The 288358-nt window shown below is 44.0% G+C and overlaps 6 protein-coding genes across 10 annotated transcripts; 3 read left to right on the top strand and 3 right to left on the bottom strand.

Moving 5' to 3' along the window:
• The first annotated feature begins 1727 nt into the window (after window positions 1-1727).
• LOC121568373 (beta-crystallin A1-2) lies at window positions 1728-7679 on the top strand. 3 transcript variants are annotated; one of them, XM_041878920.2, is made up of 6 exons: window positions 1728-1921; window positions 2628-2691; window positions 4544-4662; window positions 5144-5285; window positions 5724-5866; window positions 7112-7679. In XM_041878920.2, exons 2-6 carry the CDS (start codon window positions 2653-2655, stop codon window positions 7257-7259), a joined length of 591 nt encoding a protein of 196 aa, XP_041734854.1. In that variant the 5' UTR covers window positions 1728-1921; window positions 2628-2652; the 3' UTR covers window positions 7260-7679. The 3 variants fall into 3 exon arrangements, with proteins under 3 accessions (XP_041734854.1, XP_041734855.1, XP_041734853.1); XM_041878919.2 differs by having other exon boundaries at window positions 1730-1930; XM_041878921.2 differs by lacking the exon at window positions 2628-2691 and having other exon boundaries at window positions 1728-1930.
• A 28979-nt stretch (window positions 7680-36658) lies between these two features.
• LOC121567898 (carboxypeptidase D) lies at window positions 36659-70395 on the top strand. The gene is made up of 21 exons (XM_041878263.2): window positions 36659-37434; window positions 39508-39755; window positions 56928-57070; window positions 57360-57529; window positions 57896-58201; window positions 58325-58437; window positions 58930-59121; window positions 62662-62829; window positions 62970-63079; window positions 63289-63391; window positions 63483-63625; window positions 63824-63993; window positions 64160-64462; window positions 65037-65232; window positions 65506-65641; window positions 65755-65901; window positions 65979-66077; window positions 66227-66291; window positions 66573-66704; window positions 67098-67386; window positions 67666-70395. The coding sequence occupies exons 1-21, from the start codon at window positions 36710-36712 to the stop codon at window positions 67896-67898; spliced, it is 4191 nt and encodes a 1396-aa protein (XP_041734197.2). The 5' UTR covers window positions 36659-36709; the 3' UTR covers window positions 67899-70395.
• A 3704-nt stretch (window positions 70396-74099) lies between these two features.
• gosr1 (golgi SNAP receptor complex member 1) lies at window positions 74100-134304 on the top strand. Of its 2 annotated transcripts, none has more exons than XM_041878264.2 (9): window positions 74100-74338; window positions 75132-75243; window positions 75562-75652; window positions 75817-75924; window positions 76134-76225; window positions 85483-85557; window positions 116149-116178; window positions 130940-131022; window positions 132997-134304. In XM_041878264.2, exons 1-9 carry the CDS (start codon window positions 74308-74310, stop codon window positions 133119-133121), a joined length of 747 nt encoding a protein of 248 aa, XP_041734198.1. In that variant the 5' UTR covers window positions 74100-74307; the 3' UTR covers window positions 133122-134304. The 2 variants fall into 2 exon arrangements, with proteins under 2 accessions (XP_041734198.1, XP_041734199.1); XM_041878265.2 differs by lacking the exon at window positions 74100-74338 and adding an exon at window positions 74352-74409.
• A 4106-nt stretch (window positions 134305-138410) lies between these two features.
• LOC121567902 (trafficking regulator of GLUT4 1) lies at window positions 138411-169110 on the bottom strand. 2 transcript variants are annotated; one of them, XM_041878268.1, is made up of 3 exons: window positions 168004-169110; window positions 141778-141826; window positions 138411-141285 (listed from the first exon to the last, which is right to left on the bottom strand). In XM_041878268.1, exons 1-3 carry the CDS (start codon window positions 168418-168420, stop codon window positions 141272-141274), a joined length of 480 nt encoding a protein of 159 aa, XP_041734202.1. In that variant the 5' UTR covers window positions 168421-169110; the 3' UTR covers window positions 138411-141271. The 2 variants fall into 2 exon arrangements, with proteins under 2 accessions (XP_041734202.1, XP_041734200.1); XM_041878266.1 differs by having other exon boundaries at window positions 141700-141826.
• Window positions 169111-174603: 5493 nt separating this feature from the next.
• aipl1 (aryl hydrocarbon receptor interacting protein-like 1) lies at window positions 174604-184822 on the bottom strand. Its single transcript, XM_041878922.2, has 6 exons — window positions 184582-184822; window positions 183392-183571; window positions 180991-181179; window positions 180369-180545; window positions 175093-175234; window positions 174604-174929 (listed from the first exon to the last, which is right to left on the bottom strand). Exons 1-6 carry the CDS (start codon window positions 184687-184689, stop codon window positions 174730-174732), a joined length of 996 nt encoding a protein of 331 aa, XP_041734856.1. The 5' UTR covers window positions 184690-184822; the 3' UTR covers window positions 174604-174729.
• An 81225-nt stretch (window positions 184823-266047) lies between these two features.
• Window positions 266048-275329, bottom strand: abhd15a (abhydrolase domain containing 15a). The gene is made up of 3 exons (XM_041878269.2): window positions 273357-275329; window positions 268283-268635; window positions 266048-267347 (listed from the first exon to the last, which is right to left on the bottom strand). Exons 1-3 carry the CDS (start codon window positions 273909-273911, stop codon window positions 266726-266728), a joined length of 1530 nt encoding a protein of 509 aa, XP_041734203.1. The 5' UTR covers window positions 273912-275329; the 3' UTR covers window positions 266048-266725.
• Between the last annotated feature and the right edge of the window lie 13029 nt (window positions 275330-288358).

Raw genomic sequence — 288358 nt, forward strand, 5'->3', positions numbered from 1 at the left:
GAATCTGCAATAGGTAAGCAGCTTGGTTTGAAGAAATCAACTGTGGGAGCAATTATTAGGAAATGGAAGACATACAAGACCACTGATAATCTCCCTCGATCTGGGGCTCCACGCAAGATCTCACCCCGTGGGGTCAAAATGATCACAAGAACGGTGAGCAAAAATCCCAGAACCACACGGGGGGACCTAGTGAATGACCTGCAGAGAGCTGGGACCAAAGTAACAAAGCCTACCATCAGTAACACACTACGCCACCAGGGACTCAAATCCTGCAGTGCCAGACGTGTCCCCCTGCTTAAGCCAGTACATGTCCAGGCCCGTCTGAAGTTTGCTAGAGTGCATTTGGATGATCCAGAAGAGGATTGGGAGAATGTCATATGGTCAGATGAAACCAAAATATAACTTTTTAGTAAAAACTCAACTCGTCGTGTTTGGAGGACAAAGAATGCTGAGTTGCATCCAAAGAACACCATACCTACTGTGAAGCATGGGGGTGGAAACATCATGCTTTGGGGCTGTTTTTCTGCAAAGGGACCAGGACGACTGATCCGTGTAAAGGAAAGAATGAATGGGGCCATGTATCGTGAGATTTTGAGTGAAAACCTCCTTCCATCAGCAAGGGCATTGAAGATGAAACGTGGCTGGGTCTTTCAGCATGACAATGATCCCAAACACACCGCCCGGAAAATGAAGGAGTGGCTTCGTAAGAAGCATTTCAAGGTCCTGGAGTGGCCTAGCCAGTCTCCAGATCTCAACCCCATAGAAAATCTTTGGAGGGAGTTGAAAGTCTGTGTTGCCCAGCGACAGCCCCAAAACATCACTGCTCTAGAGGAGATCTGCATGGAGGAATGGGCCAAAATACCAGCAACAGTGTGTGAAAACCTTGTGAAGACTTACAGAAAACGTTTGACCTGTGTCATTGCAAACAAAGGGTATATAACAAAGTATTGAGTAACTTTTGTTATTGACCAAATACTTGTTTTCCACCATAATTTGCAAATAAATTCATTAAAAATCCTACAATGTGATTTTCTGGAGAAAAAAAATCTCATTTTGTCTGTCATAGTTGACGTGTACCTATGATGAAAATTACAGGCCTCTCTCATCTTTTTAAGTGGGAGAACTTGCACAATTGGTGGCTGACTAAATACTTTTTTCCCCCACTGTATACCATAGTATACTATAGTATTTTTCCATTTGGGAATTGCTTCTGAAGAGAGCTGTTAGTGAGTATAAAATTATTGGTTCACTGGAGATCTTCTTAGTTTATTGAGCACACTGGTTTTCTTTAATTAGCTAACTTAATATCACTCATCATGAGAGTGTACGTGTAAGTCATAGGTGCCTCAGAACATCTGATATGGTATAGCTGAGAAAAACGTGTTTTATTGATGTATGTATTTCATCTGATGGTTACGTTCACAGCATTACAATAACAGTATGTTCAATATTGACCAATTGTCATCTAAAAAACACATTTTTAAATGGTTCGATTTTTGGTACATCTTCCTTCTGATGTTTGTCCCTATCTTTTTCCTCAACAGCATATACATTAACTACTGAAAGCATGTCGTGGGTTAGGGGCTGGGCTATGACCAGGGCAGGGCCAGGACTGGGTGTAGTCTATGTCTGTATAATCACAGGGTCCGGACGCTTGTCCAGGGGCTTGTGTTAATCGGCACTGGGCACGGTGCCCTGCGTCCAGACCAGTACACCAGCACACCGTGGCAGGCGGGGGAGAGCCTAAAGCCCTGTGGCTCAGTCTGGAACAATGGAGGGCCCAGCAATGTGCTGACTCCTACCCCGTCCCACAGGCCTGGGCTCCATTCACCACCACTGTGTATAAATAGGCCCGTTTACTCAGGGGTCAGGACATCGTTTTGTGGAGCCCCCCGTGAGCGCTACACAGCTATTCTTTGGGGTAGGTCAGGTAAGCCCTCCATCTTTAGACCGTTTGGCCTATAGCCTTTTGCCAGCATTGTTGTCCATTTACATTGTCCATTGTCCTGTTTTTTTCCTTTGCTGTTTTCTGCTGAGCCTCGGGAATGTATAGAAAGGGTCATACGCACACAAACACATAGGACACACACACACATACTCTAAATGGACACACCAATCGTCATCACAGTCAACATCATGCATCACACTAGAATGATACTGTATGTATGCTGTGACGCCATCAACAGCATAGTTTACGTTACACACTCAGAGTGTAACAATGGCATGACTTACAGGCACATGATACAATGGTTCACCATGTAGAATTTATAACAACTAATAAAGCACAACATCATTATCACATATCATTGTGGAAATGTGGATGGATGCTTTGCATTGTCCTACTTTGTTTGTGGTAGTACATACCAATGTTAGATCATCAGCAATAGCACAGGGACGTGCTTTGTTTGGGTTTGTCCTGGGGCTCTAGCATAGAGTCTCTAGTCCCTGCCACATTAGCATAACCATGACAAGAATATATTTGGGCATTAGCTGCTGGGCACAGACTGATGCAAGAACTAGAGCTGACTGGAGATGAGGTCCATGGTGGTTTAGTCATGTCTGCCCTGGTCTCCCTGTAAGACCAAACAGAAATGTGACTACGTGACTGTGTGCTTTCTGCACTGCAGGTCAATTATTACTGCGATATCAAACATGGCGCTGACTACTCCTAACCCAATGGGACCATGGAAGGTGAGTGAATGTTATGTCTACCACGTTTCCACAACTATTGAACAACTCTCCAGAACCTTTCCCATTATTTTTCATAAAAAGACGTACAGTTGAAGTCGGAAGTTTACATACACCTTAGCCAAATACATTTAAACTCAGTTTTTCACAATTCCTGACATTTAATCCTAGTAAGAATTCCCTGTCTTAGGTCAGTTAGGATCACCACTTTATTTTAAGAATGTGAAATGTCTGAATAATAGTAGAGAGAATGATTTATTTCAGCTTTTATTTATTTCATCACATTCCCAGTGGGTCAGAAGTTTACATACACTCAATTAGTATTTATTAGCATTGCCTTTAAATTGTTTAACTTGGGTAAAACGCTTTGGGTAGCCTTCCACAAGCTTCCCACAATAAGTTGGGTGAATTTTGGCCCATTCCTCCTGACAGAGCTGGTGTAACTGAGTCAGGTTTGTAGGCCTCCTTGCTCACACACGCTTTTTCAGTTCTGCCCACACATTTTCTATAGGATTGAGGTCAGGGCTTTGTGATGGCCACTCCAATACCTTGACTTTGTTGTCCTTAAGCCATTTTGCCACAACTTTGGAAGTATGCTTGGGTCATTGTCCATTTGGAAGACCCATTTGCGACCAAGCTTTAACTTCCTGACTGATGTCTTGAGATGTTGCTTCAATATATCCACATAATTTTCCTTCCTCATGATGCCATCTATTTTGTCAAGTACACCAGTCCCTCCTGCAGCAAAGCACCCCCACAACATGATGCTGCCACCACGTGCTTCACGGTTGGGATGGAGTTCTTCGGCTTGCAAGCCTTCCCCTTTTTCCTACAAACATAACGATGGTCATTATGGCCAAACAGTTCTATTTTTGTTTCATCAGACCAGAGGACATTTCTCCAAAAAGTACGATCTTTGTCCCCATGTGCAGTTGCAAACCGTAGTCTGGCTTTTTTATGGTGGTTTTGGAGCAGTGGCTTCTTCCATGCTGAGCGGCCTTTCAGGTTATGTCGATATAGGACTCGTTTTACTGTGGATATAGATATTTTGTACCTGTTTCCTCCAGCGTCTTCACAAGGTCCTTTGCTGTTGTTCTGGGATTGATTTGCACTTTTCGCACCAAAGTACGTTCATCTCCAGGAGACAGAACGCGTCTCCTTCCTGAGCGGTATGACTGCTGCGTGGTCCCATGGTGTTTACACTTGCGTACTATTGTACAGATGAAAGTGGTACCTTCAGGCGTTTGGAAATTGCTCCCAAGGATGAACCAGACTTGTGGAGGTCTACAATTCTTTCTGAGGTCTTGGCTGATTTCTTTTGATTTTCCCATGATGTCAAGCAAATAGGCACTGAGTTTGATGGTAGGCCTTGAAATACATCCACAGGTACACCTCCAATTGACTCAAATGATGTCAATTAGCCTATCAGAAGCTTCTAAAGACATGACATCATTTCCTGGAATTTTCCAAGCTGTTTAAAGGCACAGTCAACTTAGTGTATGTAAACTTCTGACCCACTGGAATTGTGATACAGTGAATTATAAGTGAAATAATCTTTCTGTAAACAATTGTTGGAAAAATTACTTGTGTCATACACAAAGTAGATGTCCTAACCGACTTGCCAAAACTATAGTTTGTTAACAAGAAATTTGTGGAGTGGTTGAAAAACGAGTTTTAATGACTCCAACCTAAGTGTATGTAAACTTCCGACTTCAACTGTAAGAAGAGAAAGGAAATCTTTGCACACGGCAGTGCGTTCTCTAGCAGAGACACTGGTTGTGTTAAAAACCGTTTTGAAAAAACAGCAATCGTGGGTCGGGCAGATTGCAAATATGCACTATATCCTCTGTCCTAGATCACAGTCTACGACCAGGAGAACTTCCAGGGAAAGCGTATGGAGTTCACTGCTTCCTGCCAGAACATCATGGAGTGTGGCGTGGACAACATCCGCTCCCTGAAGGTCGAGTGTGGAGCGTAAGTCAACCAGACCCCCAAAACACAAACATATCTACATACTGTAGGATATGTATCTCCCTGACAGGTTACACATAATCCTTCAGGGGCCAGGGGACCATTGCACAGGCAACAGTTTCTAAGGGATACTGATAGACGCATAATGTATCATAGACATAGACAATTTAATAAAAAACATGACAAAGTTTTTGCCCCACCCTTGTATCTATCCACATGTACTGTTTATCAGGTCCCGTGTAGCTCAGTTGGTAGAGCATGGCGTTTGCAACACCAGGATTGTGGGTTTGATTCCCTCAGGGGGCCAGTATGAAAAAAAAAAAATTATGCACTCACTAACTGTAAGTCACTCTGGATAACAGTGTCTGCTAAATGACTAAAATGTATCTGTCTGCATGTACTGTTTGTCTCTCTGTCACTCTTTGTATCTGTCTGACTTTCCATGTCTCTCTCTCTGTCTCTCTCTCTCTCTCTGTATGTGTAGCTGGGTAGGGTACGAGCACTCCAGCTTCTCTGGGCAACAGTTTGTGTTGGAGCGTGGAGAGTACCCTCGCTGGGAGTCCTGGAGCGGCAGCAATGCCTACCACATCGAGAGGTTGATGTCCTTCCGCCCAGTCTGCTCTGCCGTGAGTGTACTAGCCAAGCCTACTTCCTGTTCCTGCCAGACCAGGCCAGACAGACACTCTCCTCTGTGGGCTATGTTCCAATATCCATTCTAGCATTCCACTTAGAATGCCCAATACATTGATTCATTCACATAGTATGTTAGTAAAGATATTGAAACAGAGGCCCGATATTGGAACAGAAGCCCGGGTTCTGGCCTCAGTCCATGTCTCTGGCTCTACTTACTGTTACTGACACTGACATTATTACATTTAACAGATCCTTGATAGCCTCTACCAGCGTTATTGAAAGCACTAATTTACAAAGTGAATAAAACACAGAAAATAAAGATTTCCTACTTTCCGTCATAATTCTACACAGTATGTCTTTCGTAAATAGTTCTGAGTGAAACAGGTTGAATGTAACCTGAAATTGCCCACTCCTCTCTCTGAACTGCACAGAACCATAAGGAGTCCAAGATTGTGGTGTTTGAAAGGGAGAACTTCATTGGCAAGCAATGGGAGATGAACGATGACTACCCCTCCCTGCAGGCCATGGGCTGGGGCAACAACGAGATCGGATCCATGCAGGTCCAGAGTGGAGCGTAAGTAAAAGGAGAAGAATCCCTGGCTTCCTTTTTCACACTACAGAAGACTACGCTCATAACAATCAGAAATAGAGGAATCAATTGCGTCTAGTGGTCGCAAAACTTGGACAAACTGCTAAAAAGGTGTAATGTGCAGTAATAACTATACAATTAAAATCAATGTTAATAACTAGATAAACTGTGAGAGGATAATCCTTCCTGTCATAGATCATAATAGAACTAAGCAAAAAACTAGTTCAGGACTGAAATGAAGAATTATCTAAATGAGTGTCTGTGACCTTACTGACCTCTCTTTGCCAAACTTGTTTTTTATATATATATATATATATATATATATATATATATTTTGATATATATATTTTTTGATATATTTTTTGTTGTTAAAGGGACACTATGGTGAAAAATTTGAAAGAAATAGCTATTATGTGGTGTCCCTGGATATTATACAGAGGACTAACATGTACTGTAGAGGCCAACTCTTTCTGATCTACAAGTGTCTAGACTCTAGAGCAGGGATGGACAACTTTGATGGGGGTGGGGGCCACAAACAAATCGGAACATCATCCTGAGGGACCACAGTGGCTGGGGGGTCTGCATACCCACATCCATACCCACACTTGTAGTCAGAGCCGGCCCTAACCTTTTGGGGCCGTAAGCAAAATTCCCCCCCCCCCCCACCTCTTGACAGCGAAGATAAACGTTTTTGAGTTAATTTCCTGCAATTCCACACATTTTGCCATGGGACGTAGAGAAAATGTTACAGTATTAAAGTAAGTTTGCTGCAATACTACGCATGCCATGGCGCGGAGAGAAGATGTAGTTCTTTTCTAACAAATTTCGTGCAATTCTACTCATTTGCCATGGGGCGGAGAGAAAAATGTGCCGTTTTTAATATGATATCTGATGATTAACGGGGGACCACCGGTCGGTAATTCGACCATGATTACTACAAGTTTAAATAGCTGGCCGCTAGAATAACTTACCAATCTAAAAAAATGTTGCTGACATGGGCTAATTGAGTGACTGTTAGTGACTGACATAACAAGAGAAAAACTGTTGATGCACAACCAAATTTCGAAATTGCGCCTTCAGTATTTGGTCTTTTTTTTTTTTTACTTGATCCGCGGGCCTAAGAAAGTGGCCGCCACTTGCACATCCCTGCTCTACAGGCAAAGGGCTCGGGCTTGTTTCTGGGTATTTTATCACTTCACCCTCTTCCTCTCTCTCCCTCTCCCCCTTTAGCTGGGTGTGCTACCAGTTCCCCGGTTACCGTGGCTACCAGTACATCATGGAGTGTGACCGTCATGGTGGAGAGTACAAACACTACAGGGAGTGGGGCTCCCATGCTCAGACCTTCCAGGTCCAGTCTCTGCGCCGCATCCAGCAGTGAGAGCTTCCGCAGCCTCCTCCCTCTTTCACCCCTCCTCCTCTTCATCCTCTCCCCTCCCCTCCTCCTCTTATCCCTCCTCCACCCTATCATTCCAAGCTTGGCCAGTAGTCCTGTCAGACCTCCAAGACCAACGGCTCCTGACGCTTCTGGTGCTCCACAGCGACAAACATGTTTACAGCACTTTTTTTGTTTTGATCCATCGCCGAAAGAAGAAAAACGAGAGAACGAGAGAAGAAGAAATAAAATAAAAGTGATGGATACGCCCCACAGCGAGCGGAGAGAAGGTTCCCAGGTGGTGTGGTGGTACGACCCAGGCTTTGATGCTATTCTTCATTGTTGTCACAGGGATTTCACAGCCACAGTGATCAATAAAGAGAGAATTAGCAACAAAAATAAACAGCGATACAAGAGTGCTATTAACCTGCTCTGGGGACTTTACTCTTTTTCTCTCTACTCTCCACTTGCATCTTTTCTCAGCAGTTCTCAGCCCTTTCCTCTGTAGCCTACTACTTTGTAATGAAGGCTTCACTATCTGTAATAGAGGTTAGAAGAGTTGGTTATGTCAATATGCACCTGCCTACCATATAAATAGGCTATAATCTGCTGGTTCATGTTCAGCATCAGGTTTTCCGGTCACTATAAACTGGGGTCAAATTGGGCTGGAGTTACACCACAGCATTCCACCTCTTCTAGGCCTACCCTTAAAGCCTACAGTTGCAGACAAGTAGCTATAAACTCTTAGTTGAAATGACCCTATAATGTCAGTTAATTTTATGTGCAGTAGTCTCACCACCTTGAACAAACCAATTTCACCCTTGGTTATAAGAAATATAAGAAATATAAATATCAAGTGTCTACTAAATGGACCTTCATACCGAAAGCAAACTGTGACACATATTACACCCTTATAACACACTCTACCACAGCACACAATTACAAACTCCAGAAATCTCAACATATTTTAGCCATAATGCAAAAGATAATACAAAGCTTTAATCATGAGTGAAATTAAATACTTGGTGTAATGTAAAATGTTTCAATTAAACCTAGCTCTATTAAAATGTCATGAAGTGTTTATCCAACACTGCCCTCTCAGGCAACACTAAAAAAGCCAGTCTGTCTCAATTCAGTACCATTCTCCATCTGAAATATTGACCATTATGGGAAAAATCTTGCCTAAATGCATGGTGTCTGTCAGGGCTATCCCATGTAATGTGGTAGCAATAGCCTATACTGTATGAGGAATATGTTTGGGAAATTGAGACTATGGTAATATTGAGACAACAATGGCAATTTACAATCTACCACATTTCAGAAATATTCATACAATGCATTGCTTTTTTGTATATTACATTACTGACTAATGTTGACAGATATCATTGTACAAAACTAAAATACACTGTACTACTGTATATGTAGTCTCAAATTCTAGCTTCTTCAAGACACCTTAAAAAGAAGGTCAGTGCTATCCGGGCTCCTTGGGACGTCCCTACCCTAAACCCTAACCTTAATCCCTACCCTAACCCTAACTTTAAACATAACCCTTATGTAACCCTAACCCTTACCTTAACCATTTTACATTTCAACTTCAATGGGGGTAGGGACATCCCAAGGACCCCAGATAGCACAGGCCTTAAAAAGAGGCTCCTCCTCAAGGAGGACACTGACATCAGATGAAACCTCCGCCCCTCTAAAAGGAGTTGGATGCAGACACTGGCAGGCTGGCCGGAGAGACAGCTAGCAATATTCTAGTAATGTTTTCACAAGACTTTATGTTTTCAAGAGGTAGGAGAGTCAGAAACATGGTAGGAGAGCATCGACATATATGCGTCTCACTTTCGGCTTCCTCCTTTTTGTTGTTGTCCCCATTACAGCTATTGGGATAAAGGCTCTGAGCATTGGCGAGACTTGTCAGAAGCAACACTATGGTGCTTTCAAGACAATTGGGATCTCTGGAAAATACGAGGTCAAATCATGATGTTAGTGATCTCCTGGTTAGAGCGATTTAAAGATGTTGGAGTTTCCGACTCGGAATTCCGAGTTGGATGACTGTTCAAAACAATTTTTCCCAGTCTGAGCTTGTTTTTTCCCCGAGTGCCCAGTTGTCTTGAATGCACTAAAGTCGGAAGTCGGAAATTTCCGAGTTCCCAGTTGTTTTGAACGGGGCACCAGTTCCTTGTTGTTTTGAACCTGGCATAATGGCGCGGTCACTTGCTAGTTGGAACTAGGAAACAGAAATTTCAGACTTGCTAACTGCTTGAACTCGGCACGTGTATAACTACAACCAGTTAGCAAGTCTGACATTTCTGAGTTTCATGTGTCGCTTTAAAAACAACTGGGAACACTTGAAATCTCAGACTTCAGTGCGTTCAAGACAACTGGGAACTCTGAAAAAAACAAGCGCAAGCTGGGAAAATAGTTTTGAAAGGTCATCCAACTCGGAATTCCAAATCGGAAACTCGGGCGTCTTTCCAGAGCTCAGAATTTCCGACTTGAAGATCACCGATGTCATGATTTAGCCTAACCTCGGTTATTTCCGAGTTCCTAGTTGTTTTGAAAGCACCACTAGATCCGACTAGCACATGAACGTGGCATATTGATGCGAAGGAGGAGGTAGAACTCAGTGTTGCCAACTATTTTTCAGTGAGAATCGCTATTGGCTCCTTGATTTTGTCGCTAGATGTTCATTTTGCCATTGCCATGACGATGTCACAACACCAGCCTTGATGCTGCGGTCCATGACGTAACGTGTTCGCCCCGTCTCCAGCCGCACAACCCCTCCACTTGTGCTTCTTTGACTGTGTGCGCCGTTGCTGTGACTTCTGTTGCACAGACAGCTTCTCCCACTCTCGTTTGTGGCAGAATTGAGTGGGAAAAGTCGTTAAATGCTATCAAAACCATAAAAACCCGGTAGCAAAACTCCCCAAAGCCAGCCTGCAAAGTAAGTGTAATTTGCCACTAGTCTCTTTTACCAATATAAGTCACTGGAGCGGTCTGAAAAGTCGCTAAATATAGCACTAAATTGGCAACACTGGGTAGAAGACTATAAAAAAATACTACAATTATGCGGAAATGACCCGGCTACTGAAGTCCATGGTCCTGAAATACCCTCACATCGCCAACCTGACTAGTCCGTGCAGGGCTGGGGTTTGTGGGTTATGCGAATCACAAATGGAACCCAACGCTGTGGTAGGCTACCAGGAAAACCCAAAAGTAAATACGCGAGGACAAGCATGGGGATGGAACATAGAGAATGATAGAGGCCTCTAGTGGCCAAAAGGCTATTTCAGCATGGGCAGCGCAATTGAGGGCTTCCACCATTTTAATGTAGTCAACTGGGTCATGTCCAACCGGGTCATCAGGATGGATCAGACGATCGTGAAGAAAATAGTCTACTTTAAAATGGAGTGTCAAAGTCGCGTCAATTCAAATCTGGTATTAGGAACAAAAGAAGTCAACACGACTTCTAAGATATACTAGTTATTTTAATTAATGCAAAAACCTTCAATGGTAAATATGATGTTTCGTATATACGGGCTCTCTGAGATACCTCGCAGGGCACCCCAGAGAACTAACACATTGTTGCAGATTCAATACTCAAATACTCTGACAGAGAAAATTTCCCACTTCTCTGCTGGCCAATTAGAGTAAAGGACTGAGTGTGGTTTAAACTTACTCAGCCAATCCGTTGATGCATCTCTGTTACCAGGCATATGTCCATATCATAACACCCTGTCATAGTGAGAAGAGCCAGCTCCCTTAGACACCATTCCTATGTCCAAGGAAGGCTCACAGATCACAAAGAACCAGTATATTCCAGCATCTGGAGATACAAATCCCTATCTCCCTTTACCCCCTAAAACAGCTCTTCACATCAATCACAGCCTGCCAGGTGTCACAGCCTACATTAGCCCAGTCAAGAATGCATTCTTTCTAAGTTAGTCATCCCATCAATTTAGGAGAATAATAAATCCCCAATAGGAGATAGATGCAATGGCGCTGCTCATGTTGTCACAGGCGCTATAATGGCACAGATACAAAGATGAGTCCTCTATCTATCTCCATGGGACAAAACTATCTCGAGGCAGTGTACCTTGTGGAGTACCTGCTGACGAGGTAAGGAGAGGACCCACTCATCATGTAGTTAGTGACGAACACTTTACAAGTATGCCCAGTATGAACCCAGACGGGTACAAGAGGTCCAAAGAGGGGGACTACAATGGCGACACCGGGGATAGTTGCAACGCCAGAACCTGGACCTCAAAATAAGTTTTCCTGACCAATTTGACAAAAATCAACATCCAGCAAGAGGATATTCCCGAGGTTAAAGCTGTCATTAATTGGATCCTGAAGTAAAAGTATTTCTTTCTCTGGTCTATTTGCATAGGCCTACACCATGACTTGTGTGTTTGTTTTGCTTAGATTTCTTATAACTTCATTCATTCAGATGGTGAGAAGGGGCTCAAATGTATGCGATACACAGACATCCCTTACGGAAAATGCTAAATGCTGCAACCTAGGGCTTTACTGGCAGCCTGCATCTATCATTGCATCTACTAAAGCCGCTATGTGGACGACAACCTGTTTAAACACCTGGCGCTGACCTACGCCAAGAACCACCTCGTCATGAGGACCAGGGAGCCTAAGTGCCATGAACCCCCGACGAGACTTTCGAGGATGGCATCACCAACGGGGCAGTGTGCCCGGTAATACTTTTTTCTTATTGACTTAGGCTATTTGGCTTAAACCATCAGACCACTGATAGTGCTCTTTGAGGAGCAGTTTGTTAATGAGAAGTTTACCTCAAATCCAGAAACTCCCAATTGATTCCATACATTAAAACTACTTCAGTGGAGTTTGCCATCTCCCCCTCTCTCTTCCTAGATTGCAGAACTGAGACAGCTGCAAAAACGGGTCATTTGATTTGTCAGTGAATGCATGATTCACAAATCAGCGAACTGTGGAGAAATTAATTGTTTTATTGAAATTGTACAATTGCATACAGTGTCGTCAGAGTTCACTCTGAACAACTACAGGTAACCACAGAGATCATACATCCATATATATCATTTCAAAGTTCTCCTCAGAGGACAAGTTTTAGATAGATACCAGACATTCAATAGTCAGTCCTCTAGATACTTTAGAGAGAGATACATTTTGGCCCCTCAGAGGGGAAAGGGCTTACTGACCCTTTTAAACCTCATCACAGAATCACTCACCTGACCTGATATGGAGTCAGCAGGAGAAGACCGCATGCCTGGAGTTGTGGCAAGGGTCCAGGAGCATTCCTCGATGTTGGCCAGCTTGGGGAAAGCGATGGACCGGGTTCTACAGGTGGTAGAACGCCTGGAGAGGAGATGATCCGATCTATCGAGACCAGCTGGTCAACTGGATCCAGCCACCTACACCCCAGCCCCTGGAGGGATCCAGATATCCCGGCCACCGGCGTTTGACGGGACTGCAGCGCGCTGTAAGGGATTCCTACTCCAACTGAAGTTGTATTTCTCCAGCATCAGACCGGAGCCCCGGGAGCGGGAGAAGGTATCCGTCCTCGTTTCCTGCCTTTGTGGGAGAGCCCTGGAGTGGGCCAACGCAGTATGGAACGAGGGAGGTACCACGTTGGAGAACTACGGGGAGTTTGCTCGCTTCTTTCGGGCCGAACGACTGGTTCATCTAAGGCAGGGGACGAGGACCGCTCAGGACTACGCGCTGGAGTTCTGGACGCTGGCAGCGGGGTCCGGGTGGAACGAGCGGGCCCTGATAGACCATTTCCAGTGCCACCTAAGGGAGGACGTCCGACGGGAGCTAGCCTGCCAGGATGCCATGCTATCGTTCTCCCAACTGGTGGACATGGCCATCCGGCTGGACAATCTGCTAGCATCCAGAGCACGTCCTGGTAGGGGTCTGCCTGTTCCCACTCCGGACGACTCTAACCCCGAGCAGATGGAGCTGGGGGGAGCTGCCGGTCGAGAGAGCGCAGGAGGACAGCGACAGTGCCACTCTGGTGGCACGAAGGGACAATCCACCTCACGTCGCAGTCAACGTTCTTTTGGGGCCGTTTTTTCACCAAATTAGACCTCAGGAGTGCCTACAACCTGGTGCGTATTCGGGAAGGGGATGAGTGGAAAACAGCATTCAGCACAACCTCTGGGCATTATGAATACCTGGTGATGCCCTACGGTTTGATGAATGCTCCATCCGTGTTCCAGTCCTTTGTGAATGAGGTGTTTAGGGACATGCTTGGTCGCGGTGTGGAGGTCTACATCGATGACATCCTGGTGTATTCAGCTACGCGCGCCGAGCATGTGTCCCTGGTTCGCAAAGTACTGGTCCGACTGCTGGAAAATGATCTTTATGCCAAGGCAGAGAAGTGTGAGTTTTTCCAGCAGTCAATCTCCTTCCTCGGATATCGCGTTACCACCACAGGTGTGGAGGTGGAGGGAGACCGCATTGCAGCCGTGCGTAATTGGCAAACTCCAACCACGGTAAAGGAGGTGCAGCGCTTCCTTGGCTTGCCAACTACTATTGAAGGTTTATTCGGGGCTTTGGCAAGGTCGCAGCTCCCATTACCTCCTTGTTGAAGGGTGGGCCGTCCCGGCTCCGCTGGTCTGCTGAGGCTGATTTGGCATTCAGTAGATTGCGGGGTCTGTTCACCTCAGCCCTGGTACTGGCTCACCCCGATCCATCACTACCGTTCGTAGTGGAGGTGGATTCGTCCGAGGTAGGGTTGGAGCTGTCTTATCCCAACGCTCGGGCACGCCACCCAAGCTCCGCCCCTGTGCCTTCTTTTCTAATAAGCTCAGCTCGGCGGAGCAGAACTACGGCGTTGGTGATCGGGAGCTGCAGGCTGTTGTCCGAGCTTTGACGGTGTGGAGACATTGGCTTGAAGGGGCGAAACACCCTTTCCTCGTCTGGACAGACCACTTTAACCTGGAGTACATTCGGGCAGCGAGGAGGCTGAATCCTCGCCAGGCCAGGTGGGCCCTCTTCTTCACCCGGTTTGATTTCACACTCTCATACATTCCGGGTACGAAGAACGTGAAGGCAGACACACTGTCTCGGCTGTATGACACAGAAGAGAGGCCCAGAGACAATACTCCCGGCCTCATGCATTGTGGCGCCGGTAGTATGGGCGATGGACGCAGATATAGCGCAGGCATTACGCACAGATCCATCTCCACCGTAGTGTCCAGCTGGGCTGCAGTACGTGCCTGCGCTTATCCATGATCGTCTGACCTACTGGGCACACATGTCACCCCCCTCTGGTCATCCAGGTATCGGTCGTACAATGTGCTGCCTGACCGAGAAGTACTGGTGGCCTACCTTGGCTAAGGACGTGAGGGTGTATGTTTCCTCATGCTCAGTGTGCGCCCAGAGTAAGGCACCTAGGCACCTCCCAGCGGGTAAGCTACAACCTTTACCAGTTCCACAACGACCATGGTCTCACCTGAGTATTGACTTTCTCACTGATCTTCCCCCCTCCCAAGGTAACACCACTATCCTGGTCGTTGTGGACCGCTTTTCAAAGTCCTGCCACCTCCTTCCTCTGCCCGGTCACCCCACGGCCCTACAAACTGCGGAGGCTCTGTTTACTCACGTCTTCCGGCACTACGGAGTACCAGAGGATATAGTGTCCGACCGAGGTCCCCAGTTCATGTCTAGAGTCTGGAAGGCATTCATGGAACGTCTGGGGGTCTCAGTCAGCCTGACCTCTGGTTTTGACCCCGAGAGCAATGGGCAGGTGGAAAGGGTGAATCAAGATGTGGGTAGGTTCCTGCGGACCTACTGTCAGGTCCGGCCGGGGGAGTGGTCGGTGTTCCTGCCATGGGCAGAATATGCTCAGAACTCTCTCCGCCACTCCTCCACTAACCTAACACCCTTCCAATGTGTTTTGGGTTACCAACCGGTCCTGGCACCGTGGCACCAGAGCCAGACCGAGGCTCCCGCGGTGGATGACTGGTTTCGGCAAGCGGAGGAGACTTGGGACGCTGCCCACGTTCGCCTCCAGCGCGCCGTGCATCGTCAGAAGGCCAACGCTGACCGCCACCGCAGGGAGGCCCCGGTGTTCGTACCGGGGGATCGGGTCTGGCTCTCGACCCGGAATCTGCCCCTCCGCCTGCCCTGCCGGAAGCTGAGCCTGCGGTTTGTGGGGCCGTTTAAAGTCCTGAGGAGAATAAACGAGGTGACATACAGGTTGTTACTCCCCCCTGATTACCGTATTAACCCCTCGTTTCATGTGTCTCTCGGCCGGTGGTAGCTGGTCCGCTCCAGGAGTCTGAGGTACGGGAGGTTCCTCCACCTCCTCTGGACATTGAGGGGGCCCCGGCGTACTCTGTCCGTTCCATCCTGGATTTGAGGGCAGGCTTCGGCGTTCGTCGTCACCGGAGTACTAGCTACTGCCGATCCCATTCTCATCACTCCACTTGTCATGTCTTGTCAATCACACACACCTGGTGCTCATTCCCCTAATTAGTATGTGTATAAGTGTTCCCTCTGTTCCCCTTGTCTTTGTGAGTGATTGTTTTGTTGTGAGAGCTTGTAGCTCGGTTGAGCTACATTTCACTGTGTTATTGCCAATGTGGATGTTTTCCCTTGTACAGTTTCATTTGACGTTGGGGCGTTTGATTTATGCAAACAGATTAAACTCTGGACTTCGGTATTTTACCTTCTGCGCCTGACTCCTTCTTTCACACCTCGTCACAGGTGTATTCTCAACCATTCCTCCATAATCCCTGAATCTGCTCTAACAGACTGCCTCTGCTTCAGTCGTAAATTATGGCTCATCAGCAGCAAAATGAACTCACTTGAATCTAAATTGACTGCCTCAGTGGTTAATGGAGACTGCAGGTGACAGATCTGTGCATCAGAGGAACTCTGTATTTTCTAAGCCCTATCAAAGGAACAGCAGTGGTGTATATTAAAGGTTACACTAAGAGGTGTAAGGATTAGGTGTCTTAACAAGTAATAAAATAAAATGTAGCCAACAAGATCTTGAAGAACATGAAGAATGAGAGTTTAGAATCCAGCTAGGCTAAATGCCATCATGACCTTCCGAGAGATGACTCTTGTTCATTGAGAGAGAGCGAGACAGAAAGAGCGAGAGAGAGAGAGAGAGAGAGAGAGAGAGAGAGAGAGAGAGAGAGAGCAGTGTTTGTTGAGCTATTTAGATAATTGCCAAAGATGACTAATCACTTTTTGACTTGCACTTTTGTAGACCTATTTTATAAATGTAGCTAGGCTTACTCTTTTCTCTATGCTATTGTTCACTACATTTTACTCTCCTCATAGTTTACACAGGGATATAGGCCAGGCCTAGGGAAAAACAATTTCAACCATTGTGTTATAAAAGTTTATTACCAATTTATAAAACTATCTAGAGGGTCATATTACCCGCCGTTTACCCCGCTTCATTGAAATTCTTCACTTTTACATGAGGAGCACCAGCGAAACGGGGCTTGTCTTCTTTGAATATCATCAATTGTCATTCGGGTACTCTTTTCCGTCTTACAGACTGGCCATCAGTCAACCTGCTGGTCATCGATGTGCTATGCACTGCTTACCTGGAGACGAGAGCCAAGGACTAGCGCTACTTCCCGGCGACCTTCAGCTGGGGTGGGCATCCGTTTCCTATTGCTTGTCTCCGTCTGACACTGAGACACATGAGACACCTGAGGGCAACACAAGAGAGATTATTCAGCTGGGAATCGGAGGTAGCGCCCTCGGCCATTGTACGGAAGTGTAAGACTGTGTGAGCTTTGCCGGTGTGAGTGTGTGATACATGTTACCGTTCCGCACCTTACCACGTGTGTGTATATGTGTGAGTATGGGTGGATGTGTGTTGTAAGCGGAGGACACTTTCATTACCGTGCCATCCCTTGTTTATTCCCTTTTACCGTGCCATCATACTCTGACAACCACCTTTGTTCCTCCTGGCCAGAGCCGGGGATCTGTTCGAGCCGCCTTCATCTAATAGACCACTTGTCTACTCCCTTCGGCCTTCATTCTTTTCCGCTCTAGTCACCATGAGGGTAATTATTACCCCCATTTGCATCCTATTTGCCGCGCCCGTATGCCTCTCACGGTTAGTTTCTCATGCCTTATAGCCCCTATCTTTGCAACCACTAGAGGGTAAGGCCCTGTCTCATAGGCCTGTTTTGCTTGATGGCCCACCGACCTGCAACCGTTTTTTACGGTTATATATGTTTTCCCTTTCTTGGAATGGATCTTATTGCCCCTTTTACTATCATCCTGGGCTAAGGTCTCCTTAAGATAGTCATAGTTACTCCCGCCGTTTACCCGCGCTTCATTGAATTTCTTCACTTTGACATTCAGAGCACTGGGCAAAAATCACATCACGTCAACACCCACCTCAAGCCTTCGCGATGCTTTGTTTTAATTAAACAGTCGGATTCCCCTGGTCCGCACCAGTTCAAAGTCAGCTGCTAAGCGTCGGCCGAGGCGACCCACCGGAGACCCCGCACAAACGGGGCCGGCGAGCGCCGTAGCAGGGGAGATCCGCGAGAAGGGCCTGGCACGTGTCCAGAGTCGCCGCTGCCAACCACCGGACCCAACCCCCCACCGATCCGCCTTCGGCCCGCCGGTGGGCACCGCCCTGGGTAACAATTAAACATAGTCAGTTAATAAGAGAAAAAACAGTCATCAGATTAATATTAAAAGTCACTCCCCTGGATTTTCAAGGGCCAGCGAGTGCTCACCCGACGCCGCCGGAAAACACAACACTTTCCAGTGCTTGGGCCCCTCTCTTGGGGTGAACACATTCCAGGGCGCCCGGCCCTTCACAAAGAAAAGAGAACTCTCCACGGGGCTCGGTCGCGTTACTGCACTGGACGCCTCGCGGCACCCGTCTCCGCCACTCCGGATTCGGGGATCTGAACCCGACTCCCTTTCTATCAGCCGGGGGCCATTGCCCCTCCCTTCCGAATGGCGTTCGCCCATCTCTTAGGACCGACTGACCCATGTTCAACTGCTGTTTACATGGAACCCTTCTCCACTTCGGCCTTCAAAGTTCTAGAAAAACTTTGAATATTTGCTGCTACCACCAAGGCTGGTCATGGCTCACATCAACACCATCATCTCAGAAACCCTAGACCCACTCCAATTCACATACTGCCCCAACAGATCCACAGATGATGCAATCTCCATTGCACTCCACACTGCCCTTTCCCACCTGGACAAAAGGAACACCTATGTGAGAATGCTGTTCATTGACTACAGCTCAGTGTTCAAGGGAGGTGAATACTTTCGCAAGCCACTATGTAATTTTATTGTGTTCTTTTTCATTTTTTACTTTAGTTTATTTAGTAAATATTTTCGTAACTCTATTTCTTGAACTACATTGTTGGTTAAGGGCTTGTGTCGTGACGTGACTTACTTTAATGTATGACTGTTATTTATCGAATCACCTAACTATGTTTAATTGTCACTCGATTAAATTAATCATGTAACAATTAACTCATTAGGAATTTGGGGCACCACGGAAGAAGTTGTTTAACGAGTTACCATCTCCCAAATTAAACTCTTAGAAGATATGTTATATATCAATAACAGTCACTTAAATAATTACCTCTTATCAGTCTCATTCTGAACGTCGCATAATCCTTGAACCTGCAAGAACCCTAACCTTATTGATAAATCAGCAATACACAAATTGGCTTAATTATTTATTTACTAACTAACTAACTAAATAATAACACAATACAAACACACATAGGTTATTGATTACTAACGTAATACTATGAAAACAGGTCCGTAGTGGACTGGACTAACAATCGCATGACTGCTTGGGTAGAAGGAGGGTCAGAGTGGAAGGGAGAGACAGAGATTCAAACTATCGTGGTTACTTTGGAGACTATGCTCACAGTAATCATAATACTTATGCACCCTAATAACGCTCATTCGGATTAGAAATGCAACATGTATTTACGTGTTGCTGTCCTCGATAGTTGAGTTGATGATGTAGGACTCTGGTTTGCCCACCAGAGATCCCAATGTCCTTGGTAGAGTTTCTGGTCGTAGTAGTGGTTAGAATGGATACTTCAGATGTACCAGCAGTTGTCTGAGAGGTATTGTCCTCTATCTCGTGTCTTTAGTGAAAGTTCTCTAGACGACTATACATGCCAGCTGCAGACTGAAATGATAAGGTCTAGTGCATTGTCTTCTTCTTCACCTCGTGTAGAGGTTGAGAGTTTCAGAGTTTCTCCATTTCAAACGTGTGGACTAATGTCTCACGTTTTCTGGTCTTTCTAGTCTAACCATTTTGTAACGTGTAGCTTCAGCTTCACGCTTCTTGGTCTTGTAGAGTGTCAACCATTTTGAGTTTTGGCGGGAAGACTTCCTTTGTTAACAAAGGGGTCCTTTCTCCCAATACTTCATGGCAAGGAAGAGAACATCTCTGCAAGGAATTTACGACCGGTCATAAAACTGGCCCCCAGAAAAGGGGGTGTTCAAACCTTTGCCTAGCAGGAATCTTTGATCCTCAGCCCATGAGGGCAAGTCATGACACTTGTAAGTAAGCATTTCATGGTAAGGTCTACACCTGTTGTATTCGGCGCATGTGACAAATAACATTTGATTTGATCTATAAACTGATGAACAGTTTATAAACTACTTGGGCCTATAGCCTATTTATAGCCTAAATCATTTTAAGTAGCCTAGTCCTTTGACTCACTAGCAATACCCACTGCTCTATTTCTGACTATTCATACTTGGATGACAACAACAGTCAGTTCCATTGTTCTTGGTACCCTGTGGTCTCTCTTATGTCAGGTTTAGTTTTTATAATCATGACTTGATTGAGAACCGCTAGTCCCCTGTAGCTCAGTTGGTAGAGCATGGCGCTTGCAACGCCAGGGTTGTGGGTTTGTTTCCCACGGGGGGCCAGTATGAAAATGTATGCACTCACTAACTGTAAGTCGCTCTGGATAAGAGCGTCTGCTAAATGACTAAAATGTAAATGTCTGTTTTTCCAGTTATATATTGAATGTTTTTTTGTTGTTTTACAACTGATAATATTCTCATAGATAGGCTGTTGTTTTCTAGCTCTCTGACATCACAGCTATCATCATAACTGATAATTATCTCATACAGTGGGGAGAACAAGTATTTGATACACTGCTGATTTTGCACGTGTTCCTACTTACAAAGCATGTAGAGGTCTGTAATTGTTATCATAGGTACACTTCAACTGTGAGAGACGGAATCTAAAACAAAAATCCAGAAAATCACATTGTATGATTTTTAAGTAATTAATTTGCATTTTATTTTAAGAATTCCGGCTCTCACAGACCTGTTAGTTTTTCTTTAAGAAGCCCTCCTGTTCTCCACTCATTACCTGTATTAACTGCACCTGTTTGAACTCGTTACCTGTATAAAAGACACCTGTCCACACACTCAATCAAACAGACTCCAACCTCTCCACAATGGCCAAGACCAGAGAGCTGTGTAAGGACATCAGGGATAAAATTGTAGACCTACACAAGGCTGGGATGGGCTACAGGACAATAAGCAAGCAGCTTGGTGAGAAGGCAACAACTGTTGGCGCAATTATTAGAAAATGGAAGAAGTTCAAGATGACGGTCAATCACCCTCGGTCTGGGGCTCCATGCAAGATCTCACCTCGTGGGGCATCAATGATCATGAGGAAGGTGAGGGATCAGCCCAGAACTACACGGCAGGACCTGGTCAATGACCTGAAGAGAGCTGGGACCACAGTCTCAAAGAAAACCATTAGTAACACACTACGCCGTCATGGATTAAAATCCTGCAGCGCACGCAAGGTCCCCCTGCTCAAGCCAGCGCATGTCCAGGCCCGTCTGAAGTTTGCCAATGACCATCTGGATGATCCAGAGGAGGAATGGGAGAAGGTCATGTGGTCTGATGAGACAAAAATAGAGCTTTTTGGTCTAAACGCCACTCGCCGTGTTTGGAGGAAGAAGAAGGATGAGTACAACCCCAAGAACACCATCCCAACTGTGAAGCATGGAGGTGGAAACATCATTCTTTGGGGATGCTTTTCTGCAAAGGGGACAGATGACTGCACCGTATTGAGGGGAGGATGGATGGGGCTATGTATCGCGAGATCTTGGCCAACAACCTCCTTCCCTCAGTAAGAGCATTGAAGATGGGTCGTGGCTGGGTCTTCCAGCATGACAACGACCCGAAACACACAGCCAGGGCAACTAAGGAGTGGCTCCGTAAGAAGCATCTCAAGGTCCTGGAGTGGCCTAGCCAGTCTCCAGACCTGAACCCAATAGAAAATCTTTGGAGGGAGCTGAAAGTCCGTATTGCCCAGCAACAGCCCCGAAACCTGAAGGATCTGGAGAAGGTCTGTATGGAGGAGTGGGCCAAAATCCCTGCTGCAGTGTGTGCAAACCTGGTCAAGACCTACAGGAAACGTATGATCTCTGTAATTGCAAACAAAGGTTTCTCTAACAAATTAAATAAATGATCTCACTTCAATAAATTTTTATAGAAAGTTAGCAAAAATAGATAAGATCTTACTACCATGGAAAGGAAAATACCTGTCAATTTGTGGAAAAATCACCCTGATTAACTCTTTAGTATTATCCCAGTTTACCTATTTGCTTATGGTCTTGCCTACGCCTAGCGAACAGTTTTTTAAATTATATGAGAAAAACATATTCAATTTTATTTGGAACGGCAAGCCAGACAAAATTAAAAGAGCATATTTATATAATGAATATGAATTCGGAGGACAGAAATTATTAAATATTAAAGCATTAGACCTATCACTAAAAGCTTCAGTCATACAAAAGTTATACTTAAATCCGAACTGGTTCTCAAGCAAATTAGTAAGATTGTCTCACCCAATGTTCAAGAAAGGCCTTTTTCCCTTTATTCAGATTACAACCTCTCACTTTCAGTTATTTGAAAAGGAAATAATCTCCCAAATGTCACTATTTCTAAAACAAGCCATAGAAAGTTGGTTGCAATTTCAATGTAATCCTTCAGAAACGACAGAACAAATAATGCAACAAATATTGTGGTTAAATTCAAATATACTAATTGACAAAAAACCTTTATTTTTTGACAGAATGTTTAAAAAAGGTATAATCTTCGTAAATGATATCATCGGTAGGACTGGTGGAGTTATGTCGCGCATGCAGCTGACAAAAACATATGGAAATGTCTGCTCTACCCAAAATTACAACCAAATAATTGCAGCCTTACCGCAAAAGTGGAAGAGGAAAGTGGAAGGGGGAGAAAGTAAGGAACTTGTCTGTCGGCCTTGCATTAAAGAACATAATTGGTTAAGGAAAACTGTGATAAATAAAAAAGTATATCAGTTTCACTTAAGGACCAAAGGATTGACAGCCGTCCCATATAGATTGCAAAATAGTTGGGAAGAGATCTTTGACGTACCGATCCCATGGCATAGTGTTTATGAACTGACACGCAAAACGAAAAAAAAAAAAAAAATTAGAATCTTTCAATTTAAATTATTATATAAAATTCTTGCTACCAATAGAATGTTATTTATATGGGGGATACAATCTTTCCAGCTCTGCAGATTTTGCTGTGAAGAGACAGAATCATTAGATCATTTGTTTTGGTTATGTCCATTTGTAGCTTGTTTTTGGACACAGGTCCAGGAATGGCTAAAGGATTGCAATATTTACCTGGAACTAACCTTGCAGATAGCATTACTGGGTGATCTGAAAAGTCATAGTCAATCAATCAATAATATAATAATACTTTTAGCAAAAATGTTTATTTTTAATTCACAATCTGTAGAAGCAATGAGAATAGAAAGGTTCAGAACTTTTGTAAAACATCACAGTACGGTTGAAATATATATGGCAAATAGAAATCCATATGGATGGTGTTAAGAGATAGATGGGAGGTATTGAATAGAGTTGAAGGATGGGACTAATAACAAATAACAACAAATAATAACAAAGATAGCTAATAATGTAAGCATACTGTGTCCATAATAAGTATATAGGTTGTATGTTGGGAGCTTTTGGGAAAGAGCACAGTTAGAAAGATATGGCATATAGAAGCAAACCGGATGGACATCATGAAAATGATCGGAAAGGTTGAGAGTAGAAGAAGTTCAGGAGCAATAAATAAAAATAAATAAAAAAATAAAAAATAATATAATTATTGTAAAATTAACTCTGTCCATAAGGTGTAGATAGTAAGTATAGACCGGAAGTAGAGACCTGGGCATTGTTGTTCACTAATTTACTCCAAGTAGGGAAAGGATGGTGGGGTTGAAAAGTAATAAAGGGGAGTATATATATAAAAAACAAAAAAACAAAAAAAACATGGGGGATTGGAAGTGATGCAGACAATTACATTGATAGAAGATACAATCTATCTGCAATATTAAGCTGATCCATTCCCCCCGAAAAAATAATAATATATATATATATATAAAATATATATAAAAAATATATATATATATATATATTAAGTTCTGCTTTTCTGATGTATCAAATACTTATGTCATGAAATAAAATGCAAATTAATTACTTAAAAATCATACAATGTGATTTTCTGGATTTTTGTTTTAGATTCCGTCTCTCACAGTTGAAGTGTACCTATGATAAAAATTACAGACCTCTGCTTTGTAAGTAGGAAAACCTTCCAAATCGGCAGTGTATCAAATACTTGTTCTCCCCACTGTAGATAGGCTGTTATTTTCTAGCTCGCTGACATCACAGCTAACCTTTTAACAGCCATCGGGACAAATCATTGTGCTGTAGTAGAGAACTATATTGAACAACATATGTGGCCGAATTTACAGTTACAATACTGAAGGCCTGGTTGCTCCAGCTCTGCACTGAATGTTATTCAAACAGGGTTGTTTTCCTACTAGCCGGATTAGGTACCCTGTATTCATAGGCCTTGCAGCTTTATGTGTTTGTAGCTTTTGTCTGGATTCTGGAATGAATCAATTCTTTACTGGCGAATGAGAACAGGGCTGGTTGAGCAAGGCAATAAATAGGTCACTGTGGTCTGGGTGGAACGCCAATACAAAATGTATTGCAAGGTTAGTAGGCCTAATGCTACAAACATTCATCACTGCAAACAGAGAGAACTACAGACATGGTGATAGATTGTAGTGATGACGAGGCTAGTTATTGGGAATTTCTCTTTTTTAAAGTTTGCCATAACACTTTCACATTTCTTGAAGTGAGTCTTGTCGAAGGTCTGTCCTCTTATGATTATCAAAGTCAGTCAATGATCTACTTGTCTTGGGATGTGAGGTTAATGTACAACAACTCCCTGGGAGACTCTTAGACAATTGTAACCATCGTGACAACAATAGCTGTGTCACATTATGGATGTTTTTTGTGACATTGCGTTGGAAAATGTATCAATTGAAATTCAATCAAACGCAGCTACTACAATATACTACTGTATATTTGAAAGTAAATACATTGCCTTTCTATTTTAACCTAGGTCTGGTTTTCGCACATGCACATTTCGGAATCAGAATGTCAGAAACCCCACAAACCACAACATGGGCTGATAACAGTAGTGTTACATTAATTCCTGTTCTCCTACCTCTCTGTCCTCTACCACTTCAGAGTAAAGGAAAGAGGAAGTAACAGGCCTAGTGTATTTACATGTAACCCCACGCAGCCTCTTTAACGCCATCCGTTCTTAAATTATGTATAGATCTCATCTGTGAAAGCTGGGGGCTTTGCCCGAGCCTTGGGTCAGGTGATAGATATTGACATAATGGTTACCTCACAGTGAGATGAGGGTGTGTCACTATCACGCCATATGTTTCCTGCCTGGAGGGAGGATGTGGAGGGTGGGGCTGATAGAGCTCATGACAGGACCTCTAGGCTTCGTCTGGAGGATGTTTGCTCAGATATGGTCTAATATCACATGTTGTCATATGATAGATATCACAGGTGCTCCCGGGCGAATTTTGTTAAACACGAAAAGTCAGTATAAGATTACTATTATGAGGAGCATTGTTACAATGCATACTATACAGTCTTTTTCATGCTAAGGTTATTAGCAAGTGTCCATAGAGGCACTGTCAGAGACATAGCCTAGGCCTGTTTCTTAATCCCTTGGGAACCACCCTAACTAACATCCCTAAAGTACTCTCTAAAACAGGCTCACGTGGGACACTGCCCTGTTGATCTGTTTTACCACAGCTGTCAGCTTAGCACAACTAGACTGGGGCTGACACACACTCTGCCATTTAACAGCTATGCAAGGCAGTTCAACAAGTGTAGTAATGTTTCCCCTACCATGACTCAAGCAAAATAATATGAAAACTCCATTCAGATGGATAATTATTTTTGAAATATATGTTATGCTGCCACAATAAAGCCTGGCATCAAATAGATTTATAATAACCCACCAAATAACTGTCTTGTGGTATTATATCTCAACTCTTTACCAGTCAACCAAAACCACAGAACCCAGAATTAATCTGCAGGCCAGGCAGTCACAGTGATGCAGCCATTTGAGATGATGTTCAACAGCTGCATGTACCACTCTGGCTTGTATTCTGGCTTGTCCTGGGCTGACTCAGTATTGTGTTAGTAAGGGCTTACTCTGTGCTTTCTGATACCTTTCCTCTCTGTGAGAACTAGCCTAACACGCACACATTCAACCCTGATGTGTGTGGATTAAACAGCCTTACTGGAGATTGCTTTTTTTATCTGGTGCCTGGTAAGTGATTATAGTCGCTCACTGATGATGGATGGATGGATGGATGGATGGATGGATGGATGGATGGATGGATGGATGGATGGATGGATGGATGGATGGATGGATAGATGGATGGACACTTGTTTCCTCTTTTCCTTTTCTCCCCCACCTCATCCTCTCTCACTGCCTCTGTGTCAAATACCTTCTGAAGATTTCTGTATTAAAGCCCGTCCTGTAGTTGGCCAAATCTCAAGCAGCCACGTTAGCTGTCTCTGCTGCTGCCTGTGTGTGTGTGTTTGTGTGTGTGTGTGTGTGTGGACGTGTTTAACTATAAATGTGGGGACCAGAAGTCCCCACAAGAATATTAAGCAAACATACATTTTACCAACTGGGGACATTTTATTAGTCCCCACAAGGTCAAATGCTATTTCTAGGGGGTTTAGGGTTAAGGTTAGAATTAGTGTTAGAATTAGGTTTAGGGTTAGGAGCTAGGGTTAGGTTTAGGGTTGTCTGGCTCTGTGCTGAGGGCATTCTGGGAACACTGCCTGAGCGGCCACAGCAAACGCATTCCTGCACCAGGCAGCCCTGGACTGGAGGAAAGGCTGGTGCTGGCCACAGCCTTCTCTGCTCTGCTCTGCTCTGCTTTTGTATGCTTGCCCAAAGTGAGTGGTTTTGAAGCAGAGAGACAATGAAGTGTTTACAGGAAAAATGTTTGACATTGTCAGCTTCCTGCCTCCTGTTTGTCTCCGGGCCTCTAGAGGTCATCTGTGTTCCCCTCTGCCTTAGTTCTTCCTCGTGTGTGTCAGCTTCCTGCCTCCTGTTTGTCTCCGGGCCTCTAGAGGTCATCTGTGTTCCCCTCTGCCTTAGTTCTTCCTCATGTGTCCTAATTAGCTTGATCCAGGTCACCTGTGCCTTGTTTCCCCTTGTGTATTTTAGCTGTGTGTTTTCCCCTTGTTTCTCACTTGGTTATTGCGTCCTGACTATGTGTCTCCTGCTTTGTCCCACCGTGTCTGTCCTAGTAAGTTGTTCAAAGTTATCTTTAGTTTGTTTTTCTCCCTCGTGGAGTTGTTTTGTTTTGCCTCCTGTTTTGGAACATTAAATCTACTTGCCTGGAGTATTGCCTTGGGTGTTTCATTTGGGTCCTACAACACCTCCTCTGTGGCTAAGGGGTAGTACCCCCAGCTCTCCACATCTGAGACCGGAGTTTCTAGCCCGGTTTGTGACAGAATAACCAAGTCAATCATGGACCCAGAAACACTCAGTTCCCCGGACCTGTTGGCGGTGATCACTCGACATGAGGCTTCTTTCCAGCGCCATGAAGCCGTTCTCAGCCGACAAGAGGAGCTGATGGCTAGTCATTCTCAACTCCTGGCCGAAATGATGAGTTCCCTCCGCCAGCTCTTTGAACGCCTCCCTGGTCCTCTCCCTTCCCCCAGGTCACCCCCCAGTGACGACAGGTCGTCTCGGTTGGCGGAGCCCCGACTACCACCTCCCAAGCCCTTTTCTGGGGATCCAAGCTCTTGCCAGGGTTTCCTCACCCAATGCTCCCTCACCTTCGAGCTCCAACCCTCAAGTTTTCCCACAGACCGTTCCAAGATTGCCTACATCATTACCCTTCTTTCAGACAAGGCGCTCGCCTGGGCTTCTGCGGTGTGGCAGTCCCAGGAGGCCTGTTGTGACTCCCACGCTGCATTTGTAGAAGAGTTCAAGCGGGTGTTCGATCATCCTGTCAGTGGGCGGGAGGCTTCCAAGCGCCTACTGTCTCTCCGTCAGGGGCCCCGAAGCACGGCAGATTTTGCCATTGATTTCCGGACCATAGCAGCAAGGAGCGGATGGAATGATGAAGCGCTGAGGGTCTGCTTTCAGGGAGGGTTATCTGAGCCCCTTCAAGATGAGTTAGCCACCCGAGAACCAGCTGGTGATCTCGAGTCCCTCATAGCCTTGGCCATCCGCCTGGACAATCGTCTAAGAGAGCGGAGAACGGCTCGCCGTCAGGTGTCTCATTCCCAAGTTCCTCTGAGCAGCTCTGTTTCTCCTGTTTGGACTCCGTCATTCAGAGCTTCCCGGCTCCTGAACTGCTCCAGGATTCCCGGAGAGCATGCAGTTAGGCCGCTCCAGGCTTTCTCCCAACGAAAGGGAACGTCGCATGAGGGAACGTCGGTGCCTCTACTGCGGGGTTGCCGGCCACTTCCGCTCCACTTGCCCCGAGCTGGGAAACGCCTGTCCCCGCCCAGCTACAGGAGGGCTGTGATGGGGGAGAGTTAGAGCGCTCCTACTAACGCTGTCCTGGCTATTCCAGCCACTCTGTCCTGGGGGGCCACCAGCATCGGGTCCAGGCTATGATCGATTCCGGTGCCGCAGGTGATTTCCTGGATGTAACCTTGGCTAAGGAACTTAAGATCCCTACCCAACTACTTCCTCAACCCCAGGCAGTTACAGCCTTAGATGGCAGACCTCTGGAACCAGGAAAGGTTACTGAGGCGACTCAGTCCCTGCGACTTACCATCTCTCAACACCAGCAGGAGGAGACCTTCTATCTCATTGACTCTCCCGAGTATCCTATTATCCTGGGTCACCCTTGGCTATGCAGACATAATCCCCAGATCGACTGGCCTACGGGCACCATTCTAAGCTGGGGTCACCTGCATGCTTCAGAGTCCCTCAGCCCCTAGTACCCAGTTTCAAGAGTCTGTTGACGTCTCCCGAGTCCCCAGTGTTTACCATCGGTTCAAGGCAGTGTTCAGCAAGGCCCGGGCTACTTCCTTACCGCCTCATCGCACGTATGACTGTGCCATTGATCTACTCCCTGGGTGCTGCCCTCCTAGAGGTCGGATCTTTTCCTTGTCCTCCCCCGAGCACGCAGCTATGGACACCTACATTAAGGAGTCCTTGGCAGCCGGCCTCATCTATGCCTCTACTTCCCCGGCTGGGGCGGGCTTCTTTTTGTTGAAAAGAAAGACGGGGGTCTTAGGCCTTGTATTGATTACCGGGGACTCAACAAGATCACGGTTCGGAATCGATACCCCCTTCCTCTCATGGCCACTGCTTTTGAGCTGCTTCAAGGGGCTTCCATTTTTACTAAGCTGGATCTCCGCAATGCTTACCATCTCGTGCGGATCCGGCAAGGAGACGAATGGAAGACGGCGTTCAACACGCCCACGGGGCACTATGAATATCGGGTGATGCCGTTCGGGCTCACCAATGCCCCCGCAGTATTCCAAGCCCTGATTAATGATGTTCTCCGGGATATGCTTAATCTGTTCGTCTTCGTGTACCTGGACGATATCCTCATCTTCTCGAGGTCACTGAAGGAGCATGAGGGGCATGTTAGCAGGGTTCTCCAGAGGCTCCTTGACAATCACCTCTACGTTAAGTCTGAGAAGTGTGAATTTCATGTTTCTCAGACTCAGTTTCTCGGGTTTATTGTCACTCCCGGGCACCTAGAGATGGCTCCCAAGAAGGTCAAGGCGGTCCACGATTGGCCCACACCTGCCACGGTCAAGGAGGTTCAACGGTTCATTGGCTTTTCTAACTTCTATCGGAAGTTCATTAAGAATTTCAGCTCGGTGGTAGCCCCCTTGACGACGCTTACCAAGGGAGGAGGGACCAAGATTCACTGGGGTCCGGAAGCAGCAGGGGCCTTCGAGGATCTCAAGCGCCGCTTCACGTCTGCTCCGATTCTGGTGACCCCTGACCCAGAGAGACCTTTCGTGGTGGAGGTGGACGCCTCAGAGGTGGGGGGTGGGAGCCGTCCTGTCACAGAGGGGTGCGGATGGGAGATTACACCCTTGTGCCTTCATGTCTCGCCGCCTGTCTGAGGCCGAGCGCAACTACCACGTGGGGGATCTAGAGTTGCTTGCGGTTAAACTGGCATTGGAAGAGTGGCGCCATTGGCTTGAGGGGGCTCAGCACCCTTTCCAGGTTCTCACAGACCACAAGAACCTGGAATATCTCCAACAGGCTAAGCGGATGAACCCTCGGCAAGCACGATGGTCCCTTTTCTTTAATCGATTCCAGTTCCTCCTAACTTACCGACCTGGCACCAAGAACGTCAAGCCGGATGCTCTGTCTCGAGTCTATTCTCCCGAGTTACAAGAGAAGCCCTTGGCATCGATTATTCCGAGGTCTAGGATCGTCGCACCTCTTCAGTGGGAACTAGAAAGAGGGGTACGAGAAGCTCTTGTCCAGGAGCCCGATCCAGGCGGTGGTCCTGCCGGTCGCCTGTCACGCTCTCTCTGTTCGGGGCCGCGTCTTGCAGTGGGGTCATGAGTCGCCCTTGACATGCCATCCAGGCAGTGCTCGCACACTGGAGTTCCTCCGACGGCGGTTTTGGTGGCCGTCCATCAAGAAGGACGTGCAGGTCTTTGTTGAGGCCTGCCCTGTGTGCAACCAGGGAAAGTCGACACGCCAGCGACCCCAGGGACTGCTCCATCCCTTACCTGTTCCTCGAAGGCCATGGTCACACCTTTCTCTGGACTTTGTTACGGGACTTCCTCTATCCCAGGGCAACACCGTCATCCTAGTGGTGGTAGACCGGTTCTCTAAGGCTGCCCGGTTTATTCCCCTGCCCAAGCTGCCCTCGGCTAAGGAGACTGCTGAGCTCCTCATGAACCATGTCTTCCGGATATTTGGTATTCCCCTGGACGTGGTCTCTGACCGAGGTCCCCAATTCTCGTCCCGGTTTTGGGGGCCTTCTGCAGGCTTGTTGGGGCCACAGCCAGCCTATCGTCGGGGTTCCATCCAGAGTCTAATGGCCAAACGGAACGGATTAATCAGGATCTGGAGACCACCCTGCGGTGTATGGCGGCCAGTAATCCCACGTCTTGGGCCACCTATATCATTTGGGCTGAATATGCCCACAACACCCTCCAGTCCTCAGCCACCGGATTGTCCCCCTTCGAATGCCAGTTCGGTTACAACCCTCCATTGTTTCCAGAGGAGGAGGCGCAAGTTGGTGTTCCCTCGGCCCAGCGCTTTGTCCAACGCTGTAGGCGGACCTGGAAGAAGGCCAGGCGTGCCCTCCTTCGGACCTCCCAGAGATACCAAAGTCAGGCTAATCGCCACCGCCGGACGTCCCTAGTTTCGAGCTGGTCAGAGAGTTTGGTTGGCCACTAAGAACCTGCCCCTCCGGGTCGAATCCAGGAAGCTTTCCCAGAGATACATCGGGCCTTTCCGCATTGCTAGAAAGGTTAACCCTGTGTCGTATCGTTTGGTTCTCCCTCGCTCCCTTAGAGTTAACCCCACTTTCCATGTTTCACTCCTTAAACCTGTCTTGTCTTCTCCCCTTTGCCCCCCACGCAGACCCCCGCCACCTCCCAGGATCATTGACGGCCAGCCAGCCTACACAGTCCGCCGGATACTGGACTCCCCGGAGGGTCCAGAACTCTCTGCAGTATCTGGTGGACTGGGAGGGCTACGGGCCGGAGGAGCGCTCCTGGGTTCCAGCCAGGGACATCCTGGACCCAGGTTTGATCCGAGATTTTCGCACCCTGGGGCCAGGGTGTTCTGGAAGGAACGTCAGGAGTCGTTCCTAGAGGAGGGGGGTCCTGTCAGCTTCCTGCCTCCTGTTTGTCTCCGGGCCTCTAGAGGTCATCTGTGTTCCCCCTCTGCCTTAGTTCTTCCTCGGTGTGTCAGCTTCCTGCCTCCTGTTTGTCTCCGGGCCTCTAGAGGTCATCTGTGTTCCCCTCTGCCTTAGTTCTTCCTCATGTGTCCTAATTAGCTTGATCCAGGTCACCTGTGCCTTGTTTCCCCCTTGTGTATTTTAGCTGTGTGTTTTCCCCTTGTTTCTCACTTGGTTATTGCGTCCTGACTATGTGTCTCCTGCTTTGTCCCACCGTGTCTGTCCTAGTAAGTTGTTCAAAGTTATCTTTAGTTTGTTTTTCTCCCCTCGTGGAGTTGTTTTGTTTTGCCTCCTGTTTTGGAACATTAATCAATCAATCAATTTTATTTTATATAGCCCTTCTTACATCAGCTAATATCTCGAAGTGCTGTACAGAAACCCAGCCTAAAACCCCAAACAGCTAGTAATGCAGGTGTAGAAGCACGGTGGCTAGGAAAAACTCCCTAGAAAGGCGAAAACCTAGGAAGAAACCTAGAGAGGAACCAGGCTATGAGGGGTGGCCAGTCCTCTTCTGGCTGTGCCGGGTGAAGATTATAACAGAACCATGCCAAGATGTTCAAAAATGTTCATAAGTGACAAGCATGGTCAAATAATAATCAGGAATAAATCTCAGTTGGCTTTCCATAGCCGATCATTAAGAGTTGAAAACAGCAGGTCTGGGACAGGTAGGGGGTTCCATAACCGCAGGCAGAACAGTTGAAACTGGAATAGCAGCAAGGCCAGGCGGACTGGGGACAGCAAGGAGTCACCACGGCCGGTAGTCCCAACGTATGGTCCTAGGGCTCAGGTCTCTCAGTTGGCTTTTCATAGCCGATCATTAAGAGTTGAAAACAGCAGGTCTGGGACAGGTAGGGGTTTCGTAACCGCAGGCAGAACAGTTGAAACTGGAATAGCAGCAAGGCCAGGCGGACTGGGGACAGCAAGGTGTCATCATGCCCGGTAGTCCTGACGTATGGTCCTAGGGCTCAGGTTCTCAGAGAGAAAGAGAGAACGAGAGAATTAGAGAGAGCATACTTAAATTCACACAGGACACTGGATAAGACAGGAGAAGTACTCCAGGTATAACCAACTAACCCCAGCCCCCGACACATAAACTACTGCAGCATAAATACTGGAGGCTGAGACAGGAGCGGTCCGGAGACACTGTGGCCCCATCCGAAGAAACCCCGGACAGGGCCAAACAGGAAGGATATAACCCCACCCACTCTGCCAAAGCACAGCCCCCGCACCACTAGAGGGATATCCTCAACCACCAACTTACAATCCTGAGACAAGGCCGAGTATAGCCCACAGAGGTCTCCACCACAGCACAAACCAAGGGGGGGGCGCCAACCCAGACAGGAAGATCACGTCAGTAACTCAACCCACTCAAGTGACGCACCCCTCCCAGGGACGGCATGAAAGAGCACCAGCAAGCCAGTGACTCAGCCCCTGCAACAGGGTTAGAGGCAGAGAACCCCAGTGGAGAGGGGAACCGGCCTGGCAGAGACAGCAAGGGCTGTTCGTTGCTCCAGAGCCTTTCCGTTCACCTTCACACTCCTGGGCCAGACTACACTCAATCATATGACCTACTGAAGAGATAAGTCTTCAGTAAAGACTTAAAGGTTGAGACCCGAGTCTGCGTCTCTCTCACATGGGTAGGCAGACTGTTCCATAAAAATGGAGATCTATAGGAGAAAGCCCTGCCTCCCGCTGTTTGCTTAGAAATTCTAGGGACAATTAGGAGGCCTGCGTCTTGTGACCGTAGCGTACGTATTGGTATGTACGGCAGGACCAACTCGGAAAGATAGGTAGGAGCAAGCCCATGTAACGCTTTATAGGTTAACAGTAAAACCTTGAAATCAGCCCTTGCCTTAACAGGAAGCCAGTGTAGGGAAGCTAGCACTGGAGTAGTATGATCATTAAATCTACTTGCCTGGAGTATTGCCTTGGGTGTTTCATTTGGGTCCTACAACACCTCCTCTGTGGCTAAGGGGTAGTACCCCCAGCTCTCCACATCTGAGACCGGAGTTTCTAGCCCGGTTTGTGACAGACATAAGCTATATGTTGTAATCCCTGTTCAGGAGGCATGCAGGACTATAACTACCTGAAGCCCACTTCCTGTTCCTGCCAGACCAGGCCAGACAGGCACTCTCCTATGTGGGCTATGTTCCAATAGCCATTCTAGCATTCCACTTAGAATGCCCAATACATTGATTCATTCACATAGTATGTTAGTAAAGATATTGAAACAGAGGCCCGATATTGGAACAGAAGCCCGGGTTCTGGCCTCAGACCATGTCTCTGGCTCTTGTGAGTGACACTGACAATATTACATTCAACAGATACAAGTAGCTATCCTTGATAGCCTCTACCAGCATTATTGAAAGCATTACATGACAAAATGAATTAAAGATGTAGGACATCATGGAAAGCAAACACAGTATTATAAAGATTTCCTACTTTCCATCATAATTCTACACAGTATATTTATGGTAAATAGTGCTGAAACAGGTTGAATGTGACCTGAAATTGCCCACTCCTCTGTCTGAACTGCACAGAACCATTAGGAGTCCAAGATTGTGGTGTTTGAAAGGGAGAACTTCATTGGCAAGCAATGGGAGATGAACGATGACTACCCCTCCCTGCAGGCCATGGGCTGGGGCAACAACAAGATCAGATCCATGCAGGTCCAGAGTGGAGCGTAAGTAAAAGGAGTAAAAGTCCTGACTTCCTTTTTCACACTACAGAAGACTATGCTCATAACAATCAGAAATAGAGGAATCAATTGTGTCTAGTCCAAAACTTGGACAAACTGCAAAAAAGTTCAATATGCAGTAAGAATAGCACAGAATAGTTGTAACAGAAAATATAACACAAGCCACAAAAAAGTATGTATAAAGTCTATGAAAAGTATATAAAGCCTTTCGGTCCTTTCCCCTTCAACAGTGTTCTGGCCGGGTGGTGAGTCTGACCTACATAAAGTCTTTATGGGCTGTAATTAAAATCCATTGTAATAACAACATAATTAAAATCCATTGTAATAATCATTTCTGTAATGGATCATAATAGAACTAAGCAAAACCCAATTTCAGGACTGAAATTATTAATTATCTAAATGAATGTCCTGTGACCTTACTGACCTATCTTTGCCAAATGTGTTAAAGGGACACTATGGTGAAAAATGAGAAACAATGAGCTATTATATGGTGTCCCTGGATATTATACAGAGGACTAACTGTTACAGGAGGGGGTCGCAGTTCTGGAGCGACCCACTAGGTGTCATCGTCCGACAACCTTAGGCACCTCCTCACTCACAGTCGGGACTAATCATCATCCTATTGGTGTCACCTGTGTCTATCGGTTCACCTGTGTATTTATGCCCTCACTTCCCTGTGTTCCCTTGCTCAGTTTTCTCTGCTAGTTTCTCTATGTCCAGCAGTACTACTCAGTGTCTGATCGGAGATCTATGTACAGGTACTTGAGAAGTGTTCTCCCTGTTTCGTTATTTGTTTCAGTCTTAGGTAGTATTTCGTATTTTGGCTGTCAGCCGGTTTTTAGAGACTTATTTGTTCCGCCTTTCTTTTATCGTGATAAGTCCGTTATTTTGTATTTTGGCTTCGGGACCACCAGTAAAGATCCTTGTTTCACCATCTCTGCCTACTGCCTACTGTATATCCTGCACCGCACCTGGGTCACACCTCACCCCAACCCTTACACTAACATGTACTGTAGAGGCCAACTCTGTCTGATCTACAAATGCCTAGACTAAGGGCTGGGGCTTGTTTCGGGATATTTTCTTCCTCTCTCTCCCTCTCCCTTTTAGCTGGGTGTGCTACCAGTTCCCCGGTTACCACGGCTACCAGTACATCATGGAGTGTGACTGTCATGGCGGAGAGAACAAACACTACAGGGAGTGGGGCTCCCATGCTCAGACCTTCCAGGTCCAGTCTCTGCGCCGCATCCAGCAGTGAGAGCTTCCACAGCCTCCTCCCTCTTTCACCCCTCCTCCTCTTCATCCTCTCCCCTCCCCTCCTCCTCTTATCCCTCCTCCACCCTATCATTCCAAGCTTGGCCAGTAGTCCTGTCAGACCTCCAAGACCAACGGCTCCTGACGCTTCTGGTGCTCCACAGCGACAAACATGTTTACAGCACTTTTGTTTTGATCCATCGCCGAAAGAAGAAAAACGAGAGAACGAGAGAAGAAGAAAGAAAATAAAAGTGATGGATACGCCCCACAGCGAGCGGAGAGAAGGTTCCCAGGTGGTGTGGTGGTACGACCCAGGCTTTGATGCTATTCTTCATTGTTGTCACAGGGATTTCACAGCCACAGTGATCAATTAAGAGAGAATTAGCAACAAAAATAAACAGCGATACAAGAGTGCTATTAACCTGCTCTGGGGTCTTTACTCTTTTCACTGTCTTTTCTCTCTACTTTCCACTTGCAGCTTTTCTCAGCAGTTCTCAGTAGTCCCATCTCCTTGAACAAAACATTTACATCCTAGGTTATAAAAAATATAGGAAATGTAAGTGTCTACTAAATGGACCTTCATACCAAAAGCAAACTATATTACACCCTTATTACACCCTATAGCACACAATTACAAACCCCAGAAATCTAAACTATTTTAGCCATAATGTAAAAGAAAATACAAAGCTTCAATCATGAAGTAAAATGTTTCAATTTAACCCAGCTCTATTGAGATGTCATGAAGTGTTTATCCAACTCTCAGGCAACACTAAAATCCCCAGTCTGTCTCAATTCAGTACCATTCAGTACCATTCTCCATCTGAAATATTGAGCATAGGACAAATTGTGCTTAAATGCATGGTATCTGTCAGGCTCATCCAATGCAATTTGGTAGCTAATAGCCTAGACTGTATGAGGAATATGATTGGGAAATTGAGACAATGGAAATATAGAGAAAAAAAATGGCAATTGCACTTTTTTTTTGGGGGGGGGATATTACAATACTGACTAATATCAATGTATAGAACTAAAATACACTATAGTACTGTACTGTAGTCTCAAATTATATATTCTGCAAACCACCTTAAAGAGAGGCTCCTCCTCAAGGAGAGTGACATCAAACCAAAGCCCCGCCCCTATGAAAGCTTCATGGGAAGTTGGATGCATAAAGGCGGGCTGTCCGGAGAGACAAGAGGCTAGGTTAAGTAGATAACAATGTTCTCATCGTTTACCTTTTTATTTCACAAGAGTGGATATTCAAGAGGTAGGAGAGTCGGAAACATGGCAACATATTTGCTGGAGCATCGACATACAGCGCCGAAACTATGCGTCTCACTTTTCGTCTTACTGCTTTTTGTTGTTGGCTCCATCACGGCTCTCAGCGTCGGCGAGGCGCGGCTTGTCAGAAGCAACACCGCCGCGAAAGAGGAGGTAGAAGACTATACAAAATACTACAATTATGTGGAAATGACCCGGCTACTGAAGTTCATGGCCATGAAATACCCTCACATCGCCAACCTGTCCAGTATAGGCCAGTCCGTGCAGGGCAGGGAGTTGTGGGTTATGCGAATCACAAAGGACCCCAACGCTGACGTACCGGGAAAACCCAAATGTAAATACGTGGGGAACATGCACGGGGACGAAACTATCTCGAGGCAGGTATTGGTGTACCTTGTGGACTACTTACTGACGAGGTATGGAGAGGACCCACGTATCACGGAGTTGGTGACGAGCACGGATATTTACATTATGCCCAGTATGAACCCAGACGGGTTCGAGAGGTCAAGAGAGGGGGACTGCAGTGGCGACGCAGGGGGTCGTTCCAACGCCAGGAACATGGACCTCAACAGAAGTTTTCCTGACCAGTTTGACGAAATCAACGTCCAGCAAGAGGATATTCCCGAGGTTACAGCTGTCATTAAATGGATCCTGGAGAAAAAGTACGTCTTTCTTTCTCTGGTCTATTTACATAGACCTACATACACCATGATTTGTGTTTGTTTATTACATTGTTTATAACCTAATTCAGATGGTGAGATGGGGCTCAAATGTATGGGCTACACCAGGGGTAGGCAACCCTTTTCCTGGAGTGGAGCAGGTACTGCAGAATTTGGTTCTGATAAAGACATTGCACCTGACCAACTGAGATAATTGATCACTTCACTAATTGCCTAAATTCAACACACCACACCTGTTCTTCCAGGTCAGTTAAATAAAAAATATGAAGTGACTGCGGCACTCCAGGACCCTGGGCTACACAGACATCGCTTACTGCAAATGGTAACTGCTGCAACCAAGGGCTTTACTGGAAGCCTGCATCTGTCATTGTTCCCATTGTTCTGAAGCACCTCCTCATGGACCCCAAATACCACCTCCCTCCCCCCGAAGGATCTCTCCATTTACCTAAGGGCCCACTGTTGCCAGCTAACAGTTGGGAATGCCCTCGATCAACATCAGACTCCAAAAGGCCAACATAAGTAGCCTGCCATGCAACTTTAGGCTGGCCACCTTTGTCTAAAGACCTGTCAAAACAAACGCTATACCCCCTCTTCCAGCTGTCACTAAACAAACAGCTAATGATGTCCTGTTATTGCATATAGTTTATTTTATTAAAACACAGGGGTTGTCTTTATATGGAAAAAAAACATGTTTTTAAATTTCGACCAGTTGATTGGTCGATGACTTTCGGTCGACCAAGGTTTAGGTCGGGGACAGCCCTACCTGTTATTAACCTGTATTACAAATCAGCCCTTCAGCTATACAGTCAGAACTATGCTATCTTAATTGTTGGTAATATGTTTGGTACTACTGCAGGATATGTTACTGTTATAGTTCCCACCTGCTGTGTAGAACCTCCTGCATGGACAGGAAATCACTGTGTTATCTATGGGAACACAATAACCCACATCAAATCAAATTTTATTTGTCACATGCGCCGAATACAACAGGTGTAGACCTTACCGTGAAATGCTTACTTACAAGCCCTTAACCAACAATGCAGAGTAAAAAAAAAAAAGGAAGTAAGAACAATTTGTGAAAAATAGTAACACAATAAAATAACAATAAGGAGGCTATATACAAGGGGCACTGGTACTGAGTCAATGTGCAGGGGTACGGGGTAGTCAAGGTAATTTAGGTAATATGTACATGTAGGTATGGGTAAAGTGACTGCATAGATAATAAACAGAGCGTAGCAGCAACTAATGTGAAGAGTGTGAAGGAATGTGTGTTTGTGTGTGTTGGGGTGTCAGTGTGGTATATGTGAATGTGTGGTTAGAGTCCAGTGAGGAGTGTACATCGAGCCTGTGCAAGAGAGTCAGTGCAAAAATTAATAATAAATAAGGAGGTCAATGCAAATAGTCTGGGTAGCCATTTGATTAACTTAGCAGTCTTAGAAGCTGTTAAGGAGCCTTTTGGTCCCAGACTTGGCACTCCGGTACCGCTTGCCATGCGGTAGCAGAGAGAACAGTCTATGACTAGGGTGACTGGAGACATTGCCAATTTTTAGGGCCTTCCTCTGACACCGCCTGGTATAGAGGTCCTGGATGGCAGGGAGCTCGGCTCCGGTGATGTACTGGGCCGTACGCACTACCCTCTGTAGCGCCATGCGGTCGGATGCCGAGCAGTTGCCATACCAAGCGGTGACGCAACCAGTCAGGATGTTCTCGATGGTGCAGCTGTATAAAATATTTTCAGCCTCCTGAGGGGGAATAGGCGTTGTTGTGCCCTCCTCAAGACTTTGTTGGTGTGTTTGGACCTTGATAGGTCCTTAGTGATGTGGACACCAAGGAACTTGAAGCTCTCGACCCGCTCCTCTACAGCCCTGTCGATGTGAATGGGGGCGTGCTCGTGTGTGTACTTCAGCTCAGCCTGGGATAGTTAAAGGTTTCCCCCCTTCCCCTTGGCCTTGACAATAGGATGTAGGCTACAGACAGGCAGACAGTAGATACTAGGCCTACTATATATCCCCTGCCTCCTGATAACATTGTGTTGTTGTTGTTGTGTCCCTCCAGGTTTGTCCTGTCAGGGAACCTGCATGGTGGCACTGTGGTTGCCAGCTACCCCTTTGATGACTCGGCCTCCCACAAGATGCAGGGTTACTACAGCCGCTCTGTGGACGACAACCTGTTTAAACACCTGGCGCTGACCTACGCCAAGAACCACCCCGTCATGAGGACTGGGGAGCCCAAGTGCCCAGATACCCCCGACGAGACTTTCGAGGATGGCATCGTCAACGGGGCAAAGTGGTACGATGTACCCGGTAAGACTTTTTCTTCCTTAACTATCAGACCACTGATGATGCTCTTTGGGGAGCAAAGGTCATGTTCTTTTTCCTTCTTAGTTTGTTGAAAAAGAGGGTATGGTTCACACACAGCAGCTCCTGTATCTTCCTTTTGTGATTTCTAATGTATTTTCTTCTCTTCTTCGTAATTTGTTTCCTTGTCTTTCCATTTCTTGAAAAGCTTCTTCAGCTGCTTTTTTTGATAGTTTAACTCATTATCCCACCTCATCTCTCTCAGAAAAATCGCACATTATTGTTGAAACAGAGAGCGGAGTGCTGGGTTGCCATGACGATTAAGTCCATTGGGGTTTATTTTGAATGTTTCTCTCTTCCCAGAGACTGATGACATCATGTGGTAATTTTACTTCTCATGCGTTCATAATCAGCTGGATATCAGGTTTTACTCAGCTCAGTGTTGTATGAGTTCATGGAGAAACCTTGAAATTAATATTGAATGACATGTAGGCCTATAGTAAGGGAATAAAGGATATATGATAACATGTATAGTGTGGGCTTTCACTGCCATGGTACATGCCTACTTTTTGTCATTGGGACAAAGCCTTATGTGTGATGTCTAGGCTACGTGTTGCCATGAAAAGGGGTTAATTAATTAGTGTGATGGTTTCCTCTGTCTTTGCTACTATACATTTTCCATGGCCCAATATTCACTGAATATCTTCCCCCCCCCACTCATTTTGGGTCTATTTGAGAACCAAACCAGCAGACCCACAGCTGTGATTGTCTGTCTGGTCTTAATTTAAAACCCCACTAATTAGGCTATTGAATCAGAGTACGGCTTTGAACATAAGAAGAATAATTATCACTGAATTATCACAGTGAATTATTGTAATGTTTGTTTGTGTCAATTAATGGCATAAGGGATGGTTTGCCAACTGGCGATTTGACACGAAAATACAATTTCATTTATTCAAAATTTCATTCATTCATTCATTCATTACAGGTGTTCCATTGCACTGACTTCACTATCTAGTAGAGCAGCTGTGGCAGAGGACAACACACCCAGCTAGCTAGTATTGTATTATTCACCCCTGCAGCACAGACCTGCTCTCTGTTCTCTCCTCACAGAAAGCCTGACTGGTCTCAGGTTATCCTATCCGTCTTTTACGAGCTGTCTGTGTGTGTCTGTGTGTGTGAGAGACACGACCTGTCCATGCAGCTTGCTGTCCCCCCACTACCCCCCTTCATGTTCAGGAATACCATCGTCCGTGTTCCACAGGCAGTAACCGGACCCCCAGTCTCTGTGTTGTGCTGTGTGGCTGCTGGCAGGTCGGGGGGTTGGAAAGAGAGCCAGGCTAGGGGCAATGAGATGATACTGTAATCTGAGTCTGAAGGTTTCAGGTGACCGTCAAGGCTTTTCCTGTATAGATGTGTGCGGTCATCACCCTGTGCGTATTTGCAGTGAGACTGTTTATCATGTGTCTGTGAGTGTAATAGGGAGTGGTGAGTTCCAGGTATATTCTCAACCATTCCTCAATAATCCCTGAATCTGCTCTAACAGACTGCCTCTGCTTCAGTTGTAAATTATGACTCGGCAGAAGACTAATTCTGGTTTCTTCATCATAACTCACCTGAATCTAAATTGACTGCCTCTGTGGTTAATGGAGACTGCAGGAGATAGATTTAATCTGATGCACAGATCTGTCTTCTATAAGCACTATCAAAGGAACAGCATACAGTGGGGAAAAAAAGTATTTAGTCAGCCACCAATTGTGCAAGTTCTCCCACTTAAAAAGATGAGAGAGACCTGTAATTTTCATCATAGGTACACGTTAACTATGACAGACAAATTGAGAAAGAAAAATCCAGAAAATCACATTGTAGGATTTTTAATGAATTTATTTGCAAATTATGGTGGAAAATAAGTATTTGGTCACCTACAAACAAGCAAGATTTCTGGCTCTCACAGACCTGTAACTTCTTCTTTAAGAGGCTCCTCTGTCCTCCACTCGTTACCTGTATTAATGGCACCTGTTTGAACTTGTTATCAGTATAAAAGTCACCTGTCCACAACCTCAAACAGTCACACTCCAAACTCCACTATGGCCAAGACCAAAGAGCTGTCAAAGGACACCAGAAACAAAACTGTAGACCTGCACCAGGCTGGGAAGACTGAATCTGCAATAGATAAGCAGCTTGGTTTGAAGAAATCAACTGTGGGAGCAATTATTAGGAAATGGAAGACATACAAGACCACTGATAATCTCCCTCGATCTGGGGCTCCACGCAAGATCTCACCCCGTGGGGTCAAAATTATCACAAGAACGGTGAGCAAAAATCCCAGAACCACACGGGGGGACCTAGTGAATGACCTGCAGAGAGCTGGGACCAAAGTAACAAAGCCTACCATCAGTAACGCACTACGCCGCCAGGGACTCAAATCCTGCAGTGCCAGACGTGTCCCCCTGCTTAAGCCAGTACATGTCCAGGCCCGTCTGAAGTTTGCTAGAGTGCATTTGGATGATCCAGAAGAGGATTGGGAGAATGTCATATGGTCAGATTAAACCAAAATATAACTTTTTGGTAAAAACTCAACTCGTCGTGTTTGGAGGACAAAGGATGCTGAGTTGCATCCAAAGAACACCATACCTACTGTGAAGCATGGGGGTGGAAACATCATGCTTTGGGGCTGTTTTTCTGCAAAGGGACCAGGACGACTGATCCGTGTAAAGGAAAGAATGAATGGGGCCATGTATCGTGAGATTTTGAGTGAAAACCTCCTTCCATCAGCAAGGGCATTGAAGATGAAACGTGGCTGGGTCTTTCAGCATGACAATGATCCCAAACACACCGCCCGGGCAATGAAGGAGTGGCTTCGTAAGAAGCATTTCAAGGTCCTGGAGTGGCCTAGCCAGTCTCCAGATCTCAACCCCATAGAAAGTCTTTGGAGGGAGTTGAAAGTCCGTGTTGCCCAGCGGACAGCCCCAAAACATCACTGCTCTAGAGGAGATCTGCATGGAGGAATGGGCCAAAATACCAGCAACAGTGTGTGTGAACCTTGTGAAGACTTACAGAAAACGTTTGACCTGTGTCATTGCCAACAAAGGGTATATAACAAAGTATTGAGAAACTTTTGTTATTGACCAAATACTTATTTTCCACCATAATTTGCAAATAAATTCATTAAAAATCCTACAATGTGATTTTCTGTATATTTTTTTCTCATTTTGTCTGTCATAGTTGACGTGTACCTATGATGAAAATTACAGGCCTCTCTCATCTTTTTAAGTGGGAGAACTTGCACAATTGGTGGCTGACTAAATACTTTTTTTCCCCACTGTAGGTGTCATTTAAAGGTGAAACTAGGAGGTGTAAAGATTAGGTGTCTTAACAAGTAATGAAATATGACTCCATTCTCTGATGAACTTTGAGAATAGACTTACACAATGCTCAATGAGGAAATGACAGGAGGGAAATGTACCCAACGATATCGTAAGATCTTATTAGAACATTAAGAATGTGAGTTTAGAATCTAGGTAATTGTCATTATGACCTTCCGAGAGGTGACTGTTGAGAAAGAATGATAGGGAGAGACAGCGAGGGAGAGGGAGGTAGAGAAATAGAGAGATAGGGAGAGAGGGAAAGTTTACGTACTTGGCAGTGTGGGTTGACTTGGATAATTGCAATAGATGACAGATAACCTTTTGACAAGCTTTTTTTGTAGACCCATTTTTGTATAGCTAGTTTACCTCTTTCCTCTATGCCAGGGGTGTCAAACTCATTCCATGGAGGGCCTCGTGCAGCGTTTACGAAACTCGGTCCTCGGGACCCCAAGTGGTGCACGTTTGGGTTTTTGCCCTAACACTACACAGCTGATTCAGATGATCAAAGCTTGATTATTGGTTGATTATTTGAATCAGCTGTGTAGTACTAGGGAAAAAACAAAAACGTGCACCCCTTTGGGTCCTAAAGACCGAGTTTGGGAAACCCTGGCGTAGTGTTTGCTGGTTTTTCCTTTCAACTCAATATTATTAGGAAGGTGTTCCTAATGTTTTGTACTCTGTGTAGACACCTGTTGCTAAGAGTTTGTACTGAATTTGCACTGCATGGCCACTAGCTTATTTGATATAAGCTCACAATTTGGCCAGCACTAAAAAAAGTAACAATTACACAATTTAATTGTTATAACTGTTTATAAATTGGTAATAAACAATCTATAAACTCATAATTCATGAACAGTTTATAAACTACTTGGGCCTATAGGCTATTTATAGCCGAAATAATTTTAAGTAGCCTCGTCCTTTTACTCACTAGCAATACCCACTGCTCTGTTTCTGACTGGTCATATTATTTATTTGTATTTTTGTACCTTCATTTAACCAGGAAAAGCCCATAGAGACCCAGAGTCTCTCTTTCAAGGGAGACCTGGCCAAGAAGGCAGCAACAATCAATACATTACATAATTAAAACATACAACAATACAATACAACAACATGATCCAGCCTAAAAAAAGCATTTACACTCCTCTGTAACAGTCTCCCATCAAAATGTTAAATTCATTCAGTGGCACTAACATATCTAGATGAAGCATGGGTTGTAGACTATTCCATGCCTCTGGTGCACAAGACGAGAAGGCAGTCTTGCCTAATACTGTACATGTCCTGGGGACTTTAAGTAGCAACCACCTAGCAGACTGGGTATGGTAACTGCTGTGGTGAAGGAGACTAGACTACAGAGGTAAAGAGGGAGTTTACCCAAAAGGGCTTTGTTGATGAACACATTCAAATGTAGCTTTCTGCGCATATAAAGTGAGGTCCAACCCACCATTTGGTACAAGGTGCAATGGTGGGTGAGTGACTTGGTATTTGTAATAAAGCGCAAGGATGCATGATAAAGAGTCCAGTCTCTGTAAGACAGAGGAGGCTGCATGCATATACAACAAGTCACCATAATCAATTACAGAGAGAAAAGTGCCCTGAACACGCTTCTTTCTAGCCATAAGTGGGAAGCAAGCTTTATTATGAAAATAAAAATCCAATTTCAATTTAAGCTTCCTCACAAGATTATCCATATTAACTTTAAAGGACAACTTGTCATCCAACATTTTACATTTTTAGTCATTTAGCAGACGCTCTTATCCAGAGCGACTTACATGAGCAATTAGGGTTAAGTGCCTTGCTCAAGGGCACATCGACAGATTTTTCACCTAGTTGGCTCGGGGATTAGAACCAGCGACCTTTCGGTTACTGGCACAACGCTCTTAACCACTAAGCTACCTGTATTTGTAGGATTACACTTTTTCAATGGAAAAGCCACCAGATGTGACAATGCTAACCTTCTCTGGCTGAGTGCGAGCTCTGGTAAAGATAATTAATTTTGTTTTTTGTACATTCAAGACCAGTTTGAGACCATAAAGGGAGGTGTACAGTGACTGAAAAGCAGACTGGAGCTCTTCAACAGCCTGAACCAGAGAAGGAGCACATGAATATATTACTGTATCATCTGCATATAGATGCAACTTTGCTGGTTGCATCCCATTTCCCAAATCATTAATAGAAATTGAGAACAACACAGGAGCTAAAATGGAACCCTGGGGCACACCTCTATTAATCTGAAGAAAGCTAGACTTGTGATTGTCAGCATATACAGATTGTGTTCTGTCAGAAAGATAGTTCCTAAACCAATTTACTTCCCCTTCACTGAGACCAATGTTACTGAGTCTAGCTAGCAACAATTCATGGTCAACTGAATCAAATGCCTTTTGATAAATCAACAAACAGAGCAGCACAATGTTGCTTTTTATCAAGTGCATTTATGTCATTTGCTGCTGCCATAGCTGCAGTTGTGGTGCTGTGCCCCAATCTAATGCCAGACTGAACCCCGAACTGAGTTCGCTAGGGATTCATAGACTTTGGCCAGGATAGGGAGTTTGGAGATGGAACAATATTTATTAACATCTGAGGGATCTCCACCCTTTAGCAGTGGGAGGACAAAAGCTGATTTGACAACAGTCAGTTTCGTTGTTCTTGGAACCCTGTGTTATCATGACTTAGAATGAGGCTGAAATGAGAACAGCAGGACCTACTATTAGGGATACGCATCGGTCCCGAATTCAAATATTTAAGGTGCATCGGTCCGCGGAACCCCAAACCGATCCAAATGTAGATACTCGGTCAGAAAAACGTTATGAATCGTTGGTTGCTCCTGTAAGTCGCTCTGGATAAGAGCGTCTGCTAAATGACTAAAAATGTAAAATGTAAATGTTGGTTCACAATAGTTTTTTTGCTCATATTACTTTTTTTTCTACCTTATAAAAATACCTCATATTTTGTGACAGGCAGCTGTCACAAAAGATGAGGTATTTCTAGAAGACAGAAAAAAACTAATATGAGCAACAACAAAAATTTGTGAACCAACGATTCGTAACTTTTTTGCATTACGACCATCCCCAGGCAATATCAGTAGCATAGTCACACTGCGCACTGTGCTCTGCTTCACGCGCTGACCAACGAGAGGTCTTGCACATTCCTGATCTTGCACATCTGCGCAGCGCCTTCAGCATTCAAATGCTTGTAAAATGGCTTGCGCAATATTAGGCTTTATTATTGAGTGACAACCAATTGATTTGATAGGTTATTGTTATCAAATGCGCTGTTGAAAGTGGTGTTTTACCGGAATATAAGTAAGGTACCAGAGACACAACTCATCTGGCTATAGCCTACCTGCTAAACAGGGTTTATATTAGATTATATTTTGATCAGGTTCACCATCAGCAATAGTTTTGGTAGTTTTGCTTTATACAATCGGTGAATATGGTCATATTTAGATCTACAGGGTAAAGTTGTTAATTTCATAATGATGACAGCCATCACTTTTGCGAGCGAAGCTGCACTGCATTGTCGAAACGGGAGGAGCTCACTCCATACACATTTCCAAACGGTCAAAACCATTCCATTTTGAGACTGGATGAAATCCAAAGTTGTGCTATATATTCATTGGCTATGTCATGGCTAATTTGTAAAGATAAGTATTGATACATTACTAGCTCACAATAATGAGTAAAAAAAATAAATAACAAAACATACATTGGCTCCCCCTAATCTAATAGTGGGGTGGTAGATGCCCACTAGTATCCCTTATGGCTCAGGTGACTACATACACCATAGACATATACATCAGACAGAAAGACGTCAGCTCGGACAGATCCAGCTCAGAGAGGCCCAGCTCATGAGCTCCATCAGCAGCAGATTTTAATTCGGTATGGAAAATGAATGTTTATTCACCAAATGTTAGTGCATCAAACCGAATCGCATCGATTCGTTCGTCTAATAAACCAAATCACATAGAATAATTTCAAACTGAAGCGTATCGTTCCTGTATCGGAGCCATGATACGTGCGAATCATCTTGAAAGGGAAAGATGCACATCCCTACCTACTATAGGTTTGTTATATTTGTTTTTCATTACTAATACTAATCTTATAGGCTGTTGTTTTCTAGCTCACTGACATCACATCTAACCCTTCAACAGCCAGCAAGTCATTATGCTGTAGTAGAGAACTACAGTGCATTCTGAAAGTTTTCAGACCCCTTGATTTTTTTCCACATTTTGTTACGTTACAGCCTTACACTAAAATGGATAAAATCAAATAAATTCCTCATCAATCTACACACAGTACCCCATAATGACAAAGTGAAAACAGACTCGAAATTGAGCTCAGATGCATCCTGTTTCCATTTATCATCCTTGATGTTTCTACAACTTGATTGGAGTCCACCTGTGGTAAATTCAATTGATTGGACGTGATTTGGAAAGGCACATACCTGTCTATATAAGGTCCCACAGTTGACAGTGCATGTCAGAGCAAAAACCAAGCCATAAGGTTGAAGGAATTGTCCGTAGAGCTCAGAGACAGGATTGTGTCGAGGCACAGATCTGGGGAAGAGTACCAAAGAATGTCTGCAGCATTGAAGGTCCCCAAAAACACAGTGGCCTCCATCATTCTTAAATGGAAGAAGTTTAGAACCACCAAGACTCTTCCTAGAGCTCGCCGCCCGGCTAAACTGAGCAATAGAGGGAGAAGGGCCTTGGTCAGGGAGGTAACCAAGAACCAGATGGTCACTCTGACAGAGCTCTAGAGTTCCTCTGTGGAGATGGGAGAACCTTCCAGAAGGACAACCATCTCTGCAGCACTCCACGAATCAGGCCTTTATGGTGGAGTGGCCAGATGGAAGCCACTCCTCAGTAAAAGGCACATGAAAGGGCGCTTGGAGTTTGCCAAAAGGCACCTAAAGACTCTCAGACCATGAGAAACAAGATTCTCTGGTCTGATGAAACCAAGATTGAAGTCTTTGGCCTGAATGCCAAGCGTCACGTCTGGAGGAAACCTGGCACCATCCCTACGGTGAAGCATGGTGGTGTTAGCATCCTGTTGTGGGGATGTTCTTCAGCGGCAGGGACTGTGAGACTGGTCAAGATCGAGGGAAAGATGAATGGAGCAAAGTACAGAGAGATCCTTGATGAAAACCTGCTCCAGAGCGCTCAGGACCTCAGACTGGGTGAAGGTTTACCTTCCAACAGGACAACGACCCTAAGCACACAGCCAAGACAATGCAGGAGTGGCTTCGGGACAAGTCTCTGAATGTCCTTGAGTGGCCCAGCCAGAGCTCGGACTTGAACCCTATCAAACATCTCTGGAGAGACTTGAAAATAGCTGTGCAATCAATCAAGACTTGAAGCTGTAATCGCTTCCTAAGGTGCTTCAACAAAGTACTGAGTAAAGGGTCTGAATACTTATGTGATATTTCAGTTTTGTATTTTTTATAAATTTGCTAAAATTGATAACCTATTTTTGCTTTGTCATTATGGGGTATTGTGTGTAGATTGATGAGGGGAAAATAGCAATTTAATCAATTTTAGAATAAGGCTGTAACGTAACAAAATGTGTAAAAAGTCAAGGGGTCTGAATACTTTCCGAATGCACTGTATATTAAAGAACATATGTGGCCTCATTTACGGTTACAATACTGAAGGACTGGTTGCTCCAGCTCTGCACTAAATTTTATTCAAACAGGGTTGTTTTCCTAATAGCTGGATTAGGTACCCTATATTCATAGGCCTAGCAGCTTTATGTGTTTGTAGCTTTTGTCTGGATTCTGGAATGAATCAATTCTTTACTGACGAATGAGAACAGGGCTGGTTGAGCAAGGCAGTAGGTCACTGTGGTTTGGGTAGGAAGCCAATACAAATAGTATTGCAGGGTTGGTAGGCCTAATGCTACAAACATTAATCACTGCAAACAGAACAACAGACATATCGTGATTGTAGTGATGACAAGGTTAGTTCTGGGGAATGTTTCTGTTTAAAAGTCTATTGCCATAAGATTCCCATAAGTCTGTCCTCTTATGATGATCAAAGTCAGTCAATGATCTACTTGTCTTGGGCTGTGAGGTTAATGTAGGGCTATTCCACGGAAACGGAATTGTGCTGAGACTCAGATTTTTTTGTGCTGAGACTCGGACACTTAAAATGTATGCCAAACAAAAACCAAGTTCAACAAACCATACAACTCTATGCATAAGGACTACTCTTAACAATTTACAAAGACAATTTTACTAAAACATATTAATTGGAAGATTGCATATTTGGGTATTATTCTACACACTGGCTATTATTTTAATGAGCTCCGCCACCAAACAAGACCAAATTTGGTTGGTCCGGACTGGACCAAATTTTAACTACTTTTCAATGTCCATGGACGTCCGGTGTTGGTCGGTGCTCAGTGGGTGAGGATGCTTTTTACAGTAAATGGAAAGAGAGGGGGTCATGGTTAGGTGTGAGGAAGAGAGAGAGACTACAGAAATTCTGTTACCAATTTTTCAGAACTTCTGTTACCGATTTATGTTTATGAAGTATTAAGTGATTAAAACTGGAAATTCTGTTACCAAATCGGTAACAGAATTTCCAGTTTTAATCACTTAATAATTCATAAACATAATTGATATCAATAAAAACACTTAGTAATTTATAGGTCTGCCTTGTTACTTCTGTGAACTTTCATTATCCTCCCTCCTTATGAGGGAGAACATTTTGAAAATATCTTAAGATATGTGGGTTTTTGTTAACGGAATTTCAAGACATTTTATTTTATTTTAAAATTTTAGTCATTTAGCAGACGCTCTTATCCAGAGCGACTTACAGTTAGTGAGTGAGTGCATACATTTTCATACTGGCCCCCCGTGGGAAACGAACCTACAACCCTGGCGTTGCAAGCACCATGCTCTACCAACTGAGTTACAGGGGACACAAGGCAATGTTTTGTTTTGATGTATTTCTAATAACTTGTGATACTTTTTCTGGTAGACTTTTTCTAAGACCCCTTTTCCATCTGTTTGACAAGAAACCAAAGCCTGTGCTTATTCCTAATTTTTAGGATAGAAAATTGTTGAAAATGTATATATGCCATAATTTCAAAAAAATATTGAATCTTAGCTTTCATTTGACATCCAATTTGACATGCTCCTATGCTCTTCACATGTTGGTGCTTATGGGTCCTTTTACATGGAAGTTACCTGTACAAAAACTCCTTGGGAGTTTACAGTAATATGTAGTGTTAAACCAAAGTTTCTTTAGAATTTACAGTAACATACTGTATTATTTATTTCAGTAATTTACAGGTAACTGGCTGCCAATAAGTTAATGTAAAAACAACAGGATTTTTTTTTTTACAATGTAGTGTTACATTCATTCCTGTTCTCCTTTCTCTTTGTCCTCTACCACTTCAGAGTAAAGGAAAGAGGGAGTAACAGGCCTAGTGTATTTACATGTAACCCCACGCAGCCTCTTTAACGCCATCCGTTCTTAAATTATGTATAGATCTCATCTGTGAAAGCTGGGGGCTTTGCCCGAGCCTTGGGTCAGGTGAATAGATATAGACATAATGGTTACCTCACAGTGAGATGATGAGCAGTGTTTTCCCTAAGTGCCAGCCGTCGTCTAAACAGCTGATAACAGACTCATTGTCGGCCGGCTACTTTTTCCACTTCACTTTTTCTACTTCACTTCAGGCTTCTGCTCATTTAAAAGTTTAAAGTCGCTAGTCAGAAAAGTCTGTATAGCCTTCTCCCTAGAATGAACGATATGCATCTTCTAGTGATCTATTGATACGACAGGCGCCTGTCAGTCACAAAGCGAGCGATGAACTGGAAACACTGCTGGTTTGTCAGTCAGCTGTCTGTCCCTCCTCTTTGTACCTGTGTTATTTTTGTGTGCTGTGGTTGGTTGCTGTCAAATTTCTTTTCACGGAGGAGGGAGAGCATGATGCTCCTTCGTCATCTCCTGTGAATGAATTTACACGTCCCATTTAATGTAAGTGGTAACGATGAGTTGAAATCCACTTAATTATTGTTTTTTGGCACATTCATTTATTTTGCGTGTTTCAACTTTCATATAGCCAGCCATGGAGTCGGGCGCATAGGCTATTGACTTTGCTTTGATTGGCAAACGAAGAGCAAATATTGACTTGTTTATAAAAGGTGTCGAACTGACTAAATAAAGTAAATCTCCTATATCCCTTCGCAATTCTTAAATAATACAATATAGTTATGTCCATGGTATTGCATTGGGACAAGTATACCAAAACACCAGTCTCAACGTCAACAGTGAAGAGGCGACTCCGGGAGGCTGACCTTCTAGGCAGAGTTGCAAAGAAAAAGTCCAGTGTCTGTGTTCTTTTGCCCATCTTTTCTTTTTATTGGCCAGTCTGAGATATGGCTTTTTCTTTGCAACTCTGCCTAGAAGGTCAGCATCCCGGAGTCGCCTCTTCACTGTTGACGTTGAGACTGGTGTTTTGCGGGTACTATTTAATGAAGCTGCCAGTTGAGGACTTGTGAGGCATCTGTTTCTCAAACTAGACACTCTAATGTATTTGTCCTCTTGCTCAATTGTGCACCGGGGCCTCCCACTTCTCTTTCTATTCTGGTTAGAGCCAGTTTGCGCTGTTCTGTGAAGGGAGTAGTACACCGCGTTGTACGAGATCTTCAGTTTCTTGGCAATTTCTCGCATGGAATAGCCTTCATTTCTCAGAACAAGAATAGACTGACGAGTTTCAGAAGAAAGTTCTTTGTTTCTGGCCATTTTGATCCTGTAATCGAACCCACAATTGCTGATGCTCCAGATACTCAACTAGTCTCAAGAAAGCCAGTTTTATTGCTTCGTTAATCAGCACAACAGTTTTCAGCTGTGCTAACATAATTGCAAAAGGGTTTTCTAATGATCAATTAGCCTTTTAAAATGATAAACTTGGATTAGCAAACACAACGTGCCATTGGAACACAGGACTGATGGTTGCTGATAATGGGCATCTGTACGCCTATGTAGATATATCATAAAAAATCTGCCGTTTCCAGCTACAATATCCATTTACAACATTAACAATGTCGACACTGTATTTCTGATCAATTTGATGTTATTTTAATGGACAAATTATTTTAAAAAAAATCAAAAACAAGGACATTTCTAAGTGACCCGACACTTTTGAACGGTTGTGTATGTCCTTGAACCGATTATTTTAAAATAACACACAGAATAAATTATAAAGATAATTTAGTTGCTATTTGAAGCCTACAGTACCCGGGTCGGCCTTCAACTTGAGTTAGTCAATGAGAGGGGGCAGACTGTAATGTCACTTCCTGGAGTTGCTCAAACTGCGCCTGTTATGTCCCCATGAGACGTCATCTTAACCGACTTCATTTGGCATTAATGTGCTATTGTGTCTTCACATAGGATTGAATGGTGTCATGTGATTGATGGCTTTGTCCATTCATACACTATATGACAAAAGTATGTGGACACCTGCTCGTCTAACATCTCATTCAAAAATCATAGGCATTAATATGGAGTTGTACCCCCCTGTGCTGCTATAACAGCCTCCACTCTTCTGGGAAGGCTTTCCACTAGAGGTTGGAACATTGCTGCGGGGACTTGCTTCCATTCAGCCACGAGCATTAGTGAGGTCAGGCACTGATGTGGGGCGATTAGGCCTGGCTTGCAGTCGGCGTTCCAATTCATCCCAAAGGTGTTCGATGGGGTTGAGGTCAGGGCTCTGTGCAGGCCAGCCAAGTTCATCCACACCGATCTCAACAAACCATTTCTGTATGGACCTCGTTTGTGTACGGGGGCATTGTCATACTGAAACAGGAAAGGGCCTTCCCCAAACTGTTGCCACAAAGTTGGAAGCACAGAATTGTCTAGAATGTAATTCTATGCTGTAGCATTAAGATTTCCCTTCACTGGAACTACGGGGCCTAGCCTGAACCTTGAAAAACAGCCCCAGACCATTAGTCCTCCTCCACCAAACCTTACAGTGGCCACTATGCATTCGGGCAGGTAACGTTCTCCTGGCATCAGCCAAAACGAGATTCGTCTGTCGGACTGCCAGGTGGTGAAGTGTGATTCATCATTCCAGAGAACGCGTTTCCACTGCTCCAGAGTCCAATGGCGGTGAGCTTTACACCACTCCAGCCGACGCTTGGCATTGCAAATGGTGATCTTAGGCTTTTGTGCGGCTACTCGCCATGGAAACCCATTTCATGAAGCTCCTGACGAACAGTTCTTGTGCTGACGTTGCTTCCAGAGGCAGTTTGGAACTGGGTAGTGAGTGTTGCAACCGAGGACAGATGATTTTTACGCGCTACCGCTTCAGCACTCGTCGGTCCCATTCTGTGAGCTTGTGTGGTCTACCACTTCACGGCTGAAAGTTGACCAACTGACTTGTTGGAAAGGTGGCATCCTATGACGGTGCCACGTTGAAAGTCACTGAGCTCTTCAGTAAGGTCATTCTACTGCCAATGTTTGTCTGTGGAGATTGCATGGCTCTGTGCTTGATTTTATACACCTGTCAGCAACGGGTGTGGCTGAAATTGCCGAATCCACTAATTTGAAGGGGTTTCCACATACTTTTGTATATATATAGTGTATATACAGTTATTGGTGTATCCTGCCTGGTGGGAGCATGTGGAGGGTGGGGCTGATAGAGCTCATGATCTCTAGCCTATGTTTTTTTCTCAGATATTGTCTAATATGACATGTTATCATATGATGCACACATCACAGGTGCCGCCAGGCAAATCGTTAAACACGAAAAAGTCACTAAGATTACTATTATTAGGAGCATTGTTGCAATGCACACTGTACAGTCTTTTTCATGGTAAGGTTATTAGCAAGTGTCCATAGAGGCACTGTCAGAGACATAGCCTAGGCCTGTTTCTTAATCCCTTGGGAACCACCCTAACTAACATCCCTAAAGTACTCTCTAAAATAGGCTCACATGGGACACTGCCCTGTTGATCTGTTTTACCACAGCTGTCAGCTTAGCACAACTAGACTGGGGCTGACACACACTCTGCCATTTAACAGCTATGCAAGGCAGTTCAACAAGTGTAGTAATGTTTCCCCTACCATGACTCAAGCAAAATAATATGAAAACTCCATTCAGATGGATAATTATTTTTGAAATATATGTTATGCTGCCACAATAAAGCCTGGCATCAAATAGATTTATGATAACCCACCAAATAACTGTCTTGTGGCATTATATCTAAACTCTTTACCAGTCAACCAAAACCACAGAACCCAGAATTAATCTGCAGGCCAGGCAGTCACAGTGATGCAGCCATTTGAGATGATGTTCAACAGCTGCATGTACCACTCTGGCTTGTATTCTGGCTTGTCCTGGGCTGACTCAGTATTGTGTTAGTAAGGGCTTACTCTGTGCTTTCTGATACCTTTCCTCTCTGTGAGAACTAGCCTAACACGCACACATTCAACCCTGATGTGTGTGGATTAAACAGCCTTACTGGAGATTGCTTTTTTATCTGTGCCTGGTAAGTGATTATAGTCACTCACTGATGATTGATGGATGGACACTCGCTTCCTCTCCCCTCCGTTTCTCCCCCTCTTGTTCCCCTCCTCTACCTGTCAGTGTCAAATACCTTCTGAAGATTTCTGTATTAGAGCCACGTCCTGTAGTTGGCTAAATCACAAGCAGCCACGTTAGCCACGTCCTGTAGTTGGCTAAATCACAAGCAGCCATGTTTGCTGTCTCTGCTGTGTGTGTGTGTGTGTGTGTGTGTGTGTGTGTGTGTGATTATGTAAATACTGAATCTGCTCTGTTGTATCTTTCCCACATCATGCTGTCTGATATCATATGCACACAGTAGCATTTCTAACCTGAGCCTGGTAGGCCTCACACATTCAGATAAAAGAGCAGAGGTTGTTGTTTGTGCTGTTTGTCTCCTGTGAGTTAGTGTGTTTTGTGTGTGCGTGCGTGCAATTATGCGCACTAGCATGCATTTGCACGCTGGATTGTGTCTGTGTAAAGACGACAGAGTGACTTGGTCTTGTTTGTGTGTGTGAGGAAGAGGGTTGAGTTTCCTACTTCTATTGGGTTCAGGGTTTCCGTTAGTCGGTAATAGCCGGCTTTTGCCCGATTAAAAAAATAATAATAACAAATGGTTTAATAAAATTGGTGCAGGCCAATTGTCCGGGAGAAGAAAATCATCCCATTGCGATATGCTTTTTAGACTAATAATTGATTGAAATATCAGTCGATGGAAATACATTTGACAGGTCATGCTTATCGGTCTATACTTACTTTGCATAATTTAGTGGAATTAAATTGGTGCGTGTGTACAGTATATTTGTTATGTATCTTATTTATCACATGCGTAAAGCATCTAGAGATTAGATACAAAGCCTTTGAGCAGAAAATCTGTCAGACAGCACGAGAGCTGTGCAGGCTTCATCAGCGCGTTACACACCACTTTGCAATGAGCAGTATGCATTTTGAAAATATACTTAATCGTTTGAAACCTGAAAGTTTTACTACATATTATGAGTCATGTCTTACCTTGCTTCAGAGTAGCCTAGCCAAAATCGGACCATATCCGTGGAGGCAATTCTTTTAAATCAACTTTCTTTCATTGTCCAGGAGCTAAAGGCACAATCCTAGTCATATTAGCAACCCATGCTAGTTGTCGCATATTAGATCTCCCCTCTTTCTAAATTTCTAAATAATATTTTCATCTCGTGCGGTGTGCTTTTGACAACAGTTTTTCAGCTAACTGCATTATGGAACGAACATTTGCACTTAGCCTACTTCCTTGTGCTCATTGCTGTGCTTATAATGTAAAGAAATAATAGTTTATCAACATTTTAAGCTAAACGTTCTGATCTGTTGCATCTGACTCATTGCTTTTTAATGTATTTTGTTAATGTAGCCTATGCCTACTGGTTGGATGAATTTGGAATCTATCGTCCCCCAACTGTCCCAGAGTCAGTTTAGAATAGGCTATTTCTTTCTTGACAAGCTGACCAATAGAATAGGCCTAGGTAAACTTTTCTACTATGGAGACTATAGTAGATTGACATAGGCTAGTGTTTTATTGTACCTTACTCGTCTTGTTGGCAGAGGAAAAGTATATCTTCAAAGTGCGCATCATATTTCAATAAGAACCACACATTGTTGCATCCTCGTCTTGATTTCTGTCATTCTGAGCACCATTGATCGAGGCCCTAATCAGGTTACACATCCAATGCATACGGGTCCGGTAAATTCTCAAATGTCTGGTAAATTAATATGCTGCCGGTCAAATGTCCGGCACCACATTTTCCAAACGCAAACCCTGATTGGGTTACAGCGCCCACCCAGTCATGGCAACCCTTCAGAGGCCTACTGCCTGCCTGCTGTCTGGCTTTGTGCTGAGGGCAACCTGGGAACACTGCCTGAGCGGCAGGTGGCACCAGGCCACAGCAAACACATTCCTCCACCAGGCAGCCCTGGACTGGAGGAAAGGCTGGTGCTGGCCACAGCCCGCTCTGCTCTGCTCTGCCAGAGGCACTTTGCATTGATAAACACCTTTAGCCTACATCCTGGGTTTGGTGTAGATTTAAGGACGTTCCTGACACAAAGCATTAGGCCTGTGTTCATGCTGTTGCTTTCATGACCTAAACAGAAGAGATTGCGTCAACACACTTTCTTTTTGACAGTTTATTTTGGATGCTTGCCCACTTTCTTTAGTTTGTGCTTCCAAAAGTGATACTGATGTCTTCATGAGTGGTTTTGAAGCAGAGAGATCTTGAAATGTTTGCAGGAAAAATTATTGATGTAAGGTACAATTTGTAATCCCTGTTCAGGAGGCATGCAGGATTATAACTACCTGAATGGAAACTGCCTGGAGATCACCATAGAACTGAGCTGCTGTAAATTTCCACCGGCCTCCGAGTTAAAGAAAGAGTGGGACTACAACAGGGAGTCACTCATTGCCTACCTGGAGCAGGTAGGCTTTTCCAAAACACAGTGTCACACTCAAACTTTCAAACTATCACACACATAATTTCATTGCACATATGAATATCTGTAGTATTTATAACTACTCTCTGGTTCTTACTACTGTTACTACTATTTATTTATTTTAATTGAAGAGATTGTTCTGTCTTGACATCCATTTGCAGTTGCTTCTTAGTTCTAGGCAGCACTTAGTGATTTGAGCTTCTTTTGTTCCCAGCTACTGAGGCAATAGGAACAGTGTTTGAGATCTCTTCTGACATTTTCCTGTTCTCTCCCAGGTTCACATTGGAGTGAGAGGCTATGTGAAAGAGGCTACCAATGGGACAGCTCTGCCCGATGTCAGCATCGTGGTGGCAGGCATCAACCATAACCTGACCACAGCCCAGTTTGGTGACTACTACCGCCTGCTGCTCCCTGGGACATACAATGTCTCAGCTATAGCCACAGGGTGAGTACTGCTGGAGGAATGAGCTCCTCTCCTGCTGCACAGGGTACAGAAAATAAAGTATTTAACAAAATAAGCATACTCTACTCCTGGTTTTAGTTCCTGTCTGTTTTTCTTGGAACTGATTTATGTATGGTGTTTTCTTAAATTAAGTAAATGTACATCTTAGAGCTTAATTTACTCTAAGATATTTCCCCTTGTTACTGGTACTTTCCCATGTTACCTGAAACTTCCTGATGAAATACATTTAAAAGATATTACCTGGATGTAGACGCACTGCTGTGCACAGGGTTTTTACTTAGTTTTTTTGCATTTTATTTTATTTTAACTGCAACAAAATAAACATGTTCAATGTCTCTGTCTTCATAGGTACATGTCCATGACAGTAGTTGGGGTTCAAGTGGTGGAGGGCAAGGCCACCGAGCTCAACTTCACCCTGGCTCCCCTGGGAAATGAACCCACAGGTGGCATAACCATACCCTTTACCACCACTACCACTGTCCCTACCACAACCTCAGACCCTGACTCCTCCACCTCTGAGATGGGGACCTCTGGGGCCAACGAGAGCTCCACTCCCCAGGAGGCTCAGCCCCCAGCCCAGCCTGAGCACCAGCCCATCCAGCCACAGGACTTCCGCCACCACCATTACAATGACATGGAGCTGTTCCTGCGCAGGTACTGTTATGTTTGCTTTATAGCCTTTGCAATGAAGCATTTAAAATGTTATGCCAGCAAGTAATGTTAGGATATGAGAGCTTTAATAAAATGTGAAAAAGCCTTGTTCTTTCAACACAACAGGTACAGCAACAGGTTTCGTTCCATCGCTCATCTCCACTCCATTGGGAAGTCAGCAGAGGACCGTGAGCTCTACGTCATGGTGATATCAGACAACCCCACCGTCCACGAGCCAGGTATGGATGTGATTTGGTGTTACTGGAGCTCCAGAAGAGACTATTAACTCTGAAGCAATGCCTTCAATATATGGCTGTTTGGTTTATGTTGATCTAACTTCTTACAGTAACTGGATTGTGTTCCCACACTGAAATTCATAGTCTAGAAAAATAGCAGTTCTGCTGTTTTCTTCCTTAAAAAGATCATGATATTATTGCTTCAGCTCAATGATCTAGTAGCTTCATATGCTTTTGAATGTGGGGGTACTCTCTCTTATCAGCAGGCCCATTACAGCATTGTATTTTTTCAATATTGGGTGGCCTTGAAATGACACTGCAAGGATAAGGAGGGTTTTCAAATTAATGAAGTGCTTTAGTTTAATTGAGTGTGAATTTGTTCAGGAGACTGCCGCCCTCATTCTCTCCCAGCCGACTCTGCCCTACTTCTCTTTTAATAGCAGTCTAACCCTTATTTTCTTGCTTTTTCTCGTTATTTTCTCCCCTCTCCTTCAGGTGAACCAGAGTTCAAGTACATAGCTAACATGCATGGGAACGAGGTGGTGGGACGCGAGCTGCTCCTCAACCTCATTGAGTACCTGTGCCGTAACTATGGCAGCGACCCTGAGGTCACCCAGCTGGTCAACACGACCCGGATACACATCATGCCTTCCATGAACCCAGATGGTTATGAGATCGCCAGGGAGGGTAAGAGAGGAACGTGTGTGTGTGTGTGGAGTGACTGTGTGTGTGTGTGTGGAGGGAGTGTGTGTGTGGGGTCTATTTGTGAAAAATGTTGCCTGTCCACAAGAAAAATGCATTGTAGCCCTAAAAGAAGGCTTTTAACATGTAGCATAAAGTCAGTGGTTCCCAACATTTTTATTAAATTTTTAAGGAACTCAGTCCGGCTTTCAACTTACTCTTGAAAGTTGTAATAGTAGAAGCACAAGGTGTAATTTCGAAATTGGGTAGTGCATCATCAGTTTGTCTCTTGTTATATCAGTCATTGCATACATTAGAGAGCTATTTAATGAAGCTGCCAGTTGAGGACCTGTGAGGCGTCTGTTTCTCAAACTAGACACTAATGTATTTGTCCTCTTGCTCAGTTGTGCACCAGGGCCTCCCACTCCTCTTTCTATTCTGGTTAGAGCCAGTTTGCGCTGTTCTGTGAAGGGAGTAGTACACAGCGTTGTACGAGATCTTCAGTTTCTTGGCAATTTCTCGCATGGAATAGCCTTCATTTCTCAGAAGAAGAATAAACTGACGAGTTTCAGAAGAAAGTTATTTGTTTCTGGCCATTTTGATCCTGTAATCGAACCCACAATTGCTCCAGATACTCAACTAGTCTCAAGAATGCCAGTTTTATTGCTTCTTTAATCAGCAGAACAGTTTTCAGCTGTGCTAACATAATTGCAAAAGGGTTTTCTAATGATCAATTAGCCTTTTAAAATGATAAACGTGGAGTAGCAAACACAACGTGCCATTGGAACACAGGACTGATGGTTGCTGATAATGGGCCTCTGTACGCCTATGTAGATACTCCATTAAAAATCAGTTTCCAGCTACAATAGCCATTTACAACATTAACAATGTCGACACTGTATTTCTGATCAATTTGATGTTATTTTAATGGACAAAAAAATTGCTTTCCTTTCGAAAACAAGGACATTTCTAAGTGACCCCAAACTTTTGAACGGTAGTGTAGCTGATATGGCTGACTTGCTTAAACAAATGTGGTTTCTACTGACAATTGAGATGTGCAAACTATGGCATAAGGGGACGACGAGCAGATAAGAGGCAATCTGAAAGACATTAAGACATTAATGAGCGAGCTAGGACGGACGTAGTCAATATAACTATTTGTTCAGCACTTTTGAAATATACAGTGACAGAATTCAGAACATGGGCCGTTCTTACAGTATTCTCCCTGTACACCAAGTCAGAACCGTAGGATAAATAAAGGGGGCATATAAGCAGACAATGAAAGCTTTTACAATATTCGATGATTACATTTCTCTAAAACAGGCTATTGGCTACATGTGCACCACCAAGTCAGAACAGTAGGCTAAGTTATGAGGGGGAAAGGGACCAAGGCACATGGGCTACTAACAGCTTACTACACAACATACACTTAGTATTACATTCTTAACTACAGTATACATACAGTGCCTTCAGGAATACGTACTGTGCCTTTTGTTACGTTACAGCCTTATTCTAAAATTGATTGAATTGTTTTTTCCCCCTCATCAATCTACACACAATACCACATAATGGCAAAGCAAAAACAGGTTTTTAGAAATGTTTGCTAATTTATAACAACTAAAAGAACTGAAATATCACATTTTACATAAGTATTCAGACCCTTTACTCAGTACTTTGTTGTTTGGCAGCGATTACAGCATGGCTTGGTTTTTGCTCTGACATGCACTGTCAACTGTGGGACCTTATATAGACAGGTGTGTGCCTTTCCAAATCATGTCCAATCAATTGGATTTACCACAGCGGGACTCCAATCAAGTTGTAGAAACATCTCAAGGATGATCAATGGAAACAGGATGCATCTGAGCTCAATTTCGAGTCTCATAGCAAAGGGGCTGAATACTTATGTAAATAAGGTATTGCTGTTTTCGCTTTGTCATTAAGGGGTATTGTGTGTAGATTGCTAAGGACATTGTTTTATTTAATCCATTTTAGAATAAGGCTTTAACGTAACTAAATGTGGAAAAAGTCAAGGGGTCTGAAAACCCTGGCATATTACATCATTTATGCAGCAGCATACAATACATTTTTGGACTCACCTTGTTGTGCTGTGCTCACTTGAACAGGAAGGTGGCGCGGCGGTCCTTCTTGTGGGCATATTTTGTCATCAAACTTTGTCATCAAAGTCTGGCATTCTCTGGATTAATGATGCTTTCAAGACAACTGGGAACTCGGGGGAAAAAACAAGATCGAATCATGACGTCAATGATCTTCAGGTCGGAGCTCTAGAAAGAGGCCAGAGTTCCCGACTTGGAATTCCGAGTTGGATGACCATTCAAAACAAATCTTCCCAGTCAGAGCTTGTTTTTTTCCAGAATTCCCAGTTGTCTTGAACTCACTGAAGTCTGAGATTTCCGAGTTTCCAGTTTTGAACGCAGCAGAAGTCATGCTGGATTGACAGCATGGCCAATGTATTCAACCTTTTCTGGCCCATGGTGTTGCATGTGAATGTTTATCCTTTTAAGCTTGGAAAAATGCCCTTAAACCCCGACTTGGACCATACACCCTCTCCACTGAGTAGCAGGCTACTGATTGCTTTGCAACGCTTGCAGTTAGCCACTGATTCCTTCCAAACCAGGCATTGTTGAATTTGCGATTTCCAACTTGTTGTGTAATGTTTATAACCAATGAGCACCGATACGTTTTAGCTATAATTTCTCTTCATATGACAAGGATTGAAAACTATTTGCCAGTAGATTGTCAACTTGATTCATGATGATCACTGCTTGCTAGCTAAGATTTTGAAAGTATGATGTTGACATGATCAGTCCAATCAAAGCTACGGTAGATATAACGTGATTTGACGTCATTTTATCTGTGGCCAATGACCTTGAGCCTTCTTGGATGGGCACTTCTAATGTAACTCAATGGCAGCACCCAAAGGGCTTGAATTTCCGAGCTCTCCCCGTAGATTTTGCGGGGACGTAGTGTCTCCATGAGTGACAGAACACTGAGCCAATCACGGCGCAACTAGAGAACATTACCAACCCCTACGCTCCGTATTTTCCATTGGCTGCCCCACCACCACAGAAAGCACTGAGCTAGGCTGAAACACCTGCATTTTGGAGCTGCCTTACTCAAGAAAGCAAGACAGAAAGAAAGAGACTATGTTTGTATGCGGCTCAATTATTTTATTTTTTACATTGTTTGCAAACTGATATGTGACATGTATTAATGCCAAAATAACATGCAAAACAGGCAACACCAATGACGGGTTGCCACTGTACGTAGGTCTATTTTTAACTCCGCCAGTTGTGCTGCTGTTTTGCCCAGCAATTTTATAAACAGGAAGTTGATCACCAGGGAAATATTTAAGGTGGAACTACCCTAGTATTAAAAGAAGCCCTGGAAATATGTGTTTTGGTACCTGGGGACTTTGACAGCAGAATGATCCGTTTCAGTCATCTCTGTATAATGGATTGAGATATATAAATAATGTATTTAGGGTATAATGTATTTGTATTGTTTTCTGTTCATTTTCTCTCGCAGGTGATGCCAGAGGGTACACGGGACGCAACAACAGTAACAACTTTGACCTGAACCGTAACTTCCCTGACCAGTTTACTACCATCACTGAACCCAGGCAGCCAGAGACCATCGCTGTGATGAGCTGGCTCAAGAGGTATCCCTTCGTGCTCTCAGCCAACCTACATGGAGGTAAGCCCTAAGCTCTACCATTTTTCAATGTTCATCAAAAAATTATATTTGCCCACCACCAACGCCACTTTGGATGACAACCTTAATATTACAGTAATATACTGCATTCTCATTGCGTATTTCCTCTCTGCCCACTATAGGGTCATTGGTGGTCAACTACCCATATGATGATGACAAGCAGGGACGTACGGAGTACAGCAAGTGTCCTGATGACAAGGTCTTTAAACAGGTGGCCAGAGCCTACTCTCAGGTCAGTGGACACACAATTTGGGTCCTTATATCAATCTATTAATGTCACTTTTTAATGAATATATTAATGCAGTTGTGAAGATAATTTTAATTATGATAATAAAACCAGTGGATAGTTGAAGATAAGTTGATAAGTTTACTGTTTTAATTCTGCTGTTTGTATTGCATTGTCGCCTTTGCCCTTTTGTGTGTGTGTGTGTGTGTGCGCAGGAAAATGCTCTGATGCACAAAGGGCACCCTTGTGAGGACCTTTATCCATCGGAGTTCTTTGAGGACGGCATCACCAACGGCGCCAACTGGTACAATGTTCCCGGTACGTGCCCTCCCATGCCAATACACACACTGAGAGGAACAATTTGTGTGTGTGTGTGTGTATCTGACTTCTCTTTGTGTTCTCTCGCCAGGTGGGATGCAGGACTGGAACTACCTGAACACTAACTGTTTTGAGGTGACCATAGAGTTGGGCTGTGTGAAGTACCCTAAAGCCCAGCACCTGCCTTTGTACTGGGACCAGAACCGCAGAGCCTTACTACAGTACATCCACCAGGTCAGCATACTTACATGCTGTCCTTCACTACGCTGTCATTTGCTCATTCATTCATCACTCTCTCTTTCTCACTTACTCAACAAACTACATTTTTAAAAACCTATAATTTCTCTCTTTCCCTTTATATATGTCTTACCTACTTACTTTGTTTCAAATGCACCAACTTGAATTTGTGTGTATGTGTGCGTGCCTCTGCAGGTCCACAGAGGAGTGAAGGGCATGGTGATAGACATTAAAGATGGTACAGGCATCCCTAATGCCACCATCATGGTGGAGGAGATCGATCATCCAATCACAACCAGCCTAGCTGGAGACTACTGGAGACTTCTGGTCCCTGGGACGTACCACCTCATCGCCTCCGCACGGGGGTGAGAGACAGGACCGTAGAAGTAACTGAGATAAATTAGAGGGTTTGTTTAAAATGTAGACCCAATACCGGGTCTACATTTGCAGGGTATCCCCACCCTAACCCATAGAAACAGAGCTAGAATTAACAACCTTCTATGCCCTAACCCTCCCTCCCCGTCTTCTCAGGTACAACTCAGTAAAGATCTACGCCACAGTGCCAGAGGAGGGGGTGGAGCTGGTAGACTTCCGGCTGACGCGGGTTCGTTCGGAGCCCAACGGCCAGGCCCCCAAGGACCCCGGGGCCACACAGGACCCTGCAGAGGAGGCGTTCCAGAGCGTCATTAAGAACCTGTCTCTGGGCCAGGGGCTGGAGCAGCTTGTTCAGAGTACCGCCACAGAGAGCAGCTTCAGATACAGACGCTACAAGGAGCTGTCAGAGTTCCTGAGAGGTTTGACGCTCAACTTCCCCAAGATCACCTCCCTGCATAGGTAGGCCTGAGTTATGACCCTTGACCTCTAAACCCTAACCTGACATCTAACCTCTAAACCTCAACTTCCCCAAGAGGACCTCCCTGCACAGGTAGGCCCGAGTTATGACCTCTGACCTCCTAGCTAAACTCATCAAATGTCACCTCTCTGACCTCTAACCCATAGTGTAACTGCCCTTAATCAAAATCCTTTTGCTTGTCATGTAAAAAAAATAATGTATATGTATGATCACATACACCAGATAGGTGCAGTGAAATGTGTTGTTTTACAGGGTCTGCCATAGTAGTACAGTGCCCATGGAGCAAATTAGGGTTAAGTGCCTTGCTCAAGGGCACATCGACTGATTTTTCACCTTGTCGACTCGGGTATTCGAATCAGCGACCCTTCGGTTACTGGCCCAATGCTCTAACCGCTAGGCTACCTGCCCTCCTGTACCCCTAATGGCTAACCTCAAAACCTCTCCTCCAAATGTTTAGAATTACGGTCTACGTCTCTTTGCAGAAGAGTCTGCTAGGTAACCATATTCCATATTATCTACAGTGGAATTGATAATAACATGCATTCTTCTGTCTAGTTTGGGCCAGAGTGTGGAGTACAGGACCATCTGGGCCTTGGAGATCTCCAACAAACCAGACGAGCCTGAAACGGCCAAGCCCAAGATCCGCTTGGTGGGAGGCATCCATGGCAACGCCCCCGTGGGCACAGAGCTCCTGCTGGAGTTCGCTGCCTTTCTCTGCATCAACTACGACAAGAACCCCACCATTACCAGGGTGAGATGTTTTAACGGACATGTTTTTACTACACCAATCATAACTACAATGCCTAGTGAAATTATTCACACCCTTGCACAGTTGTGTTGCCTTGAAATTACTAAATATTCATAAAGTTGTTTTTTTATCTACCACACTTTAAAAGGGAAAGAAAACTTTCTAATAAGTTTAGAGATATTCTAAAATAAAAAAGCTCCCTTTTAAATATCACTGATGACCTGTTGTTCTACCCCTCATTCCTCTTGGTCCTTCTTCCCCTTCTCTTCTCCACAGTTGATAAACGAGACGCGGATCGTCATCCTTCCCTCCATCAACCCAGATGGACGAGAGCTGGCCAGAGAGAAACAGTGCACCTCTACTGTGGGCATGACCAACGCACACGGGAAAGATCTGGACACTGACTTCTTCGGTCAGTACCTGCTGTGGTTGGTGTATAGACGGAGATGTTTGTGTTTTGTGTGTGTGTACTTGCATGCCCTTACATGTCTGATGGTATCGTGTCTGTGTGTGCTGCTGCTGTAGGTAATGCCTCCCAGCGTGTGGTGGAGGCTCAGCCAGAGACCAGGGCAGTGATGGACCTGATCTTAGAGAGGGGCTTCACACTCTCTGTAGCCCTGGATGGAGGCTCCCTGTTGGCTACTTACCCCTACGACAAGCCTGTACAGCCAGGTAGGAACATGGGGCTCCAAATAGAATACTAGAAAACAATCAAATAAATAGTTAACTAATAGTGTACTTTTTTTCAGTTGGAAATGAGGAAACACTGAAGTACTTGGCCAATATGTACGCCAGCAACCATCCTAAGATGCACCTGGGGGATACGGGATGTCCAAGCAATGGCCAGAGTATGTACCAACAACACCACAAATAGACCACTTTGACCAATAGACTGTATTCTGAATTAAAATGAAGTGGTGAATTGGAAAAGAAGATGGCTTCTATACATCAATTGACTCCTCTGTTTCATCCTCCTATTCTCCTCCTCTCTCCCAAGGGGGTAACATCCCAGATGGAGTACTCAGGGCAGCAGAAAGACAAAGTCACATGGGCAGTATGAAGGTATGTTTCATCAACCGCTGCTTCCTAATGCTATCTAATGCTAGATCTCTCACAGGAGAAGGGTTGTTCTGTCACCCTGGGCCCAAAGAGGCATCTGCTGGTTGAGTCCCGGAACGACAGGACTTCCACTACTAAGTCTGTATTTAACTTCAACTTTCTGTGTAAGAGCCTGATCAATTGTGTCTGATTTAAAGAACAGTGGCCATTCTGTACTAAGCTTTACTGGTCATCAATATGCCTATTCTGATCTGTCTGTCTGCCTGCCTGTCTGTGTGTTCCAGGACTTCAGTGTGGACTTTGGCCACTGTCCAGAGATCACGGTGTATACAGGCTGCTGTCTGTTCCCCCCGGCCGAGCAGCTGGCCACGCTGTGGGCTGAGAACAGGAAGGCACTGCTCAGCATGCTGGTGGAGGTCAGTAATACCTTTTGACCTCCGACCTCTGTGTTCAATAAATTTACAAATGCGTTGATAAGAGTTTTTGAGTGTGTTTGATAGTAATTAATTAATGCATTTCGGGGCTCCGATTGGTTACCTATCAAACACATTTGTTTGATACGTTATTGAATGCATACATGGCATACATGTGTAAATATTGCCACAGCAGATTAAGTTAAGATAATATTACTTAATGTTATAGACTAGCGTCCTGTTCAGGGGGTGTACTTGTTCTGTACATCAAGCTGCCTTACCCTACAGTAACAGGATATAGGCTCCTGCCCTATCGGCCGTTCTGGCTCGGACAAGGCTACTTACTTTTTGTTCTGTGTACTTTACATTCAATCTGTGTTTCTGTCTCTCTCTCAGGTCCATAAAGGTGTGCGTGGCGTGGTGAAGGATAAGAGTGGGAAGCCCATCGTGGGGGCCATGATAGTGTTGAACGGGGGTGTGAGGGTGTTCACTGCAGAGGGAGGCTACTTCCATGCTCTGCTGGCACCAGGAAACCACAACATAGAGGCTGTAGCTGATGGCTACCAGCAACAACGGCAGGAGGTGGTTGTGTCATCGTATGAAGCCGCCAGCTCCATCATCATTGAGTTTGACATGGACAATCGCATTTTTGGTCTGCCCCAGGAGTTTGTTGTGGCTACTGCAGGTAAGCATGAGGAGAACTGGGTTTTGTGGAGATGTTACCTTTTGTGTAATGTTGCCAGATGATTGCAGAGAATTACATAAAAATAAAAATAAATTAAGTCATTTAGCAGACGCTCTTATCCAGAGCAATTAGGGTTAAGTGTCTTGCTCAAGGGCACATCGACAGACAAGGTGAATAAGTAAAATTCTGTAGGTTTTTAGGACATAGGTTTGTTTTGTGCCTCTGCCTAATGCCTCGTGTGTGTATATATACTTGTCTCTCCTCTCTCCTTCCCTGCAGCGGCCTCCATGACGGCCCTGGTGGTGACAGCCTGCATCATCTGGTGTGTGTGCTCTGCTAAGTCCAACCAGCAGAAGGATGGTTTCCACCGGCTGCGGCAGCACCGTGACGATTACGAGGACGAGATTCGCCTCACCTCCATGGGCTCCAAGAAGTCCCTGCTCTCCAACGAGTTCCAGGATGAGAGCGAGAGCGATGAGGACACACTCTACGCCAACGCCGACAAACTCTGAGAACCCGCATACATATAAACTATAGACATACATACACGGCCAACCTGGGTCGTATTCATTAGGCACCAAACGGGTGAAAACGGACAGAAACAGGGAAGGGACCATATGAAACGCTTGTTTTTGCTTTCTGTTGTTCGAAAACGTTTTGCTACGGTGTGCCCTAAGGAATACAACCCTGTTGTTAGTACTGGGCAATTCCACATTAACAGAGTGATGCTGAGACTTACTTCCCTTTAAAACAAAAACCAATGATTGCAAAGTTGAACACACCATAAAATTCTAGGCAAAAGGACTACTTTTAACCATTTCCATAGAACATTTTACAAAAACACATTTACTTAAGAACAGTGCAGATGCAAAGTTTAGTAACATAATGACCGTTTGTGCTGTTGGTGCCATCATTCTGTTACCAAAATGTGCATCTACACTGTTCTTCAAGTAAATGTATTTTTTGTAATGTTCAGTGGAAACTGTAATAGAGTTAGAGTGCATAGAGCTGTATAGGTTTTGTTTGACATACATTTAAAAGTGAAACATCTGAGTCTCAGCATCACTCTGTTACTGTGGAATTGCTCTACTACTACTGCCCCTCCCTGTGACTGTTGAGTTGGCCGGTATTGTGCTCTGTGGCTCTGCCCCACTGGAGAGGGGGAGACGGAGCAGGGAGGGCTTGTTCTTGTCCGTCCCTATAAGATTCCCCAGGTCCTATTTGCCTGTCCTCGTCCCGCCCACCAGAGAGAGTTGTTTCAGAGACTACTTCTGTCCTCTATGGCTGGTGTCCAAGCCGACTCGTCCAAATAAACACCTGCTTAGCTCTGTTCACAGATGCACACTAAAGGCCTAGTGGAGCTGGGCAACCTTTTTTTCTTTCATGCACGCAACACACACATGCACACTTTTGCCGTTAACCAATCATCAACCTGTCCATATATTTATTTGATACTTATACTTGGAACTAGTACCAATGAATATACCAACTACAGTAATTTGAAATTATTAAAGAAATGTCAGTTTCTCAAGGTTTTTGTCAGTGTTGGCTAACTGGACTGAGACAATCTTTCAGAGGGAGCATCAAACACAGTGCCTTGGCTGATGTAGAGTTAGACAGGCCACTCCATTTTAGGGATACAGTACAGAAGCGTGGTGGTGTGGGTACTAGATATACTAGAGTCTCGTCCAGATTATGGTCTAGTACAGATTATAATCTGTGATCCATCAGATACTCAGGTGACATGGAATAAATATTAGTTATCCAGGATTCATCCAAGGGTCTTGAGTATTTTAAGTGATGCACTCTTTCAGAGCAGAAGACTTAATGGTTCACAGGCTGCATGTTTTTTCACTTCTATTGCCCTCTGATAATGAATGTGCCCTTTTGGACATAGCACAAGGCCCTCTATGCATTGTACTACAAGCACTATGTTAAATACAAATACATGATTCCCCATTTAATTGTTCAGGGAAAGCACTTTGAAATAAATGCAAATACTATAAATTACAAATGGATGGTTTTCTTAAAATGTTTTTTCGATTTGAAAGAGAATCTGTATGCTTTTTTCTTTCTACACACAGACCAGCTTGTTTAAAATGTTTCATATCTCAAAATGACCCTTAAGATGATTAATTTACTTACCCATGCTTTAATAATCAGCTGCAACATATAGATGTATATTTTGTTGTAATGTACTTTTATCATTTTTTTCATATTTTTTCTTCATACATTCATGATTTATTTGTACATCTGATATGTCATAATTCTATCAAATCCTTATGCTAGATGTCAACCCTACATTACTGAAAAGGTGCAGAATGTCTGCTCTAGAACCATCCAACAGTGGCGGGAGAGTGTTTAGAGAGGAGGGCATCTTCCTCTACAACAGTGGTCACCAACCCTGGTCATGAGGAGTATAAAGGTGTGCAGACTTTTGTTCCAGCCTAACACTCCCAATTCTACTCTCATAAAGATCTTATTGAGTAGCTGGTTAGTTGAATCAGGTGTGTTAGTGCTGGGCTGGAACAAAACCCTGTACACCATGTAGTTCTCCAGGACCAGGGTGGAGGATCACTAGTCTACAGGGGTGTCTGACTCCTAACTATCATCTCAGTTGCACATAATCAATATTGTAGCAAAGCCAGGTAATCTTAGGGTAGGGGGAGAAATTAAGTTATTTTTCTATTTGTTTTACGTTCCCTCTGTGTGTGTGTGTGTGTGTGAGAGAGAGAGATGGAGAGTGTTTTCTGAATGGATGTTGGGGTTTTGATGTAAATTGTTATTTTTGTTTCTTTTTATATGAAACTGAATTGATTGTAGATAATGAACTGTTGCCAAGTGTATTTGAATGAGGAAAAATATGTGCAATTCATGTTAACCGTGACTATACAACACACATTTCATAACAAACCAACCGGTTACGTTGTATGTGGTGATATGACAGACATGCTAACATGAACACTCTTCAAGACATTGATGAAATAAAACAATATTGAAAGAAAATGACATGTCCTAATTCGTTGCTTTAACACCGCTCTCATCTCTTCTCAGCCAGATTATACCGTATCTGTCATTCAGCAGCAACATGTTGATGCAGAATCACAATTGTAGCATCTTCTATTGACCCACTATTGCCACTAGTGGACAGCCAATGAATTAATGTTTTGAATGAAGACAACTTAAATAAAATAACAACTTGCATGGTGGATGCTATGAGACGGGAAAAATGTGTTACCACAGATTTACAGTTGAAGTCGGAAGTTTACATACACCTTAGCCAAATAGATTTAAACTCAGTTTTTCACAATTCCTGACATTTAATCCTAGTAAACGTTCCCTGTCTTAGGTCAGTTAGGATCACCACTTTATTTTAAGAATGAAATGTCAGAATAATAGTAGAGTGACTTATTTCAGCTTTTATTTCTTTCATCACATTCCCAGTGGGTCAGAAATGTACATACACTCAATTAGTATTTGGTAGCATTGCTTTTAAAATTGTTTAACTTGGGTCAAACGTTTCGAGTAGCCTTCCACAAGCTTCCCACAATAAGTTGGGTGAATTTTGGCCCATTCCTCCTGACAGAGCTGGTGTAACTGAGTCAGGTTTGTAGGCCTCCTTGCTCACACATGCTTTTTCAGTTCTGCCCACAAATGTTATATAGGATTGAGGTCAGGGCTTTGTGATGGCCACTCCAATACCTTGACTTTGTTGTCCTTATGCCATTTTGCCACAACTTTGGAATTATGCTTGGGGTCATTGTCCATTTGGAAGACCCATTTGCGACCACCTTTAACTTCCTGACTGATGTCTTGAGATGTTGCTTCAATATATCCACATAATTTTCCTTCCTCATGATGCCATCTATTTTGTGAAGTGCACCAGTCCCTCCTGCAGCAAAGCACCCCCACAACATGATGCAGCCACCCCCGTGCTTCACGGTTGGGATGGTGTTCTTCGGCTTGCAAGCCTTCCCCTTTTTCCTCCAAACATAACGATGGTCATTATGGCCAAACAGTTCTATTTTTGTTTCATCAGACCAGAGGACATTTCTCCAAAAAGTACGATCTTTGTCCCCATGTGCAGTTGTAAACCGTAGTCTGGCTTTTTTATGGCGGTTTTGGAGCAGTGGCTTCTTCCTTGCTGAGCGGCCTTTCAGGTTATGTCAATATAGGACTTGTTTTACTGTGGATATACAGTCGTGGTCAAAAGTTGAGAATGACACAAGTATTGGTCTTCACAAAGTTCGCTGCTTCAGTGTTATGAGATATTGTCAGATGTTACTATGGTATACTGAAGTATAATTACAAGCATTCCATAAGTGTTAAAGGCTTTTGACAATTACATTAAGTTTATGCAAAGAGTCAATATTTGCAGTGTTGACCCTTCTTTTTCCAAGACCTCTGCAATCCGCCCTGGCAAGCTGTCAATTAACTTCTGGGCCACATCCTGACTGATGGCAGCCCATTCTTGCATAATCAATGCTTGGAGTTTGTCAGAATTTGTGGGTTTTTCTTTGTCCACCCGCCTCTTGAGGATCGACCACAAGTTGCAATGGGATTAAGGTCTGGGGAGTTTCCTGGCCGTGGACCCAAAATGTCGATGTTTTGTTCCCCGAGCCACTTAGTTATCACTTTTGCCTTATGGCAAGGTGCTCCATCATCCTGGAAAAGGCATTGTTCGTCACCAAACTGTTCATGGATGGTTGGGAGAAGTTGCTCTCAGAGGATGTGTTGGTACCATTCTTTATTCATGGCTGTGTTCTTAGGCAAAATTGTGAGTGAGCCCACTCCCTTGGCTGAGAAGCAACCCCACACATGAATGGTCTCAGGATGCTTTACTGTTGGCATGACACAGGACTGATGGTAGCGCTCACCTTGTCTTCTCCGGACAAGGTGTTTTCCGGATGCCCCAAACAATCGGAAAAGGGATTCATCTGAGAAAATGACTTTACCCCAGTCCTCAGCAGTCCAATCCCTGTACCTTTTGCAGAATATCATTCTGTCCCTGATGTTTTTCCTGGAGAGAAGTGGCTTCTTTGCTTCCCTTCTTGACACCAGACCATCCTCCAAAAGTCTTCGCCTCACTGTGCGTGCAGATGCACTCGCACTTGCCTGCTGCCATTCCTGAGCAAGCTCTGCACTGGTGGTGACCCGATCCCGCAGCTGAATCAACTTTAGGAGACGGTCCTGGCGCTTGCTGGACTTTCTTGGGCGCCCTTCTTCACAACAATTGAACCTCTCTCCTTGAAGTTCTTGATGATCCGATAAATGGTTGATTTAGGTGCAATCTTACTAGCAGCAATATCCTTGCCTGTGAAGCCCTTTTTGTGCAAAGCAATGATGACGGCACGTGTTTCCTTGCAGGTAACCATGGTTAACAGAGGAAGAACAATTATTTCAACCACCACCCTCCTTTTAAAGCTTCAAGTCTGTTATTATAACTCAATCAGCATGACAGAGTGATCTCCAGCCTTGTCCTCATCAACACTCTCACCTGTGTTAACGAGATAATCACTGACATGATGGCAGCTGGTCCTTTTGTGGCAGGGCTGAAATGCAGTGGAAATGTTTTTTTGGGATTAAGTTCATGTTCATGGCAAAAAGGGACTTTGCAATTAACTGCAATTCATCTGATCACTCTTCATGACATTCTGGAGTATATGCAAATTGCCATCATCAAAACTGAGGCAGCAGACTTTGTGAATATTAGTATTTGTGTCATTCTCAAAACTTTTGACCATGACTGTAGATACTTTTGTACCGGTTTCCTCCAGCATCTTCACAAGGTCCTTTGCTGTTGTTCTGGGATTGATTTGCACTTTTCGCACCAAAGTACATTAATAATAATAATAATAATATGCCATTTAGCAGACGCTTTTATCCAAAGCGACTTACAGTCATGCGTGCATACATTTTTGTGTATGGGTGGTCCCGGGGATTGAACCCACTACCTTGGCGTTACAAGCGCCGTGCTCTACCAGCTGAGCTACAGAGGACCACACATTCATCTCTAGGAGACAGAACGCGTCTCCTTCCTAAGCGGTATGACGGCTGCGTGGTCCCATGGTGTTTATACTTGTGTACTATTGTTTCTGCAGATGAACGTGGTACCTTCAGGCGTTTGGAAATTGCTCCCAAGGATGAACCAGACTTGTGTCAAGCAAATAGGCACTGAGTTTGATGGTAGGCCTTGAAATACATCCACAGGGACACCTCCAATTGACTAAAATGACGTCAATTAGCCTATCAGAAGCTTCTAAAGCCATGACATCATTTTCTGGAAATTTCCAAGCTGTTTAAAGGCACAGTCAATTTAGTATATGTAAACTTCTGACCCACTGGAATTGTGATACAGTGAAATAATCTGTCTGTAAACAATTGTTGGAAAAATTACTTGTGTCATGCGCAAAGTAGATGTCCTAACCGACTTGCCAAAACTATAGTTTGTTAACAAGACATTTGTGGAGTGGTTGAAAAACGAGTTTAAATGACTCCAACCTAAGTGTATGTAGTTGTTTGTGAGCAGACAACTAGCATTTGTCATTTTATTTTTATGTGGAGGGGAAGAGGAATGTAGAGAGAATAGGACCAGTTTCACAGCATTCCTCATTGCTTCTGTGGACACAGTTTATCTGAAAAGAAGGCTATAAAGGCAACATCCTATTCTCTTCTACTGGCAGGTGTGGTCTGTAGCTGTCTTTCTCACACAATCATTCCGCTATCGATTACTGTCTATGAGGCTATACATACACTGCTTTTTTTGTTCCCAAGTTGCTGAGCAGTTTGTCAATGGATGCTGCACATGACTAGTTAATGGCACGGGGAGGCGCTTTTGTAGTGTACAGTTGTGGTACGAGTTTTCAAGTTCCATGTACAGTAGGTGGGCCGTGCGTCAGCTGATGACGTTGGACAACAAAAATGGCAGGAGGAAGCAGCAACTACTGGGAAGGTGAGGTGGCAAACTGGCACAACTAGGGTGCGATCAGACAGAGCTATTTGATACATTTGCAGCGATGTTTGGTAAATTATAACGGGTTTTACAGGCCAAAGGTGTTGTCAAATTTGGAGCAAATCGACATGCGGTTGGGTTGGGTGGCCTGTCCACGAGCTCAGCTAGCTAGCAAAACAAGCTTTGCTAGCAAGTGAACCGTTTATGGATGTAACGTTAACGTCAGCTAGTTAGCTAGCTAATGTTGGTTAGCCTAGCGAGCTAGCTTCAAATATTTATACAAACTTTAGGTTGTAGCTAGCTAGCTATTTTAGATTAGTTGTATAGTTAGCAAGCTATCTTACTAGGTTGCTGTCAAGTTGATTAACTAGCTATGTGATTTCAGTTTCACCTAGCTAGTTAGTTATTTAGTTATCAATATGTTCAGCCAAGGTTAGACAAATTATGTTTGTGTGCTAGCTAGCTAGTTGGTTAGCCAGCCAAGTTATATTGTCAACAGCAGCAGGATGATTAGAGAGTGCTGCCTGATTTGTTTTTTTGTCTCCACGTTAACTACGTACCACTATTGTATGTATAGATGGCTAATTGAATACAGTACTTGAATACAGAAAATATTTGATGTTTAACTAGCTATATGAAAAAGACAGCAAGACAACATCTGATTAATATGACTGATTAGCTATGTGGATTACAATCTTTCTGTAGGCTTACCTTACTGTTGATGCCAACCCTGTTTCTCAATTCCAAACTGTGTGTGTGTGTGTGTGTCTGCTGTGTGTGTTGCAAATCCCAGATTTGCGAAAGCAGGCCAGGCAGCTGGAGAATGAGCTGGACCTGAAGCTGGTGTCCTTCAGTAAACTGTGTACCAGCTACAGCAGCTCCAGAGATGGCCATCGAGGAGACAGGTAAGACTAAGGCCAGTTCCATTTAGGTCCCTAACCCCTTCGCCTAGGTCCTACATTACAGGTGAGACTAGTGCCCAGTCCCATTCAGGTTTCTAGCCCCTTCCCCTAGCTCCTAGCCTTCTACACCTTCGGGGCCAGTTTCCCAAACAGTGATTAAGCCTTCTCCTGGACTAAAAAGCACTTTCATCCTTGGTGTTCATGGATCTGAAACGACTGATAGGTGTTACAAATATGGTGGTACAGTACCTCCACCAAGCCCACATGTTGAGAGTTCTAATGGTCTTTCTCTCCCTCCTTGTCTTCCTCTCTGCCCTATAGCAACTCAGATACTACTCCCCTCCTCAACAACTCCACACAGGACAGAATGTTTGAGACCATGTCTGTGGAGATTGAACAGCTGCTGGCGAAAGTAAGACTTCACAGCAAATAATTCTCATTATATGCAGTTTATTTGAAATTTCAGAATGTGTTTTTGTCCTCAAGTAGTATTCAGCTTCACTATCATAGGCATGTCAACATGGTTGAATCTTGCATTGTTGTGTGTATGTGTACTGACGGTGCTGTGTCTCTCAGCTCACGGGTGTGAACGACAAGATGGCGGAGTACACCAGCACCCCGGGGGTGACGTCCCTTAACGCAGCCCTGATGCACACGCTCCAGAGACACAGAGACATCTTGCAAGTCTGTGTCTCTCTTACTCTTTCTACCTTCCTGTTTCTCTCTCTTTCTTTATCTCCCTCCCTTTTTCTTTGTTTCACTCCCCCTGTCTCTCGTCTATTCGTCTCTCAGGACTTAGTCCTAACTTGAGATCTGCATGCATCATTTCAACTCCCATAGGGTTAATAGTTTTGCATTCCCTTAACTCCTGTTTTTTTTTTGCTGTACCCTAGGACTACACTCACGAATTCCACAAAACAAAAGCCAACTTCCTTGCCATCCGGGAGAGAGAAGATTTGCTAGGGTCTGTCCGCAAAGACATTGAGTGAGTATCTCTCCCTCCAGCCATCCCTCCATTCATATTGATTATTATGGTTCTGTATGTAAAAACACTCCCTCATTTGTGTCTCAAATCCTAATCGCTTGACAGTGAAAACAAAAGAGAATAGAATACAAGTCCTGCACGCTGTTTAGATGCTGAAGTTTATTTAAAAAAAAAGTTTTAGTGACATTTCACTCACTTCGGGTGGGGTGACAAAAGCATATACAATGAAAGGGTAAAGCACTGCATTTAACCTTTCTTTATAGGCACTTTCACACTCACCACATACGCTGCTGCGTGTAGCGGTTATGACATGGCTTGGAAAGTTTTTTTTGCCTGGTCACATACAGCTCATGTGTTGTTCATTGAAGTCCACAAACGAAGGGAAAAGGTGAAAGGAGGAGAGTGCATAGAGGCGAGAAGGAATATAACGTGGCTGCTATGAAAGTGAACTCTGTTTATACGTGATTAGGGGTGTATTCATTCCGCCGATTCTGTTGAAAAAAAATTCTTAAACGGAAGCAAACGAAACGGGGATGAAAATACCAGAATTTGTCCAATAGAAACTCACATTTGCAACTGTTGGACTAATGATTACACCCCAGATCAGCTAGATGCAGGCAAGAGTGTGCAAGGCGGTATTGAATGTGTCACTGTCCATGTGTCACTGTCTGTCATCTCAAATTTTTTGCACCTACATTGTAATCTTTAATTCATAGGCTAGGTTGTAGCAAACTCATGATGGGTATAGGGAAAATTAGAGTATCATGTAGTAGCCTTAACCTATCGACGTTTCATTGAACTGTGTGAATGGAATCTGAATGACAGTCATCCAACATGCTGTAATAGAAATAAGGCCATGCTCATGAAGAAAAAAATTGTCCTCCCTCATCATAAACGGCTCTGACCGCCACTGATACCAATATCGTTTTTTATGGTTTACCACCCAGCCCTACCTCCATGGGCCTCTGTAATGAGAGAGAGAGAAGGTTCTCAGTGCTCCACTGATTGGCTTGGTAGTGAATGAGGAGATTGAAATGAGGGCTGGGCAACCAGACCATGACTCTTGTCTGTGTTTTTTAATGGCTTATTGATCTATCTAAGATGCAGCAGGCCACACCATGAGACCACTGCAGGATTCCTATTGAGCACACACACACACACGGCACACACCCCTCCTTATATATGCAGATAGCCTTATTCATCAGCACTCGCTGTTGTTCCATGCAGTCATGTGTGTTCTCCATGTGCTCCACATTAACCATACATCATAGTGCCTGGGAATGAACCTTTCACTGTTCTGTTGGCTGTGGACTGAATTTATAATTGTTCCGCTTGAGAAAAGGACATTACTGCCCACCCACACAATGTGATGGGAAATGTGAGCTTTATTTTAGTGGTATTCCTGTCCTGTCATCAAAGGACCATTTTTATTATTGTGTGCAATCTGAGCCATGTAGCCTACATGGTGTATGATTACTGTAATCATTAACGTACACATTTGGAAATGACATGCTACATACATGCTGCTCCTCAAGGATTTAGACGGGTGTTGTAATGCTTTCAACGCCCATGTGCTTGAATCTTGTGGCGTGCTAACGCTGAACTAACACGCACTAATAGCCAAGCTACTGAAGCGAACGACAGTGCTAATAATCAGTACAACAGCGCTAAGCTAACAAGAACCCCTATTATCTTGTACTATATACTATGAAGCATTGAGTTGGCATCATAGTGGGACTCCTCCTGGGAGGGCGGTAAGGTGGATGGATGCCAGGAGGCTAGAGCGCTGCCGTGAGCACTAGACTGGAGAGACGACCTTAGGCTGGGCTGTCAGCTCGTGGTTCTAGCTGCAGTCCTGGTCCAACACAGCACCACTAGAGAAGAGACACAGGCAGTCATACAGAGACTCGGAGCATCCATTTCCAGGAAACTCAGAGCGAGAGAAAGTGAGGGAAAGAGGAGGGAGAGAGATGGACAGATTGAGAGAGACTGAGATGATAGAAGTGGTAGTCTGTCAGGGCACCACTGGGATGCTTCACCACTATTCTTTAACAGTTGTTGATTTTGTCAAGGTCCACAAGTTCTAAGGCCATTTCAGTTTCTCTGATACAGCTATACATGATGCTATACAGTCATGAAATGGACCTATAGTCATTTTGTCTTCACTCCTCTACTACTTCGCTGACCTGACTATAAATAGGAGAATTCAGCATATCTTCTAGTATAAGAGAACTGTTGTATCCTCTTGTTTCTACCCATTTATTGTACAGTATGTTCAAGCTTCATACAGACTTTAGACTGTATTGGTAAATCATCATGGCAACCCGATCATGCACATTTTCAGCCTCTTGTGTCGTCCAATGTTCTCCTTTGAGCCTTCCCACATAAATCCATGTTATGTGTTGATCAATATTATGGCAGCTTGCAACTGTTTGTTTGCTGGCCATCCTAGTTACTTCGCTTATATGTCAAAGTCCACTGTAATGTCGCCTACCGTTGTTGGGCTTCTTTGAATCAATCTAGTATATTGGACTGTTTATAAGATCACCATACAATCATCTTATCTTATCAGTACTGTTTGCAATATTTCTTAAATAATGTATTACTTACTGTAACCACACAATGCCAAACCCCCTAATAAGCATCTTTAAAAGATCCCTGCCAGCATGACATAATGACACATTATCCACCATGGATGTTCCATCTCTAATAGGCTTGGGCGATACCCTGGTATATGGTAAAAACTGTATATTTCGAAATACTGGTATGATTTTCAATACTGTAATAAAAATAAAAGGGGGGGGTACGTGCTACGCCACTGCTTATAACTAGAAGTTAATTATAACTTGATGTGTCAATTAAATTATATCCAGCACAGGGCTCCATCTATGCATTTGGTTTGCTAACTTGCTAGCTAAGTGGCTAGATGTCAAGATCAAGCTTCTTGGTTACAGCAGAAACATTCGATCATAGAGATCCTATTAAATTACTAATAGTATTCTAATTCCTAATTCTATGCATTCATCCCCTCCTGGATCAAGTATTGAAACAATGGCTACCTCTCTTTTCCCCAGGTCAGTGGAAAGGAAGGAGAGCATCAATAAAGTGCTTATGGGCTTACAGCCTATAGGTAGTCCAGCAGCCACTTCCTATAGCAGCCACTGCAGTGGGAATTGAGAGTAGCGCTAATGAGCTTTCGACAGGGGTTGTTGGGTGCTCATATCGACTCTGTGAGCGGCCTAAACAACAATGTGCCGTTTGTATAGGCTACTTGGTGAACAGTATAGTATTAAGCAATAAAGCCCGAGGAGGTATGGTATATTTACAGCTAAGGGCTGTTCTTAGGCACGACGCAACATAACGATGACACATTAGCCGTAGTGTATTGGCCATATACAGTGCATTCGGAAAGTATTCAGACCCTTGACGTTTTCCATATTTTGTTGCGTTAGTCTTACTCTAAAATTTAAATACTTTTTTTTCCTCATCAATCTACACACATTACTCTATAATGACAAAGTGAAAATAGGTTTTTAGAAATTTTAGCACACATTTATAAAAAATAACAAATACCTTATTTACATAAGTATTCAGACACTTTACTATGAGACTCGAAATTGAGCTCAGGTGCATCCTGTTTATGTTGATCATCCTTGTTGTTTCTACAACTTGATTGGAGTCCGCCTGTGGTAAATTCAATTGATTGGACATTGTTATGAGTTTCTATGGTATCAACTAATTCATGATGCAAGAAGATATTTAACACTTAGCTGGGGAGTTCATATAAATATTTAATAGGTACCATTGTTCGTTATAACAAAAGGACAGTGCTTTGCCTCTTGCCATTCCGAACTAACTAGACAAAGAAACCCTCTCATTTATATACCCTCTGTTACACGTTTCTTCAACCACATCTGGTAAGCATCCGTGTGCACTCCCTTCTCTGATGTTATTCCGTTGTACCCCAAGTCAATATATCATATCCATCAATCATTCTAAGATAAACATCAGTAATCTCCCTTGACATAACGGAATCCTTGGTGTTCAGACTGTGTGGCAGCAAGTCACTTTCTACTAAATTCAACCTGGTTCCCACCACACTATGAAAACATAACAGACATGATTTGGAAAGGCATACACCTGTCTATATAAGGTCCCACAGTTGACAGTGCATGTCAGAGCAAAAACCAAGCCATGAGGTCGAAGGAATTGTCCGTAGAACTCCGAGACAGGATTGTTTCGAGGCACAGATCTGGGGAAGTGTACCAAAACATTTCTGCAGCATTGAAGGTCCCCAAGAACACAGTAGCCTCCATCAATCTTAAATTAAATAAGTTTGGAACCACCAAGACTCTTCCTAGAGCTGGCCGCCTGGCCAAACTGAGCAATCGGGGGAGAAGGGCCTCGGTCAGGGAGGTGACCAAGAACCCGATGGTCACTCTGACAGCGCTCCAGAGTTTCTCTGTGTAGATGGGAGAACCTCCAGAAGGACAACCATCTCTGCAGCACTCCACCAATCAGGCCTTTATGGCAGAGTGGCCAGACGGAAGCCACTCCTCAGTAAAAGGCACATGACAGCCCGCTTGAAGTTTGCCAAGAGGCACCTTAAGACTCTCAGACCATGGGAAACAAGATTATCTGGTCTGATTGAACTCTGGCCTGAATGCCAAGCCTCACATCTTGAGGAAACCTGGCACCATCCCTACGGTGAAGCGTGGTGTCAGCATCATGCTGTGGGGATGTTTTTCAGCGGCCGGGACTGCGAGACTAGTCAGGATCGAGGGAAAGATGAACGGAGCAAAGTACAGAGAGATCCTTGATGAAAACCTGCTACAGAGCGCTCAGGACCTCAGACTGGGGCGACGGTTCGCCTTCCAACAGGACAACGACCCTAAGCACACAGCCAAGACAACGCAGGAGTGGCTTTGGGACAAGTCTCTGAATGTCCTTGAGTGGCACAGCCAGAACCCAGACTTGAACCCAATGAACATCTCTGGAGAGACCTGAAAATAGCTGTGCAGCGACACTCCCCATCCAACCTGACAGAGCTTGAGAGGATCTGCAGAGAAGAATGGTAGAAACTTGAGGTTATAATCGCTGCCAAAGGTGCTTCAACAAAGTACTGAATAAAGGGTCTGAATACTTACGTAAATGTGATGTTTTAGTTTTGTCATTATGGTGTATTGTGTGTAGATTGAGGAAAAATAACAATTTAATCAATTTTAGAATAAGGCTATAACGTAAAAAATGAGGAAAAAGTCAAGGGGTCTGAATACTTACCGAATGTACCACAAACCCTTGAGGTGCCTTATTGCTATTATAAACTGGTTGTACTCCCGAGTGGCGCAGTGGTCTAAGGCACTGCATCGCAGTGCTAGCTGTGCCACTAGAGATCCTGGTTCGAATCCAGGCTCTGTTGTAGTCGGCCGCGACCGGGAGACCCATGGGGCGGCGCACAATTGGCCCAGCGTCGTCCAGGGTAGGGGAGGGAATGGCCGGCAGGGGATGTAGCTCAGTTGGTAGAGCATGGCGTTTGCAACGCCAGGGTTGTGGGTTCGATAAAATAATGTATGCGCTAACTGTAAGTCGCTCTGGATAAGAGCGTCTGCTAAATGACTAAAATGTAAATGTAAATGTTACCAACGTAATTAGAACAGTACAAAAAATATTTGGGGTCATACCCCTGGTATATGGCTTTCAGCCAATCAGCATTCAGGGCTCAAACCACCTAGTTTATAATTGTGTGTGTGTGTGTGTGTGTGTGTGTGTGTATATATATATATATATATGATATATATATATATATATATATATATATATATATATATATATATATATATATATATATATATATATATATTATATATACACAGAGTGAAGGAAAAAGGTATTTGATCCCCTGCTGATTTTGTACGTTTGCCCACTGACAAAGAAATGATCCGTCTATAATTTTAATGGTAGGTTTATTTGAACAGTGAGAGACAGAATAATAACAACAAAAATCCAGAAAAACGCATGTCAAAAATGTTATAAATTGATTTGCATTTTAATGAGGGAAATAAGTATTTGACCCCCTCTCAATCAGAAAGATTTCTGGCTCCCAGGTGTCTTTTATACAGATATCAAACTGAGATTAGGAGCACACTCTTAAAGGGAGTGCTCCTAATCTCAGTTTGTTACCTGTATAAAAGACACCTGTCCACAGAAGCAATCAATCAGATTCCAAACTCTCCACCATGACCAAGACCAAAGAGCTCTCCAAGGATGTCAGGGACAAGATTGTAGACCTACACAAGGCTGGAATGGGCTACAAGACCATCGCCAAGCAGCTTGGTGAGAAGGTGACAACAGTTGGTGCGATTATTCGCAAATGGAAGGAACACAAAATAACTGTCAATCTCCCTCGGCCTGGGGCTCCATGCAAGATCTCACATCGTGGAGTTGCAATGATCATGAGAATGGTGAGGAATCAGCCCAGAACTACACGGGAGGATCTTGTCAATGATCTCAAGGCAGCTGGGACCATAGTCACCAAGAAAACAATTGGTAACACACTACGCCGTGAAGGACTGAAATCCTGCAGCGCCCGCAAGGTCCCCCTGCTCAAGAAAGCACGTATACAGGCCCGTCTGAAGTTTGCCAATGAACATCTGAATGATTCAGAGGAGAACTGGGTGAAAGTGTTGTGGTCAGATGAGACCAAAATCGAGCTCTTTGGCATCAACTCAACTCGCCGTGTTTGGAGGAGGAGGAATGCTGCCTATGACCCCAAGAACACCATCCCCACCGTCAAACATGGAGGTGTAAACATTATGCTTTGGGGGTGTTTTTCTGCTAAGGGGACAGGACAACTTCACCGCATCAAAGGGACGATGGACGGGGCCATGTACCATCAAATCTTGGGTGAGAACTTCCTTCCCTCAGCCAGGGCATTGAAAATGGATCGTGGATGGGTATTCCAGCATGACAATGACCCAAAACACACGGCCAAGGCAACAAAGGAGTGGCTTAAGAAGAAGCACATTAAGGTCCTGGAGTGTCCTAGCCAGTCTCCAGACCTTAATCCCATAGAAAATCTGTGGAGGGAGCTGAAGGTTCGAGTTGCCAAACGTCAGCCTCGAAATCTTAATGACTTGGAGAAGATCTGCAAAGAGGAGTGGAACAAAATCCCTCCTGAGATGTGTGCAAACCTGATGGCCAACTACAAGAAAAGTCTGACCTCTGTGATTGCCAACAAGGGTTTTGCCACCAAGTACTAAGTCATGTTTTGCAGAGGGGTCAAATACTTATTTCCCTCATTTAAAATACAAATAAATTCAAAACATTTTTGACATGCGTTTTTCTGAATTTTTTTGTTATTCTGTCTCTCACTGTTCAAATAAACCTACCCTTTAAAATTATAGACTGATCATTTCTTTGTCAGTGGGCAAACGTACAAAATCAGCAGGGGATCAAATACTTTTTTCCCTCACTGTATTAAAGTACCAGTCAAAGATTTGGAAACACCTACTCATTCCAGGGTTTTACTTAATTTTTACTATTTTCTACATTGTAGAATAATAGTAAAGACATCAAAACTATGAAATAACACATATGGAATAATGTAGTAACCAAACAAGTGTTAAACAAATCAAAATATATTTGAGATTCTTCAAAGTAGCAACCCTTTGCCTTGTTCACAGCTTTGCACACTCTTGGCATTCTCAACCAGCTTCATGAGGAATGCTTTTCCAACAGTCTTGGAGTTCCCACATATGCTGAGCACTTGTTGGCTGTTTTCCTTAATTCTGAAATGTTCCGGATTGACTGACCTTCATGTCTTAAAGTAATGATGGACTGTCGTAATATGGAGTTGGTATTTTACCAAATAGGGCTATCTTCTGTATGTATACCACCCCTACCTTGTCACAACACAACTGATTTGGCTCAAACGCATAAAGAATGAAAGAAATTCCACAAATTAACTTTTAACAAGGCACACCTGTTAATTGAAATGTATTCCAGGTGACTACCTCATGAAGCTGGTTGAGAGAATGCCATGAGTGTACAAAGCTATTTGGCAAAGGGTGGCTATTTTGAAGAATCTCAAATATAAAATATATTTTGATTTGTTTAACACTTTTGGTTACTACATGATTCCATATGTGTTATTTCATAGTTTTGATGTCTTCACTATTATGCTACAATGTAGAAAATAGTAAAAAAATAAAGAAAAACCCTGGAATGAGTATGTGTGTCCAAACTTTGGACTGGGACTGTATATAGTATGGTTTGGGAAAGCCAATCCTGTAAAACTGATGGGATTTTGATAGCATCTTTGGATATTTTGTGATGTTTTACCATTTCAGCTCAAACTTCATAATTTAAAAGGGTCTAGAAAACCTGAGTGGTGTCTTTCTTGTAACTGTAAACCATTGTTATACAAGCGTAAATGGAAATGCAGCACACATTCCCCTGTTGCCCACCAGGTGGCAGTAGACCCATCTGCAGCATTAGACCTGACTGGGTGTGTGTGGCTGCTTAAGTAGTCAGGAGATGAGGGCTCTGTCTGTTAACAACAATACCACACACACACACACATGGCTCCAGCCATCTTAAAGGGATACTTTGGGATTTTGAGTGGTATCTACTTTCCCAAGAGTCAGATGTACTAGTGGATATCATTTTTAGGCATCTGTGTCCAGTATGAAGGACGTTAGAGGTAGTTTTGCGAGCCAATGCTAGCTAGTGTTAGCGCAATGACCAGCAGGACCACTGAGGTTGTTACTGAGATGTGGACCATTCCATTACTATCTCTTCACACCCATTTCCATTGTGCTTCTCCCACACTGCTACTTCGCTCTAATTACACTCTTCGCTCTAATGACTCGCTCTCTCTTTTGCTCTCCCCCCAGCAGTGGTGGTAGGGAGGGAGGGGGAGCTGCATTGCCCTGCCCATTAGCCTACATGGTGATGTTGACAGCAGGAGAAACCCTCCTCAGTGTTTTCCATTCAGGCCAGGCTGGCTCTTTTAAACCACCTCCACAGCATGGCTGTCCTCCTATTATACATTAACTAGTCCTTTTACCATACTGTGACTGTCTGCTTGGACTGTAGCGGCATAGACTAACCTTGTTTCAAATGGTCACAATGATTTGGTAATACATATTTCAGATGGTCATAGCAGTGATGTCATCTTGAGTTGTTTGTGTGTCTGACTAATTTATATGCACAGTATTATATGAATTAAACCCATTATCTCTCTTTCTGTCCAACAGGACATACAAGAGTGGCTCAGGAGTGAACAACAGAAGAACAGAACTGTTTCTGAAGGAGCATGAACACCTGAGAAAGTAAGATCCTTAACGAACGAACACACACACACACACACACTGCTCCTGACTTTTTGTGCCCCTAAATGACCAGATTACCTCGCAAAATCATCTTGCAGTATTCTCAGAGTACCCATACTATCATCTCACAATTATTCTCTCCAGCTTTATCTGAAGTTCTTATAAACAAGTTGGCATTTTGCTTTTGGCAATTCCATGTACGGTGTCTCTGCTGTACCCAGAGCAGTTCTCAGAGCTGTAGCCAGGCCAATAGCGAGGCCAATAGCGGTCTTCAGAGCAGCACAGTGCTGGGATAACGCATGTTGACGGGCCAAGTCAGCCATTTTGAATAACTCTAAAATGATCTCCCTGCTCTTGCTGTTTGCTTGCTAAGCACTGCTTAAGTAGTTCTGCCCCCAAAAAGACAGATGGAAGCTGTTTGGGTTTTTCATTTTAAAGGTAGAGTTCGGGGTTAGGATGTTTTGGTGTTTAAATCAGCGAGTGTCATCTTGATTCACTGACATTTCTGGCTAGTTTATTTTCGTAGACAGCAAGTTGGCTGCTTAAGTTAATGATCTGTTTAAAGGAAATGTAAGAGGGAAAAATTGATTTAAGGTAAAGGGTCATTTAGGCCTAATTGGCTTTGCATGCAAATGAATTAATTCAGACTAATTCATAAATAAAAAATTCACTTCACGCCATGTATTATTCTCCCATAAAAATAGCAAGGCAATAACTCCTAAAAGTCAAGCCCCACCACACACACACACACACACACTCGGTCATGTCTTTATAGCACAACTATACATTTGAGTTCAGGAAGGTTACTCACATTCAGTGTGGACATACTGTAGAAGGTCAGACCGTAAACACCACACCGTGCAACACAGCAATAGAACTGTCATTTTATAATTTATCTCAACTTTAATGGACTGGCATGGGGCTTTTGGATTCAAGGGTTAGTTCTTTGTTTACCTCTGTGTAGGCATTTGGTGCGCAGAGGTGTTGGAGACACCCTGTGTGTGAGGGTAAATGGCTATCAGTGTGGTGCACAGACACACACACACACACACACACACACACACACACACACACACACTACAGAGTTGCATGTGTCATGGCAAGTGTCAGGACGGAGGCCTTGCAAACCTTCATCTGACTGAGGGGACAAATTAGGCGTAACTGAGAACTATAAAGAACTCTGATTGGTCATGGCAAGTGTCAGGACGGAGGCCTTGCAAACCTTCATCTGACTGAGGGGACAAATTAGGCGTAACGGAGAACTATAAAGAACTCTGATTGGTCTTCTCTCCTACTAACCCCAGTGTTTTTATCGCACAGGTTTGCTTTATCTTGGCCAGGTCACAGTTGTAAATGAGAACTTGTTCTCAACTGGCTTACCTGGTTAAATAAAGGTGAAATAAAATAAAACACTGCAGGATAAGCCCCAAATAGCAGTTGCTCCAGTTACACCCAAACCTCCATTCATTAGAAGAAAATGTGACTGTTCTGTCACAAAATGGCTGAATGGTATTTTTGCAGTCACTGCACTGAATGTGCTCATTCAAGTACTGTATCTTTCTGTGTGTAATTTGATAGTAAAGGTGGTGTAAGGAGACCCATGGTTTTTGTGAGTGTGACTGTGTCTCAGCAGTTGCCTCGGACGGTAGGGCCCACTTCTCAGCATTGATATCACCAGCATTACACTCATCGTCAACATTGAAGAGGCAACTCCAGGATGCTGACCTTCTAGGCAGAGTTGCAAAGAAAAAGCCATATCTCAGACTGCCCATCTTAATCTTTTATTTTTATTGGCCAGTCTGAGATATGGCTTTTTCTTTGCTTTTTCTTGGCAACTTTTTCTTTGCAACTCCAGCATCCCAGAGTCGCCTCTTCACTGTTGACATTGAGACAGGTGTTTTGTGGGTACTATTTAATGAAGCTGCCAGTTGAGGACCTGTGAGGCATCTGTTTCTCAAACTAGACACTCTAATGTATTTGTCCTCTTGCTCAGTTGTGCACTGGGGCCTCCCACTCCTCTTTTTATTCTGGTTAGAGCCAGTTTGCGCTGTTCTGTGAAGGGAGTAGTACACAGCGTTGTACGAGATCTTCAGTTTCTTGGCAATTTCTCGCATGGAATATCCTTCATTTCTCAGAACAAGAATAGACTGAGTTTCAGAAGAAAGTTAATTGATTCTGGCCATTTTGAGCCTGTAATCGAACCCACAATTGCTGATGCTCCAGATACTCAACTAGTCTCAAGAAGGCCAGTTTTATTGCTTCTTTAATCAGCAGAACAGTTTTCAGCTGTGCTAACATAATTGCAAAAGGGTTTTCTAATGATCAAATAGCCTTTTAAAATGATAAACTTGGATTAGCAAACACAACGTGTCATTGGAACACAGGACTGATGGTTGCTGATAATAGGCTATTATGCTCATAATGTAGATAATCCATTAAAAGTCAGCCATTTCCAGCTACAGTAGCCATTTACAACATTAACTATGTCTACACTGTATTTCTGATCAATTTGATGTTATTTTAATGGACAAAAAATTGCTTTTCTTTCGAAAACAAGGACATTTCTAAGTGACCCCAAACTTTTGAACGGTAGTGTGTATGTGTGGTATGTATGTATGTATGTGTATATATATATATATATATATATATATATCTATATATATATATATATATATCACATTTACATAAGTATTCAGACCCTTTATTCAGTACTTTGTTGAAGCACCTTTGGCAGCGATTACAGCCTCAAGTCTTCTTGGCCATGACGCTACAAGCTTGGCACACCTGTATTTGGGGAGTTTCTCCCATTTCTTCTCTGCAGATCCTCTCAAGCTCTGTCAGGTTGTATGGGGAGCGTCGCTGCACAGCTATTTTCAGGTCTCTCCAGAGATGTTCGATCGGGTTCAAGTCCGGGCTCTGGCTGGGCCACTCAAGGACATTAAGACTTGTCCCGAAGCCACTCCTGCGTTGTCTTGGCTATGTGCTTAGGGTCATTGTCCTGTTGGAAGTTGAACCTTCGCCACAGTCTAGGTCCTTAGTACCCTGGAGCAGGTTTTCATCAAGGATCCCTCTGTACTTTGCTCCGTTCATCTTTCCCTCGATCCTAAATAGTCTCCCATTCCCTGCCGCTGAAAAATATCCCCACAGCATGATGCTGCCACCACCATGCTTCACCATAGGGATGGTGCCTGGATTCCTCCAGACGTGACTCTTGGCATTCAGGCCAAAGAGTTCAATCTTGGTTTCATCAGACCAGAGAATCCTATTTCTCAACGTCTGAGAGTCCTTTAGGTGCCTTTTGGCAAACTCCAAGCAGGCTGTCATGTGCCTTTTACTGAGGACTGGCATCCGTCTGGCCCCCTCTACCATAAAGGCCTGATTTGGTGGAGTGCTGCAGAGATGGTTCTCCCATCTCCACAGAGGAACTCTGGAACTCTGTCAGAGTGACCGTCGGGTTCTTGCTCACCTCCCTGACCAAGGCCTTTCTCCCCCGATTGCTCAGTTTGTCCGGGCGGCCAGCTCTAGGAAGAGTTTTGGTGGTTCCAAACTTTTTCCATTTAAGAATGATGGAGGCCACTGTGTTCTTAGGGACCTTCAATGCTGCAGACATTTTTTGGTACCCTTCCCTAGATCTGTGCCTTGACACAATCCTGTCTCGGAGCTCGACGGACAATTCCTTCGACCTCATGGCTTGGTTTTTGCTCTGACATGCACTGTCAACTGTGGGACCTTATATAGACCGGTGTATGTGTGCCTTTCCAAATCATGTCCAATCAATTAAAATTACAATAGGTGGACTCCAATCAAGTTGTAGAAACATCTCAAGGATGATCAATGGAAACAGGATGCACCTGAGCTCAATGTCAAGGCCCATAGCAAAGGGTCTGAATACTTATCTAAATAAGGTATTTCAGCTTTTAATTTTTAATACATTAGCAAACATTTCTAAGCCGTTTTCACTTTGTCATTATGGGTGTAGGTTGATGAGGAAAAAATTGTATGTAATCCATTTTAGAGTAAGGCTGTAACGTAACAAAGTGGAAAAAGTCAAGGGGTCTGAATACTTTCTGAATGCACTGTACAATACAATCTTGGAAAATGTTGTCATATTTGCTGTCGCAGTACCGGTACCCAGCCTCACCACACAACCACACGACAAGCTGGGAGCAGCATATGATATTATGATGTAGTGATTTAGGGATAATACAATGTTAACCACAGGAGATACCAGAGAGTACTTTCCTCTACTGCACCAATGACTGATAAGGAGGAGAAGAGAGAGAGCTGTAGCTTAGTGGGCATGATTCTGTTACCTTGGGCGTGATTCTGTTACCTTAGAGCTATTGTATTAAAGAGAGGGAAGGAAAGGGGGATGGTGAAAAGAAGGGATGAAATGTGTTACTAGCTGCTGTGGTAATGGCCTAAAGAGGTTTATAGACAAACAAATGGATAGCATTTCTTCCTTCGGCCTCTATCAAGGTTTTCAGCTCTGCTGCGTAGAGCAGTGAGGTAGGGTGTGCGTGCGTGCCCAATTTTCCATGGTCAGGAAAAACACCTTGCCCTAAGTACACTACTCTACAGGAGGTAAACCTTACCTTGGCAGATGAGTATGATAGGCTGTCAGGATACACACAGAATCCCCATGCCCAGGCCAGAAATGCAGAGGCAGCATTTTGAGAAGCATTTTGAAGAGCACTGTCCCTTCAGGAGTTATTTCTTTATTTATTCATTACTAACTCCAATTTCTATATTTTCTTGTTGACCTGTAGGCAGATACTGTTCAAAAGGACAAACAATGTTTCATTGAGGAACAGACTAAATGAATGGGCACCATATGAAACCACACAGAACATAAAATACTTCCTGGGACCCCTGCTTGGTGCAGTCTGGTGTCACTGTGCGATATTATAAACATCATTATCCACTGTCCCATCTGAAGCCATAGTATTTGTGAATGCTGAAGAAGCCTAGTTTTAGATGTGGATACTCATTGATTGAAAGGGGATCTGAAAACACTGTAGGCCTATATCTAAGTTGTGTATGTTACAACCTATGTTAAAATCAGTGTACATTACATGTAATATCTATTAAAACATATCCACGTTGTAATCAGATCTGGATGGAAGGTGACTGGCTGTGTGAAGTTGGAGTAGACTTTTCACTAGGAACCAAAATGGCTAGGGGAACTCCTGTGACGTGTTTTGGCCTCCGCTACTCCCTGGTTCCCCCTCTCTCAGAGAGTAGGAGTAGGATGGGAGGGAGAGAGGGATAGTCTGTTTGTTGTCCCCAAAGAGAACACTTGTCTTATCAGGTATGGCTGGGGCCTTGAAGTGTGTTGTGCAGTAGTGTTTAGGCTCATGTCTTTCTGTCTCTTGCTTGCACGCAGACGCCGACACACAGACGCAGACACACACACACACACACGCTCATACTGTCTCCCACTCGTGTGCTCTTTCCATTACATAGCCTCTTCCTTGCCCTTCGCTCGCTCTCTCGCGCTCTGTCTCTCCTCTCTGTCTGTCTGGTCCTGATTAAATGTGAGGAAGAAGGGAGGAGCAGGCAGCAGCACCAATCAGTCCAGAGTGACTGGAACTGATGTTGGTTGGGGCTGTTCTGATTGCAGCTCCCTTACAGATTTTTCACTTTCTCACTCTGTTCTCCCTCCCTCTACTCCTTTCCTGCTTTCTTTCACTGCTGTTCGCTCATTCTCTGTTTCCAGCCAGGTAATCATCCATCCCTGGCCATTTCAGTCTAGCCTCCAGCAGAATCCTGTACTGCTTAAAGGCAAAACATGTTCCTATTATTTATGTGCTGTTCGAGACAGGAAAGAGGCAAGGGATCCAGTCCTTTCTTTTCTATTGGGAAATACCTTTTCAGGGCTGTAAATCTGTAGTCTCTCGTGGACAGAAGAAACAAAGATGGCTGGGGGCCTGCAGGCCAATGACTCAGCACTCAGTTTTTCAATGAAAGTGGAGACTAGCAATGAGAGATTAACTTCTCTCTCTCTCTCTCGTTATTTTGTTATCTTTCTGTAATTGATTCTCTCTCTCTCACTGGTGATTGAATGTCTGCCGTATCGACTCCGGCCTAAACAGACATATGGCTTAGATGTTTCTCTGGACTACTAGTCCTCTCTAGGGCTGTGGCGGTCATGTCTAAAGAAACATGATATGAAGAAAATGTAGTTTATTTCAGAATAACAGAATAGCATACTCTGAGTTGTCCTTATGTTAGGCCCTGATATGGCCATGCCATATGGCTGTGGGTTACACTAGTTCATTTAGCAGACAAGATTTGCTTAGAATTCTTTATTATTTTATAGTATGAAGAATACAATTGAACATAGCTTAATAAAACAGAAATATTATTTTCTCCAAACGATTTCAAAGGAAGTGCGTGCGCACATGCAGCGATTCTGTGTTGAGTGGTTAACAAAGAAACTGGTCCTCCTATATGCTTAATTTAGAGTTATTTATTCAACTTTAGTTGTGATACAAACGTTGGGCTATATATTTGATTTTTAATACATTCTAAGGCTACATGATGGGATGATTTGAAACAAGTCGCAAGCTGCACACACTTCATCAGTCTCTCATTCACAATTTGACAAGGCCTTGATAATATTCTCACCAGGTCTCGAATGTTGATAATTCCCTTCTCCCGGCTGCCTTGCTCCGAAGCACCTCTCACTCACATTACATTTTAGTCATTTAGCCGACGCTCTTATCCAGAGCGACTTAGTTAGTGAGTGCATACATTTTCATACATTACTCGCTCAGATGTAGCCAATGCCCGTCACGTGATCGGGTCCATCTCCGGCCGAAGTGGAGTCTTTTGTTTAGACATGTAGCTAGCTAGGTAGCTAAATAATGAACCGGCATAATCCCAACTCCTACTACTACCAATACAAACATTGTTAAAGCTACAGTATGAATCTGCAGGTAGCTAAAGCTAACAAAATAGATTCAATGTTAGCTAGCTAACATTAGGCTATAACTAGCAGTGCAAATGGATTTCTGATTCGAATATTACTACACAGATCATACACGTAACGTTAGCTAGCGAGCCAGCAAGCTAACGTTTGCTAGCTAACAGTATGCTTTAACTAGCAATAAAAACGACTTTCTGACTAAATTAGATACTTTTATCTGAGAATGTTGCTAGACTCTTACCCGTATACATGGATGAACGCTTCACGGCAGACTGGAACCATTTAACTCCGTTTTGTTTGTAGCTACGTCTTGTTTGGCCAGTGTTGTCAAGTCACTCCGATTCATACTGACCGTGGCGTGTGCAGAAGGTAGCCCATCACTTTTTCCAACTGATCTGTCGATAGCGCATGCTAAATTCAGGGCATCAATGTTGTTGAGAAAAGTAGCTAAACTTTTGTAGTTCTGGATGGCTAACGTTATATCTTTCAAAAACGGCACGGTAGAAAGGACTGTCAACACATACTGAACAGCTCACGTTATAGACAAACGCATGCTACATGGCAGACCAATCCAAACTCATCTCTCGGCATGTCCAGCCCATCCATTATCACAGCCAATCATGGCAAGCGGGAAGGTTCCTGTCTTTTTCCGTGGCTAAACCAACTAGGCTCGTAATTTATCAATTGTATTTGTATTTATGGATGGAATACAAGTTTGTTATTAAGGCACATGAAAGTTCACATGTTCCAGAAGGCATTTCTGTCCAAAAACACATTTTCATAAAAAAAAAAAAGGTTTACATTCAAATGCCGCTCCTGTGAAGTAGTGACGGGCGACATATGCCTAGTTTCCTGAAACAAGTCACATTTTCATGCAAGATAGGTAGGCTATACTCCTGTTGTAAAGCGAAGCAATGTGCTTAATATTAGGAAAGCTGATAAATAGTAGGCCTAGCCTATAGAAAGCTGATGGGATCCTCTTTTGAAGAGTCCATCAAAACTCTATTTTCTCACGCAATTGCATAGCCTATATAAATGTTGCGCAACATGAGCTCATGGGCTGTCATGAAGTGTTTGATTAGATTTCAGATTCACATTTGCTACTAATGACCATCAACAGCATCAGAGCTTGGAGAAGCCTAATTACCGTGACTAACTGGTCACGTGGAATTTTACTGCCATCATGACTCGTGACCGGTGGTAATACGGTCACTGTAACAGCCCTAGTCCTCTCTCAATCTCTCTTCCTCTCTCTCTGTTAACCTATCCCATCTCTCATTATGTTTATCTATTCTCTTTCTGTGAATTTACCTCCATGCTCTTTCTCCCTCTCTCGCTCCATTTTCCCCTCCCGCTTCTAACTCTTTCTGTATCTCCCTCCACACTCTCTCTTCTGTCTGCTCCCCCTCTCCCTCACCCACTGTATATCTGTGTGTTTCACTCACACACACACGCAAGCAAGCTCATACACTCTGTCTCCCACTGGCGCTCTCGTTCCATTTATATTGCCTCATCCCTCTCTCTCTCTCACTCTCTCCGACCACTGCACTTCCTGTGGCTGGCCTTGTGTATTTTATGTTAGCTCTAGATATGTTAATGTAATCAGCATGAGTGGGGAGAGCCCTGGGGAACCAGAGAGGGAGTCGCAGCTGCGCCTCCTCTCTGCCCAGGAACAGCTCGGGAGCGGGTAGAGACAGAACCAGTCCCACCCTGTACTGGAGGTACTGGAGTTAGCAATAGCGTCATCGTCCCCCCCCATACCCAGTCTGTGCTGAGTAACTACCTGCCACTATGTCATGATGTTCAGAATTAAACATGTTTTAAGTGTGGATACTCTCTTCATAATGCATTTTATAATTCCTTAAATCCAATTCAAAATGCATTTTATTGCACAGCATAGGTGCTTTCCTTGTGCTTATGGGTGAGATTGTATATGGGTGTGACTTTTAAATGTAAATGTGTGTTAGGTGTTTGTGGGGGAGAAGGGCAAGGTGTCCTTGTATGTTTTTGCTGATGTTTGTGCATGCATACACACCTGTGTATGTGTTTGCATGATGGCCTTTGCAAAATCTGCACGTACACCTCCACAGTGTCACTCCAGGTATAATGTTGATATTGATGTTAACCAGGCTTGCCTTTCATAGCAGAGCACTTGTTTTTGCTGAAGCTTTTGGCTTATAATATAACTGGTAACATTATATTTGTTAGTACTCTTACTACATGTGATGATGCAGCATGAATGTGTTAATTTCTTTGCCAGATGGAAAAGGATGTGTGCATTGTCTGTCGTCGTGTCAGTCCGTCTTTGTCCTTGTGTAGCAGAAAACATATGGACAGAGCCATATGGACAGAGCCATATGTTTCTCTACATAAGGCTCCCATTTTTTCAGGGATAGTTGTGTAGAACAGGAGTCTAGAGGCATTATCTGTGGCTGTAGAGATAAAACCACTAAACAACAGCAGATCCACAGGCCCTTTTAGTAATCCAATCAGTTGTATAGAGGAGAATCAACACGACCTTGGATTCCTCTACTGTCACGACACACCAGACAGACAGCAAAACTTTGGAGAATCATGTTGGTGTCGTGATTGGATTAATCTTTTGGCATGCATGAGTTTCTTTGTGACTGTATGTGACGCACAGACAAACGCGTACAGTATTTAGACCCTTAAATTTTTTAAATGTTCTTACGTTATAGCCTTATTCTAAAATTGATTAAATACAAAAATGGCCTCATCAATCTACCCACAATACCCCATAATGACAAAGTGAAAACAGGTTTTTAGAAATGTTAGCAAATGTTATTTAAAATAAACAGTTACCTTATTTACATAAGTATTCAGACCCTTTGCTATGAGATTCGAAATTGCGCTCCGGTCCATCCTGTTTCCATTGATCATCCTTGATGTTTCTACACACCTGTCTATATAAGGTCCCACAGTTGACAGTGCATGTCAGAGCAAAAAACATGCCATGAGGTTGAAGGAATTGTCCGTAGAGCTCTGAGACAGGATTGGGTCAAGGCACAGATCTGGGGTAGTGTACCACAGTAGCACTTATGGGTCTCGCTGCTTCTGGGTGTCATGTCTGCAGCAATGAAGGTTCCCAAGAACACAGTGACCTCCATCATTCTTAAATGGAAGAAGTTTGGAATCACCAAGACTCTTCCTAGAGCTGGCTGCCTGGCCAAACTGAGCAATCGGGGGAGAAGGGCCTTGGTCAGGGAGGTGACCAAGAACCCGATGGTCACTCTGACAGAGCTCCACCAGAGTTCCTCTGTGGAGATGGTTGTCCTTCTGGAAGGTTCTCCCATCTCTGCAGCACTCCACCAATCAGGCCTTTATGATAGAGTGGACAGACAGAATCCACTCCTCAGTAAAAGGTACATGACAGCCCGCTTCGTGTTTGCCAAAAGGCACCTGAAGGACTCTGATCATGAGAAACAAGAATCTTTGGTCTGATGAAACCAAGATTGAACTCTTTGGCCTGAATGCCAAGCGTCACATCTGGAGGAAACCAGGTGGCACCGCTCCTCACCTGGCCAATACCATCCATGTTGGTGGCAGCATCATGCTGTGGGGATGTTTTTCAGTGGCAGGGACTGGGAGACTAGTCGGGATTGAGGGAAAGATGAACGGAGCAAAGTACAGAGAGATCCCTGATGGGAACCTTCTCTACAGCGCTCAGGACCTCAGACTAGGGTGAAGGTTCAACTTCCAACAGGACAACGACCCTAAGCACACAGCCAAGACAATGCAGGAGTGGCTTCGGGACAAGTCTCTGAATGTCCTTGAGTGGCCCAGCCAGAGCTCGGACTTGAACCCGATCGAACATCTCTGGAGAGAACTGAAAATAGCTTTGCAGCGACGCTCCCCATCCAACCTGACAGAGCTTGAGAGTAACTGCAGAGAAGAATGGAGAAACTCCCCAAATACAGGTGTGCCAAGCTTGTAGCGTCATGCCCAAGAAGACTTGAGGCTGTAATCACTGCCAAAGGTGCTTCAACAAAGTACTGAGTAAAGGGTCTGAACACTCATGTAAATGTGATGTTTCAGATTTTATTGTTTGTATTTTTTGCAAGAAAATCTAAAAACCTGTTTTTGCTTTGTCATTATGGGGTATTGTGTGTAGGAAAAAAAACTATTTAATCAATTTTAGTATAAGGCTGTAACTTAACAAAATGTGGAAAAAGTCAAGGAAGGGGTCTGAATACTTTCCGAATGCACTGTATATACACATGCTTGTGTGATTTATTTTAACCTCAAACCTCATAACTAAGTGGAGACGATACGGATATGACCTAGGCAAGGCAAAAATATTGCATCCTTGATGTTGCCTCAATTTATAGAACACCACTTTTCATCCCTGCTCAGTGGGTACTGGCTCAGTGGGTACTGGCTCAGTGGGTACTGGCTCAGTGGTGTGATGGCTTGTCTTTGTGCCTTGTACCTTTATGACACCCAGAAGCAGAGAGACCAATATGTGCTACTGTAGTTTCACGTAGTTCTGTTCTTCCTCATTAGTGGGAGGTGGGCCGCAGTGGTGGAATGAGTGAGAAAGTGCTCTCTCATGCACTCTTTCAATTCAAGAAGCTTTATTGGCATGAAAAGTGAAGAACCTAGAGTCCTGTACATGTACACTGACTGTACAAAACATTAAGGACACCTGGGGCCTCATGTACAAAGACTTGCGTTGAATTCATACTAAAACATTGCGTACGGACAAAGCCATAAATGTGCGTACGCACCAAAAAAATCTGATGTATGAATCTCTGCGTACGCAGCATTCCACATACATTCTCTTTGTACATCCCAATCAACGCGAAATTGAGCGCACATGCACGAGCACCACACCACACCCTGTCTCCTCCCTCAATTAAATCAATTTAAATATGGTAATTAGTCCAATTTGGCAAAAGAAACCTGCAAGAACATGGCTAAAGCGAGCAAGAAACGAAATTTCACTGAAAACGAATTAGAGGTGCTACTATCAGAGGTAGAAACAAGAAAAAATATTTTATTTGGAAATCTGTCCTCTGGAATTAATAACAAAAGAAAGAAAAAAGAGTGGGCGAGTTTGTCTGATGCCGTCAACGCGGTGGGATCTGAGAGTCGCACCGTAAATGAACTGAAGAAGAAATGGTCAGACATAAAGGTGGATGTTAAGCGGAGAACTGCTGCGCACCGACAAAGTGTGGGCAGAACAGGCGGTGGTACAGGGACCGATGAACTTGCACCCTTTGATCAGAGAGTTGCCTCTATTGTAGGAGACACGTTAATCTCTGGAATCGTATCCGCTGATGTAGGAGACTCGGATATACTACAGGACTGCCAGCAAGGTGACTCAGATTTATTTCCTTAACTTTGATATACATAGCCAGCCACCGTTTAATTTTAAAATGCATGCAATATAGCAAAAGGTACACCAGAGATTTCACGTATCCACTGCTTTTATTGCAAATGTGTGTACCCATTAATAAGGAACAGACTCAAATTACTGTTAAGATGTGCCTGTGTTTAATTGGACTTAGGAACCGCAGGAACGTCCACTGGCACGCACTCAGAGTCCGCACCACCTGAGCAGCCAGAGCCCATTCAGTCCAGCGTCTCCCGTGTCTCTAATGTTCCCCCAGTGCTGAAGCCCGTCCATCTGGCCGTGTCTTGACGCATGCTGTTCTGGAGTCACAACAACAAATTGTTAGGGCCATTGAAGAAATGAACAGTCACCTTAAAAATGTCACTGACGCACTCACAGAAATAAGCCATTCATTAAAAGAATTGGTCAAAAAATGAACTTTGTGTCTGAGTACCATTTATATTGTCGCAATTACACGTTGACGGGCCTGAATGGCTTGTTGATTGTGCTGCACATATACTGGTCCTGGGTCAGGGTCATCTGGCGGTGCCCCCACCTCACCAAGGGGTATGCCATGCCTGTGCGCGACATTGTGCAGCACTCCACAGGCCAGTATGATGCGGCAAACCTTGTCAGGGCGGTATAACAGCATCCCCCGGTCCTGTCAAGGCAGCGCCACCGACATTTCAGCTGCCCAATCGCCCGCTCCACAACTGACCGAGTGCGGGAATGGGCATCATTGTATCTGCGCTCTCGGTCAGTTTGTGGGTTGGTGAGGGGGTTAACAGCCACGTCTTTAGTGGATAACCACTGTCTCCTGATGGGCAGTAATAATAATTACAGACACAAACATTTTACTTTTAGATAGAACCATACATTTAAATGCATAACTTACCAAGTAGCCACCCATCGCGCACCCTGCCAGCTTGGAGTCTCATCCCAACCATGCTGTTTGTAAGGATATATGAATCATGGGTTGACCCAGGCCACCTTGCCACAATATTTGTTAGGCGCATTTGTGCATCACATATAATCTGCACATTTATTGAATGGAAATGTTTCCGATTCACATATGCAAATTCGTCTTCAGATGGCGCCTTTATAGCAATATGTGTGCAGTCGATCGCTCCGATTACATTAGGAAAACCGGCTATCGCTGCAAATTGCGCTTTGATGTTTGGCTGGTCACCTGCATCGTATGGGAACGTTATATACCTGGTAGACAAGCGGATGATGCCGTCCCATACAGGTGGCATTGCACGGCTCAAACACGACTGGCTTATTCCTGAGCGGTCTGCCAGTTCTCTTTGGAAAGAACCGGTTGCTAGGAAACCAAGTGTAGTAAGCACCTGTAAAGGAACGGGTAATGCGTGGCTCCTCACTGTCTCTCTTTCCAAATTCGGACCCAACTCAGCGCAGAGCTCCAAGAGTATAGCCCTTGGAAAGCTGAAACGGCTGATGAGCCAGTCATCGTCGTGGGCCAGAAAATCACCGTGGTCCCTAAAAACTCGTTCTCTCCGGATTTGTCCATTGAAAATGTCTTCTAATAAAGCCAAAGCTGCCATTGCTAGACGGGTTGTATCAATTTTCACATCCTTTATATATGTTCTTACTTAATTGCATAATTAATAGAATATTCTAATAAGACTCGTGTGACAATAATATGGCAAATCATTTATCAATTACAAATTATAAGCAATATCTGGCAGGTGCGATAGAACAGTTCGTAGTGTAATGTTTGCCACTTCACTTTATTGCCTCTATGAGTCGCCAACGGACAAACATCACAAAAATGTACGTACGCCAGGCCTGAAGTTTACGTGGAAGAACGCACATTCTTACGTTAATTTCACTGTTAGTACATCTGACCGTGAACGTGAAAGCTGGCGTACGCCGTGTTTTCGTGCGTACGCAAGATTGATACATGAGGCCCCAGCTCTTTCCATGACAGACTGACCAGGTGAATCCAGGTGAAAGCTATGATCTCTTATTGATGTCACTTGTTAAGTCCACTTCAATCAGTGTAGATGAAGGGGAGGAGACAGGTTAAAGAAGGATTTTTAAGCCTTGAGACGAGACATGGAATGTGTATGTGTGCCATTCAGTGGGTGAATGGGCAAGACAAATTATTTAATTCCCTTTGAATGGGGTATGGTAGTAGGTGCCAGGCGCTCCGGTTTGTGACAAGAAATGCAACGCTGCTTGGTTTTTCACACAACAGTTTCCCTTGTGTATCAGGAATGGTCCACCACCCAAATGACATCAAGCCAACTTGACAAAACTGTGGGAAGCATTGGAGTCAACATGGGCCAGCATCCCTGTGGAACGCTTTCGACACCTTGTAGAGTCCATGACCCGACAAATTGAGGCTGTTCCAAGGGCAAAAGGGGGTGCAACTCAATATTAGGAAAGTTTTCATTTTTTTCTTTTTCACACTCACGCTATTTCCTCTACCTCTTTTTCGCTCTCATGCAGTCTCCCCATCACCCCTCTCGTACCAGTACTCTCTCACACACCATTTCTCCCTTCTCCCCCTCCCCTTCTCCCTCCCTCCATCTGTTTGTGTCAGTTCTCAATAGCATGGACATAAATCTCTCACACACACAGTCCCAGTCCCAATGAGAAGCTGTAGCAAGACAAAGTGTGTGTGTGTGTGTGTGTGTGTGTGTGTTAGGTTTTTATTTTTGTTTAAAAAGTATCTTTCTCCAATATGTCTTATTTGGTCCATCAATGAAACGGACATACTCATAGCAGAGCTGAGGCTGATTGATCATGGTTGATGAATCACATGAGGTCCAATTTGATTGATCACATAACAGGGTCAATTTTCCTCACTGGATGATTGACAGCTCCACTGAGCTTTGGAGCCATGCCTGTTTTAATTAGCTATTTGATTTTCTAATCTGGCATCGATCCGCTCACTCACCCCCATTGTCTCAGAAAAGTTATGAAGACAGTACAGAAGTTTCTATCTGAAAAGTTATGCAGGTTAAACCCACTAGTTTCTTTCTGATTTAGGAGGCATTGTGGACAGTGTGTGACAGTATGCAGTAGTGTGGATGCCTTCCACAATGCAGTTGTTACTGTATGTTAGTTCTTCACTGAGTCATTGATCTCTGCACTGGCTGTGAGGTTTTGCTCCTAGAAAAATGGAGGTTTCTAGAGTATAAATCACAATACCACAGGGAATTAGCTTTGTTCTGTCGCAGCCGGCCGCGACCGGGAGACCCATGGGGCGGGGCACAATTAGCCAGCGTCGTCCAGGATAGGGGCTGGCATGGCCGGCAGGGATGTAGCTCAGTTGGTAGAGCATGGCGTTTGCAACGCCAGGGTTGTGGGTTCGATTCCCACATGGGGCCAGTATGAAAATGTATGCACTCACTTAACTGTAAGTCGCTCTGGATAAGAGCGTCTGCTAAATGACTTAAATGTAAATGTTCTGATGGCAGATTTTTCTTTTAGCACAGCAATGAGCTAAGAGTCAGAATGGAGAACACCCTAGTCGTAGCTGTGCTCGGCGCGAGGATACACCAATCCCTATCTTGTCCTAGCTCCCCTCAACCCCCTCTCTACAACTGAACCATATAGCCTGAGAGCGAGTGCGCAACACATAAATCCGTCCCCCGTCTCATTGGCGCTTATAAAAATGCCATGAATCAGCTCCAGCCGCAGCTCTCAACAGTTGTCGTCCCCCCCCCCCGCACCTAATGATTTACTAGCTGAGCACCATAGCAGACTGACTGTGAAGCCCAGACTTTTACCAGTCCTCCTTTCTTTCCTCCTTCATCCCTTCATCTGCCACCTTGCCTTTTATTAATTCACCCAACCTCCCATAACAGCTGTGTCAGGTGGTTTTTCCCGATTTCGTATTTATTTTTTTTGACTCATTTTGTAATAACCAAAAAAAAACATACTTTTTTTTGCATCCTTTCAATAGAGTTCCAGACACTTGTAGAATCTATCCATTGAAGTGGCTCGTGGTGGCCCAACGCCCTATTAAGACACTATGTTGATTTTGTCACCTGTATATGGCTTACATCCTATATGTCTTTGTCTCTAGCCAAATAGTTAGTCCTAAATAGTTTCCAAGCTCATTTGATTCTGATCTTCACTCAAGCTTTAACGCTCCACAGTGTAGCTAATTGTGGTCTTGCATTGCGTACTTTCAAAGGGTATAAATGAGGCTTTAGGTCACCAACAGCTGTAAGACCAGCTGTAGCTCAATTGGTTGAGCAATGCGCTTGTAACACCAGGGTAGTGGGTTCGATCCCCGGGACCACCCATACGTAAAAATGTATGCACACATGACTGTAAGTCGCTTTGGAGAAAAGCGTCTGCTAAATGGCATATTATATTATATTATATTATATTATAAGACACAGTCACACTACTCCTCTAGAGTGGCCAGAGAGACAGCAGGTCTGATTTTCATACTAATAGATTTAAGAGAGTAGTCATCTTTCCAGCAACGCCAGTTAACACCAACTGGAAGGAAGTAATCATCAACTCCCCATTAGGGCTTGTCAGAGCACAAATATTATACCAGAATGCCCCCATTAACTCTAGCACAGTTTTAAATCACTAGTCTTATCTTGATCTCTGTCAACTTTTGACCCCTGCGATAGGACATCGAGTCACCTGCTTCCCCGTTGGTGAATCCAATGCAGTGTGTAGCCGTCGGATCCTGGACCCACAGAGGAGAAGTACTTGGCGAACGCTCTGTTTCCCTCAAAGTCCTCCATGTCCAACCTCGGCTCATAATTCCTCCTCAGGGTGAGATGGAAGATGTTCTCCAGCCCCAGCCAATACTCTCCATCTGCGTTGTCAAACCCTCTCTTGTAGTGATCCCATCGCCTGTGCCGTCCATCCTGCCGTCAGTGGCCATGTCACATTACACCTGCACGCCGGGCCAATGGGGTAGATGCTGCTGGGTTGGGTGTTGTCATGGTTGTAGATGTCAGCACAGTCTAAAGGCAGGGTTTACTGAGAGTGGACGGCCACAGGAGCCAGTAGAGCCAGGAGCAACACTACCTTCATTCTACCGGGTGGAGAGAGTTGTTTCACATTGATTTGTGTTGTCTCGTTTTCTGTCTGATGGCTTTTCTGCTCGATTCTGACTCTCTTATGCCTGTGATGAGCCCAAAATAACATGATCAACATTACGGCTTTTATGGAGTTAACAAGTGCAATAGACCTTATCTGCTGACTGGGTGGAAATGTTGTAGCTGTGTGTGTTCAGTGATGTCAAGGTACCAGTACTGCTATTTGGTTCTTGACTAACAAGCAATGGTGAGAATCAGACGCCTGTGTATTTTCCTGAACCAAGATGTACGTGCGTGCATGCTAAGTTTTACAAAAACAGTTTTACAATTTGATAATCTATGAATGTAGGTGGATTTGCAGTTTTCACAATTTTGTTGCCTTAGACCCTGGAAGCATTTGGTCGTAGCAACTTTTAAAGCTACAGTCTGCGATTTAATACATCATTTTTGGGACTTTTCTGAAATATAGCCATTGATTCTTGAAGAATATAACTTATGCCACATGAGATTAGTTCAACTTTCTTAACCAATCAGAACCATTCAAACATGGTGAAACTATCATTTTCATTTCATGGATGGGCAGTCTTTACATCCATAGGTCTGTCTATGAATATGAGAGTAGATCTCCAGCCCCATCCCTCAGCCTTTTACCAAAACAAGAGGCGGGCGGACGTTTTGTTATATTTTATCTCCTCTTGGGGCAACATTTATCTAGTCTTGACAAAATGGGAAAACTGTGCGAACAAAGGGGTAAATACCATATATATAATATGGTTAATTCATAATGCAGTGTCCAGACTTTTTTTTACCATGGGCTATGTTTTGGTGGTACACGTGTGCTGCTTTGGCTGATGTAATTGTACGAGGTTAAGACAGTTTGTATTGGGATGGAACACCTGTGTGTGACCCATCTGGGCTTCAGAGGTCTGACTGCGGTCAGGTGCCATATGAGGACAAGGCCTTTTGGCTAAGGTGTCCCTTCACCAATGACTTTGCAGAGTAATTCTTTTAAACCATTATCCTCTGCCTCCTCATGGTCATTTGATGCATTCCTATTGGTCCTCCTGTCCTGACACCTAACTTCCAGATGGTCCCTTCACATGGACACCCTGGCTTTGTTCAGACTCTCTACCCTTCTCAAGGTGTGCGCTCTTTCACTCCCAATCATACATTGGATTGGTGCAAGCATAGCTGGAAGGAGCTTCCACCATATTCCGCACACCAGTCCATTCCTTTTAAATCCATGAGGGGGAGTGTATAAGTACACACTTCAGGAGAAGGGTAGATAATCAGTACGCAGCCAATGTCCCATAACAACCCCTTTTTTTTATGTTATAGTAAGTTTTTAAACAGGAACACAAATCATACAAACAGGAATCAAGGCATCATAACGGACATGTTATTTTCTGAATCGATGAAAAGACGAAACCGTGGTTAGTTAAACCATCTCACTAAATACAGTTGTACCCATAATGGTTTGATAAGAAGATACAACAGAGTTTTGTTTGGGAACATAACTTGTGTAGCTATTTGTTGGAAGTGATAAAAAAGAGCATGCTAGTCTAAAACGCCTCACTAAATAACCCTACAATTATTTCCCCTCCTACTGTATTGTCAACACTCACTCTCTCCACCCTGATTATCAAGCTCTCCACCCTGATTTGACAACCTCCATGTCTCTTCACGTTGGACACGAGCCAGACACACTTAGCTCTATACTCTCCTCCCCGGCTCTCTCTCACTCTCGCGCTCTCCCTCTCTCTTCTCGCTCTCGCTCCCTCTCTCTTCTCCCTCTCCTCTCTCCCTTCTCTCTTTGAGTCTTGCTGCCCCTCCCTCCCTCCGTCCTCCTCTCTCCTCTGCCCCCCACTCTCCCTCTACTTGAGTTGTGCTGTTCCTTCCTGTCCTAACCATAAAATATGTCATTGCCAGGCAGGGGTCAACCCATTAGTAAGAAGGGGACCTTGCCAGTCATAGATTTGACAATCTCAGTAAAGCCAGGTGACACAGAATGGAAGAATGCCCGTGCCCGCATCCCCTACTGCCCCCGGAGGACATTCATCACTGGGGGGGATAGGGGGTGAAGTGTGTGTGTGTGTGTGTGTGCTTGCGTAAAGCTGAGACATCATTGTATAGTACTTTTGTGTACAACATGATTCCAATTGGCTGGATTATCACAATCACATCCTGTCTGGCAGAATATAAAATCATTATTGTTCCGACAATTATATTCCTGTTATTTTCAGATTTGTCCACCAATGACCTAGCTATACTCTCTGGTGTCCTGTTCCCTGAAGGGAGGACTGAACTCACTACTGACTGCTACTTTGTTTTTGTTTATCCTCTTTTCTCTGAAACATTATCTGTGTTGATTTAATTAGGAAATAAAGTGCTGAGACCATTTGTTTTTGATGAGCAACTTGAGCCGCAAGGGGGGATCTTGACACTAGGAGAGTATGCGTGCGTGCTCTGAGGTTATTAGGCTCTGTGGGACTAGATGGAGGAGAGTTCTCCTCGCCATGCCCTCTTCCTCCAGGGTAAGGCAGTATACTCTAGGGACTCTCCCACTCAGGGGAGCAGGTTCCTGGTTCTCCTGAGCCCAGCCTCCCCCTTAGTCATCCAGGGCCTGGAAGACAAAACAAATGATTTACTCCGACTGACTGCAGCTAAACCTTATTATCTCTAGCTTAGATGTTACTGCCTAGTTCCATCAACATCACAACAACATACCTCTGGTTTAATTAACCTGTCAACACTCTCTCTCTCTAGGTCCAGGAAAAGGGTGGGGTGGGGGTGCTCCTTTAAAAGCCACACAGAGCAACAGCAGCAGCAAATTGCCTTGTCTTCAGTATGCGTACAGTATTTCCATCACATCACTATTTCATGTAAGATGCTGCCCAGTGCCCATATACTGTAACAGTCATCTCATCCCACCACTAGCTCCATTCTAATTGGTTAGCATCCATAATGCTGTAATATATACAGGAAGTGCAATGCTTCCTGGCTCTTCTCCTCTCTTCCACTGTGATGCAGTGATGAAATGGCACCGTATTCCCTATATAGTGCACTACTTTTGACCAAGGCCCGTCAAAAGTAGTTCACTGTCTATATAGGGATTAGGGTGCCATTTGAGACATGCAGTGATGCAGTGCCTGGTCTTTGTGTGCAGCTGGCTAAGTGTTGTATTCACTGTAGATCAGATTCACAACAATTATTATTTCTCAGTCTGTTCAGTCACTTCACCATGTTAGCCATTATAATAGCCATCTCATCACACCTGCACTGGAAGGACAGCCATCCGGAAAATGTGTTCAAGTTGCGGTGACCGTATTACCGCCACACCGGCGGTCACGAGTCATGAACTTGCTAACTGCCTGGTACTCAGCACTCTATTGTCCCTCTAATCATTCTGACATCAATGCAAATGTAATCGAAAATCTAATCAAACACTTAATGAGAGCCCATGAGCTCATGTTGCGCAACATTTCTATAGGCTATGCAATTGCGAGAGAAAACAGAGTGATGGCCTCTACTAAAACGAGGAGGATCCCATCAGACTAGGCCTATTATATTTATTTCTCAACTTTCCTAATATTAAGCACATTGTTTATCTTTACAACCGGAGTATAGCCTACCTGGCTAGCATGAAAATGAACCACAAGAAAAGCGTCCTCCATCCGCTATTTAAGTGCATAGATGTATTTTTCCCGCTGCCCCGTTTCGAGACAGGTGCATGATAATGGTCCATTCTAAATCAAAACAAATTTCACACAACTATTATTTAGTATATGTAAAGACAAGATTTAGTCAAGAATAGTCTGATGGGTGACAATATTAGCCTATCACTTGTGAATGATGCCCAGCATAAGGCAAGAAACAATGCCTTTTTTTGCGACCTTTTCTAATCATAGTCGCACACCTCATGTATTCTAGCCCATAGGCCTATATGTTTTGATAAGGTTTGTATCACAACTGAAGTGGCCACATAACTTCTTAAAATGAAGCACATTAATCCGCTTTACAAGGGGTTTAGAGCCTAACTGGCATACATATGTTTCAATTTGGAGAAGATCATTTTCACCATAAAAATGCACCTTTTTATAATAAAAGCATTACATGCATAATCACATTTGCGCTCACTTTTGATAATGGTGTTTTCCCGCTAATGGAACATTCGTGCTTGTAGTCTACTTCCATGTGGGCATTGCTGAGCTTTATAATGTGAAGAAATAGCCTAATAGTGTATCAACATTTTTAAGCTAAACGTTCTGATCTGTTGCGTCAGCCACATTGCATAAAAAATGTTTTGACGCTAGTGGTTGTATTAATTTGGGATCTATTGCACCCCAGAACTGTCCCAGACTATGTTTTGGAATATTTATTTCTCGCACAGAATAGAATAGTTTGACTTTTGTACTATGGGGGACAGTAGATTGACATAGGCTAGTGCTTTTGCTGTTCATTAGGCCTACTCATCTTGTTGGCTGACGAAAATTAAATGTGGACAGTTCTTCCAATATCTTCAATATGCACCTCGGAATTGCATAAGGACGCGCCCATTTGCGTCCCCTAAGTGTCTGTCTTCACTTGTAGCCTGTGAGAAAGACCCTTTGGATTGCGCAGCACTCAGGGAGATGGGAAAAATGGCCACTGGCCGCAAAAGGCATGGATTTTTTTAGGGTGCATTACGGCCACACAAAGGGGATGCCGCCGGGAAATTCAAGGCATTATCAAGTGCTTGTCAAATTGTGAATGAGAGACTGATGAAGTGTGTACAGCCTGCGCAAAAAAAAATGCTGAGTTCATGCCTTTCAAGCGACTTTTTTCAAATCATCATTATTTGCATAATGCAGCCTTACAATGTATTAAAAATAAAAAACATATAGCCCAACTTTTATAGAACAACTAAAGTTACATTAATAACTCTAAATTAAGCATATAGGAGTACCTATTTGTTAACCGATAAACTCAGAATAGCCACATGTGCGCACTCCCTCAAATTGTTTGGAGAAAATATCCTTTCTATTTTATTCAGCTTTGTTCAATTGTATTCTTCATACTATAAAATAAAATAAGGCCACGGAATTCTAACCAAATCTTGTCTGCTAAATGAACTAGTGTAGACCACAGCCATATGCCATAGCCAGATCAGGACCTAACATATGGACAACTCAAAGTATGCTATTCTGTTCTTCTGAAATAGACTACGTTTTCTTCATATGTTTCTTTAGACCTGTCTAAAATAAATTATGTAGGCTATATTACATGGATTTATTAGACTTTTTTTTATGTAGATGTTCCAATGGTCTGCATCAGTGACTTGTAGGCTATGTGTGGAAGCCAGGAGATGCTAAATGTGTTTGTTAATTAACGGTCACTTACCTTGAGACCGACAGTTATTTGCTTGACAATCATCTGCTGACAAAATTTCGTGACCGCCACAGCCCTAGTTCAAGTTAAACTGAGGAGCGAGAGAAAGCAATAAGCAGCAATCAAAGAAAATTCCATAATGGAGTTGATCTTAGGGGAAATGAGGGAGTTGGCCAATTACATGCTGCTGCCTAAAGAGAGCTCTGTAACAACAATTTGGGATAATAATAGCAGTAAAGACTTGTTTTTGTTGCGTTTGGTTTCATCAATAGATACTTAGTTACAGAACTCCCACCCTAGGTGAGAGGCTAGCCTACCCTTTTATCCCTTAGACCAGGGGTGTCAAACTCATTTTAGCTCAGGGGCCACATGGAGGAAAATCTATTCCCAAGTGGGCCGGACCGGAAAAATCATGATATATATATATATATAACTTAAAAACAACAACTTCAGATAGTTTTCTTTGTTTTAATACGATCAACATACAACATAAAGCTGGAGCCTGAGGACAGTGTGTCCAAAATAGTACAAGCACAACATCACTATTAATCATAAAACACCTCAAGTTATTTGAAAGTTCTGAGGACAAAGAACACACAAACGCACAATGCCTCAGTGATTAACAGAACTGTTTCACAGATCACAGAACTATATCAGGGTGTCATTTCTCAGGCAGAAATGTAGATAAAAATAATGAAATCCTGTTCGCCAAACAAGTGCAAGAACCACAGAGTCAAGAATAGGTTAAATATACAAATAAAATACAATCAATTAAAAACAATATTACATCAACATAAAAACATATAAACATAAATCTGAAAGCGTTGCTCAAACTCCCGTAACAGTCCCGTTATTTTATCTTTGAACCGCTTCATGTCTGCCACATGTTGGGTCGCGCACACATTTTTCAGACAGGGGAAGTGAGCTGCATCACCACCGGCAAGTTGCGTCTCCCACAATGACAGCTTCAACTTGAAAGAACGTATGCTGTCATAATATTGCGTGACAACTTTGTTGCGCCCTTGCAGCTGTTTGTTCAAGTTATTCAGGTGCTCTGTAACATCCACCATAAATGCAAGGTCCTGCATCCATTCTGCGGAATGAAATTCTAACACTGGTTTGCCCTTTTCTTCCATGAACTGTTCAATTTCTTCTCGTAAATCAAAGAAACGCCTCAGCACAGCACCTCGGCTTAACCATCTTACCTCAGTGTGGTATGGCAGACCATAGATGTGGTCTTTCTCTCTGAGAAGGCTGTCAAACTGATGGTGATTCAGGCTTCTGGATCGAATGAAATTAACAGTTTGGATGACCACCTTCATGACGTTATCCATCTTTAATGACTTGCAACACAAAGCCTCCTGGTGCAAAATACAGTGAAAAGTCAAAAAATCACGTCCTCCATTTGCAGATTGCAGTTTCTCTCTGAACTTTGTCACAACGCCTGCTTTTTTCCCGATCATTGAGGGCGCACCATCTGTAGCCAGGCTGACAGCGGGACCAGTCCACTCCAACCCTGTCCAGCGCGCCCGACGAGTGCGGTAAAATATCAGCTGCTGTCGTATTCGTCATCGGCACCAACACCACGAACTCTCGTGACGGTCAATGTGTCATCAACTCCGCGGATGAAAATGGCCAGTTGTGCAACATCTGTAATGTCCGTGCTTTCATCAATTGCAACCAAAACGCAATAAATGACTTTACTTTTTGCTTCAACTGGCTGTCCAAATCCACTGAAAGATCGGAAATCCTGTCTGCAACTGTGTTTCTTGTCAGGCTGATATTTGCAAAAGCCTGCCGCTTTTCAGGGCACACAATCTCCGCTGCCTTCATCATGCATGTTTTTACAAATTCACCCTCACTAAATGGTTTTGAAGCCACTGCGATTTCATTAGCAATGAGGTAGCTAGCTTTCACTGCAGCGTCACTGATGTCTCGACTGTGAGTAAACACAGACTGCTGTTTCTTCAGACCCGCCAACAGTTCATTCACCTTCTCTCATCTCCGCTGTCCTTGAAAGTTGTCATATTTGTCGGCATGAAGACTCACATAGTGGCGACGAAGGTTATATTCTTTCAGCACTGTAACATGCTCTGAACACACCAAACATACAGCTTTCCCATTCAATTCCGTGAATAAATAGGATGACCATCTTTCTTGGAACACTCTGCACTCTGCGTCCACTTTTCTCTTTTTTGACAGAGACATATTGGGGCAATGAGGGTGCCAAAGCACATAATGTTAAAAGTAGAAGCCGTAATAAATATCGCGGGCAAAACAAAGTAGCTCATTGGCTGCACGTGCTTGACCTACTTGCTCTGCCCCGGTATAGGGGCATTAAACAATCGTATTAATACGATCAACATACAACATAAAGCTGGAGCCTGAGGACAGTGTGTCCAAAATAGTACAAGCACAACATCACTATTAATCATAAAACACGTCAAGTTTATTTGAAAATTCTAAAGAAAAAGAACACACAAACACACAATGCCTCAGTGATTAACAGAACTGTTTCACAGATCACAGAACTATTTGTTTGTGGGATAGGATGAGGCACCGTGGGTAGTAGGAAGTTAGGAGTGGTAGGAATATATACACTACCGTTCAAAAGTTTGGGGTCACTTAGAAATGTCCTTGTTTTCCATGAAAACATACATGAAATGCATAGGAAATGTAGTCATTGACAAGGTTAGAAATAATGATTTTTAATAGAAATAATAATTGTCGTTCACACTTTGCTTTCGTCAAAGAATCCTCCATTTGCAGCAATTACAGCCTTGCAGACCTTTGGCATTCTAGTTGTCAATTTGTTGAGGTAATCTGAAGAGATTTCACCCCATGCCTCCTGAAGCACCTCCCACAAGTTGGATTGGCTTGATGGGCACAGCTTACGTACCATACGGTCAAGCTGCTCCCACAACAGCTCAAAAGGGTTAAGATCCGGTGACTGTGCTGGCCACTCCATTATAGACAGAATACCAGCTGACTGCTTCTTCCCTAAATAGTCCTTGCATAGTTTGGAGCTGTGCTTTGGGTCATTGTCCTGTTGTAGGAGGAAATTGGCTCCAATCAAGCGCCGTCCACAGGGTATGGCATGGCGTTGCAAAATGGAGTGATAGCCTTCCTTCTTCAAGATCCCTTTTACCCAGTACAAATCTCCCACTTTACCACCACCAAAGCACCCCCAGACCATCACATTGCCTCCACCATGCTTGACAGATGGCATCAAGCACTCCTCCAGCATCTTTTCATTTGGTCTGCGTCTCACAAATGTTCTTCTTTGTGATCCGAACACCTCAAACTTCAATTCATCTGTCCATAACACTTTTTTCCAATCTTCCTCTGTCCAGTGTCTGTGTTCTTTTGCCCATCTTAATCTTTTCTTTTAATTGTATAGTCTGAGATATTGCTTTTTCTTTGCAACTCTGCCTAGATGGTCAGCATCCCGGAGTCGCCTCTTCACTGTTGACGTTGAGACTGGTGTTTTGTGGGTACTATTTAATGAAGCTGCCAGTTGTTTCTCAAACTACACACTCTAATGTATTTGTCCTCTTGCTCAGTTGTGCACCGGGGCCTCCCACTCCTCTTTTTATTCTGGTTAGAGCCAGTTTGCGCTGTTCTGTGAAGGGAGTAGTACACAGCGTTGTACGAGATCTTCAATTTCTTGGCAATTTCTCGCATGGAATATCCTTCATTTCTCAGAACAAGAATAGACTGACGATTTTCAGAAGAAAGTTATTTGTTTGGTCAGCGCATGCTCGGAGTACACGTCCTGGTAATCCGTTTGGCCCTGCGGCCTTGTGAATGTTAACCTGCTTAAGTCTTACTCACATCGGCTACGGAGAGTGTGATCACATAGTCATCCGGAGCAGCTGATGCGCTCATGCATGCTTCAGTGTTGCTTGCCTCGAAGCGAGCATAGAAGTGATTTAGCTCGTCTGGTTGGCTTGTGTCACTGGGCAGCTCGCAGCTGTGCTTCCCTTTGTAGTCTGTAATAGTTTGCAAGCCCTGCCACATCCGACAAGCGTCGGAGCCGGTGTAGTACGATTCAATCTTAGTTCTGTATTGACTCTTTGACTGTTTGATGGTTCATTGGAGGGCATAGCGGGATTTATTTGTACGCGTGTCTGTGTGTGGAGTAAAGATGGTCTAGAGTGTTTTTTCCCTCTGGTTTCACATTTAACATGCTGGTAGAAATTAGGTTGAACGGATGTAAGTTTCCCTGTGGTGGTAAATAGACAGCTACGACAAATATAGAAAACTCTCTTGGTAAATAGTGTGGTCTACAGCTTATCATGAGATACTCTACCTCAGGCGAGCAAAACCTTGAGACTTCCTTAGTATTAGATTTTATGCACCAGCTGTTGTTTACAAATATACAGAGACCGCCACCCCTTGTCTTACCGGAGTCAAACGTTCTATCCTGCCGATGTAGCCTATATCCCGCCAGCTGTATGTTATCCATGTCGTCATTCAGCCACGACTCGTGAAACATAAGATATTACAGTTTTTAATGTCCCGTGGTAGGATATTCTTGATCTTTGGTCGTCCATTTTGTTTTCAAATGATTGTACGTTGGCTATTAGGATTGATGGAAGAGGCAGCTTACTCGCTCGCCGTCGCATCCTTACAAAGCACCCATACCTACGTCCACGATATCTCCGTCTCTTTCTCATGCAATGACGGGGAATTGGGACTTGTCGGGTGTCTGTAGAATATCCTTCGCCTCCGACTCGTTGAAGAAAAAATCTTCGTCCAACACGAGGTGAGTAATCGCTGTCCTGATATCCAGAAGCTCTTTTTGGTCATAAGAGACGGTGGCAGAAACTTGTACAGAATAAATTACAAATAACGCGAAAAAACACACACAATAGCACAATCGGTTAGAGGGCCGTAAAGCGGCAGCCATCTCCTCCGGCGCCATCTTCACAATCAGTTTTGTTGTGACAAGGTAGGGCTGGTATACAGAAGATAGCCCTATTTGGTAAGACACCAAGTCAATATTATGGCAAGAACAGCTCAAATAAGCAAAGAGAAACGACAGTCCATCATTACTTTAAGACATGAAGGTTAGTCAATCTGGAAAATATCAACAACTTTGAAAGTTTCTTCAAGTGCAGTTGCAAAAACCATCAAGCGCTATGATGAAACTTGCTCTTGTGAGGACTGCCACAGGAAAGGAATACCCAGAGTTACCTCTGCTGCAGAGGATAAATTCATTAGTTAACTGCACCTCAGATTGCTTGGGCCAAGTAATACAAGCAATGGACATTAGACCGGTGGAAATCTGTCATGTCTTTGTGAGACGTAGAGTAGGTGAACGGATGATCTCCTCATGTGTTGTTCCCACCATGAAGCACGGAGGACGTGTGAAGGTGTGGGGGTGCTTTGCTGGTGATACTGTCTGTGATTTATTTAGAAGACACACTTAACCAGAATGGCTACCACAGCATTCAGCAGCGATACGCCATCCTTTCTGGGTTGCGCTTAGTGGGACTATCATTTGTTTTTTCATCAGGACAATGACCCAAAACACACCTCCAGGCTGTGTAAGGGCTATTTGACCAAGAAGGAGAGTGATGGAGTGCTGCATCAGATGACCTGGCCTCCACAATCACCCGACCTCAACCAAATTGAGATGTTTTGGGATGAGTTGGACCGCAGCGTGAAGGAAAAGTAGCCAACCGGTGCTAAGCATATGTGGGAACTTCTTCAAGACTGTTGGAAAAGCATTCCTCATGAAGCTGGTGGAGAGAATGCCAAGAGTGTGCTAAGCTGTCATCAAGGCAAAGTGTTACTCAACAAAAATATAAACTCAACATGCAACAATTTCAATAATTTGATTTGAGTTAATGTTCATATAAGGAAATCAGTCAATTGAAATAAATTCCTTAGGCCCTAATCTATGGATTTCACATGAATGGGCAGGGGCGCAGCCATGGGTGGGCCTGGGAAGGCAGAGGCCCACCCACTGGGGAGCCAGGCCCAGCTAATTAGAATAGGTTTTTCCCTACAAAAGGGCTTTATTACAGACCGAAATACTCCTCAGTTTCATCAGCTGTCCAGGTGGCTGGTTTCAGACGATCCCGCAGGTGAAGAAGCTGGATGTGGAGTCCTGGGCTGACGGGGTTACACGTGGTCTGCAGTTGTGAGGCCGGTTGGACGTACTGCCAAATTCTCTAAAACGAAGGAGGCGGCTTATGGTAGAGAAATTAACATTCAATTCTCTGGCAACAGCTCTGGTGCACATTCCTGCAGTCAGCATGCCAATTGCACGCTCCCTCAAAACTTGAGACATATGTGGCATTGTGTTGTGACAAAACTGCACATTTTAGTGGATTTTTATTGTCCCCAGCACAAGGTGCACCTGTGTAATGATCATGCTGTTTAATCCGTTTCTTGATATGCCACACCTGTCAGGTGGATGGATTATCTTGGCAAAGGAGAAATGCTCACTAACAGGGATGTAAGCTAATTTGTGCACAACATTTGAGAGGGATAAGCTATTTGTGCATATTGACAATTTCTTCGCTCTTTTTATTTCAGCTCATGGGACAAACACTTTACATGTTACGTTTGATATTTTTGTTCACTATATTTATTTCCCGTGTGTGTGTGTGTGTGTGTGTGTGTTATTATTATTATTATTTTTTTATAAACCTTTCTTATTCCCCCCCCCCCCCCATCTTTTATTATTATGATATTATATATTTAAGTCCAGTATATATTGGCCACGTAAGACAGTGAAAAGGAAATTCTGTAGCACACATCTCTCATATCATTTCAGATATACGTTCAGGAGAGGGTCCCTCACCCCCTCCTTCCTTCCCTCCTGTCTGGTCATGCAGCATTAGCATGCAAAGTGTTAGCTGTTGTGTTAGCACTAAGCTAGCTGAGAGCAAGGGATGGAGGGAGAGAGCAAAGGAAAAGCACTTCAGGAGCTAATTGCAGCCTTCCTCTCGCTCCTACATATTATATATGTAATGGAGCTGAAACCTGCTAGACAGTCATCCCTCCTTTTTATGAGATCAACAGATCACAGTATAGCTATACGTCTGCCACAGCTCCCCTGAAACCACCTGACAATGACATGACATTCTATAGAATTAGACTGAAGATTTATTTAACACTGTTTTATGCGGCTCTGAGAGGTTGTTTTATTTAAAAAATTGACAAGAGGATGACATTTATGTATGTTGGAAATCATATGTTTCTTCATTGAAGAAAGATTTCATTTGTGAAGATAACTGGAATGCTGCTGTAGCCAATAAAGTCTACTGTATGTCGTCGGCTATAGAGAAAGCCATAGTAGTACCATACTGTGTTGACAATGCTATCCCCGACTGCAGACTGATGTGTGTGTGGACAGGACATGACTCCTGTAATTAATGTTTGATGTGACCTTTTGCTTCAGTGAATGCAATGTCATAGAGTTGTCATAAAGATGACACAGGTGACACAACAGCTGTCATAAGCCATCCCATCAAATCATATGGCTTTATGACCCCAACCGTGCCCTGTGACACATTCAGTGGTTCCTCATCCTAACTCAAGATGCACAAAAGCAACTCTATTTTCTTGTAAATCATGCATTGAAGTCAATGGGAAATTGGAATGAAGGCCCACAACATAAATCGAAGTTGAGTATTTCAGCCCAACGGCTCTGTTAGGCTGGGTGCTGCTGGGGAGGGAGGGGGGTTCCCGGCCCAGCGCAGCGAGGCCAGGGACCTGATCAGGATTCTGGGAAGCTTGGCATCGATTGCTGCCTCCCTGACCATGACTCACAGAGAGATGTGGAGATGCTGCCTCACCTCAGAAACTAACCGTCACTTTCTTCTGTCTCTTCATCTCTTCTCTCGCTCTCGCTCTCTGTCTCTGTCTCTCTCACTCAGCTCTGACCGCCTGATGGATGACACAATAAGGTAAGCCTAATGCAGACAGACTATCTCTCTCAAACAGCATATGTTTTACTATCCTTGTGGGGACATACAATTTATTTACATTCAAAATCCTATTTTCCCTGACCCCTAAACCTTACCCTCACCCTAATTGTAACTCTAAACCTAACCCCTAAGTCTAAAATAGCTGGGAAATGTCCCCACGAGGGAGAATCTTCCTTGTTTTACTATCCTTGTTGGGACTTTGGAGGATTTCCGATACCCACGAGGAGTCTCTCTCTCTCTCTCTCACTCATTCACTCACTCACTCACTCACTGACTCACACACACACTCACTCACTCTGTCTCTCTCGCGCTCTTTTATTATATAAACTCAGCAAAAAAAGAAACGTCCTCTCACTGTCAACTGCGTTTATTTTCAGCAAACTTAACATGTGTAAATATTTGTATGAACATAACAAGATTCAACAACTGAGACATGAACTGAACAAGTTCCACAGACATGTGACTAACAGAAATGGAATAATGTGTCCCTGAACAAAGGGTGGGGTCAAAATTAGTAACAGTCAGTATCTTGTGTGGCCACCAGCTGCATTAAGTACTGCAGTGCATCTCCTCCTCATGGACTGCACCGGATTTGCCAGTTCTTGCTATGAGATGTTACCCCACTCTACCACCAAGGCACCTGCAAGTTCACGGACATTTCTGGGGGAGAATGGCCCTAGCCCTCACCCTCCGATCCAACAGGTCCCAGATGTGCTCAATAGGATTGAGATCCGGGCTCTTTGCTGGCCATGGCAGAACACTGACATTCCTGTCTTGCAGGAAATCACGCACAGAGCGAACAGTATGGCTGGTGGCATTGTCATGCTGGAGGGTCATGTCAGGATGAGCCTGCAGGAAGCGTACCACATGAGGGAGGAGGATGTCTTTCCTGTAACGCACAGCGTTGAGATTGCCTGCAATGACAACAAGCTCAGTCCGATGATGCTGTGACACACCGCCCCAGACCATGACGGACCCTCCACCTCCAAATAAATCCCGCTCCAGAGTACAGGCCTCGATGTAACGCTCATTCCTTCGACGATAAACGTGAATCCGACCATCACTCCTGGTGAGACAAAACCGCGATTCGTCAGTGAAGAGCACTTTTTGCCAGTCCTGTCTGGTCCAGCGACGGTGGGTTTGTGCCCATAGTCGACGTTGTTGCCGGTGATGTCTGGTGAGGACCTGCCTTACAACAGGCCGACAAGCCCTCAGCCTATTGCGGACAGTCTGAGCACTGATGGAGGGATTGTGCATTCCTGGTGTAACTCTGGCAGTTGTTGTTGCCATACTGTACCTGTCCCGCAGGTGTGCTGTTCGGATGTACCGATCCTGTGCAGGTGTTGTTACATGTGGTCTGCCACTGCAAGGACGATCAACTGTCCGTCCTGTCTCCCTGTAGTGCTGTCTTAGGCGTCTCACAGTACGGACATTGCAATTTATTGCCCTGGCCACATCTGCAGTCCTCATGCCTCCTTGCAGCATGCCTAAGGCACATTCACACAGATGAACAGGGACTCTGGGCATCTTTCTTTTGGTGTTTTTCAGAGTCAGTATAAAGGCCTCTTTAGTGTCCTAAGTTTTCATAACTGTGACCTTAATTGCCTACCGTCTGTAAGCTGTTAGTGTCTTAAAGACAGTTCCACAGGTGCATGTTCATTAATTGTTTATGGTTAATTGAACAAGCATGGGAAACAGTGTTTAAACCCTTTACAATGAAGATCTGTGAAGTTATTTTGATTTTTATGAATTATCTTTGAAAGACAGCGTCCTGAAAAAGGGATGTTTCTTTTTTTGCTGAGTTATACACTACCGCATTGTAGAATAATAGTGAAGACATCAAAAATATGGAATAATGTAGTAACCCAAAAAAGTGTTAAACAAATCAAAATATTTTATATTTGAGATTCTTCAAAGTAGCCACCCTTTGCCTTGACAGCTTTGCACACTCTTGGCATTCTCTCATCCAGCTTCATGAGGTAGTCACCTGGAATGCATTTCAATTAACAGGTGTGCCTTCTTAATGCGTTTGAGCCAATCAGTTGTGTTGTGAAAAGGTAGGGGGGGTATACAGAAGACAGCCCTATTTGGTAAAAGACCAAGTCCATATTATGGCAAGAACAGCTCAAATAAGCAAAGAAAAATGACAGTCCATCATTACTTTAAGACATGAAGGTCAGTCAATCCGGAAAATTTCAAAAACGTTGAACGTTTCTTCAAGTGCAGTCGCAAAAACCATCAAGCGCTATGATGAAACTGGCTCTCATGAGGACCGCCACAGGAATGGAAGACCCAGAGTTACCTCTGCTGCAGAGGATACGTTTATTAGTTACCAGCCTCAGAAATTGCAGCCCAAATAAATGCTTCACAGAGTTCAAGTAACAGACACATCTCAACATCAACTGTTCAGAGGAGACTGTGTGAATCAGGCCTTCATGGTCGAATTGCTGCAAAGAAACCACTACTAAAGGACACCAATAAGAAGAAGAGAGTTGTTTGGGCCAAGAAACACGAGCAATGGACATTAGACAGGTGGAAATCTGTCCTTTCGTCTGATGAGTCTAAATTTGAGATTTTGGTTATCAACCGCCGTGTCTTTGTGAGACGCTGTGTGGGTGAACGGATGATCTCTGCATGTGTATTTCCCACCGTAAAGCATGGAGGAGGTGGCGTTATGGTGTGGGGGTGCTTTGCTCGTGATACGCCATCCCATCTGGTTTGGGCTTAGTGGGACTATTATTTGTTTTTCAACAGGACAATGACCCAACACACCTCCAGGCTGTGTAAGGGCTATTTGACCAAGAAGGAGAGTGATGGAGTGCTGCATCAGATGACCTGGCCTCCACAATCCACCGACCTCAACCAAATTGAGATGGTTTGGAATGAGTCGGACGTCAGAGTGAAGGAAAAGCAGCCAACAAATGCTCAGTATATGTGGGAACTCCTTCAAGACTTTTGGAAAAGCATTCCAGGTGAAGCTGGTTGAGAGAATGCCAAGAGTGTGCAAAGCTGTCATCAAGGAAAAGGGTGGCTATTTATGATGTGTATATTTAATGGACTATGAGATAAAACTGGGGTAATCACAAACATAGAGTTAGAAGTATTTGTTACTGGGCCAGGAATTTAATTGGGTCATTTCACTGTGTGTGTGGGGGTAAAGAGGCAATCTGACCTAGGGTTAAATTGCTCGCTCTTACTTAAATCCATGGCTGTCTTATCTCATCAGAGACTGAACCTAGCTTGTGGCCTTTTGTTTCTCTCTTCAAACACAGTGAAGGGAGAGGCACCAGGGTTGAATGGAGTTTGGGCTAGACCTTTGTCTCTCCTTGGCTGATGGGGTGGGGTTGGTGTATGTTTCAAGGATTTAGGGACCTGTCATGTCCAACAATCGGTCTTCAGGTTAAGCCCGGGAGAGCCGGGGTTGAACAGAGTTTAAACTAAACATGAGTGTTTTTGCAAGACAGGGGAGTGATTGATTGTAGTACTATGTGATTCTGAACATACAGTGAGGGGGGGGGGAAAGTATTTGATCCCCTGCTGATTTTGTACGTTTGCCCACTGACAGACATGATCAGTCTATAATTTTAATGGTAGGTTTATTTGAACAGTGAGAGACAGAATAACAACAACAAAATCCAGAAAAACGCATGTCAAAAATGTTATAAATTGATTTGCATTTTAATTAGGGAAACATGTATTTGACCCCCTCTCAATCAGAAAGATTTCTGGCTCCCAGGTGTCTTTTATACAGGTAATGAGCTGAGATTAGGAGCACACTCTTAAAGTGAGTGCTCCTAATCTCAGTTTGTTAGCTGTATAAAAGACACCTTTCCACAGAAGCAATCAATAAATCAGATTCCAAACTTTCCACCATGGCCAAGACCAAAGAGCTCTCCAAGGATGTCAGGGACAAGATTGTAGACCTACACAAGGCTGGAATGGGCTACAAGACCATTGCCAAGCAGCTTGGTGAGAAGGTGACAACAGTTGGTGCGATTATTCGCAAATGGAAGAAACACAAAATAACTGTCAATCTCCCTCGGCCTGGGGCTCAATGCAAGATCTCACCTCGTGGAGTTGCAATGATCATGAGAACGGTGAGGAATCAGCCCAGAACTACACGGGAGGATCTTGTCAATGATCTCAAGGCAGCTGGGACCATAGTCACCAAGAAAACAATTGGTAACACACTACGCCATGAAGGACTGAAATCCTGCAGCGCCCGCAAGGTCCCCCTGCTCAAGAAAGCACATATACAGTTGAAGTTGGAAGTTTACATACACCTTAGCCAAATACATTTAAACTCAGTTTTTCACAATTCCTGACATTTAATCCTAGTAAAAATTCCCTGTCTTAGGTCAGTTAGGATCACCACTTTATTTTAAGAATGTGAAATGTCAGAATAATAGTAGAGAGATTTATTTCAGCTTTTATTTCTTTCATCACATTCCCAGTGGGTCAGAAGTTTACATGCACTCAATTAGTATTTAGTAGCATTGCCTTTTAAATTGTTTAACTTGGGTCAAACGTTTCGGGTAGCCTTCCACAAGCTTCCCACAATAAGTTGGGTGAATTTTGGCCCATTCCTCCTGACAGAGCTGGTGTAACTGAGTCAGGTTTGTAGGCCTCCTTGCTCGCACACGCTTTTTCAGTTCTGCCCACACATTTTCTATAGGATTGAGGTCAGGGCTTTGTGATGGCCACTCCAACACCTTGACTTTGTTGTCCTTATGGCATTTTGCCACAACTTTGGAAGTATGCTTGGGGTCATTGTCCATTTGGAAGACCCATTTGCGACCAAGCTTTAACTTCCTGACTAATGTCTTGAGATGTTGCTTCAATATATCCACATAATTTTCCTTCCTCATGATGCCATCTATTTTGTCAAGTACACCAGTCCCCCCTGCAGCAAAGCACCCCCATGGCATGTTTCTGCCACCCCCGTTGTTCACGGTTGGGATGATGTTCTTCGGCTTGCAAGCATCCGCATTTTTCCTCCAAACATAACGATGGTCATTATGGCCAAACAGTTCTGTTTTTGTTTCATCAGACCAGAGAACAGTTCTCCAAAAAGTACGATATTTGTCCCCGTGTGCAGTTGCAAACCGTAGTCTGGCTTTTTTATGGCGGTTTTGGAGCAGTGGCTTCTTCCTTTTGAGTGGCCTTTCAGGTTATGTCGATATAAGACTCGTTTTACTGTGGATATAGATACTTTTGTACCTGTTTCCTCCAGCATCTTCAAGGTCCTTTGCTGTAGTTCTGGGATTGATTTGCACTTTTCACACCAAAGTACGTTCATCTCTAGGAGACAGAACGCGTCTCCTTCCTGAGCGGTATGACGGCTGCGTGGTCCCATGGTGTTTATACTTGCGTACTATTGTTTGTACAAATGAACGTGGTACCTTCAGGCTTTGGAAATTGCTCCCAAGGTTGAACCAGACTTGTGGAGGTCAACAATTCTTTTTCTGAGGTCTTGGCTGACTTCTTTTTGATTTTCCCATGATGTCAAGCAAAGAGGCACTGAGTTTGAAGGTAGGCCTTGAAATACATCCACAGGTACACCTCCAATTAGCTCAAATGATGTCAATTAGCCTATCAGAAGCTTCTAAAGCCATGACATCATTTTCTGGAATTTTCCAAGCTGTTTAAAGGCACAGTCAACTTAGTGTATGTAAACTTCTGACCCACTGGAATTGTGATACAGTGAAATAATCTGTCTGTAAACAATTGTTGGGAAGATTACTTGTGTCATGCACAAAGTAGATGTCCTAACCGACTTGCCAAAACTATAGTTTGTTAACAAGAAATGTGTGGAGTGGTTGAAAAACGAGTTTTAATGACTCCAACCTAAGTCTATGTAAACTTCCGACTTCAACTGTACAGGCCCGTCTGAAGTTTGCCAATGAACATCTGAATGATTCAGAGGAGAACTGGGTGAAAGTGTTGTGGTAAGATGAGACCAAAATCGAGCTCTTTGGCATCAACTCAACTCGCCGTGTTTGGAGGAGGAGGAATGCTGCCTATGACCCCAAGAACACCATCCCCACCGTCAAACATGGAGGTGGAAACATTATGCTTTGGGGGTGTTTTTCTGCTAAGGGGACAGGACCACTTCACCGCATCAAAGGGACGATGGATGAGGCCATGTACCGTCAAATCTTGGGTGAGAACCTCCTTCCCTCAGCCAGGGCATTGAAAATGGGTCGTGGATGGGTATTCCAGCATGACAATGACCCAAAACACACGGCCAAGGCAACAAAGGAGTGGCTCAAGAAGAAGCACATTAAGGTCCAGGAGTGGCCTAGCCAGTCTCCAGACCTTAATCCCATAGAAAATCTGTGGAGGGAGCTGAAGGTTCGTGTTGCCAAACGTCAGCCTCGAAACCTTAATGACTTGGAAAAGATCTGCAAAGAGGAGTGGGACAAAATCGCTCCTGAGATGTGCGCAAACCTGGTGGCCAACTACAAGAAACGTCTGACCTCTGTGATTGCCAACAAGGGTTTTGCCACCAAGTACTAAGTCATGTTTTGCAGAGGGGTCAAATACTTATTGCCCTCATTAACATGCCAATCAATTTCTAAAAAAATTTACATGCGTTTTTCTGGATTTTGTTGTTGTTATTCTGTCTTTCACTGTTCAAATAAACCTACCATTAAAATTATAGACTGATCATGTCTTTGTCAGTGGGCAAACGTACAAAATCAGCAGGGGATCAAATACTTTTTTCCCTCACTGTATATATCTATAAATCTATGTTATGGACTTATTTGTTGTCTGTAAACTGGCTCCAGAATTGGGGGGGTTGGTGGTAGCTACAGTGGATGTTATACATCTCCATGGGCATGAGGTGAAGTCTAAAGAGTCCAGTACAGAGACAATAGTGATCCTGACAAATCAGATGGTGACCTGTGTGGAGCGCCTTGTCTCTGACCCCACCTCTTAACATCCGCTGTGACACCATTAGATGAGGAGATTACACCATTAGCCAAGATATGGATACAAGATCAGCTTTCAGGCCTAAGTGGGCTGATATGGTCAAGCACAGTTTGAGGAGAGAGGAAGTGGACTATGCCTCTATCCCTCCCACCATCTCAGCCTCCCTGTTGCCTCTATCCCTCCCACCATCTCAGCCTCCCTGTTGCCTCTATCCCTCCCACCATCTCAGCCTCCCTGTTGCCTCTATCCCTCCCACCATCTCAGCCTCCCTGTTGCCTCTATCCCTCCCACCATCTCAGCCTCCCTGTTGCCTCTATCCCTCCCACCATCTCAGCCTCCCTGTTGCCTCTATCCCTCCCACCATCTCAGCCTCCCTGTTGCCTCTATCCCTCCCACCATCTCAGCCTCCCTGTTGCCTCTATCCCTCCCACCATCTCAGCCTCCCTGTTGCCTCTATCCCTCCCACCATTTCAGCCTCCCTGTTGCCTCTATCCCTCCCACCATCTCAGCCTCCCTGCTGCCTCTATCCCTTCCACCATCTCAGCCTCCCTGCTGCCTCTTCCCTCTGTCCCTCTCATCCATCCTTCCTTCCCTCCCATCCATCTTATCTACCTGCCACAACCCACCCACAGATCGTTGCCCATAGGGGAGGCTACTGGCACAGGTGCTTCATTAAGTGGGCTTGTGAGCCATGCAGCGCTTCTTCCCGTCCAGCCTCCTCGTGCCCCCCCCCCCCCACCTCCCTCTCCCACTCTCCTCCCTTTTGTTTAAGTGAAGCAGAAAATTACACTGGATGAGAAAGTCACCATCATTACCGGTTCTCTCCCACTCTTGAACATGCCTAACAAGACACTCACACAGCCAGAAGATAATGAAGCTTATTTTCTTCTCCTGATTGTTTGTGTTATTATGCCCTGTGGGGACAAGCAGGGTTGAGATATGATGTATTTGTGTCTGAATGTGCATCGGGTTTTAAGACCCTGTCACAGGTCGGATATAAAACATGAAAATGTTTTGAGAGTAACAGTTGGTCAGGTACTCCAGTGAGTGGTCTGATGCAGAAAGGAAAGAGTGAGATTCTCACAGCACAAAAATGCTGTGGTTTTTGGTAATTACATATCCATCTCCATATTTAGATCTGTCAAATTGCGGTTAGACTGGAGAGAATTGGTCTCAATAAACGTATCTAGAAGCCCCACAGTGAATTTACTTTAGGTCAGTTATTTGAGATGCTAACGGTGATGAGCTAAGCTATTTTAGCATTGAGCTGGTGTTCAGCCAGGTTGAGTCACTGTGTGTATGAGTTAGCATTAGTCTAGCCCCTATCAGATAGCAGCTCTGATTGCCAGTAGCACGTTACCGTAGCGCTAACGCTGGCCCAGTGTTACAGTCCGTCAGCAGAGTTGGGCTTTGGGAAGAGAGGCGATCGGTCTTCCCCTCTGACTCTGGTGAACATGATATATGAGCTAGACCCTTGGCATACAGACAGATTGTCCCCTCAGCAATACCCTGCAAGAGGTGTTAGACTGGCAGGAGCTGGCAGAGATTAAGTTACGACACACACATACGCACATGCTTACTGTATTTACTCAGACACACATTGTACTTACAAAGAAAACATGTACTACAAATTTTAAACCACATTTTCTCAGTCAAACATTCTCGCACCCATGCATACACACTCAAACACACTGTGTACCCACTTCCTTGCTCGGTCAAACTCACTCAAAAACACAAAACACTCTCATACACTCACCTGACCAAGTCACTCATCTGACAAACAGGCTCAGTATACTTGGCTTTCACAGTCATGTAAACAAATCTGGTTGATTGGTTGGTTCTGCTCACCTTGTTAGTCTCTGAGGCCTGTTGCATTATCCTACCTGTCTCTGCAGCTAGGCAATTAGTGTCACCAGATCTGTTCCCATATTTGCAACCAGAGATAAATTATGTTTACATCTGTTTGATCCCAACCTTTTTTCTCCTTGCTGCCCCAAAGAAAGAGGCCGCCTGTATCCAGAGCACAACGCCAGTGAATACATTTGAATACACCTGTATTTTAAGCCAGGAACTCCACTTAAACTAATCTCTCAGTATGGTGCCAAATACTGTTTTATTTGAGGTCTTAGCATGTTATAAGGGAGGGGCGGCAGGTAGCTTAGTGGTTAAGAGTTTTGTGCCAGTAACCGAAAGGTCGCTGGTTCTAATCCCCGAGCAGACTAGGTGAAAAATCTGTCGATGTGCCCTTGAGCAAAGCACTTAACCCTAATTGCTCCTGTAAGTCGTTCTGGATAAGAGCGTCTGCTAAATGACTAAAATGTAAAGTAATTGGGAGAGGGGTTTTGGCCTGTGGATTAAGGTGCAGGGTTAACTATATCAGATGCCATTGTGGGGCTAAAAGGAGTTGGGTGCTAACTGCCAAGATATAGTTCACTTCCACAAAGCTGCTGAGGCCTAGGTTTGAATGAGGAAGTTTCGATATCACAGAAATGTAATCTTCCAATAATGACAAGGCAGCACTCAGCTGAAGGAGAAGGGAAAACATTAAGTGCTAGATGTCCATGTACCCTGAAGAAAACCACATGCCTTACAAGAAATTAACCGCGCTAACGGAAATGTACTGTATCTGAACTGAGATGCAAGCTCTGAAATTAGCTAGAGCCCTCAGGCTTTCTTCCAGGCTTTACGCCTTTGAAGGAAATGAACTCTAACTGAATGGTGCCATCTCTGATGATACTGAGGTGCATTAAGTCTCTGAAAGGTCTAGTCATACTAAATTACGGTTACCATGTGAAAGCTACTCTCTTTGTTTTTCTCAAATAAGAGATATTAAATATCTGCTGTCTTGAGGTGTCTGGGGAAATCAATATCTAACAGTCATTCTCTGAAGCTTTTTTACTAGGAAGTGTGTGTCTGTGTGTATATGTACAACCTGGATGGATGGATAGATAAATACAGCCTTATTCTAAAATGGATTTGTTTTTTTTTCCCCCTCATCAATCTACACACACTACCTCATAATGACAAAGCAAATGTATTACAAATAAAAAATTGAAATATTACATTTACATAGGTATTCAGACCATTTACTCAGTACTTTGTTGAAGCACCTTTGGCAGTGATTACAGCCTCAAGTCTTCTTGGGTATGACTCTACAAGCTTGGCACACCTGTATTTGGGGAGTTTCTCCCATTCTTCTCTGCAGATCCTCTCAAGCTCTGTCAGGTTGGATGGGGAGCGTCGCTGCACAGCTATTTTCAGGTCTCTCTCGAGATGTTCGATCGTGTTCAAGTCCGGACTCTGGCTGGGCCACTTAAGGACGTTCAGAGACTTGTCCCGAAGCCACTCCTGCGTTGTCTTGGCTGTGTGCTTAGGGTCGTTGTCCTGTTGGAAGGTAAACCTTCGCCCCAGTCTAAGGTCCTTAGCGCTCTGGAGCAGGTTTTCATCAAGAATCTCGCTGTACTTTTCTCCGTTCATCTTTCCCTCGATCCTGACTAGTCTCCCAGTCCCTGCCTCCGAAAAACATCCTGTCTGGCCACTCTACCATAAAGGCCTGATTGGTGGAGTGCTGCAGATATGGTTGTCCTTCTGGAAGATTCTCCCATCTCCACAGAGGAACTCTGGAGCTCTGGCAGAGTGACCATCGGGTTCTTGGTCACCTCCCTAACCAAGGCCCTTCTCCCCCGATTGCTCAGTTTGGCCGGGCAGCCAGCTCTAGGAAGAGTCTTGGTGGTTCCAAACTTCTTCCATTTCAGAATGATGGAGGCCACTGTGTTCTTGGGGACCTTCAATGCTGCAGAAGGTTTGTGGTACCTTTCCCCAGATATGTTCCTCGACACAATCCTGTCTCGGAGCTCTACGGACAATTCCTTCGACCTAATTGCTTGTTTTTTTTTCTGACATGCACTGTCAACTGTGGGACATTTTATATAGACAGGTGTGTGCCTTTCCAAATAATGTCCAATCAATTGAATTTACCACAGGTGGACTACAATCAAGTTGTAGAAACATCTCAAGGGTGATCAATGGAAACAGGATGCACCTGAGCTCAATTTCTAGTCTCATAGCAAAGCGTTTGAATACTTATATAAACCTGTTTTCACTTTGTCATTATGGGGTATTGTGTGTAATCCATTTTAGAATAAGGCTGTAACGTAACAAAATGTGGGAAAAGTCAAGGAGTCTGAATTCTTTCCGAATGCACGTGTGTGTGTGTGTGTGTGTGTGTGTGTGTGTGTGTGTGTGTGTGTGTGTGTCTATCTAGTACCAGTCAAAAGTTTGGACACACCTACTCATTCCAGGGTTTTTCTTTATTTTTACAATTTTCTACATTGTAGAGTAATAGTGAAGACATCAAAACTATGAAATAACACATGGAATTATGTAGTAACCAAGAAAGTGTTAAACAAAACAAATATATTTTATATTTGAGATTCTTGAAATAGCCACCCTTTGCCTTGATGACCGCTTTGCACAATCTTGGCATTCTCTCATCCAGCTTCATTAGGTATTCACCAGGAATGCTTTTCCGACAGTCTTGAAGGAGTTCCCACATATGCTGAGCACATGTTGGCTGCTTTTCCTTCACTCTGCAGTCCAACTCATCCCAAACCATCTAAATTGGGTTGAGGTCGGATGATTGTAGAGGCCAGGTCATCTGATGCAGCACTCATCACTTTCCTTGGTCAAATAGTCCTTACACAGCCTGGAGGTGTGTTGGGTCATTGTCCTGTTGAAAAACAAATAATAGTCCCACTAAGCGCAAACCAGATGGGATGGCGTATCGCTGCAGAATACTGTGGTAGCCATGCTGGTTAAGTATGCCTTGAATTCTAAATAAATCACTGACAGTGTCACCAGCAAAGCACCCCCACACAATAACACCTCCTCCTCCATGCTTCATGGTGGGAACATTTACATTTACATTTTAGTCATTTAGCAGACGCTCTTATCCAGAGCGACTTAGTTAGTGATTGCATACATTTTCATACTGGCCCCCCGTGGGAAACGAACCCACAACCCTAGCGTTACAATCGCCATGCTCTACCAACTGAGCTACAGGGGACTACATGTGGAGATCATCCGTTCACTTACTCTGCGTCTCACAAAGACAGTGGTTGGAACCAAAAATCTCAAATTTGGACTCATCAGACCAAAGGACAGATTTCCACCGGTCAAATGTCCATTGCTTGTGTTTCTTGGCCCAAGCAAGTCTTTTCTTCATATTGGTGTCCTTTAGTAGTGGTTTCTTTGCAGCAATTTGACCATGAAGGCCTGATTCACACAGTCTCCTCTGAATAGTTGATGTTGAGATGTCTGTTACTTGAACTCTGTGAAGCATTTATTTGGGCTGCAATTTCTGAGGCTGGTAATTCTAATGAACTTATCCTCTGCAGCAGAGGTAACTCTGGGTCTTCCTTTCCTGTGGCGGTCCTCATGAGAGCCAGTTTCATCATAGCGCTTGATGGTTTTTGCGACTGCACTTGAAGAAAAGTTCAAAGTTCTTGAAGTGTTCTGTATTGACTGACCTTCATGTCTTAAAGTAATGATGGACTGTCGTTTCTCTTTGCTTATTTGAGCTGTTCTTGCCTTAATATGGAGTTGGTCTTTTACCAAATAGGGCTATCTTCTGTATACCACCCCTACCTTGTCACAACATAACTGATTGGCTCAAACGCATTAAGAAGGAAAGAAATTCCACAAATTAACTTTTATCAAGGCACACCTGTTAACTGAAATGCATTCTACCTCATGAAGCTGGTTGAGAGAATGCCAAGAGTGTGCAAAGCTGTCATCAAGGCAAAGGGTGGCTACTTTGAAGAATCTCAAATATAAAATGCACTGCTCAAAAAAATAAAGGGAACACTAAAATAACACATCCTAGATCTGAATGAATGAAATAATCTTATTAAATACTTTTTTCTTTACATAGTTGAATGTGCTGACAACAAAATCACACAAATTATCAATGGAAATCAAATGTATCAACCCATGGAGGTCTGGATTTGCAGTCACCCTCAAAATTTAAGTGGAAAACCACACTACAGGCTGATCCAACTTTGATGTAATGTCCTTAAAACAAGTGAAAATGAGGCTCAGTAGTGTGTGTGGCCTCCACGTGCCTGTATGACCTCCCTACAACGCCTGGGCATGCTCCTGATGAGGTGGCGGATGGTCTCCTGAGGGATCTCCTCCCAGACCTGGACTAAAGCATCCGCCAACTCCTGGACAGTCTGTGGTGCAACGTGGCGTTGGTGGATGGAGCGAGACATGATGTCCCAGATGTGCTCAATTGGATTCAGGTCTGGGGAACGGGCGGTCCATAGCATCAATGCCTTCCTCTTGCAGGAACTGCTGACACACTCCAGCCACATGAGGTCTAGCATTGTCTTGCATTAGGAGGAACCCAGGGCCAACCGCACCAGCATATGGTCTCACAAGGGGTCTGAGGATCTCATCTCGGTACCTAATGGCAGTCAGGCTACCTCTGGCGAGCACATGGAGGGCTGTGCGGCCCCCAAAGAAATGCCACCCCACACCATGACTGACCCACCGCCAAACCGGTCATGCTGGAGGATGTTGCAGGCAGCAGAACGTTCTCCACGGCGTCTCCAGACTCTGTCACGTCTGTCACATGTGCTCAGTGTGAACCTGCTTTCATCTGTGAAGAGCACAGGGCGCCAGTGGCGAATTTGCCAATCTTGGTGTTCTCTGGCAAATGCCAAACGTCCTGCACGGTGTTGGGCTGTAAGCACAACCCCCACCTGTGGACGTCGGGCCCTCATACCACCCTCATGGAGTCTGTTTCTGACCGTTTGAGCAGACACATGCACATTTGTGGCCTGCTGGAGGTCATTTTGCAGGGCTCTGGCAGTGCTCCTCCTGCTCCTCCTTGCACAAAGGCGGCGGTAGCAGTCCTGCTGCTGGGTTGTTGCCCTCCTACGGCCTCCTCCGTCTCCTGATGTACTGGCCTGTCTCCTGGTAGCGCCTCCATGCTCTGGACACTACGCTGACAGACACAGCAAACCTTCTTGCCACAGCTCCCATTGATGTGCCATCCTGGATGAGCTGCACTACCTGAGCCACTTGTGTGGGTTGTAGACTCCGTCTCATGCTACCACTAGAGTGAAAGCACTGCCAGCATTCAAAAGTGACCAAAACATCAGCCAGGAAGCATAGGAACTGAGAAGTGGTCTGTGGTCACCACCTGCAAAACCAGTCCTTTATTGGGGGTGTCTTGCTAATTGCCTATAATTTCCACCTGTTATCTATTCCATTTGCACAACAGCATGTGAAATGTATTGTCAATCAGTGTTGCTTCCTAAGTGGACAGTTTGATTTCACAGAAGTGTGATTGACTTGGAGTTACATTGTGTTGTTTAAGTGTTCCCTTTATTTTTTTGAGCAGTGTATATTTTGATTTGTTTAACACTTGTTTGGTTACTACATTATTCCATATGTGTTATTTCATAGTTTTGATGTCATCAGTATTATTCCACAATGCCTCAGTGTGTCTGTGCACTAATATCCACCAGGCCTCCCCCTGTATTTCTCTCTCGCTCTCTCTGCATTCTAAATTGATGTGAAAGTCCCCCCCCTCTAATGGGTTTCTCCTCCTCCACCTGCCTTCTGTCTGTCATGGTAGTTGCACCTGGGGGACCTACACACACAATTGTGCCTCAAACTCTCTGCTAGAGAAAATCTGTTTATAACAAGACTTACAGGGTTGATATTGTAGGGTGGGTCACCTCTCCCCTGATTTTAACCTGGCACTCTTCTTCCTTCTCTTCTTCTCTCCCTTCAGTATTGCCATGGCGACCAAGGAGAACATGACATCCCAGAGAGGGCTGTTGAAGTCCATACAGAGCAGGGTCAACACTCTGGCCAGTATCCTTTACAACACCAAGCAAACCTTATGAACATTGGAGATTCTGCATTAAACATAATGTTTTTTTGTCCTGGACTAGGCTTAATCAGTGTCTGGGAAGCCAACCCTATGTTCATGTCTGTGTGAGAAAGAACAAATTCACATGAGAACAAATTCACATAAGAATGAACAAATTCACAAATATACCTTATTTTGCCTTTTAATCAGACAAGAAATTCTGGAGATTAACTTTTATTAGATTATAATTGTCTTTTAATGCCACCTAGTAGACACTTTTATCCAAAGCAATTTACAGAATTTGTAAGTCGCTCTGGATAAGAGCGTCTGCTAAATGATGTAAATGTAAGTGAATACATATTAAGTGATCCCTGCAGGAACTGAACCCACGACCTTGGCATTGTTAGTGCTAAACTCTTACTCATTAGGCTTCCTATTTACCATACTATTATCTCTTGTGAGCTGCAACCAGACAATGAAGTGCCTGTCAGTTCACATTACGCATCCTAACTGTTTAAAAGGCACACTGAGCATGTTTCAATTAAAAAGCTTTATCTCAGTCTGAGGCTACAAAGACATCCTCCAGTGATCTTCAAACGTTTCCTGTTGAAAGTGATATCCCAAGTATAAATACAGTAAAGTAAACGCACTAAAGGGGTAAAAAAAAAACGTTTTTAGACACAACTGCAAACTTCAAGGAGTAGGGCGTTCAATGAGTTGGTCTGATGGGAATTTGTGATGTCATCTGCCTCCCCCTTGCTTGAGGAACAATAAAGAAAAAGAGGAACAAAAGAGAAGGCCCCCTCCCTTGTGCTATGTCATGACACACCTGGACCACCTATTGAGATGTGCCTTTTGTTAAGTAAATCAGGTGTTAAATGAGGTGAAAAGGAGACTGGAGTGCTACTTTAATGGGGGCCTGATTCTGTCTGGTCTCTTCTCTTTGCTCTGAGAGCATTGTTATCAGGCCTTCCGGCCGGATGATTCAACATCTTCCTCACATGGGGCACCAGCCTCTGGAGGGAAAAACTATTGATTCTAAGGAAATATCTGAGCATGCTGAGCAATCTGGTCCATTTAATTGTGGGGGGATTGAGGGGTTTAAATTGCTCCATTCCTCACTGCTGCTAGGGTTTGCTGTGAACAACATATAGGATCATATTTCACTTTGTTGTCAAAAGAGAAGATTTAGTTTCAGAGATACAGATGTATTTTTAGCAAAGACACCAGAAAAGCAGGCAGTTTGGCTTTTTAAAAATTATAATTCAGCAATAAGGCCTGGGTGGGGTGGGGTGTGGTATATGGCCAATCTACCATGGCTAAGGGCTGTTCTTAGGCACTACGTAACGCGCAGTGCCTTGATACAGCCCTTAGGCGCGGTAAGTCGCTCTGGATAAGAGCGTCTGCTAAATGACATAAATATAAAATATATATACCAAAAACCCCTGAGGTGCCGTATTTACATTTTAGTAGACGCTCTTATCCAGAGCGACTTACAGTTAGTGAGTGCATACATAATTTTTTCATACTGGCCCCCCGTGGGAATCGAACCCACAACCCTGGCGTTGCAAGCACCATGCTCTACCAAATGAGCTACATCCCTGCCGGCCATTCCCTCCCCTACCCTGGACGAATTGTGCGCCGCCCCATGGGTCTCCCGGTCGCGGCCGGCTACGACAGAGCCTGGATTCGAACCAGGATCTCTAGTGGCACTGCGATGCAGTGCCTTAGACCACTGCACCACTCGGGATACTTATTTCTGCTATAAACTGGTTACCAACGTAATTAGAGCAGTAAAAATAAATGTTTTGTCATACCCGTGGTGTATGGTCTGATATAACACGTCTGTCAGCTAATTAGCATTCAGGGATCGAACCACCCAGTTTATATTTCCAATTTAATGATTATCTGAACATTACTTGTAATAAGAGGTGGTTGGCACTTGGTTCTCTGTTTCCCTTAACTTCCTACTCCAGATCGTTTCCCAGCCATCAACAACCTCATCCAGCGAATCAACCTGCGAAAGAGGCGAGACTCCCTAATCCTGGGCGGAGTCATCGGCATCTGCACCATCCTCCTGCTGCTCTATGCCTTCCACTGATGACGGACAGACCTGTCGAACAATTGTTACTCTGCGTTTGTGACATCGGAATCAGAACTCTGGAGAATGTGCTTTAGTGATTGGAGGCTACTGAACAGACGGACAGACAGACGCCCCCCTTGGCCCAATCGGTTAACAGGATTGATCGAAGCCAGCATTGACTACCTGATTTGTATTTAGCAGTGGGAGGGAAGGAGATGGGAGATGGAGCAGCATCATTTATTTTATTTTATTTTTTATCACAAGTTAATGTGCTGTTCAACTCTGGTTAAGGGAACAGAGACCAAATTTACTAACATGACTAGATTTGAAAGAAATATATATATATATATATATGAACACTTGCTTCAAGAAGGAGTTGAATGCTCTGAAGACAGATGGTGAAAACGAAAGCGAGACTGTTTGCTGTCTGTTGATTTCTCTGGTGGAAGGATTTTTAGTTGAATGGTCCTTTTTTTTAGTGACTGGAGATTCAGGAGGTTCATCCTCATGGGCTGTACAATGTGCATTATTAATAAATTATTCATTTACAGTATGTGATACTAGGCACTTATCATTTTATTTTTCAATGTATATTTTTTTAACTTGATGATTGAGAAATTGTGTTTTGCACTGAAGACCATTGATGGAACTCTAGTGCTGCAAGTACCGTTATTCTGTTGTGCTGCATGGATGACTTCATAATCACTGTAGTACTTTAAACAATGGCCACATACAGGTGTATGGTTAAACTAAAACTCTGAAAGACTTCTTTCATTACGTGTTTCCCTCTCGATTCTAAGATTCATCTACTTAGCTTAATATGCCACTTAGCAGACACTTATCCAAAGTAACTTACAGTACAGTGAGTGCATGCATACATTTTTCGTGTATGTGCTCCCCTGTGGTAATCGAACCCACGACCTTGGTGTTGCTAGCACCATGCTCTCACCAACTGAGCCACACAAGATCACCTAAAATCCAGAGATCTGTAAGAGTGATCAGCATTCAGGCTTCTTTGTGCTTCGTCATGATCTAGGACCGTATCCTGCTAAGGCCTACCTTGAGATAGTCAATAAACGTTAAGTCATACATTGATGTCAACTGAAAATCTGTGCTCCAATTTTAGTTCTGAACACAGATTTTATAAGTTATGATTCTGTTCTACCGTATGTGCCCATCGCAATACAGAACCTCAAACCTGTCTCCCCTTCTGCCTCACCTTATACTGCCTCCTGGAGAAGATAAAGTGGATTATGAGTTCATAGTTCACAGGGAACTCCCAGTCAATGTTTGATGATACGAACTGAAAGGAGCTCACTGGAGATGTTTGTGTGAGCAGGGAGGTAGACACTCAGAGCAGAACTAAGCTAAGCGCTAACTAAGCTAACCACCAAGGGCTTGGCTGTAGTTTTGGATGGAAGCCTATCCTACTGTAGCTCAGAGAGCTGTGAGAAACACCAGTCTGTTTGTGTCTCACACTTTAAGCAGCTGTAGTAGAAACCCTATTGAGATCAGAGTCTTAACAAAGGAAAGCTTCTGTTCAATAGTCTTGGCCAAACCCTCTGATCATTCTGGTTCATTCCCAGTAATCCCCACCCCAGTTCTAGGCTGAATAATCGGTTATTCGACTAACATTTAACATCCCTAACATAAATGTTGATTTGAAAGATGCTACAGTTGAAAGGAGTTTAGTTTTTCTAGCTTGAAATTGTCAGTGGCATTTTAAGTGGTTTTACAGTGGAAGAGGCTGCAGATGTTACAGTAAACAAGGCTGCAGCAGCTAGATTACTGTTGGAGAAATCAGGTGCTCTGACATGAATTCACTCTGACAGAATCTGAGTCACCCACACTCACTCCCTCAGACCTCTGTTTTGTAAAACTGTGTGTGCACCTGCTTGCTTGTGACAAGTGTGTGTGTCATGACAGCCACACTGCAGGGGAGATATAACTGCAGTCTGTGGGGGTTGAAGGATTCCCCCCAGGACTCTACAGGAACCTGTCATGACTCCCCTGTCATCTCCATAGCCAACTACCAAGTTTTTAATTAATGACCTCGTCTTTCTGTCTGTCACACCTTACATATCACCATTTATCATCTGGTAACTAGACAAGGATGTTTTAGTCACAAAGTTGATTTACATTTTCTCAGTTGACTGTGAAATATTGAAGTTTGTTATTGGTATAGCTACATGAAGTGGGATTACCTAAAAATATTCCAAGTACACCAATTTCCCCCTTTTTCATGTGATGTCACTATCCACTTTATTCCTTTCATTCTTCATTCATTCTCCCTCACGACGCCAGGACAGCGGAGTCACTGACCACCTTCCGGAGACACTTGAAACCATACCTCATTAAGGAATAACTGGGATAGTATAAAAGTAATCCTTCTACCCACCCCACCCCCTCAAAATTTAAACAAAAAAAAATGTGTAAAGTGGTTGTCCCACTGGCTATCTTAAGGTGAATGCACCAATTTGTAAGTCGCTCTGGATAAGAGCGTCTGCTAAATGACGTAAATGTAATTCTTTATCACTATTTTCAGGTTTCTCGCTCTTCTCTGAGGGCAAATGGGGGACTGTATTTTGGCATCTGAATGCAGTACTGCTGTTGGTCTATAACTGGTTCAGCAAACATCCTTACAGTAAACACAACTAGCCTACTCTGGTGCTACAGTGTAGCACTCCTGAATATTTCAGATCCTTTGGTCTGGTTTGAAGATCACTGGAGCAGAACTAAGTATTGTGTACTTTCACTGTGACTCAAGTTCTTCCACAAAGAAGTAGAAAGTAAGTGAGTGTAAAAGGCTGATTCTAGCATAGCACACAGATGCAATACACAGGAGGGAATCTAATGAGGTATAGGAGAACCACAAACAAGAAAGAAGTAAAGGTGGCATCAACAAAAAACACTTTGAGAAATAAGCAAACATTTTGTTTTTGTGGTTCCATAGACCTTTCAAGCACACTTGACTTGCAAGGCTCGTTCTATTTATGATTTCATCCCCATGGTAAGTTTTTCAGCGCAGCAGTACAGTTGAAGTCGGAAGTTTACATACACTTAGGTTGGAGTCATTAAAACTCGTTTTTCAATCACTCCACAAATTTCTTGTTAACAAACTATAGTTATGGCAAGTCGGTTAGGACATCTACTTTGTGCATGACACAAGTAATTTTTCCAAGAATTGTTTACAGACAGATTATTTAACTTATTATTCACTGTATCACAATTCCAGTGGGTCAGAAGTTTACATACACTAAGTTGACTGTGCCTTTAAACAGCTTGGAAAGTTCCAGAAAATGATGTCATGGCTTTAGAAGCTTCTGATAGGCTAATTGACATCATTTGAGTCAATTGGAGGTGTACCTGTGGATGTATTTCAAGGCCTACCTTCAAACTCAGTGCCTCTTTGCTTGACATCATGGGAAAATCAAAAGAAATCAGCCATTTTTTTTGTTGTTTTGTTGACCTCCACAAGTCTGGTTCATCCTTGGGAACAATTTCCAAACGCCTGAAGGTCCACGTTAATCTGTACAAACAATAGTACGCGAGTATAAACACCATGGGACCACACAGCCATCATACCGCTCAGGAAGGAGACGCGTTCTGCCTCCTAGAGATGAACGTACTTTGGTGCGGAAAGTGCAAATCAATCCCAGAACAACAGCAAAGGACCTTGTGAAGATGATGGAGGAAACAGGTACAAATGGATCTATATCCACAGTAAAACGAGTCCTATATCGACATAACCTGAAAGGCCGCTCAGCAAGGAAGAAGCCACTGCTCCAAAACCGCCATAAAAAAGCCAGACTACGGTTTGCAACTGCACATGGGGACAAAGATCTTACTTTTTGGAGAAATGTCCTCTGGTCTGATGAAACAAAAATATAACTGTTTGGCCATAATGACCATCGTTATGTTTTGAGGAAAAAGGGGGATGCTTGCAAGCCGAAGAACACCATCCCAACCGTGAAGCATGATGCTGTGGGGTGCTTTGCTGCAGGAGGGACTGGTGCACTTCACAAAATAGATGGCATCATGAGGAAGGAAAATTATGTGGATATATTGAAGCAACATCTCAAGACATCAGTCAGGAAGTTAAAGCTTGGTCGCAAATGTGTCTTCCAAATGGACAATGACCCCAAGCATACTTCCAAAGTTGTGGCAAAATGGCTTAAGGACAACAGTCAAGGTATTGGAGTGGCCATCACAAAGCCCTGACCTCAATCCTATAGAAAATGTGTGGGCAATACTGAAAAAGCGTGTGCGAGCAAGGAGGCCTACAAACCTGACTCAGTTACACCAGCTCTGTCAGGAGGAATGGGCCAAAATTCACCCAACTTATTGTGGGAAGCTTGTGGAAGGCTACCCGAAACGTTTTACCCAAGTTAAACAATTTAAAGGCAATGATACCAAATACTAATTGAGTGTATGTAAACTTCTGACCCATTGGGAATGTGATGAAAGAAATAAAAGCTGAAATAAATCATTCTCTCTACTATTATTCTGACATTTCACATTCTTAAATGGTGACTAACTGACCTAAGACAGGGAATTCTTAAGAAAAGTCAGGAATTGTGAAAAACTGAGTTTAAATGTATTGGGCTAAGGTGTATGTAAACTTCCTACTTCAACTCTGTATACCAAGGGGCTACTGCTGTAGCTAAAGAGACCCAATCTTATTCTGTAATAATCAATAAAAAATACTTATAAAATTTTTAATTCCGTGTATTATTTGTTTGTGCTGACTGTACTTTTGGGTTTTCTGAGAGAACTGGAGGTGTGTGTCGGTGCGTGAGTATTCTGTTATCCGTTGTGTGTGTGAGAGAGGAAAAGGAGTGAAGTAGTCCAAGGGTGTGTGTGTGCTAACATGAGGGTTTAGCTCCACACCTTTCCCTGTTCCAGACAGGAACATTAACTTTGATCATTATGTCAGTGGAGCTGCTGCTGCTTTACTCCAGACGCCACTTTAAAAGGCAGGTTGTCTGACCCTTTACACCTCTAGCATCTCAGTGCTAGAGGGGTCACTGCAGACCCTGGTTCGATTCCAGGCTGTATCACAATCCGGCCATGATTGGGAGTCCCATAGGGCGGCGCACAATTGGCCCAGCGTCCTCTGGGGTAGGCCGTCATTGTAAATAAGAATTTGTTCGTAACTGACTTGCCTAGTTAAAAAAAGGTAAAATAAAATACTCAGTAGTTTTCCCCCTAGACCATTCCTCTATGTCATACTCTGTACATACACAAGCACAAACACACATCGATCAACGCTATCCCAACCAACATAAATCAGTCCAACTCACCATAGACCATGCATTGTAATGTTTATTCCAGACATGTAGAATGTTCACAACATAGAGGGGGGAAAATCAGGACATAAAAAAATAGACATTAATTGAAAGTCACTGTTTTACTGACACAGAACAGCACGTATATATCTCACAGCAGAAAGACTGTCAGGGAAGTATGTGTTGGAAAAGTGTGGAAGGTGAGTGTGGTATTTCATGTGATAACAGAGAAATTACCATACAAATTTGTCTTATGGGAATTAAGTTGAATTTTGGGTTTTCAATGGCAGACTGAGTCACTGAAACTCTCCTGCTTGATTGGGGTCTCTCTCTCTCTCTCTCTGCCATTTGCTCTTACTGTATGACATAAAAGCAGCCATCTACTTTCTCCCCCCAAGATAGTTTTCTAAAAGCCCTTTTGGTGTGTGTGGGAAGTTAGTTTGTGCATGCCTGTTGCCCAGAGATAAACATTAGAGCTCTTTAGACAGGGATGTCTCTTCAGCCCATCTGTCCAGTGAAGCACACTGTGGCTGCAGGAGCTTCCTACTGTACAATATAACTTATATAGCAACATAAACTTGCTGCCCTTTTGGTTATCATACCCAAAGATGTACTGTCATGAGTTCAGTGCCTTTAAACATCATGACCATGTTGAGTCATTCACCAGCTGTGGTCCTATTTCTATTTGTTGTTTCTAGAAATACAGTACAGATGCCAAAAATTGTAACATTATATTGTCAAGAGAGTTTCCAGGTTTTAATTGCTGTGACTTTCTGATTGGAAATGTTTTGTCAATGCTCGCTTTGGGTTAGATCTGGATTGACCAAGTGCTTTGCATGCTTATACAGGGGCAGTATTGGAATTAACCAATAGGTGTTCATAGTTTGAATCCTCTAAATGAGACCTCGAAAATGTTAATATGGTGACCTATTTCACCAATTACAGGTGCTTTATCAATCACTTTATATCTCTTTTAAGATTTTAAATTCAGGCCAGATAAATGCAATCAAATCATTATCATATCATTCTCTCTCTGGCCTCGTGTAGGAGGCCAGAGAGAGAATGATATGATAATGATTTGATTGCATTTATCTGCCAGGATAAGACAAGCAGTGGAACCATTGATAATCGCTAATGTCAACTTACAGTATTGAAATCAAATTGGAGTTGAAGAGAATGAGTTATGAGTAGTAATACAAACGTGAATGTAAGTCCAAACAAGGGTGTTATGAAGCATTATGTAGTGGTTATGAAGGTTTTATAAGAGGTGTTATGACCTTGCAGTAAACATCTGAAGCGTGTCAATATAACAGTCCTTTGTTGTGTTACCATAGTTGGATCTGAACAAACTGTGTGACTTATTCCAGATGGCATGGTGACACATTGGTGTGCTACAGTACATGTACAGAGATAACTGCTGCCAATCAATCAAACCTCAAAACAATGTTCATTTAACGTTACAGCAGGTCCTTACAGTGACATACAAAAACCTGGGTACTGTTTATCCCAAAGCATGCCTATATAATATTGCATATATATTCTTCATATAAATACATGTCATACCGATACAGCACGGTGGCAATAGGTTAAGGATTGGCGTTGGTCTCTGAAGTACTACAAAATATATTCAGTGAAACAAGTTACATTAACAGTCCAGGTAATGAGGCAAGGTACTGGGGTAGGGTGTGTTGGAGTTGGAGGGGGAGCTAGGAGGGTGGTGGGCGGGGAGAGTGATGGTTCTGACAAATTGAATATCCTCAGACCTTATAACCATGCTCTGCAATGGATGTTTGGAGAGGGGATGGGGAGGGTAGGGTAGGCATGCGCATCAATATAGTCAGACCCCTCCCACAGCAAGGCAGGGGAAAGGAGGGTTGGAGAGGGGGGTAGAAGAAAGGGGGAGGGGGTATTCTGTTTCTGTGGAGTCCTTACCCACCGTCAACCCACATGGGGCCGAAACGCTCACATTATGTACAACTCACTCTCCAAAGTCTCTAAGCAAGTAAAAACACAGACAAACAAATATGAATTCACAAACAAAATGAAAAAGGTTGGCTATCTACAGTCAAGACATGCATGCAAGTGGTCTCTTATTTTTGTCAGAAACCTACAAAATAAACTACATAAATTCAAAAACATATTCTCTGAATCGTGTTCCCTGGTCAAATATTACATCCTTCGACAAACCATATTAGGCGACAGCCACTGCCGGTCAGGCAGCCATCTTAACTTAACAGTCTCAATCATCGCAGCTTAGCCCAACATACACAACTTTTATAAAATGTAAATGGATATACATCTATATATATTTATATTGCAAATATATCTGTATAGTTGTATATGATTTCAATGCAGGAGGCCAGGCCAACCAGGTATATATGTAGGTTATTATTCTTGATGTTTGTAGTCCAAAGCTTGTAGTCCATTTTCAAGGTCTCCTTCCATTCTTGATACAGAAAAGTTTGTATCACTTTTTTCCTCTGTTCATCCCTGTCTTCTTCATCTTAAGTGTATTTTTTACTCCACATAGAATCCAATGAGAGTAGCAAGTGCCTCAAACCTAAAGTCAATCGTCCAACGTTCTTTTAAAGTACACTTTTTATATCAAGGATTTTCTTTTTCTTCATCAAGCAAATGTTACTGGAATCTAATGCATGCATATCTGGATCTTTTTGGTTTGGTTGATTAATTTGCTACTGTATTTCCTACTGTATTTCCTACTCTTCTTTAAACTTTTTAATTGTTTGCCTTGATCTTAATTACAGTGTGGAGTAGGTGGTGATGATTTTTTATTTTTCATCTCGGAATCAACAGATTATATATATATTTTTTCATGCTGCATCCTCTGCTTGGCTTGCAGCAGGGCTCTTGTTTCATGGTCTATACACTGGTTACTGTTGGAGAAGAGAGAGGGGGGAGGTGAGAGAGAGAGAAAGGTTAAGGTCCAGTCATTCCTACAGTATGACAGGCTGGTCTGTAGCTGAAACAGCAGGAGGGATACTCTCCTTGCCACAAACCCAGCCTGCTATAGCTGCAGTCTTTAATCAATCCACACAGCGCTAACAAATCTGCTGAGCTGACACACAGACACATACAGACACACACACACACACACACACACACACAGACACACACACTTTCCAGGCATCAACATGATTGATGACAGACTGGTGTATGTTTATGTATGTTCATATATTACCTTGGAATTGTTATGCAGTATGTGTGTGTGTGTGTGTGTGTGTGTGTAAGTGCATGTGTTTATGCATTGCAGCGGTGTGTGTGTACATATGTGTGTGCATGTTACTTACCATAGACCGTTACATAGACGACTATGATGAGCACACCTATGATTATGGAAACAACACTGAGGAGTCGAGCCAGTTTACCCAGTCTCTTAGCGCCGTCCATGTCTCCCGACTGCAGGCTGTTTCTGGACTGAAGAGGAGAGGAGAGGACACACAACACAAGGCAAGGTGCATTTACACCCTCACAGAGACACACAACAGTCATGACACTATTTGAGTTGTTACATTTTACATTTTGGTCATTTAACATACAATCTCATCCAGAGCAACTTATGAACTTGAACTCAAATCTTGAACTATGCCTTTCTCATGTCATCTTTTAGTTATCGTATAGTCAAACTGTCTGATGTCTGTATGACTTGTGCTCTTGTTGGAAAACAGAATCTTACAACTGAAACCCTTAAATCCATCCAGAGATTCACGGGATCACGGTTTAACCGCAATTTACAGCTTTAAACTTGTTCTCAAACATACCTGGACATGATTGAATTTGGCAGTTTCACTCAGTCTCGCTAAGTGTTCCACTGTGACATATTTATCAGCTGCTAGTCCATTAATCCACAGAGAAATGGCTTTAAAGGGGAATGAACACAAACACAACCTGAGAGATTTCCTACAGCTCTACAAAATTTGGGACCGTTTCATTGCAAGAGGTTATTCTTGTTGTATAAAGTATATCCAATATTTGGAAATGACACTGAGGCCTATTCATTGGTTGAAGTTAGTGAATGTTAATGGTTGAAGTTGGTGAATGTTAATGGTTGAAGTTGATGAATGTTAATGGTTGAAGTTGATGAATGTTAATGGTTGAAGTTGATGAATGTTAATGGTTGAAATTGATGAATGTTAATGGTTGAAGTTGATGAATGTTAATGGTTGAAGTTGATTAATGTTAATGGTTGAAGTTGATTAATGTTAATGGTTGAAGTTGATGAATAGTGTAGTTTGGGCCTTACTGTAAATCACACAAGGCAGCTTTATACGGTACTATGGTACTATACGTATATCTGCTGCAGACCATAGAGACAGGTTGACAGACTGGAGTGGAGTGGATAAGGGCCTGGGTAATTGCAACCCGGTGACATAATCAGAGGTATTTGTCTTTTGTGTCTCTCAGTCACCTCCTGTGGTCACACACACACACACACACACACACACACACACACACACACACACACACACACACACACACACACACACACACACACACACACACACACACACACCCCCACTCCATTCCACTACACTACATTATGGAGATCAATAGCTACAAACAGATCTCTACTCAACAGGCATCTCTCCAAATGACTCATTGTAGTTCTCAGGTAGGACATCATTGTTGTTTTGAGGTACTGTAGAGTAATGTGTGAGTGAACCATTGTTCCTGTGAAATAAAGCATTGAACCATTGTGTTTCCCTGGTTATCCTCTGTTATGTGTGTGTGCGGGGAGAGCACCCTAGATGACAGGTGTGTATGCTCAGGGCTGGGAGGAGAAAGGGAGGAGGGAGAGGGAGGAGGAGGGGAGGGATGGAGAGGTAGGCAGGAGGGGGAGGGATGGAGACGGAGGCAGGAGGGGGAGGGATGGAGAGGTAGGCAGGAGGGTAAGGGAGGGAGAGCGAGGCAGGAGGGGTAGGCATGGAGAGGTAGGCAGGAGGTGGAGGGAGGGAGAGAAAGGCAGGAGGGAGGAGGGAGAGAGAGGGAGGCAGGAGGGGGAGGGATGGAGAGGTAGGCAGGAGGGGAGGGGAGAGGGATGCAGGGGGGGAGGGAGGGAGAGGGAGGCGGGAGAGGAATGTTTGGAGAGGGAGGCAGGAGGGCTGGAGAGCTGGGAGACACTCCCTCCATTGGGGATGAATGAGATTACACTTTTATCACTGCAGGGAGCAACACTCCCTCCCTTCCCCCTCCCTCTCTCTCTCACTCGCTCTCCCTCTCCATCCCTCTTTCCCTCTGTGTATCCCTCCCTTCATCCCTCTCCCTCCCTCTCTCCCCCCTACCCTTCTCCTGTCCTTCCTCCCTCTCCCTCTACCCATGAGCCTCGCTGTCTCTAGTGCGGCAGGAACTCACACAGTGCACTGGTAGTCAGATAAGCCTGGGTCAGAAACCGCCAGCCAATCAGATGTATTCTCAGAAAGAGTAAAGAGTAATTATATATATGTTATATTTTTCTTATGAATGTGAAATCTCACCTATGTGATTGTCATTCTGCAGTACATCCCGGCAAGCCCACACAACAAACACACACACCACATCCTCTCCCCCAGCCCTGTGGTTGTTCCCACTGCAGTTGAGGCTGGCGAGAGAGAGAGAGAGAGAGAGAGAGAGAGAGAGAGAGAGAGAGAGAGAGAGAGAGAGAGAGAGAGAGAGAGAGAGAGAGAGAGAGAGAGAGAGAGAGAGAGAGAGAGAGAGAGAGAGAGAGAGAGAGAGAGAGAGAGAGAGAGAGAGAGAGAGAGAGAGAGAGAGAGAGAGAGAGAATCGGTGATGATAGATGGAGAGAGAAGGAGAGAATCAGAGATGAGAGATGATAGAAAGAGACTGAGAGGAAGATGGAGGTAGAGAGACAGAGAGAGACACAGAGATAGATGGAGAGAGAGAGATGAGGAAGAGAGCGAGAAAGAGGGAGGATAGGGCGAGAGAGAGAGGGAGAAAGTCTCTAAGAAAGTGCTCTCCCTCCCTCTAGCCTGCTGCTGTCATTAATAATGAAGAGTGTGGTCCCATGGATGGGAGTAGGAAAGCTACTGTACTGTAGGGAGGGCCTGACAGGAGTGTGTGTGTGTGTGTGTGTGTCTGTGTCTGTCTGTGTCTGTGTGTGTGTGTGTGTGTGTGTGTGTGTGTGTGTGTGTCTGTGTCTGTGTGTATGTGTCTGTGTGTGTGTGTCAGGGTTGGGCTCAATTCGAATTGAAGGCAGTCAAAATTTATTTATTTTCAATGACTTCTCAATAAACTGAAACGTAGAATCTATTTATTTCAAACTTTTTTTTACATTTCTGAATTTTTAATTCACATCACTTCCTGAATAGACTGCCTTCAATTCCAATTGAGCCCAACCCTGGCATGTGTGTGTGTGTGTGTGTGTGTGTGTATGACCGTGTGTATTCAGATAACTCTAAAATGTCTCCTTTCCTTCCCTCCCTCCTTGAAGTCATCGCTGATCTAACATGATTTGATAGGCGAGATCAAGAGTTCCACTACGACCTAGCTTCTACCAATCCAGTCACGTCAGATCAGTGACCACTTTAAGGGAGGAAGGACAGGACACATTTCTACAGTATTGGAACGGAGCCCAAGGGCAGGGCAGGGGTAGGAAACCCTGGTGTGTAAGAGTTCACTGAAACACCTGATTCAACAACTCCACACCTTTATCAGTTGGATGTTACGTCCCTAAAAAGACCACTGATCTTAACCACATTCGATTGGTCAGTCTATGTCTAAAAACAATTGGTTTGATTTTGAGAGTTAATTTACCAATCACATAATGTTTTGTTTTGTATTCCCATTGTGATTGGTACTTGAACTTATAGGACGCCATGTTAAGAGATCACTGATCTGACCGAGTTGGATCGGTGAAAACAATGTTTCTACCCTTCTGCTTACAACAATCTCATTATGTCAAATCAGATTTCTCCTCAAGGATAGACAGATACACCTTTGAAGTATTCACATAAGGCATCATGAATCATCATCAATGGTTGTTTTCCCCCAGGGCAAAATGTCAAAGAGCTGGGAGGTGGTTCATGTGGACAGTATGTTGGATGGTGCGTAAAAGGCTTGTATGAGGCTAGACTGTATCTCTAAGGAAGAGAAGGCCTGGAGAAAGCATTATATTATTCTATTCCAGAGGTAGACTGATGATTCACATAGTTTAACACTCTGCTAGTGAAAGGTAATTAAATGGGAATCCAATAAATCCACTGTCATGTTTTTGAGGAAAAATAAATGACAATGGTGCATTGTTTTATCCATACAACATGAAGGGGCTGTTTCCAGGGGACAGATTAAGCCTAGTTCAGGAGTAAAAAGCAAGCTCAATGGAAAATCGCCATTGAAAATGCTTTTTAGTCCAGGTTAAATGTCCAGGTTAAATTTAGTACTCTATCAGCAGGCCTACTTCAGTAATGGCTAAATTGCTGCTACAACGCTGCAGTATGTTATGAGTCTTCTATACAAAATGATCTAATGCCTTAGTCCTGTAACTGCTATCAAGCTTTGGCTAAGCACTGAATACCCATTTTCCTGTATCTGCACTGTCATTGTTTTGATTTCTCTGTACATTTACCATATGTCCATTGTTCTACATTCAGTATCACACCCCCATCTGTTAACATCAGGTGTCCTTTCCCAGTGGTGTAAAGTACTTAAGTAAAAATATTTTTAAGTACTACTTAAGTAGTTTTTTGGGGTATCTGTACTTTACTATTTATATGTTTGACAACTTTTACTTTAACTTCACTACATTCCTGAAGAAAATAATGTACTTTTTACTCCATACATTTTCCCTGACACCCAAAAGTACTCATTACATGTTGAATGCTTAGCAGGACAGGAAAATGGTCAAATTCATGCACTTATCAAGAGAACACGTGGTCATCCCTACTACCTCTGCTCTGGCAGACTCACTAAACACAAATGCATCGCTTGTAAATTATGTCTGAGTGTTGGAGTGTACCCCTGGCTATCTTTTAAAAACAAGAAAATGGTGCCGTCTGCTTTGCTTAATATAAGGAATATTAAATTATTAATACTTTTACTTTTGATACTTAAGTATATTTTAGCAATTACATTTAATTTTGATACTTAAGTATATTTAGAACCAAATACATTTAGACTTTTATTCAAGTAGTATTTTACTGGGTGACTTTCACTTCTACTTGAGTAACTTTCTATTGAGGTATCTATACTTTTACTTAAGTATGACAATTGGGTACTTTTTCCACCACTGTCATTTCCAAGCTTTCAGAGGGAATGCTGACTTCAAAACTACCCAACGTAACAAGATTACTAATAAGCCATTTGACACGCATACACACACACACACACACACACACACACACACACACACACACACACACACACACACACACACACACACACACACACACACACACACACACACACACACAAACACACACGGCTCCCACTTCCCACACCTAAACAGAAAGAGAAAAATATCCATCGGGCTGAAGCCTGAAGCCCATATTTAACCAGCCAATGTGCCGAGCGTGCAGTAGCAGTTTGGGCCTAGCAGTCAGTCCTATTACCTGGAGAGGCCTGCACGGCCAATGAAAGCCTATAACCCTGCCTCTCTCTGCCTCTCCACTCCACATAATTGTTTTACATCTGTTAAGCCTAACTTGCTTTTCTACTTACAGATCAGCATGAGTTGGCCATTGGTGATTGTACAAGATATACTTAAACAATAAGGCCAGAGGGGGAGTGGTATATGGCCACTATACCACGGCTAAGGGCTGTTCTTAGGCACAATGCAACACGAACTGCTTGGACACAGCCCTTAGCCGTGATATATAAACTCAGCAAAAAAAGAAACGTCCCTTTTTCAGGACCCTGTCTTTCAAAGATAATTAGTAAAAGTAAAGGGTTTAAACACTGTTTCCCATGCTTGTTAAATTAACAATGAACAATTAATGAACATGCACCTGTGGAACGGTCGTTAAGACACTAACAGCTTACAGACGGTAGGCAATTAAAGGTCACAGTTATGAAAACTTAGGACACTAAAGAGGCCTTTCTACTGACTCTGAAAAACACCAAAAGAAAGATGCCCAGGGTCCCTGCTCATCTGCATGAACGTGCCTTAGGCATGCTGCAAGGAGGCATGAGGACTGCAGATGTGGCCAGGGCAATAAATTGCAATGTCCGTACTGTGAGATGCCTAAGACAGCGCTACAGGGAGACAGGACGGACAGCTGATCGTCCTCACAGTGGTAGACCACGTGTAACAACACCTGCACAGGATCGGTACATCTGAACATCACACCTGTGGGACAGGTACAGGATGGCAACAACAACTGCCCGAGTTACACCAGGAACGCACAATCCCTCCATCAGTGCTCAGACTGTCCGCAATAGGCTGAGAGAGGCTGGACTGAGGGCTTGTAGGCCTGTTGTAAGGCAGGTCCTCACCAGACATCACCGGCAACAACGTCGCCTATGGGCACAAACCCACCGTCGCTGGACCAGACAGGACTGGCAAAAAGTGCTCTTCACTGACGAGTCGCGGTTTTGTCTCACCAGGGGTGATGGTCGGATTCGCGTTTATTGTCGGCGGAATGAGCGTTACACTGAGGCCTGTACTCTGGAGCGGGATCGATGGAGGTCCGTCATGGTCTGGGGTAGTGTGTCACAGCATCATAGGACTGAGCTTGTTGTCATTGCAGCCAATATCAACGCTGTGCGTTACAGGGAAGACATCCTCCTCCCTCATGTGGTACCCTTCCTGCAGGCTCATCCTGACATGACCCTCCAGCCTGACAATGCCACCAGCCATACTGCTCGGTCTGTGCGTGATTTCCTGCAAACAGGAATATCAATGTTCTGCCATGGCCAGCGAAGAGCACGGATCTCAATCCCATTGAGCATGTCTGGTACCTGTTGGATCGGAAGGTGAGGGCTAGGGCCATTCGCCCCAGAAATGTCTGGGAACTTGCAGGTGCCTTGGTGGAAGAGTGGGGTAACATCTCACAGCAAGAACTGCCAAATCTGGTGCAGTCCATGAGGAGGAGATGCACTGCAGTACTTAATGCAGCTGGCGGTCACACCAGATACTGACTGTTACTTTTGATTTTGAACCCCCTTTGTTCAGGGACACATTATTCAATTTCTGTTCTCTCAGTTGTTGAATGTTGTTATGTTCTTACAAATATTTACACATGTTAAGTTTAATGAAAATAAACGCAGCTGACAGTGAGAGGACGTTTCTTTTTTTGCTGAGTTTATATATATATATATACACTACCAGTCAAAAGTTTGGACACACCTACTCATTCAAGGGTTTTCTTTATTTTTTAATGTTTTACATTGTAGAATAATAGTGAAGACATCAAAACTATGAAATAATACATATGGAATCATGTAGTAACCAAGAAAGTGTTAAACAAATCAAAATATATTATATATATTTGAGATTCTTCAAATAAAAATACAATGTAGAAAATATTAAAAATAAAGAAAAACCTGGAATGAGTAGGTGTGTCCAAACTTTTGACTGGTACTGTGTGTATATTATTTTTTATCCTTTATTACTTTCCAACCCCACCACCCCTCCCCTAATTGGAGTAAACGAGCTTATACATGTACATTTTATGGACACAGTCAATTTTACAATCATTCTATTTTGTTTGTTTTTACTCCTGAACTTCCTCTACCCTCAACCTCTCCGATCATTTTCATGATGTCCATCCGGTTTGCTTCTATATGCCGTATCTTTCAAACTGTGCTCTTTCACAAAAGTTCTCAACCTATAACCTATATACTTATTATGGACACAGTATGTTTTACATTAGTTTTGTTATTTTGTTGTTATTAGTAATTAGCCGTGGTATATTGGCCATATATCACAAACCCCTGAGGTGCCTTATTGCTATTATAAATTGGTTACCAATGTAATTAGAGCAGTAAAAATAAATGTTTTGTCATACCCGTGGTATACGGTCTGATACAGTTGAAGTCGGAAGTTTACATACACTTAGGTTGGAGTCATTAAAACTCGTATTTCAACCACTCCACACATTTCTTGTTAACAGACTATAGTTTTGGCAAGTTGGTTAGGACATCTACTTTGTGCATGACACAAGTAATTTTTCCAACAATTGTTTACAGACAGATTATTTCACTTATAATTCACTGTATCACAATTCCAGTGGGTCAGAAGTTTACATACACTAAGTTGACTGTGCCTTTAAACAGCTTGGAAAATTCCAGAAAATGATGTCATGGCTTTAGAAGCTTCTGATAGGCTAATTTACATAATTTGAGTCAATTGGAGGTGTACCTGTGGATGTATTTCAAGGCCTACCTTCAAACTAAGTGCCTCTTTGCTTGACATCATGGGAAAATCAAAAGAAATCAGCCAAAAAATTGTAGACCTCCACAAGTCTAGTTCATCCTTGGGAGCAATTTCCAAACGCCTGAAGGTACCACGTTCATCTGTACAAACAATAGTATGCAAGTATAAACACCATGGGACCACGCAGCCGTCATACCGCTCAGGAAAGAGACGCGTTCTGTCTCCTAGAGATGAACGTACTTTGGTGCGAAAAGTGCAAATCAATCCCAGAACAACAGCAAAGGACCTTGTGAAGATGCTGGAGGAAACAGGTACAAACATATCTATATCCACAGTAAAACGAGTCCTATATTGACATAACCTGAAAGGCCGCTCAGCAAGGAAGAAGCCACTGCTCCAAAACCGCCATAAAAAAGCCAGACTACGGTTTGCAACTGCACCTGGGGACAAAGATTGTACTTTTTGGAGAAATGTCCTCTGGTCTGATGAAACAAAAATATAATTGTTTGGCCATAATTACCATCGTTATGTTTGGAGGAAAAAGGGGGTGGCTTGCAAGCCGAAGAACACCATCCCAACCGTGAAGCACAGGGGTGGCAGCATCATGCTGTGGGGGTGCTTTGCTTCAGGAGGGACTGGTGCACTTCACAAAATAGATGGCATCATGAGGAAGGACAATTATGTGGATATATTGAAGCAACATCTCAAGACATCAGTCAGGAAGATAAAGCTTGGTCGCAAATAGGTCTTCCAAATGGACAATGACCCCAAGCATACTTCCAAAGTTGTGGCAAAATGGCTTAAGGACAACAAAGTCAAGGTATTGGAGTGGCCATCACAAAGCCCTGACCTCAACCCTATAGAATATTTGTGGGCAAAACTGAAAAAGTGTGTGCGAGCAAGGAGGCCTACAAACCTGACTCAGTTACACCAGTTCTGTCAGGAGGAATGGGACAAAATGCACCCAACTTATTGTGAGAAGCTTGTGGAAGGCTACCCGAAACGTTTGACCCAAGTTAAACAATTTAAAGGCAATGCTACCAAATACTAATTGAGTGTATGTAAACTTCTGACCCACTGGGAATGTGATGAAATAAAAGCTGAAATAAATCATTCTCTCTGCTATTATTCTGACATTTCACATTCTTAAAATAAAGTGGTGATCCTAACTGATCTAAAACAGGGAATTTTTACTAGGATTAAATGTCAGGAATTGTGAAAAACTGAGTTTAAATGTATTTGGCTAAGGTGTATGTAAACTTCCGACTTCAACTGTATACCACGGCTGTCAGCCAATCAGCATTCAGGGCTCGAACCACCCAGTTTATAATGTACAATATATAATATATATAAATATATTACCTTTTTTATGCCTTAGGTGGTTGAGCAATATACTGTATTATTTTTCCCTTTTGATTAAATTCCATTCCGTTTCAGTGTTAGAAAATTCATTCTAGCCATTCTGTAGGCTGTCTGAATAATCTTTCCAAGTCCACCCCTGTGACGGACAGGTAATATTGTAATATCCTTCCTGATACTAGCCCCGTAACCCCCTTTCCTGTGTGTGTGTGTGTGTGTGTGTGTGTGTGTGTCTGTGTGTGTGTGTGTGTGTGTGTGTGTGTGTGTGTGTGTGTGTGTGTGTGTGTGTGTGTGTGTGTGTGTGTGTGTGTGTGTGTGTGTGTGTGTGTGTGTGTCTGTGTGTGTGTGTCTGTGTGTGTGTGTGTGTGTGTGTGTGTGTGTGTGTGTGTGTGTGTGTGTGTGTGTGTGGGTGTGTGTGGGTGTGTCTTGCTCCCCTCAGGACTGAGAGGATGTTTATCAGAGCTGCGTAGCTGGCTAACTGCTGCAATTTGCCCTCTGCAGAAAAGCTCAATTGACTTCAAATGCCTTCTATTGAGTTAGTGGCCATCTCTGGTTTCTCTCCCTCCCTCTGTCTCTGTCTCACTGGGAGTGTCTTTGGTGAGACTGAGGAACAGTTGTTAATGTCAAAGACTTTCAGCTAGGATGCTGGGTCCATTTGTTGAAAACTGTTATTGTCAGAACTGCCATGTTCTGTAAACTGAATTGTTAATTATTGTGTGCTGTCCCTGTCATTGAGTCATTCTGCAAGCCCAAAGATAGAAGACACATGAGCCAAATCTGGTTCTTCTCACCTGGCTAGAGACACTTTTATCTGGACCAAACTAGTCTTATTAGAACACTATAATAGAAAATGTAGCCTGCAGCAAGGACAGCCACCAAAATGTTGGTCAGTCACAACTTAAGTCAGACACAAACTCTGTGGAGGTTTCAGCCTCATAACAGCAGTGTAATGAGATCTATAAAAAACACCTTTAACATCTCAGTAGTTTCAACACAACCCTTTCCAAAACTTCTCTAGTTACTGCACTCTAAGAAAACAAAGGTGCTAAGTAGAACCATATATGGTTCTTCCGTTTGTCCCCATAGCAGGGGAACCCTTTTTGGTGCTTCATAGAACCCCCTGTAAAACTAATAACCCTTTTATCTTTGAAGGGTTCTTCCTAGAACCCTCTATGAGTGGTTCCACCTGCCTTATTAGCATTTAAAATTATTTATGACAATACATAACCTATATCATAAGGCCTTTTTTTGAGGGCCTAGTTATACTCTAACACAGTGGTGTTAGGAAACTCCGGGTTTACAGGCCACATCGGGCCTGTAAGTAACATTATGCTGGCTTGCAAAGTGATGTGTAATTCCTATTGCAATCCAGCCGGAGTTAGGATATCCAAGAATTATAACTTTTAATCCCTGCATCCTGCATTCAGAATGAATGCCAGGGTAGGGAAGATAGACTGAGAAGATTGTCTAAGTCATCTAAACTGGAGCAACCATCTCAGTAACAGGTGCAATAAATCTAACTACTAACAGATTGAATTAGTTGTAATGTAATCAACCAATGTACATGCAAAAACACAGATATTGAAACAAACAATTTCGAAAATCAACCTGCAATAGAGCATGCTGGGAAATGAGTAAAAAGGACACAATCACACTAAACTCTGGTTATTAGAACCAACACTGGGGTTATTTTACACCACTGAGTGATAAGTTAATTGAATGTTATATTGAGAAAAAGTAACACTAGGTAAAACTGGCCAATTTGCTCTTTTTAAAATAAGCAGATTACTCAAACTCCTGATGTTAAAGTTTAAACACTGAGGTAAACACTAATGATCAGGCACTATTTAAAATATTTTTTATTTATTTTTATACAATAAAAAAGCGTATTCAGATTCAGAAGGGTTCTATGTAGAACAAAAAATAATTATTGCCTTCCAAAGAATCATCAAAAGAAACCTTTCTTCCAAAAATGGTTCTTAGGATGATAAAGGTTTTAGGAATACCTTTACCCTTTACCTTGGATGAGTAGCTGCTGCTTCTGCAAAAGCTAATGGGGATCCAAATGAACAAATAATGAACCCTCGTCTTCCAAAAAGGTTCTCCAAATGAAAACGGTTCTTGGTAGAACCCTATCCCTCAGCAAATAACCTTTTTGGAACCTTTTTTCTAAGAGTGTACATGACCATCCAAAAGTCCCTACAACCTCAATGCCTCTAAAAGAAACAGCACCTACAGCTTTGGATTTTGTTCGTCATTGTGTTTGAGTGGCAACAGCAAAGCTCAAATTCCTTAAAGCCGGAGAGAAGTGGAGGCTGCAGAGCACTGAGCTGTGGCCTTACTGCAGTGAGGAGCGAGATAGAGAGGCCCACGGGACTAGACATGAACCACCAGCCTGGCAGTAAGACTATGGCTGCTCCATAAATTGCAACCTATTCCCTACATAGTGCACTACTTTTGACCAGATTTCTATATAAGGAATAGGGTGCCATTTGGGACTCAGACTACGAGGCCAGACACACTGGGGAGACTGCTACTGACTGACTGGCTCTGGCTGGAAAACCAGTTCGACGCCAGATGCTTCGACTGGATGACAATACATATCTGACCGCAAGCAGCTGTCTCCTCAGGGAGGTAGGACCGGCATTGAGAGGGAGATAGACATGAACATACCATCACACACATGCCCACTATACATTATGTACAGGTTATGTGCTGCAAAACATTTTTTATATAGCCTACATATTCAAATGTAGACAGTCACATAAAGAACCATCAAACATGTACCACTGATAAGAAACAGCTACTGTACGGATTTGAGCACACACACATCGCTGTAACCCTTATTCAGGGAGCTGTAGGAACCACATTGTACATCTTCCCATTATAGGCCAATTGTCTCGGTCCAGCAGGCTTCAGGTGACCATGGCTGGATATAATGATGTCACTGATAGCCGCTGCATTTATACGACCTATCCATCCATCACTTCAAGTGGAACAAGTGGAAATAGGACAGTGTCTCTCTCCTGAGTCCTGAGTTGAGAAAAAACGCATCCTTTGTAGTTTCTACTGTAGCCTATGTTGCCACGCCCAACATCTTGAATGAATCTCTGATGGTGAAGTTATTAAGCGTTGCTGTAAGCCTCATCTTGATTGAACAACCCATTTCCGTTCTCTTTGTTTTTGGTAAGACATACAGTGGGGAAAAAAAGTATTTAGTCAGCCACCAATTGTGCAAGTTCTCCCACTTAAAAAGATGAGAGAGGCCTGTAATTTTCATCATAGGTACACGTCAACTATGACAGACAAATTGAGAGAGAAAAAATCCAGAAAATCACATTGTAGGATTTTTTATGAATTTATTTGCAAATTATGGTGGAAAATAAGTATTTGGTCACCTACAAACAAGCAAGATTTCTGGCTCTCACAGACCTGTAACTTCTTCTTTAAGAGGCTCCTCTGTCCTCCACTCGTTACCTGTATTAATGGCACCTGTTTGAACTTGTTATCAGTATAAAAGACACCTGTCCACAACCTCAAACAGTCACAATCCAAACTCCACTATGGCCAAGACCAAAGAGCTGTCAAAGGACACCAGAAACAAAATTGTAGACCTGCACCAGGCTGGGAAGACTGAATCTGCAATGCTTGGTTTGAAGAAATCAACTGTGGGAGCAATTATTAGGAAATGGAAGACATACAAGACCACTGATAATCTCCCTCGATCTGGGGCTCCACGCAAGATCTCACCCCGTGGGGTCAAAATGATCACAAGAACGGTGAGCAAAAATCCCAGAACCACACGGGGGGACCTAGTGAATGACCTGCAGAGAGCTGGGACCAAAGTAACAAAGCCTACCATCAGTAACACACTACGCCGCCAGGGACCCAAATCCTGCAGTGCCAGACGTGTCCCCCTGCTTAAGCCCTGCTTATGTCCAGGCCCATCTGAAGTTTGCTAGAGTGCATTTGGATGATCCAGAAGAGGATTGGGAGAATGTCATATGGTCAGATGAAACCAAAATATAACTTTTTGGTAAAAACTCAACTCGTCGTGTTTGGAGGACAAAGAATGCTGAGTTGCATCCAAAGAACACCATACCTACTGTGACGCAAGGGGGTGGAAAATTCATGCTTTGGGGCTGTTTATCTGCAAAGGGACCAGGACGACTGATCCGTGTAAAGGAAAGAATGAATGGGGCCATGTATCGTGAGATTTTGAGTGAAAACCTCCTTCCATCAGCAAGGGCATTGAAGATGAAACGTGGCTGGGTCTTTCAGCATGACAATGATCCCAAACACACCGCCCGGGCAACGAAGGAGTAGCTTCGTAAGAAGCATTTCAAGGTCCTGGAGTGGCCTAGCCAGTCTCCAGATCTCAACCCCATAGAAAATCTTTGGAGGGAGTTGAAAGTCCGTGTTTCCCAGCGACAGCCCCAAAACATCACTGCTCTAGAGTAGATCTGCATGGAGGAATGGGCCAAAATACCAGCAACAGTGTGTGAAAACCTTGTGAAGACTTACAGAAAACGTTTGACCTGTGTCATTGCCAACAAAGGGTATATAACAAAGTATTGAGAAACTTTTGTTATTGACCAAATACTTATTTTCCACCATAATTTGAAAATAAATTCATAAAAAATTCTACAATGTGATTTTCTGGATTTTTTTTCAAATTTTGTCTGTCATAGTTGACGTGTACCTATGATGAAAATTACAGGCCTCTCTCATCTTTTTAAGTGGGAGAACTTGCACAATTGGTGGCTGACTAAATACTTTTTTTCTCCACTGTATACTGTGCCCTCGGAAAGTATTCAGACCCCTTGACTTTTTCCACATTTTATTATGTTACAGCCTTATTCTAAAATGGATTAAATAAATAAAAAAATCCTCAGCAATCTACACACAATACCCTATAATGACAAAGCAAAACCTGTTTTTTAGAAATGTTTGCTAATGTAAATAAATTCAAATAAAAAATAAATGTTCCTGTTTCCATTTATAATTCTTGAGATGTTTCTACAACTTGATTGGAGTCCACCTGTGGTAAATTCAATTGACTGGACATGATTTGGAAGGGCACACTCCTGTCTATATAAGGTCCCACAGTTGACAGTGCATGTCAGAGCAAAAACCAAGCCATGAGGTTGAAGGTATTATCCGTAGCGCTCCGAGACAGGATTGTGTCGATGCACAGATCTGGGGAAGGGTACCAAAAATGTTCACCAGCATTGAAGGTCCCCAAGAACACAGTGGCCTCCATCATTCTTACATGGAAGAAGTTTGGAACCACCAAGACTCTTCCTAGAGCTGGCCTCCCAGCCAAACTGAGCAATCGGGGGAGAAGGGCCTTGGTCAGGGAGGTGAACAAGAACCCGATGGTCACTCTGACAGAGCTCCAGAGTTCCTCTGTGGAGATGGTAGAACCGTCCAGAAGGACAACCATCTCTGCAGTACTCCACCAATCAGGCCTTTATGGTAGAGTGGCCAGACAGAAGCCACTCCTCAGTAAAAGGCACATGACAGCCCACTTGGAGTTTGCCAAAAGGCACCTAAAGACTCTCAGACCATGAGAAACAAGATTGTCTGGTCTGATGAAACCAAGATTGAACTCTTTGGCCTGAATGCCAAGCGTCACGTCTGGAGGAAACCTGGCACCATCCCTACGGTGAAGCATGGTGGTGGCAGCATCATGCTGTGGGGATGTTTTTCAGCGGCAGGGACTGGGAGACTAGTCAGGATCGAGGGAAAGATGAACGGATCAAAGTATAGAGAGATCCTTCATGAAAACCTGCTCCAGAGCGCTCAGGACCTCAGACTGGGGTGAAGGTTCACCTTCCAACAATACAACGACCCTAAGCACACAGCCAAGACAACGCAGGAGTGGCTTTGGGACATTTGTCTCTGAATGTCCTTGAGTGGCCCAGCCAGAGCCCAGACTTGAAACCGATCGAACATCTCTGGAGAGACCTGAAAATAGATGTGCAGCAATGCTCCCCATCCAACCTGACAGAGCTTGAGAGGATCTGCAGAGAAGAATGGGAGAAACTCCCCAAATACAGGTGTGCCAAGTTTGTAGCGTCATACCCAAGAAGACTCGATGCTTTAATCACTGCTAAAGGTGCTTCAACAAAGTACTGAGTAAAGGGTCTGAATACTTATTTAAATGCAATATTTCATTTTATTTTTATTTATTTTTATTCCATAAATTAGCAAACATTTCTAAAATCCTGTTTTTGCTTTGTCATTATGGGGTATTGTGTGTAGATTTATGAGGGGAAAAAACGATGTAATCAATTTTAGAATAAAGCTGTAGCGTAACAAAATGTGAAAAAAGTCAAGGGGTCTGAATACTTTCCGAAGGCACTGTTTACTGTATATATATATTAAAAAATACAACACAAAACACATACAAACGACAGCATACAGACTCACACAAACATCAACAACATCACCCCTGCCCAGACCTACCTGCCCACACCCCCATCTCCAGCGCCCTCATTACTCTCCGCCACATGGCCTCAAACTGCACCATTTTGTTTCTCTCCGTCGCACACGCACTTTCAACATTTAGATAATAAAGCATTTGACCTTTCCATTGTGTTAACGATGGAGGATTGGTTGATTTCCAGTTTTTAAGTACATGTTTTTTCAAGATGATTGATGAGGCAAGTATCATCCAACCCATCGGGTATCTCACTGCACCCTCATATGACATGTCTTGAAATATGCAGACAGACGGATTAAAAGTACATTTACATTTTAATGCTTCTGACAACCAACTTTCTAACTCCGCCCATAACTTTTGGACTTTATAGCATTCCCAGAAGTTATGGATTAATAAGTCATTGTTAGTTTTACACTTAAGACATGACTCTGCTGTTGTGCTGTAGAACTTGTGAATTGTGTCTCTTGTATAATACATTCTATACATTAGTTTATACTGGATTTAGTGTACATTTTAGTTAACTGTAATTTCGTTGGTTATGTTCCCATATTCCCTCCATCTTGTGCCAATATCAGTTATTTAGATTTTTTTCTAAGAGATTGACAGTTGGATAGGCTCTCTGCAATGTTTTGTATATCTTACCTATCATATGAATATTATTTTCTGACTCAAATAGGATTCCCTCAAGATTGCTCTGATGTCCAAAAGATTTCAAATCGAAATTTAATGTACTTGAAAATATCTACATTGGTCAGTCCAAAATGGCTTTTTAATTCTGTCATGGAAATAAATACATGTCCTATTACCAAGTCATTTACGCTTTCTATGCCTTTAGTTTTCCATGTGGACCAATTTATCCGTGAATTATGAAAAGCTATCCAAGGAAGGTTCCATAGGGTTGTGTTTTTAGGGTGTGATCTTGGTTCTTGTAGAATACGTTACATTTTCTTCCATATTGTAATAGTGCTCTTAACTATGAAGTTTTTAATGTTCTTAGCTTTATCCTTTGAAAATAGACACGTGAAAAGATTCTGGGGATGAGCATGCGTCTCTTCAATATGTACCCATTGTTCCTCTTTAGTGCATGTAGCCCTTTCCTGCAATCAATGATCAAAAGTGCCCTCTTTGGCCTCATGGGTGGAATGTTATTAATATTTTTCATAATTTCATCATTAACAAAGACTATTTCAAAAAAACAGAAGAAAATCCGGTGTTTCTATTTCAAACAGTTTTGTTATATTTCATTCTTCTGTGATGTATATCAAGTGTAATATTGGGATGCAAACTCAAAATTGAATAGATTTTGACTCTATATCTGACATGGTACAGGTATCTTCTTTGTTTTAAGCTCATAACTATGAATGTGACGTTTATACTTTTGTTACAAAGTAGATTTGTTTAAGACTACCAATAATCACTCTGTGTGACCCTGAATAAGCCCACTGCAGTGAAAGGTTATAACTACAGTGCCCTCCACTATTATTGGCACCCCTGTTTAAGATGTGGTCGAGGACTTCCAAAAATTCTCCTTTTTTTTTTAAACAACATAGAACCCAAATGCAAAAAAATAGAAAAATCCAACCTTTTATTTAAGTACATTACTTTGGTGGTAAAAAAAAAATCACACATTTAGAAAAAAAATACTTGAAATCATGTGTCCCACAATTATTGGCACCCCTAACAATTCCGCTGAAAATTTTAATTGATTTTTTTTTAAATATATTTTTCTGTAGTTGCTAAAGTTGGTCAGGGTATCTAGGAACTTTTCATTAGTAATTCATGACTTCCTGTTTCCCTGGGGTATAAATATGACGTGACACAGAGGCCTAATTCTCTTACCCATTTGTCAACATGGCAAAGACAAGAGAACACACCATTCAAGTAAGGCAGATTTGTGTCGACCTTCATAAGTCAGGCAATGGCTACAAGAAAATAGCCACTCGCCTTAACTTGCCCGTATCTACAGTCAGAGGAATCATTAAGAAGTTTAAAACAACTGGAACAGTGACAAACAAGGCTGGAAGAGGTCCCAAGTTTATCTTGCCACAACGCACAGTGAGGAGGATGGTAAGAGAAGTAAAAAAAAGTCCTAAGCTCACTGTCACAGAATTGCATCAAAGAGTGGCATCTTGGGGTCATAAAGTCTCCAAAACAACCATCAGACGCTCTCTACATGCCAACAAGCTGTTTGGGAGGCATGCAAGGAAAAAGCCTTTTCTCACTAACACTCACAAACGTAAACGTCTGAAGTTTGCTAAGCGGCACTGGGACTTCAACTGGGATCGTGTGCTTTGGTCAGATGAGACTAAGATTGAGCTTTTTGGCAACAAACACAGTGGGTCTGGCGTAAAACAAAAGATGAGTATGTTGAAAAGCACCTCATGCCCACCGTGAAGTATGGTGGAGGATCTGTGATGCTGTGGGCCTGTTTCTCTTCCAAAGGCCCTGGGAACCTTGTTAGGGTGCATGGCATTATGAACGCTTTGAACTACCAGGACATTTTAAATAAAAACCTGATGGCCTCTGCCAGAAAGCTGAAGATGGGTCGTCATTGGGTCTTTCAGCAGGATAATGATCCAAAACATGTGGCAAAATCTACACAAAAATGGTTCAGCAGTCACAAACTCAAGGTCCTCCCATGGCCATCTCAGTCCCCAGACCTCAACCCAATCGAAAACCTGTGGGGCGAGCTAAAGAGGAGAGTGCATAAGAGAGGACCCAGGACACTGGATGATCTAGAAAGATTGTGCAAAGAAGAATGGTCAAAGATCCCCTCTCTCTGTGTTCTCCAATCTTGTGAAATGTTATAGGAGGAGATTAAGTGCTGTCTTGTTGGCAAAAAGGGGGTTGTACAAAGTATTAACATCAGGGGTGCCAATAATTGTGGGACACATGATTTCAAGTTTTTTTTTTTCTAAATGTGTGATTTTTTTTTTTTACACCAAAGTAATGTACTTAAATAAAAGGTTAGATTTTTCTATTTTTTTTGCATTTGGGTTCTATGTTGTTTTTTAAAAAAAAGAGAATTTTTGGAAGTCCTCGACCACATCTTAAACAGGGGTGCCAATAATTGTGGAGGGCACTGTATATGTCACAAGTAAAAGCCTTGGGTCGCGAGTTGATACAATTCCAAGTCCGGAAGATTAAAACCACCCTCAGACTTAGGAAGATGTAATACCTTCCTTTTTATTCTATGAGTTTTATTTGCCCATATAAAGTATTTTATGACGAGTATACTTTTTAAAATAATGTCTTTGGTGGGGTAATTGGTATTACCGAGAATAAATATAAAGACTTTGGGAGTCATGCCATTCTGAAGAGGTTTATTCTACCTGTAAGATGTATGGGAATATTGTTCCATTTAATTAGATCTGCTTTCATATTGTTCAGTAATGGGATAAAGTTATCTTTACATATGTTTTGTTTGATGTCACTTATTAAACATCTTAAGTACTTGATATTTTTTGTGGTCCACTTAAAGGATTTCTCTAGATCTTGAGTTACTTTTTTTATTTTGCCTATTGCCATTATTTAGTTTTTTTCCACATACATTTTATATCCTGAGGTTTTAGAGTATTCTGAAAATATTTTTTGCAAGGGGGGCATTGAGTTTTCAATATTGGTCAGGTACATCAGGTGACCATCTGCAAATAAATTTAGTTTATGTTATTGTTTACTAATACGGATACCTGTTAGGTTTGGGCCCTGACTAATTATTTCTGCAAGCAGTTCAATTGCCAGTGCAAACAGGAGGGGGGAGAGAAGACATCCATGTCTAAAGCAATTTAATTAGATAATGTATTATTTGTGTATATTTTAGATTGAGGACATTTATGTAATATTTGTATTAAATGTATTATTTCAGCTGGAAGGTTGAAAGCTTCCAATGTTTTGAATAGAAAAGGCCATTCAAAACGGTCAAAAGCCTCTTTGGCATCAACAGCCATTATTGATAAATCTATATCTTGTTTTTATTGTATTGTATTAAACTGAAACATGTTCTTGTATTTGTTTGGAAGTGTCTATTTTTAATAAAACCCTGTTTGATTGATATGTATAAAGTCTGGTAAGACTTTTGTCATTCTGTTGCTTATGAGATTTGTTATTATTTCCGTTCTCAGCGGTCTCTATGAACTCTATAAGTATATATTTTAAATGCTTTGAATTTTTACGACACGACCACAGCATTGATTGTGTCCAGCACAAGAGATTGGCCACCATAAAGCCGCGTGCACACAGGTTGCATCATTACATTGCTGTCTGGTACATTTTACGTAGTCTTCGCAATCCATGCGCTGCATCACAACAAAAAGAATCACGCTACACATTAGCAACTTCTTCTGTGGTTTATCTACTTCCGTGTCTGATACCGCACGGCAAAGCAACGCACACAAGATGGAAAATTCCAATGCATGCGACACACTGCCTGCAGTGCCACACACCGTAACTCCGGCAGATGAGTCACAGCACTGCCTCCCATTGAAATTAATGGACTTCCACCAGAACGCATACAGTGTACACAACCAGTGTGCGTGAGGCTTAACACCTTAGCCTACCTACACTGTGCCTCTCTTGGGGCTATGGAAGTCATGATATTTTGTCAGACGGTTATTGTCATGCAGAAGTTTTCCGGTCTCACGGTAAAGTACCGTTAATTAACATAAACACGTTTAGCATCTCCAGGACACCACACATACAAGCCGCTGATGCGTGCCTTTGTAACATCTACATTAAAAAAATTATATTCCATAAATTTAATATACACCATAACAATAAATCCATTATTTATTTTAGGCAGGTCTAAAGAAACATTATGATATGAAGAACATTTATTTCAGAAGAACGAATATGAGTTGGCCTACTGTATGTTATCTGGCTATGCCATAGGCTGTAGGCTTGTTCATTTAGCAGACAAGATATGCTTATAAGTCCTGTGCCATTATTTTATATTATACCACAGCATTGTTGAATACTCGTTTCTGATTGGCTAGAAGGGCATTCTAGAATGGACATTAAAACCAGATAACGGGTCAGTTGGAAAAGATGTCGGGACAGTTGGAAAAGATATTGGGACATCTTGCAATCATGACGCAATAAGCGCCTACACATGCAGACCATACTTGCTACAAAGTTACAGAAAGCTAAACCAACAACCACACAAACCGAAATTGGATACATTGTAAACGCAGGTCCAACAAGGAAAAACTTGTTTTTGCAGAGACATATTTATTTTGAGCATCTGATGACGTAACGTGGTGAGTGATGAACATTAATTTCTCTGGTCCTTACTGCAGTGTTGCAGTCATGATGCAAGTGGCGCTATGCTGTCAAATCCTCCCACGTTTCTGGAAGGACCAGCTGTTTTCAGCAACTGATTTTTTTTGGGGGGGTTTATTTGGTCATATTGGCAGGTTTGCTAGCAGCAAACTATTTAGCTAGCTTCTAGCCTAATTGTGAATTTGCAGTGCGATCTCCTCGTAATGAACAGTGTCGAGTGTCCTGACGAGAAGGCAAACTTTTCTAGCTATGCCAGACAAAATCGGGAATTATCAGCTCATTGTTATGGATGTATCCAAATGAATGTCAATAGAAAACAGCTACTTTGCTGTTGTTCTGGCTGCAGAGGTTGTGACTGTGTAGCCATAGCTAGTTGGCTAGCTAGCAGCAAGCAAGGGATAAGAACGTTGCCACTGAGCATGGCAACGGCACATAAAGAACGAACGACGGGGTCGCGTCCATAAATATTGAACTAATCGAACGAACTACTTTTTACTGCTCTAATTACGTTGGTAACCCGTTTATAATAGCAATAAGGCACCTCGGGGTTTGTGGTATATGGCAAATATACCATGGCTAAGGGCTGTATCCAGGCACTCTGCGTTGTGTTGTGCAAAAGAACAGCACTTAGCCATGGTATATTGGCCATATACTACACCCCCTCGGGCCTTATTGCTTACTTATAGCCATGGTATAAAAGTGATAATCAACTCGGGGCTCTATGTAATCTCTGGAAAATAATGCAACTCTGTGGAAGATCAGTTCCACTGTCACGCCCTGACCTTGAGAGGCCTGTTGTCTTTAGTTGGTTTGGTCAGGGCGTGAGATTCTATGCTAGAAATTCTATGTTTTTGTTCTAGGTATTGTATGTCTATGTTTGGCCGGGTGTGATTCCCAATCAGAGACAGCTGTCGCTCGTTGTCTCTGATTGGGGATCATACTTAAGTAGCCTGTTTGCCTACCTTAGTTGTGGGATCTTGTTCCGTGTGTAGGCTTGTATTTGTATAGCCTGAGGACTTCACGTTAAGTTGTTTCTTGTTTTGTTTATGTTTATGAAGTTTAATAAACATGTTCGCATACCACGCTGCACCTTGGTCTGACCCGTCTCTCAACGACCGTGACAGAAGATCCCACCACCAACGGACCAAGCAGCGTGCCCAGGAGGAGCAAACACCCTGGACACAGGTGGGGAAGATGTGGTCTTGGGAGGCCAGGCAGGAGAGGAGAAACGGCGACCCAAAAGGACTCGGCCGAGGAGGAAGTCCGAGAGGCAGCCCCAATAAAAAAATGTGGGGGGGCTACAGGGGTGGTCAGGGAGCGAGCGAGAAGAGCCGCGACCACTGCACCCGGTGGGTTTCCAGTTTGAGTCCCTACGACCATGGGAACAGGAATGGGAACAGTTTTATACTGAGGAGTCGGAGGATGACGACGACGATGAGTTTCTGTTCCCTAACTCGTGGGGGCTCCCGGAGGAGTCCTCACTGGAGGAGGATTGGGCGCGGAGAGTAAAGGACTGGTACAGTCGTAGACCTCCAGCGCCGGTTCCCAGTCCGGAACGCCTCGTGCCTGCTTCTCGCACCAAGCCAGTGGTGCGTGCTCCCAGTCCGGTAAGATCCGTGTCTGCTCCTCGCACCAAGCCAGTGGTGCGTGTCCCCAGTCTGGCACGGCCCGTTCCTGCACCTCGCACCAGACCTGTGGTGCGTGTCCCCAGTCCGGTACGGCCCGTCCCTGCTCCTCGCACCAAACCAGTGGTGCGTGTCGTCAGCCCAGTACGCCCCGTACCTGCTCCCCGCACCAAGCCAGTGGTGCGTGTTCCCAGTCCAGTACGGCCCGTCCCTGCTTCTCGCACCAAACCAGTGGTGCGTGTCGCCAGCCCGGTACGCCCCATACCTGCTCCCCGCACCAGGCCAGTGGTGCGTGTCTCCAGTCCGGTCCGGCCCGTGCCTGCACCTTCACCAAGGCAGTGGTGCGTGTTCCCAGTCCGGTACGGCCCGTGCCTGCTCCTCGCACCAGACTAGTGGTGCGTGTCCCCAGTCCGGCCCGGCCTGCTCCACCGGTGCCTGATCCGGCTCCGGTCGGTTGCCCCATTCCGGAGTCAGAGCAGTCCGCTCCACCGGGGTCCAGTTCAGCTCCGGTCAGCGGCTCCATTCCGGAGTCAGAGCAGTCCGCTCCACCGGGGTCCAGTTCAGCTCCGGTCAGCGGCTCCACTCCGGAGCCAGAGCAATCCGCTCCACCGGTGCCTGATCCAGCTCCGGTCAGCGGCTCCATTCCGGAGTCAGAGTAGTCCACTCCACCGGTTTCTATTCCAGCTCCGGTCAGCGGTTCCGCTCCGGAGCCAGAGCAGTCCGCTCCACCGGGGTCCAGTTCAGCTCCAGTCAGCGACTCTACTTCAGACCCAGAAGTCAGCCCCTCTCCAGGGTCGGGGCCTCCCACACCAGGGTCCAGACAGGGCTTGGTGCATCGTGGGGGGATTGCCGATCCAGGCCCAGATGTCAGCCCCTCTCCAGGTTCGGGGTCTCCCACACCAGGGTCCAGACAGGGCTTGGTGCATCGTGGGGGGATTGCCGATCCAGGCCCAGACGTCAGCCCCTCTCCAGGTTCGGGGTCTCCCACACCAGGGTCCAGACAGGGCTTGGTGCATCGTGGGAGGAAGGAGAGGGGAAGCATCGCGCCAAGGTCCAGACCAGACATGGGGCGCAACGGAGAGGCAGAGAGGAAGAGGTCGTCACGCCCGGAGCTGGATCCGACTCCGAGGCTGAAAGCCCACCCGGACCCTCCCCTAATGAGTCAGGTTGGTGCGGCCGGAGTACGCACCTTTGGGGGGGGGTACTGTCACGCCCTGACCTTGAGAGGCCTGTTGTCTTTAGTCAGGGCGTGAGATTCTATGCTAGAAATTCTATGTTTTTGTTCTAGGTATGGTATGTCTATATTTGGCCGGGTGTGATTCCCAATCAGAGACAGCTGTTGCTCGTTGTCTCTGATTGGGGATCATACTTATGTAGCCTGTTTGCCTACCTTAGATGTGGGATCTTGTTCCATGTGTAGGCTTGTATTTGTATAGCCTGAGGACTTCACGTTACGTTGTTTCTTGTTTTGTTTATGTTTATGAAGTTTAATAAACATGTTCACATACCACGCTGCACCTTGGTCTGACCCGTCTCTCAACGAACGTGACATCCACTCCGCTAGTGTGGTGAGATATTCTGTAGCTAAAGGTAATGTGTCAGCCTGTTAATTATGAAAATATTTTATAAAAAATGCCCTATTACTAGGCTATTCAAAATCAAATACAAATTCACTATAATTGTAGGCTAACTCTGAATTTGTTTAATTTAGGCTAGACCAATTATGTACCAAAGGTATCTTAAATCAGTATTTTTCGGGTTTGGGCTCATATATAGGCCTATGCATTTGCATAAGCTATAATATGCATATGGGTGTTTTGAATTAATCATCACCTTAGAAAGCACTGTCCATTTCGTTGTGTTAGGCTTTGAAACAACATCCACATCGACCATGTTTTCCACTCAGTTTCAACCTGTTGTTGAACTTGTTGAACTTCTTTCTTCAAATTGATCAATCCAACACATTATTACACACATTTCATCGATTTTCTTTCTTTATAACGCATTTGTGTACACAAATTCCACTTTGTTGTGGCTAACATTAGCTAGGCTATCTAGATGGCTAATGTTAGTTGGTTACTACTAACACATGTCCAGAGTGCATAAGAGGAGATTACCATGACTCAACAGTCACATCGAATTTTACTGCGGTCATGACTGGTGTGGCGGTAATACAGTCACCGCAACAGCCCTAGCCTCTCTCCATGTGCTATTTAATTAATTGTAAAATAAAAGACAAATTGGAGGGTGATGGATATGTCATGTGATCCCAGTTTTCGCGATCCCTCCGGATTTAAGCAGACTGGATGCACTTAATGTTGTGCTTGCATTACAACACCAAATGATGTTGTTGTCCATGTATGTTTCTACAGAATACATTGTACTTGGATATCAATTGAGGTAAGAATATTGCTATTTTTTGTTTACGACCGTTTTTTCAGTGAGGTCATTTTTATCCTTCCAATATTTGCCAAGTCAGGGCTTAACCGGCCATGTACACTATACAAGCAGCACTCACCTACTCATGCTAGCCTCGCCCTCATGTGGGTGCTAACAAGCTAGCAAGAAAGCTAGGTTGTGCTACGTATCAACCACCATTGTCAGCCAATCCAGTAGGGGTTGGAAGCTATGGTGAGCTTCGATTAGTCACTCAGGTCACGTTATCTCGCTTTGCTTCCGTTGAAAGCAAATGGCTTCCGATGTTTCACCGCACTATGTCTCTTCCTAGTGTAAGTGGCCTCTAAATTGCCCCCATTTTTTGGCACCAGAAACACTGTTGTTTAAAAACAATATAATTCTGGTCAACATCCTCATTAATAAATCTGCTGCAACAAAGCCTACATCAATGTGCCAACACCTGCCATATTAGTGTCTAGCTGGGACATCATGGAAGATGCATGGCACCCGGTACAGGAAGTGCAGGTATGCTGCAGATCTTTTCTTAATGAAGCAGCAGGAGTGTAATTGAGTGGGCCCTCACCCCCCTCCCTTCCCACAAGGTAGGCTAAAGACAGTTGAAAAAATACTGGGAACGGAAATGTGATCGATATACTGTCCTTTTCCCTTTATCATAAAATGATTTGTTGAACAGTTGTAGATTTAGGGCTCTATTCAATCCATATCGCGGAAATTCAGCGTTACAGCATGATTGAAATGTTAAGATAATGTTCCCGTGTTAGCAGAGATCGCATTCAAGGTAAACACTGCATATGTTGGCAAAATCGGAAATTACCTTTACAGTTCTAGCGTGGAATCTTTAACGCTTCAGCGATACAGCTTGTATAGAGCCCTTAGGCCTACACTCGATCATGAATGGGTAAAAAGGGGCTTTCGAATTCAACTGGGCTATAGGGCTACGATTTAGTGGCAAAAGGTCGTAGACCTTACGCTGTTTGAGGTTATTACTAGTGTTAATATCCTAGGTCTATTTTAAATATTAATTGCAAATAATGATTCCCTTATCCCGCAATGTTTTCTATATCAATACAGCATGGACAGTGATGAACAGTGAATTGACAAGAAACGACAGGCGTTTTTAGACCCCACTTTCCTAGACAGACAATAGATATCCACTTACCATAATTGAAAATACCAAAGCAACAATGCTGACGGGCCAGACAGGGCAGAAGCAGGACAATATGACCAGTATGAGATAGTCTTTGGGCTTTTGCGCCTCTTGGACCGCGGCATTCCCGATGGAAGAGGTGCAACTGCGACTCAAACTGACCCGGGACGGGGAAAGGGGGGCAGCGGCCAGGTGCCCTGCAGAGCCCGACCTAAAGGGCACACTGTGGCCGTTCTGGTCTACATCCAGGTTCTTGTCGCTCCCCACGTTGACCGTGAAGGAGGAGGACATTTTCATACCGTTGCCCCCAGCGGGCTTGGTGGTCACGGTGCTGAGAAGTTTCTCCGTCTCCTGAGACTCGTTGGCGGGCGCGCCGCGGCTCTCTCCCAGGGTAGATTTCTCGAATTCAGTGTCTATGTTGATTGCCATTTCTTCAAAATCCAAAATATTAAAATTAGTTTCCAATAGAGGAAAATAATGCCTACTTGTGTAAAGTAATAAGACTGGTTATAGTGGTGCTAAATTCCAATTCTTTGACCTGATAAAAAAAAAATATTTTAATCGTGCCAAGATTAATTATCCAATTTATTTCGATTTTACAATAAACTCTAAGACTATGACTATCCAATGTAACCAATTACGTGGCAAGTTGATATGTATACTAATGCAACACTTAGGTGGGCTATGTCATTATAAATCAACCCCTTTCAATTAGAGATAAAACATTTAGTGGTATTTTCCCGTTGGATTTTCGCATCATTCTTCCTCTAGAATCAAGAATGCCTTCCGTCTCAATTCCGCAGTTCCATTCAATCCACACGCGCTATCGGAAAGCGATCTCCTCTGAAATGTGCACACCCTCTCTCCATCTATAACGCCTGAGCCAAATAACAAATCACTCAGTGAAGCGCCTGTCGCCTGCCTTTTCAATCCCACCGCGACGCACAATTATTACTACCTTTATATCTCACTTAAATAAACGTTTTCTTTTCTCATTCAAAGTAATAAAGAAGGACGGAATACAGATGAGTTTATCTCAAATATACCCCCAGAAACAGAGAAAGTGAGTTTTGTGTCCTGTGTGTTGTTCCGCAACCGGACGTGTGTCAAGGCTGTTTCTCACGCTGCAGCAACAGAGCCACTGGGTTGAACTTGTAGCAGAGCAGTGCGGCGCCCCCTCCCCACCCCCTTCCTCTCCTCCCCCTTATTTCTCTCCTTCCATCCTTCCCAACATCAGCACCACTATGGAAGCGCGCCAGGAGCAGGAGAGGCAGGGCGGAATCTCTCTGGCGCTTTGATCCCCGCGTGGGACGCCTCAAAACCTCTTCTAATATAGGCTAATATAGGCCACTTATACTATTCTAATTTGTCTAATTTGTGGAAATAGCATTGATGATCTTAGGTTTGTTTGTGTAGATTTGCTCAATGTCCTGAGGACACGCTTGATTGAACACGTGTACACCGTATGGTAGGAATGTTAATTGTCTTCCACTAGGCTCCCTTTACGCAGCAGGTCAGGAACCTGATATAGCCTACTGGTAAATTAATACCAAATCAATAACCTACCACGGGGGTTGGTTTTATTTGTGGATACTGACATAGAAACTTTGTAGTTCAACCTTGAATTTAGGCTTCCATCCACATTCTGTATCAACTAATTATAAACAGTGGGTAAATGTTTTCAGATACAGCATTTAAAGCTGTAACTAGATTGATACTATGTATAGCCCTAAAGTGCTAAATGTTATGATAGCTGATAGCACTATGTTTTCTGCTGCTATGGTCCAAAATGAGGACCTATGACAAGTGAGGGCAGTTGGGTGTTGTCTGTTTTTGTGTCCTACACTCTTAGAAAAAAAGGTTCCTTATAGAACCCAAAAGGGTTATATTGCTTGCTTTATATATGGATCAGAACCCTAGATGTTCTTCTTCACTGAACCAAAATGGTTCCATACAGAACCCAGTATGGTGCCATTTATGAATAATGGCTACTACTATTAAATAGTAATATTTTTAGCTAAAAATATAATTAAATGAATAATTGAATAATGGACAATATAATACCAGCATAGTTTTTAGAATGTATTGTCATTAAATGCAAAAATAGTTTGGAAATATGCACTGGTGGGCAGGAAATTTAGAGTATCATGTAGTAGCTTAAACCTATTGATGTTACATTGAGCTAGGTGAATGGAATATGAATGACAGTCATCCAATATGCTATAATAGAAAGAAGGCCATGCTCCAAAAAATAATCCTCCTCCCTCATCTTAAACAGCACCGACCGCCACTGGCAGACATACAGTATATAATTATTATGATGTAGAAGAACAATGCAGTGCTTTGCAAAAGTATTCATCCCCCTTGGCGTTTTTCCTATTTTGTTGCATTACAACCTGTAATATACATTGATTTTTATTTGGATTTCATGTAATGGACATACACAAAATAGTCCAAATTGGTGAAGTGAAATTAAAAAAATAACTTGTTAAAAAAAAATCAAAAAAAATAATAATGGAAAAGTGGTGTGTGCATATGTATTCACCCCCTTTGCTATGAAGCCCCTAAATAAGATCGGTTGCAACCAATTACCTTCAGAAGTCACATAATTAGTTAAACAAAGTCCACTTGTGTGCAATCTAAGTGTCACATGATCTGTCACATGATCTCAGTATATATACACCTGTTCTGAAAGGCCCCAGAGTCTGCAACACCACTAAGCAAGGGGCACCACCAAGCAAGCGGCACCATGAAGACCAAGGAGCTCTCCAAACAGGTCAAGGACAAAGTTGTGGAGAAGTACAGATCAGGGTTAGGTTATAAAAAAATATCTGAAATTTTGAACATCCCACGGAGCACCATTAAATCCATTATGAAAAAATGGAAAGAATATGGCACCACAACAAACCTGCCAAGAGAGGGCCGCCCACCAAAACTCACGGACCAGGCAAGGAGGGCATTAATCAGAGAGGCAACAAAGAGACCAAAGATAACCCTGAAGGAGCTACAAAGCTCCACAGTGGAGATTGGAGTATCTGTCCATAGGACCACTTTAAGCCGTACACTCCACAGAGATGGGCTTTACGGAAGAGTGTCCAGAAAAAAGCCATTGCTTAAAGAAAAAAATAAGCAGTCTTCCAGAGATTTGAGACTGGGACGGAGGTTCACCTTCCAGCAGGACAATGACCCTAAGCATACTGCTAAAGCAACACTTGAGTGGTTTAAGGGGAAATATTTAAATGTCTTGGAATGGCCTAGTCAAAGCCCAGACCTCAATCCAATTGAGAATCTGTGGTATAACTTAAAGATTCCAACTTGAAGGAGCTGGATAAGTTTTGCCTTGAAGAACGGGGGTGAATTTGTAAAAAAAACAAAAAGAATAATAGAAAAACATAATTCCACTTTAACATTATGGGGTATTGTGTATAGGCCAGTGACAAAAAAAATCTCAATTTTATCCATTGGAAAAAGTCAAGGGGTCTGAATACTTACCGAATGCACTGTATATAACCTTTACTAGTAAAGGGTTCTTTAATCTCCTCAAAAGAATCTAAAGGTTCTATAAAGAACCACAAAAAAACATTTTTTCTAAGAGTGTACAGAGAATGGGATATGACGAATAGGGGATTCCCTGAATGAAAGTGAGCTGTCTGTATGGCATCGACCTGATACTGTACACACACACACACACACACACACACACACACCACAGACGTGGCTCTCAGACATTTACCCAATTATATTACGTAGCCTACTGGAGCCAGCTGTGGGTGGGTGGGTGTGCTGTCTGTCATGCTATTGTGGGAGTGTCTCCATCACTAACCTGTATGTGACCCCTATCACTCAGACACTGCAATCATTCCCTTCACAGCAAAGTCATCCACTTCCTGTTTCCAATAATCAACTAATCAGAGCCTTCAGTCTCGACCATGATGAGTGTAATCAGGTGTGTTAGTGCTGGGCTGGAACAAAAGTTAGAAGCCTCTGTTTTAGAATGTCCTCTGTTGGAGACCTCTGTTGGAGAATGTCCTGCCATTGTGCCATACTGGTGAATTAATTATCCTAGCCCCCCCTAAAAGAGTTAAAACTTCCTCTTTGTTATTGGAGTAGTTGTTGATATATCAACTTTTATAGGACAGTATTTAGCCCTGAGGTCTATGCTATAGAAATATCGCCATCTAGTGGAATGTAATAGTGGCAACAAGATACAGAGACTTGACTAAGCTTATTGAGGGTAGAAACTTTGTCAGTGTGTGAAAATCCCTTTAAAACAATATAGTTACACTAGATATACAAAAGTATGTGGACACCCCTTCAAATTAGTGGATTCAGCTATTTCAGCCACACCCGTTGCTGACAGGTGTATAAAATCGAGCACAGAGCCATGCAATCTCCATAGACAAACATTGGCAGTAGAATGGCCTTACCGAAGAGCTCAGACTTTCAACGTGACACCGTCATAAGATGCCACCTTTTCAACAAGTCAGTTCATCAAATTTCAACTGTAACTAACTGCTGTTATTGTGAAGTGGAAACATCTAGACGCAACAACGGCTCAGCAGCGAAGTGGTAGGCCACACAAGCTCACAGAACGGGACCGCCGAGTGCTGAAGCGCATAGCACGTAAAAATCACCTGTCCTCGGTTGCAACACTCACTACCGAGTTCCAAACTGCCTCTGGAAGCAATGTCAGCACAATAACTGTTCGTTGGGAGCTTCATGAAATGGGTTTCCATGGCCGCGCAGCCGCACACAAGCCTAAGATCACCATGCGCAATGCCAAGCGTCGGCTGGAGTGGTGTAAAGCTCGCCACCATTGGACTCTGGAGCAGTGGAAACGTGTTCTCTGGAGTGATGTATCACGCTACACCATCTTGCAGTCCGACGGACGAGTCTGGGTTTGGCGGATGCCAGGAGAACGCTACCTGCCCGAATGCATAGTGCCAACTGTAAAGTTTGGTGGAGGAGGAATAATGGTCTGGAGCTGTTTTTCATGGTTCAGGCTAGACCCCTTAGTTCCAGTGAAGGGAAATCTTAACGCTAAAGCATGCAATGACATTAGACGATTCTGTGCTTCCAACTTTGTGGCAACAGTTTGGGGACAATGCCCCCATGCACAAAGCGAGGTCCATACAGAAATGGTTTGTCAAGACCAGTGTTAAAGAACTTGACTGGCCTGCACAGAGCCCTGATCTCAGCCCCATCGAACACCTTTGGGATGAATTGGAAAACCAACTGCGAGCCAGGCCTAATCGCCCAACATCGGTGCCCGACCTCACTAATGCTCATGTGGCTGAATGGAAGCAAGTCCCCGCAGCAATGTTCCAACACCTACGGTAGCTTTGTGGTTAAGAGCGTTGTGCCAGTAACCAAAAGGTCGCTGGTTCTAATCCCCGAGCCGACTAGGTGAAAAATATGTCGATGTGCCCTTGAGCAAGGCACTTAACCCTAATTGCTCATGTAAGTTGCTCTGGATAAGAGCGTCTGCTAAATGACTAAAATGTCAATGTAATCTAGTGGAAAGCCTTCCCAGAAGAGTGGAGGCTGTTATAACAGCAAAGGGGGGACCAACTTCATATTAATGCCCATGATTTTGGAATGAGATGGAGGAGCAGTTGTCCACATACTTTTGGTCATGTAGTGTGCCATGGATTAAAGGAAAGAATAAAAGGCCACATTCATTCAAAATCTGATGAGTACATAATCTACACCAAGTTTTATTAGCCTTTTATGACTAGATTCAGTACTTGTTGGGCTTCAACCATTCAAGTCAGAAATAATGGATACCCAAATGGATTGACCACCAAACAATGTTATGGGAAAACATAAATAAATAAGTAGGGATTTGTTCTCTCTCTCTCTCTCTCTCTCTCTCTCTCTCTCTCTCTCTCTCTCTCTCTCTCTCTCTCTCTCTCTCTCTCTCTCTCTCTCTCTCTCTCTCTCTCTCTCTCTCTCTCTCTCTCTCTCTCTCTCTCTCTCTCTCTCTCTCTCTCTCTCTCTCTCTCTATTCAATTAAATTCAATTCAAGGGGCTATATTGGCATGAGAAACCCTCCATGACACATACAGCACCCGATGTCACAGGAAGGCCAAAAAGATCATCAAGGACATCAACCACCCGAGCCACTGCCTGTTCACCCCCCTATCATACAGAAGGCGAGGTCAGTAAAGGTGCATCAAAGCTGGGACCGAGAGAATGAAAAACAGCTTCTATCTCAAGGCCATCAGACTGTTAAATACCCATCATTAGCACATTAGAGAATGCTGCTGCCTATTGAAATCACTGGCCACTTTAAGAAATGGAACTCTAGTCACTTTAATAATGTTTACATATCTTGCACTACTCATCTCATATGTATATACTGCATTCTGTTCTATAATATTCTACTGTATCTTAGTCCATGCCGCTCTGTCATTGCTTGTCCATATATGTATATATTCTTAAATTCCATTCCTTACTAGTTTTGTCTGTATTGGTCATATGTTGTGAAATTGTTAGATATTACTTGTTAGATATTACTGCACTGTTGGAGCTAGATGCACAAGCATTTCGCTACACCCGCTATAACATCTGCTATCTGTGTATGTGACAAATAAAATTTGATTTGATTTGATGTCTCTCTCTCTCTCTCTCTCTCTCTCTCACCCCTTCTTTGCCCATCTCTCCCCTCGCACCATCTGTGCTGTCCACTTTGACATTGACCCTCCCCCTCCATATCTGCATATCTCCTGGGCCATGTCAGAACATGCCCTTATACTTGACTTTATCCTCCTCATTCTTCTCCTCCATCCTCATGTTGAGTACACCCAGGTCTTTCTTAACAGCCTTCTTCATGCCAGGGTCCAGATCTAGAACCCTCTCAAAGTCAGCCCGCGCCTCAGCTTCGTTCCAAACCTCGATGTGGGCCTTCCCTCGTACGTAGAACGCCTTCATTTCACCTAGGATGAACACGCAGATACACAGTTCATGTTAAAACAATCGGTTTGCTTTGGGCTAGAAACCTAATTTACATTTCTTTACACTTTGACCATCGACTATTTGTTGTTGTCTGAAGTGCTTTTCCTGTCAGATGTCATAATATATTTTGTGTGCCTGAGGTACCTGGGTGCTGATTTATGATGTCACTGGTGTGCTCTATGACCTCATAATACTCCTCCATACGGAGCAGACACTGGCAGTAGTTGAGAGTCAGCATGTTCCCCATCTTCTCTAGCTTCAGCCAGGGAGCTTCCCATGCTTTCTCCTGGGGGAGTGAGGATACACACTGTTACACACCATGGATAAATACAGTGGCTTGCGAAAGTATTCACCCACCTTGGCATTTTTCCTATTTTGTTGCCTTCCAACCTGGAATTAAAATGTATTTTTGGGGGGTTTGTATCATTTGATTTACACAACATGCCTACCACTTTGAAGATGCAAAATATTTTTTATTGTGAAACAAACTTGAGCGTGCATAACTATTCACCACCCCCCAAAGTCAATACTTTGAAGATCCACCCTTTGCAGCAATTACAGCTGCAAGTCTCATGGGGTATGTCTCTATAAGCTTGGCACATCTAGCCACTGGGATTTTTGTCCATTCTTCAAGGCAAAACTGCTCCAGCTCCTTCAAATTGGATGGGTTCCGCTGTTGTACAGCAATCTTTAAATCATACCACAGATTCTCAATTGGATTGAGGTCTGGGCTTTGACTAGGCCATTCCAAGACATTTAAATATTTCCCCTTAAACCACTTGAGTGTTGCTTTAGCCGTATGCTTAGGGTCATTGTCCTGCTGGAAGGTGAACCTCCGTCCCAGTCTCAAATCTCTGGAAGACTGAAACAGGTTTCCCTCAAGAATTTCCCTGTATTTAGCACCATCCATCATTCCTTCAATTCTGACCAGTTTCCCAGTCCCTGTCGATGGAAAAACATCCCCACAGCATGATGTCACGCCCTGGCTCGGGGGACTCTCGTATGTTGAGCCAGGGTGTTAGTTTCTATGTTTTGTGGTGGGTTCTAGGTTATTGTATTTCTTTGTTTGAGTGACTCCCAATCAGAGGTAACGAGTGTCAGCTGTTGGCTCGTTGTCTCTGATTGGGAGCCATATTTAACTATCTGTCTTTCACGTTGTGTTTGTGGTTTCTTGTTCATTTCGGTTTGTGTTAACCGTAGACGTCACGTTATTCGTTTGTTGTTCTGATCGGTTGATCATCATCATTATTATTATTAAACATGTTCACCTTCAACGCTGCGCCTTGGTCCTCCTCCTTAAGCGATCGTGACACATGATGCTGCCACCACCATGCTTCACTGTGGGGATGGTGTTCTCGGGGTGATGAGAGGTGTTGGGTTTGCGCCAGACATAGCATTTTCCTTGATGAACAAAAAGCTCAATTGTAGTCTCATCTGACCAGAGTACCTTCTTCCATATGTTTGGGGAGTCTCCCACATGGCTTTTGGCGAACGCCAAACGTGTTCGCTTATTTTTTTCTTTAAGCAATGGCTTTTTTTTGTCCACTCTTCCGTAAAGCCCAGCTCTATGGAGTGTACGGCTTAAAGTGGTCCTATGGACAGATACTCCAATCTCCGCTGTGGAGCTTTGCAGCTCCTTCAGGGTTATCTTTGGTCTCTTTGTTGCCTCTCTGTCACGATCGTCTAATGAGGAGGACCAATGCGCAGCGTTGAAGGTGAACATGACTTTATTAAATTAAAGCCTAAACACGAAAACAACAAACAATGACGAAACGTGAAGTCCTCCGTTACAATGACTGACAAGGAACAAAAACCCACAACACTAAGGTGAACACTGACAGTTTAAATATGGCTCCCAATCAGAGATAACGAGCCGACAGCTGACACTCGTTACCACTGATTGGGAGTCACACGACCAAACAATGAAACACAACCAAATACAACACAACCAAATGAACACACCCTGGCTCAAAATACACAGTCCCGGAGCCAGAGCGTGACAGTACCCCCTAAAGGCGCGGACTCCGACCGCGCCTACACCCCAAATAGGGAAGGGCTGGGTGGGTATTGCTCCTCGGAGGCGGCTCCGGCTCCGGGCTTGACCACCACCCTACTACAATCCCCCCGCAGTGTCCCCAGTCCGATCTGACCCAGTTAGCTGGATCAGGACTGCCGACGCGCACCCCTGGCTTGGCGCGTGAGGCAGGAATGGACCGGACCTGGCAGACGATATGCACCCCTTTGCATGGTGCGTGGAGCCGGAACAGGCCTCACCAGGCTGAAGACTCGCATCCCTGGCTTGGTGCGAGTAGCAGGAATGGGCTGAATCCGGCTGGACGACTCGCACCCTTGGCTTGGTGCGAGTAGCAGGAATGGGCTGAATCCGGCTGACGACTCGCACCCTTGGCTTAGTGCGAGTAGCAGGAATGGGCTGAATCCCGCTGACGACTTCGCACCCTTGGCTTGGTGCGAGTAGCAGGAATGGGCTGAATCCGGCTGACGACTCGCACCCTTGGCTTGGTGCGAGTAGCAGGAATGGGCTGAATCCGGCTGACGACTCGCACCCTTGGCTTGTTGCGAGTAGCAGGAATGGGCCGGACTGGGCTGGCGACGTGCACCACAGACCTGGTGCGGAGAGCAGGAACGGGCAGAGCCGGGCTGACGAGACGCACCACAGGCTTGATGCGGAGAGCAGGCACGGGCAGAGCCGGGCTGACGACGCACACCACTGGCTTGGTGCGGGAAGCTTGGATGGGCCGGACTGTACTGGGGACACACACCACTGGTCCTACACCGGGATCTGGAACGGGCCGGACCGGACTGGCAACACACGCCAGTACCTCTCGCCGTGCCTCTACTTCCTCCATCCCCTCTTCGACCAGTGGCCCCCCGTAACCAGGCGGCCTTCTCCGGCAACCCACTGGGGACGCTCTATCGCGGCCTCCTGCTGGTCCGACGTCGTGAGCCCCCCCCCTAAAAATTTTCGGGGCGTCTCTCCTACCCGTGGACCAGGTCTCCATATCCCTCGCCAGCCTCTCGCCCTTCTGCCATAGTGTCAAGCCCTTCTCCTCCTCACTCGGCTTGACCCAGTCCAGGAGGCGAAGGAGATCTGTGAGGGATCTCCCTGGCGACGGCTCCTGGACACGCTGCTTGGTCCCATCTTGGTGGGTTTTTCTGTCACGATCGTCTAATGAGGAGGACCAATGCGCAGCGTTGAAGGTGAACATGACTTTATTAAATTAAAGCCTAAACACGAAAACAACAAACAATGACGAAACGTGAAGTCCTCCGTTACAATGACTGACAAGGAACAAAAACCCACAACACTAAGGTGAACACTGACAGTTTAAATATGGCTCCCAATCAGAGATAACGAGCCGACAGCTGACACTCGTTACCACTGATTGGGAGTCACACGACCAAACAATGAAACACAACCAAATACAACACAACCAAATGAACACACCCTGGCTCAAAATACACAGTCCCGGAGCCAGAGCGTGACACTCTCTGATTAATGCCCTCCTTTCCTGGTCTGTGAGTTTTGGTGGGCGGCCCTCTCTTGGCAGGTTTGTTGTGGTGCCATATTCTTTCCATTTTTTTATTATGGATTTAATGGTGCTCTGTGGGATGTTCAAAGTTTCAGATATTTTTTTATAACCCAACCCTTATCTGTATTTCTCCACAACTTTGTCCCTGACCTGTTTGGAGAGCTCCTTGGTCTTCATGGTGCCGCTTGCTTGGTGGTGCCCCTTGCTTAGTGGTGTTGCAGACTCTGGAGCCTTTCAGAACAGGTGTATATATACTGAGATCATGTGACAGATCATGTGACACTTAGATTGCACACAGGTGGACTTTATTTAACTAATTATGTGACTTCTGACGGTAATTGGTTGCACCGGATCTTATTTAGGGGCTTCATAGCAAAGGGGTGAATACGCACCACTTTTCCATTATTTAATTTTTTAAAATTTCTTTAAACAAGTTATTTTTTTCATTTCACTTCACCAATTTGGACTATTTTGTGTATGTCCATTACATGAAATCCAAATAAAAATCCATTTATATTACAGGTTGTAATGCAACAAAATAGGAAAAACGCCAAGGAGGATGAATACTTTTGCAAAGCACTGTATGCTCATATATGCATGCATGCACACACACACACACACACACACACACACACACACACACACACTGACACACAGGTACAGTGTCTTCGGAAAGTGTCTTTTTTTTTAATCCTCATAAATCTACACACAATACCCCATAATGACAAAGCGAAAACAGGTTTGTAGAAATGTTTGCAAATGTATATATATATAAAAAAAAACTGAAATACCTTATTTACATAAGTATTCAGACCCTTTGCTATTAGACTCTAAATTGAGCTCAGGTGCATCCTGTTTCCATTGATCATCCTTGAGATGTTTCTACAACTCAATTGGAGTCCACTTGTGGTAAATTCAATTGATTGGACATGATTTGGAAGGGCACACTCCTGTCTATATAAGGTCCCAGAGTTGACAGTGCATGTCAAAGCAAAAACCAAGCCATGAGGTCGAAGGAATTGTCCGTAGAGCTCCGAGACAGGATTATGTCGAGGCAAAGATCTGGGGAAGGGTACCAAAAAATTTCTGCAGCATTGAAGGTCCCCAAGAACACAGTGGCCTCCATCATTTTTAAATGGAAGAAGTTTGGAACCACCAAGACTCTTCCTAGAGCTGGCCGCCTGGCCAAACTGAGCAATCGGGGGAGAAGGGCCTTGGTCAGGGAGGTGACCAAGAACCCGATGGTCACACTGACAGAGCTCCAGAGTTCCTCTATGGAGATGGTAGAACCTTCCAGAAGGACAACCATCTCTGCAGCATTCCACCAATCAGGCCTGTATGGTAGAGTGGCCAGACGAAAGCTACTCCTCAGTAAAAGGCACATGACAGTCCGCTTGTAGTTTGCCAAAAGGCACCTAAAGACTCTCAGACCATGAGAAACAAGATTGTCTGGTCTGATGAAACCAAGATTGAACTCTTTGGCCTGAATGCCAAGCGTCACGTCTGGAGGAAACCTGGCACCATCCCTACGGTGAAGCATGTTGGTGGCGGCATCATGCTGTGGGGATGTTTTTCAGCGGCAGGAACTGGGAGACTAGTCAGGATCGAGGGAATAATGAACAGAGGGGACATTTAATCAGTTTTAGAATAAGGCTGTAACGTAATAAAATGTGGAAAAAGTAAAGGGGTCTGAATACTTTCCGAATGCACTGTACATGTACACACGCACGCACACAAACACACAAAGCGTTGAGGCTGTCATGATTAAAATATGATTATACTCTCTCACAAAACACATTAAAAGAACTCCAAAAACTAAAGCCAAGGTCATTATTCCACACTGCCATTCCTGATCCGTTGTTACAATACCTTGTGCTGTATGTTCTTGACGCAGACTATGGCCTCTTTGTATTTGTTGGCGGCGTCCTGGTAGCGCCCCAGTTTGTAGAGCTTGTTCCCCTGGCCATGGAGCAAGGGCACAGCCTTCAGCCTCTCCTCATCATTCAGTGCCCATGACTCCCTGTCATACTCACTGGGCTGCTGCACCTGGGATATACAGACACACAGGCACGTACACACACACACATACACACACACACACACGTTTGTTTTACTATCCTTGTGGGGACCAAACAATTGATTCCTATTCAAAATCCTATTTTCCCTAACCCCTAAACCTAACCCTAACCCTTAACCTAACCCTAACACTAACCTAACCTTAACCCTTACCCCAAACCCCCTAACCCCTAACCCCTAACCCTAAACCTAACCCCTAACCCTAATTGTAACCCTAAACCTAACCACTAAGCCTTTAATAGCTTTTTTCCTTTTGGGGACCAGCGAATTGTCCCCACTTGTCCAAATTTTCATTGATTTTAAAAACAAACACACACACACACACAAAGAGAATACGAGCAAGATCAGTGTTTCTTTGTGTGCGCAATATTTGTGTGTGTTTCTGTGTGACTCCATTCCAGTGTTTTCCTCTAACCTTGACCAGTTCCAGTACAAAGTAGAGAGGCTGAGGCTCCTTCTGTAGCTGGTCCAGGTCATCATAGCCCAGGGTGTGGTAGGCAAACATGTTGGCCATGCCACACGAATGGATGTGCCAGTCCACAGGGTCCTTGCCCTCCGCGATGCGCCGCAGGCTCTTGGCCACCAGGGGGTAGAGGCCAGTGTGCTGGGGAGAGAAAGAGAGACAGAGACAGAGACAGAGAGACAGGGCAAGCAAAGTTAACCAGAGCTATATGATATAAGACATGTCATTGAATTTGTCTTTTCCTGAAACAGGCTTTCCCCCTTTTCACTGATTTGATTGGATTGGAATGGGTGAAGTAAGACATTGCTCTTTGTCTGTCATAATTAGTCTGTCAATCAAACCAGAAAGGACCCTGGATACATATTTTTGTATATGCTAATACACAAATATTTGTGAAACCGAGTCTATTCTCCTCCTCAACTGAACTATGTATCCAACGTAACAATATCGCCCTCTGCTGGTTGGAATGAGTAAACACTTCATTTTACCCTCAACACTAGTAGCACAGATAGAACAATGAGACAGATATTTCACTGGATGTATAAATGTGAAGCATCAGCTTGGCGTTTCCATTCACTACCAAATATGGTAGTGAGAGGAAGCCCAGTGGCCGGCAGTGGGAGAAGATGGAACGAGACGGATTTTGGCCGACAATCTGCAAATTTTCTCATCGATAAAACATTTGATCTCAATGCAGTTTTCTATTCCCAAAACTAAAATTTGTTACGAACAGAGTTTTGTAGACTTTACCCTTTGCCAAAGTTTGTTGTTTAGAAGGAGTGCAAAGGCGAATTTAGTTATTGCACACGCGCACTTCACAGAGTAGGCGTTCCCTAACGGACACATGCAAATGTAGTGCTAGAACGCGCCAATAGGATCTCGCTAGCTCGTGCTTGGCTATGCCCACCTCCTTGCTTGTTCTGCCCACTACGACTCATTTGTTCCCATTTGAAACGACTGGCAGTGGTCTATCTTGGTTTACTTATAAAAAATGTAACCTACTGTATAGATAGAATGTAGCCTACTGTATAAAGCACCCAGGTTGTAGTTACTAGATAATGAATGAATGGCTGTGCCCCAGCTGGTTTAAAGCCCGTCCCAGGTTGTCTTCATGGTCAGCAGTAATCACAGGCGATTAGGGAAAGGTGAAGCTGCTGTGGATTAATCACACTCTCTAAGCTCTCCATCTGTTTGTCTCCTCCACCAACATACACATACAAATGCACGTACACACACACACACACACACAGCCATACTCTAGCAGACACAAATAACTGGGGGCAAAATAAGTCACTGGGGGGGGGTTGCAACTCAATATTAGGAAGGTGTTCTTAATGTTTTGTACACTCAGTGTAAGGTCACACTTTATTTGGATAGTTCGGATTTTCCATCTGTAGATGCTCTAGAAATGGTCAGACTATCAACAAACTATCTGTTGATAAGCAACTGCTTGCTAAGGTTACAGTTAGGGTCAGGGTTAGTTTTAGAATAAGAGTTAGGGTAGGGTTAGGGTAAGTAAGGGTTAAGTTTAGGGTTAGGATAAGGGCTAAGGTCAGGGTTAGAGCTAGGGTTAGTAGATAGTTAGTTGAAATGTTACTGATAGTCTGTAGATAGTCTGTAGAGCATCTACAGATGGACTATCAAAATAAAGTGTTACCAAATATAAATATATAACCAAACCCCTGGAAAGCCTACAATTGCAGACACAATACGTTGAAGAGCACATATAACACAGACAACTGAAAGTAGGGCCTACATTTTCAACAAATGTGTGCTTTTCAATTGTGAGAAGGGACAAATACCAAAAAGGGGAACTGACAGAAACGTCTGCATCCTCTTCAATAGTTGGTTGAGGTTAGGTTGTTTCTAATTATCATCATTATGACACACAACACTGGCAATGCACACACATGGGACAACAAAGCACCTGTATTAGCTGTATGATATTAGGTGTATGATATTCCAGTGTGTTTGTATTGTGTCTCATGCTACTGAGATATTTAAGTGTTTACTCAGTATGCTCTGAATAGAAGTAGCTTTTGTGTTTTTGACATTACTGTAATAATGGGTGGTGTCTCTTTTAGTTCCTTGTAAAATGCAGGCCGACTGTCATGAGAGACTTTTAATCTGATGTGATTGATACCTTTAGCTTTAATTAAATGTCTCCCTAGGAAAAATCATTAGGAATTGTTAGATTTTTCTTAAAGTTCACTTAGGACAGACCTTTTTTAATTGAGAGGGTCAGTTGACTTCTGGAGCGGTGTTGGAGTTGTATTTAGAATCTGGACTCTAATGTATGAACAGGAAATATGCTACTGTGGCACTGCATTGTGGGAGAACGAGTCCTACTCACGGTGACATCGCACCAGAACTCGGCCACCTCTCCGATCCTCATGGAGGTGAGCAGAGTCTCCCAGATCTCCAGCTTGAACATGTTCCCGATCACCACCTCCATGGGCACGCCCACCACCTTACTGTCGTCTATCACCGTACGATCATCATCACACAGCTGGGTACGGAAATGGAAGGTCACCTGTGGAGGAGGGAAGGAGGAGGGGGGAGGGGAGGAAATGGTGAAGAAGAGAGGAAGGAGGAGAGTGGGTGGGATGAAAGGGGAAAGGGATAATGAAGGAGGATGTACAGTATGGAAGAGGTGGAGGAGAGAAAGGAAGAGAGGGAGGGAGTGGTGAAGAGGACATTTGGGTTTAGAGAGTCATTTTCCTCCAGATTCTCCAGTTGCACCAAATGCCACCCTTTTACACACTGACCATACTGTTGTTGCCAACCCTTTACACACTGACCATACTGTTGTTGCCACCCCTTTACATACTGACCATATTGTTGTTGCCAACCCTTTACCTACTGACCATACTGTTGTTGCCAACCCTTTACATACTGACCATACTGTTGTTGCCAACCCTTTACATACTGACCATACTGTTGTTGCCACCCCTTTACATACTGACCATACTGTTGTTGCCAACCCTTTACACACTGACCATACTGTTGTTGCCACCCCTTTACACACTGACCATACTGTTGTTGCCAACCCTTTACACACTGACCATACTGTTGTGGGTATGTGGTCCCTGTTGACAGGCAGGATGCAACATTATAAGATCTTGTACCATGGCATTACTAATGGAATGAATAGTGTCATATGACTCCATAAGTAAGACAATTTGATTTGCCTGATGTGAGTGAGACATTATTTTTATTTTCAGAATCTAGACAATGTTCTAGAATCTATTGCAACCATCTTCTTTACAGTAATCAGATTTGTCTGGAATTGGAGACAAATCACTTGATGAGTAACTGTCTGTGAGCTGGAGAAAACCTCCACTATTTGAGATAGATAGAGGATAGAAAAGTCGATAGATGGAGTTATGTTTAAATAGATCGATTTCGATGGAGAGATTCAGATAGAGAGAAAGACTGAGGATTATAAATGAAGTAGATAGAGAGATTGAAATCGATAAATTTGGATAGAGATAGAGAGGTTGAATCAAAGAAATCGGTTGAGATGGAGATATTGAGGCCTACCTTGGTCCCAGTAATGAACCGGGGCATCTCAGCTGTCCCTCCATACAGGATGGTTTTCTTGATGCCTTCCACCCCCAGGAGCATGGTCCCGTCCATATCTGAAGACATCTTTCTATATGTCTGTCTGTCTATGTGTACAGTAAATAAATAGGTGTGTGTATATGATGTGTGTATGTATGTATGCGTTTCTGCTAGGGTAGCCTATAGCAGGTGTGAGGCATAGAGAGGTATGGACACACATTACTCCTCGATGATTAGGAAAGGGATAATGAGATTAAGAATCCCTCCTCCCCTCCCCCCATTCATCCATCCCTCAATCAGCTCTCCTCAGCATTTCTCCTGATGACTATCTATCATCTGCTGGACTAGAAACATCCAGAACGGGATAGAAAACACTACTTCAAGCCCACAGCTACAAATCATTGCGATAGGGGCATAATGTATGAAGCACTTAATAATTTTGTCAATAACAGCTGGTGCGCAATGTCTAATATTAAGGAAGTCTCAAGGTATTGCTCGCCTGAGGTAGAGTACCTCACGATAAGCTGTAGACCACACTATCTACCAAGAGAGTTTTCATCTATATTTTTCGTAGCCGTCTATTTACCACCACAAACCGATGCTGGCACTAGACCGCACTCAACGAGCTGTATATGGCCATAAGCAAATAAGAAAATGCTCATCCAGAAGCGGTGCTCCTAGTGGCCGGGGACTTTAATGCAGGCAAATTTAAATCAGTTTTACCTCATTTCTACCAGCATGTCACATGTGCAACCAGAGGAAAAAAAACTCTAGACCACCTTTACTCCACACACAGAGATGCATACAAAGCTCTCCCTCGCCCTCCATTTGGCAAATCTGACCATAATTCTATCCTCCTGATTCCTGCTTACAAGCAAAAACTAAAGCAGGAAGTACCAGTGACTCGCTCAATACGGGAGTGGTAAGATGACGCGGATGCTACGCTACAGGACTATTTTGCTAGCACAGACTGGAATATGTTCCTGGATTCATCAAATGGCATTGAGGAGTATACCACCTCAGTCACCGGCTTCATCAATAAGTGCATCAATGGCGTTGTCCCCACAGTGACCGTACGTACATATCCCAACATGAAGCCATGGATTACAGGCAATATCCGCACCGAGCTAAAGGCTAGAGCTGCTGCTTTCAAGGAGCGGGACACTAATCCGGACGCTTATAAGAAATCCTGCGATGCCCTCAGACGAACCATCAAACAGGCAAAGCGTCAATACAGGACTAAGATTGAATCCTACTACACCGGCTCTGACACTTGTCAGATGCGGCAGGGCTTGCAAACTATTAAGGACTACAAAGGGAAACCCAGCAGCGAGCTGCCCAGTGACGCGAGCCTACCAGACGAGCTAAATGCCTTTTATGCTCGCTTCGAGGCAAGCAACACTGAAGCATGCATGAGAGCACCAGCTGTTCCGGACGACTGTGTGATCACGCTTTCCGTAGCCGATGTGAGCAAGACCTTTAAACAGGTCCATCGAGAGCATCCTGACCGGTTGCATCACCGCCTGGTATGGCAACTGCTTGGCATCCGACCGTAAGGCGCTACAGAGGGTAGTGCGTACGGCCCAGTATATCACTTGGGCCAAGCTTCCTGCCATCCAGGACCTATATACTAGGCGGTTTCAGAAGAAGGCCCCAAAAATTGTCAAAGACTCCAGTCACCCAAGTCATAGACTGTTCTCTCTGTTACCGCACGGCAAGCGGTACCGGAGCGTTGAGTCTAGGTCCAAAATGCTCCTTAACAGCTTCTACCCTCAAGCCATAAGACTGCTGAACAACTAATCAAATAGCCACCTGGACTATTTACAGTGACAGAGGGTAGTGCGTACGGCCCAGTATATCACTTGGGCCAAGCTTCCTGCCATCCAGGACCTATATACTAGGCGGTTTCAGAAGAAGGCCCCAAAAATTGTCAAAGACTCCAGTCACCCAAGTCATAGACTGTTCTCTCTGTTACCGCACGGCAAGCGGTACCGGAGCGTTGAGTCTAGGTCCAAAATACTCCTTAACAGCTTCTACCCTCAAGCCATAAGACTGCTGAACAACTAATCAAATAGCCACCTGGACTATTTACAGTGACAACACCCCCCCCTTGTTTTAAGGTCTACGCCTGTTGTATTCGGCGAATGTGACAAATAAAATATGATTTGATTTGATTTGAACATGGACATCCTTTTGATGGCTTACTACTATCACCCAGTAATGATTCTGAGACAGTATCAGACATTTTGAGGCTGTTGTTGATATATTGCTATCTAGAAATACATGCTTATAACTAGTAACTAGTAATAATGTTTTTTTACTGGTTTATTATTAGGTGTTGCTAAAGTTTCTAGTCAGTCATGATCAAAGGGAAAAGAAGAAGACCGTTGTCCATCTCATAAAGGTCCGACTCCTTCCCATGTAATATCCTGTGTTGTTGAGGTAGATGCGAATGTAATAGAATGTATTAGATATTTTAGAGTAGAACATGGTTTCCATTCCACAGGAAATTTCCTGGATTTGCCAATATCAGGATGAATAGATTTTACGGAGCACTGAGAAATGTCTATGTCAGGGTAGGCAATTATCCAGCGCTGGTACTGTGGACTCTGTGACCCCAGCTTCATACATCACATCTGCCTCCCATATGTGCTGCTGAGTGTGTGTGTGTATGTGTGAGGTATGTGTGTGTGTCTGCGTGCGTGCGTGCGTCCGTGCGTGCCTACATGAGTGTGTGTGTGTGTGAGCGCACGTCTGTGTGCACGTTCGAGCATGTGCGTCCATGCAGACGTGTGTGTGTTTTAAATCCAAAGCTCTTGGGGTGGTGTGTGTTGCAGCCAAATCCAGTAAATAGTGGAGCAGCATTTCTACTCAAGTAAAGAGAACATCAGGGTGTGCCAGTTTATTTTCTGAAAATTCTAACTCTTTTCAAGGAACTCTAATAGGCTACTCTAATACACGAATAAGAAAACCAAAACAACCTTCAGGTAACTGCCAAAATAAAGGAAACACGTGAGTAGATGAGGGATACAAAGTATATTGAAAGCAGATGCTTCCACACAGGTGTGGTTCCTGAGTTAATTAAGCAGTTAACGTCACATCATGCTTCCTGTATAAAAATGCTGGGCAGGCCATTAATTTGGCTACCATGGCTATGCCCCCATAGGATGACAATGCCCCAATTCACGAGTGGACCCTGAATGGTTTGATGAGCATGAAAACGATGTAAACCATATGCCATGGCCATCTCAGTCACCAGATCTCAAACCAATTGAACACTTATGGGAGATTCTGGAGTGGCGCCTGAGACAGTTTTTTCCACCACCATCAACAAAACACCAAATTTCTTGAGGATGAATTGTGTCGGATCTTTCCAATAGAGTTCCAGACACTTGTAGAATCTATGCCAAGGTGCATTGATGCTGTTCTGGATAGTGGTGGCCCAACGCCCTATTAAGAGACTTTATGTTGGTGTTTCCTTTGTTTTGGCAGTTACCTGTATTTTGAATGGTTTTATAGTGCATTATGAATCTATAATGTGGTCATTAAATATCAGATGAACAGTAGGTGGAACCCTAAACCCTATAAGACAACAAGCTGTTCTCAAGTTTGTGTTCCACCAATCATGTGGTAATCAGGATTGTGCAACAGCTTGTTATGAATCTGGACCATGGCCAGGATAGTAACAGGGTGATTTGTCGCCTACTTGTGGCTACGTCAGCTATACACATATCGATGGTCGCGGGTTTTACTGAAATTACTAGGTCATAGGAGCAGCAGTTGAATGAATGAATGGACTATGTTCATTGTCCTTCAAGACTGAAAGTCTTAGTGAATGAAATGATTGTCATCGAAGATGAGATGATAATGTGATTGAGTTCAGTTCTTATGGAAAACATGTAATTGCTCTCTGAATAGGAAAACCTAGTTTGACCTTACCCTGTGTCTATTGTATAATATATTACTGTATATATTTATAACTTTGGAAAATATGTCTAGTCTATATTTGCCTATGCAGGAGGGAGTCTACACACACACACACACACACACACACACACACACACACACACACACACACACACACACACACACACACACACACACATACACACACACACACACACACACACACAGAGCATCAGAGAATGGCATGGGTGGTGTGCCGCAGGCTCTATGAGTGAGTCACTCTGACACAATGGCTGACTTACAGCACCATTATTACCCAGTCAACAGGTGTAGAGATACACAGCAATGCAGCCGTTTTTATCTCAATATCAAATAATTTCTGATATAACAATTAAGTACCTTACTGTGAAAAAAACCCTAAAATAGCTTCTTAGCAAAGAACAATTTCTCAAGCAAGAATTTTGCTAGGACTGTCTGGGAGTGGTCTGAGTGGGGAGGGGAAAACTGAAAACTAGCTGTTATTGGCAGAGAGGTTTGGATCTCTCTTTCAAATGTACTAATGTCAACAGGCATTCCAAAACTCCATCCCACCAAAACTGGCTGAAATTTCAGGCGGTCTTTTCAAACAGCTCTTACACTAAAAGGGCATTATCATAATTTTCACAATTTCACAATATTACTTCAACCTCATAGTGTGGAAATATATATAAAACATACTTTTGGCCATGTAGTTTATGTGGACACCTGCTCATCGAACATTTCATTCCAAAATCATGGGCATTAATATGGAGTTGGTCCCCCCTTTGCTAATATAACAGCCTCCACTCTTCTGGGAAGGCTTTCCAGTAGATGTTGGAACATTGCTGCAGGGACTTGCTTCCATTCAGCCACAAGAGCATTAGTGAGGTCGGGCACTGATGTTGGGCGATTAGGCCTGGCTCGCAGTCGGCGTTCCAATTCATCCCAAAGGTGTTTGATGGGGTTGAGGTCAGGGCTCTGTGCAGGCAAGTCAAGTTCTTCCACACCGACAAACTATTTCTGTATGGACCTCGCTTTGTACACGGGGGCATTGTCATGCTGAAACAGGAAAGGGCCTTCCCCAAACTGTTGCCACAAAGTTGGAAGCACAGAATCATCTAGAATGTAATTGTATGCTGTAGCATTAAGATTTCCCTTCACTGGAACTAAGGGGCCTAGCCCGAACCATGAAAAAGAGCCCCAGACCATTATTCCTCCTCCACCAAACTTTACAGTTGGCACTGGTAGCGTTCTACTGGCATCCGCCAAACCCAGATTTGTCCGTTGGACTGCCAGATGGTGAATTTTGATTTGATTTGAATACATTTGATTTTATTTGAAGCGTGATTCATCACTCCAGAGAACGCGTTTCCACTGCTACTGAGTCCAATGGTGGCGAGCTTTACACCACTCCAGCCAACGCTTGGCATTGCACAATCTTAGGCTTGTGTGCGGCTGCTCGGCCATGGAAATCCATTTCATGAATCTCCTGACGAACAGTTCTTGTGCTGACGTTGTTTCCAGAGGCAGTTTGGAAATCGGTATGGAGTGTTACAACTGAGGACAGACGATTTTTACATGCTATACGCTTCAGCACTCGGCGGTCCCGTTCTGTGAGCTTGTATGGCCTACCACTTTGCGGCTGAGCCGTTGTTGCTCCTAGACGTTTCCACTTCACAATAACAGCACTTACAATTGACCGGGGCAGCTCTAGCAGGGCAGAAATTTGACGAACTGACTTGTTGGAAAGGTGGCATCCTATGACGGTGCCACGTTGAAAGTCACTGAGCTCTTCAGTACGGGCCATTCTCCTGCCAATGTTTGTCCATGGCGATTGCATGGCTGTGTGCTTGATTTTATACACCTATCAGCAAGGATGTGGCTGAAATAGCCGAATCCACTAATTTGAAGGGTGACCACATACTTTTGGCCATGTAGTGTAGGACAATCACGTTTTTGACTACGCTGGGCCTTTAATAATCTGTGCTTTCTCTATGTTTGCGCGCGTGTGTGTGTATCGTGTGTGTATGTGCACGTATGTGTGCCCCTAAGTGTATGTATAACAAATGTATGTCTTAGCCTGCATGGGGCACACCCTGTGACTGTACTCCTATTTAGCCATCATGGAAAAACAGCTCTGATGCATTAGTTCCCTTTGACAACGTCATAAGCTATTTGTGTCCATGTCATCTAGCTGCTGGTATTGAGACATATTGAAAGGCCATTCATTCATGAATAGGGCTGAGTCTGATGCTTCCGTGATGGAAAAAGACGCACACAGGTGCTCTGACGTGTGCCACTTTAATTTCTATGGCTTCAGAGGGAGAAATCATTTCTGTGTGTGTGTGTGTGTGTGTGTGTGTGTGTGTGTGTGTGTGTGTGTGTGTGTGTGTGTGTGTGTGTGTGTGTGTGTGTGTGTGTGTGTGTGTGTGTGTGTGTGTGTGTGTGTGTGTGTTCGCTCTACTTATGCTTCGGTAACCTAAGAACGGTGTGTTTGTGTGTCTACCCTCGTTAGGTTTTGTAGCATGTGTGTGTGTGTCCTTCCTTTCTTTCTTGCCTTGGTTGCCCTTCTGAGCCAGCAGAACCACCTGCAGGGTTACAGCAGAACATACGCATGCCTGAGTCTCAGCAGATATGACAGAGTGGACTGAGTCCCTTGTGAATCACAGGCACCCTGGCCAGACAACTCCTCTTGCCTGCCTCATCCTCTCCCTGTGACAGACACATACACATAGGCACGTCTCACACACAAGCAAGCAAGTACGCACGCACATGCACAGACTAGTGATTTCCAAGTAACCATGATAATGTATCATCATATTATGGCCGGGAATGGCCGGCAGGGATGTAGCTAAGTTGATAGAGCATGGCGTTTGCAACGCCAGGGTTGTGGGTTCGATTCCCACAGGGGGTATAATTTTTTTTTTTTTTTTTAAAGTATAATAATAATGTGACTAAACTGTAAGTCGCTCTGGATAAGAGCGTCTGCTAAATGACGTAAATGTAAATGGTGATGATGATGATGGTGATGATGATGATGGTGATGATGATGAGGATGGTGATGATGATGATGATGGTGATGATGATGATGATGATGATAATGATGATGGTGATGATGATGATGATGATGATGATGATGGTGATGATGATGGTCCTGGTGATTGGCAGCTGGTGGTGGGCAACATGTGTGGACACGTCCCCACGCCCCAAATGGTGAGAGACTCTGGAAGGGCAGGGGAGTGAATCATGCCTCTTGCTTCAGATCTGTGTGTGTGTGTTGCATGCACTTTTGCATTTGTGTGTTTCACATGCCTGTTTCTGCTTGAACCTGTCTGTCCGTCCGCCCGTCTGACCCCAGTACTTGTCCTACTTACCTTGGGGTAGGTAAGGTCTTAAACCTACATTATGCTATAATAAACATACTGTATGTAACAGTGAGTGACATGACATAACAGCCACACTGGTTTGTCAAAGCCAGGGCAACAACAGGAGTTATAATTACAAACAGCCACTCCTCCATCCCTCTCTCTTGTTGCTGTAGTACCTGTAACTGTAGTACCTGTAACTGTAGTACCTGTGTGGTCCAGCAGGAGGACTGGAAGACCAATCCCAGGCCCCAGCTTCAGCCCTTTCCTTTAGCCCGACGTTAGCCCCACGCTCAGCCCCAGCCCTATGCCTTAGCCCCAGCTTTATAAACCTTATCCCTAGCCCTAGCCCTACTATACACTCTTAGAAAAAAGGCTCCCAAAAGGGTTCTTCAGCTGTCCCCATAGGATAACCATTTTTGGTTTCTCTGGTAGAACTATTTTTTGGATTCAGGTAGAACCCTTTTGGGTACCATGTAGAACCCTCTGTGGAAAGGGTTCTACATGGAATCCAAAAGGGTTCTACCTGGAAACAAAAAGGGTTCTTCAAAGGTTTTTTTTATTTATTTTTTAAGTGTACCCCAGCCCCAGCCCCATGTAACCCCCAGCCCCATGTAACCCCAGCCCCATGTATCCCCAGCCCCATGTAACCCCAGCCACAGCCCCATGTAACCCCAGCCCCAGTTGGCCATCTCTGGGCTTCTCCTAGTCACAGCTCTCCCTGACAGAGCCTCATGCTCCTGCCCCGACCTTTAGCTACATACCTCTGCACATAGCAGCCAGTACAAAGGGCACATGCACACAGCAGTCACACACACTCACTGTGTACCACCCCCACCCACACCGACTCACACACAAACACACACAAACACACATGCACACGCAAACACACACACAAAAGCACACACACACACGTTACTGCTGACACAGCCTCACACAATCACATGGGCCCAGGGCTATTCTATAAGCTGGATAACCCTGGGAGACCAGCTGAGTATTATGGGATGGAGGTGAGATCCCACTCACAGTTCAGAGCCTGACTTCAGACCTCTCTGGACACACTCACACACACACACACACACATACATACATACATACATACATACATACATACACACACACACACACACACACACACACACACACACACACACACACACACACACACACACACACACACACACACACACACATACATACATACATACATACATACATACATACATACATACACACACACACACACACACACACACACACACACACACACACACACACACACACACACACACACACACACACACACACACACACACACACACACACACACACACACACACATACTCACACACGCACACATACACACACACACACACACACACACACACACACACACACACACACACACAGACACACATACACACACAGACACACACACACACATACACACACACACACACACGTACACACACACACACATACACACACACACTTCCCATGCATTCCACAGGGCTGAGGGAACACTACCCCTACTGTACTGGGCTAGGTTTCTCATGTATCGTCTATGGGACCCTGTGACCTACTCAGGTTGAGGAGGAAATAAATGGTCAGTGGTTCTTCAGATTCAGTGAACCAAGCTCAGACTTGCGTTAGCTCCCCCAAGCTTTAGCTCAGTGGGCTTACACAGTCTTGTGGTACGCAGCCGCAGATGACTCAGGGTTCAAACCCAGTTAGTCACTTAAACATGAGCTCCCTCTCAGTGGTAGTGAGTGGTATGAGGACTGGGAAATGTAGGGAACACCTACTGGGAACTCATTCAGCTCATGTATGGAGTCAATACAGCTAATCCCACAGTTTACTTACAGTTTTTTCCAACTGCTTACACACAAAATCTTTTCTTGTCACACAATTTTTGAAACCTCTCACTCAAAGTGCAAAACTACACACCAAATCTCCAAAACCATAAGCTATTTCTCAGCCTTTGACTCAGTTGTCAATTGCATAAAACACTTTTTTCAAAACACTACACACAATTCTCTACCTAAAACACAAAAATCTAACAGGAAGTGACTTGCTTTCCTTTTCCAAACACAACCAATCAAAATGCTACACTTATTCACCAGGACACACACACACTCCTCACATGTGCAAACACTAATTGCTTAACTGATCACTAACAAATCACTGCTTTACTGTAGTATAGGACTGTTTTGATCAATGGATGCCAACAATGGACAGAGAGCAAGAGGAGTAGGAGGGAGAGGCAGGGGACAACAACGAGGACAAATTCAAAGACGAATAGTTGGAAGAGGAGGAGGAGTAGGAGTAGGAGGAAGAGGAAGAGGAAGAGGAAGAGGAAGAAGAGGACGAGGACGAGGGCAAAGAAGAGAAGGAAGGAGAGCCATCTCTGATGAGATTAGGGCAACACTTGTTGATCATGTGATCAACCACGGTTTGACCATGAGAGAGGCTGGACTGAGAGTCCAGCCCAACTTGAGTCGATTTACAGTGGCGTCCATAATTCGAACCTTCAGAAATGAGAACAGGTATGCAACTATCTAATGACTATTTTAGCATTACAGTAATGTACTGTAAAATACGTATGACTGCATAGTATTGCATAAACATTTGTAACTCTAAGCCATCCATTTACTGCACTGCATTGAATGAATGAGGTTGGTTATCATGCTGTACTACATTTTTGTGTACATTGTTTACAGTTCCTATGCTGAACACATACTGTTTTTGAATTCTGTACAGAGTGGAAAGGCAAAGACATCATGGAGGACGAGGACGCTTGTTTACAGATGTACAAGAGACTGCAATTATAAATATGGTTTTGGCCAACAATGCAATTAGGATTTGAGAGATAAGAGAATATATCTTGAATAATGACACCATATTTAACAACATCAATGCTGTAAGCCTGTCGACCATACAACGCATCCTCCAATGGCACCAAGTGACGATGAAACAACTTTACAAGGTGCCATTTGAGAGAAACTCTGACAGAGTCAAGAATCTGCGACATGACTTTGTAGAGGTATGTATGCAACACTACTTCCAGTACTTCAGACATACCATATTTACTCATCTGTATATCCTTTTGTCTGTTACAGAGAGTATTGGAGATGGATGCCCATGTAAATGTATTCATGTGGATGAGGTTGGCTTCAACCTCACCAAAACCAGGCGCCGCGGAAGAAATGTAATAGGACAGAGGGCAATTACCAATGTCCCTGGACAGCGTGGGGGTAATATAACTATGTGTGCTGCCATCACTCAAAACGGGGTCCTCCATCACAATGCCACACTGGGTCCGTACAACACCGGCCATATGCTCACTTTTCTGGATGCAATTTACACAATGCTTGTCCCTGATCCAGATCAGGAGCCTGCTAGATTTGTGGTTATATGGGACAATGTTAGTTTTCACCGGGCTGTTCTGGTCCAAAACTGGTTTGCCACCCATCCACAATTTGTAGTTTTGTACCTACCCCCATATTCACCTTTTCTAAATCCCATAGAGGAATTCTTCTCAGCCTGGCGCTGGAAAGTGTATGATCGCCAACCCTATGCCCGCATGCCGCTTCTCCAGGCAATGGAGGACGCATGTGGGGACATAGAGGAAAGCCTCTGTCCAAGGTTGGATACGCCATGCTAGGAGATACAGTACTTCCCTCGATGTTTGACAAGAGAAAACTTATCTTGTGATGTGGACGAAGATTGTGGCCAGACCCAGCCCGGAGAAGAGATGAAGCGTAGCTTAGCACTGGTGACTGCCTCCCCCCTACCAATTCCTGGACTGCCCCCGGGACCCCACACACACAATTGTGTTCTATACTGTATTCTAAAGAATATACTTTTGGTTTACATATGTTTATGGTTTTGTTGTATGCTACTGTATACAACAGTAATGTTTGGCCTACTAAATATTTTCTGTTTCTACATTGCATTGGTGTTTACAGTGTACTTGTTACCCCTCTCAGCAGATTACTTTCACTGTAGAACATTGTACTGAAATGTAGATATAACCCTATGAAAGACCAAAGAGCTTTAGATTTAGAACAACAGTGTTTACATGGTATATCCAAAAATGTACTATTATGAAAGAAGTGTTTGCCATTTGATGCAAATGCTTCATTCTGACATGTGTTTTTGGCATTTTGAATGCCGTGTTACATTTTGAAGGAGATGTAAGGCATTTTGCATTTTGTGTGTGCAGTTTTGGGAATTGTGTGTAGAGTTTTGAAAAAAGGAGACATAGTTTTAAAAACGTGTGTAAGCAGTTGGAAAAAACTGTAAAACAAGAGCTTGGACAGCCCACACACCATAAACTCTACACAGACACACAACACACACACACACACAAATACGTCATTTGGTTTAAAAGTAGCCTGGGAATGTGTATCATCCTGGGTCATACAAAAACACACAATAACATGCAATACACAATACAATTCATTACACACACAGTTAATAATACATTCCAATAAAGTAGACAAATAACAAAATTCCAAATCTCTAAGCAGATTCAGCATTATCAAATTAAGTGATGATGTAATGACGTTGACCTGTACTGCAAACCTTACTGGGATGTGAGAGGGAGGAGGAAGGGTATTGAGTTTGATTGAAATGAGCAATATCTTCAATCCTATTCTGGGGTCATCCCAGGTCTGTGGATTAGAGGGGAAGAGGAGGGCATACTGGAGAACACGTGTCTGACCTCAATACATTTAACTTTAAACCGGTGGGCCTCGATAACGCAGACACACCTCTTACTGTAACATCACCTGGGTTACGTTCAGTAGGAGCAAACGGGACAAAATGGTTTGAAACGTGAAACAAAAATCAGCATTTTTATTGGGTATATTTGTTAAAATGTTCTCCTACCATGTCATGCCTACCTATAACCTCAACTTGTTAAAGCAGGCCACACCTTAAACTCACTGAACTCTATCTCGCCTGAGGAGGGGGTGGCTTTTAAAACAGCGTAATTTCCGACCCTATAAGGAAATCCATTGAAATGCTCAGACATTTGCACCAAGAAGCCTGCAGCGTGCTCTGGTCTCTGGTAGGAGATTGCTCTGTCTGCTCTAATGTCTTGCATGTGGCCTGCCGGGAGACAGCGAGGCTGCGTTCAGGAGTGGCATGCAGCATTTCGCTCTGCAAGCAGCTATTGACAATTTCCTCAAGTATGCAAGAGGCACACACACACACACACACACAATGTGTGAGGCACATACTCATATGCGCATTACACACACACACTACACGCTTCTCACCATCCCAATGAGGCCCTTGCTGCTGGATGGAATCAAAGGCCAGCCTGTTCTCACATGGGCCCTGCATGTGGCACACACACTCATGCAGGCGGACACACACGCACACACACACACACACACACACATGCACACACACACATATACAACACAATGCTATTGTCATGGGAATGAGGAACATTATTGGCCACAGTCACTAGGGACATGTTTGTCCACATCCAGATGTTTCACCTTTGTGAATGTCCACACAGTAAATAAGTGTGTGTGTGTGTGTGTGTGTGTGTGTGTGTGTGTGTGTGTGTGTGTGTGTGTGTGTGTGTGTGTGTGTGTGTGTGTGTGTGTGTGTGGGTATACAATACAATACAATACAATTGTATTGTATATACACTACCGTTCAAAAGTTTGGGGTCACTTAGAAATGTCCTTGTTTTCGAAAGAAAAGCAATTTATTTGTCCATTAAAATAACATCAAATTGATCAGAAATACAGTGTTAATGTTGTAAATGGCTATTGTAGCTGGAAACGGCTGATTTTTAATGGAATATCTACATAGGCGTACAGAGGCCCATTATCAGCAACCATCAGTCCTGTGTTCCAATGGCACGTTGTGTTTGCTAATCCAAGTTTATCATTTTAAAAGGCTAATTGATCATTAGAAAACCCTTTTGCAATTATGTTAGCAAACTGTTGTGCTGATTAAAGAAGCAATAAAACTGCCATTCTTGAGACTAGTTGAGTATCTGGAGCATCAGCAATTGTGGGTTCGATTACAGGCTCAAAATGGCCAGAAACAAAGAACTTTCTTCTGAAACTTATCAGTATATTCTTGTTCTGAGAAATGAAGGCTATTCCATGCGAGAAATTGCCAAGAAACTGGAGATCTCGTACAACGCTGTGTACTACTCCCTTCACAGAACAGCGCAAACTGTCTCTAACCAGAATAGAAAGAGGAGTGGGTGGCCCCAGTGCACAACTGAGCAAGAGGACAAATACATTAGAGTGTCTAGTTTGAGAAACAGACGCCTCACAGGTCCTCAACTGGCAGCTTCATTAAATAGTACCCGCAAAACACCAGTCTCAACATCAACAGTAAAGAGGCGACTCCGAGATGCTGACCTTCTAGGCAGAGTTGCAAAGAAAAAGCCATATCTCAGACTGGCCAATAAAAATAAAATATTAAGATGGGCAAAAGAACACAGACACTGGACAGAGGAAGATTGGAAAAAAAGTGTTATGGACAGACAAATCGAAGTTTGAGGTGTTCGGATCACAAAGAAGAACATTTGTGAGATGCAGACCAAATGAAAAGATGCTGGAGGAGTGCTTGATGCCATCTGTCAAGCATCGAGGCAATGTGATGGTCTGGGGGTGCTTTGGTGGTGGTAAAGTGGGAGATTTGTACAGGGTAAAAGGGATCTTGAAGAAGGAAGGCTATCATTCCACTTTGCAACGCCATGCCATACCCTGTGGATGGTGCTTGATTGGAGCCAATTTCCTCCTACAACAGGACAATGACCCAAAGCACAGCTCCAAACTATGCAATAACTATTTAGGGAAGAAGCAGTCAGCTGGTATTCTGTCTATAATGGAGTGGCCAGCACAGTCACCGGATCTCAACCCTATTGAGCTGTTGTGGGAGCAGCTTGACCGTATGGTACGTAAGAAGTGCCCATCAAGCCAATCCAACTTGTGGGAGGTGCTTCAGGGGGGTGAAATCTCTTCAGATTACCTCAACAAATTGACAACTAGAATACCAAAGGTCTGCAAGGCTGTAATTGCTGCAAATGGAGGATTCTTTGACGAAAGCAAAGTTTGAAGGACACAATTATTATTTCTATTAAAAATAATTATTTCTAACCTTGGCAATGACTACATTTCCTATTCATTTTGCTATATTTTCTATTCAAACTAATTTCATATATGTTTTAATGGAAAACAAGGACATTTCTAAGTGACCCCAAACTTTTGAACGGTAGTGTACATATATACAGTATACACACACACACACACACACACACACACACACACACACACACACACACACACACACACACACACACACACACACACACACACACACACACACACACACACATACACTGATTTGTAACTTGTTTTCATTTGTCTAACATTTACGTAAAATGTAACATTTTCTGCATCTCTCCATCACTCCTGCTCTCTCTGCCTCTCTATCTCTCTCTGCCTCTCTCTGCCTCTCTCTGCCTCTCTATCTCCCTCTATCTCTCTCTGCCTCTCTATCTCTCTCTATCTCTCTGCCTCTCTATCTCTATCTCTCTCTATCTCTCTATCTCCATCTCTCTCTATCTCTCTCTGCCTCTCTCTGCCTCTCTCTGCCTCTCTATCTCCCTCTATCTCTCTCTGCCTCTCTATCTCTCTCTATCTCTCTCTGCCTCTCTATCTCTATCTCTCTCTATCTCTCTCTGCCTCTCTATCTCCATCTCTCTCTATCTCTCTCTGCCTCTATCTCTCTCTCTCTCTCTCTCTCTCTCTCTATCTCTCTCTGCCGCTCTTTTTCTCTCTCTCTTTCTCTCTCTCTCAGTCCCATATGTAGGTTGTTGCCATGTCACTACTACAGTACATGTTGTTCTGTACACTGTCCTGGGCTGGCCGGCCACAGCACAGAAACAGGAATCACACATGATACCCCTACCACACAGGCTTGACTGCAGATCACGTTTCACATACAGTACAGTGTGTATGTGTGTGTGTGTGTGTGTGTGTGTGTGTGTGTGTGTGTCCGTGTGTGTGTGTGTGTGTGCCTGCTTGCCTTCCTGTCTGTCTGTGTTTCTGTCTGTCTGTGTATCTTGGCGAGCTACAAAAGTAGTAAAAAGCGTGTCTGTGAAAGTGTTGTCTCTTGTTTTCTTTTTTAAATGTACATTTGTTGACTTTTTCGTAAAGTGTTTTGCACTTTTACAAAAAAGTGACTTGACTTGACTTGTGGTATTAAGAACCAAGTGTGAATATAAGCAACAGTGGCTGAGACATAAACACATAAGCACTTGCTATCCATTTGGCTCCGCTCCGCTCTTCCTCTCTCTCTCTCTCTCTCTCTCTCTGTCTCTCTCTCTCTCTCTCTCTCTCTCTCTCTCTCTCTCTCTCTCTCTCTCTCTCTCTCTCTCTCCCTTTCTCTCTCTCTCTCTCTCTCTCTCTCTCTCTCTCTCTCTCTCTCTCTCTCTCTCTCTCTCTCTCTCTCTCTCTCTCTCTCACTTTCTCTCTCTCTCTTTATCTCTCTATCTCTCTCTTACGCAGGATTAAGTTGTCAGGTTCCATTGAACTCTCAGTACCCTCCACCACACAAAACCTTCTTAAGGTACTGTACAGTTATTTATAACTAAGTGTTGGGTAACCCTCTGCTTTCAATGTACCTAACCACCCATAGATAGTACCTGAGTGGACTCACTGTCATGGTTACTTGGACACAGCAGAAGTGGTGTATGTGTGTGTGTGTGTGTGTGTGTGAATGTGCAGGTGTATCCTTTGGTAAATGAACTGTGATTTAGGGCTCTATTCAATCCATATTGAATTACAGCGTGATTGAAATTTAAAGGCAATGTTCCCACATTAGCGGAGATTGCATTCACGGTAAATGCTGCAGATGTCGACTCAATAGGAAATTACCTTTACATTTTTAAGGGCTTGATTCAATCAGATCCCCTTTAGCCGACAGAGTTGTCAAATAGAAAAGGTACACCCAAGGACTGTGTGTCCTGGAGAGTTAGCCTGTGTGTGTGTGTGTGTGTGTGTGTGTGTGTGTGTCTGGCTGTCATGTCCCTTTAACGAGATTGTCTGGTCGCTGCTGTGTGTCGGTCTGCCCTGGTCAGACTTTCCTTTCCGAGGAATTACGCAAAAAGCGTTCTGTGGACCAAAGGGGGAAATCGTCTAGGTGATGGCAAGGCCTCCTCTGACGTCACAGCCCAGGATTAACCACAGCAACCAGTCAGTATATTAAAGATACACAATACCTCTGTCTCCTTCTGTTACCCCTCCTCCTCCTTTTTCCCATTCTCTCTCTCTTTTACTCTCACTTCCTTGCTCACCCTTTTCCTCTCGCTACAGCCCAACTATAGAGAAGTCTGGGGAAGTCTATTTCGGGAGTCTTACATTGCATGGCTGGGGCCCAGGGCCTGGGTGCAATGTGTAACATACATCATGGCATGGACTGCCTGTCTGCCTGCTGGCTGGGGCCTCATTGAAATGGGAGGCTTGTCAGTGGCTGGGCACAGTGGTGGGTGGGTGTGCATACTGTATACGTTCTCTGTCTCTCGCTCTCTTTCTTGGTCTTTCTCTCTTTCCCTGGGTCCTGGTCTTGTCTCTGTATCACATTCACAATTTATTTCTCTCTTTTTCTATTGGTTTCTGCTATGTCATCATGGGCACACTCTACATGTTGTGCTGTACCCTCTCCCCTATATCACTCCTCTCTCCCCCTCCCCCTCTCTCTCTCTCTCTCTCTCTCTCTTTCTCTGGTTGGCGTCAGCCTCCTTCCCATGTGGGTTGGTTTTTCCAGGGCCACCTGATGAAGTCATCAGACTGAAGGAGTAGAGAAGAGAAGGAGGGAGGGAGCAACAGTAGCCAGGGTGTCCAAACATGGAAACTGAGACATACAGTACGGGAGAGGGGGGCCACACTTTTCCACTTCCCTCTAAATCACACATTAACACATACTTACAGGTCAATGGTCAGCACTGACTGACTGACGAAGTACAGGAGCGGTGGATTGGCCATCTGGCAATTCTGGCAAATGCAGATGGGTTGAAAAAAATTTTTAGAACAATTTTTGCGCAATTTCTCTGTTATACAGTGGGCAAAGGCCGGCCCCCTACCAAGATGGACCGGCCCGGTTTTCTAACAGGCTGAGCTGAGGTCACGCAAACTCAAATTCAAAGTCAAACGCAGCATCAGCAAAGAGACTTGCTCTGACCCTGTCATCAGTTAGACAGCCAAGATCATGGATTGTAAAAAATGAAAAGGGAGCCTATAAACGTAGAAAGAGCACATTCTACATTGTCACCTAACTCAAAACGTCCTATTTTTGGGGCGGCTAAAACCATAATTTTATCAAACAGTGAAGTGCATCATCCTCCTGATTCCTGTAATGAAGTGTCTGCCACTGTGCCTGTGTTGCTGTGATGAGCGAGCCACTCTCCTCTCCCCCTGTGTTGCTGTGATGAGCGAGCCACTCCCCCATGCGCTGGAGAGGAAAATGCCTTCTGATCGTATAACATTTCAAAATGCAATTGCGGGAAAACACAGCTTTGGAAGCTTCGTCTCCTTGTCCATGCCAAAGAGAGGAGGGCCTCAGCTTTCTGTAGGTATACTTTTTATTTATTAACTCTCAATATTCAACTTAAGCAACTATTCTACAACCTAGATATGATATAGCTTTGAGATATTGAGTGGCTCGCACACGAAATGTGCACAGGCCATTGCGAGGGCACAGGCCTATAGGTCTCATGAGTAGTAGCCTACAACTGCAAAGCTTTTTTAAGACATTTACTGTTGGATGAATACATGGCTACTAGCAGTGGGTAGCCTATTACTCTGAACAAAACTATAAACGCAGCATGTAAAGTGTTGGTCCCATGTTCCATACGCACAAAAAGCTTATTTCACCCCAAAAAAAATCACACATTTGGTTACATCCCTGTTAGTGATCATTTCTCCTTTGCCAAGATAATCCATCCACCTGACAGGTGTGGAGTATTTATGTCTGTAATAAAGCCCTTTTGTGGGGAAAAACTCATTCTAATTGGCTGGGTCTGGCTCCCCAGTGGGTGGGCCTGGCTGCCAAGTGGGTGGGCCTATGCCCTCCAAGGCCCAGTCATGTGAAATCCATAGATTAGGGCCTAATTTATTTATTTCATTTGACTGATTTCCTTGTATGAACTGTAACTCAGTAAAATCTTTGAAATTGTTGCATGTTGCGTTTATATTTTTGTTCAGTATATATTTAGAGTTAGCCATCTACAGTAGTTAATGTGTTTTGAGTTTCCACTTCCTCAGGTGTTGAACCCCAAATTAATTAGTCTATGAAATTAGTTAGTGCACATAAAGATATATATAATTCAGCTCTATTGAAAAAAATACATCTGGAAATTCTGGAGTCTTATTTCGACAGTAAAATACTACATTCTAATTGTTAACCCAAAATTAATGTCAGTCACTGGATTAGGTTGCACATCAAAATATCTTGAGTCTTGCATTCCTGCTTGGGATGTGTTAGACGAAAAAACGTATTTCTTGAATACCTCAGTAGCCTATTTATATGGTTATTTGATGGTGCACGCAGTGATGTGGGACGAATTCTTGTCCTAGTCCGGCACTGAGGTACAGCACATGCTTCCAGTTATATCTGGATAAAGAGAGATAAGAAAAAACAAGAAAATACATAAAATGTATTGTTAGTATTATCTCTTCTCTATTTAAGTCAGATGAACAGAGTAATTATAATGATTTGGGATGTATGCCACAGTCCCCATCTCCTGCTTAAAGAGGGTTTCCACTAGATAACCTCAAAGTCAAAATTGGCTAAAAGAAATTGCTTTTTGGTCTTAATTTAAGGTTGGGGTTAAGTATAAGGTTAGCAGTGTGGTTAAGGTTAGGGTTAAGGTTAGGGTTAGGCATAAGGTTAGCAGTGTGGTTAAGGTTAGGGTTAAGGTTAGGGTTAGGCATAAGGTTAGCAGTGTGGTTAAGGTTAGGGTTAAGGTTAGGATTAGGCATAAGGTTAGCAGTGTGGTTAAGATTAGGGTTAAGGTTAGGGTTAGGCATAAGGTTAGCAGTGTGGTTAAGGTTAGGGTTAGGCATAAGGTTAGCAGTGTGGTTAAGGTTAGGGTTAAGGTTAGGGTTAGGCATAAGGTTAGCAGTGTGGTTACGGTTAGGGTTAAGGTTAGGGTTAGGCATAAGGTTAGCAGTGTGGTTAAGGTTAGGGTTAAGGTTAGGGTTAGGCATAAGGTTAGCAGTGTGGTTAAGGTTAGGGTTAAGGTTAGGGTTAGGCATAAGGTTAGCAGTGTGGTTAAGGTTAGGGTTAAGGTTAGGGTTAGGCATAAGGTTAGCAGTGTGGTTAAGGTTAAGGTTAAGGTTAGGGTTAGGCATAAGGTTAGCAGTGTGGTTAAGGTTAGGGTTAAGGTTAGGGTTAGGCATAAGGTTAGCAGTGTGGTTAAGGTTAGGGTTAAGGTTAGGGTTAAGGTTAGGGTTAGGCATAAGGTTAGCAGTGTGGTTAAGGTTAGGTTTAAAATCAAATAAGAAGATAAATTGTATAAATAGGCGGGGTTTAGTTTAGCCATCATTATGACTTTGTGGATGTGTTAACTAGTGACGACCCTTAAAGAGAGAGAGCCATAAGCGTTCCCAGACATAGTCCTTAATTGGGATGCATTGTGGGAACGTGCTAGGTCAGGCTGGGGTTGGGTTAGGTCAGGTTGGGGTTAGGTTGCACACCGGCAGCGTTTTTGTCAGGTACAGTGGTGATCTCCATCCCGTCCGCCGGTGGGTAATCCTAACCCTAAGAAGCTTTCACAGACGTTTTCACCAGGCTAGGGGGAATTTAGGAAAGGTTTGTAAACCTCTTCAGAGCAAAGCCAGGCTTGGCCTCTGGCTGGCAGTGGAACCTCTTCCTCCTCTCCTCTCCTTTCCTTTCTGTGGGTGTTTGAGAAGACCAATGATGACTCATTGTGCAGTTCCCCTCCTCTTCTTCCTCCTTCCTTCCCTGTGGGTTTCAGTATGGATGGATGGAGGCATTGAGGAGAAGTGGTGTGTGTGTGTGTGTGTACACACACATTAGTTCCCTTCCCCTCTATTACCTCTTATTAACTAATAGCGTTCACAGACTAACAGTGACAGTGACATTCATTCTAGGAACAGGAGAGGGGGAGATTAGGTCGTCCTTTGTTATGAGTAGCCGTTGAAGTCTAAACATAATAATGTAATCATACTGGGCAGCCATTTTCCCAGAGAAAAAAAACAAGCTTTGCTTTCCTCCCGATTGCATAGGGATCGAGCTGTCCCGGCTACCACCACGACCTTGGCTATGAACATACACATGCGCACACACATGCACACACACACACACACTCATGTGCACACACACACACACACTCATGTGCACACACACACTCACGCAAGTGACACCCTGCTAATGGAACTACCGTATGTCAACATGTCCGAGTGCTGTGAGTTAGCTGGTGTGTTGCAGATTCAAAAGGGCAGGCACTGCCATTCAAATAGGTCAGAACTTCCAGAGGTAGCATTATTTCCGGGAAACTACAGGGCAGTTACTTATTACATTTTCCAGTGTAGTACTGTAAGTAGGGTTCAAATACATGTGTATTTGATAATTTTCTATTTAAATACTTATTTTCTGTGTATTTTAGTGTTTTTAAATAACGTGGCCCAAATCAACTACTTATTTTGGAAGTATTAGAACGTATTTTCAAATAATTTCCTATGAACATCCTACTATTTGAAATGATGTGCGCTTGGTAGGGTACTGTAAGTGTATTTCTTATAGCCAAGAGATACAGTTGAAGTCAGAAGTTTACATACACCTTAGCCAAATACATTTAAACTGAGTTTTGTCACAATTCCTGACATTTAATCCTAGTAAAAATTCTCTATTTTAGGTCAGTTAGGATCACCACTTTATTTTAAGAACGTGAAATGTCAGCATAATAGTAGAGATAATTATTTATTTCAGCTTTTATTTCTTTCATCACATTCCCAGTGGGTCAGAAGTTTACATACACTCAATTAGTATTTGGTAGCATTGCCTTTAAATTGTTTAACTTGGGTCAAACGTTTCGGGTAGCCTTCCACAAGCTTCCCACAATAAGTTGGGTGAATTTTGGCCCATTCCTCCTGACAGAGTTGGTGTAACTGAGTCAGGTTTGTAGGCCTCCTTGCTCGCACACGCTTTTTCAGTTCTGCCCACACATTTTCTATAGGATTGAGGTCAGGGCTTTGTGAAGGCCACTCCAATACCTTGACTTTGTTGTCCTTATGCCATTTTGGCACAACTTTGGAATTATGCTTGGGGTCACTGTCCATTTGGAAGACCCATTTGTGACCAAGCTTTAACTTCCTGACTGATGTCTTGAGATGTTGCTTCAATATATCCACATCATTTTCCTTCCTCATGATGCCATCTATTTTGTGAAGTGCACCAGTCCCTCCTGCAGCAAAGCACCCCCGAAGCTTGATGCAGCCACCCCCGTGCTTCACGGTTGGGATGGTGTTATTCTGCTTGCAAGCATTTCCCTTTTTCCTCCAAACATAACGATGGTCATTATGGCCAAACAGTTCTATTTTTGTTTCATCAGACGAGAGGACATTTCTCCAAAAAGTACAATCTTTGTCCCCATGTGCAGTTGCAAATCTTAGTCTGGCTTTTTTATGGCAGTTTTGGAGCAGTGGCTTCTTCCTTGCTGAGCGGCCTTTCAGGTTATGTCGATATAGGACTCGTTTCACTGTGGATATAGATACTTTTGTACCTGTTTCCTCCAGCATCTTCACAAGGTCCTTTGCTGTTATTCTGGGATTGATTTGCACTTTTCGCACCAAAGTACATTAATCTCTAGGAGACAGAACGCGTCTCCTTCCTGAGCGGTATGACGGCTGCGTGGTCCCATGGTGTTTATACTTGCGTACTATTGTTTGTACAGATGAATGTGGTACCTTCAGGCGTTTGGAAATTGCTCCTAAGGATGAACCAGACTTGTGGAGGTCTACACATTTTTTTTCTGAGGTCTTGGTTGATTTCTTCAGATTTTCCCATGATGTCAAGCAAAGAGGCACTGAGTTTGAAGGTAGGCCTTGAAATACATCCACAGGTACACCTCCAATTGACTCAAATGATGTCAATCAGAACCTTCTAAAGTCATGACATCTTTTTCTGGAATTTTCCAAGCTGGTTAAAGGCACAGTCAACTTAGTGTATGTAAACCCACTGGAATTGTGATACAGTGAATTATAAGTGAAATAATCTGTCTGTAAACAATTGTTGGAAAGATTACTTGTGTCATGCACAAAGTAGATGTCCTAACCGACTTACCAAAACTATACTTTGTTAACAAGAAATTTGTGGAGTGGTTGAAAAACGAATTTTAATGACTCCAACCTAAGTGTATGTAAACTTCCGACTTCAACTGTATATCTACTCACAGTTCAAATAATAAAAACACAAAGAACAATGTTTTATCTCTGTACAATTCCATTTATTATCAAAATTAACACAGTCCAAGTGACATACAGTGGAATTACATAGCATACCTTATTATACATAGCATTTTATAGCATACCAAAACACATACCGTACACTTGCAGATCTGAAGCCTCCATAGTTAAAGTGCATGGTTAGGTGTTGGTGTGCTTTGTGACTATAGCTAACTGACCGTGCTTTGTGTGGTCAGGCTGGGCAGGATGGCATGAGGGTGTGGGTTAACCTCTGTCCTGTCACGTCTCTCTTCTGTCTGCTTCCCTCTCTCCCTCCATCTGTCTGACTACCTCTCTCTGTCTCTCTGTCTCGCTCTCCCTCTCTCTGTGTACCCCTCTATCTCTCCCTCTCTTTATCCAGTTGGCAGATGAAGTGACTCTAGGGCGGGTAAGGGTGCCCAAGGACAGGGGCACGCCTGAGAGGGCGTAGGTGGGGTACAGCTCAGAGAGGATACACACAAACATGCACACACTGAGACACACATACACACACACAGTCCCTGAAAGACACACCTGCCACATGTATCCTTGACAGGTGGAGCAGAGCACAGCAGATCAGCCAGGATTAAGTGTATGTCTTTAAGTCAAGCCAGTGAGCCTCGGCTCGGCGCCCCCCCGCAATCTCTTAATGCAATCGCAGGCCGATTTCCTCAGAGCGGATCAGGTAGGAGACCTTGGCCTGCGACCTGACACACACAAACACACAGCGGGAGACACACACACACACAAACACACAGCGGGATACACATACACAAACAGAGACGCACACACACAGACACACTACTCTCTAGGTCACAGCCTTGGCCTGACAGCAGTGCTTCTGTTACATGCTCACAGGGGACTGGCAGTGCTTGCCGGAGAGGATCAACTTGTGAGAGTGGGATAATCCTGTCTGAGGGATATGTGTGTGTGTGTGTGTGTGTGTGTGTGTGTCGCTCTCTGTCTCTGTTTGTTTGTTTGTGTGTGTGTGTTTGTCTCTCTTTACCTCAATGTGTGTGTGTGTTTTAAGAGGGATGCTAGACAGAAGAGGGGAGAAAGGAAGAGAAGAGTGACAAGACAACCAGATAAGGAGATGGAAGCAGAGACACTAACAAAGAGATAATAGTACGAAACAAAAAGCTAGCTTACCAAGAGGTCAAAAACAGAGATAGACAAGCTAGACAACAGAGAGAAAATGCATGGAAAGAAGGGGGAAAAGATAGGAAGGTCAACTCTTGGCTCCACATGTTCCTAGACTGTAGCGGCCGGGGCATCTGGAACATTCTCTACCTTTGTTCTCATCTGGAGGGGAAGGTTTTGAGAGGGACACGCTCTCATATCCTGTTCTCGCCGACGCTGACACCGCCCTTGAAGTCAGATTTATGGTGTGCTGAGGGTCAGGCGCTGGGATGTAGTGTGTGTGTGGGTGTGTGTGTGTGTGTGTGTGGTGTGTGTGTGTGTGTGGGTGGGTGGGTGTGTGTGTGCATGTGTGTGTGTGTGCATGTGGGTGGGTGTGTGTGACACATAGAGAGAGAAAGAGGTCAAAGAGAGAGAGAGACACAGAGAGACAGAGAAAGAGGAGAGAAAGAGAACAGAGAGAGGACCTGAGCAGTCATGGTTTGAGATGTCCCTGGGTCCTCACTCATCACTCACTGGCAGCGCCTCCAGACTCATTCATAAACAGAAACCCATGTCAGAACACTGAGCCCAGCTCCAGAGAACACACACACACACACACACACACACACACACACACACACACACACACAGCAGAGTCTAGAACAATGCTACAAATCTCCTTTAACCAGCATGTCAGGAGGCTGTTTTTGTCCTGCTGTTTGTCATCTGTCCTTGCCTTGTTCTCCTTCCCTCCTTATTTCCCTTTCATCCATCCATCTACTCTCATAACCTTCCCTCTATCTATCTATCCTCCTAATCTTCCCTCCATCTATCCTCCTAATCTTCCCTCCATCTATCCTCCTAATCTTCCCTCCATCTATCCTCCTAATCTTCCCTCCATCTATCCTCCTAACCTTCCCTCCATCTATCCTCCTAATCTTCCCTCCATCTATCCTCCTAATCTTCCCTTCATCTATCCTCCTAATCTTCCCTCCATCTATCCTCCTAACCTTCCCTCTATCTATCCTCCTAACCTTCCCTCCATCTATCCTCCTAACCTAACCCTCCCTCCATCTATCCTCCTAACCTTCCCTCTATCTATCCTTCTAACCTTCCCTCCATCTATCCACCTAACCTAACCTTCCCTCCATCTATCCTCCTAACCTAACCTCCCTCCATCTATCCTCATAACTTTCCCTCATATATCCTCCTAACCTTCCCTCCATCTATCCTCCTAATCTTCCCTCCATCTATCCTCCTAACCTTCCCTCTATCTATCCTCCTAACCTTCCCTCCATCTATCCTCCTAACCTAACCTTCCCTCCCATCTATCCTCCTAATCTTCCCTCCATCTATCCTCATAACCTTCCCTCATATATCCTCCTAACCTTCCCTCCATCTATCCTCCTAACCTTCCCTCATATATCCTCCTAACCTTCCCTCCATCTATCCTCCTAACCTTCCCTCCATCTATCCTCCTAACCTTCCCTCCATCTATCCTCCTAACCTTCCCTCCATCTATCCTCCTATCCTTCTTCCCTTTCCTCCAACCTCTTTTCTTGTCCTCTTTGCCTCCTTCTAGCCTCCATCCTTCCATCTTTCCCTCCATCTACCTTCCTATCCTTCTACTTTTTGTTGTTTTTGAGTAGCATAAGAAAGTATCCTAGAGATGTTTTGTTCTGATATACAATGCAGCACCCATGATGCCCTACCATGCAGCTTCAACCCATAAAAGGGCAGCAGGCGGGTCCTGGCTGGGGTGTGGAATGTTGGCTGACTCAGCATATACAGTAGCATCAATGTGCAGTCGTCTCTGTTAATGCCTGAGTAGAATACAGCAACCATTTGTAGGGGAAGTTGATGCTGATAATGTGGTGGAAAAGAGCTCACATTGTACATGAAATCTCCCGAGTGGCGCAGTGGTCTAAGGCACTGCATCTCACTACAGACCCCCTGGTTCGATTCCAGGCTGTATCACAACCGGCCGTGATTGGGAGTCCCATAGGGCGGCGCACAATTGGCCCAGCGTCGTCTGGGTTTGGCCGGTGTAGGCCGTCATTGTAAATAAGAATTTGTTCTTAACTGACTTGCCTAGTTAAATAAAAAAAATCATAAAAGCATACATACAACTCTGTTGAGTAAACATACATAAAGCTAAATACAACATACTGTAAACAGAGCAAAATACAGCACACATACAGTAACATCCATCTTCAATAAGTGTACATCCTACTTAGTGAGCATACTTCATATTTAGTAAGCAAACTTCATTCTTCGTAAACATACTTCATAGTTTGTAAGCATTTTTCATACTTCGAGCCTTCATTAGCACTGTAACATGAGCAGAAGGCTTAATGAGAACATTACATTTGAGTGCAGTGGGTTCAAGTGTTTTTAACTGAGACCTATTGCATCATAACAGATGTCTTGGATAGCTAGCTATTTTGTTTTAGCCATAGGCTTCATGTATGCTGTATTTACCTCTAAACATACTGTATAGTACTACCATTGACAGGCTGCTACAGTGGGGAAAAAAAGTATTTAGTCAGCCACCAATTGTGCAAGTTCTCCCACTTAAAAAGATGAGAGAGGCCTGTAATTTTCATCATAGGTACACGTCAACTATGACAGACAAATTGAGGAAAAAAAATCCAGAAAATCCCATTGTAGGATTTTTAATGAATTTATTTGCAAATTATGGTGGAAAATAAGTATTTGGTCACCTACAAACAAGCAAGATTTCTGGCTCTCACAGACCTGTAACTTCTTCTTTCAGAGGCTCCTCTGTCCTCCACTCGTTACCTGTATTAATGGCACCTGTTTGAACTTGTTATCAGTATAAAATACACCTGTCCACAACCTCAAACAGTCACACTCCAAACTTCACAATGGCCAAGACCAAAGAGCTGTCAAAGGACACCAAAAACAAAATTGTAGACCTGCACCAGGCTGGCAAGACTGAATCTGCAATAGGTAAGCAGCTTGGTTTGAAGAAATCAACTGTGGGAGCAATTATTAGGAAATGGAAGACATACAAGACCACTGATAATCTCCCTCGATCTGGGGCTCCACGCAAGATCTCACCCCGTGGGGTCAAAATGATCACAAGAACGGTGAGCAAAAATCCCAGAACCACACGGGGGGACCTAGTGAATGACCTGCAGAGAGCTGGGACCAAAGTAACAAAGCCAACCATCAGTAACACACTACGCCGCTAGGGACTCAAATCCTGCAGTGCGAGACGTGTCCCCCTGCTTAAGCCAGTACATGTCCAGGCCCGTCTGAAGTGCATTTGGATGATCCAGAAGAGGATTGGGAGAATGTCATATGGTCAGATGAAACCAAAATATAACTTTTTGGTAAAAACTCAACTCGTCATGTTTGGAGGACAAAGAATGCTGAGTTGCATCCAAAGAACACCATACCTACTGTGAAGCATGGGGTTGGAAACATCATGCTTTGGGGCTGTTTTTTCTGCAAAGGGACCAGGACGACTGATCCGTGTAAAGGAAAGAATGAATGGGGCCATGTATCGTGAGATTTTGAGTGAAACCCTCCTTCCATCAGCAAGGGCATTGAAGATGAAACGTGGCTGGGTCTTTCAGCATGACAATGATCCCAAACACACCGCCCGGGCAACGAAGGAGTGGCTTCGTAAAAAAGCATTTCAAGGTCCTGGAGTGGCCTAGCCAGTCTCCAGATCTCAACCCCATAGAAAATCTTTGGAGGGAGTTGAAAGTCTGTGTTGCCCAGCGACAGCCCCAAAACATCACTGCTCTAGAGGAGATCTGCATGGAGGAATGGGCCAAAATACCAGCAACAGTGTGTGAAAACCTTGTGAAGACTTACAGAAAACGTTTGACCTGTGTCATTGCCAACAAAGGGTATATAACAAAGTATTGAGAAACTTTTGTTATTGACCAAATACTTATTTTCCACCATCATATGCCAATAAATTCATTAAAAATCCTACAATGTGATTTTCTGGATTTTTTTTTCTCATTTTGTCTGTCATAGTTGATGTGTACCTATGATGAAAATTACAGGCCTCTCTCATCTTTTTAAGTGGGAGAACTTGCACAATTGGTGGCTGACTAAATACTTTTTTTCCCCACTGTATATGGAACATCTGGATGGAGAATTCACTGATCCCATGCATGGCATCTGGACACACACACACACACATGCAAACGCACACACACACACACACACACACACACACACACGCACACACACACACATTTCTGGAAGGCGTCTGTTGGTCTTTTGTGTGGGATGCAGGAAAGAGCCAACCACAACAGTTCTTCAGCTGGCAGCTTTAGTTGGTACACAAGGACATAAAGCTTGCCAGTGAAGAACTGCTGTGGGTCAGCCAGTGAGCACCCACGCAACATGTACAGAAGTACACACATATAAACACACACACACAACAGATGCACACACACATTAGGCTACATCTTCTTTCTCTTTGGCCATCAGGGTGGGCAGTGGAATCTGTAGAGAGAGAGAGAAGGGAGGGTGGAGAGAGAGAGGGAAACATTAGAATATATGTCTGACTGAATGGTGCTAAAATACAATATTCAGTACAATATATGCTATCCTAAGGGAATGAATGTGAAAGACAGAGAGCCAAATAGCCTGCATTCATTTGAGATGATGTGTACATATGTGAGCTGTGCAGTCATGTGCTTTCTCACTTGAGCTAGCCCACGTCAGCCGTCCCAGCTCTCCATTAGCTGCCTTAATTCAACACAGTTACTGGAGCTAGATACTTTGCCTCTGGACAAGAGACTGGAACTTTCTGATGCAGAACACTACTGCTATATGGCAAGCTTTATACTGTAGCATTTACGAATAAGAGGGAATAAGATGCCCACCCAAAATGGCATCCTATTCCCTATATAGTGCACTACTTTTGGCAGGGCTTTGGTCAAAAGTAGTGCACTGCATGGGGAATAGGGTGCCATTTCGGTCGACACAGAGTTTGCATTTGTTTTAGGCACTACTGTTCCCTTGGGTCTTCAACTGTTTCTCCAACAAACTATCAAACCATTGCTGTTTTTGTATCCGAGAGGAAAGATATAAAAAATAATATGGCTTCTTATTTACAAGAGCGTGTCATCAAAGGACAGAAATGTTCACTTTAATTAATGTCAGATTAATCCTAATGAACTGCCAGGAGGGCTGTGAAACCTTCAAGAGATACTAGTTACAACACATTATCATCCATGATAAAGAATTAAGCTTAGCTGTGCAGCGTTTTTAGCCTTAGCCTAGTCAAAAAGTGTTGAAAATCAGCTACAATGCTAAAACAACTCTTATACTTGAGTGTCCCATCTATGTTGATTTTCTATTGTTATAAATAACTTATGTCCTTTCAGAAAACCCCATAAAACAACCAAGAAACACCCAGAGAACAAACAACTGTAAATATATACCCAGTAACATAGTAAGGCCTATTTAGTTCAGTCAGTGTATGGTTAGCCTTTTCGCTGAACATATGATTAAAGTCTAGCCTCGCTATGTGCTGTAGTATTTGAAAACTATTCTTGTTATGCCATTTTAAATGCCTCTTCCTAGCTGCATATTTTCTGGGAAGCACAGACCGATTTCTCACAGTTCAAGGACAGGGTTTTGGGCAAAGCTAGCCCTTAGCAGTCCAGTGAACCCAACGACTCTGTAAACCCAATGAACCCACCCCTTGTTGCTATGTTCTGTGCTCCAGTGGAAAGCTCCTGTGGACTGTGTGTGTGTGTGTGTGTGTGTTAAGACTAGTTCTTAAGGGACACCTGATGGGCTGAGTCAGCCTTTGTTTTTGTTGTTTAGTTTTTTAAAGTTTTTTAGGGGGTATATCAGATTGTGGCTTCTGTCAATGTAATTGTCTGCATAATTTCCAATCCCCCAATATATATATTTTATATATATATATTTTCCTTCATTATTTTCCCGTAACCCTACCACCCCTCCCCTAATTGGAGTAAACTAATGAAAAATATTTTCCTTCTTTATTATTTGCCGCTAACCCAACCACCCCTACCCTAATCACCCTTTGTTTGCAGACAGAGATGGACAGAGAAGATTCCTCCAGTGTTCAACAGGAACACTAGCTAGCTGGCAAGGAGATCCAGGAGAGCACTGTTACAGAGAAATGAAGAGAGAGATTGAGATGGAGAGAGCCAGAGAAAGAAAAGAGAAAGAGAGAAAGAGGAAGAGAAGTAGAGAGGGGGAGAGAAAGAGAGAGAACAAGAGAAAGTGAGGTGAAAGAGAAAAGGACACAGGAAATTAGAGCGATGGGCTACACTAATACACTAACACATTCAGACCAAAGAGCAGTGAGTAGCGCTGAGGGGGAACTGACTGGTGACTTTCCTAAATCCCTAATGTGACTTATATAGTGTACAGAACTAGCCAGGGGCTAGTGTCACAACTTAACTTCTACCCTACTGTGGGAATGGATAGTATGATACAGTATGTAGCTAACATAAGGTAGCCATCTAGCTAATGAAATGCAGCTACTGTACCTTTGGACAAGTATCAGAGTCAAAATTAAACGCAACTGTATGACTGGATAAAATAACATGCAATGTACTGCAGCTATTATAGTGTTAGAGTATCCTAATGTAGCTAGCAATGTAGCTAGTCAAATTCAGATGGCAAGGCTTTCACTGCTAGCATTATTAGCATTAGCCATAGACTATAACAGTAGCCAGCCTCAGAATCTTCTAGTAGCATTATTACCATTAGACTGAGGACTAGCATTAGTCAGCCTACAGTACAGTAGTGTTTGTTAAAGGACACCATGCAGTAAGTCAGTAAGTGTCCTCTAGCACCTGCAGACTCTCCAGAGAGGCTCTGACAGAGCACAGTACAGCACTCAGCCATCACAACACACCTGCAGCTACTGCTGTTGCTGACCTCATCTTAGAGTGTGTGCGTGCATGCGAGCATGCATTGACATGGAGCATGACGCCATACTTCATGTGCGTGTTTTAGTGTGTGTGGGCTGTGTTACTAGTAGCACAGACATGGAGGAGAGCAGTATAGAGATAGAGAGAGAAAGAAAGAAAGAAAGAAAGAAAGAAAGAAAGAAAGAAAGAAAGAAAGAAAGAAAGAAAGAAAGAAAGAAAGAAAGAAAGAAAGAAAGAAAGAAAGAAAGAAAGAAAGAAAGAAAGAAAGACAAAGAGAGCGCAATATAATATTATTCAACCCTTGGTGACAAGGTGCTATTTCCTTTCATAGACCCCTCTTTCCCCTTCTATGAGACCAGTTCCTCCACAGAGAGTCAACACAGGCATCCGTTTACACCTACACAGGCACTGAGAATTATGAATAAGATACGTCCATATTATGGTCTGATACCAGTAGTTCTCTTCTCAATGCAATTTCACTCATAGACACCATGCCTATCTTTCTTACTTTATCGCTCTCTCTCTCTCACACACACACGCACACACCCATGCACGCACACGCACACACCCATGCACGCACACACACACACACATGCACGCACGCACACACACACACACACACAGACACACACACACAGGTGTCTGCCTGTTGCTCTGGCTGTGTGTATTTGTCCTGCGTTGTATAATAAATCACTCCTCTGGAACACTGTATTCTGCATCAGGAGTCTGTACGTGTGTGTGTGTGTGCATGTGCATGTGTTTGTCTGCTTGTGAAAAAAAGTGTATGTGTGTGTGCATGCATACTGAAAGTGTTTGTGTGTCCGGCCCTAAGTAACACACACACACACGTTATGAAGTGAGTCCCTCTGTGGTCTCTAAATAAAATGATTACTCACACTGACGTCCTGTACTATGTGGAAAAACACACACAACACAAACACGCTTTACACAACAGACACTTCAAAGAGCTTCTGGACATCAGAACAGCGATTACTCACCTTGAATTGGACAAATAATTTTTCTTTAATGAGTCGGACGAGAGGGATTTGCTCCAGACACCCGACAGGGCCCTCATCCCCGTCATTCGCAGTAGAAAGAAAAGGAGATATCGCGGAAGGAGATCGGGGTGCCTGGTAAGGAGCCGGCGACATGTGGCTAATCTGCCTTTGCCATCGATACTATTGGCCAATTTACAATCGCTTGATAATAAAGTGGACGAACTACAGGCACGAATGTCCTACCAACGGGACATTAAAAACTGTAATATCTTATGTTTCACAGAGTCGTGGCTGAACGAAGAATAACATACTGCTGGCGGGTTATACACTGTATCGGCAGGATAGAACAGCAGCCTCTGGTAAGAGGTAAGGGGTGGCGGTCTATGTATATCTGTAATCAACAGCTGGTGCACGATATCTAAGGAAGTCTCAAGGTTTTGCTCGCTTGAGGTAGAGTATCTCATGATAAGCTGTAGACCACACTATCTACCAAGAGAGTTTTCATCTATATTCTTCGTAGCTGTCTATTTACCACCACAAACCGATGCTGGCACTAAGACCGCACTCAATGAACTGTATACGGCCATAAGCAAACAGAAAAACGCTCATCCAGAGGCGGCGCTCCTAGTGGCCAGGGACTTTAATGCAGGGAAACTTAAATCCAAACTATTACAGACTACAAAGGGAAGCACAGCCGCGAGCTGCCCAGTGACAGGAGCCTACCAGACAAGCTAAATTACTTCTATGCTTGCTTCGAGGCAAGTAACACTGAAACATGCATGAGAGCATCAGCTATTCCCGACGACTGTGTGATCACGCTCTCCATAGCCGATGTGAGTAAGACCTTTAAACAGGTCAACATTCACAAGGCTGCAGGGCCAGACGGATTACCAGGACGTGTACTCCGAGCATGCACTGACCAACTGGCAAGTGTCTTCACTGACATTTTCAACCTCTCCCTGTCTGGACAAAAGGAACACCTATGTGAGAATGCTATTCATTGACTACAGCTCAGTGTTCAACACCATAGTGCCCTCAAAGCTCATCACTAAGCTAAGGACCCTGGGACTAAACACCTCCCTCTGCAACTGGATCCTGGATTTCCTGATGGGCCGCCCCCAGGTGGTAAGGGTAGGTAATGATGTATATTCTTTAATAAATTAGAAGATAGAACTGGGTTAATCACGAACATTGAGTTAGAATTGTTTGTTACTGGGCTAGGAATTTTATTGGGGCATTTCACTGTGTGGAATGAGGGCGGAGCAGTAAAAGGAAGAGGGCGGAGCAATAAAATAGCGGGAAAACTGAAGAGGACTATATAAGATGGAGGGGGACCTTAAGAATGGGTGCTCCTCTGCAGACGAGCATCGGCTTTGTTGGAAACTTTAATAAAGTCATTTCTTGGTGCAAAAAAACTCTGTAACAACACATCCGCCATGCTGATCCTCAACACGGGAGCCCCTCAGGGGTGCGTGCTCAGTCCCCTCCTGTACTCCCTGTTCACTCATGACTGCATGGCCAGGCACGACTCCAACACCATCATTAAGTTTGCCGATGACACAACAGTGGTAGGCCTGATCACCGACAACGACGAGACAGCCTGTAGGGAGGAGGTCAGAGACCTGGCCATGTGGTGCCAGGACAACAACCTCTCCCTCAACGTGATCAAGACAAAGGAGATGATTGTGGACTACAGGAAAAAGAAGAGGACCGAGCATGCCCCCATTCTCATCGACAGGGCTGTAGTGGAGCAGGTTGAGAGCTTCAAGTTCCTTGGTGTCCACATTAAATTAACATGGTCCAAGCACACCAAGATAATCGTGAAGGGGGCACGACAAAACCTATTCCCCCTAAGGAGACTGAAAAGATTTGGCATGGGTCCTCAGATCCTCAAAAGGTTCTACAGCTGCACCATTGAGAGCATTCTGACTGGTTGCATCACTGCCTGGTATGGCAACTGCTCGGACTCCGACCGAAAGGCACTACAGAGGGTAGTGCGTACGGCCCAGTACATCACTGGGGCCAAGCTTACTGCCATCCAGGACCTCTATACCAGGCAGTGTCAGAGGAAGGTCCAAAAATTGTTAAAGACTCCAGCCACCCTATTCATAGACTGTTCTCTCTGCTACCGCATGGCAAGCGGTACCGGAACGCCAAGTCTAGGTCCAAGAGGCTTCTAAACAGCTTCTACCCCTAAGCCATAAGACTCCTGAACATGTAATCAAATGGCTACCCAGACTATTTGCATTGCCCCCCCCCCTTTACTGCTGCTTTTAATTATTTGTTACTTTTATTTCGTATTATTTTATATTGTATTTTTTAGTGATTTTTTTGGTATTCTTTCTTAAAACTGCATTGTTGGTTAAGGGCTTGTAAGTAAGCATTTCATTGTAAGGTCTACACCGGTTGTATTCGGCGCATGTGACAAATAACATGTGATTTGATGTGTGTGTGTGTGCGTGCGTGCGTGTTTAAGGAGGGAATTACACATATAAATACGTACTGCAGTTCTGATCTTCCATAAAAAAATCACTGCAACACACACACCGACACACACACCGACACACACATACATATTGTACACCACCCTCAGGCCCAGGCTGCCACAACACTGTAAATAATGCCCACCACCACCACCACCTTCCACCCTCTACCCCTCATAAATTGCTTTCAAGTCAACGGGAGATCAATATATTAGTTACAGCCCCCCTCGCAGTAGAATTACTAGGAAGAGGAAAGGGACTCTATTTCAACTAAAACTTCTCACTGGCTGCCTCTCTCTATGGCTGGCTGTGGATTAACTGTATATTACAGAGGGGGAACCACTCCCCGCTCCTATAGCTCCGTCTGTCATAATAGCTTTATCACCAAAACAGAGCCATTGATCAGAGAATAGGACACGCTGGTGGAAATGCTCATTTCTTGCAGAATGAGAGAGACTGGAAGAGAGACAGAGAGAGAGGGGGGGGGGAGAGAGAGAGCGAGAGAATGAGAGCATATGCATGCATGCGCTAGACAGTGCGTGAGACCAGGAGCCACACCCAGTTGTGTGGAGGCAGGAATCTCTGGAAGGGAAAACCGCCGAGCATTCTGGGAATACACACAAACCATTTGGGTTATGAAATGCCATTTGACACTGCTAACGAAGGAGGAGAGGGGGGCCAGACTAGTCACTACAATGGGGGAAACATTTCTCTGTCTCACGTCACTGTTACTGCAACCGGATGTGTTTTGACATCCCATAGGATTTATATATTATGTCTTGCAAATGCCACTCATGTTCTGTTAATTTACAACATTATGGCAGTAATGTGACTCCATAGAGATTAGATTGACCATAACATGCCAATATAACAACTTCTCATAAATTCAAAGAGAATTAATAAATATATACAGTGGGGAGAACAAGTATTTGATACACTGCCGATTTTGCAGGTTTTCCTACTTACAAAGCATGTAGAGGTCTGTAATTTTTATCATAGGTACACTTCAACTGTGAGAAACGGAATCTAAAACAAAAATCCAGAAAATCACATTGTATGATTTTTAAGTAATTAATTTGCATTTTATTGCTTGACATAAGTATTTGATACATCAGAAAAGCAGAACTTAATATTTGGTACAGAAACCTTTGTTTGCAATTACAGAGATCATACGTTTCCTGTAGGTCTTGACCAGGTTTGAACACACTGCAGCAGGGATTTTGGCCCACTCCTCCATACAGACATTCTCCAGATCCTTCAAGTTTCGGGGCTGTCGCTGGGCAATACGGACTTTCAGCTCCCTCCAAAGATGTTCTATTGGGTTCAGGTCTGGAGACTGGCTAGGCCACTCCAGGACCTTGAGATGCTTCTTACAGAGCCACTCCTTAGTTGCCCTGGCTGTGTGTTTCGGGTCGTTGTCATGCTGGAAGACCCAGCCACGACCCATCTTCAATGCTCTTACTGAGGGAAGATCTCGTGATAAATGGCCCCATCCATCCTCCCCTCAATACGGTGCAGTCGTCCTGTCCCCTTTGCAGAAAAGCATCCCCAAAGAATGATGTTTCCACCTCTATGCTTCACGGTTGGGATGGTGTTCTTGGGGTTGTACTCATCCTTCTTCTTCCTCCAAACACGGCGAGTGGAGTTTAGACCAAAAAGCTCTATTTTTGTCTCATCAGACCACATGACCTTCTCCCATTCCTCCTCTGGATCATCCAGATGGTCATTGGCAAACTTCAGACGGGCCTGGACATGCGCTGGCTTGAGCAGGGGGACCTTGCGTGCGCTGCAGGATTTTAATCCATGACGGCGTAGTGTGTTACTAATGGTTTTCTTTGAGACTGTGGTCCCAGCTCTCTTCAGGTCATTGACCAGGTCCTGCCGTATAGTTCTGGGCTGATCCCTCACCTTCCTCATGATCATTGATGCCCCACGAGGTGAGATCTTGCATGGAGCCCCAGACCGAGGGTGATTGACCATCATCTTGAACTTCTTCCATTTTCTAATAATTGCGGCAACAGTTGTTGCCTTCTCACCAAGCTGCTTGCCTATTGTCCTGTAGCCCATCCCAGCCTTGTGCAGGTCTACAATTTTATCCCTGATGTCCTTACACAGCTCTCTGGTCTTGGCCATTGTGGAGAGGTTGGAGTCTGTTTGATTGAGTGTGTGGACAGGTGTCTTTATACAGGTAACGAGTTCAAACAGGTGCAGTTAATACAGGTAATGAGTGGAGAACAGGAGGGCTTCTTAAAGAAAAACTAACAGGTCTGTGAGAGCCGGAATTCTTACTGGTTGGTAGGTGATCAAATATTTATGTCATGCAATAAAATGCAAATTAATTACTTAAAAATCATACAATGTGATTTTCTGGATTTGTGTTTTAGATTCCGTCTCTCGCAGTTGAAGTGTACCTATGATACAAATTACAGACCTCTACATGCTTTGTAAGTAGGAAAACCTGCAAAATCGGCAGTGTATAAAATACTTGTTCTCCCCACTGTAACTATACATATATTATATGTTATATAAAATGACTACCCAGACAGAGATATTACTTAGTATTTTTCCTCAATGCAGCTCTGTACTGTAGCAGCAAGAGGTTGTCTACTAATAAAATAGGAGCCCCAGAGCAAATGGCTTAAATAGGTGAGGCAGAGGAGAGAGAGAGAAAGAGAGAGAGAGAACGAGAGAGAGAGAAAGATAGGAAAGATGAGAAAGCGATACATAGAGAGGGAGAGGGAGAGGGAGAGGGAGAGGGAGAGGGAGAGGGAGAGGGAGAGGGAGAGGGAGAGGGAGAGGGAGAGGGAGCGAGAGCATGGTGAGCATGAGAGAGAGGTGAGAAAAAGAGAGGGCTGAAAGTGAGAGAAATAGAGGGAGTGAGAAGAGCAACAGGAATAAAATAAATTGTGAGTAGGCCTTGGAGGCTTGCAGGCATAAGCAGCATGGAACTCAGAGACAGATAGTGGCCTTACAGCCTTACACACACACACACACACACACAAACACACACACACACACACACTGCTAATCTGTCCCATTAGAAATTCACTGCAATATCACACAGGCCTTCATTGAATTAGTCATAAGAGCACCATGCATATGCATCAACCAGGACCCACGCCCACTCAAACCTAACTGCTGAGTCAGAGAGAGGCGGGGAGAGAGTCTGTGTGCTTGCTTGTGTGTGTGGTTGTGTGCTTGCGTGCGCTTATCCACCACACAGGTTGTTTCAACATATGTTATAGTGTTTGCATGTTAGTGTGTGTGTGTATGGGCAAATGCTGTAGACATCTGATCTCAGCTACTGTAAGCGTTGCCATTTTACCAAACCACCTCCGACAACAGCAATCTGACAGCAATTATGCCACGGTGAGTCATCTGGTGTGAAGACACAGCTTGCTTTGAGCTCTTTGCTGTCTGCTTGATAGCACTGATTTCATTCATATGCATCTGCAGCCCTGAATAGGAAGTGATGATGTAGGAGGAACTGGAAGAGGGGGGCAGGAAGTAGCACTATAACACGGTTATGGGTTTTGAAAGAACACCTGTAGCCAGGAAACAACTCTGATTTTGTTGTTAATTAGTTGTTATTGTGTGTGTGTGTGTGTGTGTGTGTGTGTGTGTGTGTGTGTGTGTGTGTGTGTGTGTGTGTGTGTGTGTGTGTGTGTGTGTGTGTGTGTGTGTTAAGGGGGTAAACAGGAAGTGTGTGTTAGGGGGTATCCGGCTCCCAGACGTCAGAGGGACAGCGAGGCAGACATCCTGCCCCAAACTTTCCCACAATACAGCACACACACACTCACACACACACCTCTGCACACTCATCCTGTATGACAGCTGTGTGTGTATGTGTGTGTGTGTGTTTGTGTCATTAGCTGATCATCAAGGCTGTGTGCCTGCCTGTGTGTCTGCCTATGTATTTGTGTGGCATCCCGGGTCTTCAGCTTGACGCACACTGATGCTTTTCTTCCTGTAGTCTTTCTTTAGTCCTCTTCTTAATTTGAGCCAGTTTGCTACAGCAGGAAAATAATCCTGCAGCAACAGGACATAGGAATTATTATGTGGATTATAATTAATCTGCATTTTTGTAGGGGTTGATACATTTTTCGTAAGGGAAAATCAAGTCTGAAATTTCAAAGTGGAAATTACAAACTTCAGAAGCCTTTTTAAACCTCAAATACAATACACATTTTAAATGTCCTGCATTGCAGGAAAGTTCTCCTGCAACAGGGTGATCAAATTGAGATCCTACATTTGTATAAGAACGAAGGGGGCTGCAAGGTTATCAACAATGTGTCATGACTAGCTCCATAATTTAATGTTGCTCTTCTAAAACCAACAGAGGAATAAGTGGAGAGAGAGGGAGGTAGAGAGAGAATCAGAGAGAGAGAAAGAGAGAAATATTGAGAGGGAGATATAGAGAGGGATTGAGGGAGAGAGAGAGAATGAGAGAGAGACAGAGAGCCAGCGGCAGAGAGAGGGAGAGAGAGAGATAGGGAGGGAGAGGGAGATAGGGGGAGTATCCCTGGGAAAAGTGACACATTAAAGTAAATTATTTGTGTGCTTCCCCCCCAGACCAGACCAGTCTAGCCATCGCCTTTCCCTTCCAGGATTTGGGCGTGTGTGTGAATAAAAACATTGTTTCTGGGTCTGCATCTGTGTGTGCCTGTCTGTATGAATGTGTATGTGTGTCTACCTGTGTGTCCATCTGTGTGTGTGTGTGTCCATCTGTGTATGTGTGTGTGTGTCCATCTGTGTGTGTCCGCGTGTGTTTGTGTGTGAATGTTCCCCTTCAAGCTCCTCACACTCCCTGACCTCTCCATCCATGTGTGAACTTTGCCCTCAGTGATGAAAACTAAAATTCCTTTGGCCACTCGCTTGCGAACAGACAAGCAAGCAAACAAAACAGTTTGATATAGAGAGAGAAAGGGGGGGGGGGGGATTCCATGGCCCTTATACAATGGAGAGGACCGTGGGGCAACACGGAAACAGCTCAACCATCTCAGGAATTCTCATAATCTCCTAACTAATTTCGCTGGTTGTAGGAGGGGGGAGGAGGTGGGAGGTGGTGGGAGGAAAAGGGGTGAGAATGAGCTGAGAGAGGGAGGTGAGGGAAGGAAGGAAGGAGAGGGAAAGAGCAATGAGGGAGGCAGTGGAACGGGGGAGAGAGAGAGGAGAGAAGGAGTCATACTTCTTCTTGAATGTGTAATTATGAAAGTTGAGGGAAAGAGTGTAGTAGTCACACCCAAGTACAGAGCAGAGGGAGGGGGAAGGAGGGAGGGCGGGCGGGCAGGAGCCCCTTCCTTCAATGGGCTTATAACCCAATGAATTGCAATGGACCCAATGTACAGTATGCAGTATGACTAGGCTGTAGATTGTAAGTCTCATTAAAAAATACAATCTAAAAGTACTTCCCGAGGAGAAGGGAGGCCTGGGAGGAAGCCTCAACTGGGCCAACAGGGCCCCATGAATTGTGCCCTTTACCATTGTGCCTATCCTTCTATACATCCTAACCCATGTGAACTCATCACTTAATACACACATACAGGGCATGGATCCATTTCCCCATAGGACAGAAGATGTTTGTTTCTTCATAAAGGACAGTGCTAGTTTCACAGTGGTTCGCTTGTCAATGAGAGTTTTTGACTAGTGGTTGACCACGTTTCCAGACACACCTCACAAGACGTGACTGTGGGAATAACAGACTACACCACAGGACTGTCTGTGTCTGTGTGTGTGTGTGTGTGTGTGTGTGTGTGTGTGTGTGTGTGTGTGTGTGTGTGTGTGTGTGTGTGTGTGTGTGTGTGTGTGTGTGTGTGTGTGTGTGTGTGTGTGTGTGTGTGTGTGTGTGTGTGTGTGTGTGTGTGTGTGTGAGAGAGAGAGAGAGAGCGAGAAAAAGGGTGTGCCTATGCATGTTGGAAAGAGAATGTGAATTGATTTGAGCATGTGTCTGCGTAAACCTGTGTGTGTGTGTGTTTACTGAGGAAATTGAGTGAGAGAGCAAGAGTGAAAAAACATTGATGTCTGTGTTATGTGTGTGTGTGTCCACCATTTCATGAGCTGCAGGCTGCCACATACACATATGTACACAGATGGCCTGGGAGTACATTCCATCCAGGGAACATTCTGGTAGACTGAGACACAGTGAGCAGATAGTTTAAGTTCCAAGTGGAAATTAGCTCCTGCTAACCCGCAAAGACTCTCATTACTTAGAGTATCTACCTACCTTATGACCCCCAGCCTAGTTCTTTGACCACACACACACACACAAACAAACACACACACACTCACACACAGACACACACACACACACAGAGAGGCTCTTATCCAACCACAGATCACATTGACATTCTTTGCGCGACACTGGCTGCCATACTGCCAAAGTGTTCCGTCTCTCTCCTCCCTAACCAGCTCGCACATAGATCAGTTATAGCATAAGCATGTATCCGATAACCTCAATGATTATATGAAGCATTTACTAAATAGTGTCAGTTACCACATTAATGTAGTTATCCTGCCACAGACAACTGAGCAGTCGAAAGAACAACAGACGTGATATGGACATCGTAAAAAGGTGCAAAGCTGCTCATTGCTTAGTAATTGCTAACAAATATAACCTTTCAGGGAAAAAGTGTTACAGTTGCGAAATCATTGATTTTCTGAGAACTACAGTCTACTAATGTTCTGACAAGAATATGTTGACTCATGGAGGTGGAAAGGAGGTCACACAGATACCATGATGTTAAATGGAATTGTTAGTATTTCTTGGGTTGCCTTGGTGTAACTACATAGTAATTACATAGTTATTGCAGAACTCGTTTCAATAACTAGTTGGGCAAAATCTGTGTATTCATCTTTATCGTTGCATATGGAATGTGTCCCAAATGGCACCCTATTCCCTTTATAGTGCACTACCTTTGACCAGGGCCCATCGGTTCCTGAGATACAATTATGTTAAACAGATGTGTCCACAGCAAGCAGACATTTGGCCAAATATGCAGCATTTTCCACTGACAGGAGGACTTGTGCTCAACAGGTTCGTTCCTGCAGAATGGATTTCTAACTCTCTCTTTCTCACTCTCTCTCTTGCTCTCTGTCCCTCTGTCTCTTTCACTCGCCATCAACTCCCTCTGAATACCTTCTCGCTTTGCTCCCTTCCTCCCTTCCTCCCTCTCTACCTCTCCCTCCCCTCCATCAACCCCATCACCCCTGTCCCTCCCTCCTATCCCTTCTCTCCCTCTGACTCTTTTGCTCTCCCTCTCTATCCCTTTTGCACTCTCTCTCTCTCTCTCTCTCTCCTCTCTCTCTCTCTCTCTCCTGCTCTTCCTACACCCCCCCTCTCTCCCCTTCTCCCCCCCCACTCTCCCACTCTCTCCCATTCTCTCTCCCTCCCTGTCCCTCCCTCTCTCCCAATCTCTCTCCCACACTCTCTCCCTCCCTCTCTCCTCTCTTTCCATTGGTCAGCTCTTTGGGCCTGGGGAGCATTCCTGGGATGCCTGGTACATATGGTATAAATTCCATTCAGTCTGCTGAGGGCCCAGACCTGCACGCTGTCTGAACACAGAGCACACACACAAGAGCACACACACAGACAGCACGCATGCGTAGGCCCTACCTCTCTCAGACCCGCCCTGTTCCTCTACCTCTCTATCTTTCCACCTCACTCTAACTCTCTCTCTCATTCTCTCTCTCTCACTCTCTGTCCCCCTCTCTTGCTCTCTCTAGCTTCCACTCTACCTCTCTCTCTTTCCACTTTTCCACCTTGTATGTATGCATACAGTAGGTTGGTCAATGTATGTCTACCTGTATGTACAGTATGTCTACCTTCCTCACCATGCATAAGTACATATAGGGAGACTGAAATTCGGCAAGGCACAATAGCACTAGGTCTTTAACTAGGTCACTTACAGGGCCAGGGATACAGGGCTGTGTGAAAAACAAAACCTGTGGCAGTCCATTTAATCAACCGGAGATTACACAGTGACACAGTGTCCCTCCTGCCATGCACTATTTTTTTTACCAGGGGCTCTGGACAAAAGTAGTGCACTATATACACTACCAGTCAAATGTTTGGACACACCTACTCATTCAAGAGTTTTTCTTTATTTTTACTATTTTCTACACTGTAGAATAATAGTGAAGACATCAAAACTATGAAATAACACATATGGAATCATGTAGTAACCAAAAAAGTCTTAAACAAATCAACATTTATTTTATATTTGAGATTCTTCAAATAGCCACCCTTTGCCTTGATGACAGCTCCTGCTATGTAGAGCCGACTCAGCCCACTCAATGTCTGTTGCTAACTTCACAGTACATTGTTATCTCAAAAGAAGTCAACTAACATTGCTAGTGAATTTTTATCTGATTTGGTTCCACGGTCACCTAGGTGAATTTAGTCAAAACTAAAATGATAAAATAATTATTACCTTGGTATAGTTTTTGGTTACATGTGGATTAATTGTAACAAACCAGAAAGAACCAATTTACAATTAGAGTGTAAAGTAAAGTGTGATTTGTGATGCAGTGTATACATCTATAGCCATAGGGTGTGGCCAAGTTTGAAACATGCAACCTCATTCTAGAATGCGCATTTCCACTGCAGTTCCTCACCCACTGGGAATACTCTGATAGCCTATCAATAACTGTCAATGTGCAATCCAGCATCCAGCACTGCCCAACTATCCTACTCAATAAGAGCTGCATTAGCAAGCTAATGTCAAAGCTAGACTAGAGTAATATTGGCTTCTGGTGAAATTAAACCGTTCAGTTTTTTTCCGAGGATAGGATCAATGTAAATGTTCCAATGGTTAAATCCAATTTAACCTGCACTTGAATGTATGTACTTTTAATGTAAGGCATCCTTAAGTGTCCTGAAAGGTGTCTGTCAAATTAAATGTATTATTAATTTATGAATAGATCAGAATGGTTTAATACCTTTCTTGTGAGGGAGTGGATGATTTCTAGGACTAACGAGAATGTTATGTCTCATACACACTGACCTTACGAATGTGCACACACATACACAAACACACATATCGTCACGACTTGCTATGACTACAATCATTAGACGGGAGTAAGGCAGAGGGAACACAGGACTGCAGAGAAAGACCTTGAAGCATTCCTACAAGCATTCCTCGCTTTCATCATATCCTCCCTCTCCCTCTTTATATCTCTCTCAATCCCTCTGTTCATATACGCCCATACAGTCTGTCTGTCAGACATGGAGAGATGCTATGTTGTTGCAAAGGCAGTAAATCACTTTTACAGTCTTGAGGTTTTGGCTCTATAGCGGTAAATAAAAAGGTCCCTTTTATAAAGATTTTGCTGTGATCCATTGGATTTAGTAATAAGTAATAATAATCTTATCTGGGTTGTAGTCCATTCCATTTTAATTCAATTTGATTGTGAGCCACACCCCCTCCACCCATAAAGCCACACCCCCTCGTTCATCACCCAATCAATGACATCTCATGTGATTTACAACTGCTGTATCACAGGTAGGTTAAATCAGACCTCACTGTAACCGTTCCTATGGATGCAACCATTTCAGATCCTCTAAGTAGGTCTTAGAACAGCATTCATTCATACAGAATCATTTCATTGTCCATTAGACGAACAATGGAGTCCCTCAGATAGAGAGACAGTAGGCTACATGTCATGTATGTTAAACTGTTCTCAAGTTACACCATTGAACCATCTAAAGTTACAATGGGGCGTTAATTTAGCTGCCACTGACATAATTCCCATGTAATTCTCTAACAATGGTTCAAGGACTAAGTGTTAATAAGTAGCATTCAGATAATCTGGATGTAGCCAATGGAGTACGGCCTGTGGCTGTTAGTTTTGCTAGGCTACATATTACACAATTCATTTCCAAACAGCTGATAATTGCAGACATATCAGTGTGGATGTCGGATCACCACCTCAAGCTGAACCTCGGCAAGACGGAGCTGCTCTTCCTCCCGGGGAAGGACTGCCCGCTCCATGATCTCGCCATCACGGTTGACAACTCCATTGTGTCCTCCTCCCAGAGTGCAAAGAACCTTGGCGTGACCCTGGACAACACCCTGTCGTTCTCTGCTAACATCAAAGCGGTGACCCGATCCTGTAGGTTCATGCTCTACAACATTCGCACAGTATGACCCTACCTTCACAGGATGCGGCACAGGTCCTAATCCAGGCACTTGTCATCTCCCGTCTGGATTACTGCAACTCGCTGTTGGCTAGGCTCCCTGCCTGTGCCATTAAACCCCTACAACTTATCCGTCTTGTGTTCGACCTTCCCAAGTTCTCTCATGTCACCCCGCTCCTCCGCACACTCCACTGGGTTCCAGTTGAGGCTCGCATCTACTACAAGACCATGGTGCTTGCCTACGGAGCTGTGAGGGGAACGGCACCTCCTTACCTTCAGGCTCTGATCAGACCCTACACTCAAACGAGGGCACTACGTTTATCCACCTCTGGCCTGCTAGCTCCCCTACCTCTACGAAAGCACAGTTCCCGCTCAGCCCAGTCAAAGAAATTTGCTGCTCTGGCACCCCAATGGTGGAACAAGCTCCCCCACGACGCCAGGACAGCGGAGTCACTGACCACCTTCCGGAGACTCTTGAAACCCTACCTCTTTAAGGAATACCTGGAATAGTATAAAGTAATCCTTCTACCCCCACTCCCCCCCATAAAAAAAGTGGTTGTCCCACTGGCTATCATAAGTTGAATGCACCAATTTGTAAGTCGCTCTGGATAAGAGCGTCTGCTAAATGATGTAAATGTAAATGTACAGTGGGGAAAAAAAGTATTTAGTCAGCCACCAATTGTGCAAGTTCTCCCACTTAAAAAGATGAGAGATGCCTGTAATTTTCATCAAAGGTACACGTCAACTATGACAGACAAATTGAGGAAAAAAAATCCAGAAAATCACATCGTAGGATTTTTAATGAATTTATTTGCAAATTATGGTGGAAAATAAGTATTTGGTCACCTACAAACAAGCAAGATTTCTGGCTCTCACAGACCTGTAACTTCTTCTTTAAGAGGCTCCTCTGTCCTCCACTCGTTACCTGTATTAATGGCACCTGTTTGAACTTGTTATCAGTATAAAATACACCTGTCCACAACCTCAAACAGTCACACTCCAAACTCCACTATGGCCAAGACCAAAGAGCTGTCAAAGGACACCAGAAACAAAATTGTAGACCTGCACCAGGCTGGGAAGACTGAATCTGCAATAGGTAAGCAGCTTGGTTTGAAGAAATCAACTGTGGGAGCAATTATTAGGAAATGGAAGACATACAAGACCACTGATAATCTCCCTCGATCTGGGGCTCCACGCAAGATCTCACCCCGTGGGGTCAAAATGATCACAAGAACGGTGAGCAAAAATCCCAGAACCACACGGGGGGACCTAGTGAATGACCTGCAGAGAGCTGGGACCAAAGTAACAAAGCCTACCATCAGTAACACACTACGCCGCCAGGGACTCAAATCCTGCAGTGCAAGACGTGTCCCCCTGCTTAAGCCAGTACATGTCCAGGCCCGTCTGAAGTGCATTTGGATGATCCAGAAGAGGATTGGGAGAATGTCATATGGTCAGATGAAACCAAAATATAACTTTTTGGTAAAAACTCAACTCGTCATGTTTGGAGGACAAAGAATGCTGAGTTGCATCCAAAGAACACCATACCTACTGTGAAGCATGGGGGTGGAAACATCATGCTTTGGGGCTGTTTTTCTGCAAAGGGACCAGGACGACTGATCCGTGTAAAGGAAAGAATGAATGGGGCCATGTATCGTGAGATTTTGAGTGAAAACCTCCTTCCATCAGCAAGGGCATTGAAGATGAAACGTGGCTGAGTCTTTCAGCATGACAATGATCCCATACACACCGCCCGGGCAACGAAGGAGTGGCTTCGTAAGAAGCATTTCAAGGTCCTGGAGTGGCCTAGCCAGTCTCCAGATCTCAACCCCCATAGAAAATCTTTGGAGGGAGTTGAAAGTCCGTGTTGCCCAGCGACAGCCTCAAAACATCACTGCTCTAGAGGAGATCTGCATGGAGGAATGGGCCAAAATACCAGAAACAGTGTGTGAAAACCTTGTGAAGACTTACAGAAAACGTTTGACCTGTGTCATTGCCAACAAAGGGTATATAACAAAGTATTGAGAAACTTTTGTTATTGACCAAATACTTATTTTCCACCATCATTTGCTAATAAATTCATTAAAAATCCTACAATGTGATTTTCTGGATTATTTTTTCTCATTTTGTCTGTCATAGTTGACGTGTACCTATGATGAAAATTACAGGCCTCTCTCATCTTTTTAAGTGGGAGAACTTGCACAATTGGTGGCTGACTAAATACTTTTTTTCCCCACTGTAAATGGCTACACATTCTTTGGGGAGGCGGGGGAGGGGAGGGGTGGAGGAGGGGGAAGGAGTTAGGAGGAGAGGGAGGAAGTCAAAGTGGCCCTGAGGAACTTGAGAGGCTGAAGTCTTGCTTTCGTGACAAAACAGTATTTCGCACTCCAGAGGCATCAAAAAATAAGGTACATGGGAAACCAAAAAGGAGACTACTGCCTACCTCTTGCCCCTTGCAACTCATCCAAGTAGCCTGCCTGGTCAATTTATTGCAGCCAGCCAGTAAACCAGCTAGGCCTTAAGAATTTATCCACCCCCAGTGAATAAGGATGAAGCATCAATGTCACACCCAAGTAGAGATGAGTCACTGCCCAACAGGCTGTTTGCAGGCTGTTTGCCTACAAGGCTTCAGAATGAATCCAACGAGGTCTTGACTGCAATTCAGAATAAATCGATTGTCTGGTGGTGGTGGAATGGAATAGTGCTCGGGATATTAAGTGTGCAAGGGAGCATTGTTTAATTGAATTGATAGGTTTTGAGGATTTAAGGAATTTCAGGTGCAGCCTATGGCTCTTAACAGTCATTGAGTGAATAAAAAATTACACCTACACATGACATCGTGCCAGATCTTTAGAGTGGAGAGCGGAGCTTTCTTTGATGAGCTGTCACATTTTAACTCACAGCTCTCCTCTGAGTGTTGAAATCCTCAAACTGTGATTGCATAAGCATGAGTTGGAGAGCTAATAAACACTTGTTCCTATACTTACATAATCCCTGCCACAAAATTCAACAGAAAAATAAGTAAATAAGGGATTTAAAATAGCAAGGCCTATCATAGACTACTTATTGTATTCAATAATGAGGTAAGACTGTTCATATCTTACCTTGATCATGGGAAGGGAGACATCATGGGAGCTTGAATGAATATCCTGCTGCTTGATCTTTAGGGTGTTGCCAGACAGTTTATAGGGAAGGTTACAGGTTCTCTCCACTTAAAGCAGGGCTTATCAACGTAAAATGGGAGATGCGGAGAGGAGGGAAAGGGGAAACTAAGAAACTTATGGGGAAAACTGTCGTCCACATCCATGTTTGTCTGTAAAGGGTGGGGCCTTAAAGAAATTTGCTTCGCAATCCTCTCCTTTAAGTCGAATTAAAGGGAATTACAGTGAGTTACTGTGAGTTACAGTGAGTTACTGTAACTAAATAACGAGAAGATAAAGAGGAAGGATAAGTTAATTACGCAGTATTCTTTAGGCTAGTAGCTAGTTCAAACCTCAGATCTATGAATAGGTATTTTACAGTACAGCAATGAGCTTGATCTTTTACATTTTGTTTAAGTTTTAAATATGACCGAATCTTATTCTGGCCCCTTTGGCCCCATTCTTTTTCACAAATAGACTAATTGATGGGCACGCCCGTTGCCTCCATAGGCCACGAATGCGCGCAATAGAAGTGTCCATAAATCAATACATTTAACATTTAGTCTATATGAGCTGGCCTTTTAAATAACTCTTAAATCTAATATTCAATACACTGCTGTATTGAATTAAGTAATATGGTAATGAAGGCACCGCCTGCAGACCAGCGGAGTACAAGTAGTCCAAATGGCACTGCGAGTTAACTATTTGATTACATAATTTGGAACATTCAATTTGCAATATTTGTAACGGTTATGGCAATAGTCTCAGTAGGCGCATAATAATCGGGCTTCATTTGACGCTCTATTTTATATTTTAATTGCAGACTATCTGGATTACTTCATTATATTCAGTTAAGGTTATTCCACAATCATAAAGACATTTAAACGTTTTTAAATGAATATAGACGCACTTACTTTTTTCTTTAGGTTAGACTAACTTCTTTCCTCGGTGGGACTCAATATGTCATTAGCCTAGTTACAAGCAGCTCCATCATAAATATATATATATATATATATTTAAATAATTTAAAAAATATGTTTTATCGATTATCGTGCGAGAATTGCTCTACATCACGGACTAGGCCTACTCCCGCACAGCTCCGTTGACTTGCCACTCATCTGTGGGCTGCGATACGATTGTAAAGTTGCTACTTCCATTTCAAAGCATTATACATTGAATTAGCCTACACGATTATTAAATACTTGTTATAATCATCAAAATAATAGCAGAATAGATTCCATCGGTAATATTTTGAATAATGCACATTAGCCTTGTCGAGGTGGCACTATTAGTTGTATAATCGAATGTTTCCTCTATCAAATGCGCCATTAATGTTGAAAATCGATCAGCTAGGCTACTTCTCACTGTAAATAGCTATGATCAAGCTTTATTTTCACAAGCATTTAGGTCAGATGCAAGTCTTGAAGATGAAAAACCGTTTTAAAGGCAGCCACACCTTAACTCTCTCAATAAATTCTGACAGTTCTAGTCCTGGACGAAACGCATCTATAATAGTTCAAGTTTAAAATACACGTACAACTATTCAACTATCACTCTTGTATCTATTAGGACGCGCTACATTGTAACTTAACCGGTAAAAACGAAGATACCGTCCCATTTTCACTTTCCAGTTTCCCAGCAGTTCCCCAACCAGCCAGTCGCTCTATCGCCGGGTCTTGGTTCTCTCTAGTCCAACTCCCTTCAAACCGGCTTCTCACTGCGATCAGCTGGCAGCGCAGTCACGCCAATAGCAACAGCTGGCCAATCAAACTGCATCGTCAAAGAACACTGATGAATCCCACCGCTTATGCACCTTGAGTGACAGATGCTCCCACCAATGTTGTGGGGGATGACTATGAGCAAGGAGGCGTGAACAAAATATTCCGACCAATAGGAGTGACATATAGGAGAGGCGTTTTACTAAGAAATTAGGGTTGTAGTTGAGTACTGTGAACTTTTCTACATAGTTAAAAGAGGTTTCATTCAATATCTAGAGCAGGACTCTGTGTGTGCGTTGCAAGGAGGTTACAGCATCTCTAGTAGTAGGCTATATAAGGTGGTTTTGGGGCGGCAGGTAGCTTAGTGGTTAAGAGCGTTGTGCCAGTAACCGAAAGGTCGCTGGTTCTAATCCCCGAGCCGACTAGGTGAAAAATCTGTCGATGTGCCCTTAAGCAAGGCACTTAACCCTAATTGCTCATGTAAGTCGCTCTGGATAAGAGCGTCTGCTAAATGACTAAAAATGTAAATGGTTTTCTTTCCTCTTCTCTCCTTTCCACATCATCTGCACTGAAGGATGAGAGGAGAGGAGAAATGAGGAGAGGAGAGGAGGAGGGAGGAGAGGAGAGGAGAGGAGGAGAAGAGAGAGGTGGACAGTAGATGAGAAAGGAGAGAAGATGATTGAGATGTTGTTCTGATATTGCATTATAACATTGTAATAACACAAAACTGTGGTAACATTCTCATAGTGTCAAGAGAACAGTTTTCTCTGTTGTCCACTCCACCCCTGAATAATGATTGTGTGTCCCAAATGGCTCCCTATCCCCTACATAGTGCACTAGGCCTACTTTTGTGCACTGTATAGGGCAGGTTTTCCCACACCTGATTCAAATAACCAACTCATCATCAAGCTTTGATTATTTGAATCAGCTGTGTAGTGCTAGCGCAAAAACCAAAACGTGCACCCAGAGGGGGGCCCCAGGACCGAGTTTGGGAAATCCTGGTATAGTGAATAGGGTACCATTTGGGACATAGAATCTGTCTATATCACAGATGTTTCTCCAATGTGAATAAAATAGATGCATCCCCTAAAGAATGTCTGCTAAGTACATTTACTGTATTATGTAACAAAGAAAGGCATTCCTTTGCCATAGCTGTCTTACGTCACCCTTAAATAGACAGCCCCGTTTGTCCTTGTACTGTATGTCTTCATTCCTATATTACCTATGCTGAGGCTTATAAGTAATCAGTATATCCCCACTTCTATTCCTTATAGTGCTTTCCACTCAGGAAGAAAACCAGGAAAACGTAACCCCAATCAACCCAGTCACCCCAATAAAATCTCTTTGCATATAAAGTGTTTTTCAACATAACAGTTTTTTGAGCAAATGCAACATTCCTGAGGTTGTGGGAGCAGTACGAGGCAGTGGGGCTCCACTACCAAACAGGTCATTGCCCATCTTGTGGATGGAAACCTTCATTAATGGCTTGCTGAAGTCACAGGAATTTCACTTTTGGATGCGAGCACTTGCTTTTCAAAGGGAAAAACAGGAATTCTACATTTCAAACTTTCCATTCCCTCAGCGTTCACATGTCAATTATAGTACAGTGGCAACCCCAAAGTACAAAAAATCTCAGCAACCCAGCAAAACAACTGTCAATTATATCATAGATAATTATATACAAACACATAAACATAGAAATTACATACAGTAATATACAGGTACAGTAGTTTGGACATTATACAATGTATTGTAATTTTCTTCACCAAAAAATGATAGAATATAGTTTGCTCATTACATAAGCCAGAAGGCAGATTTTGATACTAACCATCTCTGGCTGATGATACATAATTAATGATATCTAACCTCTCCTTAGCATGCATGGGGAGAGGCGTGAGTGTATTTTGTACCTCATGTCTTTTTAATGCAGATATCTCTGAGAGAGTGAGAGAGAGAGAGCGAAAGAGAGAGAGAACGTGTGTGTGTATACCTGTGTGAGTGTGCGCATGATGCTTGAAGTTGTACAAGTGTGTGTGTGTGTGTGTGTGCGTACGTGCGTGCGTACATGCACGTGTGTGCGCGCCTGCATGTATAAGAGTATGTATGTATTGGGGGCTGGGATCAGAAGAAGGCAGTTTAAACAGCATTATATCACCCTCTTCCGGTTAGCTGCAGAGTTGCTTTGCAGTCAGATGAAAGGCACTGGCCTGTCAACCCCTTTTTTGTTCCACATATCACCCAAACAGGCAGTAATACGAGAAGCAAGGCCTCAGCCTCAGCACAGTGACACAGCTTTTATTCCTTAGCCTCAGTTACAGTGGGGAGAACAAGTATTTGATACACTGCCGATTTTGCAGGTTTTCCTACTTACAAAGCATGTAGAGGTCTGTAATTTTTATCATAGGTACACTTCAACTGTGAGAGACAGAATCTAAAACAAAAATCCAGAAAATCACATTGTATGATTTTTAAATAATTAATTAGCATTTTAATGCATGACATAAGTATTTGATCACCTACCAACCAGTAAGAATTCCGGCTCTCACAGAGCTGTTCGTTTTTCTTTAAGAAGCCCTCCTGTTCTCCACTCATAACTTGTATTAACTGCACCTGTTTGAACTCATTACCTGTATAAAAGACACCTGTCCACACACTCAATCAAACAGACTCCAACCTCTCCGAAATGGCCAAGACTAGAAAGCCGTGTAAGGACATCAGGGATAAAATTGTAGACCTGCATAAGGCTGGGATGGGCTACAGGACAATAGGCAAGCAGCTTGGTGAGAAGGCAACAACTGTTGGCGCAATTATTAGAAAATGGAAGAAGTTCAAGATGACGGTCAATCACCCTCGGTCTGGGGCTCCATGCAAGATCTCACCTCGTGGGGCATCAATGATCATGAGGAAGGTGAGGGATCAGCCCATAACTACACAGCAGGACCTGGTCAATGACCTGAAGAGAGCTGGGACCACAGTCTCAAAGAAAACCATTAGTAACACACTACGCCGTCATGGATTAAAATCCTGCAGCGCACGCAAGGTCCCCCTGCTCAAGCCAGCGCATGTCCAGGCCCGTCTGAAGTTTGCCAATGACCATCTGGATGATCCAGAGGAGGAAAGGGAGAAGGTCATGTGGTCTGATGAGACAAAAATAGAGATTTTGGTCTAAACTCCACTCGCCGTGTTTGGAGGAAGAAGAAGGATGAGTACAACCCCAAGAACACCATCCCAACCATGAAGCATGGAGGTGGAAACATCATTCTTTGGGGATGCTTTTCTGCAAAGGGGACAGGACGACTGCACCGTATTGAGGGGAGGATGGATGGGGCCATGTATTGCGAGATCTTGGCCAACAACCTCCTTCCCTCAGTAAGAGCATTGAAGATGGGTCGTGGCTGGGTCTTCCAGCATGACAATGACCTGAAACACACAGCCAGGGCAACTAAGGAGTGGCTCCGTAAGAAGCATCTCAAGGTCCTGGAGTGGTCTAGCCAGTCTCCAGACCTGAACCCAATAGAAAATCTTTGGAGGGAGCTGAAAGTCCGTATTGCCCAGCGACAGCCCCGAAACCTGAAGGATCTGGAGAAGTTCTGTATGGAGGAGTGGGCCAAAATCCCTGCTGCAGTGTGTGCAAACCTGGTCAAGACCTACAGGAAACATATGATCTCTGTAATTGCAAACAAAGGTTTCTGTACCAAATATTAAGTTCTGCTTTTCTGATGTATCAAATACTTATGTCATGCAATAAAATGCAAATTAATGACTTAAAAATCATACAATGTGATTTTCTGGATTTTTGTTTTAGATTCCGTCTCTCACAGTTGAAGTGAACCTATGATAAAAATTACAGACCTCTACATGCTTTGTAAGTAGGAAAACCTGCAAAATCGGCAGTGTATCAAATACTTGTTCTCCCCACTGTATGTGGATGATTTGCAAAGCAGGGCAGGAATGGGCTGTGTGTGTGTGTGTGTTTGTGTGTGTGTGTGTAAAGCAGGGCAGGAATGTGCTACAGGCACAATCCGTTCGGGAAATATTGTAAATCCTTCTTCCTCCCAGCAGTGGTTGGTCCCTGTGGAGCCTAGATTAAAGAGCGACCTGGAGAGGGTGTTTCCACACACAAACACACACACACACACACGCACACAAATAAACATACACACACACGCATACACACATGGAAACACACACACACCCGGGGTGGGTGTTTCCCTCCATCCAGTGAGCTGCCTGGGCCGAAGACTGCTGCGGAACCTTCTCGTTCTAGGCTCTGGTCAAAAGTAGTGCACTATGTAAGGAATAGGGTGCCATGTGGGAAACAGCCATGGTCAGAACAGGGTGTCCCATTCCCAAATCCCTCTGCATCTCACACTCCTACACCCATATTCCTGTGTTTTTGCAGTGAATTGCGCCAACTCCAACCCACAGAGAGCTGTAGTCTAGGAATATCCTGGCCTGGAAGCTCACATCTAGCTTAAATCGGCATTGAAATTCATGGGCCTTACATTTTAGTCATTTAGCAGACGCTCTTATCCAGAGTGACTTAAAATTAGTGCATTCATCTTAAGATAGCTAGGTGAGACAACAACACATCACAGCCTTACAGTTTAGGAATACCCTGGAAGCTAAGCTAAGCTAACCACTAGCTTGAATAACTTGGGATCCTTTGGATCGCAGTTGAGATTCAGAGGAATTGTAGTCTAGGAATAGCCTCAAAGCTAAGCTAAGCTAACCACTAGCTAGCTTGAATAAGTAATGATCCTCCATGACGCCACATTGAAATTCATGGACCTGGTTGATTTCTCTCTTCAGAGATGCTCCTCTCCTGTGTGTTGTTAGCTCAGGCATGCTAGCTATGTGCTGCGATGCCGGCTCCATGATTGGAGACAGGTGGCACGAGGCAGGAACAACAGAGCTAGTTTAGACACTGCAGGCGCTGAATAGAAGAAGACTGGAAGAAACTGTGAAGATATTAACTTCTTCGCCCTGAAACACTTACGCTATATTCTATGAGTGTGATGATCGTTCTACACAGTGTCTCCAAAATTCTGCGAATACGTTGCTTTGTTGGACCACAATGCTGTTTTGTGTAACTGGACATCTATTGAAGTATTATGACTATGTCTGTCCATCTTATTGACGAGTCATCACTTTCTCTCCATATCTCTCTCTCAGACACTGCTGTCTGCCCCATCACCTTCCATTAGAATTCTAGTAGTGATTCCATTGAACCGCCTCCAACTTGGCTGAGTTCTTTCCTTATACAGTCATTGGCTGAATCACCGTACTGAATAAAACATGACATGGTCCTGATATTCTCTTATGAGAGTCTTCTATCACAGTCAGTGGGGGCATTCCTGCTCTGTTATGCTGTATGAGATGAACCACATTTAGTGGGATGGAAACATTGCATTAGAGCTTCCTGTGTGGCTGTACCTGTCCTCCATAAGCACACAAAGCAGGATTATAGAGGCCTTTAACTTTGTCTGCACCGGCTCAAATATAGTTCATCCAGGCTGTGGATACTGTACTTAGAGCTGCTTCTTCTCTCTAATTACGCTCTCTCTCTCTCTCTCTCTCTCTCTCTCTCTCTCTCTCTCTCTCTCTCTCTCTCTCGCTCTCTCTCTCTCTCTCTTTCTCTTTCTCGTTCTCTCTCTCTCTCTCTCTCTTTCTCTTTCTCGTTCTCTCTCTCTCTCTCTCTCTCTCTCTCTCTCTCTCTCTCTCTCTCTCTCTCTCTCTCTCTCTCTCTCTCTCTCTCTCTCTCTCTCTCTCTCTCTCTCTCTGTCTCTCTCTCTCTATCGCTCTCTCTCTCAATCAGCACCTCTACTAGGCAAGTAACAGCTTGGATCCTTTTCAATCACAGATATAATGTCTCATTCCTCTTTCCTCACCCCATGGAGTCCACACTGATCTAGGAAACAGAGCAATAGGAGGGAATAACACCATAATCCCTGTGCCCAAGAACACTAAGGTAACCTGCCTAAATGACTACCGACCCGTAGCACTCACGTCTGTAGCCATGAAGTGCTCTGAAAGGCTGGTCATGGCTCACATCAACACCATTATCCCAGAAACCTTAGACCCGCTGATCCTCAACACGGGGGCCCCTCAGGGGTGTGTGCTCAGTACCCTCCTGTACTCCCTGTTCACCCACGACTGCATGGCCAAGCACGACTCCAACACCAACATTAAGTTTGCTGATGACACAACAGTGGTAGGCCTGATCACCGACAACGATGAGACAGCCTATAGGGAGGAGGTCAGAGACCTGGCAGTGTGGTGCCAAGATAACAACCTCTCCCTCAACATGATCAAGACAAAGGAGATGATCGTGGATTTCAGGAAAAGGAGGGCCGAGCACGCCCCCATTCTCATCGACGGGGCTGTAGTGGAGCAGGTTGAGAGCTTGAAGTTCCTTGGTGTCCACATCACCAACGGACTATCATGGTCCAAACACACCAAGACAGTTGTGAAGAGGGCACGACAATGCCTACTCTCCCTCAGGAGACAGAAAAGATTTGGCATGGGTCCTCAGATCCTCAAAAAGTTATACAGCTGCACCATCGAGAGCATCCTGACTGGTTGCATCACTGCCTGGTATGGCAACTGCTCGGCCTCCGACCGCAAGGCACTACAGAGGGTAGTGCTTACGGCCCAGTACATCACTGGGGCCAAGCTTCCTGCCATCCAGGACCTCTATACCAGGCGGTGTCAGAGGAAGGCCCTAAAAATTGCCAAAGACAAGCGGTACCGGGGCGCCAAGTCTAGGTCCAAAAGGCTTCTTAACAGCTTCTACCCCCAAGCCATAAGACAGCTAATCAAATGGCTACCCGGACTATTTGCATTGAACCCCCCCCCCCCCCCCCACCCCCCATTTTTACGCTGCTGCTACTCTCTGTTTATTATCTATGCATAGTCATTTTACCCCCTACCTACATGTACATATTACTTCAATTTCCTTGACTAACCTGTGCCCCCGCACATTGACTCTGTAGCGGTATCATCTGCATATAGCCTCGTTACTGTTATTTTATTGTTCCGCTTTAATGTTTTGTTATTTTTCTATTTTCTATTTTAATTTTGTATTTATTTATTTTTTACTTCAGTATATTTTGTATTATTATTTTTTTAAATATCATTTTCTTTTACAGATTTTCTTTTATTTCTTTTATTTTTTATTTTATTTTTTAGGGGGGAATGGATCAGCTTAATATTGCAGATAGATTGTATCTTCTATCAATGTAATTGTCTGCATCACTTCCAATCCCCCATGTTTTTTAAAATATATATATACTCCCCTTTATTACTTTTCAACCCCACCATCCTTTCCCTACTTGGAGTAAATTAGTGAACAACAATGCCCAGGCCTCTACTTCCGGTCTATACTTACTATCTACACCTTATGGACAGAGTTAATTTTACAATAATTCTATTTTATATATACTGTATATATATATATATATATTTTTTTTTTTTTGTTTTGTTCCTGAACTTCTTCTACTCTCAACCTCTCCGATAATTTTCATGATGTCCATCTGGTTTGCTTCTATATGCCATATCTTTCTAACTGTGCTCTTTCCCAAAAGCTCCCAACATACAACCTATATACTTATTATGGACACAGTATGCTTACATTATTAGCTATCTTTGTTATTATTTGTTGTTATTTGTTATTAGTCCCATCCTTCAACTCTATTCAATACCTCCCATCTATCTCTTAACACCATCCATATAGGATTTCTATTTGCCATATATATTTCAACCGTACTGTGATGTTTTACAAAAGTTCTGAACCTTTCTATTCTCATTGCTTCTACAGATTGTGAATTAAAAATAAACATTTTTTGCTAAAAGTATTATTATATTATTGATTGATTGACTATGACTTTTCAGATCACCCAGTAATACTATCTGCAAGGTTAGCTCCAGGTAAATATTGCAATCCTTTAGCCATTCCTGGACCTGTGTCCAAAAACAAGCTACAAATGGACAGAACCAAAACAAATGATCTAATGATTCTGTCTCTTCACAGCAAAATATGTAGAGCTGGGAAGATTGTATCCCCCATATAAATAACATTCTATTGGTAGCAAGAATTTTATATAATAATTTAAATTGAAAGATTCTAATTTTGAATCCGGTGTCGTTTTGCGTGTCAGTTCATAAACACTATGCCATGGGATTGGTACGTCAAAGATCTCTTCCCAACTATTTTGCAATCTATATGGGACGGCTGTCAATCCTTTGGTCCTTAAGTGAAACTGATATACTTTTTTATTTATCACAGTTTTGCTTAACCAATTATGTTCTTTAATGCAAGGCCGACAGACAAGTTCCTTACTTTCTCCCCCTTCCACTTTCCTCTTCCACTTTTGCGGTAAGGCTGCAATTATTTGGTTGTAATTTTGGGTAGAGCAGACATTTCCATATGTTTTTGTTAGCTGCATGTGCGACATAACTCCACCAGTCCTACCGATTATATCATTTACGAAGATTATACCTTCTTTAAACATTCTGTCAAAAAATAAAGGTTTTTTGTCAATTAGTATATTTGAATTTAACCACAATATTTGTTGCATTATTTGTTCTGTCGTTTCTGGAGGATTAAATTGAAATTGCAACCAACTTTCTATGGCTTGTTTTAGAAAGAGTGATATTTGGGAGATTATTTCCTTTTCAAATAACTGAAAGTGAGGGGTTGTAATCTGAATAAAGGGAAAAAGGCCTTTCTTGAACATTGGGTGAGACAATTTTACTAATTTGCTTGAGAACCAGTTCGGATTTAAGTATAACTTTTGTATGACTGAAGCTTTTAGTGATAGGTCTAATGCTTTAATATTTAATCATTTCTGTCCTCTGAATTCATATTCATTATACAAATATGCCCTTTTAATTTTGTCTGGCTTGCCGTTCCAAATAAAATTGAATATTTTTTTCTCATATAATTTAAAAAACTGTTTGCTAGGCGTAGGCAAGACCATAAGCAAATAGGTAAACTGGGATAATACTAAAGAGTTAATCAGGGTGATTTTTCCACAAATTGACAGGTATTTTCCTTTCCATGGTAGTAAGATCTTATCTATTTTTGCTAACTTTCTATTAACATTTATTGAAGTGAGATCATTTATTTCCTTTGGGATATGTATTACGAGTATATCCACATCACCATCAGACCATTCTATTGGTAAACTACATGGTAATGTAAAAATTGTATTTTTTAGAGATCCAATACGTAATATAGTACATTTGTCATAATTTGGTTGTATTCCAGAGAGGTTAGAAAATGTATCTAGATCCTCTATGAGGCTCTGGAGAGATTCTAGTTGTGGATTTAAAAGAAAACATGAATCATCAGCGTACAATGACACCTTTGTTTTTAAGCCCTGTATTTCTAATCCTCTGATATTATTATTGGATCTGATTTTAATAGCTAACATCTCGATGGCCACAATAAATAGATATGCCGATAGTGGACAACCTTGTTTCACTCCTCTTGACAGTTTAAAACTTTCTGAGAAATAGCCATTATTTACTATTTTACACCTAGGGTTACTATACATGATTTTGACCCATTTTATAAGAGATTTTCCAAAATTGAAATGCTCCAGGCATTTATATATAAACCCCAGTCGAACTTTATCAAATGCCTTTTCGAAGTCTGCTATGAATAGCAGGCCTGGTTTCCCATATTTTCCATAGTGTTCTATTGTTTCCAATACTTGCCTTATATTATCTCCAATGTATCTTCCATATTTCAGTTTATTTTAGTAAATACTTTCTTAACACTTATTTTTCTTAAAACTGCATTGTTGGTTAAGGGCTTGTAAGTAAGCATTTCACTGTAAGGTCTACACCTGTTGTATTTGGCACATGTGACATATAACATTTTATTTTATTTTGATTTGAATAGGAGGGCACCTTTCCTCTATGGATGAGTGAGAGCCAGGCTCATGGGTGAAATGGAGACCCTAAGGCTTAGGCCATGATGGGTCATGGGGTGACAGAGTTGAGAGGAAATGATGTAATAGTGGTAGCATGTTATGATGAAGACATGATCCATCCAAACACAGTATAGAGAGCATAGCAGGGAGTGGTTTGTGCTCCTGTACAGTAAGTCGGCTTTCGCTAAGAACTTCTTTAGTATGGTGTACAGTAGAATTTGTATCTGCATTTACATGTACTATGTAACCTTTAATATGATTATTACAGGCTCATGTCTAGGTTACATAGTTACCAGAGGACTATTACAGGTTCGTACCTAGGTTACATAGTTACCAGAGGACTATTACAGGGTCGAATCTAGGTTACTTAGTTACCAGGTGACTATCACCGGGACGTATCTAGGTTACGTAGTTACCAGGTGACTAATACAGGGTATAGGTGGTAGTTACACTTCCAGTGCGTCAGAGGCCAGTCATGAGGGAGGCATTACTCTGAGTCACATTGCACAATCTGCTGAGGCCTCAGTGCTTTTCCGTCTTTTCTTTCTGGGCTTCCACAAGATTGACTGATTTGTCGATACAACATGACCGTGAGAGTGAGTGCATCCCTCTTCTCTCCCTCTCTCTAGATCTCTCTATAGCACTTATCTTCCATATTTCTCTCCATCTCACTCTATTTTTCTTTCTGTAGCCCCTCCTCACTCTGTCACTCTCTCTTTCTCTCCAGCCCCATCTCACTCTGTCACTCTCTCTTTCTCTCCAGCCCCCATCTCACTCTGTCACTCTCTCTTTCTCTCCAGCCCCCATCTCACTCTGTCACTCTCTCTTTCTCTCCAGCCCCATCTCACTCTGTCACTCTCTCTTTCTCTCCAGCCCCCATCTCACTCTGTCACTCTCTCTTTCTCTCCAGCCCCCATCTCACTCTGTCACTCTCTCTTTCTCTCCAGCCCCCATCTCACTCTGTCACTCTCTCTTTCTCTCCAGCCCCCATCTCACTCTGTCACTCTCTCTTTCTCTCCAGCCCCCATCTCACTGTCATTCTCTTTCTCTCCAGCCCCTATCTCACAGTCATTCTCTTTCTCTCCAGCCCCCATCTCACTGTCATTCTCTTTCTCTCCAGCCCCTATCTCACAGTCATTCTCTTTCTCTCCAGCCCCCATCTCACTGTCATTCTCTTTCTCTCCAGCCCCTATCTCACTGTCATTCTCTTTCTCTCCAGCCCCTATCTCACTGTCATTCTCTTTCTCTCCAGCCCCTATCTCACTGTCATTCTTTTTCTCTCCAGCCCCTATCTCACTGTCATTCTCTTTCTCTCGAAACAGGGCTTTTTTCTTGTCTTCCTCATCCGCAGACAGTGTTGTGACCCCACCCCTGTGGCCCAGTGGCCCTGACACAATCTCAGTCAGTTAGTCAGCCAGTCAGTCAGCCAGCCAGCCAGTCAGCCAGTCAGTCAGTGACAGTCAACCAGCCAACCAGCCTTTCAGTCATTCAGTTAGATATTCAGTCACTCAGTCGGTCATTGAGTCATTTAGGGGGGAATGATTTAATAATCTCGCTACTGTCCCTTTAATAAGAGCTTCCTCTGGCAAAAAGTAACTGTTTAGTGGTGCTGGCAGCCAACCATTCGGACCGCTATGTGGAGACCAGAGCCAATGAGGAGCCCCGCTGGGCGTAGGTTATAAAATCAGCCTGAACCCAATGACTCAGCAGTTGGGTGCGTGCAAGATGACACTTTACAGAGATTTAAAGAGCCAGTGCACGGCATGCCGGCCGGCTGCAGCTCCAGCTCTGAGTCTGAAGGAAGCTGAAAAATTCACTTTCAAAATCAGGCCAGCTGTTTTGTTGCCTCCCTCCTCCCTCCCTCCTCCTCTCTGCCAACGCTACACTGTGTTCGTGGCCCGGGTTCAAAGTGCTGTAACTATGCAGCAGCAGGGTTTTAGGAAAGGAGTGAGGACAATGCTGTATTCTTCAGACGTTAGTGGTTCTCAGTAGGGGACCACGCCTATGTTTCCCCCTAAGGAATGCATCGTGACTCAGCACTGCTTTACAGTACACTGACTACGCATCACCCTATTTCATTTTTGGTGCACTAGTTTTGACCAGGGTCCATAGAGCTCTGGTCAAAACTAGTGCACTACATAGGGAGTAGGGTGCCATTTTGGACATACACATTGTCACACAAGTTTGCTTAACTATTCCTCCCACCAACAACCCGTCTATGCAAAAGGACATAACTGCCATAACCGCCACAATGGCACTCCAAAACACTCAGGGCTAATTGGTTAAAACAGTCCCATGCAGCACATACATTCTCTGACTGAAACACAACCAGTAAACAACTTAAAATAAATTCCATGTTACTCCACTCCAGAGTCCCTGGCTGGGACATGTGACTGACTAGTCTTAACTTTGTGTCCTCTGAGGATGTGTCCTAAATGGCACCCTATTCCCTTTACAGTGCACTACCTGGTCAAAAGTAGTCCACAGTGTAGGGAACAGGGTGACATGATGTTGGCCATGACTGCCTCTAAGATGACCTCTGACCTCTAACCTCTGGTATGTTGTTGACATCACACAGACAGATGTATAAAATCCATAACTTTGTCCTGTGATGTGACATGTATGACATTTACAGCCTGCTGAGCGGCGAGGACACACACACACACCACACAAATGCACACACTCTCTAAACACCCCCCCACACACACACACCAGCGGAGGACCGCCCATTAGCGCGTTAGGGGCGGTGCCCCACTAGTGATTGACAAAAAAAAAAACACTTGTGATTGGTTAAAAAAAAGAGAGCTATATTTCATGGATTTTGTTTTAAATCCTCATAAAAGTGCGGTAAATATGTAAATTTTCCTGTTTCAAAATATATTGTTTAACCTCTTAAGGATTGGACCCTTTTTTTCAATTTTCGCATTAAATGACATACCCAAATCTAACTGCCTGTAGCTCAGGACCTGAAACAAGGATACGCATATTCTTGATACCATTTGAAAGGAAACACTTTGAAGTTTGTGGAAATGTGAAATTAATGTAGGAGAATACAACACATTAGATCTGGTAAAAGATCATACAAACAAAAAAACATGCGTTTTCTATTAATTGTTTTGTTCCATCATCTTTGAAATGCAAGAGAAAGTCCTTAATATAATATTGCAGTTTAGGCGCAATTTAGACAGTGTGTGTGCAAAGTTTCAGATTGATCCAGTGAAGCATTGTAATACTGGACTATTTGGTATCAAGTCTGCCCAGATGTGCCGAATTGGTCAATTAATATATTTTCAAGTACATAACTATAGAGAACATACAAAAATGATATGGTAATACAAAATGTAAGTTTACACACTCCCAGGAATGTCATACATGATGGCTCATTAGCTTATACACTAATTATCACACATCTAGATGGCCGGGCGGGGTGGGTGTGGAGACAGAGACAGCAAGGGTTCAAACTGTAGAACCCAGTTCCTACATTTGAATATAAAAATTGATTTTATCAAATAAAACTATGCTACATTTTATCTCTGGGACCCTCAGGATGACAAATCAGAGCAAGATTACTGAATGTAAGTACATTATTTACCTTCAGAGGTGAATGTATCAAACCAGTTGCCGTGATATGTTTTTTGTTGTTGTGCACTCTCCTCAAACAATAGCATGGTAATTTGTTCAATGTAATAGCTACTGTAAATTGGACAGTGCAATTAGAATAGCAATAATTTAAGCTTTCTGCCCATATAAGACAAGTCTATGTCCTGAAAAGTTTGCTGTTACTTACAACAGTCATGCTAATCACATTAGCGCACGTTAGCTCAACAGTCCCGTATACGGGACACCGATCCCGTAGAGGTTACAATAAGTTGTTCAGTTACTTACTACTCTGCCCCTCAGTGATTGCCAGCAGCAGCAGCAGCTCCGCCTCCAATGGCGCATAGGCCTTGTGAACATTGCTTGGATTGTTTTTCCAGGTATTTGCAATGAGAGGGGAACTGTCTGACTGCCCTGGGGCGCTCAAATGTGCGTTCAGTCAGAACTTCTGGGTCTGCTCTAGTCTCTCTCCCAAGATGTCTCTTGCACCAGACGGCTTACTTCTGCACATGAGACTAGATCTGCTCTATCAGGTATAGCAAAAAAGCAAAAAGTGAATCGTAATGAACTTGTAAATAAATAATCATAACAGTCATGGGAGCCTGGGACCTGATAAACCCGACATCTACATCGAACAAGAGTCTAAGTAAAGAAGGATACACTAGCTAGAACCTTCTCATGGCGGATCTGGTAGAACAAAAAAGCATGACGGTGGCTTATTGTTTCCCCCCATGTTGTCCATCAGGTTATGCTGTAGGTGACAGGGTGACATGTTGTGTGGACTAAAAGGGCATAAAACCTGGTGTATCACAAAGCATGATCAAATTAATTAACCCGCTACAGTAATTTTGAGAAACATTGAGAAATTAACCAGTTATCTACCTTTGATAAGAAGCTAGCTAGCTTTAGATAGATGGTAGCTTGCTAGCTAGTTAGCTTCCATGCCAATTTCAAGTCTTTCAAAACTAATATCTGACTAACTCGGAAATATTAAGTTATTTCAAAATGAAAGTTAACTGGCTAGCGCATCATGCTTGGTGCATGATAATGTTATTGCATCTGCATGCTTATTGCTTTCTCTCTGGTGCACTTGTTCGTGCGTGAGCTGGCTGCTCATTCTAAATAGTATAATCTAATCTGTTAAAAACAGTGGCAGCATGTGTGAAATAGGTGTATTTATGCCGTTGTTCAAATGCACAGATCGCTTTATATATCTTCAAAAAAAACAACCAATAATTCTTAAACTTGGCATCATATTTCTGTCATGCTGCTTTGTAGACAACTCCAACCACTTCGTGCCCCGGGTATTCAGCCAATCAGCAGCCGCCACTGACACACACACACACACACACACACACACACACACACACACACACACACACACACACACACACACACACACACACACACACACACTTGCATAGTACGGATTCCTCCCTCTAATCCCTCCCCCAGCTGTACTGTTAGATGTATGAGGTGAAGTCGACAGTGGAAAGTTCCATGGGGTATACTGTACAAGTGGTGTCCAGGGCATTGTTCTGGTCAGGTCAGGACAGGGCTGGGCTGCAACAGTCAGCACAGCACACCACAGTGCCAAGGCACAGGGTATATATATACTGTAGCCAGCCCAACTGTATGGTGCATGCTGCTGACGAGATCTCTTGGGTCCTGAATCCTCGCACCTCTTAAAGCCTCTTAAAGATACACAACTTTGATTCAAAAGAGTCTAAGAATACATAAAGAATTCTAAGAATATAAATATCAGTAGTACAGTATAATGAATTATAGTATAGCTGAAAAGCAATTGAACATTACTGTGGGGAAAATACCCTCTAGATACCAAAAATATTCTAGAATGTTCTTTAACTGATGTGATTCTGAAAATCTCATCTAAGCAAACGAGCAGGCTGTTCTGTTGTGACTCATGTTATGACAGTCATGTTTTTTTTTAGATACGCTACTTCCATGTACTGGTCCGTATGTGTGAAACGTGGAAGTGGATCTGGATAAGTGTCTGCTAAATAACTGCAATAATGTAAATGTAGATGTAAAATGCATTGTACTGTAGATCTGAAGTGAGATTGCCTGGATACGTATTTTTAAGTCATGCTGCTTACAAGGTGAAGGAGGTTTTACATTGGTGACATGCAAATAAATTTTTTCCCTCACTAAATCATTCTTCACACATGCGCACACGCACTCCTTACACACGCACACACACACACACACACACACATGCATACACAATCATTTGGTCTTGCTTGACTTATCCTTGCCTGAAGGGTAAAGGAGAGAAAAATGTGTTTTTCTGTCAGACAAGGTTATTTTAGTGCTGTGTACAAATGAGCTTTAACAATTGTAGGCCTACATGACTCACATTCATTCTTGGATGGTTAGGTTGAATAAGCATTTGCATTACTTACTGTAACCCGTTGTTTTAATGACATAATTATAAATATCCCTAATAGTTACCAGTGCTGGATAAGGTAGGTTTCCGGTTCATTGAATTATGTGGACCCTGTACAGTAGGTCTATCCCATTGCATTCTACATGAACTGTAGCCTACTAGCTTTGCTCTTTCACACAGCCCTCCTCATCGAGGTTAACTGTTGACTGTGTGTAGACATAAGAGTTATATTATAACTTGAACTTCGGTTCCTGACACTTTAAGAGATCTCAACTTCATCACTTTTCCTGGAGGAGCAATCAGCCATTTCCGTATCGACCTTTGTGATCTGTGATCCCTCTCGTTCATTCCTTATTTTTTTCTCTCTTTCTGTCCGGTCGGTGGTTTCGTAAGCGGCACATCAAAGGTATGATGATGTCAACAACACCTGTTCATGTAACTACAGAGACATTACGAAGTAAGGATAAGAGGATAGGCCATTTCATGTTGGAATAGACCTTCTATCCCGAGAGAAGACATTGAATGGAGTCAGTTCTATATTGGTAAAACAGTAACTTGAATTATTTATAACTAGGGCATTCTTCAATGCATTTCTCCACACTGTTGAGCCTGACCCAGACTGAAGCTTTCTCTGTAGCCCACATTTGGACACCATTTGGAGCATTTAAAGTCCCACTCCAGTAAACAGGGAAATTATTTCCTAGAGAAACTTTAACTACTTAAGCCTTATCTCCAGGAATCTAGGAATAAGTGAGAAACAATTGGACTCTTTTTACCCTGCCATGTCACCAGTACAGTGTCCGCCGGTCATAGATTTACTATTACCTTGTATTACCACATCTGCCCTACTTCACGTTTCACCCCTCAACCCTCAGCATGTGAACGCTACGCCTGCCTGCCCCAGGACCAGAGGCACCAGTCAGAGAAAAGTTTCAGAGTATTTATCTGTGTTGCCACACGGAGGCAAGGCCAAGGCCTACTTACAGATATGATTAGCCTTGTACATGTAAAGAGGATACACTATCGCTCTCTCTCTCTCTCTCTCTCTCTCTCTCTCTCTCTCTCTCTCTCTCTCTTTCTCTCTCTCTCTCTCTCTCTCTCTCTCTCTCTCTCTCTCTCTCTCTCTCTCTCTCTCTGTCTCTCTCTCTCTCTCTCTCTTTCTCTCTCTCTCTCTCTTCTCTCTCTCTCTCTCTCTCTCTCTCTCTCTCTCTCTCCTCTCTCTCTCTCTCTCTCTTTCTCTCGCCTCTCTCTCTCTCTCTCTCTCTCTCTCTCTCTCTCTCTCTCTCTCTCTCTCTCTCTCTCTCTCTCTCTCTCTCTCTCTCTCTCTCTCTCTCTGTGTCTCTCTCTCTCCCATATCTCTCTCTCTCTCCCATATCACTCTCTCTCGCTTTCTCTCTGTGATTGTACACATGGATTGGATTGTGGGTTTACTAACACGTTAGTTCTAGTTTGTTGATTAGCTATAACTTTAATATGGTGACAATGATGTAGGCTGTGTAGCGGTAAGCGGTTATAGTACCAAGGATTGGCATGGAGAGGTTTTTGCACCTGGTCACAGACAGCTGTTGTGTTGTGCACTGAAGTCCACAAGCGAAGGGAAAAGTTGAGAGCGCGTAGATGGGAGAAGGAATTCTACAACAAGTAAAGTGATGATGCTGTATGTGGCTGCTATGAAAGTGAACTGTGTGTGCGGGTGATCAGGGGTGTATTCATTCCACCGATTCTGTTGCAAAACGTTTCTTAAACAGAAGCAAATTAAAACGAAACGGGGAGGGACCTACCTGAATTTATCCAATAGGAACTCTCTGTTTGGACAAATGATTACACCCCAGATCAGCTAGACGCAGGCAAGAGTGTGCAAGGCGGTATTGAATGTGTCACTGTCTGTCACCTTGATTACTCCAATTTGTCTCTCGACTTGTGCACCTACGTTATACATTTACGTCATTTAGCAGACGCTTTTATCCAGAGCGACTTACAGTTAGTGAGTGCATACATTATTTTTTTATTTTTTCATACTGGCCCCCCGTGGGAATTGAACCCACAACCCTGGCGTTGCAAGCGCCATGCTCTACCAACTGAGCTATATCCCTGCCAGCCATTCCCTCCCCTACCCTGGACGACTTGTGCACCGCCCCATGGGTCTCCCGGTCGCAGCCGGCTACAACAGAGCCTGGATTCGAACCAGGATCTCTAGTGGCACAGCTAGGACTGCGATGCAGTGCCTTAGACCACTGCGCAACTCGGGAGACTATAAACTTTCTTGTGTAGGTTGTAGCAACCTCATGATGGGTATAGACAGGGCAAATTCATGTAGCAGCCTAAACCTATCGATGTTACATTGAGCTGGGTGAATGGAATATGAATGGCAGTCATTCAATATGATGTAATAGAAATAAGGCCATGCTCATAAAAAAAATGGTCCTCCCTCATCTTAAACTGCACTGACCGCCACTGATATGGGTGGAGCAGCAGAATTGCATGGCTGTTGAAAACTATGACATCCCACATTGGAGACTTTGGGAGTAGACCTGTCACAGACCTGAATAAGCTCTAGACTGACAGCTTACTCTCAGGCACTCAGAGTCACTCAGTGTCAACTCAGCATTACTAGCGAGTCAGCCCTGTATTTTCAATCCATTAAGTTCACTGGTGAACTGTTCACCATTTAGTGTAATCATTGATTTTATCCTCCTAAAAATCTGCCTACTATAGCACCCAGTGCACATATTGATTGACCCTCATTTAAGTGAGTGATCAACCCTAAAGTAGTTAGATTTCCCCCAAAAATCTCAGGTGTATTATGTAGGCCTCTTGGCATTTTAATAACATGAATGGCTGAACAAACCAGTGCTAGCTGCTTACTAAATACACCCATTAGCACAGCACTCCCCGATCACAGGGCAGGCTGCTTTATATTTTGGACCCTGAGTCATAGTGACACATTGTGACACCTCTGCGGCAGCCAAATCACTGAACCACCCTTGACCCTCCCTCCCGCCGTCCATCAGTCCCTGTTCCCAGTCCCAGTGGTGTTATTTTTGTTGTGCAATGCACTCTCTCTGAAGGATCAATATGACGTGCCACTTATATAACGTGCCTCGGTGGTGCCGAGGGACATGTGATGCAGCTTTGGGTGTGGATGATGACCCACATCTCACCCCCCTTCCTCCTCTGCCATCACCCATTCCCCCCATGCCCTCCCCCAGTCACCACCACCCTCACCCCCCAGACAAGCAGGGAGAGAGAGAGCGAGAGAGACACAGAGAGAGAGAGAGAGAGAGAGAGAGAGAGAGAGAGAGAGAGAGAGAGAGAGAGAGAGAGAGAGAGAGAGAGAGAGAGAGAGAGAGAGAGAGAGAGAGAGAGAGAGATGCAGGCAGCTCCAAGCAGAGTGGGTCAGGGCAGTACTGTGACAAGCCTGGTCAAGCAGGGGATATAGAGATTTTTGGGGCAGTGGCTCATGACATAACTGTTGCCAGCCAGACAAGGCCCTACCTGCCATCGTGCCACAAACACACAGACACACACACACACACTTATGTTTGTTATGCCTGCAGTGTATACACCTTCGTTTTGCCCTGCCCTGTGTGTCACGCTGTTCCATTGGTGTTATAGAAACAGTCAGCCTTATCTTGAACAACTTCACACACTCCTGTTCAGCACCACCCAAAGCTTTTCAGGAAAATACATTTACAAAACAAAATACATTTCTCTGTGTCTTCTACTAACTCTCAGGACTCAAAACCTGCCAATGCAGCCCAGAAAAATGTCAGTTTCGCAATAGATAATAAAATGCTATTCTTGCATTACTGCTCTATTCCATAAACGTTTATGTGTGTGCAGGAATAAAGACGGGAGCATACTGTGTGCATACTTTTCTTTCTTTTAGAAAAACATGAATCAACCATCTACTCTTTGTGACAGTGACAGCATCATTGAGGTCTCAGAGTTTTCCCCTGTACAGTGACAATCCCCTAAGGTGAAGCCTATCTTGGGAGAATGTCACCTCGACCTGTCTGATCTACAATTACTATAAGCTGATTTGGACCAGCAGCACCACCCCATTAAGGCTTAATGAAGCCTTCATGAACGCTTTATAAAGCCTATAGATTTTTCTGAAATCATTCAAGTACTCTGCTCTTTCAGCAGAACCCCATTGAAATACATTTTGAAGAAAATTCATCTTTAATCAAGGTCCAGCGGAAACTGAAGCACGAAGCCAGCAGACTTTATAGACAGCCATTTTGTTTTTAAGAGTGAGTCCACAGCCAAGATCATACTGAATATGGAACGTAACTAACCACCTCAGAGACCAGACAAGTACTCATTGGGTAATAATCATGACTCAACCTGAGAGGAACCCTGACTTGTGTTCAGAGGTGAGACGAATCCTGACTTGTGTCCTGTCCAGGTTCAGAGGTGAGATGAATCCTGACTTGTGTCCTGTCCACGTTCAGAGGTGAGAGGAGTTTGGGATTCAAAGAGAGGGAAAGGTTCTGTCATGACTACAACACAAAGCATATATATTTTGAGGGAGATCTTTTGGTCACCACCTTTTCAAAGATGGGATATTACCAAGAGCCAAACCCCGTCGTCAGACCGTTTGCTTGCCTCTGATACAGACTGTGGGCATGGCCTGTGTCGGATACCGTCTATAGCATATAGAGGAACTGTATATGACACAGTTCAACTGTGAACTGTGTCACGTCTACTCCCGCTCCCCCTCTCCGGCGCTCGACGTCGCCAGTTTACTTATCATTACACACACCTGCCACTATCGTTACGCGCACCTGCGCCTCTTTATGAGACTCACCTGGACTCCATCAATTCACTGATTACCTCCCCTATATCACTCCCTTTGGATCATTCCCCAGGCAGTATTAGTTATGTTTTTCATGTCCAGACGCTACTCTTGTTTTGTATTGTTCCATGTTTATTGTATTATTAAATTCACCCCCTGTACTTGCTTCTCGACTCCCAGCGTCTGCGTTACAGACTGTGGGGCTGGGCCTGCTGCTGCGTCAGTTAGCCGCCCACTAGCGTCTAGCATAGCGGAACTGTGTGACTCATCAGCATCTTGTGTTTCCTGCTGCTATAAATAGACAATCATTCATTCCTGGAACATACTGAAGATAGGAACCCCTCATCCTATGTCTTACTGGGACCTCATTCAACTATGCTCTCTAGGTACACTGCGATGCCTTTCTAAAGCCAACAGCTCTGTTTGAAAAGTCACGTTATTGCATTATAATCCACTTTTGATGTTTTGTTTCATATGCCCTCTATGTTACATGGTTGGTATTACATTGAGCTATGTGCTCCATAGTAAGTGTTACATTTAACTATGCCCTTCTCCTCAACGGTTTTCAGCCAGTGAACTCTCCCCTGCCTAGCTTGTCTGAAGGTCTGTCTGGTCTCTTTATCAATCTCTCTCTGATGCCAACAGCTAGAATCAACAGGCTGGAGGATAGAAGCAGACAGGAGGGAGAGATGGAATGAGAAAGAGGGGGAGAGGAATAGGGCACGGAGGAGGGGACAGGGGAGGGGACAGGGTGGGGGGGTGTTGGATGTTGATGAGACACAACATATCCTAGGTTGGGGAGATAAGAGACACACACACAAATGCGCACACACACACAGTGACTCACATACCTCCCCCTTGTGCCACCAATCCAGCCTGCTCTGCCCCGCCCTGCCCTCTGCATTCTTTTGGGGAAGAGGAGTGGAAATGTTAAGGCCTGTGGAGGTGCGTTGGGACAAAGAGAAAGGTAGATGTCTGTCTGGATTCAAGGCATATTTCTATCTCTCATCCTCTCTTCCCTTCTATCTCCCTTTCTCTCTTTCTCACTCTCCCTTCCTCTCTCTGTATCGCTCCCCCCGCTTTCTCTCTGTCTCTGTCTCTGTCTGTCTATCTCCCTCTCTCGCTCTGCCCTCCCTTCCCCTCCAGCCTCCAGCTGAGACTGAACACAGATCCAGGACAGCTCAGGACAGGACAGGCAGGGAGACAGGGAGACAGGCAGGGAGACAGGCGGGGAGGCAGGGAGACAGGGAGACAGGGGGACAGGGAGACAGGGAGACAGGGAGGCAGGGAGACAGGCGGGGAGACAGGGAGACAGGGAGACAGGGGGACAGGGAGACAGGGAGACAGGTGGGGAGACAAGGAGACAGGGAGACAGGGAGACAGGCGGGGAGGCACCAAGGGCACTGTACCATCCTCTGGAGGAGACTGAGGATCCCACTGATGCAGTATGACAGCCTGACTTGGCAAAACTGTCTAGGGAATTTGAGTGTGAGTGTGTTTGTGTGTGAGAGTGTGTGAGAGAGGGAGAGAGAAAAACAGAAAGAGAGAGAGAGAGTGTGTGTGTGTGTGGTTTTGGTTTTACTATCCTTGTGGGGACCAGAAGTCCTCAAAACAAGTAAAACAAGGAACATTCGGACAAGTGGGGACATTTCGCCAGTCCCCACAAGGAAATGTATTTTAAGGGTTAGGTTTAAGGTTAGGGTTAGGTTAAGGGTTAGGTTTAGGGTTAGGGGTTAGGTTTAGGGTTAGGGGTTAGGGAAAATAGGATTTTGAATGGGAATCAATTGTTTGGTCCCCACAAAGATAGTAAAACATGTGTGTGTGTGTGTGTGTGTGTGTGTGTGTTTGTGTGTGTGTGTGTGTGTGTGTGTGAGAGAGAGAGAAAGAGAGAGAGATTGTGCATGTGATGTGTGTTTGTAAGAGAATGGTTTTGTCTGTGTGTGGAGATCAATTTAGAAACTAGCAGGTCATGTGCTGCTTTTCTCTTATGCAACGCTGTGAAACACCCGAACAAACAGGCCGACTAGAACAAGGCACAACCCTTACAGCACAGACACTATCCTTGAGACGTCTTTGAGGCCAGGGCATGTGTATGTGTGTGTGTGTGTGTGTGTGTGTGTACGTGTGTGTGTGTGTGTATGTGTGTGTGTTCATGCGAGCGAGCTTGTGTGTGTATACCTGCCTGCATGTGTGTGCTTGACACAGCGACATTCATCATAGTATTCCTGGGAAGAGGGTGCTAACATGACTGGACTGCTCCTGTCTGGTGGAAACACACACACGCGTTTGGTGGAAACAGGTGGCCCCAACCCTGTGTTCCTAGGGGCCAACCTCTGCACTTCTGAGGTATCCACAGTCAGCACCCAAGTGCTCACAGATCACACTGCCTGGGTTACACAATGCAGGAAGATTCCACAATGAGAGAGGGGGCGGGGATGGAGTGTGTGACAAAACTGCACATTTTAGAGTGGCCTTTTATTGTCCCCAGCACAAGGTGCACCTGTGTAATGATCATGCTGTTTAATCAGCTTCTTGATATGCCACACCTGTCAGGTGGATGGATTATTTTGGCAAAGGAGAAATGCTCACTAACAGGGATGTAAACACATTTGTGCACAACATTTGAGAGAAATAAGGTTTTTGTGCATCAGGAAAATTTCTGGTGTCTTTTATTTCAGCTCATGAAACATGGGACCAACACTTTACATGTGGTGTTTATATTTTTGTTCAGGATATAGAGGGAGAATGGAGAGAGATAGAAAAAGAGAGAGATAGCTTTTACTCAAATATCCAAACCCAGCCTACCAAACAGTGAACTGATAGCTGCCAGACTGGAAAGTGACATTGCGTAAGTGTTCTCTCGCAACCCCTCTCTCTCTCCTCCCTCCAGAGATATCTAATTATATTGTTTTCTTCCATCGCAATGTGAAAAAACACGTTTTCACATGATAATCATTTTGCATTCCACAAACAAAGCCTCTCTCTCTCCCTCACTCTCCCTCTGATTCAGCCTTGCTAAGCAACAGAGAGTGATCACAACGCTACCCAGCTAGCAAATTCGGTTCCTTGGAAGTTGTGGGAACGTATGTTTTTGGTTTGACATTGGTTGTGAGAACAAAGCCATACGTTTCTTGATCTATAAAACGGAACGTTTATTTTGAGGTTGTGGGGAGGTTCTGAGAACGTTTTACTCTGGTTCCTTGAAAGTTGTCCTGGGAGGTTTTATTAATGCTCTGAGAACACAAATTATACAGTGGGGAGAACAAGTATTTGATACACTGCCGATTTTGCAGGTTTTCCTACTTACAAAGCATGTAGAGGTCTGTAATTTTTATCATAGGTACACTTCAACTGTGAGAGACGGAATCTAAAACAAAAATCCAGAAAATCACATTGTATGATTTTTAAGTAATTAATTTACATTTTATTGCATGACATAAGTATTTGATCACCTACCAACCAGTAAGAATTCCGGCTCTCACAGACCTGTTAGTTTTTCTTTAAGAAGCCCTCCTGTTCTCCACTCATTACCTGTATTAACTGCACCTGTTTGAACTCGTTACCTGTATAAAAGACACCTGTCCACACACTCAATCAAACAGACTCCAACCTCTCCACAATGGCCAAGACCAGAGAGCTATGTAAGGACATCAGGGATAAAATTGTAGACCTGCACAAGGCTGGGATTGGCTACAGGACAATAGGCAAGCAGCTTGGTGAGAAGGCAACAACTGTTGGCGCAATTATTAGAAAATGGAAGAAGTTCAAGATGACGGTCAATCACCCTCAGTCTGGGGCTCCATGCAAGATCTCACCTCGTGGGGCATCAATGATCATGAGGAAGGTGAGGGATCAGCCCAGAACTATACGGCAGGACCTGGTCAATGACCTGAAGAGAGCTGGGACCACAGTCTCAAAGAAAACCATTAGTAACACACTACGCCGTCATGGATTAAAATCCTGCAGCGCACGCAAGGTCCCCCTGCTCAAGCCAGAGCATGTCCAGGCCCGTCTGAAGTTTGCCAATGACCATCTGGATGATCCAGAGGAAGAATGGGAGAAGGTCATGTGGTCTGATGAGACAAAAATAGAGCTTTTTGGTCTAAACTCCACTCGCCGTGTTTGGAGGAAGAAGAAGGATGAGTACAACCCCAAGAACACCATCCCAACTGTGAAGCATGGAGGTGGAAACATCATTCTTTGGGGATGCTTTTCTGCAAAGGGGACAGGACGACTGCACCGTATTGAGGGGAGGAAGGATGGGGCCATGTATCGCGAGATCTTGGCCAACTACCTCCTTCCCTCAGTAAGAGCATTGAAGATGGGTCGTGGCTGGGTCTTCCAGCATGACAACAACCCAAAACACACATCCAGGGCAACTAAGGAGTGGCTCCGTAAGAAGCATCTCAAGGTCCTGGAGTGGCCTAGCCAGTCTCCAGACCTGAACCCAACAGAAAATCTTTGGAGGGAGCTGAAAGTCCGTATTGCCCAGCGACAGCCCCGAAACCTGAAGGATGTATGGAGGAGTGGGCCAAAATCCCTGCTGCAGTGTGTGCAAACCTGGTCAAGACCTACAGGAAACGTATGATCTCTGTAATTGCAAACAAAGGTTTCTGTACCAAATATTAAGTTCTGCTTTTCTGATGTATCAAATACTTATGTCATGCAATAAAATGCAAATTAATTACTTAAAAATCATACAATGTGATTTTCTGGATTTTTTTACAGACCTCTACATGCTTTGTAAGTAGGAAAACCTGCAAAATCGGCAGTGTATCAAATACTTGTTCTCCCCACTGTAGGTTATTTTGAGGTTTTTGAAACTTTCTTAAAACATTCACTGAATGTTTCAATAAGACTTTTAATAACAGTGCTAGCTTATTTTTGCACAGATAGGACACATGGAAATTCATTTCCTTAGGCATTAATCATGTGAACAAATGTATTTTTTATTATGACACGGCATCAGTGAGATTCAAACCAATGATATTCTGTTCTCTATCCATGGAATTAGTCCACTGAGCCACCAGAATGTTTTTTTAAACATATAAAGCTATTAATTTTAGTCTATTCAAACAGACCCCATTTCAATGAAAACAGGCACTCATTAAGATCAGGTGTGGCCAATTAGTGGGCGCGGCCGACAGACCTGAACACACTTAGCAAGATAGAGGATAGAGACAGTTTTGTTGATGCTGAAAACGGAATATATATGTTTCTAAATAACATCCTTAGAGAACTTAATCTGAACGTTCCTAAAGTTATCTTGTGGTTTTTATGGAAAGTTTTCTTAATGTTCTGAGAACGGAATTTAGAGCTTATTGATGTACAATTTCATTTTTTTGAACATTTCCAGAATATTGCCAAGAACTGACATAAAAGAGAACCATGTACTATCTGAACATTATGAGAACATCGCTGAAGTCACACCATTTTTTTTTTTACTTTCCCAGAATGTAGTAAAAATATGATATTAAATAGAACCACATGGGAACTTGTGTGGAATGTCCCATGTAGCTCAGTTGGTAGAGCATGGCGCTTGCAACGCCAGGGTTGTGGGTTCGATTCCCACGGGGGGCCAGTATGAAAATATATGCACTCACTAACTGTAAGTCGCTCTGGATAAGAGCGTCTGCTAAATGACAAAAAAAATGTTCTGTAGAGTTACTGAAATTCCCACAGAGGAACATTGTTTCTTGACAATTTGAGAACATGATTTTAAATGGAAACCTGTAGGAAACGTTATGTTGAAGTACTGAAATTCCCACAGAAGAATGTTGTTCTTGAACTATTTGAGAACATTCCCAATGTCAAACAAGTTGGAGAACGTTCCTAGAACTTTACCAAAATTGAAATTAACAGTAATGTTTGAACTTTTAGGAAATGTTCTGTTAAAGTAATGAAATGCCAAGAAAATAAAGTTTTTTGTCAAGTTCTTTAAATGTGCTGAGAATGTTCCAAAGCCAAGCAACTATCCTGTGCCATTCCCAGAAATGTGTGGGAAGGTTGTATGTAACATAACCATAAGACCTCCATGCTATCACCAAGTGCTAAGCATGGGTGAAAGTAGATTTCATTTCTGTTTTTATCAGATTGTCATACAATCAAAGGCTCACCCATATTTTACCAGGTAACATAAGGGTAAAAAAAACACACACAAAAACAAAGACTCATGTAGGCTACCAGCGCACGGTCGTCCACTCACAAATTAATTCCAGCAGCCAAACAGTGCTCTGTGCACCCGCCATTTGATGAATGGAAAGAAACATCTGTTAAAACACCCAATTCATTTAATGACATTCAGCAATTGTCGTTATGCCTACACTTGAAGCCTGAATTGATGCGTCTACTGCTGTCTGGGCGCTTCAGTCTCGGCCAGTCATCTCTGCTTTGGAAAAATGTCAGTGTTCTCATCAAACCACATTTTGGAGTGTATATACAGCACCACCCGTTTTCAAGTCCATTTGCTCATGATAAATAATGTTGTAAAAGCCTACAGTTTTCTTGACATTTTGTTTTAATTATTGTGATGTTGTATAATGTTTTACCGGTACAGCGTACCACCACTATTTATTTTGCTGGGACGCCGTACCGGGTCGTACTGGACCGTACCGGCTTACGTTCACCCCTGGCGCTAAGAAACATATGGTTCTGAGAACGTTATGTGCTAGCTGGGTACCTAGCTGTCACATGGCATTAGCTCTCTCCCATAGTCTCTGGCTACCCTCCCTTAGCTTCAGGCACAGGCGTTAACACACAAGTCCTTAAACATTAACCTTAGCTACACAGGATACACATGATACTACAACAGGAATTCATGTACTATCTAGCATAGAAAATAACAATGCTTTTCCTTGCAGATATCCCCACACCCAATATGTACCATAGTCATAGGCCTTTAACCCTTTACACTCGTGGGAACTGGCCTATATGGATAGGGCTAAATTGAAATGTTTCTTACAGAAGAATTATGGAAAGCATATGCATAACCATGGTAGCAATTAAAAGGGAACAGTTTGGAGATTATGGGAAAAGTATTAGACTAAAGGTGAGGACACAACAGTTCACCTGGCACAAGACTGAATCCAAACATTACACTGTTGATTTTATGTGCATTTTACATTTACTGTACTTTTCACCGCATTTGTTGATAACGAAATCTGAATCTGATAATACTGTGGATACATTCAGCAACATGATAATAATACTTTTGGGATATTTGGGGTAGGTACAACATAAGACACAAACATTGCAAGGGTTTGCGTGAGAGGTCAAACTGGGAGCTCAAAAAGAAGAGCTTTTTGAGGTCTACTAGCTGTGTCGTTGAGGAACTAGAGAAAGCACATCTGTAGTTGTTTTGTTTGGAACACAGCCCTGCATCCCACAATTATTGTTGTGTTTACACAATCCAAAAATGTTCCATTATAAATCGCAATCTGGGTCAGTGGGCATAATTTGAAAGCTTGTTCTATTGCCAACATGACTAGCTAACTGATAAAATATGATCTTACAGTGTGAGGATTTCACAAGGCAATGCAGAGAAGCAGATTGTAATTTTGGTGAGCATAGAATGGAGTCATGAGTGCATTCAGATGCGTGGTCCATGGCAAATTTTCTTCAAAATACAACAAACATAGGCTCATTCTGTTCAGGACAACCCAGGGTTTAATGCCATGTCATCTTGTAACTGTACATCAAACGTAGTGATAATAAACATTGAAACTGTATATATTACATGAGATTTATGATATGTACATTTGAAGTGCACATTTGGACTTACGGGTGTTTGGCTTGCTTGTATGACATCAAAGTGGTGTTTATTATAATCCTCAACATCTCATCTTTCAAAATACATAGAGTCATCTTAATTTACAGCATTTCCCTTACTCAGACAACAGAACATTTGCAAAAGTTGCCCAATTAACGGGAGGGATGGGGGCAACTTGTCGTGCGCGGGGCAGTTCAGAATGTCTGTCAGTCAAAACCCATACAGAGTTGTGAATCGGAGACCCTGAGCACTGATGTCATGTATAGCATGTTACTGTACAGCCACTATGTTCCAAGTTAGGCACTTATACTGGAAGTGTCCAAATCTGCCATTTTCAACCCGTATACGGGTACGAGTGTAAAGGGTTACCACAAAGGATCTGATGTGCTAGCTAGCTATAGAGAACCGCAAAGCCTTTCCTAGCAGATATCACCACACCCAATATGAACCACACAGAACCAAGCCATTTACGATAGGCCTACAGGGTTTGATGTTCTCTAGCTATAGAGAACAGTGAGGTCTTTTCCTAGCAGATACCACTAAACCCACTTTGAACCACATAGGCTATACATACAGAATGTGATGTGTTAGCTGGCTACATAGAAAAATAGGGATATCAGATATCAATAAGCAGATATCACCACTGATCCAATATGAACCACAGAGCATAACATATAGGATTGAGGATTTGATGTGCTAGCTACAGTGAATAGAGAAGGCTTTACTTAGCAGATATCACAACACCCAAACCTAACACAGAACCATATAGAATTTGATGCAATAGCTAGCTAGGCCTTTCCTAGCAGATATCCCCACACCACAACCAATATGCCTTTGTCATGTGTCTGCAGAGGAATGTGCTGAAGGCTAGTAGGCTACCACAAGTATTCTGCTTGAGATGGAGATACTCACACATCACCATCACCAACCCAACTGAGGGTGAGGAGGGGAGGTGAGAGAGGAGTGAGGGGGGAGGAGAGGATGGGGTGGGAGGAGAGATAGGAGGAGGAGAGGAGGGAGAAAGGAGGTGGGAGAAGGTGAGAGAGGAGGGGGGAGAGAAGGAGTGAGGGGGTGAGGGTGAAGGAGAAGAGGAAGAGAGAAGAGAGAAGAGGGGGAGTAGAAGGAGAGAGGAGGTGCAACAGGGTTGAAAAAGCTTGAGATGAGCAGATGTTTTTACTGACAAGATTTTTGTGTTTATTTATATTTTTCAGAAATACTGCCAAGGCTGGCAGTCATAGATTCTTAGAAGTTTATGCAGCTGCACTTATTGGCATGTAATGCAACATATTGGATTAGAGAAGAGACTTGGAATCCGAGCTACCTCGGATAGGCCAAGCTATACTTCATCACTGCAAATGAGAACAGTAAGAGAGCGACCCAAAGTGACTGATGTCAAATTCACTGGTCCATGTGAAATAGCACACATTACACACATTGTTCAAATATGACCTGAGGGTGGACATAGGCTGAATACCGGACATACTGTAAGTCCACAATGTCCACTCTGCACACATATTGTATGCATACTTGGATTTAAAATTACAGTACAGTATATGCATTCATGACTTTATTGATTTGATTTAATACACATAATAATGTGCATTTTTGGCACAAAATAAATGTATCACTTCCCTGATTAGATTTTCTTGTGACTTTGCAGATATCTTTTTAAACCAGGGCTAAATCTGGCCTCCATGTGCTGTGCTCCAGTTTCCCAGCCAAAAGCAGCAGAGAAATAGCTGCGTCATTGTGTCTGTTAGGCATTCTCTCAGAGAGAGTGAGAGCGAGAGAGAGAGACAGCGAACGAGAAAGAGAGAGAGAGAGAGAGAGAGAGAGAGAGAGAGAGAGAGAGAGAGAGAGAGAGAGAGAGAGAGAGAGAGAGAGAGAGAGAGAGAGAGAGAGAGAGAGAGAGAGAGAGAGAGAGAGAGAGAGAGAGAGAGAGAGAGAGAGAGAGAGAGAAAAATACCCCCATTCAGAAACCCAGCCAGTGCTGCCACCTTCTGGACACCAGAGGTTTGTGGGACGTGGTCTTCATGACATCATTGTGATGGGTAAATAGATCAGATGATAACGCCAAAGTAAGAGCATCATTAGAAATGTAGGTCATGCATACAGGTATTAGGAGAGCCATAAAGGCTTTACATGGCTCTGTGCTGGTTGTTAGGCGACATGCCCTTCACAGAATATTACATGTTTTCATGTGCACAGGGGTTGAAACGTGTGCTATATTAATGTTGCTGTTGTTTTATGTTTGTTATTCAGACTCTTTTCTGTGAATTATATCACGGTTAGTCCTTGAATCATTACAATAATGTATGTTTTCATTGAGTGCATTATAAAATATGTAAAAAGTGACTGCCAGCATTTTGCAACATTTCTTAACATGGTCTCATGTGAAAATCAAGATAGATTAATCTGAAGCTGTGGTGCTCTATGAATCCAGTATCAATTCATCATAACATAGCTTATATTCAATGCTGTATTAGCGGCTGTAAGAAGACACTAATGCTATCTATACCAGAGGCTTTGGCTTTTTCAAAACTTGTGAAATGTCACTTGCACCCAATAGCCACTAGATGGCACTCCTTACCTTAGTGAAATATTACAGTTCGTCAGCACAGCACTAGCCTACTTCACTTAGTCATCAAACAAATCCCATTATAATATCCTCTCTATTCCAAAGCAAGTTTTCTCACTGACCTATGAATATATCTTGATCATATCAACAGACTAAGTTATTATAAGCTATGTAAGCTAATGAAATATAAATAAATGCAAATTAAATTGGACAGACACACGTTTGGGCTGGAATTAAATAAGCAAAGTGTTAAAGGCCAATCCAATGTTAACAACTTAATTGGGCCTGGAGGCTGAGAGGCCTGCTGGTTATTGTTTCTGTCGCCTCTATGTCTGTCTGCTCTAGTTGACGTTTCACTAAATGAAAATGAACAACAAAAGAATGAACATTCTAGGCAGGCTGCTTCAGCTCACAGCCATTTGTAGAACCAGAAAGGCTGTTATAACGACAAATAACAGTGGCTATGTTCTGTGCTGAAGTTGTCTGGGGACTGTGATGATATGTAATACCTGTATTTACATGGTAGTTACAGTGTCATTACAATGTAGGTGTACATTGTTAAATTACAACCATAATGTCTGTTTGCAAACTGTGATGCAGAGGTTTGCAAAAGTGGAAAGATAGTAGACTACATATATATGGCTCTGGTACAATAAGGTACCATTACATAAGCTATGTAGATACGGTTTTAGTAATCCTGGAATAATGCCATCAAGGAAAGGTAGAGTGTATTTTGTAAAGGGTTAGGGCTAGATGTTAGCTGAAGCTGTGGTCCAGCAGTAGCAGCTGTCTGAGTGGATGAGGATCTGTAGGGACACACTGTGGAGAGATGTCTAATTAGATCACACAGACACACACGCACACACACACACACAAACAGGCACACACACACGTATGCACACAAGAATGCACACCACACACACACACACAATGACAGTGGCATCGCTCTGGGCATAGAGCTATTTTAAGAGATGTCGAAATGGAAAACTCTTCATGCGTTTCATGAATCCTCAGACAAACAGAACTCTGCTGTACATAGTCACAAAGTTCAAAGTATGACACATGAATTTCCACAAACAGTAAATGAAGACTATTTAATTCATACAATGTTACACAATTTTACTGTAATTATGTCTGGACAAAAGATAACAGTATGTGACCTAAATGAAATTCTTGCATGATACATGTTCACTTGTTTATTTTAATACATCGTTCCTTACCAATCATTCACATCATTTAACACAACTTTAACATTGTTTAGAAAACTACAGGAAAATCATCACGTCACTAACAGTGCCAATTCAAAGTCGCAGATTCCAGCTACAGTCAACAAACCTCAGTCAGAATTTGAATTACAACATGTGGGAAAACCCACAAACCCAACAGGTTCCACCCAGTTCAGCAAAACATCACAATAACATTACACATAGTTTCCCCTTGAATCTGATTGGCTCGTCAGAGAAATACTGGCAGTCCAATGTCCAGACGGGCATTTTTGGACAGTCATCGGGTGGAGGCACACGCACACACACACACGCACTTGCACACACACAGGCTTTTCTGGTTACCCCTAGTGTGCTCTGGAGTGTTCATCCTCAAATTCTGAGTGTGTGTGTGTCGATGAAACCATGTTCCATCAATTACCCAGGTGGCTGCTGCACACAGATTAGTATTCAGCCTTTAAATGCAAAGCTCTCTTGTGCTGCAGATACAATCCCTTATCATCCATAATATTCAACATTATCACCCCAGCTCATCGTGTATAAGACCTCTGCCAGTTGTAGATAGCGTGTATATTATGTGAGCATGCGGGCAGCCTCTTACAGGTACTAACACTACGATGTCTGAAGGCTTTGCCCTGGCTGCTACCCCCCAGGCCCCTCCGTCTGGCAGCCAGCTTAGCCCTCTCCTCTGCCGCAATGAAGTCCGTGGTGGCCCTGAAGAACTCCAGCAGGGCTCGGTGGCTCCAGCTAGTCCCAGGGGTCCCTCCACCGGTCACTCCCCCAGAGAAAGCACTCCCTTCCTGGGTGTTAAAGCCACAGTGTCCCCCCTTGGTGGTCAGCAGCAGGAAGAAGTGGGGGTTGCTCTCGAAGAGTTCCAGGGGTAGGGTGGACTGGGGGTCTCCTCTGATAGGGTCATCCTGTGCACAGACACTCAGAACAGGGATGGCGACTTCGTCTACGTCCCGGAGGGGTTCATTGCGTTCCCAGTAAGCCTCCCAGGCTCCCCCACTGCTGCTGCTGGTGCCCGCTGCTAGGGCCGGGGCTCCTTTAGGGCCAGGCGGCTGGCAGAACAGCACCTCCTCCAGGCCACGCAGGGAACAGCTGGAGAAAAGGGTGTCGGTGTGCACTGTTTCACCCAGCACTGTCCTGTACCTAGATATACACGGACACACACACACACACACACACATATTCATGAAAACACACACGCAAACAGAAAGACACACACACAATGCCCCCCCCCCCACACACACACACACACACACACAAACAAACAAACAAGTACAATCAGTAAATCAATCTAGAAGAGCTGCATCCTTGTTAGCATTGATTGTGAAACCACAAGTTGGGTCCCAATGCCCCGCTAGATCAATAGTACGGTGGGCAGGACACCGGTTGCCATGGTTATGGTATTGTATTTGAATCAAATCCTATAATATCAGGGTATGTGACATCATTGCCTTTCTTCTCCTCTTCTCAATCAGGTTTCTCTCTCTCTCCCTCATCCCTCCCTTTCCATCCCTACCCTGTGTGTTTGACCCCTCCCTTCCTCCCCTCTCCCCTCCCTCCCCTCTCCCATTCTCCACCTCCCTCACTCCCTCCCCCCCTCCCTCCCTCCCCTCTCCCATTCTCCCCCCTCCCATCCTCCCCCCTCCCTCCCCTCTCCCATCCTCCACCTCCCTCCCCCCCTCCCCTCTTCCATTCTCCCCCCTCCCTCCCTCCCCTCTCCCATTCTCCCCCCTCCCTCCCTCCCCTCTCCCATCCTCCCCCTCCCTCCCTCCCTCCCTCCCCTCTCCCATCCTCCCCCCCTCCCTTCCCCTCTTCCTCCCCCCTCCCTCCCCTCTCCCATCCTCCACCTCCCCCCCTCTCCCATTCTCCCCCCTCCCTCCCTCCCCTCTCCCATTCTCCCCCCTCCCTCCCTCCCTCTCCCATCCTCCCCCTCCCTCCTCCCTCCCTCCCCTCTCCCATCCTCCCCCCTCCCTTCCCCTCTTCCTCCTCCCCCTTCCTCCCCCTCCCTCCTCCCTCCCTCTCCCATCCTCCCCCTCCCTCCCTCCCTCCCTCCCCTCGCCCCTTCCTCCATCCCTTACCTGCTGAGGCATATCCTCTGGTAAGTCACCAGAGCCCAGTGGAGAGGCCAGATGGGTCCGTTCTCGAACCAGCTCTGGCAGCGGAACACTGGCGAGAGGCAGGCGGCGGCCGTTACGTAGCTGGATGAACCACACTCTCCCAGGTACGCGAGGAGGAGACCGGACCCCGTGCTCTCGCTCACCGCATACAGCTGGCTCACGGGTTGCCGGTAGCGGACGTAACGCACGGCCTCGCGTAGGTCCCCTGGGTCGCCAAACTGCTGCAACCTGACGGTGCTGAGGGGTGTGGCGTTGTGGCTGCGCCGGTTAAACACCACGGGGAGGTAGCCATGGGACAACGCCACCTCACAGAGCTGAAGGACAGAGAAACAGAACATAATGTAATTCATGACAATAAAGCACTTTGAATTGAATTGAACTGACATAGCAGAGTCAGCTTGAGCTCACAGTGAGGTCTCACCTCACTACAGTATGAACTGTGACATCATCAAAGCTGGAGGTAGCGGATGGACAGACAGATGGAGACACAGCGGTCAGTGTGAGCTCCCATAGTGTTAGGTCAATGTAAAAGCCCTATTTAAATACATTAATCCATTAATGCATGATGTTTCAACTGACTATGAACTGTGAGGTCAGAGTATGTGAGGTCTTTGGAAAAACCCTACATAAATCTAATCCAACATTGCATGTTTCAACTGACTATGAACTGTAACAACAACAACACAGGCTGCATCTGAAATGGCATCCTATTCCCTATATAGTGCACTAATGATCAAAAGTAGTGCACTTTATAAGGAATAGGGTGCCATTTCAAACACACCCACAGAGTATGAATGTACAGCTTCACAGAGCTATAAGAAGACAGTGATTAGAGAGAGAGACCAAGAGGAGGTGTAACAGATCACTGAATTCAATATTTACAGAGCTGAGAAACCTGCAAGAGCACTTATAGCTGGATATGATCCTTCCTCTCTGCGTTTCTCTCTTTCTCTCTGTGTCTCATCCTTTCCTTCTCTCTCTCTCTTCCTCCCTCTCTCTCTCTCTCTCTCGCTCTCAGTCTCTCCCTCTTTCTCTCTCTCTGTCTCTCCCTCCCTCTTCTCTCTCTCTCTCTCTCTCTCTCTCTCTCTCTCTCTCTCTCTCTCTCTCTCTCTGAATGAATTCATCCTACTACTCTAGTGGATCACAGTAGTATTGAGGCAGCTACACTATTTCATTGAAGTACAGCTGTTTTCCAACATAAGGATGGTAAGGTATAAAGCAGATTAACTTTGCTCCAGTCCTCCATTTGTTTTCCCTCTGGACTATGCTGCCAGTGTCGAGTCCATGAGGAATTATTTTCACTGACACTTGAGAAACACGGAAGCATGCACACGCCCACACACACATTTAAACTCATGCCTGTACAGTCGCAGACACACACCTACACACTGTCACTCAGAAGCATGCACACGCCTGCACAAACACCCGCAGTACATCCTGCCACACACACGCCTGCACACACCCCTGCACACACTCCTACGCATGCATCTGCACACACATTTACACACTGCCACATTCTTCAGACAATTGATGCCAAACTCTCACAAACTCCCACAAATATTGAAGGTCCACCATTCAGCCTGAACACAGCTCTGTGAACAAGAGCAAAGGTATTTGTCTCTGACTCGACCAACCGTAGACATGGAGGAAGTAGAAATGACATCATCACTGTCCTAACACAACTGTTAAACCTAGAGGCAAACTACTACAGTCAAGTTCATCATCAGCATTCCTATTTTGATTAAATGCTTATAGCAACTTCCTCATCAGTGCAACAATGCGTGAGTTAACGCAGAACTTGGGCTTCTGCCATGTTGAAAGACTGAGGGTTTATTTCGAACAATGCACAGAATGTGTGTTTTATGAACCAGGCATTTGTCTTGACTAATTGTGTAATACATGTGTAGTAGACAGTATGGTGTCCTGTGTCTGGACACAAGGCTGTAAAATCCACACTCAGACGTGAGCTCACCTTTGGCTCTATGTCTGACCTTAAAGAGAGCATACAGGAGTCATGGGACACATTTCACCACGACGTTGTTCCCTCCCTTCTCTCGGTCCCTCCCTTATCCCCTTCACAGATCTGACAGTACAGGATAGGCGAAAGCAATATGGTGAAAACTATTTGGAGCTCAATGCTTATACCAACCCAGTCGTCTCAGATCTGTGTTGGGGAGTTAATGAGGGAAAATGGGAGGGGAAAACATTTTTGGACTGAAATGCAGCCTTAGTCAGAATGAACTCTGAAAGATTGCAGACTAGATGGCTACAACTCAGGGCCGTTAGGGAGGTAGAGGGCATAAAACCTATAACTGTCCTCTAACAAATCATCCACCGGACACTCCGCATACTTTTCATACTGTATAGCCAGGCCAGCAAGACCGAGCAGGAATATGGCTGCATCCCAAATGGCATCGTATTCCCTATATAATGCACTACATATGGAATAGGGTGCCATTTGGTACGCAAGCTGCAACACCTGCCATTCACCATCTGTTTGTAGACACTTCTATGGTGTGTGAGTTTGCTGTGATGTAATGTAGGTCTATAAGCTACAGTATACGCCCAACTAACATAACATGGGGGAGGGGGTAAAACAAAGACAATCTCTTTATGAAAAAGGATGACAAAGCCTCATCTAGAAAGGATGATGTCCAAACACACACTGATTTATCTCTCTCAAAATACATAAATGTACTCTCTCTCCTTATCTCGTTCTTCCTCTCCCTGTGCCTTCCATCGCATCTCTCTCTTTCCCTCGCCTTCTCTCTCTCTCTCTCTCTCTCTCTCTTTCCGACTCCCTCTTTCACACACACACACACACATACACACACACACACACACACAATTGGAGCTGACCCAGAAAGACTAAATAAAAAAGCATCTAACAGAATTTGCCCTTTACTCACTCTCTCTTTCTCTTTCTTCACCCTCTCGCTCACGCTGATGCTCACTCGATCTCCCAGCAAAAAGGAAAGTCAAATCTGACAGAATTCGCTTTTAGTTCAATCTTTCTTCCCATATCCCTCTCTATCTCTTCCTCCCTCATCTCCCTAGGCTACAGACATAAAAATAATTCACTTAAACATGCCTACTGCTGACAGGCTGTTGATAGTGGATCAGCGCCTATGAATGCTCCCATTGTTGACAGACTAGACTAGTAGGGGGTGCTGTTGGTCAAGTTTGTGACTTATTGTTGCTCACAAAAGTAACAGAGTACACAAATCAGGCTTGTAACAATGCAAGCCTGGCCAGATTGGCCGGTTTTACACTCAATTGGGCTGCTTTATAGTGAATTGGGCAGGTTTTTTGATCTAGTCGGGGTAGAAAATGTCTAAAGAATCTGGCAACATTGCCTGGACCGCAGGGAACAGTGAATCATTATAAGGCTAATGGGCATTGGAGTGTAGCCTGGTCCCAGATCTGTTTATTCGTGGTATGAGTTGGCAAGACAGCACAAACCAATCTGGGACTAGATTATTGGGAGTGCAGCTGCAGTGATGTGATCCTTTCACTCACAGCCCGCCCAGGCAGAGCAAAGCCTTGTAAAGTGTTTCTCAATTACCACAATCACTATATTGAACCCTGGTTTTAATGCATGGCACTGTGCTCTTGTTGTTCGCTTTCTTGCTCTCCTCCTCACCTTGCCAAGACTGACTTGAACCAAGATGCCCCCCATGCTCAATGGGAATAGGCATTGGCACTGGTACTTTCTCATATCTCGTCCAACCTCCTTTTCTACACCACTGCAATGATGAATTAAACATAATTTCACTATTTATGTAATTTCACCATTACAAATAACTTCACAGATTGAACCTTCAGCAATCAATGGTATAGCAGTGAATTGTATGACCATGAGACAGGCTTTGTTATGTGTATGCATATAATATATGATTACCAAATAAGTCATAATAACTACACTGTAACGGAAAACTGTAAATTATACGGTAATTCGGGTTATTATCAACAGTAAAATACGCTGAAACGTTTTTCTGCCACATATGGTAAATGATGGTGCATTGTGGGCAAATGTTGTGGGAGGGAAATAATTGCTGTATTTCAAATGGTAATGTAATTCCACCCCACAGAATAAAGTACCGTAATGTATCTTTGCAGCACCAAAACCCTTTTGACCACTAGTAGGTGCATGGTATTGTTGTTTCTGGCTCATTAACATATTTTGAGGCGTGCCTTGTAAGAGGCTGTTTTGTTGCACCTGTGAGTGAGAATGCTGTAACAATTTAACTCCTTTCTGGTTATAGTGCTCCATCAATTTGTATGGGGGACAGATTGGAGTGGCAGCAAGTCTTAAATCTTAAATGGTTGAGCATTTTGCCATGCCCTTCTGGTCTGTTTTGATCTGTAGTCGCTGCCAATTTGGAAGCTTTTGTTAAGGCCTCTAGAAGTGCAAGTGATATAAAACACAAAATATTCATTAATATGCTGTAATGTGTCAACACTTTCCCTAGTAGCCAACCTGCTTGCACTAATCCTTTGTAATTACAGTAAAATACTGTGAAATACAAACCCCTCCCCTCAATTAATTTAATTAATTCATCCATCCATTCATCCATTCATACTGATTACAGTACAATACAGTATAAAACAATTTTACGGTATTGTACTGCATGTCAATATAAAGTACTTGCTTTGAGACTTGCCACCAAGCTGCTTGTAAGCTACTGTAAATGCATAGTGTAGAGATGATATCTAGAGCTTACATAAATCTTATTTCTGCCCCTGAAACAGTCCACAACAGCCCCAAATAGACATCCATAGTACTGTAACACTGTAAGCTATGTTCTAAGTAACAGCTATTTTGTCAGAGCAGAGGTAAAAAGGAGCAAGACAATTAGTATAATGTAGCCCCCATTAAGACCATAAGACAGCCTTAGCACACAGGCCTAATAACAGGTGTAGGTGGGCACTGGGCACATTATGGTTGAGGGTGTTTTCACATGATGAACAAGAATAAGCCTGGTTATGAGCATATTTTGCATGACATTTCATCATTCATTAATCATGAGGCTACCTTCAGCACATTTCTAGTGATTTTCCCGAAAGAGTTGGGTATGATGAGGAGGATGGGGCTCGTGGAATTACTCGAGGTTCTCCTCCGTTTCTGATACGACGCACCGGCCACCGACACTGCCCAGTCCAGTGCCACGAGACCATCGTCGCTCAACTGCAAGTAGTCCCGCACGAAATGCACCCGGCTCTTGTACGGCCAGCACGCGCCGTAGACGGTCTGAAGAAACGCACTCGCCCGCCATGTCCATCCCGTGCACGCCGTGAAATTGCTGAAAGTCCTGCAGTGTTTGAGGAGATAGTTGGCCAGGGCCGAGGGTTTGCATATCAGCGCAACGGCGGGGACTTTATTATCACCTTCCACGTCCGGTGTCTGGGCATTAGCACCGTCCACCGGGACCCCCCGGTCTGAGACGTCCCTCTCCTTTGTTTGCCGCCGTGAAATTCCGAGCTCCCGGAGGAGTGCGTCTGGCTCGCCCTGGGTAGCAAAATATTTCGAAGCTGGCCAAATAACGGCCACCAGAATCACAATACACAAAACCACAAGCCATTCCAGCATTTGAACGGTGGGGAATAAACGGTCACTTCCACGGATGTTCTATAGACCTACAGTTATTTTTTAATTCAAGTCAACCAAAGCTAATATTAAAGCACAAAGAATAAGGCGGACCATCTTCAGTTGGTTGAAGTCTTCTTCTCACAAAGCACAACGTGCGCGTAACCATATATAACATTCGTTGGGAGAAACCAGAATGCGCACAGCCACAAGTTCTCCACTTTCTTTCCTACAGTAACATTTCAACTTTGATATCTCCAGCCTTTTATGGTTGATTAGATTTTCTGTTCAGAAGGGATCCTTACTGAAAACAGATTGTTGAAGCAGTTTCGTTGGCTGCTCGTAACTGACTGGAAAATACCCACTGTTTCAAATAAAGCTTTCCACTCCAGAATGGCTGCCTTCTTCAAGGTGCATTCCTGGGTAAATTACGCAAAGTGTTTTCTCGGACAGAACATGAAAGGCATGGACACCACCTCTCCAAGTCGTTCCAAATCGGGATACATGGTGTTCTCGGAGTGCGCCTTTGAATTGTCAGTAATTACGTGCAGAGCTGCGCAAGCTTCGCTCCTCAACCTCAACAGCTGTGTGAGCGAGAGAAACGTCAGAATGCATTGCACTGTTTATGCTTGAAGTGCGAGGCAGGCAGGCGCCTCCCAGCTCCCATATAGAACACCACGGTGTCAGACTGTAAGAGGCGAAAACATCTCCTATAGAATTGTCTTATCTCTTTCAAAGTAGTCTTGCTATGTGAAATAGTATGGCTAGATGTAGGGAATAGGGCGCCATTAGGGAGGCAATCTATGTTAGGTTGTGCTCGCAAACCGCTGCTTGTAGGGGTGATGGTAATGCTGTTGTTGTTGTTGTTCTGGACCTATCTGAAAATGGTGGCAGACTGACAGAGAGCTGTAGCCTGCCAGGGAGGACTGATGGTGAGGACCAGACTGACAGAGAGCTGTAGCCTGTCAGGGAGGACTGATGATGAGGACCTGTGGTGGATGAGTCAGTGTAATGAACTAGGCAGATAGCAATAGACAAGACAGCAGAACATTGTGTTTGTCCCCTTGTTTCACACACACGCACCCACCCACCCACATCTTTCACAGTAACACCCTTCCTGATGTTATCCACCAAGCATATTGAGTACTTGGAGAAGACAAGAGGCAATTTATTTTGCTTTATTCAACACTTAGTTAGGTCTTTGTAAAGTCCATTAAGAGAAGCGTGTGCCTTTTGTGTTTGGTAACTGTCTGTGATTGTTGCAGCTTTCTCTAGAGGAGTTTGTCATCGACTTTCATAAAAGGTTTCCACCCACCATCCTTTGGGATTCCTAGAAAATGTGTTGAATAAATGGAACTGTTGTAAGGTAATAAACATAGTGTATACATGGCTTGAATCCAAGCGTGTGTGTACAGTTGAAGTCGGAAGTTTACATATACCTTAGCCAAATACGTTTAAACTCAGTTTTTCACAATTCCTGACATTTAATCCTAGTAAAAATTCCCTGTCTTAGGTCAGTTAGGATCCCCACTTTATTTTAAGACTGTGAAATGTCAGAAAAATAGTAGAGAGAATGATTTATTTCAGCTTTTATTTCTTTCATCACATTTCCAGTGGGTCAGAAGTTTACATAATACTCAATTAGTATTTGGTAGCATTGCCGTTAAATTGTTTAACTTGGGTCTCGGGTAGCCTTCCATAAGCTTCCCACTATAAGTTGGGTGAATTTTGGCCCATTCCTCCTGACAGAGCTGGTGTAACTGAGTCAGGTTTGTAGGCCTCCACAAATGTTCTATAGGATTGAGGTCAGGGCTTTGTGATGGCCACTCCAATACCTTGACTTTGTTGTCCTTAAGCCATTTTGTCACAACTTTGGAAGTATGCTTTGGGTCATTGTTCATTTGGAAGACCCATTTGCGACCAAGCTTTAACTTCCTGACTGATGTCTTGAGATGTTGCTTCAATATATCCACATAATTTTCCTTCCTCATGATGCCATCTATTTTGTGAAGTGCACCAGTCCCTCCTGCAGCAAAGCACCCCCACAGCATGATACTGCCACCCCCGTGCTTCACGGTTGGGATGGTTCTTCGGCTTGCAAGCCCCCCCTTTTTCCTCCAAACATAACGATGGTCATTTTGGCCAAACAGTTCTATTTTTGTTTCATCAGACCAGAGGACATTTCTCCAAAAAGTACGATCTTTGTCCCCATGTGCAGTTGCAAACCGTAGTCTGGCTTTTTTATGGCAGTTTTGGAGCAGTGGCTTCTTCCTTGCTGAGCGGCCTTTCAGGTTATGTCGAAATGGGACTTGTTTGACTGTGGATATAGATACTTTTGTACCCGTTTCCTCCAGCATCTTCACAAGGTCCTTTGCTGTTGTTCTGGGATTGATTGCACTTTTCACACCAAAGTACGTTCATCTCTAGAAGACAGAATGCATCTCCTTCCTGAGCGGTTTGGTGGCTGCGTGGTCCAATGGTGATTATACTTGCGTACTATTGTTTGTACAAATGAACGTGGTACCTTCAGGCATTTGGAAATTGCTCCCAAGGATGAACCAGACTTGTGGAGGTCTACTTGGCTGATTTCTTTAGATTTTCCCATGATGTCAAGCAAAGAGGCACTGAGTTTGAAGGTAGGCCTTAAAATACATCCACGGGTACACCTCCAATTGACTCAAATGATGTCAATTAGCCTATCAGAAGCTTCTAAAGCCATGACATCATTTTCTGTAATTTTCCAAGCTGTTTAAAGGCACAGTCAACTTAGGGTATGTAAACTTCTGACCCACTGGAATTGTGATACAGTGAATTATAAGTGAAATAATCTGTCTGTAAACAATTGTTGGAAAAATTACTTGTGTCATGCACAAAGTAGATGTCCTAACCGACTTGCCAAAACTTTAGTTTTTTAACAAGACATTTGTGGAGTGGTTGAAAAACAAGTTTTAATGAGTCCAACCTAAGTGTATGTAAACTTCCGACTTCAACTGTATGTGTGTTGTATTGTGTTGTGTTGTGTTGTGTGTGTGTGTGTGTTGTATTGTGTTGTGTTTGTGCGTGTGTGTGTGTGTGTGTGTGCTTAGACATTAACCAGACTGCAGTCTGCTGTTGGTGCATTTGGTTCAACTGTTTATCTTTGAGCCTATGATGAGACAATTTAATTAGGTGAGACACAAGAAGACAACAGTTAATGTTACTAATGAGGCTGAACCAAAGTAGAAAAATTAAGAAATTAACGGAACAGAACTTTGGCCTCACTCATCTTTTTAATAGTCATGAAAATATATTATATTCTAAGTCTGTGGAGCAAGGGATGCTGATAAGAAAGTGAAAGGGAGGAAGAGACCAAGAGGAGTGAGAGGGAGGATAGTTTATCTAGAGAGAGAGAGAGAGAGAGAGAGAGTTGACGTACAGTAAGGATAGGGGTTATGAAGCTTGGAGGTTATCGTTATATATTGTTCAACACACCTGCTTCTCAGGACATGTTATGGCCCTCAAGGGACATCACACACACCCTCAAGGGACGTCACACACACCTTCGAGGGACGTCACACACACACACCCTCGAGGGACGTCACAGGATATCTAAAAACAAGCACACACCCTTTATTGTTTTGTTTAGGGACGACAAATTGTTTCTGCATGACCCAAGGTTTTGGGAACATGTGCAGACACAGTCACACACACACACACACACACACACACACACACACACACACACACACACACACACACACACACACACACACACACACACACACACACACACACACACTGAAGTGTACCACTCCTCATCCATTATTGAACACTGATCCAGGGACGTGGTGCTAAATCTGAACTCCCTCCCCAGGAGTGCTGACTAAATGTAAAAAGCACTGGCAGGAAATAAAACCCAGGTTCCATCTCAAATGGCACCCTATTGTCTATTTAGTGCATGTTATGTGGGCAGCTTGTCTCTCCCTTTTCTGTTTCCCTTCCTCCTTGTTTTGTCCCCTCTTTGTCTGTTGTATCTGTATGTGTGTTTGTCCCCTTTATGTGGGTGTGTCTGGAGTGGATCAGGGGGCGTGCTCAGGATCTGCCTCTCCTGTGCAGCTGCGGGTTGTTTCCAGTGATTCCTGCCTACGCAGCTGCATCCTATTCTCTCATCAACCTGCACTACTAATTCCTGGGCATGGCTCTCCACCGGCGCCAGATCGTTGTTCTTACTAGAGCGGTAACTTGGCTCACCAGTAAAGTTATATTATCTTAGTCTTCAGCCTGGCTTTTTACTCTCCTTAACCTGTCGTTTGTTTTGTCTTCAGTTCAGACATACCTCCCTGCCTGCCTGCCTTCGTGCCTGCCTGCCTGCCTGCCTGCCTCAGCCTCTCCTTCCTCCGGAGCCGACTAGCCCACTCTGTTCCTTTTCTTCAGTTGTTTTTTGGACTAAGACAAATTGAACTTTTATTAAAATAATTTTTGTTTCCTCCACTCCCTTAGTCGTGTTTGTTTCTCTGAGTGCTGGGTTGAACCATAGCGTAACAGAACGATCTGGCCATGGACCCAACAGAGAAACAGCACGGGGCAAACGAAGACAGCTTCCAACAAGCTATCCAGGCTCAAGGAACGTTGCTAGGACAGCATGACCAATTGATTCGGGCTCTTGTGGAAGATAATCATCAACTGCTGAACCAGGTGACTCAGTTAACTACACAAGTCTCTAAATTGTCTGTTATCAGTTCTCCATCTCTCTCTGACCCCCAGTTTGATGCACCCCAAGTTGTTTCCTCTGACATTATGCAGGCTTCGTTCCGTCGGGAACCCCCTGTCACGTCGCCTGAACCGTTCAATGGAGAATTGGACAAGTGCCGGGGATTTTTGCTTCAGTGTGACTTGATTTTTCGGCAGAGACCACTGTAGTTTTCTACTGATTCCTCTAAGGTACATTATGTTCTGGGGCTGTTAAGAGGGAGAGCTCTGGTTTGGGCTGAGGCTGTGTGCTCAGATCAAACTTTGACTGATTTTTCTGCTAAATTGAAGACTGTTTTTGACCATCCTGACCATGTGGGTAATTCCTCCAAGATACTTTTTAATTTGAGGCAGGGTTCTAACAGTGTGGCAGAGTACTCTATTGAGTTCTGGACGTTGGCAGCGGACTCCAAGTGGAACAATGTGGCACTTCAAGGAGCATTTCTAAACGGTTTGAATGAAGCCATTAAGGATGAACTGGCTGCTCGTGATGAGCCACATGATTTACATTCTCTCGTTTCCCTGTCCATTAAGCTAGACAACCGGTTGCAGGAGAGGCGTCGGGAGAGAGGCGGTCGGCCACATCTAGGAGGACGAGTTCCCCAGCCTTCAACCACTCGAGTCTCGCCTCCCCGGAGCCGGCAGCTTCTTGTTCCTGATCCCATCCCGAGCACAGAGGAGGAACCAATGCAAGTGGGTCGAGCTCAACTACCTCCAGCAGAGCGGCAACGGCGCCTCCAGGCAGGTGAGTGCCTGTACTGTGGAGACGCCACACACATTCTGGCTACATGCCCTAAGCGACCCAAAAGACAAGGCTCGCTCGTAACGGTGGGTCTACTTGCGAGCCCAGAGTTAGATCCGGAACCCGTCATTCCCCGATTACAAGTACCTGTAACCTTACGTTTCCAGAGTCATTCCCTGCCACTCTCAGCTCTCATAGACTCAGGTGCAGAAGACAACTTTATTAGCCACCAGTTCGTTACACAAGCTCGTATCCCCATGGAGCCACTACCTACCCCCATTCGGGTCACAGCCCTTGATGGGCGCCTCCTTGCGGAGATAACTCATCAAACCTCCCCCGTTTCCCCTAGTGATTTCTGGCAATCATTGTGAAAGCATTCAGTTAAGAGTTATGTCTGGCTCAGCTACCTCCCCTAATCCTTGGCTTCCCCTGGTTGGCTCTTCACAACCCACAAATTGATTGGACACGTCACACCATTCTCAGTTGGAGCACTAACTGCCATTCAGAGTGCCTTAGATCAGCGGTTCCCCCCACTAAGTGTAACCCAACTCATCCCTCAGCTCCTCTCGATCTGTCACCTGTCCCCAAAGAATACCATGACTTAGCGGAGGTTTTCAGTAAGGACAAGGCTCTGTCTCTACCACCACATAGGCCTTATGATTGCCATATTGAACTGCTTCCTGGTGCTCCCTTGCCCTCTAGTCGCTTATACAATCTGTCCCGACCGGAAAGAGAGGCAATGGAGCAGTATATTGGGGATTCTCTGGCCTCGGGCATAATCCGTCCCTCGTCGTCTCCTTTGGGTGCAGGGTTCTTTTTCGTGGAAAAGAAAGACAAGTCGTTACGCCCCTGTATCGATTTCAGGGGTTTAAACAACATAACTGTTAAAAACAAGTATCCCCTTCCACTCATCAACTCAGCTTTTGAACCTCTGCATGGCGCCACAGTTTTTTCCAAGCTCGACCTCAGGAACGCTTATCACCTTGTCCGAATCCGAAAGGGAGATGAGTGGAAAACCGCTTTCAACACTCCACTGGGACATTTTGAGTATTTGGTCATGCCCTTTGGGCTCTCAAACGCCCCTGCTGTTTTCCAAGCCATGGTGAACGATGTTCTTAGGGATTTTTGAACCGTTTTGTCTTTGTATACCTGGATGATATTCTTGTTTTTTCCAAGTCACCCGAGGAGCATGAGTCACACGTCCGTCAAGTCCTTCAACGGCTCTTGGAGAACAAGCTGTACGTCAAAGCAGAAAAGTGTGAGTTCCACAAACAGTCTACATCGTTCCTTGGTTTCATAATTGAGAGCGGGCAGGTGAAGGCGGACCCCGAGAAGATCCGGGCAGTGACGGAATGGCCCACACCCACCACCCGTAAGCAACTTCAACGATTTTGGGCTTTGCTAACTTCTACCGTAGATTCATTAAGGGTTTTAGTAAAGTGGTGGCACCCCTTACTAGACTCACATCCCCAAAAGTCCCTTTTCTGTGGTCCCCTGAGGCGGAGCAGGCGGTAGGGGGTTTTGAAGGAACTGTTTTCCACCTCCCCCGTGTTGATACACCCCAATACCTCTCTGCAGTTTGTTGTGGAGGTGGACGCGTCGGACTCAGGTGTGGGAGCAGTCCTCTCCCAGCGCTCCCCCACTGACCAAAAGCTTCACCCCTGTGCTTTTTTCTCCAAGAAATTGTCACCCACAGAACGGAATTACGACGTTGGAAACCGGGAACTGCTGGCGGTCAAGCTAGCACTGGAAGAATGGCGGCACTGGCTGGATGGAGCTGAACTGCCGTTTGTGGTCTGGACAGACCACAAAAACTTGGCTTACATCCAAGCCACTAAGAGACTAAACTCACGCCAAGCCAGATGGGCCCTGTTTTTTAGTAGGTTTAACTTTATTCTTACATACAGACCGGGGTCAAGAAATGTTAAACCAGATGCTTTGTCCCGCCAGTTTGCTGACCCTTCGGAGACCAGCGAGCCTGAGGCAGTCCTGCCTTCCTCATGCGTCGTGGCGGCAGTACAGTGGGAGATCGAGTCTCTTGTGAAGACTGCACTTGCCACGGACCCAGGACCGGGTGATGGACCTCCCAACCTACTCTTTGTTCCCGAGACGGTCCGGTCTCAGGTGTTGCAGTGGATTCACACCTCCCGTTTTGCTGGTCACCCTGGGATGAGACGCACGTTGACGCTGCTTGGAGACATTTTTGGTGGCCTTCAATGGAAACTGACGTTCGGGCTTTTGTGGCAGCCTGTTCAACCTGTGCTCGGGGCAAAGCCTCCCATCAGTCCCCCTTCGGGGCTGCTGCTACCCCTCCCAGTTCCCAGCCGTCCCTGGTCCCACATTGCCATGGATTTTGTCACCGGCCTACCCAAGTCTGAAGGTAATGATACTATACTTACCATTGTGGACAGATTCTCTAAATCTGTCCACTATATAGCATTACCAAAATTACCGTCTGCCAGTGAGACAGCGGACCTCCTAGTCCAACATGTATTCCGTCCCCATGGAATACCTGTGGACATCGTATCTGATAGAGGCCCACAGTTTACTTCCCGTGTTTGGAAGGTTTTCTGTTCTGCTTTGGGTGCTTCCGTTAGTCTGTCCTCAGGGTTTCATCCCCAGACCAACGGTCAAACAGAAAGAGCCAATCAAAACCTCGAAGCAAGCCTTCGTTGTGTGGCTGCTCAACATCCATCATCCTGGGCCAAACATCTGCCTTGGATAGAGTACGCCCACAACTCCCTCACCACCTCTGCCACCGGTCTTTCACCCTTCGAGGTTACCATGGGTTATCAACCCCCTCTGTTTCCTGCTCAGGAGAAGGAATTGGCTGTTCCTTCGGTTCAGGAGAACCTCCGCCGCTGCCAGAGAGTGTGGAGCGACGCTCGGGAAGCATTGCTTCGGACCACCGACAGGAACAAGACGACAGCGGATAGGAGCAGGACTCCCGCACCTGTGTTTCATCCTGGTCAAGAGGTTTGGCTGTCATCAAAGAACGTACCTCTTCGTACCAAATCACGCAAGCTGTCTCCTCGGTACCTGGGTCCGTTTGTGGTGGAGTCCATCATTAACCCCGCTGCGGTTCGTTTGAAGTTGCCTTCAGCCATGAAGATACACCCTACTTTCCACGTCTCCCAACTGAAACCTGTGTCCTCCAGCCTTTTGTGTCCGCCCGGCTGATCCACCTCCACCTGTTCGCCTCATTGACGACCATCCGGCCTACACCGTCAGTAGGCTCCTGGACTCTCGGAGGCGGGGTAGGGGTCTCCAATACCTAGTCGATTGGGAAGGTTATGGACCAGAGGAGAGGTCTTGGGTCCCTAAGCGTTTTGTGTTGGATCCTCAGCTGATCACGGACTTCCATCACAACAACCCTGACAGGCCTGGTGGGTCGCCAGGTGGCGACCATTGAGGGGGGTACTGTTATGTGGGCAGCTTGTCTCTCCCTTTTCTGTTTCCCTTCCTCCTTGTTTTGTCCCCTCTTTGTCTGTTGTATCTGTATGTGTGTTTGTCCCCTTTATGTGGGTGTGTCTGGAGTGGATCAGGGGCGTGCTCAGGATCTGCCTCTCCTGTGCAGCTGCGGGTTGTTTCCAGTGATTCCTGCCTACGCAGCTGCATCCTATTCTCTCATCAACCTGCACTACTAGTTCCTGGGCATGGCTCTCCACCGGCGCCAGATCGTTGTTCTTACTAGAGCGGTAACTTGGCTCACCAGTAAAGTTATATTATCTTAGTCTTCAGCCTGGCTTTTTACTCTCCTTAACCTGTCGTTTGTTTTGTCTTCAGTTCAGACATACCTCCCTGCCTGCCTGCCTTCGTGCCTGCCTGCCTGCCTGCCTGCCTCAGCCTCTCCTTCCTCCGGAGCCGACTAGCCCACTCTGTTCCTTTTCTTCAGTTGTTTTTTGGACTAAGACAAATTGAACTTTTATTAAAATAATTTTTGTTTCCTCCACTCCCTTAGTCGTGTTTGTTTCTCTGAGTGCTGGGTTGAACCATAGCGTAACAGTGCACTACTTTTGAACAGGGCCCATAGGGCTATGGTCAAAAGTAGTGCACTATATAGGGAATTGGGTGCCATTTCGGACGCAGACCCAGTCTGCTTCTGCAGAACAGAATGTCTGAATTATAACAACCAGCATACAGTATGCATTATGAATGACATCTCACAGCTGTAGCATTGATCGTTCAGCGGAGGACATACTAGTTTAATATAGGGTGTGTTTGAACTGGGAATGAGAAATTAAACACTATTAATAGATTTATGATTAAGTATTCAGTGCTTGATGATGGTGCACTAAATACAGATTTTGACAGCTGATCTCTATATTCTACTCTACATGATCTTTTGATTGGTTTTCTGAAGGAAAACGCAAAACAGATGTAGCTCAATCTCCAGCCACATATACAGTATGATGTCACCAAGGAGAGGGTGAGCTAGATAAAGAGGGAGAGAGGTGGAGAGAGGAAACTGTGGGAGGCCTCATGTCTCATCTCATAGTTTGTGTAGAGAACCAATTTGTTGGGCTTTGGTTAAACAAATGGCCCCCGCTCTCTAAATATCATTGCCTCCCTGATGGGAATGGAAACCAGCTATAGTGTGGAAGACTGAAATTATAGTACTGTCAGAAGCTGTCCAACAGGACTGTGTGCTGTGTCCCCATTGTGTGTTCTCCCTCCTGCATCTGGCAACTATCATCACAACATTGCTTGCCCCTGTGTACGCCCCCCTCCCCTCAGCCCTCCCATCCTCTCCTCATCCCACCCTCTCCCCAGTCTTCCCCTACCCTCACTCCTCTCCTCACACACCACGGTCACCATGGCACCACTGGCAGGAGTCACAACACTGCATATGTGTGTGTGTGGGGGGGTATACATTTAAACACAGCCTATCACAACTTCAAAACAAAGATTTCACACCATGACAGAAGCTCACAACCTTTTTGGTGTGGGATGAGATCACCTAAATGCTGATATAAGTTCAGTTCTGCTTCTTTACCTCTGGATCGCTAAGGTTTGATCAGTGTGGAGTTAATCAAACACTACCTCAAACCAGGACAACTCCTCAGTCTGCTTTTTTCAGAGAGTGTATGAGCTCATCCACTCTGGTGTCAACCCCATCCCTGAACCCCACATCCAACAGGATTGGGGTCAATTACATTTCAATTCAGTCAATTCAACTTTTCAATGTACAATGATCCCAAGCCTGTTAGGCAACATCCACCACTGAGACCTTGGCATAACATGGCTAACATGCAGTACATGTGTGAAGTCTATTGCTATCAGGATGCAGAGAATCTCAAGAGCCCTATTAAAGTTTTGGCTTCAACATTTTAAAAAGCTGCACTTCCTCCCTCTGTTGTCCTCCTAAACTGTCCCTCTTCTGAACCCCATCGGTGCCGTAAGTAGAAAGTAGGGTGTAGGTTGACTGACATCTGTGACCACTGACCAGACAGATGCATCTTGTGGTGAAATCCACTTGAGCTTCAAATGTTATCCTCTAATTAATAAAAAGCCATAAACAATTCAAATGTCATCTTATCACTTTTCTACTTTGATGCAGTTTGTTTTTTATGACAATCAATTCTGGGAATTCATCTAGCCCAATGCTAGTGGCAACAAGTCCTCTATTCACACTCCATTTGTCACACATACACAAACACACACATGCACGTGCACACGCAAACACACACACACACTGTGCAGTATGTCTAGCAAGATCTGCACTGACCGCACTCTGAAATGTCATAGACACTGTTTTTTGGGTAGATTGTTGTTGGGTAAGCAGTAAGCACTGGTTTGCTGGAAACCTGCTTGATGCACAGAGGTGGTATGCCACACCAATGACTCAGAGATGTGGGGTGATTCGTCAAATCGTGCGACCACATCCTCTGTGGCTCACTTCCTGTCCCTCTTACACTTCCTGTTTAAGGAGTAACGCTGAAAACAATCCCCAACCAGGAGACATAACGCTAACAGTCAAAAGCATTAACAGTAGACTACCTTAGCTAATTATATCAGACAATCTCTCTCATGTCCTTCCAGACAGTATACTGTACCACAGCACTATAATCAGGAGTTCTTTACTCCACTGACTGACAGGTTCGATAGCAATGTCCGTGATGGCCCTGACCTCAGCTGAAATGCTAAAGTACAGTACTATTGATTGACACGTTATTCGGTTATTCATTACTGGCAGTCAGTCAGTCAGGGAGTGTTTATAAAAGAGACAAATATTGTGAAAGAGACCAGTATCCCAGAACTGCACACCTTTCTGTTTGTAAAACGTATTTAAAAGCATACAAAAGAACAACAGCAGGGATGCTGTGCCATTATAAACAATGACGCTGTTTGTCTTGTAACATTAAGTACCACAGTATATTCCCAGTGTCATCAATGGGAATAAACTAGCTACCTCATACTGTAGCTGTACTATGACAAAGCCTGCAGCCCTGTCTGTCCTGAATCCTCAACGCAGCCAGGAGAGCAGAAGCTAATATGAGAGCTGAACGTTTCTACATCCTGAGAGAGTTGGGGTATGACATCAAAGGAGGAGAGAAAGGGAGGGAAAGAGATAGAGAGAGGGATAGAATGGTGGGAAGGAGAGAGAAATATTCAGTTTGTGAGTCAGGGGAAGGGAGAAGGGAAGTGAGGGAGAGAGGTAGGAGGATAATGATAGAGAGGGGAGGGAGTTAGAGAAAGAAGAGAAAGAGATAGAGTGAAAGAGTCAGGAAAAAGAGAGGGAGAGTAATGCGGATGTTGTTCAACCTCCCACTCTGCTCCTGGATGATCTGAATAGAGATTAATGAGGTGCATTAGAAGTAGATTAGACAGAGATGAAGAGATCTTCAACCAGAGACAGTGTAGATCTTGACTGTTCAAACAGTATCTCTAGAGAGAGAGCGACCCCTATGGCTATTTTACCACAGTGTTTATTCTATAGTATCTCTGGAGTGTCTTGTCATAACACTGTTATATGAATGACATAACTAATCATGACTGGTAAAGACGAAACCAAACCATGACATTGTCATCTCACTTTCTAGGCAAAGTGGTGGACTGAAGACAGAACGAAGACAAAGGGACTGAGGGGGGTGGGGGTAGCCCCGGTTCCCATGACAACCTGGGGATGAGTTGGCGAGGATGCAAGTATGTGTTTGTTTGTTAACGTTTCCATCACAAACACAGTGTGCCTGCCAATTGTTCACAATGCAAAACCCACAGCATGTTTTGACACCTGCAGACATAGAGATCAGTCAAGCGGATAATTTTAAAATCCCATTGAAGCCCCATAGATAGGCTACTGTAGAAGGTCAACCAGCTAGTTGAATACTCAGTCCCCTCTCCTCCATGGCAGCTACATGACAGTGATACTAGAGTAATTAACAAACTAACTAACACAACTTCTGTTCTGTTCATAACATGTTGCATTGTCTGCCTAAAGTTAAATTGAAAGAATATTATGACTATACATTGTTAGGCTAAGCTACCTAAGCTCCCATTCCCCTGGGGGTTGTGTGTGTGTGTGTGTGTGTGTGTATGTGTGTGTGCATGTGTGCATGTGTGTAGCAGAGTCTTCATTAGCTAATGATAACTCTACCTCTATGTACTCTATGTACCCTCTTGGTCCCAAGGGAGAGTTAATCCTCAGCAGAGTGATGGATGAGCCTGAGGAGCGGTAGAGCGGTGTTCTACTCATCAGGCCTTTAGGATCACACCTGTAAGACTTTTAGAGCACATTAGTGAACGTTCACTTCAGGGCAAATTTAAAGCTAATTGAAAGCACTATAAATATATTAGCAAAAATTAGCTTTTCATTCTACAACTCTAGGGTTTAGCTTTCCCTACCCCAATACTGAACCACAGATAACATCTTTGACTGAACTAAATCATCAAATGACAAACCTTTCCCGATATCAGTGCTCTGTTTCAGCTTCTATCTGCACCATGATGCACAACAGCATATGGATAATAACAGCGTAGACAGCCATAACAATGGTGGCTTAGTCATGGACAACTGTTTTCAGAGGAGCATTTACAGTCCATAGGATAAAAGGAAAGAGAGCACTCTCCCATATGTTTAGATGCTGGACTCCTGCCAATTCCATAGACACACATGAAGCTAGCCGAGCTGCTTTATTTACACACACACACGCACGCACACAGACCCTCTTTGTGTACGTTCCTCTCGGTTGACCACTCACTTACATACAATGTAGCTAAGCGGGTCACCATTGAGGGCATAATGTTCTGAAAATGTGTGTGTGTTCTGGCCTTGTCTGGGTGCTTTGTGTGTGTGCTGAATGTACGATAAACAGACCATAACGTTGTGGCCCTACACTCCTCAGAGAGAGGCCTGACATATCTGCAAGGCCACGGGGATCAAACTATGACGCTGTGAGGTGACAGCGATGGAGCGACCTTGGAGAGAGAGAGAGAGAGAGAGAGAGAGCGAGAGAGAAAGTGTGTGGTGGGTGGGTGGAAAGGGGAAGGGGGCTGAAAGCTAGAACTAGAATCAGAGGAGATAGATTAGCCAGTCAGATTATGAATCTGTGGGAAATGTACAGAGCATGAAACAGCAAAGTATGCAATGAAGTATTGTTTAGTCAAATACATTTGGTCTATCCAAAGTGACTTGAGTTGAGAACCTGTTGTTGTTGTTGTTGGTTCTGCTTTTTCTAATTATATGATTCATTTCTATGATGACCTCTGGGAAGCAGGTCTCTCAGTGCTGAGGACCCAAGGGAAGAGTTGTCATGGGAGATGGAAGGTTCCAGAGCTGGCAATGCTCTAAACTCCATGTTCCCACGATGCACTTCGATTCTCATGCACTCAGTTTCTGTTAAAGCGCTCTCTCTCCAACAGAGAGACACACACACTTTAGACTGTACATATGTAGGATCTTAATTTTACCTATATTGTCACAGCAAAATAATCCTGCAGCAACAGGTCTTTAAAGTTTAGTCCATAATGTTGCTTGATC

This window comes from Coregonus clupeaformis, chromosome 6 (genome assembly GCF_020615455.1).
Source record: "Coregonus clupeaformis isolate EN_2021a chromosome 6, ASM2061545v1, whole genome shotgun sequence".
Taxonomy (NCBI): domain Eukaryota; kingdom Metazoa; phylum Chordata; class Actinopteri; order Salmoniformes; family Salmonidae; genus Coregonus; species Coregonus clupeaformis.

Coding starts and splice junctions, on each gene's coding strand:
- gosr1 (XM_041878264.2), top strand. CDS start 74,308: ATGGCAGGAGGAAGCAGCAACTACTGGGAAG. Junction 75,244..75,561: donor GATGGCCATCGAGGAGACAG/GTAAGACTAAGG, acceptor TCTGCCCTATAG/CAACTCAGATACTACTCCCC. Junction 116,179..130,939: donor CTGATGGATGACACAATAAG/GTAAGCCTAATG, acceptor CTCTCCCTTCAG/TATTGCCATGGCGACCAAGG.
- LOC121567902 (XM_041878266.1), bottom strand. CDS start 168,420: ATGGCAATCAACATAGACACTGAATTCGAGAAATCTACCCTGGGAGAG. Junction 141,827..168,003: donor CTTTGGTATTTTCAATTATG/GTAAGTGGATAT, acceptor TCTCCTCTTCAG/TCCAGAAACAGCCTGCAGTC.
- LOC121568373 (XM_041878920.2), top strand. CDS start 2,653: ATGGCGCTGACTACTCCTAACCCAATGGGACCATGGAAG. Junction 2,692..4,543: donor ACCCAATGGGACCATGGAAG/GTGAGTGAATGT, acceptor CCTCTGTCCTAG/ATCACAGTCTACGACCAGGA. Junction 5,867..7,111: donor ATGCAGGTCCAGAGTGGAGC/GTAAGTAAAAGG, acceptor CTCCCCCTTTAG/CTGGGTGTGCTACCAGTTCC.
- aipl1 (XM_041878922.2), bottom strand. CDS start 184,689: ATGTCTTCAGATATGGACGGGACCATGCTCCTGGGGGTGGAAGGCATC. Junction 181,180..183,391: donor AGTTCTGGTGCGATGTCACC/GTGAGTAGGACT, acceptor TTCTCTCCCCAG/CACACTGGCCTCTACCCCCT. Junction 175,235..180,368: donor TCAAGAACATACAGCACAAG/GTATTGTAACAA, acceptor TCACTCCCCCAG/GAGAAAGCATGGGAAGCTCC.
- LOC121567898 (XM_041878263.2), top strand. CDS start 36,710: ATGTTCTCATCGTTTACCTTTTTATTTCACAAGAGTGGATATTCAAGA. Junction 57,071..57,359: donor TCATTGCCTACCTGGAGCAG/GTAGGCTTTTCC, acceptor GTTCTCTCCCAG/GTTCACATTGGAGTGAGAGG. Junction 63,392..63,482: donor CAACTGGTACAATGTTCCCG/GTACGTGCCCTC, acceptor TTCTCTCGCCAG/GTGGGATGCAGGACTGGAAC.
- abhd15a (XM_041878269.2), bottom strand. CDS start 273,911: ATGCTGGAATGGCTTGTGGTTTTGTGTATTGTGATTCTGGTGGCCGTT. Junction 268,636..273,356: donor TCACTAGAAATGTGCTGAAG/GTAGCCTCATGA, acceptor TCTGTCCTTCAG/CTCTGTGAGGTGGCGTTGTC. Junction 267,348..268,282: donor CAGAGGATATGCCTCAGCAG/GTAAGGGATGGA, acceptor GTGTATATCTAG/GTACAGGACAGTGCTGGGTG.